The following is a 279,895-nucleotide window of genomic DNA, read 5'->3' as shown; positions in this document are numbered from 1 at the left end:
CCTCTGCCTGCCATTCTGTCTGCCTGTGCTCGCTCTCTCTCCCTCTCTCTGACAAATAAATTTTAAAAATCTTAAAAAAAAAAAAATTAAGACACAGCAATACTCTTTCTTCACCCTTCCTCTTTCTTTTCTTCCATTTTGCTCTACTTGTCCCTTTTTACTGCCAGAAAGAGAATATATTGTATTGAAGAGCGAAACGTATTAGCAATTACATTACTTAGTTTTTTAGTAAAGTAATGTTTATTGGCTGTTCATAGAGATGTGTATCTATATATAGAATTAATATTTTGCTGTTATTAGAAATCTACTAAATTAGATAGATAATGTTTGAGAGAATAAGGTCAGAAAGCCCCTGTAGTCACAGGTGAAATGAGAAAGGGGTTATGGATGGTTGTTCACATTCTTGCTACTGCAAGAGGCAAGAACACAGTTGGATTTCCATCAAGTGGAGCAGAGGATCCAACAGAAGCTCTGTTCCAGAGTCTCTATTTAGTTTAAAAAAAAAAAAAAAAGCATGTGCAAATGAGGGAAACAATAATCAGTCATGGAGTGCTGGCATGGACTAGCTAGCCCTACTCTGGAGAAGAATAGGAGTTTGGTGGTGGAGAATGGGGTGGTGTGAAGAGACACCTTTGGAGAAGAGTTAGGGATGCTGGAGCAGCGTATTTGTGGAGACTCTAGCATGTTGCCTTTGGTGGGACTCTGATCTGCCTCAGTAAACCTAGCACATTGCCTCCTCCATCTCCTCTTGCTGGATAAATGGAAAGCAATCTTAGATGGAGGCTTTTGCTTGTGAATCTTGCCACAGTGTTTTTTTTTTAATATTACTATCAAAGAAAAGTAATAGTCTCACTTTAATCTATTTGAAAAGTATAACAAGTTAATTACTATTATCACTTGGCATATTTGTGTAACTGAGATAACATATTTGTAATTTTGTACTTTTTTTTCCCCCACCTACCTTTCTCAGGCATTTTCCTAAGTCATTTAAACCCTTCATAAATAAAAAATCAAAATTTTCTTTTAGTAATATCCTGTGATATGAATGTACAAGAATATTCCCCAATTTTTAAAATTTTGTATATAATCCGGAATTAATGGAAATGGAAGTTAATATTTGTCCTAAAATGTAGCTAATAACATAAATCCACAGATAAATAGATATCATGATACCATATAGGATTTTTTAAAATTATCAACAATTAGATATTAGATTTGGCAACTGAAATTTAAGTCTACATTTAAGATATCCCTCGTGTGTAGTGGCATTAAACAATATTTTAGGGAGGAGATGAAGACTATCTAACCAGAAAGTTCTGTTGATTCCCCTTTCAAGATATAGCTAGACTTCGGTCCTCACCACCAGCTCCTACCTCACCTTGGATCACTGCAATAATTTCCTCACTGTTCTCTCTGCTTCCACTCTTGTCCTTACATATTCTGCTCTTTATAGGGTAGCAAGAGTGATTTGCTCCAGTATGAGTTAGGGCACTTTGCTCCTCTGTTTGATACCTTCCAACTGACTCCCATCTAATTCAGAGGAAATGCCTAAGTCCTTGGAGAACAGGTTTCCTGCTCTATGCAGCCATATCATGAAGGCAGTAGGCACACTCCTACCTCATGGCCCTTGCGCTGGTGTTCCCTCTTCCAGAATGCTTTTTCCTCATTAGTCACTAGGCTTGTTTCCTCATCTTATGTTTGTTCAAATAGTCATTTTCCTAGTATGGCCTTCTTTAAATAACATTTAAAATCATAATCCCCCTGCCCCTCTAGATCATAATCTTCTTCCTTGTTGCTTTATTGTTTTTTGTAGGATTTATCCTTCTAACAGTCTCTATAATTGAGTTAGGTATGTTTTGTTTTGTTTTGCTTTTTTTCACTACTTATCTCCCTCTCCATTATAATACCAGTTGCCAGAATGCAAAGCCATTTATTAGTTTTGTTCACTACTGTATTCCCAGTGCATAATATAATGCCTGGTCTGTAGCTGACACTTGGTAAATATTGTCTGAATGCATGAATAAAAGTTATCTTCCTGGAAAGAAGGACTTATATTTCTTATAGAGAAACAATATTAGCTATATCAGCAAACTGGCTAGCCCAGTGGACTGATGTAAGCCTTAGAGTGGTAGACAAAATAAAACATCCTTTAAGGAGACCCGACCCCAGATTCAGTCCTGCAAGCCATATTGGGGAACTTCCTGTAACTCTACCTCCACTCCCAGCAGGAAATCATTATGTGACTAACACATTTTCATCAGATTTCTGCTGATTTATCCTAAAGCATATGTGAGAATGATGCGCACTACCCAGAAATGGAATTCCAGCCTCCAGCTACTATCCATGAGAATGAAATGAAGGGGAAAAGTTGCCGACACATCATGCCAATCTGAAAGTTTTCAGATTACAACAGAGTTACTGAACAATTAAAGAATAACTTACGACACAAGAATTACCTGGAACGAGTGTCCCTGAGGTAGCTAGAGAAATTACTCAGTTTTTTACAAGGTTACTTGTGGAGACAAAGTTCAGCAGAAACGATAGAACAAATTCAACAGGGAACAACAACTGATCCTGAGGAAGCCCTGAACAAACTAGATGAAAAGGAACTTGCTAAAGAAAGAGCATCGTGGATGAACATTTTGCGAAAAATCAGAAGAGGGATGATCCAAATTGCATTAATGATATTGAAGTTGAGCTCCTACAGGATGAACAACTGCAGTCTTGTGGCTGGGACACAGTCAGCTGATGAGTTCTGATATCAAAATTTCAAATACTTGATTGGGCTAGCAGAAAAAGGTAAAAAATAGAGCTACCCTATGACCCTACATTTGCATTACTGGACATTTACCCCAAAGATATGGATGTAGTGAAAAGAAGGGCCACATGCACCCCAGTGTTCATCACAGTAATGTCCCCAGTAGCCAAACGATAGAAAGAGCCAAGATGCCCTTCAATAGACAAACAGATAAAGAAGATATGGTACATATACACAATGGAATATTACTCAGCCATCAGAAAGGATGAATACCCAACTTTTGCATCAACATGATTGGGACTGGAAGAGATTATGCTGAGTGAAATAAGTCAAGCAGAGAAAGACAATTACATGGTTTCACTTATTTGTAGAACATAAGGAATAGCATGGAGGATATCAGGAGAAGAAAGGTAAAAATGAGGGGGGATGGAAATCAGAGTGGGAGATGAACCATGAGAGACTATGGACTCTGGGAAACAAACAGGGTTTCAGATGGGTGAGCCTGGTGATGGGTATTAAAGAGGGCACGTCTTGCATGGAGCACTGGGTGTTATACACAAATAATGAATCATGGAACACTACATCAAAAACTAATGATGTACTGTGTGGTGACTAATCATTTAAAAAAATCCATGTTTATACAAAGGATGTATAAACATTGTTCTAGAAAAATCTGTAAAGAACATTAAATATACATGTTGGGTCAAGTGTGGATTAACTATTACTTTTCAAAATGAGGACAGGTGGAGTGTCTACTAGGTGGATGCATGAGGAATACACGAAACCAGAATATAAGAGTGTGCCTTTAAGGAACTTATAATCTAATTGGAAGATAGCTCAAAAACTTGTGAAAAGCTAATTGCCAGAATTAGGCAGCAAAAAGTTTAGAGCCAAATGCTTGATAAAGGTTAAAAAGGGTCAGTGCCTAGATGACCATAGGGTAGAATAGTCAGGAAGGAATTTGTCCTTTAGTAGAGAGATGGGACTTTGCCTGGCCCTTGAAATGTTTGGATAGAAGTGCGTATAGAATTCCAGATGAGGGGCACCTGGGTGGCTCAGTGGGTTAAAGCCTCTCCGTCAGCTCAGGTCATGATCCCCGGGGCCTGGGATCAAGCCCTGCATCGGGTTCTCTGCTCAGTGGGGTGCCTGCTTTCCCCCCTCTCTCTCTGCCTGCCTCTCTGCCTGATCTCTGTCAAATAAATAAATAAAATCTTAAGAATTCCAGATGAGAGAAACTAAGAGAAAAAAAAGGGGGGGGAGGGTAGTGGGAACAGAGATAGGGATTAGAATACTTGAGGAACAATAAGAAATTATAGTTTGGTAAGATTGGAGGGCATATATGGTTCTTAGGGGATTATCCTGTGTGAATTATGTCTTTATATGTATTTAACTATGGAGTGGGAGAGCAGCCCTACAGAATGCCCTGCAGCAGCAAGTAGATGTCATCTGATGGACAGCAAGGGAACTCTGCTGCTCCAGGATCAGGAAATCGCTCTAAAGATATTCTGAAACCCTGAAGTTCTTCCCATAAATAAAGATGTTTGTTTGTAAAATGGGAAATGTAGCTGAAATGAATGAATAATAGGCACTGCCAGTTTAGGCCTATTCGTGAATTTGGATCTACAAAGAGATCTTCGTTGAACCGGTTAGGTTATGTGTGTACAGATAACATCTTTCTTCTTATTAGAATATTGTTTAATTGGCAGATATTCTATGTTTTCAGCCAGGAGATTAATACTCATTAAATAAAACTAAATATTATTCATTCTTTCAAAAAAAGAAGATGTCCTTTATAGCTACTACCCATTCCAAGTTACCTACCTGGCAACACTTGGATTTTAGGAATGAAGGTTGTTCACACCTGCAGATTTTTTCTAGACATGCCCTTGACAGGATTGATTGATTGATTGATTGATTGACTGATTTTAAGATTGTATTTATTTATTTGAGAAAGAATGAGTGCAGGTGAGGGGCAGCAGGAGAGGGAGAAGCAGAATCCCCACTGAGGGATTCTGCAGGGAGCCTGAAGCACAGCTTCCTCCTGGGATCCTGGGATCATGACCTGAGCCAAAAGCAGATGCTTGGGCGCCTGGGTGGCTCAGTGGGTTAAGCCGCTGCCTTCGGCTCAGGTCATGATCTCAGGGTCCTGGGATTGAGTCCCGCATCAGGCTCTCTGCTCGGCAGGGAGTCTGCTTCCTCCTCTCTCTCTCTGCCTGCCTCTCTGCCTACTTGTGATCTCTCTCTGTCAAATAAATAAATAAAAATCTTTAAAAAAAAAAAAAAAAAAAGCAGATGCTTAACGACTGAGCCACCCAGGAGCCCCTGACACAATTTCATGCAGAATTAGGGATTTGCCTTTCCACAGAGGCGTCACATGCTACATGGTCCTAGATGAAGTATGTCTTTGTTCAAATAAATGAAGGAAACTGAAGTTCCTGTTCTCCAGGTGTTTATTTCTATTCTTCCTGTGAAAAAAAAAATTTTTTTTTTGCTGTAGCCCAGATGACCTTGCATTGACTTTCTAGTTCTAACTGATAACATTTTAGAGCAAGTATATGGAAGTATTGACAGAACACAAGGGGCAAGCAGTGTGCCCATGTGTGACCAGGCTCTGGGAAGCTGGTGAGGACAGGATGCAGAGTATTGTCCTCTCTCTACTCTGTTGCTATCTCTGAAGGGATCCCTGGCTTCCTTGTCTAGTGGACTCCCCACAGGCTGACTCTGTCATAACCAGATATTCTCCCCACGCCACGCTGAAGCCTCCTTCCTCCTACTCTGAGGCTGGCCCATATTCTCTGCAGGGCCAGAAAGGGCCTGCTTGTGGAAGAACAAAAGATAAGGATTTGAATTTCCCTGATGGCTAATGATGTTGAACATTTTTTCATGTGTCTCTTAAGACATTTGTATGTCTTCTTTTGAAAAGTGTCTGTTCATGTCTTCTGCACATTTAATGATTATTTGTTTTATGGGTGTTGAGTTTGAGAAGTTCTTTAGGGATCTTGGAAAGCAGCCCTTTATCTGTAGTGTCATTTGCAAATATCTCCTCCCATTCCGTGGGTTGCCTCTTTGTTTTGTTGATTGTTTCCATTGCTTTGCAAAATGTTTTTATCTTGATGAAGTCCCAAAAGTTCATTTTTGCTTTTGTTTTCCTTGCTTTTGGAGAATCTTGAAAGAAGTTGCGGTGGCCAATGTTGAAGAGGTTACTGCCTATGTTTTCCTCTAGGATTTTGATGGATTCCTGTCTTACACTGAGGTCTTTTATCCATTTAGAGTTTATCTTTGTGTATGGTGTAAGAGAATGGCCAAGTTTCATTCTTCTGTATATAGCTGTCCAATTTTTCCAGTAACATTCATTGTCTTTTTCCCATTGGATACTTTTTTCCTGCTTTGTTGAAGATTAGTTGACCACAGAGTTGAGGGTCCACATCTGGGCTCTCTATTCTGTTCCATTTGTCTATGTGTCTGTTTTTGTGCCAGTACCATACTGTTTTGGTGATCACAGCTTTGTAATATAGCTTGAAATCAGGCAATGTGATGCCCCAGCCTTGTTTTTCTTTTTTAACAAATCTTTGGCAATTTGGGATCTTTCCTGGCTCCATACAAATTTTAGGCTTATTTGTTACACCACTTTGAAAAATGCCATTGGTATTTTAATCAGGATGGCTTTGAAAGTATAGATTGATCTGGGCTGCATAGACATTTTAACAATGTTTATTCTTCTGATCCATGAACATGGAATGTTTTTCCATCTTTTTGTGTCTTCAGTTTTTTTCATGAGTGTTCTGTAGTTCCTCAATTATAAATCCTTTACTTCTGGGGTGCCTGGGTGGCTCAGTGGGTTAAAGTCTCTGCCTTTGGCTCAGGTCATGATCTCAGGGTCCTGGGATAGAGGATCTCTGCTCAGCAGGGAGCCTGCTTCCTCCTCTCTCCCTCTCTGCCTCTCTGCCTTCTTGTGATCTCACTTTATGTCAAATAAATAAATAAAATCTTTAAAAATAAATAAGTAAATCCTTTACTTTGGTTAGGTTTATTCCAAGGTATCTTGTGGTTTTTGGTGCTATTGTAAATGGAATCAATTCCCTAATTTCTCTTTCTACAGTTACATTGTTAGTGTATAGGAAAGCAACTGATTTCTGTGCATTGATTTTGTATCCTGCCACATTACTGAATTGCTCTCTGAGTTCTAGTAATTTGGGGGTGGAGTCTTTTGGATTTTCCGCATAAAGTATGTCATCTGTGAAGAGAGAGGCTAAGTGTAATAAGCAGAGAAAGACAATTATCATATGGTTTCACTTACATGTGGAATGTAAAGATTAGTATGGAGGACATTCAAAGGAAGGGAAAAGTGAAGGAGGTGGAATCAGAGGGGGAAATGAACCATGAGAGACTGTGGACTCTGGGAAACAAACTGAAAGCTTCAGAGGGGAGGGGTTGGGGGGGATGGGTGAGCCTGGTGTTGGGTATAAAGGAGGGCACTTATTGTATGGAGCACTGGGTGTTATACACAAACAATGAATCATGGAACACTACATCAAGAACTAATGATGTACTGTATAGTGATTAACATAACATAATTTAAAAAAAAGAAATTTAAGTAACCAAGGTAACTTCATTTGAAAGTAAACCTGTAGGTATTTTAAAACAAACAAACAAATAAACAAAAAAGATAGGGGAAGTGCTGCCCATCCCTGAAGTTGGGAGTGGCCTAGTGAGTCGAGGTTCACAGCCTCCAGGTAGGTGTGGAGTGACAGGACAACAGTTGACCTGGTCTTAAGCAGGCTTTTTCGGTTTGGGTGGATGTTTGCATAAACAACTGATTTGAAACAGTGCTATAGGTCTCAGCCTGGGACCGACTTGCTAACTGGGTCAGGTCAAATTGGAAGACATTGTCAGTCACTGATTACCTAGTTTATCCTGTGAGTGCCCAGAGCACTTTCCTCGTAGTCTCACAAATCTTGTCATTCACTTTTTCCTCCCCAGCTGGTATGATCAGGGGCAACCTGGAACAAAGCAAGAAGGATTCAACTCGAGCAGCAACCCTATTATATAACAGACTGAACTTCTTCCCAAAATCCAACGTTCTTTTCTTGTACTTGCTAGTTTGGGTCCATAATTTTGTCTCCCTTTTTTTCTGTTTTGCCTATGTGTACCTATTCTCACCACACACCAATTTCTTTGATAATATCTTCTTATTCTTTCCTATTTTGAAACCATCACCCTTGTCTTGGCACTCAGCCATCCCTTTACTGGGCTCTCTAATCTGTGTTTGGAACAGTGGTTCTCGTTTTGTGATTCCTGGACTAGCAGCATCAGTATTTCTTGGAAACCTGTTAGAAATACAGACTCTCAAGCTTCATTCCCAGACCTCCTGGATCAGAAACTTTGGAGTTAGGTGGGGCTGGGCCCTCTAGATAAGAACCTCTGAGCTGCTGATGAACATGATAACGAGATTCACCTGCTAAAATACTGTCATCAGTTGCCCCCTAGCTCAGACATCTTGAATGGTTGGTTCCCCATTACCTACAGGATTCAGTTTGAATTTGTCAACTCCTATGCTATGCGTCTCCTTTGCTCCAGTTGGACTCCCATCTCCATGTTTTGACATTTCTGCCATTCCATGCACTCCTCTCTCCATGCTCTCTCTACTGAATCATATCCTTTTTGTCTTCAGCAGCATAACCCCAGTCTGTCTTCTGAGTCCAGCCCAGAGTCCTCTCCTCCATCTGAACCTCTTCTGGTCTTACACACTTTTATGGTCTAATGCATATCCTACCTTGTATTGACAACCATTATCTTATTTATGGATCTAGTTTCCCCAAATAGATTATAAGTTCATAAGGTTTTATATTACTAAATTTTTAGCGTCATACTCACATGCCTGATTCCTTTCTTCTACTTCATATGAGTCTTTCTAAAACTGGCCCGATAATAACGCACAGTGTTTTTTGTGAAAACCAAAGATTCTAAAAGCCCCACCATAGATCTTCTCAACTGGATTCTTCAGGGGGGAGGTCCTAAAGATCAATAATTTGAATAAGTACCCAAATATTTCCCATCATGAAGCATGTTTGGGAAAGATGGCTATAAACAGCAGATGCTCACATTTTGGTGTTTTTTTTTTTTTAAAGGAAGGTGACTTTGATTAAAAGAATAGGGAGGAAAAGAGCCCTTGTTAGATACACCCTGTGAGACTTGGTAAGTATTTGCTGAATGCCTAAATCTTTAAAGGAGGTTGAGGAATAGTCAAGGAAGATGAATCGGGGTCAGACACCAGGAGATAGCAGTGTGGTTGGGAGCAGATCAGGAAGGGCAATGACAGGAAAATAGTGCAAGTGACAGTCTGATTTAAGTGAAACTTGTTTGTCCCGGGAGAGGCATGCTGCCCTCATAGCAGCTGTTGAGTAGGAATCTCAGTAGTAAAGTGAGCATGTAAGTAGGGCTCAGGAGAGATGATGATGAAGTAAACCTCCCTTTTATTGTGTATCACTCTGTGAGCTGAGTGATTTTGACACGCGTGAGCCACCAGGAGCCAGGGAACTGTTTTCTCCCAAAATCATACACTGCAGAAATCCCTAAAAGGACTATCTTGTTTTCCGAACAATGTCATTCAGGCCAACCTGTGCCACTTTTTACATGAAGAACAGTCAAGAAATCAACTTGCCCAAAAAGGCACTGCTGTTTATTTTCAGAGAGGAGACTGGGGATCTTGGTCTTCTGACTCAACCATCATAGGTCTCCCTCTCTTTTTTTAAATCTCTATAGCTTTTTTTTTTTAATTATATTTTTTAAGAGTCTGTATTTTATGAATCCTTAGACAAGAATAATTAATACCTAACTTGATCCCAAATTTTCAGAAATGAGACGTAATCCTAAAACAATGTTCATAACGGAGATGAAGTGAAGTAATGATGAAAAAGTACCTGTCACAGTGACTGGCATATATTTGGCCTTTAATGCCTGTGTATTCCTTTGGTCTTTGAATGCTAAGTCACCTCACCTGCAAGTTCATTTCCATTGCTTACATAAGTAAGGACATTGGCTTTGGAGGTATTCAGATCTGAATCTAAATCCTGGCTCTGTCATGCACTGTGTAATTCTGTATGTAATTGCTTAATCTCTCTAAACCTTGGTTTCTCTGCCTACAAAATGGGAATAATAATACCTTGCATAATTGCTCTGAAAAGCAAATGTTAGATGCTTAGAAGTGCTTGGCACAATGCCAGACATTTAAGAAGTACTTAACAAATATGAGTTGTTTTTATTATTGATTCATAGCAAAACTTTACTTGGATCTGTGCCTTCTCATATAGAGGCAATAAGGGAAAGAGAGTGATGTCTGAGCCACGTACCAGAGTTTGAATCTTGGACTGGACCCACCACTTATTACTTGTGTGGTCTTGGAAATGTCATTTAACTGTTCCATGCCTTAGTTATCCCTATTTTACAGATGAAGACCCTGCCTTCTCTGTGGGGTCATTGTAGGGAGTGAATGTGTTAATATATGAAAAGTGCTTAAAAACGTTGGGTACAACATAAATACTCAATAAATATTTGCCATCATTAATATATGTCTTCCTATATTTACTGACCTTGAGATTTTGTTGAGTTTGAAGAGTTCTCTTCCTCTTGGCAAGACTAAACTTGGAAAACTCTTTCCTTTTTGTCTATTTCTATATTAGTTTATATCTGGTGGCCTATACCTCCAAGTCTGTCATTTCATCCCCTCATTTCTGCCTCTTTTTTTTTTTTATTTTTAAGATTTTATTTATTTATTTGACAGAGAGAAATCACAAGTAGATGGAGAGGCAGGCAGAGAGAGAGAGAGGGAAGCAGGCTCTCTGCTGAGCGGAGAGCCCGATGCGGGACTCGATCCCAGGACTCTGAGATCATGACCTGAGCCAAAGGCAGTGGCCCAACCCACTGAGCCACCCAGGCGCCCCTCATTTCTGCCTCTTAAGGTTGGAGAAGCCCTTTGCTGATGGTCAGAAAATAATCAATTACGCATGAAAGACATGGTCAGCAGTGAAAGAACAGGAGAAGTGCTGGCAATATATTAGATATTTAGAACAATTTTAAAAATGAAAAAACTAGGCACAATTTTAAGGAATATTAAAAAATGAGTTGATGATCCAAACAGATTAGAAACTGTGCTAAAATCCCTTGAAATTAACCCTATTTTCCTGACATGTAGAGATAATTTAGCATCTTTCTGTTTGCCCAGAGTTCTTTTATGTGTTCCTTTCTTCTTTCTGTATTTTCAACAAGTAGTCCTGAAAAATACTCATTCTGATCTATGTACCTATTAATCCAATGCTGTCCTCATTAGGACTCTGTGAAGCCCTTTCTATAGTCAGCTTTCCAGAGCACTGGTACCTCCTTATCTTTGTGTAAGGTAGTCACACTAATTACCTGCTCCTTAAGGCTGGCTTCCGGTTTGCCTTCTGCCTAGGGGTAAGACTGTGAGTTGCTAGAGGTAACCAACCCTCCTCCAAGAGTTCAGAGGAGTGGCTCTGTTCTTAGTTCCAAGGGTTGGTTAATCTTGATAGACTTAAGTCCAACTTGGTGGTCTCATTGTTTTGTCAGTGATTGGTTTAGGCCCTGGTGTGTGGTGTGTATCTTCTGGCAAATGAAACATGAAGGGAAGTCTGTCCTATGAAATATGTCTTTGTATTAAAAATAAATTCATGGGAAGAAATAGTACCTATTTTTCTTCTGGATGTGGTTATGTCTGCACTTAATTTTAAGCAGTAGCTTTATTGCAACCATGAAGAAAACTAAGAGTAAAAGAGCAGAATATGAGAGTGGAAAAATCATGGGTCCTTGATGATTAAGGTTAATTCAGAAGCCATTTTACCTTGGGAATTCTTGCTATATTAGATAAATTTTCCTTAATATTTAAGCCATGCTGAGTTGTATATTATCTGTTTTATGTAGTTGGAAACATCCAAAATAATATACAAGCCCTTGTTCTACTTATTAGCCAAAGACATCTTCTCTAGGCTCTATAACTTTAAGTTCTATTATCTCTGTGAAGCTGCCCAGAAAGTCCCAGCCCAAAATAGCAGTCTTCTCCTCTGAATTTTATTCACTCAGTTTGACATCTCTCTCTTTCCATTTCTTCCTGTAAATGCAAGATCCTATGATAACTTCTTGGAATTCTTAATTTCTGGTACACCACCTGAAAAGCACAAACGTTTTAATGTATCTTTTTTTTTAAAGTAATCTCTGCATCCAATATAGGGCTCCAACACGTGACTCCAAGATCAAGAGCCATGTGTTCCTCCTATTGAGCCACCCAGGGTCCCCTAACATATCTTTGGTGAGAATGAGAATATTTAGAAGAGAATGAGAATAATTTTGGCCTTTATAGTCTACACATTGGTTTGCACTCATTTGCATGATTGGTAGTATGTTTTAATGTAGAGTGTAGGTGAGGGCTGACCCACTTGACTCCAAACTCCATCACTTACTAACTTCTCACGCAACAAGCTTAATCTCTCTAAATTTGTTTCCTCTTATGTAAAATTTGATGAATAATACCTCACAACATTATTTTGAGATTTAAATGGAACAATTAATGTAAAATGCCCAGGACACACTGGACAGTCAATGATGCCACGTATAGCTCCTATCCATGTGTATCCAGATACAAGTGTAATTTGTTTGTGATGGCTGAAAAAGAAAGCTCACCCAAAGAGGGCTGTCAGCATTGGGCAGTGAGAGAAGTGGAGAATAAGATATTAAGACATCATTTCACTAAAATTCTCATTGTTCAAATGAAGAAAAGGAGGTCTGGAAATGTCCTAAGATTCACCCCAAGTCTTACTGCTCTTTGGTGCATTTTAATGACACAAATGAGCTTCTTGCCCCAACACATGTGGTTTTGATGACTAAGATACATCTGCTTTTTCTACTTTTTCCCTTTTGCTTGCATTTAGACTTGGATCAGGGAGCAAAGAGGGAGATGTCAATGTGAAATACTTTGAAGGCCAGGCTTAATGGAATTAGATAAGAGAGCACCTGCCCAAAAAAATTGCCTACATATTATATTACCCTACTGCAGAGACACAAAAGAAAAATTGGGAATGTGAACAATTAAAGCAAAGAATAAGGGAAATGAGGATCATCTCTATTCTAATTTTGATATTAGGATAGATGTTACAATCTCAGCAATCGATTAATCTTATTTTTCTCATCTATAAATGTCTTTGCTCCCTAAAACACATTTTCTTCTTGTTATTTGAAAAATCACAATAAATGGGGGAGGAAGAGTGGAAGCAAGGAAAATAAGAATGTGGAATGTCTTGGCCACAACTAAGTTCACCTTGAATCAAACACCAACGTCTCACAGGACTCTTGACTTGCTCAAACTCATCACATTATTGAAATTTTCTCAGGGGACATTCAGTCCTTTTTTGCAGATATAGAAGGATTTGTGGATGAGACAATAATTAGATTTTGGTTGTATATTTGGTTGTATATTTAGTGGAGCTAGTGTCCCTGGATGAAGACATTGAACATGTTTCCAAACTCAGAAGCCAAAACATGAACTTTAGGTCCTAAGGCCAATCACTGGTAGAGTGGGAAAGGGAAAGGAAGCCCTGGTAGATCTCGGGTTCCCAGAGCAGAGGCAGAGAAGGCTTGACAGTGAATTTACTAGTTGCAAGAGAAAAGGAATGGCTGTTGCTATAGCATAAGTGAGTGTGATACACAGTGATGTGGTGGGCAACATACATGATGTAATGAGACTGTATTTACATTTAAGTTAAGAAATCAATTCCAGAAGTAAACCATGGATCTTGCCAATCTTTCACCTTCCTTACTTTCCACTACGCATACCCTGGAAAGATCAAGAGGGAAACGGGTAATTCCTCTACTCCAGCCAGTTTTCCACATACCCTTTCCTGTCTTGTATTCTCCAGACTCTGTTGGTTTGCAAGCTAGGTTTCATACATACAGGGGAAAACGAGACTGAGGAAAGAAGCAGACACTCCCAGATTTGAGAAGATGTTTAGTAAACCAGGGAACTTACTCTGAGGTTTGTCTTAGGCAGCCACAAGATAAGGAGATCTCTGCAGCCATCCATCAAATCTTTAAAAAATTTATAAAGAGGCCTTAACTGGTTTTAGTCATGTAAACTATCTGGATGGTTTCAACATCACATTGCTCTTTCAGGGCTATATCCTTGAAAACAGCTGCCACTATGAGAAGGGTGGGGAGAGCACACATTTCAGGCACAGGAGAAGGAGTGAGGAGCCTCTGATTGCTGGGGTCCAGTTCCAGGGTCAGCTGGTGGTCATAACTTGTCAATTTTTTCCCCCAACAGACTCACATCTATATTGATGATTCTTCTGTTATTTTCCTTCTATAAAATGAAATTTTTTCATTTTAAACACAGTCATTTAAATTATTTCCTTTTTCTCTACTCCCTTCTGTCTTGGATGGGAGACCCCGTACTTCAACTATTTTTTTTTAAGAGAGAGGGAGCACATGCAAGCAGAGGGGGAGAGAGAGAATCATTTTTTTTTAAGGTTTTATTTATTTATTTGACAGAGATCACAAGTAGGCAGAGAAGCAGGCAGAGAGAGAGAGAGAGAGGAGGAAGCAGGCTCCCTGCAGAGCAGAGAGCCCGACTCGGGGCTCGATCCCAGGACCCCGGGATCATGACCTGAGCCGAAGGCAGAGGCTTTAACCCACTAAGCCACCCAGGCACCCCTATTTCAACTATTTTAATGCAATGAATATTTCCCATATAAGTTGTTCCTCAAAAATTTTCATTAGTGGGGCACCTGGGTGGCTCAGTCACTTAAGTTTCTGCCTTTGGCTCAGGTATGATCCCAGGGTCCTGGGATTGAGCCCCACCTCTGGCTCCCTGTTCAGGGGGATCTTGCTTCTCCCTCTCCTTTTACCCCTCCCCACCATTCATGTTCTCGCTTGCTCTGCTCCCTTTCTCTCAAATAAATAGTATTTTTAAGAGACAATGTGAAAAATTTTAATTAGAATTGTTAAGGCTTACTAAACTAAATATTCACACAGAAACATTCAACAATGTTATGACAACACATGAAGCAAGGAAATGGAAGTAATCTGGGAGTCTGTTATGGGGGATATGGGGAAATTAAGGTGGGCAGTACTGTCAGCAGTAGAGTAGAGGTCCGTGGGCCATGATGCATATATCTTAACAATGGTGCTGAGAAAGTAGGAAAGAATGAATGCTAGAGCACAATAGCATTTAAGTTAATTAAAATAAGGAAAATACATATTTTGAAAGGAAATATGCAAATAAAATCATACATATCAAATATTAAATTGTGTGCCTATGACAGAAGGCAATGGTAGTGGATATGGGAGGGAATGAATAAATTGACATAAAAGTCAAGAGAAATTTGCATGTGTTAGCAGTGGTAATGTGTCATCAATGATACAATAATGTGATGAATATGGATTAACTCAACGCTCTGCTCTCTCAGGGTTCCAAATAAATATATAAATAAAGAGCTAAGGAGGGGATTATGCATAGTGGAGAGTGGAGAGATGTTTTTGACTGTGCTGATAGGAGTCGGAGATGCTGTTTCTTTAAAGAGGCAGACTTGATGTGTCCTAGGAATTGCACTATCTAAAGCCAGGCAAATGACAGTTCTGTGGGCTGCTGGTGTTTGATTTACTGGCTAAATTGATATAAATGTCAATCTGCTTATCATGCTGTCAGGGATGATTACCAAGAGCCATGCAGTTTACGTCATTGCAGATAGATAGCAAATATTCCTAAGGCAACTTTTTCAACATTCTGTGACAAATAATAATACTTTAAATTTGTATGACATTTTATATTATTTGAAATACTTCTGTGTTGTAATTCCGGTCGATTCTCCTGAAAGAGACTAAGTGAAGTATTATTATAAGTTTCATAGATGAGAACTCTGAAACCCAGAGCGACTCAGTTACTGTACCAAGGTCACTCAAATTAGAGAAGACCTGGTATAGGACCCATGTCTCCTGATCAACTGGAAAGCTTCATTCTTTCCCCTGGTGAGAACACGTGGCTGACTGACACATACCCCTTTTTGCTTTCATTTCTAGGAAGCTCAGAGTTAGATTTGAAGCCCTGCTCTTATCTGTATATTTGTGTTCTTTTTCCCTTGGTCTTGAACCCCCCCCCCCATTTTTCCTGGTCGTAATTCGTATTTCTACTTATATCTTATCCTTTATTTATTCTATAGCCACTATGTACTACACTAAATCATTTGTGGAAGTGATAGGAGTATAAATAAATGCATAAATGTAGAAAAGGGACAGAGCCCACAACACTAAAATAAAGCATATTTTCCTGGAAAGAAGATCAAATAATTTCCTCTAATGAGGCTGGCCACATTTAGAAAATCCTTGTGTTTGGATTATATAGGATTTGACTAGCATTTTGAAAACCATGGTTAATAAGAAGACAACACCTACAATAATAAATAAAAAACATGATTCTAGAGTTTGAAACTTAATAAACCAAAATGACCCTAGTGAAGTATTCCCTATTGCTTCATGGATAAAGAACAGCCATCCAACGAAATCACACATTCTGAATTCAGATTAGGATACTGGCTTTGTGACTTCTGTCCTCCATTGCTTATTTAGATTGTCCTTTACACTGGATCACCTGTCCTCTACCTACTTCTCCAGCTTCATTTCCTTTGATTACCACCCCCTAACCCCCAGCTGGCACTTTATATTCCATGGATTCACAAACTTCCTTGCCAATATTCACACTGGGTTCTCTGATGGATAACCCTTCAGTATTTTCCCTTAAAGCCCTGTTCATATTACCTCCCTTAGAAGACTTTCCTTGTTTTGCTCTCCTGCTTGGTCCCATCACTCAAGCTCCTTCTTTATGTTTGATAGCATCTTCAATATACCACCGTATTCAAATAACTAATGAGTTATTTTTCACTCTATGTTGTGAACTCAAGTTAAGATCTATTTTGTGGTCATCTAGACTTTCCTGTCACCCAGTATGATACTTGGCACATAGAAGGGACTCAGTTTAGCTTTGACAAAAGTGCACCTGCTTGAAATGATGTCTAATGAATTGCTACATGCATAGATCAACAAGACATTCTACCAGGTCATAGCTACACCTTATTCAGGTGTGCTTTCCTTTGGCCTGATCTTTATTCCTTGGGCCTCCAATCACAATACCTCCTCGCCTTTGCACTTTGTTTGTTTCTTTGGTCTTACTTTGGTCCTCTTTGTTCTCAATTTTCCTTATTTTTAGTTGTCACTATTTAATCAAAAACATCTCATTTTTATCTGGCAAAAAGATACAAACATTAATATGTTTATTGTGCTAAATGATAGATCTTTAGGAAACAGACACAACCTATAAGATTTGTGGGAAATAAAAATATTTGTGATCTATGAAATATTCCTGTGTGTATAAATATACACACATATCTATATACTCATATTTGTACATGTATATAAATATGGTTTCTATGATCAGTTTCTAAGTGTCTAAACTGAACTTTAGCTGACTTTGAAGTTTCACTTTTAGAATCTAAAACAAAAGAGAACCATTCATAGAAAATTTAGAGCTAAAAACTGTCTTTTTAAAGTTCATGCTTGTTACTCTCCATGCAGGCATTCCTTTATTATGTGAACATTTATCAGATTCTGGAGTGGGATAAGTACTGGGGATGAAAAAATAAATAAGACCCTTTCTGTCCCCATAAAATCAGCTGGGGCATAGCAGTTGCTGAAGCTGGAGTGGGGAGTACGGCCAGATGGAAACAATTGTGTACACCATGCTAAGGAGTTGGTTCTTTTCCTGCCACTAGCTGGGAATCATGAAAGGCTCTCAGACAGGATACAGACACAATTCTGTCTCCATTTGCACTTTAAAATGTCTCTTTAATTCTTTTTGTCTATCTTTTTGTCTATCTCTATATTAGTTTATATCTGGTGCATTTCTTCTCTAAAGTCTATATTTTATCAAGATCATGAACATTGGAGATTATCTTGAAGAACTGAGCTAGCATCACCATGTTGGGTATGCCATTTTCACAAAGGTTTCACAGGCAACAGGTATAAGACTTAAAAATAATTATGCAAAGCAGAATAAGTTTAGACTCTCTTCAAAACCAGGAGCCCAAACCTGAAGGTAATTCACTAAATAGGTTAAAAGACTAGGGGTCATTAGGTAAAATTTGTTGTACTGAGTGGCATGTTCCCTGATCTTGTGTAACTGAATTTCTACCTTTCCAGAGGCCTATATCCATGTGCAACAGGTGGTATTTGCTATTGCACAAATATCTCTTTGTTCAGTAAGTAGGTAATCAAGGGTTATGCGATAATCCAAAACTACTTTAGCTAATGACTCAAGTGATCATTGTTGGTCTGTTACTGCTTTGGCTATGGAATCAGCAAGCTTACCTATTTAGGGGAGAGATTTCTAATCGTGCATTCATTAACACCTACCCCAACTGAAGGGAGAACAGCTCTCCCTGTAAAGGCAAACCTGGAGTTATGAACTCTTCCTGAAAGTTCCTGTGTAAGGCAGCTCTGGAGGATGAGTGTGGGGACCAACAGGAGACTTGTGATATGTGATGAATGTTGACAGGGACAGTAAAGCATCTCAGTCCACCAGCTCTCTAAACATGCATATGCCCTTGGGAAAGGCTATCGTACCACAGATAAAAATGACCAGGCGTGGAACACAGAAGGCTCCAACTAAGTTCTGGCCATTGGTAGATCCATTAGCTGGAATTTCCTGATTAGCTTTTTCAAACCAGGGATCAGAGGAATTGAGATAGCACCTTGTGAGGTACCATCCCATCTTAAGGGGTTCTTTCTAAAACCCTTGCAGTGAGGACTCGTCCCATTGATATTTCTCATGAGTGCAGGGGAACAGATTATAAGAGAAATGGGTTACAGGTAAGACCAAGGGATCTCAGATATCATGAACAGATCAGTTTCTTGTGACTGATCCAACAGTCAGAAAGGTTTCTCCCTTTGGCAGTGGGTTGGGAAATGCTGATATTATCATTGTCTTCAAAAAAGAGAGGGAGAAAACAATTTAAGAAACAAGAGTGAGAAAAAGGTATACAGGTCTGCTCTGGGTATTTGGGGAAAGCTGTCTCTGTAAGATATCATCTGCTTTCATTGCTGGAAATGTGTATTTTCAGGTCACTAGTTAGTGTGCAAGTCTATTCAGGATTTGATACTTTCTTAAACGTGACACGTGATTGCAGGTGTCTATTCCCTAAACTTTGGCAGCACAGGATTGGCTAGCAGTACCTGGAGGGACCCTTCCAGTGAAGTTGAAGAGAGTCTTTGGGAAGCTGTCTTTTCTAATAGGCTAAATCTACAGGTGGCAAAGTAGGATGCTAAAGGTCTTTGTCTCATGGGATTGCACTGTGAAAACATCGTTCTACCAAAGCACGGTTATTCTCAACTAAAGCAATGAGGTCTTTACAATATGTATTCTGATATTTTATCCTTTTATCAGCTGTGAATCAGACAAAGCATCTGACCCTGAAGTTCAACCGGCATCCTGGGACTATCTGAAAGTGTGAGAGTCTAGGAGTTAACAAAGGGAGTGGATGTGAGATTTAGAAGGACCAGTGGCAATGCTTCTAGCTAGGATATTTGAAGGGCCTCTACAGATTTCACCAAGTGAGTTTCAGTGGCAATGTTAGTGCATTTGACTAGCCTTGAGGATTGAGGATGGTAAGCAAAGTAAAGTGTTGTAGGACCAGCCGAAGAGCACAGACCTATCAAAGTGCCTGACTAGTGAAGTGGGTTCTCTAGTGAAGTGTAAGAGGGATCCTCTAGGGATGAATCATCTTTTCTGAGAGACATTTTGCCACAAAAGAAGCAGTGGCCTATATACAAGGGAAAGCGTCCGTCTAGTGAGAAAGCATATAAACCATGACTAAAACATATTCATATCCATGAGATGGGGAAAGCTGTATGAAATCCATTTGTCAAACCTCAAATGGTCCATCAGTCAATTTAAAATGCTACAGGGACAGCCTGTATATATAGCCAGTGTGGATAGACACAGCCAGTGTGAACAGGCTTCCAAGGATTGTATTTAAGGTAGGCAGGACAAGCAAAGTAGGTACTTCTTGCAGCCTTATTAATATTTTCTCACCAATATTCGTTCACGATTACTATCATTTTGTCAGGAGACCAGTGATTTAATTCAAGTACAGTGGTAGGTAGTGGGAATTTTGGAATTTGGAGTAAGGCTGTGTTATTATTTGGTCCAATCAGAGTTATTTTTTTTTATCAATACCAATAATTATTAGATTTTCAATAATGTTTTTTTTTCTTTTCTGGGGCCAGTTATTGGGTGTCTCTGATCAATTTTTCCAAATTATTATTTAGAGGATATCCCTTTGGACTATGACAGAGGTTTGACTATTGGTATCCTCGACAGTGACATTCTTTTTAAGGATTTTTATTTATTTATTTATTTATTTATTTATTTATTTATTTGAGAGAGAGAATGAGAGATAGAGAGAACATGAGAGGGTGGAGGGTCAGAGGGAGAAGCAGGCTCCCTGAAGAGCAGGGAGCCTGATGTGGGACTTGATCCTGGGACTCCAGGATAATGACCTGAGCCGAAGGCAGTCATTTAACCAATTGATCCACCCAGACACCCCACAGCAACATTTTTGGCTGACAATGTCAGCAAGGTGGTTTCCTTTGGGGTCGAGTCTGGAATGCCCAGGACTCGATAATGGCTAGAGCAACTAGCAAAAAGTGTGGCATCTAATAAATTTTGGACATAAGAGCCATTTTTAATTTTATCCTCATTGGAGGTAAGGAAACTTTGCTATTTCCATAACATCTCAAAATCATGATCTCCCCTCCAAACGCACACTGATTTTTAGTATAAATCCTGGTAGTTTTGCCCTTGGCTAAGGCATAAGGCTGAGTAAGGTTGTATAACTGAGCCCGTTGGGCCAGAGTTACCAAAGATGAAAGTGCCACCTTGACAATTTCAAAATTGTCAGAGTTGCAATAGCTTACACAGCATGATATTTATTTACATCTTTAAAAACATTGCAGATTTCATCTTGGTTTTTTTTTTTTTTGGATCACTTATTCTGGGAGAAGCCAACCTTGTGAGGATACTCAAGGCATTGTGGAAAGGAACTGAGGCCAATGGGTGCCTGAGTCAGTAAGGACCTGAGGCCTTTGTCAACAACCATATGAGTGAGCCATCTTCGAAGTGTATCAGCCAGCCCTGGTCAAGCCTTCAGATGGCTGCAGTCCTGGCCACTGTCCCGATTTCAGTCTTACAAGAGTCTGAATAAGAGACTTGAACCAGAACCTTTGGGCTATGGCATTCCCAAATTTCAGGACCAGAGAAACTACTTGATAACAAGTGTTTATTATTCCAAGCTGTTACATTTGGGGTAATCTGTGATACAGCAATGGATACTACCACATCCCAATAGATCTGTTCTGATTTTTTATATTATTATTAATTTTGCCTATTCTAGAACTTTGTATAAATGGAATCATACTGTGTGTCATCAGTAACTGAGTTGATTGATTGATTGGTTTGCTTGCTTTTGTATATATGAATGTATTCACTTTTAAAGTAATCTCTATGCCCAGCGATCAACAGTCATTCTACTGATTGAGCCAGCCACGTGCCCGAGTAATTGATTTTTTTTTTTTAAAGATTTTATTTATTTATTCGACAGAGAGAAATCACAAGTAGGCAGAGAGGCAGGCAGAGAGAGGCAGGCAGAGAGAGAGAGAGGAGGAAGCAGGCTCCCCGCAGAGAGCCCGATGCGGGACTCGATCCCAGGACCCTGAGATCATGACCTGAGCCGAAGGCAGCGGCCTAACCACTGAGCCACCCAGGCGCCCGAGTAATTGATTTTTAAACATAATTTTATTTTTTAATAGTTTGAGCATTACCTGAAAACTTTCTTTTAAAAAATATTATTTATTTATGACAAAGAGAGATTGCAAGAGAGGGAACACAAGCTCAGGGAAAGTAGAGAGGGAGAAACAGGCTCCCTGCTGAGCAGGGGTCCTGATATGGGGCTCCATCCCAGGACAATGGGATCATGACCTGAGCTGAAGGCAGATGCTTAACCACCTGAGCCACCCAGGAGCCCCATTTTCTTCATTTTTTTTTTTTTCAGGTTTTGTTGTTGTTGTTGTACCTGAAAACTTTCTAAAGAAATTAATTTTTTTCATTGAATTACCAAAAGAGCAACATCCAATGGAGAGGCACTTTTTAATTGCCTTAGCCATTTCTTGTTCATGCATGTGTGCATACGTGTGTTTGTGTAATCCATTACTTATTTAGTATTTTCATCACATTTTTTAAAAGGATAATGAACTTATTTAATCCTTAGAAATAATCCTTTTGAGGTATCTCAAACAGTTTGGCATCCCACTAGGACCTAGCTGCGGGCCTTGAACCAAGTTGGTGCTCAGTAATATACAGAAAGTGAATATACAACTAAACCAATCAGTTATTGCCAACAATTCTAAGTGATAAAGGTTAGATTGTGTGGTTCTTCCTACGTGTACTTCATTTTGTCACTCAAGCTTTCTGACCTGTAACCTGTATCACAAACCATAACAGAAGTAGGTGTTTGATGGGGCCAGTCTGAGATTTCTGTAGCAATCACGAACAGCTGGGACAGTGTCTTACTTCACTGTGGACCCAAAACACATACCCCACTTTTCACCTGAAGACTTAGGCTGGTAATTCTTACTTCAGAAATGTCAGGATTAAGTCCCAAAAAGGGAAAAATGCAATTTCTTTTTGAATTCAAACTCTACCAGTGTCTCTGGGTAATGTTATTATCTTTTTTGTAGAACATATACATTGTTTCATTCTAAAGATGTCAAGATAGAAAAAGCTAGGTCCATTGTATTCATGAGTATAGGGTGAAAATTCTATTCTGTAATGGAAATTTTGAAACGAGACTCTAATTTGTTGCTTAAAGAGATAGAAGTGAGGGGTGCCTGGGTGGCTCAGTGGGTTAAGCCTCTGCCTTTGTCTCAGGTCATGATCCCAGGGTCCTAGGATCCAGCCCCACATCAGGCTCTCTGCTCAGTGGGGAGCCTGCTTCCCCCAACTCTGCCTGCCTCTCTGCTGCTTGTGATCTCTGTCTGTCAAACGAATAAAAAAAAATCTTTAAAAAAGAGATAAAAGTGAAATTACTGAATTCTGACATCAGTTATAATGAACTTTTGGAAGCCCCTAGGTCATCTTCTTACACTTAAGGGACCAGCTCAAACATAAATCTTTGCATCCAGTTACAAGTGAATCATGAATTTGAAACACTGTGACGACAGTCTTTCATAGTCATACTTCAAAAGCTAAGTTCACCTTGTGTTGACTTTTCTTCATATTTCCTTGAATGTATTGCTCTCTTATTATTTATGCATAGCTAAAAGTGGTCCACATTCCTTGAACCCCCCAACCACTAGGTAAGTGGAGTGCAGAAAGTAGGTAACCAGGATGTAACTTCTCAAGCCTCAAAATATGATGGGACAAGTCAAAAAAGAAAAAAAGAGTCAATTATAAGGGGTTCCCATTGGTTCAATCAGGTCAACTGAAAGAACACAATTAATGATGATAATAATGAATCATAATACATGAATATAATAGAAATCCATGGGTCCATACTGTTATAAATAAATTGTTGAAAAAATAATTAATGAAAGATAAGGAAATGCTATTTATTAAAGTAGAATTCTAAGTAATTAGTGTAGAATTCTAAGTAATTAGTGCAGAAAGAATATGATTTGCATATGTGGCAAAAAAGACAGGGATAATTGTTTTAGGCAAGAATCATCAATGGATGCTAAAATTAGCACATGAAAGTATTTATATGGAACTGAAGTATCTTCCCACAAGATACTTATTAATTACAAAGAGAAAATAGTAACATTACAGTACAGAAACCAGGCAGACAACCTTTTAACCAAGTGATCAAAGTTACCTTCAACTTTCAAGAGACAAATTGATACCATGTGCTTTCAGATAACGCCCATGAAGAAGACACATCATTTCAGTGGCATTCTTGCCAAAAAATACATAGTCTGAATTTAATCATAAGCAAACATCCACCAAACCTAAACTGAGGGATATCCTACAAAATAATAGACCTATATTGTCCACATGTATCAATGTCTTAAAAGACAAATAATGAAAATGTATTTCGATCAGTATTCTATAATTTTAGGATACACATAAACATCTGGGACAGTAGCTAAAATGCATATTGACATTTCCCATTCTTCCCCTAAGAATTTCTGATTCATAAGTACAGGATAGGGCCTAAAAATTTGCATATCTAACAAGTTTCTGGGTGATAACATAAAATGGTGGTCTAGGGACCACACTTTGAGAACCATGGACAAACTATGATCCATCAAAAAATCTAGTTGGCTGCTTGTTTTTCTAAGCAAAATTGTATTGGGACAATAGCCACACCCATTTTTTAAATATACTGTTGGTGGTTATGTCTGGCCAAGTGATCATCTGGCCCAGAGAACATAAAATATTTACCCTCTGACCTTTTACAGAGCAAGTTTCCCTACATTTGGTGTAGAATATGGATTAATTATGCAGCATGACAACTAAACATATGTCTCTTGAATTGGAACCTGGATAAAATCAATGACATCAGTGAGACAATGAGCAAAACTGAATGAGACGTGTAGGCTAGATAATAGATCTTTTTGATATTTTTCTGGTTTGGGTCATTGTTCTGTGGTTTCAAGATTCTGAGTGGAGGGTATGGGGGAATTCTTTCTATGATTTTTGCAACTTTGTGTAAGTCTGAAATTATTTTGAAATAAAATGTTTAAAATAAACCAGAAGACAACTAAAAAGCTCCACAATTTTTGTCCTTTGTAAGCTTAATGTTGCACAGGTGGTCAGGGGGAAGTTGGGTTAGAAGAGTACCTGGGCTGTGAATGATTAGAGAAGTTATCCCATTTCAACCCATGGACCTGAAATCAATTTCAACTTCTACTTAGATGGACTAAAGCTCAAGAGGCATTCTCTCTGCATTTAGAGGGGGAGTAAGCATTGACACCCAACTGTCCTCTCAACAGCCACTCCTTGTCAGGCCATACTGCCTGTCAGGAACTTTCATGGGCTAAACAGTACTTGACTGGCTCAGAAGAAACCTTCTCTGTTATTATTTGTTCTAACTGTCACTATTATTGTGCCTGATTTTGTTGTAATGAAATCCCCAGACTATAAGCCGATGTCTCTGGAGGGCCCGAAGAGGCAATATGTCAACACCCATCATACTGTGGCTATTTCAGGGAGTTGAGGAGCATGGGGATTCAGGAGGAGGAAAAGCTCTCGCCTTTGAGTGCCCTCCATTCCCTGTGGACCTCCTAGACCTGATTCTCGTGCTGCTTTCCCACCACTCCCTCTACATGGCAGGAAGGGATTCATTCTGATCCCCTTTCTCTCCCACCTCAGGTCTTGCTAAGCCATCACAGACTTTTTCTGGTAACAATACAAGTCATGAATCCATCTCTAAAAAGCAAATAAATAGCTCCAATAATTCTAATCTTCACAAGTTTAAAAATAATATATGTTTTTAAAGAAAAAGGATCAGGGGGCGCCTGGGTGGCTCAGTGGGTTGAGCCGCTGCCTTCAGCTCAGGTCATGATCTCAGCGTCCTGGGATCGAGTCCCACATCAGGGTCTCTGCTCTGCAGGGAGCCTGCTTCCTCCTCTCCCTCTCTCTGCCTGCCTGCCTGCCTACTTGTGATCTCTGTCTGTCAAATAAATAAATAAATCTTAAAAAAAAAAAAAAGGATCAGGTGTACTTCCCTTTTTTCTTCAGGCAACTTTTCACTTTTAGTTTGCGCTTGAAATTTCCCCCATGATGTCTCCGGCTCAGTACTTAACCCTGTCTTAGGCACTGAGCTCAAGCAGAAGCTCTCCTGAGGGAAAACGAAGCTCCTTCCCTACTGCTCCTAGCTGCCTTCTCATGATCATGCTTTATGGGTGACCTGGGACTAAGTTTCTGCTCTCCTGACATTTCATGACTAAGGATAGAAAAAAAAAAAGAGAAGCAGGAAGAAGGGACACCAATGTCAAAATTAGATCAGAGGCATAAGTTGGGGAGCCCTGGTGAATCTCTTGAAGTATATTCCAGCCACTACAACCTTGTTCCTATAAGACAGTTTCTACCAAATCCCACTTGGTAGAAAACACATGTTGTCTCTAGTCCTCACTGCCCAACACTAATGAGAGGTAAGCTTCGGTATTCCCATTTCCAAGGTGAGGAAAGCAACGGTTAGGAATAAATGTAGCAAGCCAGCTACATGGCTTGCTAGTCCCAGCTTGTTCATATTTAGCTCATTTTTTTAAAAAAAGATTTTATTTATTTGTTTGGCAGAGAGAGAGAGAGAAATCACAAGTAGGCAGAGAGGCAGGCAGAGAGAGAGAGGAGGAAGCAGGCTCCCCACTGAGTGGAGAGCCTGATGCAGGACTTGATCCCAGGACCTTGAGATCATGACCTAAACCGAAGGCAGAGGCTGAACCCACTGAGCCACCCAGGCGCCCTGTAGTTAGCTCATTTTTGTTGTTGTTTTATTTAGCTTTTAAATCAAAGATTATAGGTAGTATGCTAGGAGCTCTGTCATGAAGACCAAACAAGATTCTGATCTCCACAGCTTCAGTCTAGTGACTGAAGTCTTTTCAAGTACCTCCTGCTGTTTTATAATTGCCTTTCCCTCACAAGTCAAGACTTACAACAACCTCCCCCCCCCCAACATATAAAACAGCCCTTATAACACTTAACACTTAACAACAGTAAGTGACATCGACACCAGATCCTCCAAAATTCAAAGATTTGGGGTGTGTCTAGTGTCCTTGAGACTCTTCTTACGCATGTGACACCTTCTCCCATTCCAGTCTCACTCATCTAAGAGTATCTTTGGGAGAGAAAGCATCCTGACATATACCTAAGGGAAGAGACAGAGATCACCTTTCCTCCTGGGAGTGAGCATTTTTGTTTGGAGGAGAACGGGCTGGCTGACTGGCTCACATCTCCTGTCACCAGCAGGTGACATTCACAAGGCCTGGAAGCTGTTGGAGACGCTGAGCAGTTGGTGTCTCCACTTTGCTGGATTCACGGGCATCCCCAGGTTTTGTAGGGAGCTATTGTGTTGCATTTCAAAATAATTTTCTCAGCAAAATTAATTTTCCCCGTTAATTTTAATTTTAAAAAATTTTTAAAGATTAAGAATTTTGTGATAATGGTGACATGGTTGTGTAAGAAAATATGAATATTTTAAAAATTTCTCAAAAGGTGTTTATTTATTTGAGAGACCACACACATACGCAAGCTGGGGTCAGGAGAGGGACAGACAGATTCTGCTTGGAGCACAGAGCCGGTTGCTGAGCTCAATCCGAAGACCGAGATCACAACCTGAGTGGAAACCAAGAGTCAGATGCTGGACCGACTGAGACACCCAGGTGTCCCTGAATATTTAAAAAAAAAATTTTTTTTTTAAATAGATAAAGCAAGGGGGCAAAGCCTTAATTGTTGAATCTGTGCCATGGTGTTCATTGGACCGTTAGCTTTACTTGTAGCAGTGTAGTCTTGGAATTTTTCATAATAACAATTTAGAAGACAAAAAGTGGTGACTCTTAGAGTCGAGAAAGCAAAACCTTCATTTCTGAGGTCCTCTAGGTCCCCTTCCTAAGTTTGCTTTATACTGAAGGCAGTGTAGCATCCTGCTGTGCCCCTTTGAACTCTTTGAGCCTCAGTTTAAATTATTTATCACTTATTTTGAAGTCACTTGTAGTTTTAGGAAGTGGTTAAAATGTCATGAAATCCAACACGCATAAGGAGTTCCATTTCTAAAAGGTTGGAACTTTCTATTTGGGTTTCTGTTCTATTGCTTAGAGCAGAATTTGAATTATATTTTTTAAGCCCTAAATAAAAAGTTGCTTCAAAGCTAAAAACAATTAAAAAAAAAAAAGAAATGCTTTGGTATTTCTTATAAGCAATACGTATAATAATAAATAGTGACATAATATATCATACAATGTAATAAAAATAAGATTACATGTAATATACTATAGTATTAATATAAGTAATAGTGATTAATCTCACAGATTATTATAATTATTAATTATAAGTAAATAGGTATAATAAATACTAGTACTCCACTATCATGGCACTATTGCTTCTCTGGATACAACTGAGGAAACAGCGGTTGGTCATGCATCCCTCAGCCTTCTTTCTAGGTGGTATAGTAGAACAGGCTGGGTTATTTAAGTTTTAACAAGTCTCATTTGCTTCATCAAACTGTCTTCCAGGTCTTTCATGTCACAAAGTCTTGTGAAATAAACATCTAAGCACATAGTTGTCAGATTGCCACAGGGAGAGAGAAAACTGGAGGATCATTTGGCTCAGAAATAGGATGTGTCCTTAAATCACATTAGTGCATTGTCTAGAACTGGTTCCAAGCCTTCACCCAGCTGCAGGGAGAGTGGGAGTAAGGCATGACCCATCATCATAAGCTTCTCTGACACAGATGGATGCATGACAAATATAGCGCCAACCCAGATGTGAATGTGTGGTCACTTCTGGCTGGGAAGATCCAAAAGCCTTGGGAAAGAAGCATAGTTTTTATAGGATCTTCTAGAAGGAACAGTCTCCAGAGAAGCCGTGTTGGGAGTTTTGGGGTTTGGGTACCTGCTAAGTAAGGAACAGCATAGAAAAAATAAAGTATTTAATGTTTTAGAAATCTGCTTTGTTAAAAAGGACAGACCCTGTAGGAAGTTCTGGGGATGAAGTCTAGAAATCATTAGTCGATTATACAGAGCCATATTTACCATGTTAAGGGGTTTATACTGTAGACAAATTTACTGGAATTTTTTTAAGTTTGTTTGTTTGTTTATGTATTTATTTAAATAATCTTTATACCCAAATGTGGGTTCTTTTGACTGAGCCAGCCAGGTACGTCAAAATTTATTGCAAGTTTTTGACACTTGTGTTGATATTATGGAACAGATAGGGACAGTCTAACTATGCCATGCCGTGGGTGAGAATTCCCCGAATTTAGGAAAGTGCAGCGAAGTGTGGAGGGCCGTATAGGTAATTAATAAAAGAACCTGGATTGAAATTTATGTTTCCTGATTTCTACTTCAGATTTTATGTAGCTATTTCTTGATTATGACACGATTTTAAAAGATTAATCTAGAAGTGGTGCACAGAATGGGTAAGACGGTAGAAAGAGCAGAGATGGAAGACCAATTTAGATAATATAATTTTTCTCTGAGTGAGGAAGAAAGGACCCGGAACAGGCTGGTTTTCAAGAGGTATGGAGAAATATACAACTGGAGTTTAAATGAAAGAAGTGCCTTCCCAGTGGAGTTGGAGACAACACTTTCCCATGCCTTGATGACTTCACGGACGGACTTCAGCTATGTTTGTGCTGCTACCTCTGATGAGGTTGTAAGAAGGAAATGAGGGTCTGTGGCTCAATTCCACATTTCCTTCCTTTATTTTCCTTCTCTGCCATGAAGGGGGGGTGGTGGGGGACGTTGTGGCGGTCAAGCTCAGGACTGGCGGTTGTGGGGTAGTGTTAGCCTGCTCCTGTAGCCATCGATTCAAGCCACCTTTTCAGACTTATTATCAATAAGAAAGCGATTCCTCTGGGCACCATTTGGGTCTCTAGTGTATTTTATTTCTTCATGGGTTCTAAACTCAAGAAAAGAAAGGGTGGTTATTTATCATCCTCCTCAAACTGCAACAGAAGGGAATAGAGGCTGTAAAAAGAGAATCAAATTTTGGAATGCAAAAGACCTCAGAAATTTTTCAGGTCAATACTTTATAAAAAAAAAAGGAACTGAGTTCTAGAAAATTTGACATACTTGAGGTCACAGTTGCAGCTGAATTAAGTGTTGAATACTAGTTTGGAGAGCCTTCTTTTTCTAGATAAAGATAAGATGGGAATGGGAAAATAGCAAGCTATAGACAGACGTAAAAAGCCAGCAGCATGGACAGCAGGGAGGTGGATGTATGGGCACAGAACTGTAAGAGACTCCCCCCCCCTTTGGAAGTTTATGTATTTGGGAATTGAATTTCTCACTCATTCTTTTGTGCTTTCCACCTCTGGTGTCATACGTTGAAAGTCCTTCTCTTCCTCCACATTATATAAATATGTATCTAGAAAATACAATTAAATACAGAAAACACAGGTAAGTATATGTGATATATATAGAAAATATAGATAAATATTTACAGTTTTTTTTACATCAAAAATCTTAATCCAATTGGAATTTTGATGTGGTATGAAGTAGGTGTTTATTTAAAATTATGTGTTAAAATATAGTTTGTTGGAAAACCCTTTTTTTTTTCTCATTCATTTGAAATACCACCTGTATCATATACCATCTCTTATATATATGCCTAGGACTTTTCAGAAATTTCCTATCTGTGCCTTGATCAGTCTGGATGTATCATTTTGTCGTAGGCAGTGTTGGGCTTTACCTCTTAATCATCATGTACAGCACGGGAAAAGGTCAGACATTTAGCTAAAGCTTACCTGGGCTTGAATCCCAGCTATCTCACTTGTAGATGTATGTCCACATGGAAGTGAGTTAACCTGCTGAGCCTCTGAATTTATTCACTGGACAGTGATAAGAGTTGTCATTAACAGAATTTCAGTGAAGGTCAGGGAAAACGCATGTAAAGCACTTACCACCCTTTGGTATACAGTAGACCCTCAAGGAAGAAAGCTTCCATGACCACTGAGTGATAGTGGGAAGAAGTGAGATCTTTGAGAGACAGAGGTAGAAGTCCAAGGACAGCACTTTGAATTCAAGATGCTTACATTTAGAAGGGTGGAAGGAGGAAGAGGAACCTCTGAAGGAAATAACAGAGTGGTAGAGGAAAAAGAAGTGGCAGACTGAAGGAAGAGAAAAATGGTTAATCAGTAGTGTCAGATGTTTCTTATCAGTTCACAAAGATGAAAACTGGGAAAAGCTAGTGGTTAGAATGTCACTTCTTACTTCCTTTAAGATGACAGTTTCAGTGGTACATGTGGTCAGAAACCAACGACATACGAGGAAGAGTGTCATCATGGTTAGCCCCATTTGCTTACTCTTATTGGCTGGCTTCTTTGACCAGTGTGACATCCTGATCTGCAGACTGCCTGGGAGAAGCCAATGAGAATTCAAGGTCAGCAGTCATCAATCTGAGAGACTTCCTATCTTGTTTTGTTAGAGTAATTTGCTACCTTTTGGTTAGAATAAACTGCTTCATATATACATTTTAAAAAGCTATGTAACTGCAAATATAACTATATAATATTTCCATGGAAATACTCAAGATTATTTCAAATGTTAATTCCACTGATCTAGGTCAACCAGTTTTCGCAGAGCTAGATTTTCTGCTACCTCCCCACTTTTGTCAGAATAAGTTTCTTTGTTTACTTATCTCTATTGAACACTATCACTCTAAAGGAGATCTTGTCTAGAACATTCTATCAGCCAGCCTTGTAGAGCCCAGCTGTAAGAGGCCAGGGTCATTGGATGAGCAGCCCACCTTCACTCCCCATCGAATGCGCTTATTCATCCTTGAGTTACCTGAACCCATGGGGAAAACAAGGTTGGAGAATCCTCTGCCATGGCTGAGAGTAGAAGGGGATTTTAGATAAAGTTAAAAACCTATTGAGATTGCTTGTAGCGTGAGACACAATCTTCAAGAGGGTCCTTGGAATCATATGTATGAGAATTTTTCCATGACAAGAGACTTACCGGGTCCCTGACTAAACAAAGTTCCCGTCATTTCCAGTCAGTGGCCATGTTCCCTTCTCCTTTAGGGTCTAGCATATTCAGAGCAGTTAATTCAAACTACTGGTTGAATTCCAGTTAGATAAGATGGGGAGACCCAGAGCCCCACTTGACTGGGCTCTTGCATGCCACCATGCAAGAGCTTACTTTGAAAACCACCATATTTGTGAGTTAAAGCCTCTGCCTTCAGCTCAGGTCATGATCTCAGGGTCCTGGGATCAAGCCCCGTATCAGGCTCTCTGCGCAGCAGGGAGCCTGCTTCCTCTCCTCTCTCTCTCTCTGCCTGCCTCTCCACCTACTTGTGATCTCTGTCTGTCAAGTAAATAAATAAAATCTTAAAAAAAAGAAAACCATCAAATATGATAATGTCTTTTTTTCGTCTAATATTTTATGATTCTTTCAAACAAAAGAAACTCCTGTTTGAGTTTATTAAGCTTAAGAAAATTGTGAAGATGGAAAATAATCCAGTGGTTTGGGGTAGTGTGAGACCTCATTACCCCTGACTCCTGCATTATTGTTCTCATCAGGATGGTTACTGTAACTCATCTGACAATGGGAAGCAAAGTCCAGACTCCCTAACATGACATTTACAGCTCTGACCTGTCCCTATGGACCATCCTGACTTTATTTCTTATTACAAATTGTCATGGATCCTTTGTCCCATCTCAAAGGAACCTGTTCTTATACGCTGCTTTGCCTTTGCTCATGCTATTGCGTTCCCATCTGGAATGTCTGCTCCCTGTATCCCAGGTCCTGCTACCATGCCACTCTTTCCATACAGCCTTCTTGATTCTTTTGGCTAAAAGAAATCTCCAATATTTAATTCTCAACTTTACACCACAGTCACCTAATCAGCCTGTTAAAAAAATGCATTGTGAATCCCCAGGCCCTATTTCAGGATGTGCTACTAATTTGGTAGGCGTGGAGGAGAGTTTCAATCTCCCTCTCTTACATTCTAGCTGATAATGATGCAGTAGTAAGAAACCACACTGAAGAACAAAGCAGTAATTCTTTCAGGGTGTTCTTTCTTTCTAGTTTGTGTTACATTCTGCATTGGCTGCAGAATGGTTTCTGTAAGGCTCGTCTGTATCAGCCCTAGCTTTTCATCCTTCCAATGAAGTAGAGTAGACATTTCTGTGCACCAAGGTTTTAAAAATTGGAAAGGCAGTCTATATTGGTTGGCAAACCTCACCCGGAGAAGGAAGTAGCAGTAACTATCCATCTTCCTATCCTCCCATCCCATGGCCCCAGGGTAGGACCTTACCAAGGACTAAGAATGGCACTCCCTTAGGATGACAGACATCAGTGACAAGTCACACGACATCATTGGAACAGGAAGAACCCACCGTTGTACCTGGGAAATGGTAGGTGGTCTTCGGTTTGGGCAAGCCAGTCCAGAAACTATTTTACAAACATTCTTTTACCTCAGAGATGAAGACTTGATGAAATGTTTTGTGTCTGGTTTATATTAGTCTCCACGCAGTACTCAATAAATATTTGTTGAATGAAAAAGGAAATAAATAAATGTTAGTTTGGTCTTGGAAACCAAGCATTTGTGTACTCTGAAGTCAATTCCAAGATGGATTTGGAGAGAGTAACTTTGTATAAATGACTTATCCCCATATGTGCTATATTCTTTCATTTATAAATGGAAAGTTGTGAGGCCTATCTACTATGCATTAATTTTTTTAAACCACAAAGTATTTTAAGACTCTTAGGAGTATAATATAAATATTTTGCATTATTAATAAGCTTCCTCTTAAAAATTCTTCAGAGTATGTTTGTTAAGTTCAGTATTGGAAATCCACATGCCAGCTTATAAAGAATAATAAACATGGAGATTGCTTCTTTTATTTTGCTTGAAAAGAGTTACTTTGGCTATTTCTTAATTCATTCTTCCTTAGAGGAATTAAGGACAATGGGAGACCACGTAAACTAATTTTCAAAGACATTTCTGTCAAACTTTGGTTTGAATACCATTTTTGCCCTAAGCTTCAGTTTCCTTATCTATAAACTAGAGTTAGCACATACCACCTAGGAGAGTTGAGAATAAAATAAAACAGTGTCTGTAATATTTGGGGCTTGACCTGTCATTCCAAACAGAAGCAAAGGCAGATACACTGAAATGCTGAAATGAAATTGCTTACAGATGATAAATTAAAGGGGTATTTTCAAATTTATATGTGACTTAGGAAATTTGAATTTCAAGCTTTTATGAACATATGTAGTAAGCAAGTCATTATACAACTGTATTCTGAAGAGTACTCTAAGGTAACAGTAATTTTTATTATCTCATGCCACCTGGTGCCTTGACCAAGTTACTACAATCCGTAATTATGAATTAATAAAAATAATCATAGCTAATATTTACTAGATATTTTTCTGGGCGAGGCCCGTATTAATTTGCACATTCTATATGTGCAAATTAGCTAATTAATTGAATACTTACTGAGGGATGCTATGTATGTATTTTTAATGCATTCTGTGATTTTTATCAACATGGCATCCCTCTAGGTCAGTTTTAATGTTCTCCCCGTGTGACTCAGAGAGAGTAATACACCTAAGGTCATATAGCCAGAGACAGAAGACCTGGCATTTAAAACAATTTCTTCTTTCACTGCCTCTGTAGCGCATAATAGTTAATTTATATTATACTCTGTATTGTATATTATATGGAGTATTCTATGCTCAAATTACGGAGGCATTTTTCTTTTACAAGATGATAATGGTGTTTTCAATATGACAACTATATCAAAAATCTTTTAATAAGTTTTCTTTCTTTGGAGTTAATAAACATTTATGTCATTTTAATTCCTTTGTTAGCTTCTTAGCTATCCCTCTTTGAAAGATTTTTAACATGCTTGCTCTAGGGGACGGCAGCATTCACTTTTTATGAATTACTGTTAATCAAAACAGTATAGTATTAGCATAAAGACGTATACATAGATCAATGAAACAGAGCAGAGGGCTCAGAAAAGACCATGCATATACGGCCAATTAATTTATATCAAAGGAGCCAAGAATACACACTAGAAGAAGGGTAGTGTCTTTAGGAAATGACATTGAGAAAACTGGACAGCCACATGCAAAAGAATGCAGTTGAACCATGATCTTATAGCATACACAAAAATCAACTCAAAATTGGTTAAAGACTTTACATATCAGTGTCTACTTGAACTGAATATCCCATCTTTTCATGCAAAATGTGAGAAGCTTGGATAGTGTGATTCATTTATACTCCATCCTTTATGCTATTGTCATATATTTTATACCTAAATACATCATAAACCCTACAATAAAATGTTACAATTTTTACTTTAAACAATCAATTGCTTTTTGATAGAATTAAGAAATGGACAGAATAACTTTTATATTTATACACCATTAACCATTTTTTAATCTTTTGCATTCCTTCTATTTGGTATCATTTCCTTATTTCACTTCTGATTCTAGTAATTTGATTCTTTTCTCTCTCTCTCTTGTTATAAGTAATCTCTACGTCCAACATGGGGCTCAAACTCATGACCCTGAGATCAAGACTCACATGCTCTACCAACTGAACCAGCCAGGGCCCAGCTTCTCTCTTTTTCTTGGTCAGTGTGGCTAAAGATTCAGCAATTTCTTCTTCTTCTTTTTTTTTAATCTTTTCAAAGAACTACCTTTTAGTTTCATTGACTTTCTCTATTTGTTTTTCTACTTTTGATTTCATGAATTTCCTCTCTAGTCTTTATCATTTCCTTCTTTCTGCTTGTTTTAGGTTTAGTTTACTCTTCTTTTTCCAGTGTCGTAAGATGGGAATTTAGTTGATTTGAGATGGTTCTTATTTATTTTAGAGAGAGGGAAGGAGGGGAGGGGGAGGGGCAGAAGGAGACTCTTGAGCAGGTTCTATGACTGACACAGAGCCCAGGGGCTGGGTAGATCTCACGACCCTAAGATCATGACCTGAGCCGAAGAAATCAGGAGTCAGATGCTTAACCCACTGAACCACCCAGGTGCCCCTCTTGATGTTCATCTCATTCATTCTTTCCTTTTGATTTCTTTTTCGATCTATTGATTATTTGGGGGTGTGTTGTTTAATTTAACATACTTCTAAGGGCCCCAAATCTCCTTCTGTTATTGATTTCTAATTTAATTCCATACGAACAGAGGATATACTTTGTATTATTTCTGTTATTTTAAATGTATTGGGGTTTATTTTACAGCCTAACACATGTTATTTCTTGAAGCATTTTCTGTGTGTACTTGAGAAGAATGTGTTGGATAGTGCCTTACAGATGTCTGTTAGGTCTAGTTAGTTTAGAGTGTGTTCAAGTCATCTGTTTATTTCCTTGATAACTTTCCGCCCACTTGTTCTTTCCATTATTGCAAGTAGAGTATTGAAGTCTTTGTTATGGTCAAATTGTCTGTTTCCCCCCTTCATTTCCAATAGCTTTTGCTTTGTGTGTTTTGGTGCTCTGCGCTTACACTGCACATGTGCTTATAATTATTACATCTTCCTGATGGATCAACCCTTTTATTGTTATAAAATGTCCCTATTTATCTCTAGTAACTTTGTGTTTCTTTGTTTTAAAGCCTATTTAATCTGATATTAGTACAGCCACTCTACCCTTCTTGTGACTGCTGTTTGCATTATGTATCTTTTCTATCCATTTACTTTCGTATCTTTGAATGTAAAGTGTGTCATCTGAGGGCAGCATTTAGTTGGATCTTTTTTTTAAAGATTTTGTTTATTTGCTTGAGACACAGTAAGTGAGAGAGAGCATGAGCGGGGGAGGAGAAGTGGGAGAGGGAGAAGCAGACTCCCCACTGAGACCCTGGGATCATGACCTGAGGTGATTGCTTAACCCGCTGAGCCACCTAGGCCCCCCTATTTTTGTTTTTTTTTTTTAATCTAGTCTGACAAGCTCTGCCTTTTGATTGTCTATGCCCTTTCTGTCTCTATTAAAGTGAACATTGCTTTTTTAGTCTGTTGATATGACGAATTGTATTGACTGATTTTTAAATGTTAAACCAACCTCACATTCCATGTTTAATTCCATTTGGTCATGATGTGTTCTTTTGGTCTATACTGCTTTATTATATTTGCTAGAATTCTGTTGAGGATTTTTTTTTTAAAGATTTTTACTTATTATTTGACAGAGAGAGACAGTGAGAGAGGGAACACAAGCAGGAGGAGTGGGAGAGAGAAGCAGGCTCCCCACTGAGCCGGGAGCCCAATGTGGGGCTTGATCCCAGGACTCTGGGACCATGACCCGAGCCGAAGGCAGCTGCTTAATGACTGAGCCACCCAGGTGCCCCCTGTTGAGGATTTTTGTGTCTATGTCCATGAAGAATATTTTTAGTTTTCCTTTCTTATGATGTCTTTCTCTGATTTTAATATCAGGGTAATGCCTGACCATAGAATAAGTTGCAAAGTATTACCCTATCTTCTATATCTTGGCCTTTTTAAATAAAACTCATAATATTTCTTCTTTAAGCAGTTGGTAGAGTTCATCAACAAAGCCATTTGAGCCTGGTTTTCTCTGTTGAATGTTTTAAAGTATGAAATTAATTTATTCAATATACCTAGGATTACTGACATTATCTTCTTGCTCTAAACAAAGTTTTTCCTAAACTACTTCCACTCTGTCAGCCAATGCCAAGTTTTTAAATTCCTCATTTAAAGATAAATTTGGAGTTTATAGACTTCTGTGTGTTCTTGTGTTCTAACTATTCTATTCTGTAGATATAAATTTTGTGTGTTTAATTTGCTTCCCCTTTTACTCTGTTTCTTTTTAAAGAAAAGATGTAGGGGGATTCAGATTTATGAAGCTACCATTATTCTGCAGAAATTCTGAAACATTTTAAAATGATCTTTTAGTGATCGTGTTCCAGTAATGAACTATGTACCACAGTGAGGAATCCAGAGGGAGGACTTTTTTGATGAAATTTTCTTGACTGGAAGGATCAAACAGGCCCTTCCCAGGCAGGATGACTGTGTTGTCATTTAGTTTTCTTTTGTCTTTCAAGCACCAATTCCCTGTTTGGTTGATAGCAGTCCTTTGGTCATGTCTGGGCAATCTTCTCTTTTACTTTCTATTTAGTACTGGTCAATAAGATGCCCTTTCTTTCTTAGTCAAGGGATAGCAGTGAACTAATCTGGGCCATCCAGATTCTCTCCCTGAGGAACTAAATCTTGAACAGAATCACTCAAACACAGAAAGTCAATTCAAGCTAGAGGTATTTTATTATATTTTATTTTATTTTATTTATTTGACAGACAGAGATCACAAGTAGGCAGAGAGACAGGCAGAGAGAGAGGAGGAAGCAGGCCCCCCGCTGAGCAGAGAGCCCTATGTGGGGCTGGATCCCAGGACTCTGGGATCATGACTTGAGCTGAAGGCAGAGGCTTTAACCCACTGAGCTACCCAGATGCCACAAGCTAAGGTTTTTAATATCATTATAAGACTCTAAAATACCTCCTCTTACCTGGCTCTCTGGGTCTGCCCTGGTGTCAGGTCTTTCTGAGCTGTTTTCTTGGGTCATCCCAATATCTTCTAAAATGATCATAGTTCTGCTTAAATTAGCCAGAGGTGATTTCAGTAGCTTGTAACTAAATAACCCTAACTGATAAAAGAGTGAGTAGAGGGTCAGGTGGTGGCTGTTCTTCTCTAGATGGGCAACAGAGTGTATAGAAAGGTTGTATGGGATTTATAGGGTTTGTCTGTATGATATGTGGATCAATCATATCCAAATCACTGGCTAGGGAAGGCTTATTAAAAATGCAGATACTTTATTCCAGGCCTATTGAGTAAGAATTTCTCGGTGTGGGATTCAGGGAATCTGAAACTGGAACAAATTTTTCAGGGATTATTCTTCAAAATACATTTGAGAAGCACAAGCGTACAGGTTTTGAAATTTGAAAAACATAGCTGAGAATGATTTATGCTGCTTAAATTGTGGTCAGTCAATGAGTCCCTCTGCTCCTGTTATCTCATCTGTAAATTAAGGATTGTAAGAGCTTGTGTATCAAGTTGTTTTAAAAGATTGAAATGTTTACGTAAAGGATTTTCAAATAGCCTCAGTAGAGGAGAGCTGTATCATTTGCATGTATTTATACTCCAAAATCTAATACATCTAAGGCAAAAATTATGATTTGCCAAAATTATGGTTGAAAATCATGTAAATCTACAATGGTAACATATAGCCACACTTACGCATCATGTTTTGGACACAGGTACTGTCTTTCACTAAGCATATAGCTAAGAATGTTCCTGAAGAGTCAGAATGGGTTAGAGTAGCTGAATACCATGTGAAGTAGTTGGCTTGTGCTTACAAGTCATGTTCTACTAACACACACACACACACACACACACACACACACACCCCTTTACAGTTTCAAATAATTTCTTGCTCATGCTCTATGTCAAACAATGGTGGATGAGGGCAGTAAGTAGTGTCCTCCAGGAGCCCTCCAGATCTACTGTCTGGAATGTTGCTAGTTGATGAGGCAGAGGACAACAGAGTCAGCCACCAGCTCTGAAATTCTTCCACCCAGAGTAATTCTCTAAGTGGGCTCAAATTCACTGGCAAAGTAAGTCACATTGCAATGCTTAATTTCAGATGGTTGGGGAAGGACAATCTGCCTGAGTTCTTAGAGGAAATGGAAATATCTGTGAGTATTGCTAATATTTGCCACCTGGGGTCTGAATATCAGTATGTTTTGACAGCTCCCTGGGTGATTCTGATGTGAAGTCATGGTTGAATATCCAGTCTAGGGCTTATAGTCTTTGACAGAAAGGGAGGGAAGAATCACCTGCTCTAATTAAAGTGTCATATTAGTTTGTGAAGGTTAAATGTATGCATGGTGGGACACAAGTGGACTTCTGTTTGCCTGTGTCTGTGGGTGGCTTTGGACGATGGGGAGGATGAACAGTTGAGTCACTGGTGGTGGCCAGTGCTCACCTGTCCATGTCCTCCTCCCTTCTCTTCCACCCTGGTCACCATCAGACATTCCCAATGTACTCATAAAGTCTCCAGTGCTTCCAGAAGTGCCAGTTGTTCAAGGTTTCTAAATGATATACATGGATAAAAGTTACAATAACAATGAAAATGAAGTTAAGGTAAAATATGGGTCTTAAACATTTCTCTTGGCACCAGTACTCATGATGATATACACTATCACCCTAATTAGGCTTTTAGAAACCTGGAAATAGTCACAAATTGTGCTGGGAATTAAAAAAAAAATCAAGCTGGCATGTATTTTTGCTTCTGGATGAGTGACTTTACCTGTTACACAGCAGATATCTACATTTGGAGCAGTCTTCTGAGCCATCATTTGTATCTAAATACTTCCATCAGGCTGAGCACAAAGGCCAGATGATGTCACTTTGAAAGTTGTCCTTTCTGTGGTGTCTACTCACAAGACTTCTATCCAGTAGATGGTCAGGTTCCTGACAGATGGATCCCAAGTGGCTCTTAAGCCCCTGCAGGAGATGAAAGCCAGAGAGAAGTTGCCTGGATGCTGGGAAGAGCAGAATGAGGGATAATTCAGGTGCTGGATGGTTTAGGTAGCTTAGGTCCATGGGTTGGCTTAAAATAATGTTCATTAGAACTGAATGCCTGACACATGAAAGGCTCTCAATGCGCACTAGTGATTAGCAGAATCAGATTCTTAAAATTAGGAGGCCCCTAAATAACTTCTAAATGAAGTCTAAGTCCTCCCAAGAGTCTCCTCCAATAATGTTCTTCCATCCTGTACTTGTCTATTTCTAATGAGAAAGAATTCATCACATCCCAAGGCAATCTCCTTTATATATTTCATGTACATTATATTGAGCTGGAGTTTGCTTCTTCAGTTTCTTGTTTTTCTTGTCAGAACCAAAAAGAACATTTAATCCTTTTTCTACAAGGGTGCCTTCAAACATTTAAGGAGAATTCATATATCACTTTAAAAGTCTTATGTAGACCAAATATCTCCAGTTTCTTTAACTCTACTCCAAATCACAGAATTTCATTATCAGTTGTTTCATAGATTTCATAGAAGAAATTTCATAGAAGAAATCTATGAAACAACTGATAAAAACTCTTTAACAAGGCAGGCATCTTCAGAAAGTTGATCAGAAGCATCCATTCAGTGCTGTTCTGCCATTGAATCTCTGGTTGTCGAGGATTGAATTGTGCCCATCCCCCAAGAGATATGTTGACTCTACCCTCCAGTATTTCACACCTAATATTTCAGAACATGGCTTAATGTGGAAAAAGAGTTGTTGTAGACATAATTAGTTAAGATGAGATCATACTAGAGTAGGGTGAGCTCATAATCCAATAAGACTAGATGTGTCCTTCTAAGATGGTTGTGTGAAGATACCGGAGACAAGAAAAGAAGAACAGCAAGAACATCTTGTGAAGACAAAGGTAGATATTGGATTTATGCAGCTGCAAGCCACAGAACATCAAAGATGGCTGGTAAAACACCAGAAACTAGGAAGAGACAAGGAAGGATTCCCCTACAGCTTTCAGAGTATGACTCTGCCAACACTTTCATCTTGGATTTCTAGCCCCAGACCTGGGCGACAATAAATTTCTGTCCCCAGTTTGTGATACTTGGTTACAGCAGCCCTAGGGAACGAATACATTGGCTTTGATTATATTCTGGATTTTGTTTCCAGAATGATCCCAACAGGATTCTTCTATGTGGTAAGCAGCAAAGCAAGGAAAATCCTAGAGCTCTTCCATCTAAGTATCTCCAGTTCTGAATCTGGACCAATCAGAGTCTATGAACTAACATACACGTTGTCAAACACATGCCATAGGGGAATGAATCTCCTGAACCACATATTTAGGTGGACAAATGTAACTTTTATTGTTCTTCTATAACTTGATTTTTGAACAACAGCCTTGCTGAAATATAATTTAGATGATATAAAATTGACTTTCAGTGTAAATTCAGTGGTTTTCAGTACATTTACAAAATTGTGTGACCATCACCGTGATTCAATTTTAGAATGTTTTCATACCTCAAAAGAAACTGCATATCTAATAGCAACCATTCCCCATTACTACTTTTCCCTAGCCCCTGGAAACCATTAATCTACTTTCTGTTTCCCCCGATTTGCCTATTCTGGAAATTTCATATAAATGAAATTGTATACTACGTGGTCTTTTGTGACTGGCTTCTTTCACTTAGTAATATGCATCTAAGTTTCCTTCATGTTTTTTCATGACTTGTTAGCTCATTTCTTTTTAGTGCCAAATACTAGTGCATTATCTGGATGTACCACAGTTTACTTTTCCAGTCCAATTACATTTCCATGTACTGCAGGACATTTTGGTTCCTTTCAAATTTGGGCAATTATGAATGAAGCTTCAATAAACCCTTGTAGGCAATTTTTTGTGGGTATAAATTTTCAGTTCCTATGGGTAAACAGCAAGGGAAATGACTGCTGAATCATATGGCTAGAGTATTTTTAGTCTTGCAAGTTTCAAAGTTTTGCAAGTCTTCCAAAGCGGCTGCACCATTTTGCATTCCCACCACCAATGGTTGCATTCTTTGCTTATTTTTTTAAATTTGGTAATTTATCCTCTTATTATCAAGTTTAGGAATTTTTAAAAAGTATATTATAGATACAAATCCCTTATCATTCTGACTACTGGGCCTTCTTAAGTTCTATGGAACTTGATGCCATACCTGCATCTCTCTTGGCTGTATGAGGGAAGCATTCCTTTGTTCCAAATGCCATGCCATGGTGGGGGAACGTGAGGACTCTGTGATATTCCTAGACCTATCTGTAAAGAAGGACACCTACAGTTCTTTTGTGTGCTATGGCTCTGCCTCCATGGAAGGTGGGAAAACCTGGCTCTTGGTGACTTTATGTCTCTGATGTCTCTGGTTGAGTTTGAATGGGAGCAGGGGTCAGGACCATAAGATATAAGACTACAAAATATTATGTTGCTATAGATGAATGGTGTCCAAAACCAAACTGAGTTCGAATGGGCATAGGTTGTACAAATACTGAAGCTCAGTGACAGAGAATAAGCCCAGAGTCATTCTGAAGAACAATGAGCAACTTCGCTTTGTATGCTCTCCACTGTTATGGGTTCTTAAGGTGTTCAGTGAGGTTAAGGTTGCAGAAATGCAGTTAGATGTAACTTAAGCTAAGAGGAGAATGTATTTTAAGGTTATTATGGAGTCTCGTAGTTGTACAAATAGAATCAGGAACTCAAACGTAGTCATATTTTTCTTGTCCACCAGACTTCTGAAAACTCTTTTTTTTTTTTTTTAATCTCTCAGTGGCACTTAAAGATACCCTATCTTTCTAAATAATGCTTCCAATATTCACAGAAAATGATAGTTTCCCAAGCTACTATCAATGAATTGTAGCCAGGGTTGATCCCAGTTTAACAACAGACATTTCCTTGGTTACCAGGCAGATGGTATGGGGGGGAGTATTTCAACCTCCCGCCAATAATAATTTGCTTGGCAGACAAATCTATTAGGTGTTCTCTTTGTTGTTCCTGACTCCATGTAGTTGTAAGTCTACTCTTCTTAGACCAACATATGAAGACCTTGAAAATCTCCCTCTGATTTATCTTTCTGACTCCTGTCAATCCCTATCCTCCAAGTCTAGCAGCTGCCAGCCTGTTTTTTCTCTTCTTGGAATGTATCATACTGTTCCTTCTGGCTCTGTTAACCTTTGTGGTTTTTTTTTTTTTTTTTTTTAATTTGTTTAGGATACTTTCCCCTCCCTCTGCCTGATAATTTCTACTCATCTTTTAGGTCCAGCTCAGCATTACTTCTAGAAGCATTCTTTTTTTTTTAAAAAAAAGATTTTATTTATTTATTTATTTGACAGATCACAAGTAGGCAGAGAAACAGTCAGAGAGAGAAGGAGAGGGAGGAGAGAGGAGAAGAGAGGGAAGCAGGCTCCCTGCTGAGCAGAGAGCTCAATGTGGGGCTCAGTCCCAGGACCCTGGGATCATGACCTGAGCTGAAGGCAGAGGCTTTAACCCACTGAGCCAGCCAGGTGCCCTCAGGCGCCCCACTTCTAGACGCATTCTTGACAGAGCTTATTGCTTTGCATGGTTCACTTTGTTCACACTGTTTTAGAGCCCCTAGGACATTGGAGTGTACTTATGTAATTTGTTTCCTTTCTCTAACAACTATGACATTCTTTTATTATTATTATTATTATTATTATTTAGAGAGGGAGGGAGGGGGAGGAGGAGTAGAGGGAAAGGGAGAGAGAGAATCTTAACCAGGCTCCACACCCAGCAACAAGTCCCTTGTGGGTCTAAGAGTAGGAAGAGAAATAATGGATATATTGGTGTAGGAGTAGGGATAATGGATATAATTCTGTTTCTCTCTTTAGCAGTTTTAAATTTCTGTCTCTCAGTCCCAATCAGAAAACAGGAGGTTGGTGCATCGCCTGGCCTTTGTCCTCATCCCATTTCTTCCGTCTCCTCCCTTGCCTCCCTTGTAAAAGCAAACATAGGTTGTGAGGCTAAGAATAACAGAACATATTTTCCCCCTCTTCCTTCTCTTCATTTTCTCCCACTCCTCTCCCAATTCCGTTTAGGGCCTGACCTTCCCCCCTCTCCTCTTCATCTCATGGAAGCATGCTTTCCACTTTTGTCTGTCATATTTTACTGTGATTTTTTAAATTCATGAGCAGGGAAGTTATCCTTTTAAGCATTTGGATTTTTAAAACTAAAATTTTTGAAATTGATTATTATAAACGTAAGTTAACGATTGGAATCTCAGGGTTTCTAAGCGACAATAAGCAGGTCAGGTCCTTTTTCCCGGCACCTGGGCAAAAATGCATCTGAATTCCTTTTAAATGAATTTGCAGGATGAAATCTGAGTTTACCTTTCTAACTCACCTCTAAATCCTGAAAAACAAAAGCAGTAAAAATGTTTACCTGCTTAGTAAGCATTCAAAGAGGCTCTGAATAAAGAGCGCAAACTGTGAGCAGTGATTCCCAGGTTTTTGAAAACCCAAACCAACGACCAATGCCAATCAGCAACCCTTTCCATCTTTTACTTATAAATTAATACACAAGAATAGGAGCGGATTAAAAAGGGTTACATTTTAAAAGAAAGTATAAATCTCAAAATGAAAAAGGAGGTAACAATGCAAATGACATCAGTAAAGAGCAACTCCAGGATTAAGAGTGTAACATTACGGAGCCGCGTCCGCGCGCCGTGGAACCCCGCAGTGACTCGGTGAGGCTCCACCTCCAGGAAGAATTTCATTGGAGCTCACCTGCTCGCTCGCCCCCGCCCCAACCCTCTTCCGCATGCGCACTACGGGCAAAGGCCTCTGGCCTCCTCTCGTCGCCTTCCCCACCCCCGAATTCCTAGCTCCGATTGGTCCGCTTCACGAGCCCTCCCCTTCGGTCCTACCAATATGGAAGTCGTCTCGGTGCTCCGCCCCTTCTGCCGGCAGTGTGGGGCGGCGTCGCTTGCAAGCCCGTTTTTGCAAGTGGGGATGGCGGCGTTGGCGGCGGCTGTCGGCGGGTTGTGGAGGCTGCGAGCGGCGGGGGCAGAAGGACAGTGGCGTCGGCTTCGAGGCGCGGGGCTGCTGCGGGGCTTGGTGCAGCCCGACTCGGCCACTGGGTTTGCGGCGCAGAGGAGGCATGTGGCTCACTTCACTTTCCAGCCGGACCCGGAGCCCCAGGAGTATGGTGAGCTGGGGGCTGCCCCGTCTGCTCCGGGTGCAACCCAGACTCCCAGGCCTGTGGCGGCCACGCAAGGAGTGCCGTCCCGCTCGTGTGGACAGCGGGCGGCAGGCGGATCTCCTTGCATCTTGTTGTAATCCCTGCCCTGCTTTCTGGAGCCTACCTACTCTAGGGACTGACTGTGGTTTCCTCGCTCTATTTTTGTGACTGTACAACCCTTGAGAGGCATCCCCTCAGAACCCTCGAGATGGGTGAGAGGGCATGCCGCAGTCTGGAAGGGCAGAGGGTGGGAGGGTGGTGCCCAGGGAACGCCTACTTTTCTCAGTTCTCCATCCTTACTTGCCAGCCTTGGCCCTAGGTGTTGTCCTAGTTTGTCCTGAGCTGGGCCATTAACCACAGGCACCGGTATTTAAAAGATTTTTACTACTTATACTACTACTACTACTGCTACTATTACTATTTTTGCTTTGTCAGGGAAGAGGAAGTGGAAGGACTAAGTAACTGAATTAATTTCCCCCAAGGTCATAGAACAGGTTGTTCCTGGAGATGGGAAAGAATCCAGGTTTCCAGGCTCCCAGGTTGAGCCCAAGACTGGGGTAGGCTGCCGCTTAGCTAAGGAGGGGTAATTGATGAAGGTGGGGGGGAAGAGGAGTCCCATCTAGTACTCTTCATTGGTAGGAGGGACATGTAGTAAACTCCTCACAGTATGACAATTGCATGACTTTTACCATTTCTTCTGCAAGTTATATGTAATCTCTGGAAATCTAGTGTCTATTATCAGAACAATGGGAACAGTAAGAGAACATTTACCTTTTTCTTGTCTGATGACTTCCTATGTACTAGATCTGGTTTTTTTTTTTTAAAGATTTTATTTATTTATTTATTTGTCAGAGAATGAGAGAGAGTGAGCGCGCACGCACAAGCAGGCAGAGGTGGAGAGAGCAGCAGGGTCCCAGCCGAGCAAGGAGCCCGATGTGGGACTCGATCCCAGAACCCTGGGGCTGAAGACCGTGGCCCAACCGACTGAGTCACCCAGGTGTCCCTAGATCTGATATTTTTGGAAGGGTGTATCTACTTGTGAATAATAGGTATGAATATATATTGAGTGCTTACCATAGGCAGGGACTGTGCTGAAAAATTTACATTCATTATTTCATTTGATGCTCAGGACAACCTTTGAGGTAGGTGATATTAACTGAAGTCTTGCGAGTTTGTCCAAGGTTACACAGAGAAGTTTGTGATAGCTTCTGCTTTGGATTTTAATTATTTAGATTCTAGAGCTTCCATTCTAAATAATGTGTTATAATGTGTGTAGATATGGTTTACTAAGAGGTGTGCCACTTTTGTAAAACAGTATATATCATAAAGGTGAATAGCAGTTTTTTCTCACCAACAGGATGAACCTTGAATTCTGTCTTCAAAACGAAGAAACTTTAGCCCAATACTTGAGAAATAGAATATAGGTCTTCTTAATCTCCTCAGCCCCCTTTCATAATTGTGAAACTACTAAAACCCAGGTAGAATGATAATCACATTTATATGTTTGTCTTTATGAAAATAAAAATAAGTGCATGTTACAGATAATTTGGATAACAGAAAAAAGTAAGAAAAAGTAATCTCACCATCCACTACTGTTTGTGAATACTGCTAACATTTTGGTGTGTATCCTTCCAGGTCTTCCCTTTCAGTTTAGTGGAATTAAATTACTCCATTGATCAAATCAGTGGAATTAAATTTTTCCTGCAACCGGAGAGCTTTAACACAGATATAATCTGCATTATTTAATCAGAAGCGTTTTCCTATATGATTACATAGTTTTCATAACCTTCTTTAGAAAGTGGTATGTTTGGTGGTATGCTCACTTGGTTAAGCGTCTGCTGTCAGCTCAGGTCATGATCCTAGGGTCCTGGGATTGAGTCCTGCATTGGGCTCTTGCTCAGCAGAGAGCCTGTTTCTTATTCTCCCTCTTCTGCTTCCCATGCTTGGGTGCGCTCTTTCTTTCTCTCTCTCAAATAAATAAATAAATAAATAAAACTTAAAAAAAGGGGTGGGGCAACCTGTTCCATGGAGCATAAACCCTCTAGTTCAGTGGTTAAGATCCTGGCACTGGAATCCGATTGTCCCAGGTTTGGTTTTGACCCTGTGACTACCTGTGACTCTGGATTACTCACTTACTGTCTCTAAGCCTCAGTTTCTTTGTAAACAAGGATTTTATAGTAATACCAACTTCAAAGATTGTTATGAAGACTAAATGCAGACAGTTGTGTGCAATGTACTTAACCCAATTTGATTACTAAGAAGCACTCAGTAACTGGAAACTTTTAATAATTACCATTATGCTTTTGCTTTATATTTTTGCACTGTTATAAATAATGCAGAGAGAAACATTTCATGTATCCTTTATGTATCTGAGATTATTTAGGATAAAGTCCTAGGGATGAGATTTCTGATTCAAAGGAATAGTTTAATGGATTTTTAATACAAAGTTCAAATTACAGTTTATACTTCCATCTGCATGTATAAGAGTATGAGTATTGGGTGTCATGATAAAATCACAATTGTGCTGTGATACTGTGATTTATAATAAGAAGTACTTATTGGTCTTTGTCCCCTTTTCCGGGCACAGAGCTCCTAAATCTTTGAAATTTCCTTTGATGAGAGCAATAAAGGTGTCTTGTTACGCCGATGGTAACTGTTTAAAATCTCCCAGTTCATCCAAGAAGGGAAGCTGGTGACTAGAGGAATCAATTGTGTGATAAGAGGGCTGGACTTTCAGTCCCACCCCGACCTCTGTGGAGGGGAAAGGTTCTGGAGGTTGAATGAATTTAATCAGTTATGCCTATGTAATGAGACCTCCTTTGAAAACCCAAAAGGATGGGGTTCAGAGAGCATTTGGGTTGGTGAATAGGTAGACATTCAGGGATAGTGGCATGCTCAGAGACCATGGGAGCTCTATGCCCTTTACCCATACCTTGCCCTGTGGATCTCTTCCCTCTGGCTGTTTCTGAGTTACATCCTTTTATAATAAACCCTTTGCAGTTGCACTGGGGGAGGCAGACAGCCCTAGAAATCAAGGGTAGACCCAAGAGTCCTTTTCCTGTGGGGATGAAGGTCTTCTTTCCAGTATTAGAATTTGTAGAGAAGGGAACAACATGAGTAAAGCATAGGGTTTTATGAGGGATGAGGAGGAGTGAGTTTGTTTGGAGGAAAAAAGAGGAGGGATAGGAAATAAGTGTGGAAAGCCAGAAGAAAGGTTGAGGGAGAGAAAAGATTGACTCTATCCAATGTAGCTTTCACTGTGCTGGGTGCATTACATTAGGTATGTAATTACATTCGGGTTCAGGTTAAATTCTGTGGGCTGTGGAGGGCCATCGCTTGTGTAGTTAAGAGAGTGATTTGCAAAGTGCTCGTGTAATATTATGAGGAGAGTTTGTAGAATTAATGAAAGGAAAGTAAGGATGCAGAGAGATTAGTCAGAGGGATATCGTACTGTCCATGTGGAGATATAATTGGGGAATGTCAGTGGGGATGGTTGTGTGTTTTGAAGGAATTGACTAGAGCTGGTGCTGTTTTGCCTGTGGGGGCCAGGGGAGGGGTATTAAAGATTACTTGACATTTTTAGCCTGAGAGTCTGAAAGGATGGTAGAATGGTGGTATCACTGATATGAATGAGGAATGCTGGAAGAGAGAAGCATGTTGTTGGAGAGAAGATGATGGAGGTTTGGATGTGTTGATTGGATGTCTTAGTATGTTTGGGCTGCTATAACAAAAATACCATAGACTGGTGACTTATAAACAACTATGAATAATTTATTTCTCACAGTTCTAGAGGGTGGGAAGTCCAAGATCAAGGAATTGACAGATACAGTGTCTGATGAGGCCCTGCTTCCTGGTTCTTAGCTGGTTGTCTTCTCACTGTAGCCTCACATGGTGGAAGGGAGCTCTGTGGGGTCTCTTTCTGTAACAGCATGAGGAGGGCTCCACCTTCATGACCTGTTCCTCTCCAGAAGCCCCATCTCTAAATACCATCATATTGGGGATGAAGGATGTTTCAACTTACGAATGTGGGGGGTACACAAACATTTATTCCATAGCATTTGAAGTGTTGGCAGAATATAGTATTATGAGGTAGGCTCCTCTGAGTACTAGTCTGGCACCAACACAACCATGTCAAAAGTTGGGAACATTTGAGACCAGATAATTCTCTCCATGTGTCTTTTCTCTGGCTTATTTAGAATCACCCCAAATCATGTCCTTGCTGTTTTTTCTTCCTACTCTGTGTTTCCTTGTTCTGACTTTATCATTGCCCATCCATGGTACTCCAGAGAATGGTAATAATGATGACGGCAGACACTTTTATCAGAACTTACCAGGTACCAGACACTATTCTGAGTGCCTTTCATGCAGCAATTCATTTAATCCTCTTGTAACAGTGCTGGGGTTGAGATCCTGCTATCATCCACATTTTATTGTAAAGAAATTTAGATGCAAAGAGGTTAAACTTCTACTTTTTTTTTTTTTTTTTAAAGATTTTATTTATTCATTTGAGAGAGAGTGGTGAGTGAGTGGGTTGGGGGTGGGGAGGAGCAGAGGAAGATGGAGAAGCAGACTCTGCGCTGAGCACGGAGCCTGACATGGAGCTCAATCTCACGGCCCTGAGATCATGACCTGAGCCAAATCAGGAGTCCAGTGCTTAACCACCTTAACCCAGGCACCCCTCTACTTTTTGACATTTGCACTGTATTGCTCCCCAAGAACACATTTGGGCCTCTCCCTGTCCCTGATTTTAGGCATTATGTGTATGTGTGGGTTTCTTTATTCATTCGGTGCATTTTAATTTTCTCCTGGTTGCTAAACTTTGTGCTACATGCTTAGCACAAAACACAAATGTGGGTATGGACCTGTCCTCATGGAATTAGAAGTCTAGTGGGGAAGATGGACAAAAAATAGCAAGCAAATGCATACTTAAGTCAATCCCAGTTGCAATAAATGACATGTAAGAAATGTTCAGCTGCTAGGAAAGAGAATAATAGTGATCTAGTGAGACCCCTAAGAAGAGGTAGCATTTAACTAAGCTCTAAGGGATGAGGAAGGAGTATCCAAGGAGTGTGAAGGGGGTGCCAGGCAGAGACCCAGCATGCATGAAAGAGCTTGGTTTGGTGGAATTGAGAGAGGAGTCAGGTGCTGAGCCTTGCAGGAAGAGTGATACACAATAGGACTTTTGAGGTGGGCAGATATGAGATCAAGTAGACCTTTGTGGACCTGATGGAGTGGGGCTTTATTCTGGGTGCAGTCAGAGAACCTAAAAGGTTTTGAGCAGAGGAGTCACATGACATGCATTGCTTTATAGGACTTTAGTGTAGTAGTGGTCTGATGAATGAGGGAAGAAGGAGTAGAAGTGAGGTGGTGGTCCTATGGACTATTCAAATGTTTGTGTCTCCCCCATCCTCCGAGTCCTGTTTTGAAGCCTTAATCCCCAGTCTGTACTTAGAGATGGAGGACACTGGAGGTAATTAGGTTGTGAGGGTGGAGCCTTCATGAATGGGATTAAAACCCTTATAAAAAGAGACACAAGAGAGATTCTCTCTCTTTCTGCCATGTGAGGATGCAGCAAGAAGATGGCCTTCTGCAAACTAGGAAGAGGATCTTTATCAGAAACTCACCTTGGTCTTGGACTTCCTTCCCAACCTCCAGAAGAGTGAGAAGTAAGTTTATGTTGTTTAAGCCACTCTGTGGTGTTTTGTTAAAGCAGCCAGAGCTAGCTAAGGCAGGACATTAGGAGGTGGTTTTCAGGAACAAGAAAGAAATGGTGAGTTCTGGAATTCAGACATTGTAGTACTAGATTTTAAGCTCTAGTTTGGAAGTAATATATATCCAAAGATCTATCTGAAGTATAAATCTTTGGAAGAAGCTTTATTTTGGAAGTAGGATTGGAAGTGTTGGATTCAAGAAATGAGAAAAAGGAAGACATTCAAGGGTGCTTCCTCAGTTTATGGCTTGGACAGTTGAATGGAGGACAGGGCTGTTAGCTAAGATGGAAAAGACTGGTTTTGAGAGCAGACATTGAGGTCAGTTACGTGCTTACCGAGTTAGAAAGGCCTGACACCCACCTGGGGAAGGTGACTGTGCCTGTGAAGTCAGAAGGTCAGAGGAAAGGTCTGGATTGGAGAAACACATTTGGGAGTCACCAGTGTATAGAAAACTTTAAAACCATTTAGAGACCGAGTAGGGAAGGCCAAAGGAAGGGAAGCAGTTCTAGCTCCTCATACCATGACATAAATTACCAGGTGCTCTGAGGGTTCCTAGCCATAATCTCTTCAACTTTAAGGCTTTCTTAGGTCCTCCCAATTTTAGCCTCAAGTAACAGTCTCCTCGCTGCCCCCCCCCCCTTTACTGGCACCTTAAAAAGGGCAATTTGTGATTATGGATCCTTTATTTATATTTTATTTATTTATTTATTTTTAAAAGATTTTATTTATTTATTTGACACACAGAGATCACAAGGAGGCAGAGAGGCAGGCAGAGAGAGAGAGAGGAGGAAGCAGGCTCCCTGCTGAGCAGAGAGTCTGATGCGGGACTCGATCCCAGGACTCTGGGATCATGACCTGAGCCAAAGTCAGAGGCTTTAACTCACTGAGCCACCCAGGCGCCCCAATTTTGTTTTACTTATTTTTTTTAAGATTGTATTTATTTAAGAGAGAGAGAGAGAGAGAGAGACAGCACAGAAGGAGAGTGAGAGGGAGAAGCAGACACCCTGCTGAGCAGGGAGCTTGACGCAAGGCTCCATCCCAGGACCCGGAGATCATGACCTGAACTGAAGGCAGACACTTAACTGACTGAGCCACTCAGGTGCCCTTCATCCTTCATTTACATTTTAATATAAAATGTTCTGTCTCTCATATTTGAATTCTCTATGAAACTTACTTTATGGGGTAGAGGTTGTGAAACCCAGTAACAGGGTTTGGAATGGGATAGAGATACACATCTGGCATATACAAAGGGATTCCTGGAGAACGGGGCATCTGGAGGGGTAGAAGAGGTTTTGTTGGGAGAAAATAGGTAGTTTCTTAGGCATCCTTCCATTTCACAGTATGGTTAGTGCCAGATTATGCCACTAAAATCATGTATTCATCATGCTTCAACAGGCATATACTGATAGTCATGTTTGGGTGAGGCCCTCAGTGCTGAGCTTTCTAAGGGATAGGACATGAAAATGCTGTGCTGTACAGGTGTATCCCAAGTATGAGGCAGCTCAGAGGAAGGCCAGTGCTGAATATGCTGGAAGATCCTTTGGTTTCTGAAAGGAGACCCTCACTTTCCATGTCACAGCTGTGTCTTTTTATTCATGGTCTAACCATAGACCCACTTACTGTCTACGTGCCCTGCTGTTGACCTTGTTTATTGCTAAGCACTGCTCCTTGGGCACCCATTTGCTCCTTTTGTCTCCATATTCTAGTCCTGGGAAGACTTCTCCCTTCCTCCCTTAGTGCTACTGGATACTGAATAGTTACTCAGTAACTGCATACTCCGCCTCAGTGTCACTTCTGCCTCCTTCCCCTTCCCCTGCAGTCTGACTGAATTGTAACATCGGTAGAGATTTTTTTCCTACTGTATTTCTTTATCTTTAAGTGGTTGATGAACAATTTACTTTGTATATTTTATCTTTATTGAACTAGCCTCCTGTGATTCCTTGTTCAGTCATTCATTCTGCAAATAGCTATAGAGCACCTACTACATGTCAGGCATTGTTATAAGCACTAAGCATATACTTCTGATCAAAAGCAGGTAAGAATCCCTGCCCTCTTGGGGCTTCTGCTCTATCGTGTTCCTTATATTCCACCGACACTGCCTTACATGCCGCTTTATCTTTGCAGCAGTGATAATGACCTGGTTTTTCACAATGCTCTACTTAGGACAATTTCAAGTGATCGGCTCACTGCAGTGGGTACCAATGGGTATCCATTAGCTGGTATCCCTGACTAGGGAAATTGCACTGCTGTGTCCGTTTCAGTTTTGTTTTAACTTTTTATCTTGGAAATAAGAGTTATCAGCCTAGTTTTGAAATTTAACAGCCATTTATTAATACTGGTAATTGTATAATTTGGCAGCAGTGTTTAATAATTTCTTACTGTTCTTTTTAAAAAATATTTTATTTATTTATTTGACAGAGATCACAAGTAGGCAGAGAGGCAGGCAGAGAGAGAGAGGAGGAAGCAGGCTCCCCACGGAGCAGAGAGCCCAATGTGGGGCTCAATCCCAGGACCCTGGGATCATGACCTGAGCTGAAGGCAGAGGCTTTAACCCACTGAGCCACACAGGCGCCCCTCTTACTGTTCTTAGTTACACATACTACAGATTGATACATACTTTATCATGAGAGAATGTAGGCATATCTTATCAATGGTCTTTAATATAACCTGTAGGAGAATAAGTAATTCTAATGTGAATAAATATTTAAAGTGATCTCACCTGTGAATAATTTGTGATTTTTTTTTTCCCCTGACCTATTTATAGACCACACTGCAACTTTAATAATAATTGAAAGATAGCTATTGCTGAGGGGTGCTTAGGTGGCTCAGTTTGTTAAGGGACTGCCTTCAGCTCAGGTCATGATCTGGAGTCCAGGGATCAAGTCCTGCATCTGTTCTGCTTTGGGCTCCCTGCGCAGCGGGGAGCCTGCTTCTCCCTCTGACCCTCCCCAATGCTGCTTGTGCTCTCTCTCTTTCTCATTCTCTCTCTCTTTTTCAAATGAATTTAAAAAAAAGAAAGAAAGATAGCTGTTGCTCTACTAAAAATTATTTAAAATTTTTTATTTATTTGACAGAGAGAGAGAGATCACAAGTAGGCAGAGAGGCAGGCAGAGAGAGAGAGGGGGAAGTAGGCTCCCTGCTGAGCAGAGAGCCCAATGCAGGGCTCTATCCCAGGACCCTGAGATCATGACCTGAGCCCAAGGCAGAGGCTTAACCCACTGAGCCACCCAGGCACCCCAATTATTTAAATCTTTTAAAAGCATCTAGTAGCATAGAAGTTAATCCAAACCCCTAAAATTTTGAATCTGTTGAAAAAAAAAGTACTCAGGAGTGGAAATTTTTGTGCTTACATGGAAATAAAACCTTTAAATAACCTTACTTATAAATTATTTTCCTACAAGATGAATAGATTCCTGTGGGTAATTAAGCAGTACTTTCCAGATTTACTTGATATGATTTTTATTATTAAAGTCTTTGCTTTTTTTGTACTTCAAACTCATTGAACAGCAATGGAATAAGATGTCTTGGAGGCATTCCAGATTAATTCAGATGGTCAGCACACTTGGAATAAATTCCACTTTAGATGTTTAGGCATTTTTCTCCTTCTTAGGTTCTTAGCTATGAACATCATAATAGACAAAAATCTTGCTTTAGGAAATGTATGAAATAGGAGAAAATATGGGAATGTCATGGTGGTGGGAAAAAATAATTTACCCCAACCATTGTCATCTGATGCTGAGCACCAATAAGTACTTTTAAAGAGGCTTTATACAATAAAGAATGATTTAAGGCAAGTATCTATTAAATAATACAGCCTTAGCTTGAAGAAAAATTATGAAGTTATCATGGACGTGTGGTGTGATTATATCCCCTTTGGCGTTCATGGCATAACAATACTTGAATGAATTCCTATTATCCTCACCAAAAAATAAGAGTAGAAAAGGCCTTTATTTTCAGCAGAGAGGGCAGCAGGACAGATCTGAGTGAGTACTGCTAAGACCTGAACCCCAGGCATTCAGCAGTGTGGAAGGGGTCAAAAGGTTGAGTGACAGTGGGTGATGGATGATGATGGTGTCATAGGTCAGAGCCTGCTGTGGATCCAGGCTGGGCTTGGGATGAGGATGGGTCTCCAGGAAAAAGGTGAGTGGCCAGTGTGTGTCACAGCCAGAGTGTTGATGGCAGCAGCCACTGCTGTGACCCATACTGTGAATCAGGCTGTGGCTTTTGGGATGACCCCAGGCTGCCGAGGAACACAAAGGTTAGATCGGACAGTAGTCAAGGGTAATTAGGTGTTCAAGGGATTTGCTCCCAGCATGGCTGTGGGTTAAAGTGAACACTAGTGCACAGATCAGGCACTAAAGTGAAGATGGCCTTTGGGGCAGAGAAGATTGAGGCAGAAGCTTTCCTCTGCCCTCAAGACTGTTTTTGGAGAGGAGCTGATCTCAAGTTCTGGGATATGTGTGGGCTCTGGATAGCACCAAAACTGAAAACTCTAAAGTAATGTTTCTGAATTCTAACACTTGGAAGTTTATTAAATAAATTTTTATATAATTCAGGATAATACCAAGGTTGAGATGAAGGACATGGGTGAAGTCCAGAGTCTAATAGTAAATAGCTCCTACTTATTTAGCATGCACTGTGTCAGGTCCTATTCTGAGTGTTTTCCGTGTATTATTTCATTTCACCGTCCTATCAGTTGAGTAAGGGAGCCAGAAGTTGGCTTTCAGAGATTCTAGCAAGACAGTGGAAGGACCGAGACTGGTGTGTTGATGCCTGGGATTGTAGTATTCTCCAAACACCAGCAAGTTCTGAGTGCTAACATTTATCATTAGCCTTCCTCCCTCATCGTTCTATGGTCCATGACCATTTGCTGTTACCGGCATATTTGACGTGTGCCTCTGGTCATTGTGCACTTTCTATGAGGATAGCCTTCACCCCTGCCCAGTGTCTTTCCAGACCACTTCACTCTGGCTGGTTCTTTTTTCCAACTTCCCATCACTTTAATTTATTATCTATACACATTTGGTGACTTGATTAAATTCCTTTTTCCTTTTTTATACTTGTTTTTTCATTGGTTAGTAAGTGTAAATTTTGCTTCATCATCAAGTGCAGAACTCTATATTGCTTTTGTATTTTCTGCATAACCAGCCTCTTTGTGACTCATCCAGTAAATTCACATAGGATATTCTATACTTTCTGTTCTTTGATTTTAATCATGTTGTAACCAACTGTTAAGAAACTGGCTATTTTTTATACATCTTACGATATAGGAAATGTTACTTAAAATTTTTTCTTTTTTTAAATTTTCACAGGGCAAACTCAGAAAATGAATCTTTTCCAGGCGATAACAAGTGCCTTGGATAACTCATTGGCTAAAGATCCTACTGCAGGTAAACTTCCTTTGTGTGTGAGTGTGGTAGCTGTGTTAATTCAGATTGAAAATTTGCTGGAAATACTGCATCTGAAGCTCAATGGTTAACATAGGTCTGCCTGAAATTTTTTAAATGATCTGGTCAAATGATTAAAGTAAAATAATCAGATTATGGTATTAACACATTTTTAAAAATCAGTTCATTATGAATTAGTTCTCATGTATATCTGACATAATCAAGTCAACTTTTGCCCATAGTATTTGTGGTCCTGATATTATATTAATATTGAATTGATACCTAATACGTACTTCTGTTTCTCCAGCATATAGGAAAAAAACAGGAAGTACCCCTTGATTCAGATTTATGAATTTGTTTATGAAATGAAGATTTGGTTCCACGCTTTCCTTTGAGATAGTCATCCCACTTACAAGATTTTTTTGAAATAATTTTAGTATTTGTAAATAACTTTATCTTATTAAATTTAATTATTGGTATAAAAACAGTTGTTTTGCTATATGTTTCCTCAATTTGGTTGGCTTTTCTTCACATATACGTGTGTGTGTGTGTGTGTGTGCGTGCGCACGTGCGCTAGTATGTATGAATATATATACTTTTATATATTAGTATACAATATATACTATAGCCTATATATAAATATATATATCTAGTATGCCTTGGGCTTCCACTTGAGAATCCTTAGTTTTGTTTTGTTTTTTTTTTTAAAGATTATTTATTTATTTGACAGACAGAGATCACAAGTAGGCAGAGAAGCAGGCAGAGAGAGAGGAGGAAGCAGGATCCGTGCTGAGCAGAGAGCCTGATGCGGGGCTCGACCCCAGGACCCTGAGACCATGACCTGAGCCAAAGGCAGAGGCTTAACCCACTGAGCCACCCAGGCGCCCGAGAATCCCTAGTTTTAAGGTCAAGTGAACAAGGGGTTAATTTGTTAGGAGGAAGTGAGCGCTATACTATTGGATGATGAGATCTTGCTTTGTTTGAATGTCATCTGAGAATGATTGATCTTGAAGAGTAAAGAAGGGTGAATTTCCTAAGGTCCATGAAGCTGGTTAGGTGTTAATAAATTCAGCTATGTGAACACCCATTTTTATTGTCCTTGGCCTTGCTCACTACCTGCCGCCATACTTGCCTCCTTTCATACCATTTACGTCCTTTTCCTACTTGTGACTGTTCTCTCAGCTTGGAATGCTTTCCCTTCAGCCCTTCAGATTGTTGCCTTGCATTGTAGACCATGTTTGAACGAGAGCCACTGGCAGGGGACTTGAGCTTGGAGTGTGAGTCAGTTCAGCCGCTTGCTGTCCTACTGGTTAAGTTACTTTACTACTGCTCTGGGTGAAACAAGATGACATTCTAGATAAGTGCTTCTTCATCAGTTGGGGCGATTTTAATCTCCCTTCTTCCTCTTACGTTTAACAAAGTCTGGAGACACTTTTGGCTGTCACGACTCTGTGTGTGTGTGTGGGTGTGTGCAGCGGGTGACAACTGTCATCCACTGGGTAGAGGCCAGGGATGCTGCTCTATGCCTACAATGCACAGAACAGGCTGCTACAGTGAAATAATTACTCGGTCCAAACTGTCAGTAATGTTGAAGTTGAGAAACCTTGATTTAAACTTCTAATCCATTTCTGTTTTCTGACTTAAGGTGTAAACATTTTTCATTGTCAGTATCACTTAAGGGTTATTAAATAAAACATGTTTTGTAAACATTGTTTTTCAGTAATATTTGGTGAAGATGTTGCTTTTGGTGGAGTCTTTAGATGTACTGTCGGCTTGCGAGACAAATATGGTAAGTCACTGTCTTTTTATATGAATAGTATTCTTGTATAATTTTTCCTTAAATATGTTGAAGATACAAAAGATGCCTGTTCCATTGTTTGCTGGATCCTTATTGTACACATAGTTGTTGTTTTTGTTTTTATTTTTGTTGGTTTGTTTTCCATTTCCGTAGCCATCTACAGAATCTGTTGGCTTGGGTTTCTCTGAATGTGTTCTAATTGCAGTATCTCTCTGATCTGGTTCAGATCACACATATTAGAGATGCCAAAATCATCTTCATTAAATGTATTAGTTTATTATGTCATTCAAATCTAGGAGGCTTTGATCTCTTACTACTGCCAGCAATTTTGTTTCCTGTGTCTCTAGTTCAAGATTCTGCCCTACTGGTCTTTGCTAATAGAGTTCATCTTTTATTTCCTATATTAGGGTTCTCCAGAGATTAGAAGCACTAGGATATATTGTATCTATGTATGTGTGTGTATATGTATGTGTATTATATATGCATCTATTTCTGTTTGTCTTTATATGCATCTCCCTATTTCTATACCTGTATCTAATGCCTAAACGTATATATATATTGAGAAAGAGAGAGAGAGATTTACTTTTTTTTTTTTTTTTTAAAGATTTTATTTATTTGATAGAGAGAAATCACAAGTAGACAGAGAGGCAGACAGAGAGAGAGAGGGGAAGCAGGCTCCCTGCTGAGCAGAGAGCCCGATGTGGGACTCGACCCCAGGACCCTGAGATCATGACCTGAGCCGAAGGCAGTGGCTTAACCCACTGAGCCACCCAGGTGCCCCGAGAGAGATTTACTTTTTAAGGAATTGGCTCACATAATAAGGGGGCTGGCAAGTCTGAAATCTGTAGGGCAAGCCAGCAAGCTGGAAGCCCAGGCAGGGTTTCTCTGTTGCAGTTTTCAGGCCGAATTTCTTTTTGTTGGGGAAGCCTGTCTTTTTTCCTAAGGCCTTCAAATGATTGGGTGAAGGTCATCCATATTGTGAAGGGCTATCCGCTTTACTGACAGTCTAGTGATTTAAATGTTAATCACATCTAAAGAACACATTCGCAGCAATATCCGCACCGGTATTTGATCAAGTAACTGGGTACCATCATCTAGCCAAGCTGACACATGTGATTTACCATCCCCCACTCAAAAAAAAATTTTACCATCCCATTATCCTTCCACATGTTTTACCTCAGCTGATCTGTCTTTTGCTTGGCATGGGATTGATTTTTGCCAGTTGCTTTTCCTCATTTCATTTGACTCAGACTTCAAGCAGAGTGCACTTTGGCGGATCCCAGCATCCTCCCTCCTGACTTGCTGTGTGAGGAATATATTTCAACTCCTTACTGTTAGGGATGACCTTGAGGTGATTTGACTTTTTGTTTCTTCCCTCAGTCTTACCTCAAATGGGAGTCAGCCAAGTGGTTAAGGTCAGGGGGAGGAGTTGACGTCTCCCTTTCTTTTTACCTTTGTCACTGTTCTCTAAAGCTCATGGGTGCAGTCGGCAGGGAGAGTCTTTCTGATTTTTTCCCCTAACTGTTGTTCCTTCTTTTCCTACTGTTCTCTGAGCTTCTGTTATACTTGAATCTAAGACATCATGGCATGTTCCACCTTACTTACCGAGAGGGTCTCTTCTCTTTATAGCAGATGGATTTTCTGAGAGCTGTCCCTCTGCTTTCTCCTATTTCTAACAGCTTTTCAGAGATTGAGGTACCTCAATCTCAACTATCTCACACTGTCTCAGTTCCAGCTAATTTGGATGCCTACAAACTTTAGCTCTTTAAAAAAAAAATTAAAAGCCTTTGCACCTTTTATTTCAAAAGCAATGCATATGCATTAAAGAAAATTTAGAAAATATAGAAAAGGAGAAACATAAAATTGTCCATACTTCTGGAGATAACCAGAGAAAACCAAGGTACCACTCTTGGTTTACATACTTCTAGACCATATTTGAATATATCTGAGTATGTTCGCATATATTAAATAATGTTTAAAACATAGAATTAGGGGTGCCTGGGTAGTTGTTAAGCATCTGCCTTCGGCTCAGGTCATGGGCTCAGGGTCCTGGGATCAAGCCCTGCATTGGGCCACCTGCTCAGTGGGAAGCCTGCTTCTCCCTCTTCCACTCCCCCTGCTCGTGTTCCCTCTCTCAATGCCTCTCTCTCTGTCAAATAAATAAATAAAATATTAAAAAACAAGCAAATATAGAATTATACTTTTGTTTTCTTCTTAGGGTTTTCAGCTCTGCTTATGTTGCCCTCCTGTTCTTGCCTGTTGTCTCCTTTATTGCCATTGGCACCCTCTGCATATTCATCATAGTTGTTTTAAATCCCTGGTCTGGTAATTGCAGTCTCTGCCCTGTCTGGTTCTGATGCTTGCTCTGGCTCTTCAAATTGTGATATTGCCTTTTAGTATGCCCTGTAATTTTCTCTCACTAGCTGGACATGATGCACTGGGTGAAAGGAACTGCTGTAAATAGGTCTTCAGGGATGTGTGGTGAGGTGTATGGGAAAGGGATATATTCTGTAACCCTGTTTAGGTCTCGGTCCTTTATTGAGCCTCTGCCTCTGGACTGTGAACTTCACAGGTGTGTTTTCCTCTCTCTCAGGTGGGACAGGAGGCCTGGAGCTGACTGGAGTTGGACATATTCCTTCCCCCAGGTCAATTACAGTCTGACAATAAATACCCAGCAGATTAGGCTCTGGTTATCTGGTTTCCCTTGAAGTCAGGCCTTTTTAAGAAGGGAGTGCTCTGGTGTATTTCAAAATGGTTCCTTGTGCACTTCCCCAGCTGGAAGCAAGAGGGCATTTTTCTCACGTGTTTATCATAGGAACCTGGTGGAGCTCCTAGAGGTAAGCCTCACAAAACTGGGGAGGCCTTCTTAGGTTGGACTGGATTCCCTGGAGTTTTTAACTCTCAGGCTTGTCCACACTGAGCCTCCAGCCATTCCTCATTCACCGTTCAAGTTTTCCTACTCTGGCCCTGGCTCTGGCAGTCATTTTTACTCTTCAGCCTCTGCTCTGCTAAGTCAAGATTGCCTGTCTTCCTCCGTCTCTCTGTCTCCTCAGCCTCCAGGAAGACAGCGGTTTGCTGTGTGTCCTCTCCTCTCTCTTGGGTCCAGGAAGAGTTGTTGATTTTTCAGTCTGTTCAGCTTTTGACTTGGACAGAGTGGCTACTTCCAAGCGCCTCACACGTGGAAGTGGAAAGCAGAGGTTGAACTTAGTCTTGTCTGCATCTGGTGTAGCTGCGCGGCTGAGCAGTTTCTAGCCTTCACTCTTCTGTCCTGCTGGCCCAGTGTGGTAGTGAGCTGAGTGCTTGTTGAGGCCGGGGAGGCTTCTGTTGCCTGCCCAGGGTCTCTTCCTCCCCTCTTGCTGCCCAGCTTCTCCCCTGTGGTGCTCTTGTGATCGCACCCTCTCTGCCTGGGGCATTTCATCCCCATCCCCTGCTGCTTACACTCCAGTGACTTGTGAATTGCTAAATCCAGTGTAGACCACCGGCTTGAGCTTCACATCTGTGTCTTTGTGTTTCCATGGCTCATCGTCACCTCCTGTCACTTCACACACACTGTTTCCAACACACTCACCGTTTCCAAACTCCAATTTTCAAATTCCGTGGAGTGCATTATCTCAGCCCAGAAAACCCACAGAGCCTACTGTGAATATGCCACTAGTGGTAGTGAATTTGCCACTACCCGTTTGGTTACCTGAGCCAGAAACTGGGGGGATCTGAGTCTCTTCCTCTTTTCTTGTTCTTCAGCCCCGGTCAAGTCCTACAAGTTCATCTTCTCAGTTTCTTCCTAAAGTGGCCTCTTTGCCTACAGACCCTTATCTTCTTTGCTTGGACAGTTTCATGGCTCTTCTTAGCAATCTCCCTGCCTCCTGTCCCCACCTGGCCGCCAATGGGATCGTTCTAAAAGGCACATTGCTTGGCAGGATATAGAAAAGACTCTGAGAGCTGCCCTCTCCCTACCTACCTGACCTCATTCAATGTATTCTTTACCAATGTTGAACTGGTAGATGTTTTCCCTAAGCCTCCGCTTTTTTCCCTCAATCTCTCGTCCTTTGCACACACCATTTAACTCTCTCTCTCATCTGATTTCCCCGTAAGCTCCACTTTTGCCTTCAGAAGCTTCCTCTATAAAGCTCTTCCTGACCCCCCCAAGCAGACCCAGGCCGTAGTTTTCCCTGCTCAGATTTTATACCTTTGACATAGTGCAGGTTGCCTTGTAATTGTCTCCCCACCAGATCTCTGCACCGGACAGCTTCTGGAAGGCAATAGATGTTTAAGTTATCTGTGCACCCTGGGCTCCTAATAGAGTGTCTGGCAGTACTTATGAAGTGGATGTTGTTGAGTGAACTTACCCTTCACTCTCTCACCAAGACAATGGCCTACTGCCTCAAAAAGGGGATTTCCTTATTTCCCTTTCATGATGTTTCGTTGGTCTGATTTTTTTTAAAAGACTTTATTTATTTATTTGATGGTGGAGAGAGAGAGAGGAGAGTACAGGCAGAGGGAGTGGCAGGCAGAAGGAGAAGCAGACTCCCCACTGAGCAGGGAGCCCAATGTGGGGCTCCATTCCAGGACCCTGGGATCATGACCTGAGCCAAAGGAGGACAGTAACTGAGATGCCCCTGATTTTTTTTTTTTTAAAACAGCAAGAAACTCTCACTTGAAAAAAGTCCTCTGTTAGAAAAAGGAGGCACCTGCAGTTAAGGTCTCTATGACAGGGGGCTGAGCTAATTAAAGGCTAATTTTAGCTTTATTATCAGCTGCTGTGATTTTTTTTTTTTTTTTTTTTTTTACAAGTGCTTTAGGACTACAAAGTTTTGAATAATTCCAGGTTGGTCAGTATGAACAGTTAAATCAATTCTAATGAGACGGAGTGAGCTTCAGTCTTTAGGACTGAGGAATAAAGGAAGTGGTGAAGAGACATCTATTCAAATAGAACTTTTTCCATATTTAAAAAAATAGCTTGTGGCTTAAAAATAGTTCTCTGCCCTTTTGAGTGCAGGCCAGGGATGTTTAGCTGTACAGAAACCTGTCCTGTATTTTTTTTTTTGAAGTTAAAAGCACTTGTATTTGAAAGATTATATTGATCTAGTTGAACACATGGCATGAAATGACACAGCAGAGAGCATCCTGCAAGGAATTGATACGCTTTCTGTGGAAGAGCCTCGTGTTGAGAGAGACTGGGGCACAGTCAGTAGGTGGCAGCCTACGCTTCGAAATGAGGCTCTCCTTGCCGGCGGTACCAACACTCTGCAAAGGCCGAGAAGCCATTTGAATCCCATCAGAAGGGAGAATTTGAAGAATTGCTGGTTACTGACCTAATGTTGTGATGCTGAATACTACTTGATATTTAAAAGAAGGAACTGTGTAATTAGGGACCACGCTATTAAAGAAAGAAGATAGAGGGGCGCCTGGGTGGCTCAGTGGGTTAAGCCTCTGCCTTCGGCTCAGGTCATGGTATCAGGGTCCTGGGATCAATCTCCACATTGGGATCTCTGCTCTGCAGGGAGCCTGCCCACCGCGCCTCCCCCCACCCTGCCCCGCCTGCCTCTCTTCCTACTTGTGATCTCTCTCTGTGTCAAATAAATAAAATCTTAAAAAAAAAAAAAAAAAAGATAGAGCTCTTTTGTATTCTGGATAAGCCAGATGAGTGAGAGTGAGTGTAGCTCCATAAACCACTGTTCTCCTTCCTTGTCTTTTGATGGCACAAAATAGTAAGGGTGGTTTGAAAACTGAAAATAGATGGTCTAACCTCACTGATACATGCACTCCAAATACCAGCTTTAGCCTTTTTTTTTTTTTTTTTTTTTAAAGAATTTATTTATTTATTTGACAGAGAGAGATCACAAGTAGGCAGAGAGGCAGGCAGAGAGAGAGAGGAGGAAGCAGGCTCCCCGCTGAGCAGAGAGCCCGATGCGGGACTCGATCCCAGGACCCTGGGATCATGACCTGAGCCGAAGGCAGCGGCTTAACCCACTGAGCCACCCAGGCGCCCCAGCTTTAGCCTTTTTAAGCAAGGGCTCCCTTGCCCTGGAGCAACAGGTGAAACTAGGTATGTCCTAGGGAACCTGTGGGTAGGAGCGGGCAATTCAGATAGTAGTTGATTTTTTTTTAGGGTATGTGATTTAATGTTGAATACCACACATTCTTTCATTTATATAATGAGACCGATTCCACCATTCCTTTGGAAACTGTCCTCATTATTGTCCTTCTCAATGTGTTGTCTGGGTGTGTTTCAGTCACGTAAGATTTTATATCAGGTTAAGTGTATTTTTTTTTTTTAAGATTTATCCATTCATTTGAGAGAGAGACAGAGAGAGGGAGAGAGAGAGAGAAAGACATAGTGAGTGAGTAAGTGAGTGAGTGTGGGGAGGGGCAGAGAGAGAGAGAGAGAATCCCCAGCAGACTCTTTGCTAAGCTTGGAACCTGACACGGGCTTGATCCCACGATCCTGAGATCATGACTTGAGGCAAAACCAAGAGTCGGTTCCCTAACCCACTGAGCCACCCAGGCGCCCCTCAACATATGTTTTTGTTTCATGCTCTTCTGTACTGATGTGGACACTGCTGGGCTGTGGTTCATAAGACTCTATTTTGGTCCACTTATTGGAAGAAACTTAGGTGAGAAGGAATAGCAGAGGACTTGCTGAATTAGTCTATGGGCCCAAGCATCTGCCTTTTCATGGGATTTGATATTTTTCCATTACTGTGTTCATTCCTCTATACCACAACTGCAGCCTGTCCTAGCAGCTTGGGAAAACAAATATAACCGCTTATTTGTTTTCTTATGTAAACATCATCAAAATTGTTTAACCAGGCACTTTAACACACTGGCTTCAGGAAGGAAAACTAGGGCGGGCGTGTGGAGAAGACATGTTCTCCTCTGTCATATGCTGCTATTTGGGACTTGGTTTTTGGCTTCCGTGGCCTCATCAGTTAAGGAAAGGACTAGATGTTCCTCACGGGCATGTACTTTGGTATTCTTTGTGCTTGTGTCTCTTTTCAAAAAGAGGAGCACATTTGTTTCACATTTCAGTTTCTTTTGCAAGTAGAGGTTTTATGAATATAACAATTGTTCTGTCATTTTAGAATCAGTGGCATGTGGGGCCCTTAACTTTCTCTTAAGACCTTCCTTCTCCAGAGGCTTCTGGGTGGCTCAGTCAGTTAAGCGTCTGCCTTAGGCTCAGGTCCTGGGATTGAGCCCTGCATTGGGCTCCTTGCTTGGTGGAGAGCCTGCTTCTCCCCTGTCTGCTGTTCCCCCTGCTTGTGCTCTCTCACTCTCTCTTACAAATATATAAATAAAATATTGAAAAAAAAGGGCATTCTTTCTGCAGTATAAGTTTTAAATTTGGGGGATGCAGGCAAAATCTTTTGACAAGTCTACTCTACTTTAATGTGAATTTTGAAATTAAGCTCTTCAACAGAAAAAAATGGCCTGCCTCTAGGAAGGGGTTACTTGGGTGGTCATCATCCTCTTGGTTGTAGGGTCAGGAATGTCAGTCTGTGAATGGGGGTCTGGCTTCTAGGCAGTTAATTTCACTGAAGGAAAAGCTTGGTAAATGGCAGTTCTTGAGGGAAATGGAGTACGTGATTTATTTTCCCCACAAAGTATACACATGTATGACTTCTCAGCACCTTTAATAGCAGGTCTAGGTTGTAAGATGTTTAACTGTTCTGTGAATTTGGAGTAAAAACAGGTGTTAAAATAGTGTAAACTTTTTTTCTAATGTGCTTATTAAAAAATATTTTTAAAGGATTGTTAGTAGCTTTAAGTGTTTCTTTAAATTGTGCCAGTATTACAAGGCCCTTTGTTTTCTAAGACTACGCATGTGGTAGAACTAGATGAGAAGAAGGGTATATTAAATGTGTTCTTTATCTCTTTTATCCAGTTGAAGTACCCTAGAAAATGGGACTCAAATATTGTTGAGATATACTTCATTTACATTTGTTTCCCTCCTACATGCTTCGATGTTCTTTTATGACTTTTAATTCCTGAAAGAGTTGGAGTCTTCTAAAATTAGAATTGGTATAGATGGTCCCTGTATTTTAATTTCTCTAAAAATTAAAATGTATAATCTTCACAGTTGGCATGTTGACCAGTGTCTCAAAAAATAACATTTAAGAAAATAAGATTTAATGTATTTTGTAGGAGATGAGAGCTAGAGCGAGATTGAGGCTATATCTAGTCCAGTGATTTATCGACCGGGGGTGATTTCTCACTCCTGGAGGCAGGAGTCCAGAGGCGTTTCTGATGATCACAGCTGGGGGTTGCCACTGGCATGTAATGGGTAGAGGTCAGGGCAATGGATAACTGTCTTACTGTGCACAGGGACAGCCCTCTTTCACTAGAGAATTCTCTGGCCCAAAATGTCAGTAGTGCTAAGGTTGAGAACCCCTGATCCAGTCTTCCATATAATCTAGAAACTGAAGTTCTGAGAGGTTCTAGATGTTACCAAGTTATCCAGCGGTAAGCAGGTAAGCCAGACCCCGAGCTCAACCTTCCTAAAGACCAGTGCTGAGCTTTCTGCACTATGTTGTTTTCCCTTCTTCCTTATAAATGAACAACTACTACGAAGCATGAAAAATAGAATATAGGGGCGCTTGGGTAGCTCAGTGGCTTAAGCATCTGCCTTCGGCTCAGGTTATGATTTCAGGGTCCTGGGATCAAACCCCAAATTGGGCTCTTTGCTCAGTGGGGAGCCTGCTCCCCCCCCCCCGCCTCTCTGCCTACCTGTGATCTCTGTCAAAAAAATAAATAAAATCTTTAAAAAAAAATAGAATATGCAAGGAATTTTAGTAAACAGAGCTTAAGGGCTTTGATTATTCATGGAGTAGGAATAACCCATCAGTAACCTATATCAAAAGTTCTTAAAAATTCTTTTTGTGATTCTTTTGTGAGCATGTTTTTCTGATTAGTGTATTAAGTTATTCTGGGTGGCAGCTGCTGCCTTGACTGTTTTTTATTTTTCTTTAGTTGGTTAAACAATAAATGTTAAAGCTGCCAACAGGTGTTCTCTGACATTTTGAGGATCATGGTGTAAAGCCCTTAAGCCAGTGTTTCCCAATCTTATTTGACAATGGCAGGCTTTTAAAATGATCAAATATGAGCACCAACGGGGCTTAGGAGATAGGGTTGGACTAAAATACTAGACCAGGAAAAATGGGGTTAAAGGGTCATTATTGTCAGACTTCTAAAATTCAGTCCTACAGTTTTTTAAAACATCACAGTTAAGAATTAGAAAAATGAAACTATATTGAGAGCACTTTAAAGGGAGTAAAAGATCTTTCATTTTATGCTTTCGCTATCCAGTAAAACCAAAGTCCTGTATCCTTATTGTTAGGAATGATGTTGCTAAGTTAGTTTCCTAAACCAGGTGCCAAGTCTTACATATATCCTCCCCCAGACTGGTACTTCTAACAGCGGGAAGAACACACACTTCAGTATTTAATATTTATTGGATTTGGATGCACTCGATATTTTTAATTGTTATATTTTGGACAGCTCGCTTTCTAATTTTTATGTATTGAAGCCAGTGACTTTTTTCCCTAACTTTTCATACATGCAGAATTGCTGCTTATTTGACTCAAATGTAATTTTTGAATTATGAGGCTTTTCTTTTCAGATCCCAGAAATTCTCAGGGACGGAAGGGGATCAGCAGTCCCCAAATTTTCATACATAGTTCCGATTGCCTTGTATCTGGGAATCCCTGGCTTCTCCCATCCTATTTCGTTCATCTTGAGGAAACCGATCCCAGAGCCTATTACATGACATGCTTTTCCGTCTCTGAAGTAGCGCGTCTGATGGTCCTGGCAGTGACGTGGCAGCTGCACGTTGACTCATGGCGCTCAGATGTTGAACTGTTACTGTCACTTAACTGAGGTCCCTTACCTGTCTCAAAAGGTTTGAATCTAAGCATGTGGGTTATTTACATAGATATACAATCTTTACTTCAGTTCTAACTTGGAATTCCGCTGTTTAGCGACTCCAGTGTGGTTAGAAATTCACATAACCATGAAATTCACCAGGAAAAATGATTTTCCAGTCAAATCGGGAGTAGCCAGTCCAAATAGCCCCGCACGGAGGACAGTGTTCATGTCATCCGGCAGGTATTCGTTGACCGGAGCCTTCTATGTAAAGTCACAGAATATTGGAGCAAGTGCTTTGTTTTCTGTTCCCGTTTGGCGTAGATGAAATTTTGTGGTTGCTTTGATTGGCAGAGGGGATAAGGGATCAGTTAGGTAAAGGTTGGCAAATGTCATGTGCTAAGGAATCACTTGGGAAGCTTGTTGGACAAAAAGTTTTCAGTTTCCCATTGAGCAGCTACACCCAAAGGCAGCTTTAGCGATGAAGTGCTTGACCTTCTCCTGTGGCGCCCTGCCATCCCTCTCCCCTCGAGGCCCTCTGGCCGCCAGCCAGAAATGGTGGCATCTAGCCAACCTTAAATTAGCCAAAAGATTCTTTTTCTGTCGTTTTGGCTCCTGGACACTCAAGCATCTTTGGTAATAAGGGATTTCTCCCACTCTCGATTTCTGGGCAGGCTGCTCATTTAACCCTCATGTTTTCCTCTTCTGGTCTCTGCCAGCCAGGAGTCCAGCAGAAACAAAGACCCTAGTTTCTAAGCCAGAAACACAAACACAGCATTACAGTCTTAATCAATCAAGATCCTGTAGATGCTCAGTTTGAGTATTTTGTTCTGGAAGAAGTGGAGGCTCCTTAGGACTCAAAAGGAAACTTTTATTTTTTATTTTTTTAAAGATTTTATTTATTTATTTGACAGAGAGAGATCACAGTAGACAGAGAGGCAGGCAGGGGGGGGGGGAAGCAGGCTCCCTGCTGAGCAGAGAGCCCGATGCGGGACTCTATCCCAGGACCCTGAGATCATGACCTGTGCCGAAGGCAGTGGCTTAACCCACTGAGCCACCCAGGCGCCCCTCAAAAGGAAACTTTTAAGTCACTGTAGGAACATGTCAATTCTTAAAGGAAGCAAGGAACATTTAGATGGCGTAAAAACCCTTTTATATCTTTTCAAATCTAAATTGAACACTGATAGGAGAGACATTAAAGAGAGAAGTTCCATCGCATTCTCAGCAGTTCCCTGGGTCAGTCATTTGTCCGAAGAAAGCACCTTTTTCTTTTGTCAGAGATTGTGGAGTTTCTGTCTAAGGACCAGCTAGATACTTAGTTTTTGATTATTCTGTTTTAATTCTGTGATATTAATATTTTAATTCTCTAAAATGGTTCTTTAATTATTTAATTATTCTACGTTTAATAATTAAGGTTACAACTCTGCTCACGGTGCTTACCTCTTTCTATCAAAAAGAGAAAAGTCAGGGGCGCCTGGCTGGCTCAGTCAGAGGAGCATATGACTCTTGATCTTGGGGTTAAGGGTTCGAGACCCATGTTGGGTGTAAGGTTACTAGAAATAAAAAATAAAGAAAAAACGGCGGGGGGGGTGTTGGGGGGGAGAGGGAGGGAGGGAGAGAGAAGCAAGCAGGAAGAGAGGGAGGATGAGGGATGGGGGGAGATGAAGAGAGGGAGAGAGAAGTTAGCGATTGTGGCCACAACAGTTGCACTCCTCTAACCTACCCAGTCTCTCCTGATTTCTCTCAGATACTTGTGAGCAGAATTTGAGCCAAAGAGTCTCAATAAAGCATTCTCCTTTTTCAGTTCTTGCCAAATTCTCTTCTTCTGCTCACCTGTCTAGTTCACGCTGGAGCTGCTTCAGGGGTGGGGCCGAAGGCCACTCCCTGCTCAGCTTTAGCTCCCATTACAGTTCAGGATTTCAGCAAAGTAGAATTTAGGTAAAATTCGCTCCCAGTTTTTTTAGGCTGAGTAATCCTTAGCTCTCAGCATCCATTTTCCTAAGGGAGCGGCCGCCCAGTTGCTGCACAGGGTTTCACGGTAGCTGTAGAGTGCTCTGCCGGCCCTCCCATCCTATGTCCCGTTTTCTTGCCTAGTCCTCCCCGTGCACCAAGCAATTACAGGATCCGAGAACAGACGTGGCTGTCTTTGAGAGTGGTGAGTAGACTCCTTTCCCGGCCAGTCCTGGACCTAACACGGCAGGAGTTCCTGGTGCAGTTGCATATTTTCAGGTCCCTTCTACTACTAGTTGTGTCTGTTTGTGGTCTCTAGCCGATCCTTCATTCAAAAGCAACACCTTTCCCTCTCTCTGTCAGCCAAGGGACTGGGCCACTTGTTAGCATCTGATGTACTTTCTCCCTTCCGGATCCCATGGCATCTGTTTCTTTTTTCTTGTGGGTCTCCTTTTGGGGGCATTAGTGGTTTGTCCCAGTTTGGCCTTGCCTGTCCTCTTCTTGCCATCACTATGTATGTGGCCATAAGTGACCTGATGTGCATCTTCCTGAGAACCACCAAAAAAAGGCAATGAAGAGACTCCAAGAGGTGGGCGCTGTGACCTGGGGATCTGTGGCTCCTACCTTTGCTAATGTTGTGGTTTCAGGGGGACTTCAGGTGACTTTGATCTTCACAATTCCCCCAAACTATTTCCTGCACAAATAAAATCGAAGTACAAATAGCAGGCTAGCTATGCAAATGTAAGATTGACACAAGCCCTCTGGCTCTATTCTCCAGCCAGAATGCTTCCCCTCGCTTCTCCGATACATTCTAGAGCCTCTGCTGCCTGGCAACTCCACTGGTTTTCTTTGTTTGGGTCAGTTTATAGTTTCAGCAGAACTGGAAGCTTGGCTCTCCAAATAGCCCTCGGTCTGTTCAAGCCTGTGATCCGGGATTGCCAGGCCAACTGCTCACAAGTCATTAAGGATGAGGAAGGCAGTGATGGGCTGAAGGGCACACAGCAGAGAAAGGCTAGTGTTGACTCTTAACCGTTGCCACGTTGACCAAGTAACTCTGTCTTGGGCTAAGGCACTTCCTTACTATGTCCTAGCGTTACTCGGGGTGTTTGCCTGAGACCCGTTCACTATGCCTTTCAAGAGCTTATTGGAGATGCCATTCCAGGAAGGTAGATGCCTTTCGGTTGTGTGTGTACATGGGTGGGATGTCTGACTTAGGTCTCCAGACAGCAACAGCACCCTCACTTTGTGGCAGTGCTTCTCATCCTTGCTTCTGTGTTGCTGGACTGGTCGTTAAGGTCTTACCCCAGAGGTTGCAAGGTACTGCTCTGGGTGTGGCCGGGTTGGGGTTTTAAAAGGTCCTCAGGTGATTCAAATGTGCAGCCAAGCTTGAGAACTACTATTCTAGAAGGTACTAAAATTTTTAAGATGTGGGCTCTGCCTTTATAGTATGCTTGCTGAGCCAAAGCCTAATTACCCGGTGAGTAAAATAACAGTGTAAGAATGAAATAGCAAGAGAAAACAATGTAAGGACTTCGTTTCTTTGCTTTAGGCCAGAATTTAAATGATAGAGGATAAACTAAGTGGTGCACTGAGAGTTTTTATAGAAAATGGCACTGGAGACTTCTGGAAAAAGAGAAAATTGAATATAAGCTCTCTTTTGTTCCTTCCCCAAGCCCCAGTAAAATGTTAAGGGATCTTCTTTTGCAGCAGTCAAAATCCCCAAGGATGGGGTTAGTGGGACTGGAGACCACATGAACAAAATGCTAGGAAGGTACAGGGTTTGAGAGGCTAGCCAAAACCGAATCTGGAGTGGGCAGTGTAGTGGCCAAGAACCAGTCCAGTTTCTACCAAAGAATTACCCAAGGGGCTATGGTGAGTGCTGTGAAGTGTGTAAACCTGGTGATTAACAGACCTGTACCCCTTGGGCTAATAATACATTATATGTTAATAAAAAAATAAAAAATTATATTAAAATAAGAAGAATTACCCAAGGGCTCAGGAATTGATAACACCAAGTACCTCTGGGAAGAGGGATGAAGAGAATGGTGCTCTAGAATGAGGCAAATTGGCTGAAAGTCTTTTTAAGAAGCCCTTAGTTCTCTGCCAGCAGGATCTCTATCCTGGAGGTTTACTCTCCATGGAGAGGGTAGATAGAAACCTCCTGAGAGGGAAGGGAGGCTGGGAAATGGAGTCTTTATCCTCTGTAAATCTGTGCTCAGTAAAACTCTGGGGTGCTGTTACTGTAGAAGAAAGGGAGAATGAAGAATGGGGGATAACTACCAATCAGTACCATGCTTCCATATATAGGCATTTGCTATATTAACATAATAATATTAATAATAATGATGAAGCTGATGACAGCAGCCAACTCTTAGAGTGCTTTTCACATGCCCAGCTCTGTCCTGGAAACTTTATATTAACTCATGCAATCCCACATTCCTATGGAGTTCTATTATCCCATTTGGTAGATGTAGAAACTGAGGCACAGAGAGGCAAAATAACTTCCTCAAGATTTCACAACCAGAACCAGGCCTAACCCTTCATCTTTCTGGGATGAAATCTGACACTGTGATTAAGTTTCAGAAAAGCCTGATTTCTGGTTAACATAGTTAAATGTATTGGTTTTGTGTTCTCTTTGGGAAAAAATGAGTATACTAACCTATGCTTGATAAATAGAAGGAAGTAGTGCTAGTTTTGTAAAACTGTATTATGTTTGTACAGATTCAAGTAACATTAAGATACAAATAATTGAACATTTATTGAGGTCTGTTAGCTTTTTTTTAATTTCAAATTTGGTTCACATATTTTGAATACTGTCGTAGAGGTGGCGAATGGCGTAATATAACAGGTCATTTAGAAGGTAACTCTGGCCACCTGGCGCTAGCTGTAAGGCTAAAGGCAGGGATATCGGGGCTGAGGACTGGGGAGTCCAGAGGTTCTTAAGCTTGAGCTTGCATCAGAATCACTTGGAAGGCTTGCCCAAGCGCAGATTACTAGGCCCTACCCCAGAGTTTCTGGCTCAGGAGGTCTGAGGGGGGTGTCCAAGAATTTTTACTTCTAAAGCTTTCCAGATGTTGCTGCTGCCACTGGTCCGAGCGAGGATCACAGTTTGAGAACGACTGCATCTGTGCGAGAGCTAATGAGACTCTAACATATGTCAGCGGGAGGGAAGATGAAATCAGGAGGGGGACAATGAAGCGTCGGGGAGAACTGCTGGGACTCGCCATTCTTTGGGAGCTGGGGCAAATGGAGAAGAAAGGATCTCGGGCAGTTGGCTGGGGTTTCACATTGAATGAAAGACAGACTGAAGAATGTTGGTTGGGTGTGCAGCGAAGGGGCCACCGGTGACATGCTGACCTAAAGAAAGGGAACTTTCATGGCAAAGTGAGGTCAGAAATAGATGACCCAGGCTTCGAGGAGATGCGACTGTCCTGTGCTAGCATCTAGAATATAGATTTCTTTAATTCTGGAATACTAGGTTGTACTCTGTATTATGGCTTATTTTAGCTGGCCATCTGGTTTGGACCAAACTAAGACTTCTCTCGTATTGTGCATCGTGGTAGTTTCTGGCTTTCTCCCTGACCTTTTGTTTAGAAATAGATCTGACACTAAAAAAGTGTCCAGTTTATTTCAAGCGAAACTCCCCCTTTTACTTATGTGTGTATTTTTTTTTGATCACTGTAGAAACCGTTTTCCTTGCATTTTACTATGTATGGTGATTTTCAAGTTCTCTCTGCCTCTTGGATCCTGCTTATGGGTCCTCAAGACAACTCAGATTTAAATCTAATTTCAGACTCGTCAAGTTCTGTTGGCTTTACCTTGAGGTTTCCCTCACTACTGTCCCGAGCATAGTTTATGCGCTCGTTCCCTTTGATCTGAATGATAATATTTGTCACAAGAGACTTCGTTCTCACCCTTCTTCCTACTCTAGTTCCTTATGTGTACATCTGTGAGTTTTCCCAGAATGCAGTTCTGATCACAATATTCTTGTTTAAAATCTTCTCTGTGTTTAATAGTCAAGTCTAGTTTTCTTAGCTTAGCACTGACGATCTTAAATCATCTGGCTCTGGGGCGCCTGGGTGGCTCAGTGTGTTAAAGCCTCTGCCTTCAGCTCGGGTCATGATCCCAGGGTCTTGGGATCGAGCCCTGCATCGGGCTCTCTGCTCACCGGGAAGCCTGCTTCCTCCTCTCTCTCTGCCTGCCTCTCTGCCTACTTGTGCTCTCTGCCTGTCAAATAAATAAATAAAGTCTTAAAAAAAGAAAAAAAAGACCCACTCTTCATTTAAAAAAAAAAAAACCCATCTGGCCCTGACTTTTCTTTCCAATTTTAGTTTCTCTCCCTCACATTCTTGGCTGGATCTACACTACTCACCAGTCGTACCTATGCTTCTCTGCCCTCTGCTCTAAATCTGACTTATACTTCCCGACTAGCCCGTCTTCTTCATAGCCTTCACTACCCAGAAGTAATTTCTCTCAGTTAGTCTCATCAGTTTCCATCTAGCACTGCCTCTGTAACTCATTCTGCTTATTTTGCCCCCTATTTTATGCCTGTGATACCCATAGTAATGACGTAGGAATCGGTTGAATGAATGAAAGAATGGGAAGACAGGTGTCATGACTTAGTGCAAATAAAGTGGCGAATCATTTAACTGACACATAAGAGTATTCTTTACCAGTGAATGACTTTCACCAGTGAATGACTTTGACTGAAATTTTCTGTTGCTGCTGTGAGTGGGGATTTAAGGGGAGACTTCTTCAAAGTATGGTCTATCAACTTTGTCATCTTTTTGGATCAGAAGTCTTTTTTTAACTTACTAGCTTTTGGTTGTCTTCAATATTTCAGTGAGCTGAATACTATCCTTATTTATTTATTTACATTAAAAAAAAGATTTATTTATTTGACAGTGAGAGAGAGAGAGAGAGAGAGAGAGAGCACAAGCAGGGGGAGCAGCAGGCAGATGAAAGAGGGTGAAGCAGGCTCCCCACTGAGCAGGGAGCCCGATGTGGGGCTCCATCCCAGGACCCTGGGATCATGACCTGAGCCGAAGGCAGATGCTTAACCCACTGAGCCACCCAGGTGCCCCCAATACTATCCTTATTGCAAGATGCCACTTGTCTGTTATGTTGTTATGGCAAGCTTGTGAATCATTACCTGGGTGACACGTGTGTGTATAAGTACACACGTACACACATGAATTCACACATTTTACCTGAGATTAATTATGATGACCAATTGTGTTTTTTTCTTTACCCCACACAGGATAAATTGGTGAGATGAACTAATTTCGGAGTCACTAGCCTGATTAATAATCTGGGCCAATTATTTTCTGCCTCTCAGTAAAGTCCATTGATATTTTCTGATTCTGCTTTCATTTGCTCATTGGAGTGTGCAGAAGAAGAGTGCAGTATATAAGTAATTATAGAAGTGATATAGGGTTTGTGGGTTACAATCAATTTTAGAGGAAGAAACATCTAGAACTAGCATAAGAATTTATGCTATAAATTATAAAAATACTAAAATGTTTCAAATTTAGAATAGAGTGATATAATTGAATTAAAAATTTTGTTTGTTTGTTTTTTGACTGAGGATCAAGCATTTGGGACTTTTAAACAGTGTTAGTTTGGGGACCGTATTAAGGACCATCATTATGATACTTGTGTTTAGTTCTGCCTGTATATGTACATTGAATTAGTTCCTATAGCAGTGAGGCTCACAGATATTTTTAAGAGAGCTGATAGCCAATGTTTATTTTCTGGTTAAAACTGGTTCTTGATTCTCTTGAGCTTTATTTTATTAATAGTTCTTGAATTTGGACTTAGAATTGGTTTAATGTCAACTTTCTCCTGTTTACAAAGGGGAAAGCTCATTTATTTTTCATGCTTCTTTGTCATGTTGTTCCCTTTGCTTCTGAGAAAAGGGCACCAACCTATTTCGATAGGGAAGTTTAGGCTATTTATAAAGCTAGGCAGGTTAATTGAAATTGACAGCTTGGTAATGTCCTCCTTGGTGAATGACGCACATGGGCTTTAGATGATGTTGGCATGCTGTTTTCACTTATAGTCAGGAATCAGCTGGAGGAATTTGTGTGCTTTGAGCTTCAGTGTTGACGTAGGTATTGAGTACAGATATGTTTTAGGAAACATCTCATTTCCATATAAATGAAGGAAGACTAAAAAAAGAATTAGATGGCTTGCCCTTAAATTCCAGCTGTTATCACAAGGATGACGAAAATATTTCTTTTGACTTTCTGGAAAAACAGCTTTGGTTGTATTCAAGTGAAGTGAAGTTATTGCAGGTTTATTCAGAAATACTGCTTGTATTCATTTTTGGGAATCTTTCTTCAGCCATGTGTACATAGATTTGAAAAACTATATTTTTTTGTGTGCATTTCTGTAAACTCCAGGTTTAATCTCTTCAATTTTAGAGAGCTTCACTTAAGAAATTTGTAGTCACATTAATAACCTTGTTAATGTGATTTTAATAAAAGGTAGAGGAGCTACAGTGTTCATCTCTCTTTTATGACAAAAACTGTGGGTTTTGGGGTTTGTTGTTGTTTTGAGAGCATAAATGATTCACTAAAGATCTTATCTAAGTGGTGGCATTGACACTTTGTTCATCTTAAATAATTTCGCGCCAATGTTCCATATTTTTAGTAGTCTCTCATCTGATAATTGCTAATAGTAATTGAATTTCTTGGCAAACAAAAGAAGATCCAATTTTCAAGCACCAAAATCATTTTTATTATACCCTTGAAGAGTTCTTTGTTAGTCATTAAAATGTAAAAATCTCTTTAAAGTTGATGCATGATTTCAGGAGCATAATAAGCAGGAAATGTTGAATGCAGCTGAGTTTTTTTTTTTTTTTAAACAACTCTTATCATAATTAAATCACTTGAACTATGAAATTGATATAGTCAGTTGGATATGCAGTTGAATCTGGACTGGTGTGAGGATTTTCTCTAAATTTCCTTGGTATGTACTTACCTATTTTTTTTTTAAGATTTTATTTATGTATTTATTTGACAGAGAGAGAGATCACAAGTAGGCAGAGAGGCAGGCAGAGAGAGAGAGGGAAGCGGGCTCCCTGCTGAGCAGAGAGCCCAATGTGGGACCCAATCCTAGGACCCTGGGATCATGACCTGAGCCGAAGGCAGAGGCTTTAATCCACTGAGCCACCCAGGTGCCCCAACTATTGAGTGTTTAAAGATAAATCAAACTGTCTGTGTTCTCAGGAAAGGAGTTTCACTAATTTTAATCTAGTCATTGAATCCTTGGAATTGATTGCTGGATCTGTGGATATTTTTGAATCTGCACCCAAAATTTTAGACTTTTTGATAACAGGGATTTTTGTATTTCATCCCTCCATTTGTTCATTTGGTAAAGATTTACTAAGCACATGGATTTGCTCCTGGTCAACTTCTGTCTTTAACTTTCTTCTCATCCATATTAATGACCCAGATTTCTATGCCAAGGGTTTTCTGAGAAAGACAGGTGGGATCTATTCCAAGCCTCACAAGCAACTCTTTCTATCCATTGTTGCCCAGAGACATGTGGAGAATATTGTAAGGTAATTGTAGATATAGGTAAACTTCCTAAATCTGGAAAGCTTAGAACCTGGAGTCTTCTGGACCCATAAATAGAATGCTATTTTCAAGTAAAAGCAGGATTGGACAGAAGGAGATGTCCAGAAGTGATATAGATCCTAGGACCACTGTGGCCAACCCTGGAGGTGTTGGGATCTCTGGAGTCATATTGACCCATTGTGTTGTCCCTAATTGTACTGAAATGACCAGACCTTTATACCCACACACTGATCAATCATTGGAATAGTGGCCACCACACATGACCTTAAGCTACAAGTTCATTACAGTTGAAAGTTCATTATAGTCCCTAGAAAGGGCTGACTGCTGGTGTCTGTTTGCCCAGAGCATTCTCAGCAAGCAGGGCATCAGGTTCTCCACACATAGGGGTCTGGGCTGAGGCCATCACGGTGCCCTTTGTAGGGAGTAAACTGTGAGCATTATCTTGATGGTAGAATGGCTTCTTCAGTTCACTTAGTTTTCCAGCTCTGAAACATGAATATCCCGATTTAGGATGCTAATATAGGGTAAATTAGTTACGGCTAAGCTGAACATATTTCCCTTATTACTTTTTATCTAGGTGTTAATATTATTTAACTCTAATAATAGTGACTATATGTCTTTGTTTATTCAGAACAGCTGTTTTCCTGGGACTATACAGTTTAGGCCTGTTGAGATCAATCACATCTGTTAATTATTCTTAGTATCCTTAACATTCCCAGACATTTCTATTTGGAATGTGAATTGTACAGTCATTCTACCTAGCATTTTTATTTTTAAGATTTGTTTTCATGTTTATTCTCTAAATATCTTCCTAATAAGTAGAATACTCTATTCACTTTTCTACTTATTTTAAGAGGTAGAAGTGTTCTGGATTAACTTTTGACTTTTGCTTTACTTGATCCTAAAACAAATGCCTTTCATCTTTATCAAATTCTTTTTTTAAAAAATTTTTTATTTTTTATAAACATATAATATATTTTTATCCCCAGGGGTACAGGTCTGTGAATCTCCAGGTTTACACACTTCATAGCACTCACCATAGCACATACCCTCCCCAATGTCCATAACCCCCCCAACCCCCCTCCCCCCAGCAACCCTCAGTTTGTTTTGTGAGATTAAGAGTCACTTATGGTTTGTCTCCCTCCCAATCCCATCTTGTTTCATTGATTCTTCTCCTACCCCCTTAACCCCCCATGTTGCATCTCTACTTCCTCATATAAGGGGATCATATGATAGTTGTCTATCAAATTCTTTATTGGCAAACTTTAAAATGTAAAATCACAACATATTCCAGAAAGTCTTTGACTACAAATATCGTAATGTATTATCTGTCCCCTTCCCCATCAAAGTTATATCTACAATGGCCGTACCTGTGGTTTATCATTTAGCTCAATGAGTATTAATCATGAATGTGTCATGTCCTTATTTACCCTTTGGTCAGGGAATCTGGGACTTGAAGGGCTTCCCTGTTGGAGCTGATCTCTTTTCTGGAAGGATATGCTGACCTGTTCAGATTTGTGTCCTAAGGAGATACGTGTTGCTTAGAGATGGGCAGTTTTAAAGCTGCCTTTCCAGAAATTTTGTGGTAATAATAAATTTAATTTTACCCAAGGTAGATTTAATAACCTGCAGGACCACTGTTTTCACAAGGAAAGCTAGTTTAAAACTTGTCATGGCTTCCAAAATATGTCTGGGCACTGAACAGAAGCAGGTCTTCACTGACTTTCATGACCTACCAGGAAGTAATGTTGTCACTTTAACCTATGACTGCTTGCTGCTTTTTTCCCAAGTTTTGTTTCTTTGCACTCTTCTCACTGTTTCTGAGCTAGTTGTGGCTTAAATGTTGTATAGGGAACTGGGTTCACTGGTGGACTTGGTTATATCCATCTGTGACTCTGGCTAGAAAAGCCAGCTTGCTGCTGGTTTTCTTTTGATATTTGGCATTCCATGGTGGACAGTATCTTTCACGTCTCAGTGTGCTGCCAATGATGTAATCATGTTCCCTTTACAAAAGAAGAGAACTATTAAGGATGTCATGGTATGACTTGATGACTGATTTTTGTCGACAAATGAGATTCTAACACATTAGTTATTTAAATAACCAAACATCTGGCATTCTACACGTTTGCGTGGACTCAAGAGGTCATGGAGTTATACAAAGAGAGATAGCTTAAAATTGAAGCACAGGGAGCAAAACTTGAGAAGTTGGTATGTTGTATGGATGCCTTTTCTCCTAGGTACCTATAGCATCAATAGCAGTAAGTTTATCTGAAATGTTAACTTAATTTTACTCCATTGTCTGAGCTTTAGAAAGAAGTGATTTGGATAGTATTTCCTTTTTTCTGACTTAGTCAGAAAATCTTGTTGGGCATTGAAGAGCTATTTCAGGGTAAACCTAGTTTTTTTTTTTTTCCTTTTTTTCTTTCTTTCTTATGAAATCGAAGCCCCTGACCACTTACCTAAACATTCATTGAGTTTGATTTCTAGCGCTTTGATGAAGCTGCTGCCTCCTTCCAGTTTTCCTTGAGCTTCAGAAACTAGGGTGTCATTAGAGTCAAGCTGCCTTTGAAAGTTAGGAATTACGACTGATCTTTGATTTTATTTATCATTTGGATGAATGTTTTAAATGGTCATGTGTTTCAGGGCTACAATTCTATGTAACCACCTGACCTAAAGGATGTGGTCTGTGTGAGATTATTATATAATCACATAATGCTACTTAATAGGAGTGAATTTGAGAAATTTGGTTCTAAATACCCAAAAGCTGAGTTTAGTCAGCTCAGAAAGTAAAGAAAGACTGGATTTCTGAATCAAAAGAAACCTAGCTTCCATCATTTAATTTTTCCTTTAAAAATAAACATTTATTAAGCACTATCAATAAATCAGTAAATTGATGAGTCCCGAACACTAATATAGTCCTTCCTTGCCATCCATTCATACCAGGCCACTGTTCTTCATTCCACCTTGGTTCACTGTCTGCCTCTCCAGGACTCCTGTCAGTATCCCCATGGATGGTGTTCTCAGTGATCTCTCTAGTGATCTTGTCCTTCATCCTACCTCAGCCCCTCACTCTAACGTCCTATCCCAGATGTTATCATTATCAATAGTAACTGTGGTCCTTCCAGGATCTTAATCTAAGGCATCCCCAGCTCTGACGTCCACCTTGAACCTCCCTAGCTCACTGCTTCTAGTACCTCCAATCCAGCAACCTTTTGGCCATATTGATTTTTTTTCTTTTTTTGCCATATTGATTCTTTTTTTTTTTTTTTAAATTTTATTTATTTGTCAGAGAGAGAGAGGGAGAGCGAGTGAGCACAGGCATACAGAAGGGCAGGCAGAGGCAGAGGGAGAAGCAGGCTTCCTCCGAGCAAGGAGCCTGATGTGGGACTCGATCCCAGGACGCTGGGATCATGACTTGAGTGGAAGGCAGCTGCTTAACCAACTGAGCCACCCAGGCGTCCCTGGCCATATTGATTCTTAAAAGCCATGAATCCCACCACCCTGTCACTGTATCTCACTGTCCTGATGACCTTTCTTCCATTTATACCCAGTTTAAATTCCATGTCATTATTTGCTTGGCAAAATCCAATCTCAGCTAAACCCATCTTTAAAACCTCAATCTTTTATTTTTATTTTCAAATTTAAATCCAGTTAGTTAACATATAATGTATTATTAGTTTCAGAGGTAGAGGTCAGTGATTCATCAGTCTTGTGTAACACCCAGTGCTCATTATACCACAGTGCTCATTATGTCCATCACTCAGTCACCCCATTGTCTACCCCCTTCCCCTCCCTCAACCCTCAGTTTGTTTCCTATGCTTAAGAGTCTCTTATGGTTTGTCTCTCTGATTTCGTCTTGTTTTATTTTTCCCTCCATTTCCCTATGATCTTCTGATTTGTTTCTTAAATTGTGCGTATGAGTGAGATCATATGATAATTGTCTTTCTCTGATTGACTTATTTTGCTTAACTTACTAGCCTCTAGTTCCATCCATGTTGTTGTAAATGGCAAGATTTCATTTTTTTAAATGGCTGAGTAGTATTCCAGTGTGTGTGTGAATGTGTGTGTGTGTGTGTGTGTGTGTGACATCCTTTGTATCCATTTATGTGTCAATGGACATCTAGGCACTTTCTCTAGTTTGGCTATTGTGGACTTGCTGCTATAAACATTGCGGTGCAGGTGTCCCTTCGGATCACTACATTTGTATCTTTGGGATAAATACCTCGTAGTGTGATTGCTGGGTTGCTGGGTAGCTCTATTTTCAGCTTTTTGAGGAACCTCCATGCTGTTTTCCAGAGTGGCTGCACCAGCTTGCGTTCCCACCAACAGGGTAGGAGGGTTCCCCTTTCTCTGTATCCTCGCCAATATTTGTTGTTTCCTGACTTGTTAATTTTAGCCATTCTGACTGGTGTGAGGTGGTATCTCACTGTGGTTTTCATTTGTATTTCCCTGATGCCAAGGGATGTGAGGCATTTTTCTTGTGTCTTTTGGCCATTTGCATGTCTTCTTTGAAGAAATGTCTTTTGTGTCTTCTGTGCATTTTTTGATTGGATTATTTGTTCTTTGGGTTTTGAGTTTGATAACTTCTTTATAGATTTTGGAGACTAGCCCTTTATCTGATAGGACATTTGCAAATACCTTCTCCCATTCTGTCCATTGTCTTTTGGTTTTGTTGACTGTTACCTTTGCTTTGCAGAAGTCTTTTATCTTGATGAAGTCCCAATAGTTCATTTTTGCATTTGTTTCCCTTGCCTGTAGAGACATGTCTAGCAAGAAGTTGCTGTGGCCAAGGTCACAGAGGTTGCTGCCTATGTTCTCCTCAACGGTTTTGATGGATTCCTGTCTCACATTTAGATGTTTCATCTATTTTGAGTCTGTTTTGGTGTATGGTATAAAAAAGTGGTCCGGCTTCATTCTTCTACATGTGGCTGTCTAATTTAACAAATACCCTTTCCTAAACCCTCAATCTTAAGTAGAATGTTACCAGAGAAAAACGTCATCTTGCAATTGATGTCACTTTTAGTCTGAGACTAGTAATCTCCAGGGGCCACTCTTGCTGCCTACCATCCTGCTGCCAGATCCTGGTCCTTTCACTTCTCCATTTTCCTGGATGACATTCCCCTCCCCCCCCCTTCCTCCCCCCCCCCCTTTAAGATTTTATTGATTTGACAGAGAGAGAGAGAGAGAGAGAGAGAGAATGAGCACAGGTAGGCAAAGCAGCAGGCAGAGGAAAAGGGAGAAGCAGGCTCCCCACTGAGCAAAGAGCCCGACACCAGCCTTAATCGCAGGGCCCTGAGATGGTGACCTGAGCCCAAGGCAGACGCTTAGCTGACTGAGCCACCCAGGCGCCCCCCAGAAGACTATTTCATACTTTTCTCTCCTCAACACTGCCGCACACCCATCCTTACTTTTTACCAGTAATCTAGTTTCATGTTTTGCCAGGAAGATAGATGCAGTGAAAAGAGAACTTTGACAAGCTCTCGCCATTGCACACACTTCTGTATCCGCATCGGTGCTCACACATGCCTTCCTCCCGCACTCTGACTGAATGCAAGGGTTCCTGTCGACCTCTCCACACTAGACCCCTTCCTCCTCATCAAAGCCGTAGTCTTGGTTGTTCTTCTGTCTCTTCATTTCATTAATTTTCTCAATCATTTCTTCCTTTATCGATCATTTTTATAAGCCTGCAAGTATGCTTTTTTATTGGTCTTACAGAAAAATTCCCTTTATTGACCCATATTTTTGTCCAGTCAGTTGTTCCTCCTTTTTTTCCCCTTTACAACAAAACTTCTCCCAATAATTATCATTACTCATTGTCTCCTGTCTTCCCTCTCCCTCTTGATCTAGGCTTCTAGGCCAGCACATTCTCCTACTTTTCCTCCAAACTCTTGGCTTTTTTTTTTTTCTTTTCAACTTTGCTGATTATATTAGTTCTCACGGCTTGTCTTTTTAACATTGGATTTTTCCTCTATGTACTCACATACACTTACTTGTCAATCACACCCAGGCCCATGTTTTTTAGTGCTGTCTTGATGATGAAGACTTTCAACTTCTATATCTAACAGTCTGTTTACAAGCTTTACATTAACATCTGAAGGCATCTTAGATGTAACCTCTCCATCAGTGGTATTTCATCCCAGCATGCTTCATGGTTTGCCTTTCCTTAGTTAAGGGCAACTCTGTCCTTCAGCTTGCGTGGGTGAGAAGCCTTTGAGTCATCCTTGGTGTTTTTCTCTGACTCATGCTCTGTAACCATTTTATCAACAAATCCCTTCAACTCTGTATTTAGACTATATCCACAGAGTCTCACACCTTTTCTGCAATTAGGTGTCATCATCTCTTACTGGTATGGTAGTATCCTGTAATCAGACTTGCCATGTCTCCTTGCGTGGTTAGAGGCTATTCACCAAGTACCAGCTAGAGAGATGGAATGTAGGTGAGAGAATGGCAGGATTTTACTCAATGGCTTCCTGTCTCCCTCACCTAATTGTTGACTCACTCATTGTCATAGTTAATAGAGAGCTGACAGGGACCTGCATGGCCCTGTCTGATCTGTGTCACCTCCCCATCCCATACTCTTCAACTCTTCAGCTTTATCTCCTATCAGTATTGCTCTTACTCCAGACCAGTCACTGGGTACTTCCTGCCTTTTCTCTGATGTCATAAGAAATGCCAGGTACCCCAGGACCTTTGCACTTGTTGATCTCTATGCCCAGAACATTTATTCCCTCAGATCTATGCATAGTGTACTTTCTCACTTCCTTCAACTCTCTCTGTATATGTTACCTCTCAGTGGGACCTTCCTGATCCTCCTATTTAAAATCACAGTAGCCCTATCTCCTGTTTCTAATTATTTTACTCTTTTTAGTATCATGATTCTTTTGTTATAGATAGTAAATTGAGCCTTAGGGAGTTTAGTAATTAGTGGAGATAGCACTGAAAACCAGATCTGTCTTGACTCATGGTGCAATCACTGCATGTGTTAATTTACCCATTGGGATACTCTGTGTACGAAGTTTGTATCAGGTTAATTTCACTATAATATGTAGGAAGTCATCATTTTTGTATAAGTTACGTGTGTTCTTCTCTCATTACCCTTTTGGGAGAAGATAGAAATAGTTTTTGTTTTTTTTTTTAATTTCTTTTCAGCATAACAGTATTCATTGTTTTTGCACCACACCCAGTGCTCCATGCAATCCACGCCCTCTCTAATACCCAACACCTGGTTCCCCCAACCTTCCACCTCCCGCCCCTTCAAAACTCTCAGATTGTTTTTCAGAGTCCATAGTCTCTCATGGTTCACCTCCCCAATTTCCCTCAACTCCCTTCTCCTCTCCATCTCCCCTTGTCCTCCATGCTATTTGTTATGCTCCACAAATAAGTGAAACCATATGATAATTGACTCTCTCTGCTTGACTTATTTCACTCAGCATAATCTCTTCCAGTCCCATCCACGTTGCTACAAAAGTTGGGTATTCATCCTTTCTGATGGAGGCACAATACTCCATAGTGTATATGGACCACATCTTCCTTATCCATTCGTCCGTTTTTAACAGTTCATGTCATTGCAGCTTGTTGGAGAGAGTTGTTAAATTAAGCTGTTTCCTCAGAGCAAGCAGGCATTTGAGTAACAGTTCTGAGAAACTCAACTTTGCCACCTTCTAGCAGCAAAAAAGGCTGTACTTAGTGGCCCCTGGGTGGTTTAGTCAGTTGACCATCTGCCTTTGGATCTGGTTGTGATCTCAGGGTCCTGGGATCAAGCCCCACATGGGGGCCTCTTTTTGGTGGGGAGTCTGCTTCTTTCTCTCCCTCTGTGTTTTCTCTCTCACTCTCTCTCAAATGAATAAGTAAAATCTTTAGGGGAAAAAATAGCTGTATCTACGTCCTGAGATGATAAATACCCAAGTCCAGGGAACTCGAAGTGGCAGGGAATAAATAAGAACACTGCTCACCTAGTTAGGGAGGCTCAGGCATTCCAGAGGTATGTATTCTACAGGAGGAGGCTTGAACCTTACGACTAAGGAATTGTTTGTAGTTCAATGGAGTCCTGGATTTTCAGAGCTTATCAAGCTGTTCTCCGTCAAATAGGGAACTGATGAGTGATAGAGGTCACAGTTTCACAAGACAGTCACAGATGGTGATGAGTATGAATCATGCTTTTAAGTTTTTGCAGCTGCTTAGAGAGTGCAGACTACAGGATGTGTCTGGCTGGCATTTCCCAGCACCTGCCCTATTTGTGATGCGTATTCAAAAGGAGTGATTGAGCTGAGAGTGAATTCTGTGCAACAAGAAGAACTGGTGTCCCTCAATTTTGGGCCTGAAATATGAATCCCTGATCTGTCCACAGACTTCTAGTCACCTGGCCAGACCGTGGTCATTATTTGTGTCTGCCCAGCTCCCTGAATTTAGGATTTTTCTGGTTATTGGTGGACAGGTGGTGAAATTTCAAATGAGAATTGAACACTAGTAACATGTACCTTGTGTTTTCAATGCGAAGCCTGAAGTGTTTATCAAGCTCTTTTAATTTAAAGAGTCTCAAACTCCAAATTCTGTATTTTTCTTAGTAGGTAGAGCTGAAATCTCTGCTCAGCTCTTTGGGCTTCTAGCTGTTATCTGTTGGGTTCTTCACGTCTCCTTCAGCCATAGAGGTCAGCCAAAGATTTGGATGGAGTATACACATGGACTTTGGGGTGCCCCTATGTGGTGTTCTTTTAGGGGCTTGGTTCCTCAATATCTAGCCACTGGCACCCCTGAACCCCTTTCATTCTCTCATAGCTCCGAGCTAATAAAGATAGAGTCTGTCTTGTCTGAATCCTAGCAGTCTCTTGTCACAGAGAATGCAGAGTCTCCTCAGGGGCCAGGACTTATAAATGTTATGCTTATCCACTGCCCTTCCTTTCTTTCAAGGGTCAAGGCCTCTTTGGTTTAGGCTGCTTTTTGGCTCTCCAATGCCTTTAAGTCACTTATTTGTTACATTGTGTCCAGAGTTGATAATACGCATGGGCAGGTTAGTCTGTAAAAGAGCTACTGGACTCCTTACTAAATTTGTAACCTTCACAAACTGATACATAATTTTCATTGTCATTCAGTTCAACATACTTTATAATTTCCTTATAATTTTTTTGAGCCGTGGATCCTTAGACATATTTAAAATTTTTTTCTAACTTAGGATTTTCTAACTCTCTTTCTGTTATTGACTTCTAGCTTAGTTCAGCTGAAGTGAGGGAATATACCCTGTAATGATTTTAATCGTTCAAAATTTGTTGAGATTGGATGTTTAGCCCAGTCTGTGGTCAGTGAATTAACTGCTTCCTTGTAAAGGGTTTGTATTCTTGGCTGTTGTCCTGCTCATGTCAGTTAGGTTGTATTTGCTAATCATATTCCGATCTTCTCTAGTCCTGACTTTTTATTTTGGTATGCTTTTTCTGTCACTTACTGAGATTGGTGTATTAATATCTCCCTCCATATTGGGAATCTATCCACTTTTTCCTTTTAATTCTGTTAATTTTTCTTATTTGGAGCCTGTGTTGTTCCATGAGTGTAAATTTAGAACTATGTCCTCCTCCTGACTTGAACCTTTCAAAATGATGAATTTTCCCGCTTTATCTCTGGTAATGCCTTTCCCCCTAAAGTTTACTTTGTCCACTGATCCTGTGGTGACAACACCTTGTTTTGCTTAAGGCTTTCATTGTTTGTTTTCTTTCTTTTTACTTAGGATTCTTCAGTTATCTTTATTGTCTCAGTGTTTTAAGTAGTTGCGGTTTGCTTTCTTTTATCCCAGAGTGACAACCTTTCTTTCAGTTGAAACGCTAAGATTACTTACAGTTAATATAATAATTATGTTTGCATTTAAACCAGACCTCATGCTAATTATCTTCTATTTCCTTCACCTTTTTTATGCTCCGTCACCATTAACTCTCTGAATTAGACTCTCTCTCATGCTGTGCATTGTATCACTCCCATTTGTCATATTAAGACTAATTTTTCTTTTTTTAGGAAAAGATAGAGTTTTCAACACACCGTTGTGTGAACAAGGAATTGTTGGGTTTGGAATTGGGATCGCAGTCACTGGGGCTACTGCCATTGCAGAAATTCAGTTTGCAGATTATATTTTCCCTGCTTTTGATCAGGTAAGAAGGTTTCATTTTACTATAATTGAACTTTTTTTTTTTTTTAAGATTTTTGTTTATTTATTTGAGAAAGAGTGAGAGAGAGTGAGAACACAAGCAAGGGAAGGGGCAGAGGGAGAGGGAGAAGCAGACTCCCTGCTGAGCAGAGGGAGCCCCCCATGGGGCTCAATCCCAGGACCCTGAGATCATGGCCTGCGCCAAAGGATTGTTTAACTGACTAAGCCACCCAGGTGCCCCTATGATTAAACATGTCTTAGATTACATCCGTGAAGTGTTGGAGTTTTGCTTCCACTCTCCCAACCTCTGATCTTGGGGATTTTTTGGTCATCTTTGAGCTAATGCATTATGAGTTATTTTATTATGGGCATATATTTAAAGATCTAATAAAATGGTTAAGGAAAGGGATGACAATAAAAGATTCCTTGTGACCTGTCCTTTTTCTCTCCCCCTAACCCCCCCACCCCTAGATTGTTAATGAAGCTGCCAAGTATCGCTATCGTTCTGGGGATCTTTTTAATTGTGGAAGCCTCACGATCCGGGCCCCTTGGGGCTGTGTTGGCCATGGGGCTCTTTATCATTCTCAGAGTCCTGAAGCTTTTTTTGCTCACTGCCCAGGAATCAAGGTATCCTCATTTATACACTTTGTTTGATCTCTGTTGGATATTTCCATTCTGGTTTGTTCTGTTAACTAATATGCTTATCCAGAGGAAAGCAAACAGGATTTGTGGAATTTATGTGAACTTAATTGCTTTTTTTAGAAAGGGAATATTTATTTTAGATCAGCTCTCCAGTTCCCAGGTTTATAGAATATTCTTGTTGAAGTAGCACTGGCTTAACCCTGACATTAATTTCACCAACTATAAATGATGAGACAGAGAACATAGTTGGTTTAACTTCCCTTTCTTTCAAAGCTCTGTTTCTTTCTAATGGGGCTTTCTCACTTAACTGATTCTGGGTAAATTTTAATAGATATACAGTTTAGTACATATTTACCTCAAATTCAGAGGGATAGGACTTTTGCTTCAGTTTAAGAGAAGCCTCTGTTATCCAGATGTGTTTTCCAGGTAAGGTAATACGCCATCAAATAATTTTGAAGCATCTCTCTTTTAAAGCTGTCTGTAATAATCTTAAGTATTCCACAATAGTTTAGGTATTTTGATTAAAAAAAATGACATTTGGGCATATTTTATGTTTTAATTTTTTACATTATCTTTTCCATTTCTATTTGCTAAAGAGCCTTCCAGGGCATCATGATAGAAACTCCTAGGTCCACCCAGGGCTGTATGTGTGTTTGAGAACATGAATTGGCTGTAAACATGTGTCTGTTTTATTTTTATAAAGTCACACTTTTTTTTTTAATTGAGTGGAGGTTGCATAATTTTTCAGCATAAGATGGAAGCGGTAGGTTGGGACAGAAGCCACATTTGAAGCACCACTTACTTTATTTATTATTATTTTTTAAAGATTTTAAAAATTTATTTCACTGAGCAAGTGAGCATAAGCAGGGAAAGCAGCAGAGGGAGAGGGAGAAGCAGGCTCTTTTCCGAGTAGGGAGCCCAATGCAGGACTCCATCCCAGGAACCTGGGATCGTGACCTGAGCAGAAGGCAGATGCTTAATCATCTAAGCCACGCAGGCATCCCTAAACACACTTCTTTTTGTGCCTGAGCTGAAAACTGATTGACATTTAAAGTTTATGATCTTACCCAGCACTTTTAAGAAGAGATTTTTGTCCCCTCACAATCTCCTTTCTTCACATGTCCCTTTCCCTCTTTTTAATCCCAAATGGAAATAGTACAAAATGCTAGAAATACATGAGGAAAGCAGATGAAGAGAAACTAAAGTAAGAACCTAAAGACATTGTGTATTATGGTAAGCAACGTGTTCAGAAGTCTTTTTTACAGAAAAGAGTGAGATTTGTGCTACTTTTTAAAAATAATCCTTCAGTTTAAAATGGTGTAAAATTGATTTGTAAAGCCAAATGTAGTTTGTTTCAGGGAATCTCATTTGAGTCTTTAAGGTAAATTTGGATTTATTTGAATAACGCTTCCCATGTAACACTGGTATTCACTGGTATTTACGTAATTATTTACCAGTTAAAAACTAGACATAAGTTGTAATTTGAGGCAAAATGATATAGTAAGAGCTTAGGGTCTGGTGTTAGAACTGTGAGAGAAACCGTGGTCAAACAATCAGTCTAACTTTGGGCAAATTATTTGATCTCTTTTTTAATCCCTTGGTTCTCTTTCTAAATTGGGGAAAATAATAATAGTATGGGTTGCTAAGAAGAGTAGTATCCACATAGAGTGCTTGGCCCAGTTAACACATGTGCCATCTTCTGTGATCATCCTCCTCCTTGTCAAAGGCCTTCTCGAGAAGGTTCTGGAGCCCTTTCATCTCAGCTGGAAGTGGGCAATATCCACACTTTCCTTTCACTGTTGCAATAATCGGACATTACAGTGCCCAGATCATAAAGTTCAGTGAATTATTTTCTACTTAGGAAATGAAGACCCTGTGTTTCATGGGAAAGGAGGGAATTTTGGTATCAAAATTGGAGAAGAGTTACATGCCCTTTGAAAGTAGCAGTAGGGTATAAGTGGAAAGTATTTTTTTTATAGGTGAATATAGGAAGATACTGACAACTTTGCTTCTTGCAGTTTCCTTTTAATATATGTATGGAAGCTTAGCTTTTTAAGAGAACAGTATCATAGCTACTAGACTGTGATTGGCATCTGATAAATACTTGTTCAACAATGGAATTTTGGGGGGATGGGACAATATATTACATTTATAATGGTAATTAGGCTAAAAATGCAAGAGCTCTGCAATTAGTAATAATTAGTTACTGAAATATCTCCCCTTCTTATAAGTGAGTTTACTGGACTGCATTTTGTATCAAAATGGTCTTTAAAAAAAAAAAAATTGTTTTTACAGGTGGTTGTACCCAGAAGCCCTTTCCAGGCCAAAGGACTTCTTTTGTCATGCATAGAGGATAAAAATCCTTGTATATTTTTTGAACCTAAAATACTTTACAGGGCAGCAGGTAAAGGTTTCCTTTATTTTATATTTGTGAATATCTTTATGCATTTTGTTTTGCACAGCTCAAAAAAATTTTAACCTTTTTGTTTTGTAAGTTTGATTTATATTTTCCTTGCTTATAGAAAATTCTCATTGCTTTCTTCTGTATTTAGTTTGTCTTTCACTGTTTACTTTATGCTAACTTTAGGCAAAAATCCATCCTTCTGTTTTAGGTTCTAATTGTGGAAACAAAGGAGCAATGTGAAATGGTAGCAAGAACAAAGAAGCTATGTTTAGCTACATAGTAGATGCTTAGTGAGTGTAGGTCGAATGGAAAAGTGAATGAGTGCATTGTACCAAATAATATCATATTTCCTTCTAGCTATAGGTCTTTCTCTAAATCAATATACCTTTGATAGCAAAGGGGGCACTGACAATGCTGTGGTTTCAGGTCAACACTGGAATGACTGTCTAAGGCAAATCGAGATGTTCAGTCACCCTACCTTAAGCATGAAATCATAATTCTGTAACCATTCATCTGTGACTGCTTCTTTATCACCTATAATGAAAATTTTTTTTAAAGATTTTATTTATTTATGTGACAGAGATCACAATTAGGCAGAGAGGCAGGCAGAGAGAGAGGAAGGGAAGCAGGCTCTCTGCTGAGCAGAGAGACCGATGCGGGGCTTGATCCCAGGACCCTGGGATCACAACCTGAGCTGAAGGCAGAGGCTTTAACCCACTGAACCACCCAGGTGCCCGGAATAATGGAGATTTTAAATATCAAGCTATTCTATCTAAACTATATTTTATTTTGGATATAAAGAATATTGCTTTTGTAAATCATTCTTTTTCTCAAGTTGTTAGCTTTATCATTTTCTGTTGTGATGGGACTTACTTACAATAAAGGGCATAGATATTCAGTGTTCAGTTTGATAGCTTTTTTTTTTTTTTTTTGACAGTCTTACACATCAAGGTAAAGACTGTGAAAAACAAAATCTAGAACAATCTCCTCACTCCAGGAAGCTCCTCCAGTCTCTTCTCTGCCAGCCCATTTTCTCTAACCCAAACTTAGCCACTTTCTGATCCTGTCCCCGTAGAGTAGTTGCACATGTGTTAGGGCTTTGTAGAAATGAATCACACCATGTGTATCCTCTTGTGTTTGCCTCCTTTCTCAGCCTCATGTTTTGAGATTCATTCACCTTGTTGCTTGTTAGCAGCAATTTATGCCTTTTTCATTTGCTGAGTAGTATTTCCACTGTATAAATTTAATCATGATTTATCCATTCTCCTATTAATGAACAAATGTCCATCACAGTTTTCAGTTTTTGCCTATTTTGTAGAAGGTTGCTAGGGACATTCTTGATCAGGTGCTTTGTAAACATACTCTTTCTTTTCTTTTGAATATTAAACATCCAGGAATTGGAATTGGCATTTCACAGGGTAGATGTTGATTTAACTTGAAGAGTTTTTCAAAGGAGTTATGCCATTTTATACTTTCATTGGAAATTTTTCAGAGTCCCAGTGCTCTTAAGTTAAACATATTTTAAATGGAATCTTTACATTTTTTGGGAACTCTGTTGTGATGTGTATGTCATTATGGAATTAAAAGTAACATAAGAATTTAAAGTCTTGAAGTGAATAGGAATACACAGATAGTGTACACTGAGTAGCTATTTGATTGTTAATTACTTTAGATCCCCTATGGATATTATATTTTAAGTCCTACCAACTGTGCTAGCTTATCAACTAATGCAGATTTTTGTTTAGTACATATTTAATAAATGGAGAGTGAAAAAGAAACTTAGGAAAGTAATATTCATTTGGCTGCAAATTTTGAAAGCAGGATTGGAAAGGAAAATGTATAATATTACAGAATTCAGCTAAGAGCTTGAGAAATTTGTTGTAGCCTTGGCACTGGGAGAGAGATTATGAAAAACACTGATGAGGAATGGGGTTCAAAAGTTTTCAGAAGTTTCCCAGTGATTATGTGCCATTTCAAGGATTTTAAGTCTGAATCTCTCCTTAGATCCAGGGGATCAGTGAAGAGTAGAACAGGTTCTTTCACAGCTAGAGAGTTTCTCTGCAGAAGAAAGTAGTCTAGGAGAAAAGAGCTAGCCACCAAAACCTTCATATCCATCCATGTTTTCTGGAGCTGATCCCTGGACCAGCAGCCTAAGTCTCCTGGGAGCTTATTAGAAATGCACATTGTCAGGCCTTGATTCATGTCCTGCTGTTTTAGAACCTCCCGAGTGAGGCTCAGCTGTCTCTTAGGGCCCTCCCAGTGACTCTGACTCCAACTAAATTTTGAGAACCAATGTTTCGTATCAATTCTGAAGCAGTAACTGATGCTGTCCATCTCCATTTATCTTATTTTATTCTTGGCTCTTATATAGAATTCAGGATGCTCTTATCCCATGGTTTTCTTAGACTTGGCTTCTGGTTCAAATTGGTGTCTTACAGTTGACCGTATTTTGGCTGCTGCTTTTATTGGAGGGGAAGGAGGGAGCAGGGGAGCTCTGCCTGTTCTGCCACTGATTCTTCATTGGCCTCCATGCAGTGGCTCTCTCCATCTTTGTTCATCTCTCAGATCTACCTCACGCTGCTGGAGGAAACGTCAAACTTCCGGTTGTTCAGAATGATATAAAAAGGAATGGAGCATTTTTGATTCAGTAACTTGAGATGCTTTGTAGAAGACATTAATGTATTAACAGAATCAGATAACACAATGAAAGAAGATACTTTAGATTTATCACAGAGGCCACTTAGAAGTGGTGGCAATGGGAAGACTTTTAGTGTCCATAAATAAAAATTTAAGAGGTTGAATATTATTCCTACATTCTTTTTGAATTTTCAGCATACATTTGGGAATAGTTAAAATAGCATAGACCAAAGGTATGAATCTTTACATTTAGAGTTGTTTAAAGGAATTCATAGTGGGAAGGTTCATGCATTATTTTAAATACTAGCCTGGCAATCTTTTGCAAAAATAATTGGAAGTTGTATTCATTATGTTATAGCCCATTTATGTTAATTACTAAGTAATCTTACTTAAACGGAACATAGTCTTATATAAGGTAACTTATGAGTATAATGCAATGTTTATAAAATCTATGTATGTGAGCCCTTATATTTTATTTATGGAATGACCTCTTAAACATAGATATATTCTTGAAGTAGATGATTCTACAAAAGTTAGATATATTATTTAGGCTAACAATAAGGCCTTAAGTAAGTAAGGTAAGGCCTTAAGTAAGATAGAACTTTGTTTCTCTCTCACATAAATGTCAGGATACCAGAATCCTTCTGTCTGGTTTCTCTGTTTGTGACTTTTTGGCTTCTGGTCCCAAATGGCTGCTCTGCTCCCAACATCAAAGAAACATTTCAGCCACAAGGAAGGGGGGAAGTAAGGAGAGGGGAAGAGAATTCTCTTCCTCTTAAAGAATGATTTGGAAATTATACTTATTAAATCTGTGCATAGTCTGTTGGTCAGGACTTCATCATGGTGCCACAGCAGTCACAAGGGAGGCTGAGAAAAGTTGCCTTTAGCTTAGTACCCAACTGAAAATTTTATTATATGATGATGGGAGATGGATATTAACAACTACCAGTATCTGCCATGGTTGCTTGAATGGTTCCCAGAAGAAGTTGTAGATTTTAAGGAAGGAAGAGAACTGATAGCAGTAATGATTATTACCTTGGACCCATAGTCTATCTCTGAGAATCTATTTCAGAGATAACTTATAAAAGTCTGAAAAAATATCAATGTTCACTGCAGCACTATAAGAGCAAGGACTAGAAATAACCCATTTGTCCATTACTAGGGGACTTGGGGTTGCTTGACTAAGCTAAGTGGTACCCATCTAGTGGATTATACTGCAGCTCTTGGAAGGAATGAGCAGATCTCTAGATACTGCCCTATTGGTCAAGGTTTGAACAGAGATGCAAAACACAAGATCTAGTGAAGAATATATAGCTGTAATATATATAATTATAGAAGCTGAACAGTCTATGAAAATTGTTGCTTCTGTGTTTGGTGCTGTCTGCTGAAATCTGTTGGGTTGACTGTCAGGCAGAGAAGATGGACATGAAGTAGGGGAGAACAGGGGCAAGTTAGAACCTTCTGGGATGGATTGGAATCCAACGGATGTCTAGAACTGATGTGTGGCTCTTACTACCTCTAAACCTTAGTGTGAGGAAAGGACTGGTCGTTAGATGGAGCTGGGAGGTCTTAACAGCTTGTCTCAGAAATGATGAGGGCCTGAATTAGCAGAGGAGAATGGGCTAGACATTTCTTAGATTATATGAAATGCTTGGTGTCTAAATAAATTTCAGGAGGGAAAAGCAGAGGGAGGTTCTGAATAAGGATAGAATAAAAGTTCCTTGTCTGACAATACTAGAATGGTAGATTAGATGCCCTAAAATGAATGTTTGGTATCTGTGTGTGTATTTATTTTAGATGCATACTGAACTGGCACAGAAAAAGAAAAAAGAAAAATAAAAAAACCCTGGTTTAACCAGAAATTATAAACCAAGGGAGAATTAGCTGAACGATAAGGCCAAAGAAGTCAGCGGCATGTAATCTAGAGAAATAAGGAGAAGCAAAGTATGAGAGAGATGTTGAATAGGAAGGGAGGACAAGAAGGCCTGAATATGCCAGGGATTCGAATAGAAGAGGGCATTTTCTAATAATGTTCATTAATAGAATTTTGTTGAGGAGTAATTTCCTGGCATATTTTGCCACTGCACCAATGCAACTAGGTGGATAGGAAATTTTAGGAAAGCATCATCTGTTATTCGCTTTTTCCTCATCATTGAGGTAAGCTGTTATTTCTTCAAGTTTTGAGTCATGTTCTATACATAATTCCTGAAATAAAGTATTTATAGGATACCAGATAAAGAATTCCTTAGGAAGCCAAAATATTTGACATCTATAAAAGTAAACTTCCTAACTCAAAGAATTTCCTGTAATGTGGAATTTTATCTACATTTTTTATGTTGCTAAATGCTTTTGAGACTGATTTAATTGTAGAGGCTTTAGCTCACACCTCTCTCATTTAGCTTTTTTTTTTTTTTTTTTTTTTTTTTAAACCGTCTATTCATCCCTTGTTTTCCTGCTAGGGCCTATTCTTCCCATGGCCACTGCTCTTACCCCACTTTTTATGGTTCTAAAGGGACTGCCATGGTCTCCAGTGATGGATATGAGGCTCAAGTCCAGCTATTCTGACTTTTCTGGGATTTTATATGTGGGGACAGAGCTGCACTTTCTCTGGTTGTCTTGCCCAGAAGGTCGTGGGACTGGGGCCAAGTTCCCTGACTGCTTAAGTGAATGATGTTCTTTAGCAAAAGATTGTGGGAAAGAAGGGGAGAAAAAGAAATCAAAAGTGAAAATCCTCACCATTTTGTTCCTTTGCTCTTTCTCTTTCTAAATGGAAGGATCTGAGGGAAACCTATTAATCTATTTAATATTTTTTGAGTTCTAGTCCTCCGTAGACTTTAACAATAGAATAGGTAATCTTGACTGGCATAATACATCATCTTGGTAGAGAAAACATTCTTCTCTTTTAATATGAAGATATTCCTAGTTTGATTAATATCTTCAACAGCCTTTATAACTTAATATAACTTAATATAAATGCTACTTTCATCCTAATGGCTGAAATAGGAGCCCTATCTGTTTATGTGTAATAGAATTTATTTCATAAGCTTGTTGAGAGGATTAAGTTGGATAATCCATGTGTGTTTCTGCCTCATCTTTCAGCACTTTTTGAACACTGAGGTGCTAACATAGTCTTTCTGTCTATACAATATAGAACTCTTTCAATTAATCCTCATAACAACCTTATCAGAAAAATACTGTTGCCACAAGGGACTTCTGGACATTCAGGGAAGTTAAGCAACTTGTTCAAAGCCACCCAGCTAGATCTCAAACCCAATTTGTCTGTCTCCAGAGTGAGGTGTTGGGCATTTTTGGCACCACTGGTTCCATTTGATCATCACAGGAGCCCTGTAGGGTGGTGGTATCCTGAAACTGAAGTTGAGAGTTTAAGAAAGTTGCTCGCAGAGGAATATGTGGTGATTAGGTTTAAACCAAGACGTTCTGACCCCAGAGGCTGCCTTCTTTCTAACATTGCCCAATTTTACATCCAATGTAAACTTTATTGAATGGAGGGCATAAATGAAACAACTTTCTCCAGCATCCTAGTTTCATGCCCAGAAATCTGCTGTCTTAAAGATTTACCCACAGAATTAAAAAGATCTACTTTTTAAAAAATATTTTATTTTATTTTATTTTTCAGTGTTCTAAAATTCATTGTTTATGCACCACACACAGTGCTCCTTGCACTTCATGCCCTCCATAGTACCCACCACCAGGCACACCTTACTCCCTACCCTCTCCCCTCTAAAACCCTCAGTTTCTCAGAGTCCACAGTCTCTTATGATTTGTCTCCACCTCTGATTTCCCCGCACTCATTTCTCCTCTCCATCTCCCAGTGTCTTTCATGTTACTCCTTATGCTCCACAAGTAAGTGAAACCATATCATAATTGACTCTCTCTGCTTGGCTTACTTCACTCAGCATAATCTCTTCCAGTCCCATCCATGTTGATAAAAAAGTTGGGTAGTCATCCTTTCTGATGGAGGTGTAATACTCCATTGTATATATGGACCATATCTTCTTTATCCATTCATCTGTTGAAGGGCATCTTGGTTCTTTCCAAAGTTTGGCAATTGTGGCCATCGCTGCTGTGAACGTTGGGGTTTAGATGGTCCTTCTGTCACTCCATCTGTATCTTTGGGGTAAATACCCAGAAGTGCAATTGCAGGGTCTTAGGGGAGCTCTGTTTTTAATTTCTTAAGGAATTTCCACACAGTTTTCCAAAGTGGCTGCACCAACTTGCATTCCCACCAATACTTGTTATTTACTGTCTTGTTAATTTTGGCCATTTAAACTGGTGTTAAGGTGGTATCTCAATATGTTTTTGATTTGAATCTCCCTGATTGCTAATGATGATGAACATTTTTTCATGTGTCTGTTAGTCAGTTGTATATCTTCTTTGGAGAAGTGTCTGTTCAGGTCTTCTGCCCATTTTTTGACATGATTATCTGTTTTGTGTGCGTTGAGTTTGAAGAGTGCTTTATAGATCTTGGATATCAGCCCTTTGTCTATAGTGTCATTTGCGAATATCTTCTCCCATTCCGTGGGTTGCCTCTTTGTTTTGTTGATTGTTCCCTTTGCTGTGCAGAAGGCTTTTATCTTGATGAAGTCCCAGAAGTTCATTTTCACTTTTGTTTCCTTTGCCTTTGGAGACATATCTTGAAAGAAGTTGCTGTGGCTGATGTCGAAGAGGCTATTACCTATGTTCTCCTCTAGGATTTTATAGATTCCTTCCTCATGTTGAGGTCTTTTATCCATTTTGAGTTTATCTTTGTGTATGGTGTAAGAGAATAGTTGAGTTTCATTCTTCTACACATAGCTGTCCAATTTTCCAGGCACCATTTATTGAAGAGACTTTTTTTTCACTGTATATTTTTTCTTGCTTTGTCGAAGATTATTTGACCATAGAGTTGAGTATGCACATCTGGGCTCTCTACTCTGTTGCACTGGCCTATGTGTCTGTTTTTGTGCCAGTACCATGCTGTCTTGGTGATCACAGCTTTGTAGTAAAGCTTGAAATCAGGCAGCGTGATGTCCCCAGTTTTATTTTTCTTTTTCAACATTTCCTTAACAATGCAAGGTCTCTTCTGGTTCCATACAAATTTTAGGATTGTTTGTTCCATCTCTTTGACTGATGCCAGTGGAATTTTGATCGGGATGGCATTGGAAGTATAGATGGCACTAGGCAGTATAAACATTTTAACAATGTTTATTCTTTCGATCCATGAGCATGGAATGCTCTTTCATTTTTTGGTGTCTTCTTTAATTTCTTTCATGAGTGTTCTGTAGTTTTTCCAAGGACAGATCCTTTACCTCTTTGGTTAGGTTTATTTTCAGGTATCTTATGGTTCTTGGTACTATAGTAAATGGAATCGATTCTATTTTTTCATTGTTAGTGTATAAGAAAGCAATTGATTTCTGTACATTGATTTTGTATCCTGCCACATTACTGAATTGCTGTATGAGTTCCAGTAGTTTGGGGGTGGAGCCTTTTGGGTTTTCCATATAAAGTATCATGTCATCTGCAAAGAGAGAGAGTTTGACTACTTCTTTGCCAATTTGAATACCTTTTATTTCTTTTTGTTGTCTGATTGCTATTGCTAGGACTTGTAGTACTTTGTTGAACAACAGTGGCGAGAGTGGATATCCTTGTCATGTTCCTGATCTCCAAGGGCAGGCTGTCAGCTTTTCCCCATTGAGGATGATATTCACTGTGGGTTTTTCATAGATAGATTTTATGAAGTTGAGAATGTTCCCTCTATTCCTATACTTTGAATAGTTTTAATTAGGAATGGATGCTGTATCTTGTCAGATGCCTTTTTCTGCATCAATTGAGAGGACCATGTGGTTCTTCTCTATTCTCTTACTCGTTTGTTCTATCACATTGATTGATTTGTGAATGTTGAACCACCCTTGCATCCCAGGGATAAATCTCACCTGATCATGGTGGATAATCTTTTTAATGTACTGTTGGATCCTATTAGCTAGTATCTTGTTGAGAATCTTGGCATTCATATTCATCAGGGATTTGGTCTGAAATTCCCCTTTTTGTTGAGGTCTTTGCCTGGTTTGGGGATCAGGGTAATGCTGGCTTCATATAAAGAGTCTGAAAGTTTTCCTTCTGTTTCTATTTTTTGAAACAGCTTCAGGAGAGTAGGTATTATTTCTTCTTTGAATGTTTGGTAGAATTCTCCAGGGAATCCGTCAGGTCCTGGGCTCTTGTTTTTTGGGGGGTTTTGATCACTGCTTCAATCATGTTACTAGAAATTGGTCTATTCAGGTTGTCAGTTTCTTCCTGATTCAGTAGTGGAAGGTTTCTAGGAATGTATCCATTTCATGTAGGTTGTTGAACTTACTGACATATAACTGTTGATAATAATTTCTGATGATTGTTTCTATTTCCTTGGTGTTAGTCATGATCTCTCCCTTTTCATTCTTAATTTTATTAATATGGGTCCTTTCTCTTTTCTTTCGGATTAATTTGGCCAAAGGAACTACTTTTTAATTGAATGGAAATCTGTGCTATCGGTAGCCATGCTTTGAGGCTGTAAAGATCTTACAGTGTGTGTAGTTCAAGGTTTGAATATACACTGCATTAATTTCTCCATTGACACGGGATTAATTTGCTTCTCTGAAGGTTATGAAAACTATATATGTCACAAATCCAGTGTGGTTATGGATGGGGCTTGTGCTTCATGCATTCATTAAGGGACCTAGTTCTGTGTTCCCAGCTAGAGCAATGTCTCTTCCTGCAGTTTGAGGAGAGGGAGTGAAACCATTTGGTGAAGGCACAGCAGTTGTCCTTGTCACTACTCTTCTTGACCTCCCTGATTCCCTCTTTTTGGGGCCTGGTCCCTAGTCTGTTCTGTATGTTCAAACATCCGTGCTGTGGGGACTCCCCGTGTGTCTGGTCTACAACAGAGAGAAGTGATTTCTTTTCGTTCAGCCAGTAACTTTAATGAACTGTAAAGATGAAAGTAAAAATAGGTAATACATTCTTTATGCAGCAATTTTCTTGAATTTTGTTTCTACTTATTTTGAATATACAATAAATAAATGTAGAACTTGTATCTTCTAAATTTGGAAGGAAAATATTTCTGTATTATTCTAATTTTTGATAGGTATATGCGATCAGACTTTCAAAAAGTGGCTGCTGTATATTTAGAAAAGACCGATCTAGAAGAGCAATGTAAACAGTGTCAGAAATGTGCAAAACAGTTATGATTCAAAAAGAAAATGAGTCAGTATGACATTATCAGATATAGGCATCTTATGGAGAAGTTTTGCTTTTATCTCTTTTGAGCTTTTTGGCTTTATTTAATTGAAATTGATTTATGACATCAGTGATAACGAAGGAAATACGGCTTTCATCTATGGTTGTTCTAGTGGGGAGAAAAAAAGACTAAAAGCCTTCTGCTGCTTCATTTCCAGGATTCAGATGACCCTTTCAAGCAAAAATAGGTCATAATGGTATCGAAGGGCTTTTCTTTTCTTCTTTTTTTTTTTCTTTCTTTAGCAAATACATTGATTATATACGAAGTCATATATTTTGAAGAGAAGAAAATTCTTTTAAGTAGCTTCTGAGTGGTAGAAGACTTTAAAAATGTTTTTTTTTCCAGTAACACTGTATTCAAAAGAGTATTTTTGCCTTTTAAATTTGTTTTGGTTGGCATCATGAAGAGGATTATCTTTTTTTTTTTTAAAGATTTTATTTATTTATTTGACAGAGATCACAAGCAGGCAGAGAGAGAGAGGAGGAAGCAGGCTCCCTGCTGAGCAGAGAGCCCGATGCGGGGCTCGATCCCAGGACCCTGGGATCATGACCCGAGCCGAAGGCAGCGGCTTAACCCACTGAGCCACCCAGGCACCCCGAGGATTATCTTGATGTAGGCAACTACATTTAATACTAGTTACACTCAATGACAAGAATTGAATCATGCGAGAGAATTCAGTTCTTTGTGATATTTTTGAATTAGTTTTTAAATTGAAATTAACACTTATACAGAAGTTAAAAAGTCAAGTAATATATCTTAGGACAAAAAATAGAAGTTTCTTACCTCAGCCTTCACAAAATCTGTGCTTATTTCCCATAGGTGATTCTTTTCAACTCTTTCAGTACTTTTTTCTCGTAATTTATCTTATTTGTAAAGAATGTGCTTATACTGCTTTTTAACATTTTAGGGATTATGATTTTTAATTTCCTACTAGAATTTAGCTATTTTATGTGCCCTTCTTTATGTGTTCCTTCCTCTCAACATATTCACACTTCTCTCAGTATCTTCTTGGATTTAGTGTAATTTTTGGTCAGATCATTAATGTTCACATTACTATGATCATCATATTGATATAATTTACAGCAGAACAAAAAAAGAAAAATAAGGGCATTTTATTGCCTCCTTGATATATAACTCTTGTCTTCTCTGGACCAGATAATGTTTTCTCTCTTTTTTTCATTTGCTTAATTTAAGCTCATGTTCCTATTACCAGTAAAGTTCCTAATTTCCTCAATATAACCCATTTTCATTAAGTTTGGACACATTAGGTGCCTAATCAGGTTCTTTGTTTTTCCTGTAGGCATCTTTTCTGCCCTGGGGTAATCCAATAAACTCTGGGTTCAGAATGTGGATTCTTGAACCAGATTACCTGAATTTGAAGTGTTGGCTCTACTCCCAGCCTAGCTGACTGACTTGGCACACCACTTGGTTTTCAGTCTTTCTTATCTGCTAACTGAAACTCCTAAAAAGTGCTAAAGAGAAGAAAAAAGGAGCTCACAAATCCATTCCCCAACTACTGTTGGCCTTTTATTATACATACTGCCAGACTTTTATCTGTACTTTTTGTTTTTTAAAAAGATTTTATTTATTTATTTATTTGTCAGAGAGAGAGAGAGAGAGAGAGCGAGCGCGCGCACAGGCAGACAGAGTGGCAGGCAGAGACAGAGAGGGAAGCAGGCTCCCTGCCGAGCAAGGAGCCCGATGAGGGACTCGATCCCAGGACCTGATCTGAGCCGAAGGCAGCCGCTTAACCAACTGAGCCACACAGGTGTCCCTTTTATCTGTACTTCTGAACAGATATTATTACTGTCAATTTATTTCAGTATTTGCTTATTTGATTACAAGTGAATTTTTATATTTCATGTTTTTTATTTCATATTTTTTCTTTATGACTTAGTCATGTGGACTTCTATCTTAATCATGTGGAGTAGCATTGATTTTATTTTATTTTTTAAGATCATTTATTTATTAGAGAAAGAGAGCATAAGTGGGGGGAAGAAGTACAGAGGGAGGGGGAGAAGCAGAAGCAGACTCCTCACTGAGTGGGGAGCCCAGCACGGGGCTTAATCCCAGGACCCTGAGATCATGACCTGAAGATAAATGCTTAACCAACTGAGCCACCCGGACACCTAGACACCATCCAGACACCTCTGGAATAGCATTTTTTTTTTTTAACATTTTAAAATTTATTTATTTGACAGAGAGAGAGAGAGAGATAGCACAGCAAGCAGAGTAGCAGGCAGAAGGAGAGGGAGAAACAGGCTGTCGGCTGAGTAGGCAGCCCAATACTGAGCTTGATCCCAGGACCCTGGGATCATGACCTGAGCCGAAAGTAGTCACTTAACCAACTGAGCCACCCAGAGGCCCCTGGAATAGCATTTATTATAAACCCAAAACAAACAGGGCATGCAGCTAATAGATTATTATCCTATTTCCGTGATAAAAAGGCCTGATCTAGTAAGTAGAAAAAAGAATCAAAAGCTTTTTAATAGACTTGAAGTACAAAATTAACCTTTAAATTTGTTTGTATATCTTCTGTGATTGCCTTGATAAACTGAAATTTTCATGAGATAGGGCCCAGTGAAACTTTATTATACTCTTGGCATATTCTTTATATTATTGACATTCACTTTCAGACTAATTTTGGATATTGGACAGACGTCTGTTTTTGATCATTGGCCAAATCCAACTGGATGCATTGTCATTGACTAAGCTTAAGCTACATGATAGACTGATTTACTTAGTGTTTTTAAGAAAATTCATTGTCATTAATCATATGTACTTTTGTATAAGTTCAAGTATCATAGAGCTACATAGAACAGAAAGTGAAAGTTCCTTTTCCTTACTCCCAACTCTTTTTCTCAGATCTTTTTGTATGCATGTATATTTGCATGCATGCGTGAGCGTATGGAACACATTTACATATAAACAGTTATATAAGATCATACTATAGACATGGTTCTTTTTTTTAAGGCTTTATTTATTTATTTGAGAGAGAGAGACAGAGAGAACACAAATGGGGGAGGGAGCTGGGAGCTGACGTGGGCCTCAGTCCTGGTCCTGGAGATCATGACCCAAGCCGAAGGCAGATGCTCAACCACCTGAGCTACCCAAGCGCCCCTCATTCTATAGACATCATTCTATAACTTACTTTGCAAATCTTTTCCCATGCATTTGCATCTATTCAAATCTGTGAATCTATAGAACATATATAAACATACAATAATAAGAACATATTATAACTATTCTGTAATTTTCTTTACTTACAATTTATTTTGGATGTGTTGCAGTGTATTCATTTTCAGTGATTTAGCAGATTTTTAGTTCATAAATTATGGCACATGCAGAAGAATTTCATGCTTTCTCCTATTATGGAACTTTCAGTTGTTCGTAAATTCTTATTCCAAACAATGTTGAGGTAAACATATATATGTTGTATACACACACACACATATGTGGAAGGAGAAAATTACAAGCCTATGTTCTTTATTGTTTAAACTATAATACCTATGTTTAATTCCATCCTTGTTTTTCATAAGCCTCAGATATTCATTGATTAAGCTCTGAAAATAAATGATTGAAGCCAGAATCTGCATGTGTCTAAATAGCAGTGGAAAAACTAGAAGGATAAGGTATATTGACACAGGTACTGTGGGGAGACAAGACTTACAATTTAGCTGTTTATAGCCTGAAAGATTAGAATGGAAGTTGGAAATGTTTGTAAGAGATTTAACTTGAGAATACTAAAGATAAAAGTATTGCATTTCTCTTGTCTCATGTGTCAGACTTTTGCTCATTCTTGTGTTTTTTTTCCCTGTATTTTGTCATCATGAAAAGTGTTGGTTTGTTACAAGTCCATGTTGCAACAACTGGATCTCAATAGTTTTACCTTCTTGGAAATGTCACCATAGTATCTGTGCCCATACATTAGACGTCATTGAAAGCAGCATATAATCTATTATTTCTAAATTATATATAGTTTTAAGGTCTTTAAGTAGACAGAAAATATTAGAGCATTTTATTTCTGTTTTTTGTGTCTTCACTCTAATGATTCTTTTTTCCTGGAAAATGGTTATCTCCATCCACTCAAACTTTTATGTCTACAAGTAAATTGTGTAGATGTTACCATTAGGTTTGACACATTTGTTTTTAGGGTTATTATTAGATATTTAGGGTTTTTTTTTGCCATTATGATTGGGGATATTTCTATTACATGTTTCTAATAGGTTTTTATTATTGGTATATAAAAAAAACTATTGATTTTTGTATGTTGATACTGCCTTGAGAATACCCAATTCTCAAATAATATTTTAGTTACTTTAGTGTTTTAAACTTTCTGGGTGAAAAATCTTATCTTCTGTAGCTAATGATAGGTATAGCTCTTTTTTCCCCAATAATTGATAAGACATATATTGTTGTTTTTGTTATTATTATAAGGGCGTCTCCTCCTTTCTTAACCAGGACTTTGGTCAGTACTCTTCATCATACTAAAGAAATCTCTCTCTTTTTTTAACTTAAAGGCCCCTTCCTCCTGTTTCTCCCAAGGTGTTGCATTTTATCAAGTTCTTTCTAGGTATCTTATGAGATGTTTACATGGTTTTTCTTCTTTCATCTTTTTTTTTTTTTTTAAAGATTTTATTTATTTATTTGTCAGAGAGAGAGCGAGCGAGAGCGAGCACAGGCAGACAGAGTGGAAGGCAGAGTCAGAGGGAGAAGCAGGCTCCCTGCGGAGCAAGGAGCCTGATGTGGGACTCGATCCCAGGACGCTGGGATCATGACCTGAGCCGAAGGCAGCTGCTTAACCAACTGAGCCACCCAGGCGTCCCTCTTCTTTCATCTTTTGATGAGGTGTATTTCATTAATCTATTTTCTGATGTCTCAATCCTTGTATTCCTGGGATAAATTCTACTGTATCATGATGTATCCTACATCATGATAAATTCTACATGTATCATGTATCATGCATTATTCTTTTAGCATATTGCTGGATTCAATCAAATATTTTTTCAAAAGACCTTTGTATTCATATGTAAAATTGGACCATGGTTTTTTTCTACATGTATGAACACAAGCATGTAGTCATATCAAATTTGACTATAGTTCCCCTGCCTTCAGAATCAGAAACTGTGTCTGGTTTCAGGATCAGGGTTGTTCTAGTCCTGTAGAATTAACTGGCGTGCTTTCTTTTTCTGTGCTCCAGACTGGACTGAATAACTAAAACTTATCTGTTCTATAAGGTTTAATATAATTTGCTCATAAAGCTTTCTGGTTCTTGTGACTTTGAGGACACATCTTTGATTTTCTTTTTAGTATCTTTTATCATTGTTAGACTACTACTTTTTTTTTTTTTTTTAGGATTTTTTATTTATTTACTTGAGAAAAAGAGAGAGAGCATGAGATGGGTGAGGGGCAGAGGGAGTAGCAGACTCCCCAATGAGCAGGGAGCCCAATGTGGGGCTCGATCCCAAGACTCTGAGATCATGGCCTGAGCAGAAGGCAGACGCTTAACTAACTGAGCCACCCAGGCACCCCTAGACTACTACTTATTCTTGAATAAATGTTGGTCATTTATATCTTTGTATAATACATTTTTTTCTCTGGATTTTCAAATTTAGTAGTATTAAACTTTTCTTTCCTTGTATCATTTGATTAAATATATTAATACATGTAAACCATTTATAATACTGCTTGAATGATAACTAATGCTTAATAAATGTTAGTAGTGGATTAAAGGATGTTTCTGCATTATTTTAAAAATCTCCAATGGATTTATTTTAATATTAACACCCTTAAGCATAAATCTAAATTACATGAGCCATGAGCACAACTCAAGTAGTTCAAATTCAGGAGTGAGAGAAAGGTAAATATTTCATAGAGCTTTAGTAAGAGAGATCAGCCAGCATTCAGCCAGTTTCAGGAACAGTTGGTCCAAAATGATTTTGTGAAGAGGGAATCATTGATCTTGTGGTTTAGAATCTTTTGGTTGGGCAATTCACATTTAGCAAGAAGGTGAGAAGAAACAGTTGCTGGGTCTATGGTCATGTGAAGGCCACCACTCTAGGACATGCTTAATCTTCAGGGGCTCTTACAGATTATTTAGGATTATTTACAACCTACCCTAGTATATTTGGGTGTCCACTGTATCATGTTAGGTCAAGCCAGAGTCTCCTACTTTTGATTACAGGCAGTTCCTAATGTGTTTCCCAAAATGTGTGAAAGTGTACAAAGGCTAATGCTTAAAAGTCAGAGATTGACTTACGTATGATAAACAGTGTCCTTTATGAATAAAGTTAAAACAAAATTTCCAATTAAACCTCCCCTTGTAGACCCAGTTGTCAGTGACCTAGTATATAGATAGTCATATTAACACCGCCAAATTTGATCTGTTGATTAACAGATGGGGTGTTTTTAGCTGATAGTTTCATAGTTGATCTAAAGAATTTCAAATTTGAAATAAAAGGCACACAAAAGGCTCTTTCAGAGTTTTCATCTTCAATGTATGCAAGTGTGTGTTGAGCAAAAATTAAAGATCTATAAATTCTCTACTTACAGGTTAGATAGGTAGTAAATACAAAATTTTTAAGACCATTAGGGTTATATTTAGTAATTTTCACATAGTTTTACTCTTCACAAATAGAAATAAAGTGGTCAGGTTTATAAAAATTACAGCTGGGAAAATTTTCTCAGTAACTTGAAATTATTTATTCATCTTATCAATACTCTTAGCATTCCTCAGTATTATTGTTGAATTTGTGGATTCTACTAATTTATCCTTTTTTATCTCAAGCTCTAGGTATAGCTTGGGGTTATGAAATGATTATTTATTTAATATTTTATTAAATAAATGGTATTTTATTTAAACCACTAGACTACAAGTCATAATTTCTGGCTATATAAATATGCCTGGAGTCCTTCATAATTTTTAAATCCCTTCATATCAAATTATGGATATGTATGTGGAGATTTTAAAGAATATTTGCTTTATGAAATATAAAGCCCATTTACTGTCTAAAAAATTAATTTGAGAAAATGGGAGTGAGTTGCTGGAGGTCAATGAGGAATCTAGATTTAATACTTTGGTTGGTCTGTAGGAAAATAGCAATTATTTATTCTAAAGATTATGTGTGCCACATGTTTAAATATTAAAAACAGAGTGTTGCCTTTTTAAAAATATACAATTGGTTGCTCTTGATTTTTAAGGCATATGGTGAGGATCAACCTTGAGGGATGTTCATACTTGATATTGCTACTGAAATCCACTTTGGGCAGATTTCTATACAGTATAACATGGTGGTTGTGAGTTACCACTCCCTGTCTTATAACTTCACTGAGGTATTTCATGTCTCTCTGCCTCAGTTTCTTTATCTGTAGAACTGGAATCTAATATCATTTGTACTGAGCTGTGGGGATGAAATGAGGTGATACATAAAAGGCTCCAAACAGCATCAGGTACAGGATGGGCTCCAAACATTAGCTTTTTTGATTATTAACATATTGGGATTCCCTTTATTTCTCGTCAAAGGTGACCTTTTCTTCTCTTAAATGCTCCTTGTAATGTAAATCTGTGCTCTGTTTGTCCATTGCCTCTCATCCTCACACTTGCCCTTCTGTGTTTTCCTTTGTAATGCTGGGATTGAAAATAAGACAAGTGCATTTTCTTGATCTTCTGCCTTATTTCCAACTAGTTTCTGTCAACAGAGAGCACTTTGGAATGGTTTAGAAGGTGGGATGAAGGGGGAAGAAAGGAGCCGTTGTGGGACTGTGGCGGTAGTGGAGCAGCCGGTGCTCCCGCTGCCATTGTTCTGAGGCATTGGTGATACGGGGCCTTTGGTGGATTCTGGCCTGCTCTGTGGCAGCTCATGGTGATTCCAGCACCATAAGTGGCTCCTGTGGATGACTGAGAGTAGCCCGGGGCTATTAGCTGCTCCCTGGCCTCCAGGTTACATTATGTTTCCATGCAACTTGGCCCTTCCAGCATCTTTGTAACAGATCTCCTGAATTCAATTCTTCTAGAGAAGTTTCTGTTTTCCTGATTGGATTCTGATTCTGATTCCTGAATCAGCTGTTGTTCAGTGTTAGATAATGCAGTGATGAATTTTACAGTATGACACACATCACCTCGTTTCCCTGTGCCATTCTTAGTTTCTTTTGCCGATGTGCCCCGTGCCAAATTTGCCATTTTCTGTTTACTCTCTGCATGTAGGAATTTGGTGCAGAGCAGCTAATGCTTGGTGTCTAGTAGGAATTGTAGCTCCTCATGGGTCATATTGTATTTATGGAAATGGAGGGACTTAAGGTATCAAAAATAAAATGCAGAAAATAATCTGTAATAATACTTTAATGTTTATAAGTCATCTACCCAGTTTAAGGTACCATATTTTATTGGTTCTGAGATTTCCATCACCTCTCAAATTTTAACATCTCTGAAATTAGAATATGGCTTAAAAACAATGTCATCTTGCAACCATCGTATCCAGTGGCCAGTAATTGCTGTTACCTACTCAGGTACAAATATCAAAGTCATCCATCAGCAGCCATGCCTACATGAAATAGATTAAAAAAAAAAAAAGAATAGCTTTAGATCCGTAGCTTAGATTAAATTCCACAGATGTTAGAGAACTATTCTTTAACAAAGAGGTTCCAAAATGGTTGTGATGGGTAGAAGGTCAGGCAAAGTGAAGAATCATAATTTAACAGTCTTTGGAAGCATGAATCAGAAATAGGCTGTTTCTAAATACTGAGCTAGCTTGAGAGCCCAGCACCAATCTTATAATTCTCCTATGGATTCATTGATAAAGTGCTGCTTCACTGATGTGCTTGCTGACACAGAAATGCTCTTCTGTGGAGAAACATGGATACTGATGATTATAAGTCAAAAGCCGAATGAGAAGAATTAGTTTCTAAAGGTCAAAGAGTTTTAGGAATAGCTTAACCAATTCATTTTGCTTGTATTTTGTTACATCTTTAGAATAGAAGGATGATATATAATAAAACCCATGCCTGATTAAGCCTGAACTTCTTTCTTTTGATAAAAAAATAATTGTAAACAGTGTAAAATTCTCAACACTTCCAGTTTAATGAGCAGTTTTCTCATTCCTGGTGGTTCATAAAATGATGGTATATCTTACAGTTCACAGTGAATTAATGTTTTCATTTTCTGTCTTGACATAATTCTTTTTGTAGGTTGGTTTTTTTTTCCCCTTTCAACTCTCCCTGTGCTGTTAGAGAATTACTTTAAAATAGTGCCATTAAATTCAGCATTCAATTATTTTCTTTGTCATTTTGCTGCTTACCATGTTAGAGTCTATTTATATGAATGAAGTTCACTCATATATAGCTCCTTGCTATTGAAAATGCATTGGAAAACATTTACTAAAGAAATTATAATATATTAAACATGAATGAGGGACAGCTGCTAGTAAAATTGCATATGGGAGAACTTTTATTAAATATTAAATGCTGCATACTGAAAGAGTACAGGGAAAAATACTAAGTCATTGCAAAAATTGAACAAGTTACATTACAAAGTGGTTAAATTTTAGTGTATAAATTAAGGATACTGATGCATATTATGCAATATTGTCAGCCTCAAAGCTTTTTTGTTACCTTAAATGAGATAGGGAAATGTAATGAGGTTAATTTTGAAGTTGTGTAAGGAATGTGTTGGTTGCTTGATCATACCGTTGCTTTTGTGTTATGTTTGCAAATTAGTCTGAAAAGGAGCCTGATTTGTTTCATTACACACACAAAAAATTAGGAATGTGGGATTTTCAAATGAATTAATTACCAAGAAAAGAATTAGAGTGCATTTTTTTAATTTTATTTTTTTAAAGATTTTATTTATTTATTTGACAGAGATCACAAGGAGGCAGAGAGAGAGAGGAGGAAGCAGGCTCCCTGCTCAGCAGAGAGCCCGACGCAGGGCTCGATCCCATGTCCCTGGGATCATGACCTGAGCTGAAGGCAGAGGCTTTAACCCACTGAGCCACCCAGGCGCCCCAGAATTAGAGTGCATTTGAGTTGAAATGGGTCCAGGCCTTCCCATCTAATATTGTTTGTCACTATGTTCTCAATGTCACCATTCAGTTTAAAATAATATAGATGTTACTTTTCAGTGGCATTTTAGCAATAAGAAAACATGACCTTCTAAAACAATAACACCAATGATTGTAAGGTTTCAAATGTTTTTGTATCTCCGTGTGACGAGTCTCCTGGTTACATGCAAGATACTTGCTGATTCTGACTTGAATGTTGTGTTTATATTTAGACAGTGTGATGGTTACTGGTTTTTATTTAGTGGTGAAGAGATTCCAGCAAAAAACTGACAGGCATGCACAGATAATGAATTTATGTCTTCCCATCTTTATGTCTCTGTATCGTCAGAACTTTGGTTAAGTTCACCCAGGTACATGAAGTTAATGTACACAATACTAAATGTGGTTGTACTTCTTTTGCAACTGGATAGCTTATTAGTAAACTCATTTTCTATTTGTACTGATATTTCAAAAGACAGAGATTGTTTCACGAGGCAGTATGAACCTACAGTGCCTCTATCATGCCTCATAGTTAGCTCAGTTTCCCATACTTGGTGTTTAGTGACATTCATAATTTTGCATACTTGCCCATCAGATTACACTGTATTTTCTCAGAATCCATGGAGACTTACTAAGATGGGTCAGCCTCCTTTTAAAAAATTTAATGTTAATATTTTGCTAAACTTTGCATTTTGAAATAAGTTTAAATGGAAATGTTGCAAAAAGAGTACAAAGAATTTTTATGTATTCCCCATTTATCTTCTGTAGGTGTTAATCTCATGAATAACTCTACTAATAATGATCAAACCCAGGAAATTACCAGTGAGCCAATACTGTTAACTCCTCCAGACACCTAATCCAAATTTCATCAGTAGTCCTACTAAGGTCGTCTTTCTGGATCAGGATCCAATCCAGAGTCTCCATTTACTGTTGTCTTAGTCTCCTTGATTTTGGGACAGACTGTTCCTTTGTCTTTTTCATCTGTCACGATCTGTAACTATTCGTTGATGCTGTCCATACATGCTCCCTGTAATCACCATGGCTTAGATAATATGAAAAGCTTAGCACTTAATTATTCTTTATTGAAAGGTAATTTTATCTTTTCATTAGATAATAATATTATAACAACTATTATAATGACAGCTTATATAGACAAATAATATGGTTAACAGTATATTGATTTGGTCTTGCTAATATAAGTGGTTAATCTTTAAATTTTCAGTAATTTGAAGTGAAGAGGTGAGGGGGAAATTGGATACAACTGTGTTTGGGGAATAATTTAAAAGTAATAACTAGAAGAAATTGTACTTATTTTTCTTGTTCATATAGTTTCTCATCTCTAACATCAGTACCAAAACAAATTATTGGTGTAGAAGTGAAAATTATCAAAGTATGACCATAACTGGTAGCCTCATCTGAAAGATTATTTGGAAAATAACAATTGTAATATAGAGAGATTGGTTGGTGGCTAAAAAACAGGAGTTTTATACAGGAGTAAGAATAAATGTCCCTAGAATGAAAACTTTCTTTGTAGTTTTAATGACTTTATCCTTGAATTAATTCAAATATAGAATTGTCCTCTTCCTAAGAACTGAAAGGATATCCACAGTGTGATTAACTTAATATGTCCTTGTTCTGTCCCTAGATGTGGCAGACAGACAGACAGATGCTGCTTTCCATAGTTCACAGATGGGTTACTAGGGAAGAAAAGTAATACATTGCTTTGTCAGAGATCACCAAATTAGTCAGATGCAGAGACAGGGCTGGGAATTGGGTTTTTGGGTGAGTGGATTTGCCCACTCTCCTTCATTAGACTGTAAATTCTGACAAATGAGATATACTTGCTCAAGTATGAAGATTTCCAATATTGTTAGTAACCAGGCAGCATGAAGTAACATTTTAGAAATATACTCTATTTTTTTTAAGAAGAACATTTATGTTTTATCACTGCATCGTGTATAATGCAATATGAATAAAGCCCACCAACTTTCGCAATTGTGAGGAAACTCGCATTACTGTAGATTAGTGCCAGGGCAGAGAAATGACCCTATTATCTCGGTAATGGTAATATTGTGCCTCACAGGGAAACTTGCATCATTAAGGGTGAGTTATTATTTTCTTGCAGACTCTTTCTACATGTGTTATTAATATATGAAGCCAGAAAGAATTGAAAAGGTTTTTCTAGGGACTTGGGTATGTAACTTAAAGCTTTCACCCTTCCCTGAAACAGCACATCGATGTGTGTTGACTCGTTTGCAGATGCGCACACACACGTCACACCTCCATTTCTTTGTATATATTTTTCTTTCTACGCGGCATACCCTCTTCATTTCCTTGTTAGCTCTAAGACCCTTCTCAGTTGTGGCCTCCCTGGTGGTGATCTTCCTCGATCCTTACAACTATGTTGGCGCTTCCCTCTGTTTTCCTAGAGTGGTTTATTCCCACTATTGTATCACGTTTTTGTTTGCCGATCATGTCTGTCTATCCTTCTAACTCCCAGTTGAGTGTGTGCTTGTCAAAGACAGGGGCTGCCCCTTTCAGTTTCATATTCGTGTCTTGTATGATGTCTGCGTATATTGGGTAGGCAGTAACTATTAAATGAATAAAGGTGTATTGTCCATAGCATATACATTTGGCCACTGTTTTATTTTAAAAATGTGTTCAATCAAACAAATGACAAAATGAGAAGGAAAAAGGAAGGAGGAAGGATGGAAAATAAAAACGGGGCCAGGAATGAACTCCTTAATGCCATGAGCCTGTAAGTGCACATGTAATATGAATATAAGTGCATCTACAGTAACATGAATATAAGTGCATCTACAAGGGACACATATATGTGGAACTTAAAAAATATGTTTAAAAAATCCGATCTGATATTTGAGCCCAAAATTGCATCTTTTAAATTTTGGTCTTAGGAAGATTTCTTAATTTTTCCGGATGACACATTTTTGTCAATATATGTCCAATGCTCAAGGGCTTGTCTGGAATGCTCATTAGTGCTGAGACTGAGATGTAATCAGCATTTGGTGAAATGGAGCGGTCTCAGTTGGTCCCACTGCTACGAAAACAGGAATCTGTAATAGGACTGTATAGGGGCTCTTCGGTTCCTGAAATTTTCTGTTATTACTTCTCTTACCTGTGCTCTTTCAAAAAGCACATAGTCATGGGGTAGGAATGCAGGAGTTCTCATTCGAAATAATAACCGTCTCTTGGAGTAAGTATCTTTTAAATTAGTGTAACTAAAGTACCTGTGAATTATGGCTTGCCCTCTGGGTGACATGTTTGCCAAGTTCAAATAAACAAACATATTCTCATTCGTCTGCTCTCAGGGATTAAATTTATGCAAATCTAGTAGATTTTTTTTTTTTGGGAGGGGGGTGTTTTTAATAAGAGACTCTTCTTGAATCTAATTCTCTACACGATCTTGTTGATGGAGAACAACACTTTGTTTGCCATGTTGTTCCTTAATTAAGTGTTAAAGTAATGAGGTCTTATTATTCTGGGTAATTTATTTAATACAATGAAGCAGTTAGTCACTCACTGGCAGCTTTTCAAAGGAAGTGGGCCAGGATGCTAACCCATTTCTTTTGGTGTGCCAGCCATTAGAACTGTGTGTTCCAGGGATTTGCTAATCACTTGGCAGCTGATTTAAAAGGCGGGAAAGACAGGATTCTTGAACGACAACGATTGACTCACTGACAAGACAGGGTGTGCTGGCTTCAAGGCTTGTCTGTTGGCATGCAGATCTTGCTGCCAGAGGAAAGAAGACTTGATGATGGCAAAGAGCTTATGTGCTGCCTTTCCCATGTTTGTTGGATATCATGAGCATCGTTGTTGACCATGGCTTTGGTTTAGCAACTGAGAACTGCTATGTAGAATGTACTACTCCAGTTGAATGTTTGTCTCCCTGTTTGTGTGTCCCTTTGTCTGCCTGTGTATCTGTTGGTTCATCTGTCCATCAAATACTAGATTTAAGCTGTCCATGAATGGGCTGGAATTAACCTCTGAAAACACTGTTTAGAACTGAGGGTGGCAGACTTTTTCTGTAAAGGAACAGGTAGTAGAATTTTAGCCTGTAGACCATGCTGTCTTTTGTCAACTCCTCAGCTCTGCTGTTGTAGGGCAAAAACAGCCTTAGATGATATGTAAATGAATGGCTGTGTTCCAGTAAGATACTGTTTACAAAAATTGACCTACCCACTGGTTTAGATAGAAGTATCGGGCTCAACGTAGTTTACTTGTTATACAAAAACTTTAAAAAATGCTTTTAATGCTTATGAGTTTTCTAAAGCAGCTTATGCCTCAGGTTTGTTAATTAGCTTGTCATCTGCTTTGAGTGGTTGGGTAGATTTTAGTGTATTATTTAAACATATCTGTGATCTAAAAAATATTCATTTCTGTCTCTGGGGTGGTTATAGAAATGCTGTTGGATTGGAAATAAAAAACGAGAAATAGAATTTTCCTCATCACTGATAACAGTGCTATTAAATTTGATAGATTATACTTACAAATGATTTTAAAAACTATGTTTTTTGACATGAAAACATGACCAAAATATATTGCCAAGTGAAAAAAGGAGAGATGATAAGAAGACCTTTAGATCAGGGTGATTATATATGTGGAAAAAAAGATTCACCTATGTTTATGAATGTGCATACTTCAATATTATGAGCATCTGAAAAGACACTGAATTAGTTGGGGGTCTTAATTTTCAAGCAGAACTCCAACTCTGGCCCATATAAGCAGAAAGATGTATTGAAGGAGTGAACAGCTCAGAAATCTTCGGTGTGCCTAAGAACTGAGCTTAGAAGCCGTATGTCTAGAAGCAGTACCCAGAATTCTACTGTGTAACTGGTTTTGCAAAGATGCCCCAGCAGCTAACAGTGCCATGGAACTAGAGTTTGAATGGTTGCCACCACTGAGCGTGAAAGCCGAATCAGCCTCCATTCTTACCAGTACTCTAGGATGGATCCTGGATCGCTGCTGCTCTTGGCCTGGGTGTGTCAGATCAGCAGAGCCCACATTTTGTGCCATCACTGCAATGAAGCCTGGAAAAGTGCAGATGGGGTCCTTACTTTTGTGGACCAAGGGCCCTGCCTCATCATATGGGGCATTTCCCTAATTTAGGAAGAGGATTAAGAAGCCCGGATAACACAAAGCATGAAAGCTGTCCCCTGCAGACGCGCAGGAAGTTGTTGGTATTGAGGACTCTGGGCAGTGGAGTTCAGACAACTCACTAGGGCACAGATGGGACCTTTTAGTTTGTCCTTCTTTGCTCATCGAATTAAAAAAAAAAAAAATTCAAAAATTTAAAAAAAAACCCCATGCAACAATGATAAAAGATTATAGAGAAAGTTAACAAAAGGGATTGTTTTCTTCCCCCCAACCACTTCTATTACTTCTCCCCACCGCTATTAATTACTGTATGACTAGTCTCAGGTGGGAATTTAAGAAGGCTTCCCAGCATAATGCAGCGATTCCATCAACTTCTTACTCAATTTCATTTAAAAATTCACCTTATGATTTCCCCTGGAATTCAGTCTTTCTATTGCATGTACTTGATTGGGCAAAAATAATCATGAAGTAGTCTTACCAGTGGCTTATTCTTCCTTGGTCTAATGGAACTGATCTAGTGAATCTTCTTGAGGTCAAAAGGATTCAGCTTTGAAATTTACGGTGGTGTCAGCTGCGGTAGTTGATGAGGTATTTGTAGATGCATGGTGTAAAAATGAAATATACTTAAAAATTTGGCCCTCCTCTGTGTGTCTTGTGTTTCAAGCCCCCCTACATCAACTTCTTCTTCTTCTTCTTTTTTTTTTTTTAAAGATTTTATTTATTTATTTGACAGACAGGGATCACAAGTAGGCAGAGAGAGAGGAGGAAGCAGGCTCCCTGCTGAGCAGAGAGCCCGATGCGGGGCTCGATCCCAGGACCCTGGGATCATGACCTGAGCCGAAAGCAGAGGCTTTAACCCACTGAGCCACCCAGGCGCCCTCCTACATCAACTTCTAGATAGAAAACTTGTCTGAGAACTTAATTCAGTCGGATCAAGTTTTAGTGGAAACATGGTAAAAATTTTTAACTTTATTGTTTTAGAACAGTTTTAGATTCACAGAAAAAGTGCGAGGATAGGCTAGTACAGGAGAGTTTCTATATACCCTGCACTCAGTTTTCTGTATCATTAACCTCTTATAGTAGTATGGCATATTCGTTACAGTTAATGAACCAATATTGGTGTGTTGTCAACCAAAGCCCTTACTGTAAGATTTTCTTAGTTTTTTACCCAAAGTCCTTCTTCTGTGCCAGGGTAGCTGATATATTTTCTACATTTACATGCAACTTTTTCATATGTGTAGTATTGTCATAGAGCCGTATAATAAATGCTATTTTTGTTTTAAGTAACTTACGGAATTTGGGAGAAAAATAAAAGAAAGCTTGCCACAGTGAAATTCTTATATTCTCTTAATGCACAAGCGCCACATGAGAAAAAATAAATTTTTATTTTTTTCCCTGTCCTATATTTAGTTGAACAGGTTCCTGTAGAACCATACAACATTCCCCTGTCCCAGGCCGAAGTCATTCAGGAAGGGAGTGACGTGACTCTAGTTGCCTGGGGCACTCAGGTCGGTAACATTTCTAAGAACTGATGATGTCCGTGTTGTGCTTGGAAGCTCTCATTTTTAATCCTGATAATATAAAAATCCAAAGTGTTGTTTTTCTTATAGGTCAAATTTAAGTCTTGTTAGTGCTACATCTGTATCTGGTACTGACTTCTGGTTGAGGGTGAGGTGCCTGTTCAGTCATATTAAAATATATATGCATGTGGTGAAGCTTACAAATCTGTTGAGTTGATAGAAATGTACTCATGGGAAATTGTTTCTTCTGAAGCATGCATTATATGTCCTCATACTTGTTTCTGTGCTTGACTTCTGTCTTTTTCATCACATCTGCTGCCATCTCTTGTGATGCTTGCTCAGCTATGTACACCAGCCAGGAGTCCAGCTTCAAAATTCTGTACCTTCCTGTGTTCCGGTGAACCTCGGTACTCATCTGCCTTAGTTTCCCCAGTGCTTGTTATCACGTCATTCTGCCTCCAGACTCCTCTCTGGATGGAGATATCTACCTCTTCTCTATCTCCTTCTTCTAAACAAATGGTCCATTTTTCTTTTTTTCTGTGTGAAAGAAGTACTTATTTTAGAAAACGTGTACAGCATTAAGTGAAGAAAAAGAAATCATGTGTAATACTATACCCTCTGACTCTCTTTTCCACTTGATTTTTGGCATGGAGAGGTAGCTTTCCTGGTTTCTTACCGCCAGTGGGAAAAACTCTTACCTTTATCTCTGTCACTCAGTGTGCATCTTCGCCTCTCTTTGTAATAGGGAAGTTAGTATATTGGATGCTATGTCCTATAACTTACCTTTTCCTCACACCTTCCGTGTCTGCTGCCAGTCCTTTACTCCTCTTTCTCTTTTGTCCCGTGGTTTTCAGAGCTCCCTCTACAGATCTTTCACATTCCATTTTGCCTTTTCTAGGCCTGTAACTTACGAGTGGCCCCTTCCCTCTACTGCATTTCTCCTTTCAATGTCCCTTTTATTAAAAGGCTGTATATTTCTTCCCTCTCTAAAACATACCTATTCTTTACCCTACTTTCCCCTTAAATACCAGTGTATTTCCTCCTTTCTTTTATCACTAAACTTGAATGACTATTTTCTATTACCTGTATTTAATTCCTTAACTAATTCCTTATGTTCTTATACCTATGAGTTCTGTTCCCACTGATTTACTAAAACTATTAATGCTAACATTACTAATTTTCTAATTTTTATTTTTTTTTTTAAGATTTTATTTATTTACTTGGCAGACAGAGATCACAAGTAGGCAGAGAGGCAGGCAGAGAGAGAGGTAGAAGCAGGCTCCCCGCTGAGCAGAGAGCCTGATGCAGGGCTCGATCCCAGCACCCTGAGACCATGACCCAAGCTGAAGGCAGAGGCTCAACCCACTGAGCCACTCAGGTGCCCCACTAATTTTCTAATTTTTAAATTAACCCTTATCCCATATTGCTACACTGTATGACACAGACAACTGTTTCCATGAAAACCTTCTTCTTTGGTTTCTGGGATACATTGTCTCCTGGTTTTTCTTTTTCCTCCCTCCCTTCCTTCCTTTTCTTTCCTCTCTTACCCTGCGCAAGTGGTTCCACACTAGGTGTGGAGCCTGACTCAGGGCTCGATCTCATGACCCTGAGGCCATGACCTGAGCTCAAATTAAGAGTTAGTGACTTAATTGACTGAGCCACCCAGGCACCTCCTCCTCTTCTTCCTCCTCCTCTGCTGCTGGGGCTTCTTCTTCTTCTTCTTCTTCTTCCTCCTCTTCCTCCTCTTCTCCTCCTTCCCCTTCTCCTCCTTTTTTCCCCTTTTCTTCTTCAAGTGAGTTCCTCCTTCTCCATTTTCCCCATAAATGTTGGTCCTCTTCAGGGTCCCATGAGTTCCGCCCTTTACTTCTCCTTCCACAGCTTTCACTAGAAACTCAACCTGCTCCTCTAACTTCACTTTCTGTGTGCTGGTATCTTTACAATCAGCGTCTCTATTAATGACCGCTTTCCTTTCCTGAAATTAAGGATATCTTTCCAACTGTTTTCTGGACATCTATGTTTGATTACTTTGGGGAAATATGGGGTTCAACATATCTAAAACAAATTTAATTCTCCATTGCTAGTAAGTTCCTCTGACTTTAGAGACTCTTTCTGTTAATGATGTCAGAATTCATCTGACTTTTTGGGTCTAAATCTCTGTAGTTATTTTCCGTTATTTTTATTTCAGGTTCACGTGATCCGAGAGGTAGCTTCCATGGCTCAAGAGAAGCTGGGGGTGTCTTGTGAAGTCATTGATCTGAGGACTATACTACCTTGGGATGTAGATACAGTCTGCAAGGTATGAATATAGTGTTGATAGAGTGTCATTTCCTTAAACCTGTGGACCAGATTCATTGGCAGTTTGCAAGGAATTGTTTTGAAATTTCAAGCTTTGTGAGCATTTTCAACAGATTGAAAACTTCGAAACTTATGCTGTGACAGAACCATATGTTATATACACAGCTTAATGCTCAAGGAAACCAATCACTTGCGGGTTTTTCCCTCCCATAGTTCTTTGTTTAAAATATTATGGAACTGTGTCCTTCATGCATCCTGCTTGGGTTGAGCTGTGAAAGTAATGGAGTAGTGCAAATGAGAGCATATCAGGTTGTTGAGGTCACCTGTGTTTTTAACTACTTATGGGTTATGGTTCGATAAGCAAGGTTTAATAGAATCAACTAAGTGGGTTGGCTGCATTTTCATTTGTCTCCTTTCCAAAAGAGGTGGAGATGGATTATTTAAAAAACAAAACAAAGCCAAAAACAAAAACAGAAACATAACAAAACCCCAAAACAACCCTCTCTACATAATCTTTGTACTGTGAATCACAGTTTGAGTGTTATGTTGTGAGATTCCGTCTGCTTTTAGTTTTCAATCTAAGCAAACTCTTGATAGTCCCTTCTCAGGAATATAGTTCAGTTCTCATTTACTTGGTTATAACTGATGGCTTTCATATTAATAAACCCAAGTGCATCTGTTTCCATTGTGGTCTATAAGGAAGATTTAGCTGTTTTTGTGTGATGGTCTTATGTACTAAAGTTGAGATAATGTGGCATGTCTTACTTTTTCTTGATTTACTGTTATAGCAAGTGAATTCTAAGACCTAGTGTATTTTATATCATTTTTTAAGAATAGCTTTGCTGTTTCTTAGGTTAGTCGTGTGAAAAAGATCTGCAGCTACTGCTGCTCTTAGAGTATAGCGTAGGGTATGTTTAGGTAAAGATTATTTTATAATTTATTGGAAGACTTAAGATAGTAAATGTTCTGTAGACTCACTTGACATCATCTAGACACTTGAAATGGTTATGGATGGCTTCTACAATATTCTTAGTCTTTCTAGTTTCCATCATTAAGAGCAGTATTTTAGGTTGAACTACTTATAACTGCAGGAGAGTCGTGCCTCTTGTAGGCTTTCTCAAATCAGGTTAAACACTGGGTTTTCTTTCAAGTAGCCAAATATTCCAAATTATGGTTAAACTGGAGCTGATAGCCTTTGCCCCAGAGTGGGCTTCTTTTTTGCAGCCATATCCCCCATTTATTCTTGGGGTTTGTAGTTATAGGGTGAATGGTGCTTTTCTATGGGGATATAATGTTTTGTTATGCTGTAGTGGGGAGTACTGTTAAGTGGTTGGGGTGAGTAGTTTTAAACTATATTAACATTTTTATATACTTTATACATCCAAACAGAATTTGGAGCAGCTTATGGTAAAACACAAATATAACAACACTCCTCGCTTAATTGTGAAGGTAAAATGAAGAGAGAAGAAGAAAGAAGGGGGAAATTATTTATTTATATTTACCTCTACATAACTTTGCTTGTGGGCTATGCCCCCTCCCTCCTTTATTAAATCTACTGATAGCATCTTTGTGTGATCCGGAATGTAGATCCTAGTTCCTTGGGGCCCTTTACTGCTGGAAAAGATGAAAGAGGACACAGAGACTCCTGAATGGAAAGGTGATTCATCAAACCACTGAGTTGCTGGCCTCATCCTTTTAGTCTTGTGTTGGGGTGCTTTCATCATGTTATATTTCTAGGGTTTGGAGATGACTTTAAAGAAGAGGACCCTAGAGCTAAACCTCATTAAAAGTGAGACTGCTGCTTCTTCTTCCTTTTTTTTTTTGGTTAAACTATACTTAAGTTTTCTTCATGAATTCTGTAGTGATCAAAATTTATGTTTATTATCTTTTTCAGTTAGTGCTGTGTTTTGTTGGTTCTTTTGTTTTATGATAAAATTAGATTTGTTAGCTTTGTTCATGACATAAAATAAAATTATATTTGTTAGCTTTGTTCATGACATGTTAAGCTCAACACCCAAAAGCATGTTTTGGAATACCTACTCAAGAAAAGGCCATTAATGGTTAAAAAAACAAAAACAAAAACAACTTATTGAACATACATAAACATTAGCATATTATGCATAGTAAAATGATTCTGGGGCAGTTGAGGAATTGGTTAATGCAGCCTGAATTTAACTGTGTTTTAAAAAACATAGTCATTCTTTTTGCTTGAGCCTTGAAACATTGTTTAGAAGTTATAATCCTGAAAAATGGCTTGGGGGACAGAGAGCTGCAGAGTGTTTGAATGTTGCTCAGGGAAGCTACAAAATTGGAGACCTGAGTGGGTCCAGGAACCAAGAACCAGTGGTTCATCTACTCTGTTCTGGACCTGATATTAGAGAGCTAAGCTGGAAGCCTCTGAAAAGCAGAATAAAAATTCCTGAGTTTTGAAGTGCCTGGGAGACAGTCCTACCTTGGAAGTTGGAAGTGCGAGGGGAGGGGATGGCTTAAGAACATCACTGAGAGTGTTGAAAGCCCTGAAGGGCACGGTAAATTGACTCTTTTTGCTTGGGGGCACCTGCCAAGTAAGTCTCAGCTAGACACTGAGAACCCAGGTTGTAAAGGATCCATGTTTCATGGGTCGTAGTGACAAAATAGGAAACTTGGGAGGGAGGGGGGCTGAAACACACAGTTGGGCTCCTTCAAGATAAACGTCAAATTTTACAGCTGTGTATGGTGGAAACTAAGCAGGAAATGCCTGGAAGGCCAAGCCATCTTTTGAGACTGGAGTGTCAAAGATCAGCCATACTCTCAATTCTCAGTTGAGAATTGTAGAATCAGGTCTTAGGATCTACAAGAAGTAGATTGAAGCTTCGCAAATCCACAGCACAGCCTCTCTCCCTTTTAGTTCCTTATTGGATTAATATAACTTACCTTCTGTTCTGTCTGCCCAGCACAAGGAGTCAGTCCTCCCATCATCTGGAACCTCTGTGAATCAGCATTCAATAAAAAATTACTAAGTATATGAAGAGACAGGACAATTTGATTCCAAACCAAGAGAAAACAGAAACAATAGAAAGCAGAAACAGAGGCGATCCAGTCATTGGAGTTAGCAGACAAAGATTTTATTATGTTTAGGAATATAGAAGGAAGAAAAAGAACAAAAGAGGTAAGAAGGTAAAGAATTACCCTGGAGGAGTGTGTGTATATGTGTGTGTGTTAGAGAGAGAGAGAGAGAGAATTGTAGAACTAAAGAAATATTTGTCAGTAAGAACTCAGCGGATGTGTTTACAAACTTACTGGGTTTAGTAGATGATAGTATTATGAACTAGAAGGCAAGTATATAGAAAATGTCCAACCTGAAACACAGAGAGAGGGGAAAAATAGAATAGATTAGAGCAGAAGAGAGCATAAAACACACTGGGGATCTGGTTAAAAGATCTGTCCCATATATGATTAGAATTCCAGAAGAGGAGAGAATGAATTGGTCAGAAGCCATATGAAAAATATTTCTCCTTAAGCTTTAAGGACATCACCATCTAAAGATGCCAGCCTAACATTCTGTACCCATTGAAAACATACTCCTAAAGTTAAGATGTAATAAAAAAAATACCTTAGGCGCATAGAAATTGAGAGAGTTTCTCACCAGCACATTTTTACTAAAAACAATACAACAAGGCATTTCTTTAGGCAGAAGGAAAATGATCCTATAAGTTAGTCAGAATGGGCATACATGGGATTATAATATTCTATTGTTCTAGAATTATTAAATGTAATATTTTTATTAGATCATAGTAAGTTAGGGATGCATGTTGTAACCTCAGGACTAACAACTGAAATCATAGTGAAAGTATATTTCCAGCAAGTTAAAAAGGGACCTATAGATAAATGGAAGTATTTGGTTAAACTAAAAGAAAGGAAAATATGTAAACAAAAAAAGCCCAAAACAAGCAAACAAAAAAACCCCAAAACAAAACAGTGTGTCACTAGAAAACAGATAGATGATAGCTATAAACCCAAGTATATAAGTAATTAAAAACAGAAGGATTAAATCTAGTATACATTATGAAATGCCACAGTATGCCTAGCTCAGTTGAATATGGAACATTTATCAAAATTGACCAAATGCTAGGACATAAATATAATCTTAAACTTCAGACGTTTAAAGTCATTTAAAGTTTGGACTATAGTGGAATTCAGTTAGAAATTGGATTCTAATTTATGGAAATTAGAATTTCCAGAATTCCAGAAAAGCCTCAACTTCTTACAAATTAAATAATTTACACTTAAATCAAAGGTTGTAAAAGAAACTGAAACAGAAATTAGAAAAATACTGAACTGAAGGGTTATGAAGTTGCTGAATATCAAAAATTTCAAGATTCAGCTAAAGCCATGCTCAGAGAGAGCTGTATGACCGGAAATACATATATTTAGAAAAGAGGAGTAAGAATAAAAAAAATTAGTGATCTGAATTTCTATCTCCAGAAAGAAAAATCAAATCTAGAGAAAATAGGATAAATGTAGTGATAAAGAGCAAAAATCAGTGAAACAGAATGTACAGTAGAGAAGTTTAATAAAGTAAAAATTAGATTTTTGGAGAGACTAATGTACTTGATAAAACTTTAGCAAGATTAATGGAAAAAAACAGGGCAAACACGAATGACAAATACCAGGTATGAAGAAGGGGGAAGTCACAGAGCCTACAGACAATAGAAATATACTAAGAGTATAGCCTGAACAATTTTATAAATAACTTTTGGGTGAAATGGACAGATACCTAGGAAAATACAATGTTTTCAAAAATAAAAATTAGAAAACCTCAATAGTCATATATCAACGAAACTGAATCCATTTTAATTAATGCTTATACAAGGAAAACCCTAGACCCACAGGGCTTTGCTGGTGAATTCTTTAAAACACAGTTCTTATGCAAATTCTTAGAGAAAATAGAACAAGAGGGTATATTTCCAAATTCTTTACATAAGGCTGGTACAATCTTTATATCAAATCTGTTTCAGACAGTATATAAAGAAAGATTATAGACACATTTTTTTAATGAATGGAGATGTAAAAATCAAAATATTGGAAAATCAAATCCAACAATATACAAAAAGATAAAAGTAAGGGTTTATTTCAAGTATGCAAGGGGTGTTTGATATTCACAAACATTCACACTGTGGTTGATGGAGTTTCCCACGTGAAAAGAAAATGGGAAAAACAATTCTGATGATCTTTGTAATACAGAAAAACATTTGTTAAAAGTCAGCATCTGTTCATAATGAAAATTTCTTAGTAACCTAGAAATAGAAGGGGAATCTATAAAGAGCAGCTTTATCTTGTAGCTATGAATAGCTATAAAAAGCCTACAGCAAAAATTATATTTCCTACTGAAATTTTGACTTCTTTTCCATTGAGATCAAGAATGCAACAAGGATGTCCACACATAAGGGCAAGAGATACAAAAATCATATGGATTAGAAAGAAGTAAAACTTACTACTCATAGATAACGTGATTTGTATGTAAAAAGATCTAGTGGAATCTATGGGCAGATCATTAGAATTCAGTTTACCAACACCCCTGGAAACAAGGTCAATATACAATAATTGTATCTTTATATACCAGCAACAAAATAGAAAAGGAATGTGTAATACCAGCAACAAATAGAAAATAAATTGATAACATTTGAAAAAGCATAAAAAAATCAAACATCTAGGGTGAAATTGAGTGATGCGTATGTAAAAACTATGCAGAAAATCACAAAACATTATTCTGAGAAATTAGAGAAGATGCAAGCAAACTGAAGCACACACTCTATTAATGTATTGTAAGGCCAAGACTAGTCAAGGCAATCTTGAATAGTAAAGCTGGAGGACTAAGTTATCAAATGTGTCATAATCAAGATGTGTTGTAAGGTTATAGTCATTACAGCATTGTACTGGGGTAGAGTTAGATCACAGTGCTGCCACTGATTAATTTTCTTGAATTTATAATGTAGTGAGCCTTTTTGTAGACTTAGGGAGAGCCTTGGTGTCCTCTGATCTGGTGCAGTTTTTTTGGTCATTCAGCCAGAAACCCATACCCCTAAGTGGAGCTGTTCTTCTCACGCTCCCCAGAGATAAGAACCTTGGCTAAGTGTTGAGGGCTTGAATAGATTTCTTGCTGAGATACAGACCACATTCGGAGTGAGTTAAAAAGCGAGCTACAAAAGTTAAAAAAAATCAGAGGCCAGGCACAGAGTTAGGCTTGAAGTACTGTCCAACTTGAAATGATTTTTTTTTTTTTTTAATGTATAGAAATTCAGAGAAGCTGCTTATGGAAAAGAAGAACTTGACTTTGGCAGGAGAATGACAATCTTTGAAAGAAACTCAGGATTCAAGAATAATACTGTCCTTCAACTTAAAATCAAATGCCTACAACAGTGCAAAAAAGAAAAGAAAAATGACAGTTTACAAAGTGTAGGTGATTTCCACATGTTTATAGAGAAGAAAGTATTGACATAGAGCTTTGACATGCTTATACTTTATTTGAAGATTAAATATGTTAATTATTGAAATAGATAAGGGTTTGCCTTTATATTTTGGAACCTTTTTTGATTTTTCTCTTTCTTCTTCTGCCTGCCCACGTTCATTTCTAAAGCAGATCTTGCTGGCTTTGCCTACACAGTATGTCCAACATCTGCCCACCAGCTCTCATGCTCACCTGGGTTTTGGCCATAGCCTCGAAATACTGTCTTACTTCTGCTCGTCCCTTGTCATAGGCAGAACTGATCCTTTCGAATGTGAGTCACATCAGGTCCCTTCTAGTCTCAAAAGGCCTCAATAGTTTCCCATTAAAATTAGTGAAAAGTCAAATTTCTTACCATGGTCTGCAGGGGTTTACCTTGTCTCAACCACCTTCCACAGCCTACCACTTGTCCACCCTTCAGGAAATGCTCTTCTTTGATTCTCAACCAAGTGACTGTTAGGTCACCACTCAAATACCATTTTCTCCTTCAAGGTCTCTTACCTACTTACTTAATATTGAATACCATCCGTCTCACCAAGACTCCCTTTTACCCCTCCTTGCTTTTTTTCTAGAGAGATGAAATGATCTAGTATATTGTGTAACTTTATTATTTATATTGTCAATTTTTCTTCCCCCGGTAGGAGGTTAAGTTCTGTGAGGTTAGGGGTTTTTGTCTGTTGGCTGACTGCTGATTTCTTGGTACCTGAAAAAAAAAAAATGCGTGAATTAGGTTGGCATTCAGTAGATTTTTGCTGTGCTGTATCAGCAAAAGAAAGTTTGATGATGAAACTGTTTAATAGTGAAATGTTTTGAGTTTGGTACTTTTTCTTATTTTTGGTGCTTATACAAAAGTCTGAAAAGTAACTCTTGAATAGTGCTTTATGAATATATCTGTTTTAAGCTGAAGCATTTATTTTAAAGTCTTGAGTTTTAGTTTGACCTTGTGTTTTATTTTTCTTGACAGTTGTCCATTTTTCATCATGGTATATAGAAATTATTGCTTAAATTCTCATTAGAACAGGACCAATTTATTCCAAAAAGCAAAGTGAAAGTGACTACAGTAAACCTCAGCTATCTTACAATTTCTGAGAATTGAGTTCTTATGGTAATTTTCTACATAGACGAGAGTTACTGTTTCTGGGTAGTAGTTTTTAAAACTTCTTAACCTTTTGAATGGCAATATTTCCAGAACCTTTTCAACTTTTCTCAAGGAAAATGTAAAGTATAAAATTTCATCTTTCAGAAAAATTTCATCCAAATGAACATGAGTTGTTACACTGTGTTGACATTTATGTTTATTGAGGTATATGGTTGTTTACTTCATTGATACATTTCTGTGCTTAATTTCATGGTTTTAAGTTTCTTTAAATTTAAACTTTCTTTTATCTTTTGCCGTCACATCATTGCCAGGTGCCGTGGGATCTGGATGACCAAACTTTACAACTGAGACATGTACATTGTCCAGGGAAGGCCTGTAGTGATTTCTCATGAATCAAGAACACATGCTTTACTCTTCAAGCCTTATGATACTAATTTGGGTTTTTCCAAACCTTTCTCCTCTTATTTCCTTGCCTGTTTTGTAAGGTGGGTCATTGTGAAGGACTTTGGAGCTAGAAGAGGTCAGCCTGGACCTGCTCCCTTTGGTCTTCTTACTGGTCCCAGGAGTGACATGTGACTTTTAACATCCATCATAGCTATTAGGCACTGCTTCTGATTAGGGGTTTTCTCTGTTCAAGCATACTGGTACGAGATACTGTTGCAAAGTCTCTCCCTCCTCCCCCAAAGTAATCTACCTTTTTTTTTTTGAGATACACAGGAGATGGGTTGTTACCTTTTAAATTCTTTTTTTTTTTTTTTAAGATTTTATTTATTTATTTGACAGAGATCACAAGCAGACAGAAAGGCAGGCAGAGAGACAGAGAGGAGGAAATAGGCTCCCCGCCAAGCAGAGAGCCCGATGTGGTACTCAATCCTAGGACCCTCAGATCATGACCTGAGCTGAAGGCAGAGGCTTAATCCACTGAGCCACCCAGGCGTCCCACCTTTTAAATTCTTAACAAACTTTGGAAGTAATATAGAAAGGAACTTCCTCTCTCTCTCTCTTGCTTTCCCTCTCTTTTCTCTTTTCAACCTGACTTGTGTAGCAAAAGTTGATGATATGTCATCGATGCCAACGGTTGTTGCATGGCTGCACGTTGAGGCATCTGTGGTCTCAGTATCTTGGGGGTATCCTGGGAGCAGGGAAAGGCCTTTGTGGCACTACAATGTGGGACAGAAGCTGGAAGTAAGGGGAAGTAGGTTTGCTGTGGAATGAGGAAGTGACCGCAGTTGGGAGGGAGCATTCAACATCCTCTCCTCCTGTCCTTTCACTCCAGCTATTTTCATGCTTCAAAGACTTCACTGGGACCCTGGATAAAGTTAAGGCAGGTTCTGAGGCTGGCGGGGGAAAGGGGTGGAGGTGGGGAGGTTCTGGGAGCAGAGTCCTTCAATAAAAAGGGAAAAGGGTATTGTAGGAGTGGAACTGGGAAGAAGTGGGAAGAAGTTAAACCTTGGTCATCTGGGTGTGGCTAATCATTTATATATAAAGAACCAAGTTTGCTTACTCTCTCTGTTTGCACCTGGTGTTAGTGTATTTGTGAATAGTGCAAAGCAGATGGAGAAGACCCAAAGTACCATTGAAGATAAACGTAAAAACATATGGGTTACATTTTATGACTTTAATTATAATTTTGTAGCCTTTAGGTTTTTTATTTTCATAAGATCAATTTGGATTACCTTAGGTTTCATTTTTAGTAAGATTACTAACACTTGCAAGGTAATATTTAGGGTCTGTATTGGTGTGAATGGCTCTAAATTGGTTCTGTGGGGAAGTTGGAGAATTTGCCTTTAGAGAACCTATAATGGCTTAGTACTCCCAGTTACATACATTTTTTTAGTCCAATTTCTTGGACCTGATTGATAATTCACTGGTTGAATACTAGCTCTTGGAAGTTTTTAATTGGCGAGGTAGAGGGGAGGGAATAGGAGAATGAATGAGAGAATAAGAACATTACCACAGTGCGGGGGTGGGCAGGAGAGCTAGTAATTACCTGTAACCACTAGAGGCCTCTCTTAAGCCAAGTTTCATGGTTAGTATCACTAGGTTTCCATAATGGGGCCTGACTCTGTCATTGTAAATTAAGCATATCTTATGTTGAGGTTCAGAATAAAGAGTATCAGGGCGCTTTTTTCCTAGAGCATATATTATAATGTATCCCAAATGTTATCTTTAATGTGTTTAGCAGAACAAACGATCGTTTATTTGACTGAAAACAAATTAGAAATCTCCCTCTGTGCTTTTCTTTCACTCTCTAAATAAGTTTTTGATAAAAACATGTAATCAAAGAATATGCCCAGATGAAAATTATATGCCTCTTTGATGGTGCAATGATATTTAGGTTTAAAATTATTATGGATTTAGCATGGTGTATTTAATTGTTGAGAGAAGTAGGTGTTTTTCTGATGTAGACTCTAAGTAAAGTTATTTTAGGCTGTATATTTAAAATTTCACGTGTTTCTTTCATGATTATTATAAGCTTCTGATATAAAATAATCTAAGAAATGATTCAAAAACTTTTTTAGACTCAATACTATCTGGGGTAAAAATAAGTGCTTTCCTTTAGGAATAATGAAAATATCATTTTTAGTTTGGAATTATTTTGGATGTGGGTTGACCTTGCAGAGAATGCAGGCAGGGAAGGCAGGTCATTCTTTCTGATAAGAATTGCTGCTCTGTTCTAAAATAGGAAGGCTGACAATTTGGAACTTGGTTCCGCTTTTGACAACTCATGGTTCATATAGGATTTTCTTTGTCATGACCACAACTGGTTAATTGTACGAATTGGAGCACGTTCTAGGTGCTATACTTGGGATGTGATGACTACATTTATTGCCCTACATGGTGGCCCTTGGATGATTCCTTGGAGTTCCATGAGGGTGGGGGAGTCTTGTGAATTTTGTTCATTACCGTGTCCCTCAGAATTTAGAAGAGTGTGCAGTATAGAGAAGAAACTCAGTAAATATTTGTTGAATGATCTTATTATTGCATGTCAAAAATAGCATGAAATATATAGTAAGCAGTCAGTCTTTCAGTGGAAGAAATTAACAGAGAAACTGGTAATTTCTGGGCACCTGGGTGGCTCAGTCGGTTAAGCGGTTGCCTTTGGCTCAGGTCATGATCTCAGGGTCCTGGGATCGAGCCCCACGTGGGGCTCTCTGCTCAGCAGGGAGCCTGCTTCTCCCTCTCCCTGCCTCTCTGCCTACTTGTGATCTGTCAAATCAATAAAATCTTAAAAAAAAAAAAAAAGAAACTGCTAATTTCTGTAGAAAAAAACACCCTGAGAGTATCACTCCGTCTACCAGATCCATTTTTAGTATGACTTATGTTTTAGGTATGTCTTGAAGAAGATTAGGATAGTGCTTGGGTTCTGATGTAACTTTGTGAAATATACGAAATATAACAAGGCTTGACATACCACTGGTGAGTGGTAGGTCAGAGTTTAAGACAGCATGTTTTATGCATAGCTTCCTTAGTATTCACAACAGTTCTAGTTAGATGTCACCGTCATAATTTTATAGGTGAGGAAACTGAGTAACTTGTTCCTGGTCACACAGCTGAGAAGGTTGCTGGCCTCTGCTTTTATTAAAGCATGCAGCTTCTCAACCAGTTTGAGCAGACTTTGTAAATATTTTTCAGATGTGATGAAATAACTGTGATTTGGGATATAATTTGAATGTAACTTGTACGTGTAGAAGATATTGGCGGTTGCTATGTGTTTACCAGCAGGAGTCATTTCTGTTTCTTTCCTGCGGGGCTTTTTGTCAGGACCGTAAAATGTTCCGACAGAGGCATTTCCATTCTCTATGCTAAGAATTTCTGTTCCCATTTTAGAGATAAGGAAACTGTCTTTCAGAAAGGTTAGAAACCTTCCAAAGTGACTCAGCTAATGAGTGGCAGAACTGCAGTTCGGTCTTATATCTTAAATTCTGGAATGCTGACATTTTCATAGTATCCCCGTGCCTCATGGTAGAATAGTTATTTGATGGTTATCTAACTTCATGCTTTAAAAATCATCGTTTGAATTTTATTGATGAAATGCTTCTAAATTTGAGCTTGCAAATATTTTATAACATTTCAAGAGTTTTCTTTCACATTTGCCCACCTGTGTAACACTTTTTAAAAGAATAGAACATTCCTAAACACTGTATGTATACACCTTGTAAATCACACTACCATATTTCATTTCATTTGGCATTATTTTTTTTACTTCTACATGGAACTGGAGAAAGCAGGATTAAATTTTATAATTATATTTTTCCATTTCTAATCCTACTTAATATGTCCCCTTATACACTTAAATTGTTTGAGTTTCACTCAAGATTTTCATTTTGTTGAAACTATTTGGTTTTGCTAGTAGGGAAAGCAGTGAAAAGAAAGAAATCCATTACCTCATTTCATAGTGAAAAAAGCTCATAGGTACTTTGTGTTCTTAGTTTAACATTTTAGGTTCAATGTAAGAAATCTACATTTGTTCTTTCTTTTTCTTTTTTTTGATGGCCATCAAACTGGTACTTACATTTAGGAAATTGTAGCATTTATGCTATAATTGGCAAGTTTTTCTTGCCTTTTCTATTATAATACTCCAGTTTTACAATGTCTAGCAGTTACAATTTAACTTAAAACTTTATTAAAACTATCGTCTTCAAAAGATTTAAAAAGTAAAATTAAGGAGTAATACCATTTACTTCTGTAATTTTTCTATTCCAAAATTGAAACCACCCTTATCAGTCCTGGATAGTCAAGCCTTCCAAACACACACACTCCCTGTCACATGTTTTTGTTGCTTTTTCTTCCAAGAACTTGGTTTTTTCTCTGTTTCTCTTTTAACATGATTTCTTCTGTAGCTGTTACACATCTTAAGTTTATTTTTTCGTACTGTATGCATTTTTGTTGTTATTGTGAATGACATAATTATTATTACAGTTTATTCTTTTGTTGCCTTTTCTGTGTGTAATGGGAGAGGTTAAAAAAATTAAAGTAATACATTACATGTCAGTAACAGTTTAGCAGAGCATATAATGCAAAACAATATTTTCCATCCCTGTTTTTAGGCCCACCCCTAAACACCGCCACTTCTAACCACTTCTCTGTTTTGTTCTGATGGCCACTTCCATATCTTTAAGACATTATATGGATATTTTTGTCATAATACTTGATTTATTTCTGCAAAGACCTGGATTCTAAACATATACCAAAAATAACAGGGTTCAGCAAATAGCTCAAAACATATACAGCTTTGTTTCTAGAGCACGGAAGTAGGTTCAGCAAATAGCTCAAAACATATACAGCTTTGTTTCTAGAGCACGGAAGGTTTGAAGCTAGAGTCAGGAAGGAGTGAACCTGCTGGGTTATGAAGTTAAGGGCAAAATGCATAAAAGTTGGGGAGAACCATGCAATAAACCCTTCTAAAACAGAACAGATGGGCTAGGCTGAGTCAAGAGGCTTAGTGTATGGAACTGTTTTTCTCTGAGGCTCTCAGCTCTGTGGTTATGCATTGCCTCTTACTGTGTTTCTTAGCATCATAAAACATTAATGTGCTGGGGCGAATATGCCAACATCTAGGCCAGTTGCTGCTGACTCTGACCTAAAAACATATTTCATACCTTGTGCCAGAAAAATGGACTCCCCTAGCCCAGTCCCTCATGTAGTTCACTGATGAATTGGGTTTGATTGACTGTGCCTAGGTTACATCTTGATCTTAGCTATGATGGAGACTCAAAAATAATTTCCTTAATTATCAATTCCACTTCTTCAAGGAAGAATGTAAAAAACTATAAAAATGTGGAGAATGGGTCACCTGGGTGACTCAGTTGGTTAAGCATCTGCCTTTGGCTCAGGTCGTGATCCCAGGGTCCTGGGATGGAGTCCCACATCAGTCCCTCCCTGCTGAGCAGGGAGCCTGCTTCTCTCTCTACCCTCCCCCCTGCTCGTGATCTCACTGTCTCTCTCTGTCTCTCAAATAAATAAATAAAATCTTTAAAAAAAGGAGAATGCATTAAAAGTTTTGGGTTATCCCATAATAAGAGAGGTCCAATACACACATATTCACAAATGTATATATATGTCTACATGTGTATATATCATTGTATGTACATCTTCACTTATCATTTAAAAAAATTATTTCACACTCAGTTGTTACCTGTTAGCTTCACCTTATCATTTCCCCATTTTTGAGTTATTTTATTTATTCTACTGATTGTCTTTTGATTTTTCTTTAAATAATATATAATGTATTATTTGTTTCAGAGGTACAGGTCTGTGAGTCATCAGGCTTACACATTTCACACTCACCATAGCACATACCCTCCCCAATGTCCATCACCCAGCCCCCTATCCCTCCCTCCCACCTCCCAGCAACCCTCAATTCGTTTCCTGAGATTAAGAGTCTCTTATGGTTCGTCTTCCTCCCGATCCCATCTTGTTTCATTTTTTTCCCTCTCTTCCTCCCACGACTGCCCTGCTTCTCAAATTCCTCATATCAGAGAGATCATATGATAATTGTCTTTCTCTAATCCACTTATTTCACTTAGCAAATACTCATTAGTTCCATCCATGTCATTGCAAATGGCAAGATTTTGTGTTTGTTTTTTTGATGGCCACATAGTATTCCATAGTATACATATACCACATTTTCTTTATCCATTCATCTGTTGACGTACATCTAGGTTCTTTACATACTTTGGCTGTTGTGGACATTGCTGCTATAAACAATTTGGATGCATGTGCCCCTTTGGATCACTACATTTGTATCTTTAGGGTAAATATTCAGTAACACGATTGCTGGTTCATAGGGTAGCTCTATTTTCAACTTTCTGAGGACCCTCCATACTGTTTTCCAGAGTGGCTGTACCAGCTTGCATTCCCACCAGCAATGGAGGAGTGTTCCCTTTCTCTGCATCCTCGTCAACACCTCTTGTTTCCTAACTTGTTAATTTTAGCCTTTCTGACTGGTATGAGGTGGTATCTCACTGAGGTTTTGATTTGCATGTCCCTGATGCTGAGTGATGTTGAGGACTTTTTCATGTGTCTGTTGGCCATCTTGGTGTCTTCTTGATTTTAATAAATTTTTAGATCTTATCTTATTCTATTAACTTTTCTTAGTATCCCTCCATATTTCACTGTGTAAGAAAATGACATTAATGCCTTCTACTCTTGTCTTCATCTCTTTCTTTTCTTCCAATTCCTATTTTGTATCAACTATTTATTTTTACATAGCTGAGACTGATAACATTCTATTCTGTACTATAACCATAATTAAACCTTCCAAACTTTGATTTGAAAAGTTAAAAACCAATAAATACTCTTGATATTATTTTGACAACATAAATGTTTTTTTTAACCACAGAGCTGACCAAGATTTTATTCCTTTTTTTTTTTTTTCTTTTTAACTTTAGTCCAGTTGTCTTTGCCCCTAGGCACCTAAAAGGAGATATTCTTGGCCTCTAGAACAAAGGTTTGTCTTTTCTTATGGTGCATTAGTTCCATAAAATCTTGTCACATTTTAGATGCTTCGTATTTGGGCCATAATGTTCTCTTGGATTGTTCTGGAGTTTTAAAAAAATTTCAAATTGTCTCTTCTTTTCTCCTTGAAAAAGCATAGTCAGCCTTTAATATATCTTGAAGATCAATACTATCACTTGGAATCCACTTTTCTTAACCCCTAGGAGCCTTCTATTCCAGTCTTAACTGTCATTCCTTAACTATGCTACAAATTCATCCTCAAGAATATTTCTCCATTGCACTCTTAAAGACACTGTTTTCTTGGTTTCCTCCCTCATTTTGCTAACGAACATACAAATTAACTTCATCAAGCGGAAGTTGTGTGAGTGTGGGAGGCTCTCAGGACACCTACATTTGGGTGAAAAACATGTTTGTGTTTTGCAGTCACACTGGGTTGATATTTGGCTGGATAAGAATTCTATGTTTGCAGTAACTTTCCCTTAGGAGTTTAAAGATAATGCTTCTCTATCTACTCGTATTATATTGGGGTAAGAAAATGTGTTGCCAGTGTGATTTTCATCCTTCTGTAAGTGATTGTTCTATATGTTTGTTTTTCTGAAAACTTTTATTTATTTGTCCTTTTATACAGAAATGCCATATGTGTGCGTCTCAGAGTGAGTCTTTTTCAGTCATCTTATTTTGCTTCTCATGCGTTTACTCTGGGACCTTATTACTTATTTAAGAATAATTATATCCTTTTTCTTTTGTATATTACCTTTTCAAAAAACTTATTGTTTAGATAATAGCCCTTCTAGATTGATCCTCTGTGTCTCTCACCTTTTCCAATCTACTTTTTGTCCTGTTGTGTTCTTGTAGTGTTTTGACCATTTCTTCTCTTTTTAATTTTAATTCTTATTTTGAATAATTTAATTTCAGCAGTTTTTTTTTTTTTTTCTTATGCTCTGTTCTTTTTGGACTTTGCTGTCGTTTTGTGCCATATCCTCTTCAGTTGTCCTGGGTATACCAATATAATATGAAAGTTATTTATATTATAAAATAATAGGCTTTTGAAAAGTTTGATTTGGTAAATCATCTCTGTTTCTTCAATAGTTTGTTTCTTTTGTAGTATCTATTTTTTGTTCTTTTTGATTATTTTGGAGCCCTGAGTGGGTGTTTTCCTATAGATCTCTTTCCTCAGCAGTTATCTCTGTGGGAAGAGTTGAGCAGGTCTGTCTGTGCATGTGGGTAGGTAAATGGGAAGTGTCTGTAGGCATGAGGAAGGGGGTACCTCTCAATACACAAATGAAGTAGGCTTGCCTTTTGGACATCGACCCTCACAGAACAGGCCTATCTTTGTAGGCAATTTGAATGGTTTTATCATAGACTTTCTTCTTTGCCTGGATTGTCTCTGAGGTCAGGGTTGGAAAGATGTGTTTGTATTTGGGGGAAGGGGGGCAGTTGGTACAGCTGCTTTATTTAATTCCCCTGTTATCATTCCCGGTTCTTACACCCACCTTCCACACCTGCTGGTGAGCCCATCTGGGGTCTCAGGGGAGCTTAGTTTCCTCTTCCCTTGTACACCCTCCCTCGCCCATGTGTCTGGGATTTAGCTCCTTCTGCTCTTGGTCTGCTTCTTCATCACACATCCATAAGACTCTTGTTTTAGTCTCTTTTGTCTAGTAATCACTACCCCCTCCCCCAACTTGGTTGTTTCGGCTGTTAGGTTTTTTTTCCTTTTGTATTCATTTCCTGTCTTAGGAAAGGGAAGGTAAAAAAGCATATATTCAGTCTATCAGCTTGAGCTGGAAAGCTGCTCTATTTTTTCTTTATCTTTTTTTTTTTTTTTAAGCAAGAAGCAGGGTGATTTTTGTATTTCAGTGTATTGTCCTTTCACCAAAATCTCAACTCCTTTCAGTAGTTTCTTAGTTGATATTCTAGGTTGATTATCTTATTCTGCAGGTAAGACCGATTGTGTCTCTTGTAATCTATATACTTACTTTTTTTTTCTTGTTTGGCTAAACCACTGAACAATATTGAATGATTGATAGTAATGATAGCAGATATTGAATGTGATATTTCTAAAGCCCAGTATCGAACTGATTGAATTATAAAGTAGAAAATAGAAACTATTGACTTCATTATATGGAGTCCTGGCTCACTGAGAAGGACAACAGAAATGTCTCACACAGGTAGTGTTTTTGAGAGAATGGATTTGGCACTTACAGCCCGAGTACTTCTTGTACTTCTTTGACCAAGAACCACAATTCAGCATTGGAGATGAGGAAGAAAGGAAAGTAAGCTTTTTAAAATAATAAATTCTTCCATTGGAGTTGACCAAATTTCAGATGTCTGTCATTATTGGGGAACAAAATTACTTTTATGTCTTGCCAGTAAATCAAGGAAAACAAATCACGTGACTGGCAGCCACACTAGATCTTCTGCCCTAAAGCCAGTAAAGACAGTGAACCAACCAGACAGATACGTGCATGTGATAAATACAGCCTACGTGATTGACAGCTGAATGACATCATTGCAAGGACCAAAAGACTTGGCTGTTGATTATCATGTAGAAGAAATCAACTGCTTGATTTAGTTTTATTTTCTGAAAGGGCTTTAAGGATTGCCTTGTGTGTGGTGCATAAACAATGGATCTTGGAATACTGAAAAAAAAAAATAAAATTACAATAAAGTTACATGAAAAGTTAAAAAAAAAAAGAATTGCCTTGTAGATGTTAAAACTGATTCATGATGTGAAACTCTAGGGTATAATATTGGAAATGCTTGGTGGAAGTTGCAGGAGAGTGATTTTCTGTCAAAATGAAAAAGGCTATTTATTAGTTTTGTCCTTAAAGGGACTATAAGTTAGTTGGAACTATCAAAAAATGAAATGAATTGCCTCTTGTGGTTGTGTGTTCCTCATTAATGGGAGATCATCTGGCAGAGATGTTAAGAGAAGGAATGGGGAGGATGGCTGAACCAGTCTCTTCTGTGTCAGAGATTGTGTGGAATTAAAGAAAACTGTCCTTTAGCATTCTGGAATATAGTACTATATTTCAATATGAAATGATGTAATGAAATAATACAGATATAAAAAAGAAGTTATTCATTTTTTTATGTTTTGCATGGGAAATTCCTCTCATAAGTCTACAAAATACCTTTGTCCTTAGACTTTTCTTTAGACAGCTTTATGTTCTTTGTACCATAATCAAATAGTAAATTATTTCTCCAGTTCTGGAAGTTGAACAGACATCTAATAACTGAGTTTTATAATGACATTTTTTGGTAGCCTCTCTGGCATTTACTTTTTATTTATTTTTATTTTTATTTTATTTTTTAAAAAGATTTTATTTATTTATTTGATAGAGACAGAGATCACAAGTAGGCAGAGAGGCAGGCAGAGAGAGGAGGAAGCAGGCTCCCTGCTGAGCAGAGAGCCCGATGAGGAGCTCCATCCCAGGACCTTGGGATCATGACCTGAGCTGAAGGCAGAGGCTTTAACCCACTGAGCCACCCAGGTGCCCCGTGGCATTTACTTTTAAAATTTTCCATGGCTGCTACTATCTTTTCTCTCCCTCTGTCCCCACCCCCTTTTCCCTGCCCCTCAGTTTAAACCCACTTTGGTATAGATGGGGCCACCTGTAGTACCTCTCCAACCATTAGTTCTTATCCATTCTCATTGCCTTACTCAAACCATCATCATTTCTCCCTCGGACATAGTGTCCTTTTGCTCCTTCCTTCTTGCCAGGGTAATTTATTAAACTGAAAAACTTCTTGGTATTACGACTCATAGTTCAATTCTGGTGGTGCTTTCAGATTGTTATCAACACAAAAAATGTAAAATCATACTATGACATCTTTGGTCCTCTGGGATCTGACCCTGGCCTGTTGTCTTTTAAGTCTGTATCGTTTCCTTCTCAGTGTTGTTCACAGGGCACCACAGCCTGCTCTCAGAGCTGCTTTCCTTCCCCTTGTGTTGTAGTTTTTAATGTCCTCATCTAGCTTTCTCATGGTGCTGCCTTCCAGCTCTGTATGTTCACAACCACAGCAGCATGGAGAAGATGTGAAATAAAAATGTATTTCTTGTCCCATAATATATGAACTTTCCATGTAGTCAGAGATCAGGTTTTGTCGAATCTCCATTTTCAGGGACATGACCGAGAATCTCAAAGTAGGTAGAAAAAGACTTAGAAATAGCTTGGGGTAGCGACCATAAAACCCACACCTAAAAGCAGATACATGTTAATTCTGTAGGAGAGACTAGGAGGCCCTTCATCATAAGCCTTCACTTTCTAGTTAGAATTCTTACAAATATGTCTGCTTGCTCTCCCAAGGTTCCCAATAGATTAGAAACAACACATTGGAAGATGGGGCAAAGTTAGGATGTCCCAGGTAAGGACTTGGCAAGACTAGAGCTGATACAATGATAACCTGAGAACGAGGCACTCTGTGGGAAAAGAAAAAACAGTAAAAAATACGTAAGAATATTTTAAAATCACAGGAGTTTGTAGTCAGTTTAGAAACAAGATAGACCTGGGCCTTGGTTACATGGTATTATAATTGATGTTCCAAATTCTATCCATCATCATGAGATTAATTTCTGTTCTATGCAGTGTTTAAAATGCAATATTATTGCTTAAAGGTATGAGCAGGGTGAACTCTCAAACATGTGGAATAACCCAGCCTCCTATAGTGCTAGATAAATGAGCTCTTTCTGAGTTTTTTTCTGAAAGCTGCAGGGTATGGTGCTCTGCTTCTGATCATTAATTTCCCTTTGGTTATATTCATATTGCTAACAATGTTATTTAGTGATATTCTGTTAGGGTATTTTTCTATTAATTTCAGATTTCTCCTGTCACATTTGGAAACTAGTAAAATGAGCCCTTTCTTTTTGTTCTTACTGTTCTTCAGTTCTTTTAGTCATGGAGCTGCTTATGAATTTTCAGTAGTGGCAACCTCAGTGTATCATTAATTCTGATACTATTTTGCATTAAATCCCTCTGACACTTTCCAAACTTTAACTGAATTGGTAGGAAGGAGAAAAGAGGGGGATAAAACCTCCATCTTTGAAGACGGCTGACAGACAATAACGTCAAGGTGTGAGACAACACTTGAGGTGTGGCAGATCCCAGGTGTAGTCATAGTACTAGAAGTCCCTGCGCCATGGCTTGGAACCACTTGTCTTCTTGGTGTGAATCACTCAAGACACGTTTCTTTCATCTCTCAGTGTGGTTAAACTCCAGGGGAAGTTGGGCTGTGGTACCAGAGGGTGGGGGGCGTGTTGACTAATCTATTAAGTAGCCTTTTATCCAAGAGACTAGTTTCTCATTAGTATTTTGACCAAAAGTGTAGATGGTTGGAAATATGGGTTTTTGTTTTTAATTAGTCTCTCTAGGGACAAGAGGCTTATTTTTGAAGAATGGAATTTTAAGGAAGCCTGACAATCTCAGTTTTCATGTGACTGAAAAATTTTGGCAGCTGAAAAAGCTTTCACAACCAGGAGTTCGAGCCAGACTTTCCAGTGGCTAAGCCATTCACTGGGGGTTAGACTCATGGGTAGCCTCTACCTCAGTTCTTCCACCACAGTGGTTACCTTTAGGGTGCTTGGGACATTTTCATGTATCTTGCTTCCTAATGGCTATGAAGGCTCTCATGGGGTTTATCCTTCCATTGTGTATCTTCTAAAGATCTCCTTTTTTCCATCCCATATTTATACATTTTAATCAGGTTAGTTGATACCTACCACAGGCATAGGACAGCATAACGTAGAAAGATCTTTGCCTCCTCTCTTATATGACCACAAAATTATAATGCTACTGTATTTACCAGTTTTGTAACTTGAGAGGCAGAAATTGATTGTTTTGCCCAAAATCCTGTAGGAAGATACAAGTAGGCAAAAGCAAGCAGACTTGGAAAGCCACCCAGTTCCATCCCCCACTGCCCTGCACTGTAGCAACCTGACAGTCAGCAGTTCCTTCCTGCTCGGCTCTTCCTGTCCAATGAGGCAACCAATTCTCTTGTGTGGTTCTGGCTGTTAGAAAGGTGATACTTACTTTTCTCGTAATTCCATCTACTGATTCCTAGTCTCCCTTGTTAAGATCTTATTTATGCCCACTTCTATTTGACTTGTCTTCAAATATTTGGACACCTTCCAAGCCTACTGGCAGTCCTCTCATCTCCAGTTTGAATATTCTATTCATCCCTTTCAGCTATGACTTAAATCCTCTGGTTTCCAGATTCCTCCCTATACTGATGGCTGTTCTTTGGACATATTCTCAATGTCTAATGACCCTTTTAACTTCAGATGACTTAAAAATGACTCTTGAGGTTATTTGTCTGTCAGCCAAATGCCTCCTAGGACTTGTTTTCTCCTAAGGTCTGACCTCTGTCATGACCTAGCAGGAGAACAATGCTTTTTTTATGTTTCTGTTTTGAAATACTTGGAAAGGTAGTGTGTTGCATGTCACTGGATACGTGAAGGAGATGCGCGTAATGTCAAGGATGTTAATAGATAAATAGCAAATTGGGGGTGTGGTTTCCTTACAAAAGTAAATTAAAATGGCTACTTAGAAAGTACCTGTATATGGGGGCACCTGGGTGGCTCAGTCCGTTGAGCCTAGGGCTCAGGTCATGATCCCAGGACCCTGGGATCGAGCCCCCATAGCTGGCTCCCTGCTCAGCGGGGAGCCTGCTCCCTCTCCTTGCCCCTCCCACCTTGTGCTCTCCCTCGCTATCTTTCTCACTCTCAAATAAATACATAAATATTTTAAAAAACAAATTTTAAAAAACAAATAAATACAACTACTTGTATGGAATACTATAAAATATAGGACATATTAGGATGTATAACACTGGGAGTAATCTTAGTGAATATTCCTTTCAGAGGGGCCCTTACATGCTTTTGTTCTTTGACCAATCCCTCAGTAAACTTGCAAGATTATTTTGCATCTGTGAAACACTGCGTCTTTTGTCCAAAACTTTTAGTTCACAAAAGCTTCGTTAACATTTTTCCTTCATGTCAACAAAGAATGCTTTAATTTTTCCACATTTGCCCATATTTAAAAGAGTCAGCATTTGGGCAATACAACTAGGTTGTTACAAACTTTCAGAAAACCCTTAATCAGTGTTGCTAACATTGTTTCATCTGGTACCAACTACTCTCCCATTTCCTTGAGGATGATGTTAGCTATGCTTTCTTAGATAATCTCAGCCATTTATCAGTGACATTTTTATAAATGGCATATTCTTTCTCTTAATCCTAAAATGAAGTTATTGAAAAATATATTGACCTTACTATAAATTTGGCACTTTGTAGCTGATAGATTTTGCCAATTATGGCAATGAGAGCTTTAATAGTGCCTATTTTAGGAGAAGTGATTCTTTAGGGAAAATGTTAACATCATTCTACTATAGAGAGTCTTTTTGGTTTTTTGTTTTGTTTTGTCCTAAGGTAATTTTTTAAAATGTGTGGCTGTTGTGAGAGATTTAGTTCAGTAATGTTGAATGTAAGGACATTCAATGAAAGGGTTCTGGTGTTATAAGGAAAGGATGTTAAAAAACCAAAATCTCTCATGTAAATTGTGGTTTGTAACGGTTTTACCCTCAGGGAAGGGAGGCTCATTGAAACTTCTATGACTATTAATTTTGAGAAAAAGCATGCATGGTCTTGTTGGACTGAAGCCTCCAACCATCTTATCAAGCCAAGGATACAAAAGTAGGCTCATTTTGCATCCCTTCTTGGCTCATTAATCAAAGTGAAGATGGTAAGAATATATGGATGGTATGTTGTGTCCTTTGTCAAGTTAGCATAGGGTATGAGTCATGAATATTTCCCATTTCTTGATTTTATCAATTGTCTCCCCAAAGTCACTCACCAGAAGTACACAGTAAGAAGTTGAATTCCTTTGGCTTACTTAACTTGTTTTGGAGAATGGGTGAGAAGGGTTTCCAACTGGAGCTGTCAGTTCTTTTCCGCAGCAGGCGCCTGCCTTTAGCCTTTTGTGAGAATAGTCTGATATGCTTCTTCCTTCTTTTGCTACCATGAAGCATACTATCCCAGCTTTTGCAGGCTTTCAGACTGTAAAAGTGATTGCATAGCCTGGTCAGCACACAGAGTTCTGGGGCATGGAACTGGTTCTCGGGCCCCAGTTTTCTGCTGGTTGCTGGATGACCTTGGGCAAATGAGTCAACTTCTTCTCTACTTTCCTTTCTACTTTATGAAATTGAGACTTTCTTTTCCTTCTTAGTCTTAAAAAAGTTTTCAGCAATTAAATAAAAGGTAATAAGGGTTTATTGAAGGACTTAATACCTATCTGGGTACTTTAGTTTATATAGGTAGGTTGAGCTCTCACATTACTAGAATAAATTAAACAAAATGCCCCAAATGGGTTCAATGTGTATTCCAGATTGTCTGTTACCTAGAAGATGTAAGTCTGGTCTAATTTGTATAAATCATTTCAGTCTCTTTTGAGGAAAAGCAATGTGGTGGTTTATGTTTTTCATGTAAATGTATTACAGCATTAAAGGAGTTCAAGGGACACTGAAGGTTGTTTAGTCACTGAAACCTTTAAAGTCCCTTCAGTTAGTGTACTTGATTCTCGTGAACCCTTTAAAATCATCTCGTTAATCAAAATTTTAAATTGCATCGGGATTATTTCATCTCTTCAGGGCTCTCACTTTTAAATTTTGCTTTACTTATTAATTTAAAAAAAGTAGGTGAATTATGCTCATTTTGGGAAAATATTTGGGCTCCAGCTGACATAAATTTGAGGCCAGTCTCTGTATCCCAGAGGTCTAATATGCTTTTGAAACCTTATTATCTCATTTATACTCCATTTCTCATATTTGAGTGCCCTATAAACCTGTAGACTTTAAAGACCTGAGCTGCGGCCCTAACCTAATAGTGCAATTGGCTTTTAGACGTATAACCATAAAACAACTTAAAGGGAGTCCTCTGTTTATGGATCTAAAAGTGTTGTACTTGAGCTAACAGTGAGGCTAAGGGCTGATGTGAGCTTTTGAAAAGTATAAAGCCCACTGCTAAATGGTGGAACTGTTATCTAGTAAGAGTACGTCTGTGACTCATTGTAGTTCCCTTGCCTTTTATTCCTATGAGCTGTAGAAAGAACCCACTGTAGGGGGTTGGAAATATTCTTTCTTAGGATTGTGGGATGACAGAGTGGTTGCTTTTTCCAACCACCATATGTGGTGATTAGACTCTCCGGAATGACATTGGGGTACTTTTGGAACAAACAGCAACAGCCTTCCAAATAACTTATAATAAATAAAGTATGTAAAACATTTTCTACAGCCAGATGTAATGTTCAATAGTAGAGGAGTAAATTTAAAGTGATCTCTTACAGGAAAATTTGGGAAATGCCTGGATAGATTAAGAAAACAGTCATGCTGTTAGTAATAAACTCCTTTCCAGTTCTTAGGTGAGAATATACAATAGTTTACTTGGATTTCATTTTCATGATTTCTTGGAAGATACATTGATGGGAAAAACCTAAAAACTCAGGGAGATAATACTCTATTTGAGCTTTTAGAGTCATTGTTTCTAGTAATCAAAAACATTTAAGCAGATAGTACACTTCTATATGGTTCATTTTCTTGAATGCTTAATAACTGATCTGATTTTGTAAATTAAATTATATAGTATATGTAGTAGAGTGAAACCCAGTTCCAGGGGAACTCTGGATAAGCTGGCATCTAAACCTGTTCTCTGAGCCCCCATTCAACCACCTAAAACAGCAGTTTCAGAATTTCTAGGAGAAGGAAGTTAGGGGCTTGAGTGGAGATCAGTTAGAGAACTTGTCTTGAAATGGTATTTTCTTTCCACACAGTGCTTTTACCTGGTTTTTGTTTATTTTAATGGGATTAGTTTGGAGAGCTTTGTATCTGTCATTGCCAAGCTTTGGTGTCTCCAATGCCCTTCAAATCAGACCCAAGCCGGGGCAAGTATGTGTGCAGAGATTCAAAGTGTACTCCTGACTCTGACTGTGACCAGCCTTGGCTCTCAGAAAGCTTCAGAACATTGTTTATTCTGCAGGATGGGAGGGGAAATGGTAGTAGTGGAGAGATTTGTGTGAGGACCTAGACCTTAAAGCTGCCTGGGAACTCCTCAGGGAAGCCTAGTACCTGCCCAGTAGTCCAATGGCAAGGAGTGTACACTAGAATGCTATAGAAGACATCTTGTCAAACTAGGATATGCTAAAGGCATTCTCATTAAACTATTCTTTCAATTTGTTCCTTGGGTAAATAGTCATTGAGCAACTGCTAGCATTTTCTAGGTGTTTTGGAAATGGAGGACATAGCAAACAGAACAGATGATGTCTCCCCCTCCCCCCCCGCCAAGCTGCAGGGATCTGATGGAAGCTGGGGACACAAGAAGGGAGATTGTTCACTTTTCTGTGAGGGCTTCCTGAAGAGTGGCAGGTATGAACTTTCCACTACAGGGATGAGAAAACAGGACAACACCATTTCCCCCTTTCCCATGAGCGCTCAAGTAATTCAGTGAGCAACACAGCACCCTCAGTGGAGGCTGGAGCCATTTACACAAAGCCCTGCACCCTGCAGGTGCATCTTTCATAGGCAAGTCCACCTGAGAACCAGTGTTCTTCTCCCAGAAGACCAGCACAAACCCCTCACATACACCAAGTCTACTGATCATAGAGCGCTGCAAAACTTCATCTCTAAGGGAAATAGGATCTAGCCTCTTTTAACAAGCAGACCAAACACACACAGTTAAAACTTGCCACACAGTGGGTAAGATCCAAACACTCTCCACTGTAGGTAAGGAGAAACTCTGCAGAGGACTGACCTGAGGGAAAGAGCAGCCTAAACACAATAGCAGAGGGGTATCCGGGTGTCACAGTGGGTTAATTATCAAACTCTTGGTTTCAGCTTAGGTCTTGATCTCAGGATCGTGAGTTCAAGCCCCACGTTGGGTTCCATGCCCAGCATGGAGCATACTCAAAACAAAACACCGCACAGCAGCAGAATGCACACTCTGAAACACCTCCTGAAGCACCAAGCCCAGGACAATATAGGACCTCTTTTTAATAGAGCCGTTAATCAGGAGCAGGAATATAACAGGCTTTCCTAATACAAAAACAGTGACCTAGACAAAATGAAAAGACAGGAATTCACCACAAAAAAAAGGACAGGAAGAGGTAATGGCCAGAGAGTTAATCAAAATAGATATAAGTAAGATGCCTGAACCTGAGTTTAAGACAACAATCATAAGGATGCAAGCTGGGCTTGAGAAAAGTATAGAGGACACTAGAGAATCCCTTATTGCAGCGATAAAAGAAATAAAACCTAGTCAGGTTGAAATAAAACATGCTGTAACTGATATGCAAAACTGATCACATGCAATGACGATGTGGATAGACAAAGCAGAGGAAGAAATCAGTGATATAGAAGATAAAATTATGGAAAATAATGAAACAGAAGAAGAGGGAGAGAAAAGTAATGGATCACAAATGTAGACATAGGTCACTCAGTGACTATATAAAGCATAGTAACATTCATATCATAGGAATTCCAGAAGAAGAGACGGAAATTGGAGCAGAAGGTAGATTTGAGCAAATTATAGTTGAAAACTTCCCTAATCTGTGGAAGGAAACAGTCATTCAAATCCAGGAAGCACGGAGAACTCCCATCAAATTAAAAAAAAGCCAGCCAACATGAAGATATATTGTAGTACAATTTGCAAAATATAGAGATAAGGAAGGAACCCTGAAAGCAGCAAGGTAAAAGGAATCCCTAACCTACAAGGGAAGACGTATCAGAAACCTGGCAGGCCAGAAGAAAGTGGCGTGATATATTCAACTTGCTGAAGGGGAAAAATATGCAGCAAAGATTACTTTATGCAGCAAGGCTGTAATTCAGAATAGGAGAGAAAGAGTTTCCCAGACAAACTAAAGGAGTTTATGACCACTAAACCAGTCCTGTAGGGAATATTAAAGGGGACCCTTTGAATGGGAAAGAAAAGCCAATAGCAACAAAGACTAGAAAGGAATAGGGAAAATCTCCAGAAACAGTGACTTAACAAGTAATACAGTGGCACTAAATTTATGCCTATCAATAATTACTTTGAATGTAAATGGACTAAGTCCTCCAATCAAAAGATATAGGGTATCAGAATGCATTAAAAAAAACCTGAATAAGACCCATTTATATGCTGCTTGCAAGAGACTCATTTTAGACTTTAAAGACATCTCTAGATTGAAAGTGAGGGGATAGAGAACCATCTATCATGCTAATAGAAATCAAAAGAAAGCCAGAGTAGCCACACTTATATCAGACAAACTAGATCAAAGACTAATAAGAGATGAAGAAGAAGGGCACAATATCATAATTAAGGGGTCCATCCAACAAGAAGATCTAACAATTGTAAATATGCCCCCAACTTGGGAGCACCCAAATATATGAATCTATAATAAACAAAGACACTCATTGATAATAATACAGTAATACTAGAGGACTTTAACACCCCCCACTTAACAGCAATGAACAAGATCATCTAAGCAGAAAATTAACAAGAAAACAACGGCTTTGATACATTGGACTGGATAGACTTAAAAGATACATTCAGAACATTTCATTCTGAAGCAGCAGAATACAGTCTCTTTGAGTGCACATGGAACATTCTCCAGAATAGATCATATACTGGGCCACAAATCAGGCCTCAACATGTACAAAACAATTGAGCTCATACCGTGCATATTTTCAGACCACAACACTGTGGAATGAAGTTAACCACAAGAAGAAATTTGGAAAGACCACAAAATATATGGAGGTTAAAGAACTTCCTACTAAAGAATGAATGGGTTAACCAGGAAATTTCAGAAAAAATTAAAAAGATGTATGGAAGCAAATGAAAATGAAAACACGACAATCCAAAATCTTTGGGCTGTAACAAAGACAGTCTTAAGAGGGAAATATATAGCAATACAGGCTTACTTCGAAAAGCAAGAAAAGTCTCAGCTGCACGACCTAACCTTACACCTAAAGAAGCTAGAAAAGAAACACCAAATAAAGCCTAAAGCGAACAGAAGAAGGGAAATAATGAAGATTAGAGCAGAAATAAATGATATAAAAACAAAACCAGTAGAACAGATCAACAAAACTAAGAGCTGGTTCTTTGAAAGAATTAATAAAATTGGTAAATCCCTAGCCAAACCTAAGAGAGAAGACCCTAATAGATAAAAAAATCATGAATGAAAGAGGAGAGATCAAAACCAACACCACAGAAATACAAACAATCGTAAGAGAATAGTAAGAAAAATTATATGCCAAAAAACTGGGCAATTTGGAAGAAATGGATAAATTCCTAGAAACATACAAACTACCTAAACCCAAACAGGAAGAAATAGAAAATTTGAACAGACCCATAACCAGCCAAGCAATTGAATCAGTAATCAAAAATCTCTCAACAAACCAAAGTCCAGCCCAGATGGCTTCTTAGGGGAATTCTACCAGACATTTAAAGAAGGGCTAATATCTATTCTCAAACTTTTCTAAAAAATAGAAATGGAAGGAAAACTTCCAAACTCCTTCTACAAGGCCAGCATTACCTTGATTCCAAAACCAAAAAAAGACCCTACTAAAAAGGAGAATTACAGGCCAATATCCCCAATGAATATGGATGCTGAAATTCTTAACAAAATGCTAGCAAATTGAATCCAACATACATTAAAAGAATTATTCACCACCACAGACAAGTGGGATTTATTCCTAAGCTTCAGGAGTAGTTCAGTATTTGCAAAGCAATCAACCTGATACACCACATTAGTAAAAGAAAGGATGAGAACCATATGATCCTCTCAGTAGATGCAAACAAAAGCATTTGACAAACTATAGCATTCTTGATAAAAACCCTCAACAAAGTAGAGATAGATGGAACATAGTTCAAAATCATAAAGGCCATATACAAAAGACCCACAGCTAATATCATCGTCAGTGGGGAAAAACTGAGAGCTTTTCCTTTCTGGTCTAGAGCAAGACAGGGATGGCCCCTCTCACCACTGTTGTTAAATATAGTACTGGAAGTTCTAGCCTAACCAATCAGACAACAAAAGAAATAAAAGGCATCCAGATTGGCAAGGAAGAAGTCAAACTTTTTCACTATTTGCAGATGACATGATGCTCTATGTTGAATATCCAAAAGATGCCACCAAAAAATTGCTAGAAGTATTACAGGACTTCAGCAGAGTCACAGGATATAAAATCAACCTACAGAAATCAGTTGCACCTCTATACACCAATAATGAAGCAGCAGAAAAAGAAGTCGGGGATTGATCCAATTTAAAATTGCACCAAAAGGGTGCCTGGGTGGCTCAGTGGGTTAAGCCGCTGCCTTCGGCTCAGGTCACGATCTCAGGGTCCTGGGATCGAGTCCCATGTCGGGCTCTCTGCTCAGCAGGGAGCCTGCTTCCCTCTCTCTCTCTCTCTGCCTGCCTTTCTCCATCTACTTGTGATCTCTCACTGTCAAATAAATAAATAAAATCTTTAAAAAAAATAAATAAAATTGCACCCAAAGCCCTAAGATATCTAGGAATAAACCTAACCAAAAAGGTAAAAGATCTGTATTCTAAAATACAGAATGCTTATGAAAGAAATTGAAGATGCGTAAAGAAATGGAAAAACATTACCTGCTCATGGATTGGAAGAGCAAACATCATTAAAATATCTATAGTATCCAAAGCAATACACATTTAATGCAATCCCTATCAAAATACCACCAGCATTTTTCATAGAGCTAGAACAAGTAATCCAAAAATTTGTATAGAACCACTAAAGACCCTAAATAGCCAAAGCAATCCTGAAAAAGAAAAGCGAAGGTGGCGGCATCACGATTTTGGACTTCAAGCTCTATTACAAAGCTGTAGTCATCAAAACAGTGTGGTACTAGTACAAAGATACATAGATCAATGGAACAGAATAGAAAACCCTGAAATGGACCCACAACTATATGATCAACTAATGTACTTAATGTTTGACAAAGCAGGAAGGACTATCTAATGGAAAAAAGATGGTCTCTTTGGCAAATGGTGTTGGGAAAACCAGATGGCTTTATTATACCATTCACAAAAAAATTCAAATGGATGAAAGACCTAAATGTGCTACAAGGAGACTATCAGTCTCATAGAGGGGAACATAGGCAGCAAATTCTTTGACTTCAGCTGTAACAGCTTATTACTAGGCCCATCTACAGAGGCAAGGGAAACAAAAACAAAAATGAACTATTGGGACTTCATTTAGATTAAAAACTTCTACACAGTGAAGGAAACAACAAACCAAAGGACAGCCTATGGAATAGGAGAAGATACTTGCAAATGACGTATCTGATAAAGGGTTAGTATATAAAGAACTTACATAACTCAACACCCCAAAACCAAATACTCCAATTAAGAAATAGGCAGAAGACACGAGCAAACATTTTCCTCAAGAAGACATCCAGATGGCCAACAGACACAACAAAAGATGCTCAACATCACTCAGCATCAGGGAAATACAAATCAAAACCATGATGAGGTAACCACCTCATGCCTGTCAGAACGGCTAAAATTAACAACACCGGAAACAACGGATGCTGGTGAGGATGTGAAGAAAGGGGAACGCTCTTACACTGTTGGTGGGAATGCCAACTGGTGCAGCCACTCTGGAAAACAGGATGATAGCTCCTCAAAAAGTTAAAAATGGAACTATCCTATGCCCCAGCAAGTGTCCGACTAGATATTTACCCAAAGTACACAAAAATACAGATTTGAAGGGTTACATGCTCCCTGATGTTTGTAACAGCATTATCAATAGTAGCCAAACTGTGGAAAGAGCCCAAATGTTCATCAAGTAATGAATGGATAAAGATTTTATGTGTGTGTGTATAGTATGTATATATTATATATATTTGTATACATATATAATACATATATATGTATAAATATTATTACACACATATATAATATATGTACATATTAGATATATAATGGAACATTACGCAGTCATCAAGCAGATGAAATCTTGCCATTTGCAACAACATGGTTGGAGCTAGGGAGTATTATGCTGAACAAAATAAGTCAGAGAGAAATATTATATGATTTCATTCATGGGTGGAATTTAAGAAACAGCATCAACATATGGGAAGAAAAAAAAGGGAAGCAAGCCATAAGGGACTGTTAAATATAGAGAGCAAACAGGGTTGCTGGAGGGAGGTGGGTGGGGGATGGGCTAAATGGGTGGTGGGTCCTCAGGAGGGTACTTATTGTGATAGGCACTGGGTGTTATATGTAGGTGATGAATCACTGAATTCTACACCTGAAACCAATTTTACTATATATGTTAACTAACTAGAATTTTAATGAAAATTTTAAAAAAAGAGAAGGAAGCTATATAAATATTTGTCGAGGAAAAGTAGGCTTAATAGCATGTGTGAAGGGTCTAAGGTAGGAAGGTGCTTTGACTGTTGGAGTAACAGCAACGAGGCTGGTGTGATTGTAGGAGATTAGGTGGTGGAAGTAACTGGTAGCCAGATCAGAAACAAAATAGGGATGCCTACTCTCTCCAGGATTAATCAGTGCAACTTCAGAGGATCTAAATGATGATATAAGACTAGAACATTAAATTATTATAGACAAAAGAGAATAAAATTATTTGAACTTTTACAGGGTATATTCATACACTTGTGAAGTTTGGGAGACTGTAAACAATTGACAGTATAAGCCTTGAGAAAGGAAGCTTCATAGATAATAAATATTTAACATGCAATAGTTTTCCCCTATTCTGTTGACATATAGCCAGAAATTGAAAATGGCCCAAAGATCCTATTTAAATAAAAATAAAGAACCATGAGAGACTGTGGACTCTGAAAAACAATCTCAGGGTTTTGGAGGGGTGGGGGGGTGGGAGGTTGGGTGAGTCTGGTGGTGGGTATTAAGGAGGGCATGTATTGCATGGAGCACTGGGTGTGGTGCATAAACAATGAATTCTAGAACACTGAAAAGAAATTTAAAAAATAAATAAAAATTAAAAAAAAAATACCCTAAGGATACATTGTAAAAGAAAGATAGTAGATTTATACAGAAAATGATAAAATCTTACGGAAGACCTTAAAACCAGACTCAAAGAGACTGTTCTTGGATGGCACAGCAATATAACACAAACCATCTAATACAACCCCAATTTCAGTGCTTAAGGAGTTTTTTAGTATTTTAAAATTTTTATTATTTATTTATTTATTTTTAAAAGATTTTATTTATTTATTTGACAGACAGAGATCACAAGTAGGCAGAGAGGCAGGCAGAGAGAGGAGGAAGCAGGCTTCCTGCTGAGCAGAGAGCCCGATGCGGGGGCTCGATCCCAGGACCCTGGGATCATGACCCGAGCTGAAGGCAGAGGCTTTAACCCACTGAGCCATCCAGGCGCCCCTTTTAGTCTTTTTTTAAACTATCTAAAAATATTTGCAACTTTACTTAGGAGAATAAATGCCCCAGAATAGGCAAAAAACAGTGAGCAGGATTTTTTATTAGCTGAAATTAAAACTAACTGTAATGCCATGCTAACAATTGATGGATAGCAGATAACATACAGGTTAGGGATTAGCTAACTTTTTCTGTAAAAGGCCAGATAGTAAATATTTTCAACTTTGTGGGCCAAATTGCCTCTTCCTTGACTCCTCAACTGTTTCTTTTAGGGTTAAAGCAGCTCTATGGATGTGATTTGATTTATTTTTTGAACTGCAGTTTGCTAATTCATTATATTTATCTTACAACAAAATAGTGCTCAGAAACTGATAGCATGATATGCAACAAAAGTGATGTTTTAAGTTTCTTGAAGAAGAGGGTTTATTTAATAAATGGTGCTGACAACATTTATATTAATCTATAAAAATAATATCAAATTCCTACTTAACACATAAAATTAAATTCGGTGCATATTTAAATATGGAAACTAAAGAAAATAATAGAAGAAAATTTAAAAGATATTGTGTAATCTAGGATTAAAGGATGTATTTTTAAATAAGATAGCAGGGGACAGAAAGTATAGAAACTAAAGAAAAGGAGAAAGATGTTTGATTGCATATATGAGTGAAATTTTGTTTATGGCAAAGTTACAAAATTTGATAATTTATAATCTATAAACAAATGAAAATGATAGTCTATAAAAAATAGTGGTAATATATATGAAGAAAAAGGGCTAATATCCATATCACGCAAAATGCCTCTTCAATTGACCCAGTTATAAAAGAGGACAAAGAGGTCTGTTCTTATGAAATCAAATGTCCAGTGGCTGTAGGAAAAGATGGTCAGTATCACTAGAAGCTGTATTCTTCTGTTAAACAGGATACTTAGAGTACCCATTTCATAGTATTGTACCTACCTCATAGTTCATACCAGCCTCACAATATATGAAAAGATTAAATCAGATAATACAAATAAAACATTAAAATGCTCAGCACATAGTATGTGCTCAACACATGGTAGTTAATTGCTCTGTAGAAATAAAAGCATGAGTAGGCAAAGATTGCTGTGAGGAGGCTATTTATTTCAGTTTTTAGTTGGGAATACCTGGAAACAAATGGAATAGTCTGTTAATAAGGAAATAATGGAATAAATTATTTATTATTACTGTGGAGTTTCCTGCCTGCACTCAGGTACAGCTTCTCCTATTATCAACATTCCTCATTAGAATGGTTCCTTTTGTTGTTGCTGTTGTTGTTGTTGTTGTTATTTTTGAAGTTTGTACCTCTTATTTTTTAAATCCAGGGTGAACCTACTTTGGCTTATCACAGTCATCCAAAGTTCATAATTTATCTTTGGATTCACTCTTGGTGTTGTACATTCAATACGTTTGGACAGATATATGATAACATATATCTATTATTGAAGTATTGAGTATCCGTTATTCAACTGTAGAGTAGTTTCACTGCCCTAAAAATCCTCTGCTCAGTTTATTCATCCCTCCTTTGCACTTCCACAATTCCTGGCAACCACTGAACATTTTATTGTCGCCATGATTTTTCTTTTCCCGGAACATCCTATAGTTGAAATCATACGTAGCCATTTCAGATTGGCTTCTTTAATTTAGTAATGTGCATTTACCGTTCTTAAATGACTTTTCATGGCTTGATAGCTTTTTTCATTTTAGTGTCAAATAATATTCCATTTTCTGGATGTACCACAGTCTATTTATCCGTTGACGTACTCAGGGACATATTGGTTGCTTCCAGGTTTTGGCAGTTAAAAACATTTGCACGCACAGGTTTTTGTGTGGATGTAAGTTTTCAGGTCCTGTAGTAAACTCTTTTTTTTTTTTATTTTTAAAGATTTATTTATTTATCTGAGGGAGAGCGAGAGAGAGCCCATGAGTGAGAGGGGGAGAGGAAAAGGGAGAGAGAATCCCAAGCAGACTCCACACTGAGCACGGAGCCCAACTGACGGCTTGATTCCACAACCCTGAGACCATGACTCGAGCCTAAGCCAAGAGTTGGACACTTAATCGACTACTCCACCCAAGTGCTCCTAGTAAATTCTAACGAACAAAAATGCTGGATCATATGCTAAGAATGGGTTTAGTTTTAGAAGAAACTACCCAACTGTCTTCCAGAGTGGAATGAATGAGAGTTAGGGTTAGGGTTAAAACAGTGTTTTATCAGACAGCTCTTTTGGAATTACTTTCTACAAGTCTATGGCTTGTTTTCTCATTCTCTTGATATGCTGCCTTTTGTAGAGCAGAAGTTTTAAATTTTAATGAAGTCCAGCTTATCAACTAATGAATATCAGATAGATGGATAGTATCTTTGGTGTTCTATCAAAAATGCCACCAATGTCCCCCATCTGCCCCAACCCCAAGATGCCTACTAGCCAGTCCACTGGTGCAGACCAGGGGAATTCCACAATTTAATTAAAACAAAGCATCCTGAATATCTGCAGGGAGTGTTAACACCATGTGATTTCTGCCCAAGGCTCTGCACACCAAAGCACAAAATTCAATGAAATGTGGGTAAAGCACATTTTATACTGGTCTGTTTCTTCTTCTTTGCTGTCAGGCTGTCACCCGTCACCCCTCTGCTGTCAATTGTGTCTTACTATATTTTTCTTCCCCACTTTAATTCTTCTTCTAAGTAGGAAAGAAAGAGCTGGAGTTGTTATTGTGTATAAATAAATCAAGATCCCATAGGCCTGAAAGGAGAGGACTTTTGTAAGAACCATGTTAGTGAGTTTTAGAATATGGACATATTAAAATATCTTTTGCTAGGAAATAGGCTTTTTTTTTTTTTTTTCTTTCTAGAATTGTATTCCCTATAACACAATTCTGGAAAAGTAGGAGATGATACTGTATATGAACATCCCTCACTCTTTATTGACTTTGTAATCTTCTGAGGTATTACAGTTTGAATATATAGTGAATTCACTCATTTGTCTACTCAACAAATAAATATTGTGTGGATCTACTGTATTCTAGGCACCTGTTGTGGCTAAAAACGATAAACAATAAATATGGTTCCTGCCTTCACAGAGATCACAGGATGACTAATGGGAGAAAGAGTCATTATTCAAAACAAGCAAAATATCATGGAAATGTAAATTTGTTATGAGAAAAAAACTGTAGAGCTATTTTCAAGGTCAGTTAAAGGAATCTTAAAACTTTCAGAGTAATATGAAGTAAACATTAATTTAGTTCCACTAAAATTTTGATATAATTGCAAATCAATGGTACTTTTTAATGGAATCCGTATCTCAAACAGAAAAATAAAATATTTTCTAGTATCCAGCACAGTGCTTACCCCCAATATGTACCAGAGTATCAGGACAGTTAACTATAAATAAATATAATTAGAATTATAATTATTACTGCATTTCAGAAGTATATGTTTCTGTTGATAGTTACCATGCAGTTAACACTATCAATGCACAAAGGTGATTTATACCCTTACATCAGCCCCAGAGATTTCACACCATAATGGTGACTAACTAGTTTTGTTGCTCTATCAACAGAAAAGTAGACATTCCTTACAACCAATAAACTAATTGTGATTCTTGGTAGATCTGTTTTATTGACCTAGATGTTTATTTACTAGGATTTTCCCAAGCTGGTCTTTCATCAAAGAGCTTACTGTGGGGCTCCTATAAACAATAGAATCCTTTTTTTTTTCTGTGATATACATACATATTTATACATACATATTTATATTTTTATATTTATATATAAAGTATTTTCTCTCTTGCTTTATGGAAAGCACATTAAAAAACATAACACAAAGTCAAGACAAAAATTTCCAGAAGTCCATTTCTTAAGCAAGTCATATCAGTTGTTCATATCGTCCTGTGAATATGTAATTTGCATGGTAATATATAGTAATATCATAAGTATAATTTAATATTTTATATTTTCATTTAATTCTTCGCTACTGTCCTTTTCAAAATTCATCCCCTAGCCTCATCACCCATCTCCTACCTAGTATATCTGATGATAAAAGCTTACTGTGTGTATTATATGAAGTACCAAGTACTTTCTTGGATTTAATCCTTGTTTCTATTTTGGCATTACCTTTGCTATTACCCTCATTGGCATAGGAGGCTTAAGAGGTTTTAATTCCAATAACAAATCAAAATTTGATTCCATTTTCCTTTCAGAGGTTCTGATTACTACTTTAATCTGTTTCCTAAGATGGTTCATAATGTCCTCAGCTTAGCTGTATCCAGGGTAGTGGCTTTTCTCAAATCACCTTAGTGTGACTTCTGCAAAATGGGATTTTGTAATTATACAGTTAAACCTACTTGGTGTCATTCCCAACAGGGAATCAAAATTAGTGACCTTTATCTAGATATTTACATTCTTTTCTGCCTTGGAGGAGACCATTATTCTTACTTGACTCTGGATTATTTCTCTGGATTGGTAGTTACCAGTTACTTTCGGAACAAATTCCACATTAATTCTGCCTATTACCGTGAACCCTATTTATCTTAATTAGGCTTTCTTAGTTTGGAGGGATAGTTTAGAATTTCTTTAGATAAATGTTATATCTGTCTGTAGTTCTTAATTTCTTCATTTTATCTACTGTGCTTGTCAGATATCCCATGAAATGGAGGGCTACTTCTGGATTTCATTTTGTCCGACCACCTCCTCTTTTATGATACCCTAAATGTACCTCAGGTTGTCTTCAGAGGTCTCTAAAGGACTTATAGCTTTCATTTCCTGAAATTACAAACTTTAGGAGGTCAAACAGAGCAGAAATAAGAACAGTTGTGTAGAGGACAGACTGTCTAGTCATAATAATCTTGTGTCTTTTTATTATTCCATGAAGAAAGCAAGAAAATAGTTTTAAACACACGTTGTGGCTATTTAGGTGGGTACTGGTAGTTGGGAATTTAACTTTTTGTTGTCTGTGATCAGAGCTAGAATCCTGGGCCTCAGCTGGGAGGGTAGGAGCTTATATCTGTGTGCAAATTCAGATCTGAGGTAAAGGTTTTGAGTAGGTTAGTAACTTGATGGTAAATAATACCTTTAATTTATATATATATATATATATATATATATATATTTGTTTTGTTTTTTGTTTTTTTTTGTTTTTGTTTTAACAATAGTTCATACTTCTGGTGTCAGACATCAGATATTACAGCCAATGTAATATGGCTATGCATATTACATTTGTTCCTTTTTAATACTTACAACTTTAAGGGTTAGCTGCTGTTACCATTTCCATTTTACTTTTGAGGAAACAGATACTTGGACAAGTTGTGTAACCTATGGTTAATCACTAAAAATAAAAAACCAATTCCTAGAATATTTCTTCTATAAAGTTGAAGAGATTATTTTTGAGTTAGCATCTGAGCTGGGATTTAAACCTAGGATAATCTGATACCAAAGCCTGTGTTCTTTCTTTCTTTATTTATTTATTTATTTTATTTTTTTTTGTGTGTGTTCTTTATTTTTTAAGGTAAATGTTTTTTCATTTGATTGCCACGTTAATTCTGTCCAAAGGCCAAAGCAGTTGGTAGATTCTTTTTTCTTTTTTTTTTTTAAGATTTTTTTTTTTCTTTTACTTAATTAGTTAGAGAGAGAAAACACACAAGCAGGGGAGCAGCAGACAGAAGAAGAAGCAGGCACCCACTGAGCAAGGAGCCCGATGTGGGACTCGATCCCAGGACTCTGGGATCATGACCTGAGCTGAAGGCAGATGCTTAACCAACTGAGCTACCTAAGCATCCCACAGTTGGTGGGGTCTATGGAAAGAATTAGGTGGAATAAAATTAGGTCCCATCAGTTATCTTTGCAGTGGCTGGTGGAGGAGTGGATAGGGTAACTTAGAGTCACATCCTGCTTGTTGGACAGATTCACTGTGTCATCTTTGAGCTTTTTTACAGCATAAGGTGACAACAAGATAATAGTCTAAAACCATTGAGAATATATGCTTCTGTGGCACTGGTCATTCACGCCATGCAGATGGGAATGGCTTTGTTTAGCCATGGAACCTGGGTATCAGTGGCCAGTTGCTAGTTAAGATGAGGCTGTGCTGTTCAGCCTGGCAGTTAAGCTGAGCTGTATGGGAAAGGGATGGTTTTGTAGCCTTTCAAGTTTGGAGGGATTTTTTAAGACTGGTTTATTCAAAATATTATTCAAAACAATTGTTCTCTAGCTATTTAGATGTTCTGTTGTTTTTTAATAAAACAGTAGGCTATGAGTTATTGCTTCGTATCTTTAATGTGGTGGCGCTCTGTTCCCAGAGCACTTTATCCATACAATGAGTGAATTACCCACATTGTGGTAATTAGTTTCCATGCCTATTCCCAGTCTCACCACAGCTGTTTGAAAGAAGGGCTGTCTTAAACAGTTTTGTGCTCTAACAGGTGACAGAATTTTAGGTGATCAGCTAGTATTGAACTGATTTGAACTTTAAAATCAAAGCCCAACATTTCTCTGTTCTGAACATCTATATGTATTCACTTAAATTTAACTCAAACTACAGGTCTCAGTTTAGCTGGGAAAATGGAAATGTGGTCTGTGAATATAGATTTAATTTTGGTCTCATGGTCTTACATATTTTCATACATCACCCAAGGCTTTCTTATTATTTATATGGAAAAAAAGCAAAAGGCCTTCCTGTATGGCTGTTTCAAGCATTTTACATGTATTAACTAATTTATTCCTTACCACATCAGCATTACGTAGCATAGTGAAAATTCTGAGGTATGGAGTTGTTAAATGATTGGCCCCCTTGCAGTCCTGCCCCAGAGTTTTCCTCTTAATCAATCTATGCTGCCTCATTTATGTGTAGATAATGCATGTGTGTGAGTCTGTATCAAGGAAGAGATTGAAAGAGATGCTCTCTCTCTGATATTTTATCATGAGCCTCATTATCACTTCTTGAAAAATATATAATTTTTTTTAAGGAAAATCTTTTTTTAAGGTCAGCTTTTAACATGAAGTAAAAATTTTTTTTCATATCGAGTCAGTTTATGAGGAATATTGACTGAATTTGAATATTGACTGAATGAGTTTGGAAGAGAATCAGCAGAAAACTAAGGAAATTTAAGTCACGTTATTGAAGAGAATGTAGATATTTCATTTTGACAATATTTTATAATGGAATTGAAAGTGTATTTCATATATTTGAACGTATTGATTGACAGGGAGTTTGGCTTTGTTCTTTATAGTTGGGCAGATAAGTTTAGGACCACTTGGTTGGAGATGCTTAGGACAACGGGTTTTCCCTTCACATAGGGAGGAACTGTCTGCATGGATGGGCTGCCCATCCATGAGGTTTTTCTTTTACTAAAAATAATTGTTTTATATACACTTTATCTTTTTTTTAATATAATTTTTTATTTTTTATAAACATATATTTTTATCCCCAGGGGTCCAGGTCTGTGAATCACCAGGTTTACACACTTCACAGCACTCACCAAAACACATACCCTCCCCAATGTCCATAATACCACCCCCTTCTCCCAAACCCCCTCCCAACAACTCTCAGTTTGTTTTGTGAGATTAAGAGTCACTTATGGTTTGTCTCCCTCCCAATCCCATCTTCTTTCATTTATTCTTCTCGTACCCACTTAAGCCCCCATGTTGCATCACCACTTCCTCATATCAGGGAGATCATATGATAGTTGTCTTTCTCCGCTTGACTTATTTCGCTAAGCATGATACGCTCTAGTTCCATCCATGTTGTCGCAAATGGCAAGATTTCATTTCTTTTGATGGCTGCATAGTATTCCATTGTGTATATATACCACATCTTCTTGATCCATTCATCTGTTGATGGACATCTAGGTTCTTTCCATAGTTTGGCTATTGTGGACATTGCTGCTATAAACATTCGAGTACACGTGCCCCTTTGGATCACTACGTTTGTATCTTTAGGGTAAATGCCCAATAGTGCAATTGCTGGGTCATAGGGCAGTTCTATTTTCAACATTTTGAGGAACCTCCATGCTGTTTTCCAGAGAGGTTGTACCAGCTTGCATTCCCACCAACAGTGTAGGAGGGTTCCCCTTTCTCCGCATCCTCGCCAGCATCTGTCACTTCCTGACTTGTTGATTTTAGCCATTCTGACTGGTGTGAGGTGATATCTCATTGTGGTTTTGATTTGTATTTCCCTGATGCCGAGTGATATGGAGCACTTTTTCATGTGTCTGTTGGCCATCTGGATGTCTTCTTTGCAGAAATGTCTGCTCATGTCCTCTGCCCATTTCTTGATTGGATTATTTGTTCTTTGGGTGTTGAGTTTGATAAGTTCTTTATAGATTCTGGACACTAGTCCTTTATCTGATATGTCGTTTGCAAATATCTTCTCCCATTCTGTCAGTTGTCTTTTGATTTTGTGAACTGTTTCCTTTGCTGTGCAAAAGCTTTTGATCTTGATGAAATCCCAATAGTTCATTTTTGCCCTTGCTTCCCTTGCCTTTGGCGTTGTTCCTAGGAAGATGTTGCTGCGGCTGAGGTCAAAGAGGTTGCTGCCTGTGTTCTCCTCAAGGATTTTGATGGATTCCTTTCGCACATTGAGGTCCTTCATCCATTTTGAGTCTATTTTTGTGTGTGGTGTAAGGAAATGGTCCAATTTCATTTTTCTGCATGTGGCTGTCCAATTTTCCCAGCACCATTTATTGAAGAGGCTGTCTTTTTTCCATTGGACATTCTTTCCTGCTTTTTTGAAGATTAGTTGACCATAGAGTTGAGAGTCTATTTCTGGGCTCTCTATTCTGTTCCATTGATCTATGGGTCTGTTTTTGTGCCAGTACCATGCTGTCTTGATGATGACAGCTTTGTAATAGAGCTTGAAGTCCGGGATTGTGATGCCACCAACGTTGGCTTTCTTTTTCAATATCCCTTTAGCTATTCGAGGTCTTTTCTGGTTCCATATAAATTTTAGCATTATTTGTTCCATTTCTTTGAAAAAGATGGGGGGTACTTCCTCAATTTCTTTCATGAGTACTTTATAGTTTTCTGAGTATAGATTCTGTGTCTCTTTGGTTAGGTTTATTCCTAGGTATCTTGTGGTTTTGGGTGCAATTGTAAATGGGATTGACTCCTTAATTTCCCTTTCTTCTGTCTTGCTGTTGGTGTAGAGAAATGCAACTGATTTCTGTGCATTGATTTTATATCCTGACACTTTACTGAATTCCTGTATAAGTTCTAGCAGTTTTGGAGTGGAGTCTTTTGGGTTTTCCACATATAGTATCATATCATCTGTGAAGAGTGATAATTTGACTTCTTCTTTGCCGATTTGGATGCCTTTAATTTCCTTTTGTTGTCTGATTCCTGAGGCTAGGACCTCTAGTACTATGTTGAATAGCAGTGGTGATAATGGACATCCCTGCCGTGTTCCTGACCTTAGTGGAAAAGCTTTCAGTTTTTCTCCATTGAGAATGATATTTGCGGTGGGTTTTTCATAGATGGCTTTGATGATATTGAGGTATGTGCCCTCTATCCCTACACTTTGAAGAGTTTTGATCAGGAAGGGATGCTGTACTTTGTCAAATGCTTTTTCAGCATCTATTGAGATTATCATATGGTTCTTGTTCTTAATTTTATTGATGTGTTGTATCACATTGACTGATTTGCGGATGTTGAACCAACCTTGCAGCCCTGGAATAAATCCCACTTGGTCGTGGTGAATAATCTTTTTAATGTACTGTTGAATCCTATTGGCTAGTATTTTGTTGAGTATTTTCGCATCTGTGTTCGTCAAGGATATTGGTCTATAGCTCTCTTTTTTGGTGGTATCCTTGTCTGGTTTGGGGATCAAGGTGATGCTGGCCTCATAAAATGAGTTTGGAAGTTTTCCTTCCATTTCTATTTTTTGGAACAGTTTTAGGAGAATAGGAATTAGTTCTTCTTTAAATGTTTGGTAGAATTCCCCCGGGAAGCCGTCTGGCCCTGGGCTTTTGTTTGTTTGGAGATTTTTAATGACTGTTTCAATCTCCTTACTGGTTATGGGTCTGTTCAGGCTTTCTATTTCTTCCTGGTTCAGTTGTGGTAGTTTATATGTTTCTAGGAATGCATCCATTTCTTCCAGATGGTCAAATTTATTGCCGTAGAGTTGCTCATAGTATGTTCTTATAATAGTTTGTATTTCTTTGGTGTTAGTTGTGATCTCTCCTCTTTCATTCATGATTTTATTTATTTGGGTCCTTTCTCTTTTCTTTTTGATAAGTCGGGCCAGGGGTTTATCAATTTTATTAATTCTTTCAAAGAACCAGCTCCTAGTTTCGTTGATTTGTTCTATTGTTTTTTTGGTTTCTATTTCATTGATTTCTGCTCTGATCTTTATGATTTCTCTTCTCCTGCTAGGCTTAGGGTTTCTTTCTTGTTCTTTCTCCAGCTCCTTTAGGTGTAGGGTTAGATTGTGTACCTGAGACCTTTCTTGTTTCTTGAGAAAGGCTTGTACCGCTATATATTTTCCTCTCAGGACTGCCTTTGTTGTGTCCCACAGATTTTGAACCGTTGTATTTTCATTATCATTTGTTTCCATGATTTTTTTCAATTCTTCTTTAATTTCCCGGTTGACCCATTCATTCTTTAGAAGGATACTGTTTAGTCTCCATGTATTTGGGTTCTTTTCAAACTTCCTTTTGTGGTTGAGTTCTAGCTTTAGAGCACTGTGGTCTGAAAATATGCAGGGAATGATCCCAATCTTTTGATACCGGTTGAGTCCTGATTTAGGACCGAGGATGTGATCTATTCTGGAGAATGTTCCATGTGCACTAGAGAAGAATGTGTATTCTGTTGCTTTGGGATGAAATGTTCTGAATATATCTGTAATGTCCATCTGGTCCAGTGTGTCGTTTAAGGCCTTTATTTCCTTGCTGATCTTTTGCTTGGATGATCTGTCCATTTCAGTGAGGGGAGTGTTAAAGTCCCCGACTATTATTGTATTATTGTTGATGTGTTTCTTTGATTTTGTTATTAATTGGTTTATATAGTTGGCTGCTCCACGTTGGGGGCATAGATATTTAAAATTGTTAAATCTTCTTGTTGGACAGACCCTTTGAGTATGATATAGTGTCCTTCCTCATCTCTTATTATAGTCTTTGGCTTAAAATCTAATTGATCTGATATAAGCATTGCCACTCCTGCTTTCTTCTGATGTCCATTAGCATGGTAAATTCTTTTCCACCCCCTCACTTTAAATCTGGAGGTGTCTTCGGGTTTAAAATGAGTTTCTTGGAGGCAACATATAGATGGGTTTTGTTTTTTTATGCATTCTGATACCCTGTGTCTTTTGACAGGGGCATTTAGCCCATTAACATTCAGGGTAACTATTGAGAGATATGAATTTAGTGCCATTGTTTTGCCTGTAAGGTGACTGTTACTGTATATGGTCTCTGTTCCTTTCTGATCTACCACTTGTAGGCTCTCTCTTTGCTTAGAGGACCGCTTTCAAGATTTCCTGTAGAGCTGGTTTGGTGTTTGCAAATTCTTTCAGTTGTTGTTTTTCCTGAAAGCTTTTAATCTCTCCTTCTATTTTCAATGATAGCCTAGCTGGATATAGTATTCTTGGCTGCATGTTTTTCTCATTTAGTGCTCTGAAAATATCATGCCAGCTCTTTCTGGCCTGCTAGGTCTCTGTGGATAAGTCAGCTGCCAATCTAATATTTTTACCATTGTATGTTACAGACTTCTTTTCCCGGGCTGCTTTCAGGATTTTCTCTTTGTCACTGAGACTTGTAAATTTTACTATTAGGTGACGGGGTGTGGGCCTATTCTTATTGATTTTGAGGGGTGTTCTCTGAACCTCCTGAATTTTGATGCTCGTTCCCTTTGCCATATTGGGGAAATTCTCCCCAATAATTCTCTCTAGTATACCTTCTGCTCCCCTCTCTCTTTCTTCTTCTTCTGGAATCCCAATTATTCTAATGTTGTTTCGTCTTATGGTGTCACTTATCTCTCGAATTCTCCCCTCGTGGTCCAGTATCTGTTTGTCACTCTTTTGCTCAGCTTCTTTATTCTCTGTCATTTGGTCTTCTATATCACTAATTCTTTCTTCTGCCTCATTTATCCTAGCAGTGAGAGCCTCCATTTTTTATTGTACCTCATTAATAGCTTTTTTGATTTCAACTTGGTTAGATTTTAGTTCTTTTATTTCTCCAGAAAGGGCTTTTATATCTCTCGAGAGGGTTTCTCTAATATCTTCCATGCCTTTTTCGAGCCCGGCTAGAACCTTGAGAATTGTCATTCTGAAGTCTAGATCTGACATATTACCAATGTCTGTATTGATTAGGTCCCTAGCCTTTGGTACTGCCTCTTGTTCTTTTTTTTGTGTTGAATTTTTCCGTCTTGTCATTTTGTCCAGAGAAGAGTATATGAGGGGGCAAGTAAAATACTGAAAGGGTGGCAACAACCCCAGGAAAATATGCTTTAACCAAATTAGAAGAGATCCCAAATCGTGAGGGGGGAGAAAGGGGATAAAAAGAGGTTCAAAAAGGAAGAAAGAAAAAAAAGAAAAAAAAAAAGAAAAAAGAAAGAAAAAAAAAAAGAAAAGAATTAAAAAAAAAGAAAACACCTAAGAAAAATATAAAAAAGAAAAAATATATGTATTAGATAAACTAGTAAAAAATCGTTAAAAAAGAAAAAGGTAACAGTTAAAAAAAAATTTTACCCGAAGGCGAGAAAAAAAAACAAAAAATGAAAAAGAAAAAAATTAAATTAACCGCAAGACTAAAAAAAATCACAGGGCAAAAGCCATGAGTTCCGTGCTTTGCTTTCTTCTCCTCTAGAATTCTGCTGCTCTCCTTGGTATTGAAACCGCACTCTTTGGTAGGTGAACTTGGTCTCCGCTGAATTTCTTGGTTGATCTTCTGGGGGAGGGGCCTGTTGTAGTGATTCTCAAGTGTCTTTGCCCCAGGCGGAATTGCTCCGCCCTTACCCGGGGCCTGGGTGAGTAATCCGCTTGGTTTTGCTTTCAGGAGCTTTTGTTCCCTGAGCGCTTTCTGTAGAGTTCCGGAGGACAGGAATACAAATGGCGGCCTCCTGGTCTCCGGCCCGGAGGAGCTGAGAGCCCAGGGCCGCACTCCTCAGTGCACGCTCAGAGAACCGCGCCCAGTTACTCCCATCTGCCTGACCTCTGGCCGCGCTCCGAGCTCACCGAGCCTGCGACCGGTTCAAGGTCACCCCGAGCTGCGAGCTTACTGTCGGCTCTGTCTCTGTAGCCGGCTTTCCCGTTCCAATACCCGCAAGCTCTGCGACACTTAGACACCCCCGATCCTTCTGTGACCCTGCGGGACCTGAGGCCACGCTGACCCCGTGTGGGCTTTGCCCCGGGTAGCCTCTGGAGCGATGTCCCTCAGCGGAACAGACTTTTGTGCGCGGTTGCTCCGCCACTTGCCGGGAGCCGGCCCCTCCCCCCGGGGTCTATCTTCCCGTCGCTTTGGATTCACTTCTCCGCCGGTCCTACCTTTCAGAAAGTGGTTGTTTTCTGTTTCCAGAATTGCTGTTCTTCCTCTCTTCGATCTGCCGATGGATTTTCAGGTGTTTGCAATCTTTAGATAAGCTATCTAGCTGATCTCAGGCTAGCTGAAGTAGTCTCGGCCTGCTCTTTCTCCGCCATCTTCACTCCTCCCCCATGAGGTTTTTCTTACCAGAATACTCAGAAAACACTGGAAGCAAAGGATGTTACTGAGGATAATCAAGTATTTGTTTGATCGAATAACTGAACTAGGTGACGACGTATGAAGTTCCTTGCAATCCAGGGATTCTAACGGGTTAGCTCAGAAGCAACTCTGCTTTATTACGTTATTCTTATTGTATACCTTACCACCTAGAAAAGTTCTGTGTCAGTGACTTCTTTTTTTTTTTTTTTAGATTTTACTTATTTATTTGAGGGAGAGAGACACTAAGAGAGAGAATGATAGAGGAGAAGGTCAGAGGGAGAAGCAGACTTCCTGTGGAGCGGGGAGCCCAATGTCGGACTTGGTCCTGGTGCTCTGGGATCATGACCTGAGCCAAAGGCAGTTGCTCAACCAACTGAGCCACCCAGGCACCCTGCGTCAGTGACTTTTAGTGAAACATAGGCTTAGGAATCTCATAAGCTATAGAAAATAACATCACAGACTTATTCATAATGTCAAACTCATGGAAAATTGTTCATCAAACTCGGTAATAATTGTTGCGCATGCTTCCTTATTGTTTATTATATAGCAAGCATTTTGTTAAGCGCTTTATATTCATTACCATATTTCTTCTTCACAGTAATTGTCGGGGGTAGGTAATATTATTGTCTTTTTCTATTTTATGGGTGAGGAGTTAAGGTTATCTTGCCCATGTCTACATTAACTAATAAGATGGCAGGGCTAGATTGCCCTTCAAGACTTTCAGAATGCAAAGCCTGTACACTTAACTACTGCACAAACTTTCAGCTTTGTGGCCCAGATCAGAAGTTGAAAGTCAAGATAACTGTTAAGTCATGGTTCCCAGGAACTCACACAATTCAGTAGAAAAAAACCAACCCAATTAAGAAATGGTCAGAGGAACTGAATAAATATTTGTCCAAGATGACATACAAATGGCCAACAGGTACATGAAAAGATGGTCAACATCACTAATCATTAGGAAATGCAAATCAAAACCTCAATGAGAGTCCACCTCACACTTGTTAGAATGGCTGTTATCAAAAGGATAAGAGATAATTACTGCTAGCAAGGATGTGGAGAAAAGGGAGCCCTTGAGCACTGTTGGTGGGAATGCAAAACAGTGCAGCTGCTATAGAAAACAAGGTAGAGATTCCTCAAAATAGGAGCGCCTGGGTAGCTCAGTGGGTTAAAGCCTCTGCCTTCAGCTCAGGTCATGATCCCAGCGTCCTGGGATCAAGCCCCGCATCAGGCTTTCTGCTCCGCGGGGAGCCTGCTTCCTCCTCTCTCTGCCTGCCTCCCTGCTTACTTGTGATTTCTCTCTGTCAAATAAATAAATAAAATCTTAAAAAAAAAATATTAAAGACAGAGCTACTATTTAATCCAGCAATCATATAACCAAAGGAAATAAAATCACTATCTTGAAGTGATAACTGCAGTCCCATGTTCACTGTAGCATTATTTACAACAATCAGGACAAGAACAACCTAAGTGTCCACCAACAGATAAATAAAAAAACATGCACACACACATAGGAATATTATTCAGCCATGAGAAAGAAAGAAATCCTGCCATTTGCAGCAACATGGATGGGCCTTGAGGGAATTATGCAACATGAAATGGGTCAGAAGAGAAAAACAAATTCTGATCTTGTTTATATGTGGAATCTTAAAAAGCCAAACTCATGGAAACAGAATAGAATAGTTGTTGCCAGGGGCTGGGAATTTGGGGAAACGGGGAGATATTGGTCAAAGGGTACAAACTTCCAGTTACAAGATGAGTAAATTGGGGGGAATCTTTTCTAGAGCATAGTAGCTCTAGTTAATACTGTACTATATCTTCAAAATTGTTAAAGAATAAATTAAAGTATTCTCACCACAGAAGAAGAAAAGTAATTATGTGAGGTGATGAGATATTAAGCAATCTTATTATGGTAATCATTTCACAGTATGTACATGTGTCAAATGATCATGTACACCTTAAGCTTTTACAGTTTTATATGTCAGTTATCACTAAAGCTGAGAAAAATTTAGAGAGAAAAAGAAAATACTAAGGGAAACAGTTGATTTGAAAATATAACCTCTTATTGCTGAGTATTCAGTCACTCTAGCCACCTGAATATCCAGACCCATCCTGTCCAATAAATGCCACTAACACATGTGATATTTAATTTTAAGTTAAAATTAAAATTCAGTACCTCAGTCATGCTTGTCACATTTCAAGTACTTGGTAGTCACAAGTGTGTGTGTGGCTGTCATACTGGACAGTGCCAATACAGAATATGGCCATCACTGCAGAAAGCTCTTCTGACCAGCACTGGTCTAGACTTCATTACTAAAGTAAAAGACAATAGCTTTTTCATTAACACAGCCTCCAGAGTGGTACTTTGAGGTACACACTGACATGAACATTCAAGAGTGTATACTCTTAACAGAGGGGTGAATTTTTCATTCTCAAAGGTGGTCAAAAATTAACTGTTTACTGCATAATTTAAAATATTCTCAAAGCCCATTGCTAGAAAGACAGACAGAAAGAAAAGAAGTTTGGTTTTATGAAATCATGCCAGCCAAAATACTACTTTAAAAAATACTCTAAAGTTTTGTAACTTATTTCAATTAGATATGAAATGGTTTACCTACAACAGGTTCCTTGCTCCCTTTCCCTTCCTCCATTCTTCCTGCTGTTTTACTCCTTGCTTTTTGATAGCTATTTGTTCCAATTGATGGAGGGGACTCAAAACTTTTCTCCTGATGTAAACAACGAAAGGTTGTCTACAGGTTGTTTGAAGTAGGTGAGGGAATTACCCCTGTAGTCTTGTGTGGGAGAAGAATGTTCTAGGCAGAGAGGAAAGTCAGTGTAAGAACCATAGGCAGGGGCACCTGGGTGATCAGTGGGTTAAACCTCTGCCTTCAGCTCAGGTTATGATCTCAGAGTCCTGGGATCAAGCCCTGCATCTGGCTCTCTGCTGAGCAGAGAGCCTGCTTCCCCCTCTCTCTCTGCCTGCCTCTCTGCCTACTTGTGATCTCTCTCTTTCAAATAAATAAATAAAATCTTAAAAAAAAAAAAGAACCATAAATACATAAAAAGAACATAAAAAAAGAACCATATATACTTAGGGAGCACAAAGGAATTATCGATGGCTGAAGCTCTGATAGTGACAACTGTAGTTATAGGGGAGGTGGGAGAGTGTGGAGAATGGAGTATTAGTACTTTGGCTTCTACCCTGAGTGAAATGCATGCTATTGAAGAGTGAAATAATGTATTATACTGCAAAAAAACTTGATCAGGTTGCTGTGTGGGATTACAATGATTACAGTCAGGGAGACCAATTAGGAGACTATTGTAGAAATCTGGAAGAGAAATGATGGTGGCTTGGACCAAAGTGGGTAATAGTAGAGGTGGTGGGAGAAATGGTCACATTCTGGGTTTTGTTTTGTTTTGTGTTTAGGCAGAGACAATGGGATTTACTGAGTAATTGGGTGTGGAGGGAGGGGGAAAGAGAAGGAAGGAAGTTAAGGATGACTCAAATTTTTTGACCAGTGCTCTTAGAACATTGGAGTTGGCGCTGACCGAAATGATATGACTACAAGGATACACTTTATGGAGGGAAGATTAGGAACAGAGTTTTGGCTTTCTTGTGTTTCATGTATCTCATATGAATCTGAAATTTGGGAAAGAGGTTTGAGCTGGGAATATACATTTGAAAGTCATCAGTATGTAGAAGACATAATCCACCAGACTAGATAAGAAATGGAATGTGTAGAGATAGAGAATAGATCTAACAAGGGAACCTTGCAACCCTCCAACCTTTAGAGATCAGTGAGAAAGGAAGGCACCAACAGAGGGGACTGGAGAATGATCAGTGAGGTGGGATACATAAGGTAGTATGGAATCCTAGGGTTGAGGAGGAGGGGTGGTCAGCAGTACATAAGATGAGGACTGAGAACTGAGCAGTTGGTTCATCAACACAGAGGTCAATGGTGAGCTTACTAAAACATATTTATGGAAATGTTAGAGGAAAAGCCTGACTGAGGTATGCTAAGGAGAAATAAAAGGAGAGGAATTGAAAATTGCTAATGTAGAAAGTTGTCAAGGATGTTTTGGCCAAGTGGAAGCAAATGAGGTGGTACAGGACGGTGCAAATAGGCACAAGAGAATGTTGTTTTCTGTATTTTAAAGAGATGGAATAAATAAGAGCATGATGAGAATGGCCCTGTAAGAGTACAGTTTTGAGTAATTTGTATACATAAATGCATATGTCTTTTCTAATTTATTATGCTAATGTTCCATTTACGAGTATCTCAGAATTGCTTAATCTGTGTGCTCATGAATGGATATGTAAGTTGTTTTCCAGTCATCTGTATAATGTATATTTTTGTTCATGTTTCCTTGTGCATGTGTGCACTATTTCTCTCATAAATATCTGGAAATGAAATGCCTTGGTCTTTTTCAACTTTGATATTTTCAAATTGTCCTACAATGTGGTATAGTTCTCTACCATTTACACACTCACCAACAATATGTGAGATGTCTTGTGATGAATCCCATTGTGTGAAATGTTATCCTGTTGGGTTCATTAGCATTTCTGTAATTACTAATAAAATTAAACATCTTTTCTTAAAGTATTGGGCATTCTGGTTCCTCATCTTAACTCTATCATTTTTTATTGGGGAAAAAATAACAATTTCTTACTGATTTGTGGAGTTCTTTATATTTTTCTGAATTAAAAAACTTTATGCACTATGTATGTTTAGCTATCTTTTCTGTCTTTGGCTTGCCTTTTCAGTTTTTTAATTGTAACTTTTGATGCACTAAAATTTTAAATTCTGCTGTGGTCAGATTTATTTATCTTTTTGTTTATAGATTGTGATTCTTCTGTCTCACTGAAATCCTTCCTTATCACAAGATTATACAGATACTCTTCTATATTTCTTTGAGCAGTTTTAAAGTTTTATCTTTCAAACTTAGGTCTTTTATCACTTCTAATCATATCTGATATTTTTAGTGGGGCTTAAAGTAGGAAGCATGTTTTATTTTTGGCTCTGCACTATTTTTTAAGTAGTCTGTCCTTTTCCATGGTTTGTGATACATCTTCTGTCACGAACTGATTTTTTAGATTCAAGGGCTTGTTTAGGGGCTCTTTATTGTTTCTTTGTATCACTGAAGAGTCTTCCACTAAAACTTTATTATCTTAGCAATATAGTTGTATGATCAATCTAGATATCTAGTAGGACAGGTTTTCCCAACTTGCTCTTATTCACACTTCTCCTTGGCTATATTTGGTCCTTGTATTTTCTATAGGAATTTGAAAATTAAGTTGCCAAATTAAGTTACACACACACACACACACACACACACACACACACACACAGCCCTATTCAAATTTTGTAGGGAATTGCATTTGATTTTTAGGTTATTTGAGGAATATGACATCTTGGCTATGTTGATTCTTCCTTTCTATGAATGTGTTCTATCCATCAATTTATTCAAGCCTTCCTGTGTTCTTTAATAATCTTTTGTATATTTCTCCCATAAACTTCTTGCTTATGTTTGGGTAGATTTATTCCTAGACTCCTTATATATTTCATTGCTGTGATGAATAGGATCTCTTTTCTCCTATCCTGTTACATTTTATTTTCCTATTATTGGTCGAGAAGAACATTATTTCTCATTGAATACTGAGCTATATGGAGGTTGAGTTGATTAGTAATGAAAAGAACAATTTGGGAGGTAGAGTTTCCCAAAATGTAGAGACTGTACTGAGGGACTGGACCAAAATCGCATCAGTGAGAATGGAGAAGAAAGCCTGGTTTCATAGTGGTCTGAGGCAGGCCCCCAAACTTGATGACTTAGGAGAGTGAAGGGTTAGCGAAGAAAAGAGACTTGGGAACATGATAATAATTAAATGATGGTCCTGTTAAATGAGGTTGGGTACATAAGAGGAAGTGTTGAAGAGGGATAGTTGAAAATTCATTTGAGGACTGCATTTTAGTCAGCCAACTCTGACTGTAAGAACTAGTATTTATGCCCTCTAGCTCAGTAGAAATCTGGATCGCCTTGTGTGGATCACATGGGAGTCTGGGTAAGTCCACTTACAGGAACTGGAAGTCCAGTTAGGTCTGAGGACTCTGTCAGGTGCGTGCGATTCTCGCTAATGTTCACTGGATTCTCCATTTTCCAATATAACCAGCTTCTTGATCACCCTGGCTTCTTCAGCTCTGATCCAACTTTTTGACTATAGCACCTACAACCAACTGGCAGTTTTCCTGTCCACCTTATTTTAAATTGCAAACTGTGAAGTTGGCCCAGTCATTTTTTTAAAAATTTATTTGCACCACACTCAGTGCTCCATGCAATCCATGCCCTTTCTAATACCCAACACCTGGTTCCCCCACCTCCCCCCACCCCACCACTTCAAACCCCTCAGATTGTTTTTCAGAGTCCATAGTCTCTCATGGTTCATCTCCCCTTCCAATTTCCCCCAACTCCCTTCTCCTTTCTAATCCCCCTTGTCCTCCATGCTATTTGTTATGCTCCACAAATAAGTGAAACCATATAATTGACTCTCTCTGCTTGACTTATTTCACTCAGCATAATCTCTTCCAGTCCCGTCCATGTTGCTACAAAAGTTGGGTATTCGTCCTTTCTGATGGAGGCATCATCTTTTTAATCAACCTCCCAGGTCACAGGTTGCTGGCCAAGCCACAGACTGGCTGGTTTTGTGTTTTGCTTGTTTGGATAAGTATTCACCATTGGTTTAGTACTTTGTAGGATGACTACACTTCCCAGTTTGCCCAGCATAATTGTTGTCCGAGAACAATTAATAACACCCCCCTTTTGACTTTGGACAGTACATTATTTGGTTAGCTAATCATCACCAGGGACTACAAAACATGGCTATTTATTCCAAAAGAGGGATTATAGAAGAGGAGTGTGACTGGTAGCTAAGCTTGGGGTTACTGAGTAACAGCTCCTATACTTCTAGGGTATAGTAATGGTAGACTTGAAGAATCTGAGAGTTCACTAATAATGGAATCTCACAATAAATGGAAGGGTACAGATAGAGTGTGCCAATTGGGGAGGTTTCTATATACCCAAGTCAAACAGAGGTAAAGGTAGAGTATTCAGATGGGAGTCAGAGTAGAGAATGTTTTGGCAGGTGGTAGAGGTTAGAGTTCCATCCTTTGATCAGGGCTAAGGAGAAAGGGCTCAAGCATGGAACATGAGAGCTCTAGTGCCACATCTCAGTCATAGACTAACCGGACAGGATCTAGTTACTAAAATACTGGATAATGGGACAAAACTTAGCTACAAAGCGACAGAGTAAAAGAGAGCATGACCTTGCACTGAGACCCAACTAGAAGTATGGGGATATTCAGAGGATGATACTAAGCCAGCCCATTCCCTGGTGTACTATTGTGTTTTATTCTTCAGCACCAACATAAAAGCTGAAATGTCAGTAGGTAGAATTCCAAGGTAAGAATATCCCAAAAGGGAGAAGGGAAAGGATTGGGGAGCCCTGTGGACGGTGACAAACTGTGCTCCTTGATGAGATGATAAGGAACTATTGAATGGGTACATATCTGATATAGGGAGATTGAGGGCAGATAGAGCATTTTGACCTCAGGTCTGGATAAAAGCAGGTTAAATTAATCATTGTTTGAAAACAACTAAAAATAAGTGAAAAGTCCTCTATTATCTATATTTTTAAAAGTCTTACTTTAAATGGGTCTCAATGCAAGTATAGGGACTTAGAATTTTGAAGGATATATTTATATTTGCCTATTTTATTTATTTTTATTTTTTTTAAGATTTTATTTATTTATTTGACAGATAGAGATCACAAGTAGGTAGAGAGGCAAGCAGAGAGAGAGAGAGGAGGAAGCAGGCTCCCTGCCGAGCAGAGAGCCCGATGCGGGACTCGATCCCAGGACCCTGAGATCATGACCTGAGCCGAAGGCAGTGGCTTAACCCACTGAGCCACCCAGGCGCCCTATATTTGCCTATTTTAATAAATTTATATAAGAATGAATGAAGAACTTACTTTTTCTATGTAAGTAACTGTGAGAGTGAGAAGTTACATGTTCTAAATATATTCAAAATGTGTATGAAAAAATAAACTATTTCCTGATGACCGGTTCTATAAATCTAAGTCTGTAAAATAACAAAAGCTACTGGGGTTTTATATTGAGGAAACTGTAACTGGGAAACACATGTTAAGTATTGGTATTTGGGGAGGGCTGAGGTGTTTGATGACAGATGGAAACAAAGGCTGGAGAGGCGTGGACAGGGAAGGGCAGAGTTTTGAGATTATTGTGTGTGTAGTAGGTATGTGTCTTGAATCAGAAGATAGTGTAACTAAAGGGATGTGTTACAGTAGAAGTCATAGCTAGGCAATGAGTAGTTTCAAAAACATTTTAGAAAATGAAGTTTCCTTTGAGGTATTATCCCATAGAGATTCTAAAAGGGGTTGCTCATTAATCAAATCCTGAAGGATTCCAACATAATTATAAAAAAAAGTTAAAATTACCACTAAAAGAATTAGTCATAAATCGTTTCCTTTTGTTGTTATATAAATGGAGAACACAGTTGTCCTTGTTCTGAGGGAAAAATGCGTAACAGGCGTTTTGTTTGTGTGGTTTGTATTTTGTGTATGTGTGTGTGTACTATAATAGTAACAGATAATGTCTTTTAACAGCTCATGGAAAGAATTAGTTTCTTCTCTACCAAAAAGCTAGTCTTGTGGAAGCTGACAAAAGTCATTATATTATTATGATTTTTGGCTCAAGAAAATAATGATATCTTGGAAAAAGTGAAGGAGTATGGCAGTGGAAGAAAGACATCTGTAATGTAGCAGACAAATTATTTCAACAAAAGATGCAGTGTTTCTTTAATTGCATTCTCATGGACTATTGCTTTAAAATGTGCTGACCAAAGGCAGTATCTGGAAGAAAGGAACTTCGGATTTCCAGCTTGAGTTCAATTTAACCAACTTTTATTGAGCATCTACTCTGGAGTCAGGCCCCGTGAGTTTGATCCTCAGTTCTATCCCTCTCCCTCTCTGTGCCTCTGTGTCCTCATCTCTGAAGTGGACATGATAATGGTAGTCCTTACCGTCTCTTATTATTTGGAGGGTGAACTGAATTTTAATGTGTGAACGGTGTTTGCCACTTTGACACTGAGAGTCAACTGAATTAGACACTGGGGATTTAAAGATGTTCATTCACATTGTCTTCTTGGGAGAGACAGATCAGCCACATAACAGTACTAGTATTTTCTGATAATGCCAAGAATATATTTATGAAATGGTTGCTGCTGGGACAAATCATAATCTTAGGGGGGATAGTTTTCTGAAGTAGAATTCAAGAAAGGTTTTCTGTAGGAGAGGGGAAAAATTTTTCCCCTAAAAAGCCAGGAAACACAAAATAGATGAAGTCAGAGGCTGGGACACATTCATTTGTAGCTTTTTGAGTTTCTTTCCTTTCTGGATCCCCTTTGGCATCTGGTCACTGTGTATGTACATGGTAAAGGCATGATGGAGATCATTTTAAGTTTTGATATTCCTTTCATTTGTACTATCAGTTACAAAGTTGAACTGAGTCGAATAGCGTTAGAATAATTGGGATTGCAAATGATTATTTCCAAGTGGAGTTCTCTGTACTATTAGACAAAGTATTGACTCCGGCGCTAGGTTAAAGAATGTCCCAGAGAACGAGCAGCACCTGTATGGCATTGCTCTTTCCTTCCACTCTCAGTTCTGATGAGTTTAGAAGAGAGATGAGTACAATCTTGTTGAAATAAAAGAAAGGAAGACATTTTAAGACCAGCATGTGGTAATCATACTTAAAGATAACCTTGATTAATAACTTGTGATTCTGTGACCTGTGAACACTCTGAACTGTTCGACAATATAAAATGTATACATTTGTAGGGGTGCAGAAATGTGACTTTATTTCTCTGAAATTGAACTCAGTTAGCTCTGGAATCTCCTTTTCTGCTGGTAATGAGCCAACATGGAATATTGCTACTTTACATTAGCTTCTCTTTAGCACGTGGGAATAAAAACAGTCAAGTGCAAGATTTAATGCAAACTAATAGTGCTTCTTGGAGCTGTTCCCATCCCGTGGTTCTTCCTCCACTCCCACCCTTGCCCACTCCCCAACATACTCCAGATAGTCTCAGTGTAGGGAAGAAGGAAGGTATCCTTCTGTCTAGTTGCCCCCTGGGGTTCCCCAGCCTTTCCCATGTCTCTCATCCTGATTGAGCTTTCCCTTTGTCCTCATGTTATTCTTGTTGCTGTGTCAGTAGCTGGGGCATCTTATGGTTGATGATTTTTTTTTTTTTTTTTTTTTTTTTTTTTAGGTAAGCTAAAATCATGACGACTGCTTGCTGATTCATTGGCCAGCCCCGTCGTTCTCCATGTTGATTATACCCAGCCCCTCCCCGGTAGCTGCAACAAGAACCCTGTGGGACCTCCCTTGAAGGGGCCCTGGGAATGTTGTTGGATTTCTTTCACATCCCACTAGAGCCAGGATGAAAGGGAATCTCAGAGCTCTCAATCCCATTCTGCCCCAGCACAATTACTGCTCTGTGGTATCTACCCAAAAGTGACTTGGAGGGCCCATCCAAATGGTTCTCCCAGAGGTATTAAGATAGATTTAGATAGGAAGCTGAGCATAAGCCCCGATGTTTGTGGATATCCTCCTCAGTCTACCTGATTTTTTTTTTTTTTTTTAACTGTCTTACCACCCCATCTCCTGTTTATCTCCCTCTGGACATTCACTTGCATATATATATATATACCTTCAAAGCACCCAGGTATTGTCTAAACTCCAGTTAGATACCTTGGTCCTTACCTCTTCCTACCAGCCAATCACACTTTGTTTTCCTACAACCAGGAAAACTGCTCTAATGTCATGTTGCGCTATTATCCAATCAAACCCTACGAGTAACTTTCATTAGGAACTCTCAATCCTAGGTGTTCCAAGTCAAATGCTTTTGGGACATCAAAATGGATCATCTCTCTCTCAGGCTCTTGCAGCACTATTGCTTCTGCTGATCTCATAGGGGCACCTGGGTGGCTCAGTGGGTTAAGCCTCTGCCTTCGGCTCAGGTCATGATCCCAGGGTCCTGGGATCGAGCCCCACATCGGGCTCTCTGCTCTGCAGGGAGCCTGCTTCCTCCTCACTCTCTGCTTGCCTCTCTGCCTACTTGTGATCTCTGTCAGATAAAAAAAAAAAAAAAAAAGCTTAAAAAAAAAATTCTATTTGCAAAGTTAGAGCTGAACAACAAAGTGTTTGTTCTTGGCTGTGCCTGCCTGTCCCCCAAAGCTGAAGGTGACTCAGCATGGGTGGGTACAGCATCACAATCCCTAAGAGTGAAAAATAGATCAGGTAATATTTCAAAAATACTATTCTGTTAACTCTTTTTGCTTAGACCTGAGCTGTTACAGCCCAGGAGAGGAATCCTCAATCATTTACGACCCTAACTTTGTGATGATTCAGGCTGATATCCATGCATATTTATAAACAGAATTGTTAGTTTGTCTAAATGTGTTACAGGTGAGCTAATGTTAGGTGTTGAGGGGAAACTGTCGGCCAAAATTTAAATTCTGACTCTTCTCTGATTCACCTGGATGTCTTTACCATTTATTGAAACCTTCTGGCATCTTCTCTCTTAAACAGACCGAATGACTCACATATGACAGTAAAGCATATTGTCTGTACTTCTGGAGACTCAGAAGTAAAGGATGTCAGCAGCCAACCAAATTTTATTACTGGAGACATAAAATGAACAGAAATGGGTCTTGAAGTGACCCCTGTTCCATTCCTATAATAGCAGCTGCTTGGACGCTCCTGACTGAGCGGCTGGTCATGGCCGTGTTAGCGGATGTGTGTGATGATGGTCATGGTCCAAGCATGGTCCTGGCCGTGTTAGCGGATGTATGTGATGATGGGGACCGCTTGACCTGGCTACGTCTCTGCTACTTAGCATGCAGAATGCTTTAAAACCTAGTTGCCTCACAGTGTTTCAGAGAATAAAGTGAGATAATCTCTGAATGTTGTCAACTTCAACTCTATGCAAGTGTTAGGTTGTTATCTTTAAATTTTTACTAACTCTCCTGCTGTACTCTTATTTCTCCTTCATGTAGTTTTCTTTTGTTTCATTGCTTTGAGATATTCATGCCTGGAAAGCTTTTTTTTTTTTTCTTTTTAAAGAAAATAAGCTTAGACTCAGCACCCTACATAGTCGGTCTCATCTATTATCTTGACATCTTTTCCACTCTTTAAACCATGTCCTGGGGCTTCTTTGATTCTTTTTGGGTCTGCGACTCTTCCTATTGTGGGAACACAGGAAATGTTTCCAAATGTGCTATTTCTTTTTAAAAACTGAACTACGTTCTCTGCTGCATAGTTTTATTATTATTATTATTATTATTTTTTTTTTTTTTTTGGAGACTTCGTTGGGCTTACCACTTATAAATTGGTCTGGAAAATGATTGATTCGAATTCAGCATTTGGATCAAGTGACACTTACATGCAAAGTATAGTGATGGTCCTGGGAGAGGGATGAGCCCAGGCTGTCCAGGCTTCCCACTTCAGTGGGAGTCAACAGTGTTGCCATTCACCAAGGCTGAGAACACAGGCGTGGAGTAGAGGAGGGAAGGGTTGGACAGAGTCGGGGAGTAGGGAGAGATTGATGTTAGTTTGGGACATGGGGAAGGCTTGCCTAGGAGAGGCTCTGACTCGCGTGACGGATTGAAGCCATGGGAGTGAATGGAAGAAAAGAGAGATGAATTTCCTGTTGAATAACTACCAGACGTGCTATGGTTATCTTCTTAAACAGATATCCCCTCAAGATAGCTACTGTGATGTTGAAATATCTATGTGTTCAGTGTGATTGATAGGCTTCTCTGGAAATGCACAGTTTGAAAGTCAGCAACCAACTTGGTCTAGAACATCTCAACCTTGGCACTGTTTGGATTTTGTTTCAGATAATTCTTGTTGTAAGTGACTGTCCTGTGCATTACGGGGTGGTTAGTGGGATCCCTGGTCTCCCCTCACTGGACAGTAATAGTGTTTCACTCCCTACCCCTCCTGCTGTCGGCTGTGACAACCAGAACTGTCTTGCAGACATTGCTAAATGTCCCATGGGCTACATAAATCCACCTTGGCAAGTTCTTCTCTTGAGTTTATGTAAAGCGTTGTTGGAGGAGCTCTATTGGCCTTTCTGTTTTTAAACAGCTGAAAAATACACTTGCTTCTGCAATTATCCTGACCCCCATTTTAGGAAATAGGCTACTTATCTTGAAAGAATTACTAAATAATTTTACAGTTTTTTAAAAAAAATCATGTACTGCACATAAAAGTACAGATAACTATCAGTTTTAAATTGAATTATGTTCTTCTCTGTGAATGTATCATATATAAAAGAAGGGGACACTGCATTCCAGAGAGTGACAGAACTAGTGGTTATGACACAGGAATTGCTGGTAGTTCCTCATGTGTCAACATGTGAAGGCAGGCCATCCAAAAGAGTTACCTGAGAGTACTCTTGGGGTTGGAGGTAAGAGGGCGGGGTTCAAGTGAAGCAAATATGAACTTCGTTATAGGAATTGGAATGTAAAAAATTTAAAACATGTGAGCTAGTCCTTAATATTTTCAAACGCACATAGTTTATAGTTCTTAAAGAGAAAGAATATAAGAAAGTAACTTAAGTTACCTGCCATAGTGGCTGAATTAATACTGCTCTTAGAGTTAGTACCCAAGTTTATTAACACATTTCTAAGTACGTCAGTGGCAAGCAGTGGCCTGTATATGTGTTGCTCTGAAATGATGCTATTGGTTATTCTGCTAGAGTGCAAATTTTGTAAGGACAGGGATTTTGTTCTTTTTGTTCGCTTGCCTTTCTTCACGTCCCTCATGTCCTGTTACAGTCCCCAGTGGGGCACAGTGGCCCCGGGAGCAGCCTCCCAGAATATTTAGCCTCCTCTTCAGCTGCGTTTCTTCCCTGACCTCTGGCCCCCTTCCTCGCAGCCTAGTGTTCTTGACCCGCAGCTGGGGAGAGCCCAGGCTAGGAGCTGAGACCGTGGTGCATCACCCCTTCTCACGAATCTTCCAGCATTTCTTCCTAAGCTGTCACAAAATCGTGGCTACCGCACCTTTTCTGTGCCTCATAGAATTGTGGCTACCAGACTTCCAAGCTCAATCTTAATCTTCTTCTACCAAACAGAGGAAGAGAGAAGAGGAATTCGAGCTTTTGTAACGTGCATTCAGCCCATACTCAGAGGCATCCATACCTACTTTCTCAAAATCCAGTCATGACCTTGAATAGAAATGGGAGGAGAAGAGAAAGAATACAGAGTTGGAAGGTCTTTATCCTGCTTTTCCTCCCATGGGCAGGAAGAGTGGTCTCTGGACAGCTGAGGAAGGTGAGGGCCTTGTCTGTGTGCTTCTGTCATTCGATTGGAGAGGCTAGGCCACTTTGGAACCAGCAACTGTATTTTATCATTTAAGGCAGAATTCGTTTGGGGCATGCCTTGTCTTATATACAGTACAGGAAAGATGGAGTAAACATAGTCTAGTTAACTCTCAGTCCCCTCTCATGAGAGTCTCCATGGTCCAGTGGCCAGAGCACGTTTATCCAAGCTTAATTACTGGCTCCCTGTGTGTACTTGGTCAAGTTACTTAACTCTCTAGTTCTGACTCCTCATCTGGGAAAGCCCACTGAGGGTTGTCAGGATTTAATGTGATCATTGTATAAACGTGTGTAGTAGTTTTTATGACTTATGTGCTATAGATCGTTTATTTACTCAGGAATTGTGTGATTCTGCTCTGGGATTATTCTCTGGTTGTCCAGGGAGATTAAGATTCTTTGGCTCCACAAGGTAACATCCTTGATTAAGTCATTTACCTTGGCATACCCTGGATTCCTTCTATTCAGAACAATACAAGGAAATGAAAAATCTTTCACTTTCTAAGCTCTAATACTCAATTTATTTTGCTATCTGAAACTCTCAATATTTTCATTAAAAATCCATCTGTTAACTCATTTGAACTTGACTCATCTAGGTTTGAATAGCCACGGCAACTGTGAAGTCTTTCACAAATAATTCTATCATTTTTAGACAAGTATGTACCAATAGAGCAAATAGGTTCATTGATATTTGACAGCTTAGTATGTATTAAGGAATCCTATGCAAGGTGAGAAGACAGTGTAAAATGATTTAGAATGCCTCTCGAGCGCTCAGCGTGTTACGGGGACACGAGACAAAGGCAACATTCTATCTCGTATTTGAGTATTTGTAGCCAAGTGCTCTTAGTTTCCGAGCACTGTGTTGCTGTAGGGGGGCGAGTTGTGCATCCTTTCTGTGTTTAGATTTTTCTCCTTCTACCATACGTTTATCGTATAAACCAAGGAGATTACATACAAGTTAGAGACAGCAGCTTTCAGTTCAGGCTTCTGTTTTCAAGTATCACCCATACCATGGAAAGCTACTCTTCATGTCTTGAAGACCATCTCCTTCTTTACTATTTCTATAGTGTTTGTAGCAACACCAACATCAACAGATGGTTGATTCCCACTTATATAATTTTTTTTAAAGATTTTATTTATTTATTTGAGAGAGAGACAGTGAAAGAGAACATGAGAGGCGAGAAGGTCAGAGGGAGAAGCAGACTCCCCGTGGAGCTGGGAGCCCGATGCGGGACTCGATCCTGGGACTCCAGGACCGTGACCTGAGCCGAAGGCAGTTGCTCAACCAACTGAACCACCCAGGCGCCCCCCTGCTTATATAATTTTTATTTTAATGACAGGGGGTTAAATTATTAAGACTCAAATCAAACTCACAAAAATACTTTCCTCGTAAGCTGTGTAGATTTTTTATTGAATTATTAACTTAGGGGGCTCTGCTGCTGCTACATAAAAGTCAGTGGGGACTTTAATCATACAGATATTTAAAAACCACTGTGAGCAGAGTAAGAGTTGACACAGAACAGAAACTCGATTTTATGCCGTAACACAAACTAACAGAATTCTTACTGTGGTAAGCATGTGGTAAGCATGTGCCTACTGTGTAGGCATCATGTTAAGAGCTTTATGTGCATTATTTCACTGGAATATCCCAACAGTATTCCCAGGTAGGCACTAGGTAGGTGCTGTTACTCCACCCATTTTACAGATGAAGAAACTGAGGCATATGTCGAGAGACTTGCCTGTGTTCACCCAGCCAGTGAGCTGCAGGGCTGGGGGGTTGACACATGCTTGCCCATATCCAAAGCCAGTGCTGAAGTTGCATTTTACCGTAAAATTTCCAAAATTTCCTTCATATGACACTGGGGCTTATTTTTGTTTATATTAAATCTAGTGGCAAATTGAATGGTTTCTGGAGAAATTCAAATCCAAACAATGTTACTGCTGAGATCATTGAGATTATTTTGTCATTAGCAGTTGATGAATAAGACTGTGTTATAAACTGAACATGGTCATATAATTAGGAAAGTACCTTCATTCTCCACTCCCTGGCATTTCAGCTGTAAAACCACATTTTGACAAGGTAATTAGTTACAAAGTATTTTAACAAATTTTCTGAACTTAAATTTTCTCAGTAGAAACTTTTTAATTTTTTTAAAAATTTTAAAGTGTTTTTAAAAGCATTGAGTGGACTGCAACCGAAATAAAGCTATGTGTTTTGCACAAAACTGGGTAATATATGGCTACCATCATAGAGAGTTACTTATCTGTGATAATGTAATGTTTAATATTTACAGCCCTTTAAATCTGAATTATTCTCAACACGGCAATTTTGCAAATAGTAATTTATATCTAAGAGATCCTAAGACAGAAAAATAGGATAAATATTAAGCATTAAAAATATAATTGAACAATTAAGATCTGTCACATAGTTAAAGCAAGGCCATTTAGATATGCCCCTTTGTAAAGTCCTTACAGTGTAGACTTTCCTTCTGCTCCTTCTTCCTTCTCTTTCCTCATCTCTTCCTCCTACGAGCATCCTGTTTGTGATTGTGATCAGCCTTATCATCCTATCCATCAGTTTCTTCCAAACATCAACGTCAGTGCATTAGTTGCAAGCAACAGAAACTTACTCAGGCCGTTACTTCCAGCTGGTGAGCAGTTTAGCCTTCCAAGCACAGTGTGTCATGCAGGTGTTAGATTTTTACGTATGCTGAGACTTAAAAACGGCTGGGAAGTACCTTAGAAGAACGGGGTACCCAACCGATCCAGAGATGAAAGAAAGTTGCAGGAAGTAGTGGATGGTCTTTTCAGGTGTCACTTTGTGGGGAGTGGGGGGGTGGGGGTGGTCAATGAGATTTTGATCTTTGTGCAGTCATGCTATTTATTCACATGTCAGCTTTCAGGAGTGTTTTCTTAGCATTACCTTTGGGGTCTGCGTCCATTCCTTGCTCAAGAGAACATCAGGTGCTTTGGTTGATGGCACCTTCATGTCATCTTACAGAGAGGGGACAAACCTCCAAAGGAAAAATAACCTGCAGGAGAAGGGACATGGATGGTTGAGAAAATTGCAACATGTCCTGTCATCTCATGTCACTTTACCATGCATATAAACAATGTATCTTTTGATATGCTAATCACATGTGATCTTTGGCCCAAAACTAGGCTGCATATATAATGTTTTTCTGGGTATTATGTCATTTTCACAATGAACCTTGGTGAAAGAAGATTTTAAACCATAACTTGTTCTTAACCCTAAAAGAGGAGATTGTAAGTTTTAGCTTTTATAGATCATTAATTCCTACCAAGGTTTCTAAAATTTAAATATTGGTAAAATAGAAATATGTTTTTAAAGTATCTTCAGCACTGGAATTAGGTTGTCTTCCGGCAACATTTTATAAGTAGTCATTTCTCTGCTGAAATAATCACGGTCCTTCCTTTATTACAATGTAATTGCCTAAAAGGTATCAAGGTTTGCATTTGTTTGATTTCGGCTTATGCTGGACCATCAGGGATGGGCCATAGCACAACTAACGTTTCCTTGTTTATAGTCAAATCTAAGAAAGTAAAAATTTCTCCTCTGATTTCTTAGTATCCTAATATATTAGTAGTACTTTATATCGTTTACTATTTTATCCTAATCCATCCCTGTTTCTTTCAGGGAAACTTTGTTTGTTTGTTTGTTTTGTTACATGTCATTGTTTTTAAATTAGATTCTTTCTGAAAATTTATGTTTCTCTCTGAACTTAGTATTATGGAGTGTAATTGTAAAGTAATGTGAGTGATCTTTTTAGTTGTCCTTAAACAAATTTTAAAGATAATTATAAAACAGAATTCCGAAAAACCTTATGGCTAGCATAATGTGTCTTTGGTATTTTGAAGCACAACATTCATTATTTGCTTAAAAATTAATCTGAATATGTTAACACTACGGGTTATATTTGTCTTTTTTTTTGTTTCTAAATAATTTTTTAGTTTTAGTATTGAGGTATAGTTGACATACGATGTCATATTAGTTTCAGGTGATAACACTGTTTTTTTTTTTTTTTAAAGACTTTACTTATTTATTTGACAGACAGAGATCACAAGTAGGCAGAGAGGCAGGTAGAGAGAGGAGGAAGAAGGCCCCCTGCTGAGCAGAGAGCCCGATGTGGGGCTCGATCCCAGGACCCTGGGATCATGACATGAGCTGAAGGCAGAGGCTTTAACCCACTGAGCCACCCAGGTGCCCCAACACTGTGGTTTGATAAGTCTATACAGTGCTCATTGCTCACCATGATCAGTATGATTGTTTTTTCTATATACTTTAATATGTATACTCAACAATCTTCTAGATTTTAAAGTCCTTAAAGACAGAGGCCAAGTGTTACTTTTATTGGTTTTGTACCTTATTAGCTTTGCTGACTGTACATTGTACCTGCATAAACGGCTGTATGGAAAAGAGATGTGTCCTATAAAATTCCTCGTGAGAATTATAACATAGTAATTACTGTTTTGCCCAAGATCTGTTAAAAATAGCCATTCTTCCACAGTTTGCCAAAAATGAATCTTCCATGAAAGGTTTTTCACATTTTCTTTCTCCCTTTCCACTGATAGCGGCCTCTTTCTGTAATTAAAAACTTTGGGTATTAATTCCTCAATACTTTAATTTACAGAAAATGAAAGAACAACATTCAGATCATTGCAGATTGTTCATCACGTGGGAGCCCAAGATCTCTGTGTAGTATGTAGTGGGGGGAAACTAAATATGGAGAGAGCCATCAGCTTTCCATGTTACAGGATAATAAAATGAGAAGGATTTTATCCCTGCCTTAAAGCAGAGACGGATGAGTATCATGGGTTGGTCCCATGTGATTAGAGAACAACGGAAACGTAGTTGTCCATATTGGAAATATGTTGTGTAATGTCCTATGGAATATATCCTAGCTTCTTAAGCATAGTGAATATTCCTCATATACTGCACATACTGTTTCTTATTCTTATTAGGGAACATTTAAAGATACAGAAATCTTAAATGTATTATCCTAGTCATGAAAATGATTTAGGGGCAAGTGATGAGACAGTAAGCCAGCTGCCAAAATTTGACTAGTGGGTTCTGGTAGGATGACTCTGCCCGCGGGAAGTGATTTGTGCATTAATGCCGTTTGCCTTTGTTTATTTCTTCCTGTATTGGAAGAAACTCTGTCTTTCCTTCCCCTTCATGTCTTCCTTACATTCACACTACTATCACACACAACACTTCGGACACTTCCGGTCACTGAAGGTGTGCCCCCCGGCCCCCCAGCGATTCTCCAACACTAGTCAGTGTCCTACAATTTGACTCTATTCTGACTCGATTAACTGTCTCCCTGGAGATAGCCAGGGTCAGACCTCAGTTGCACAAGACGGCTCCCACCCCACTTCAGATGCCAATTGCAAGTAGTGGGTCCCCAGTTTCTCTACAACTTCTGTCCAATTTGACTATAAATTGGAGGTTCCTGTGACCCTTTTCTAGGCTCAATTAATTTGCTAGAGTGGCCTACAGAACTCACAGAAACACTTAGGCACTGATGTTTGCCAGCTTATTGAAGAGTATAATAAAGGATACAGATGAACAGACAGCTGAAATTTTAGATAGGCCAAGTGTGGGAGGGCGCTGTGCTCTGGCGCTCGTATCCCTATGGAGTTGGGCTATGTCACCCTCCTGGTACCTGGATGATGTTCACCCCCCTGGAAGCTCTCTGAACCCCATACTACTAGAATTTTTATGGAGGCTTCATTATGTAGGCATGATCAGTTTTTAACTCCATTTTCAGCCCGTCTCCCTTCTCAAGAGATTGGGGGAGGGGTGAAAAGTCCAAGCTTTTTATCATAGCTTGGTCTGTCAGGTGACCAGCTCCCATCCAGGAGTCATCCGAGAGCCTACACAGAGTTGCCTCATTAGGACAACAGACAATCCTGTCTCAGGAAATTACAAGAACTTCAGCCCTGTATTAGGAACTAGGGCAAAAACCAAATAATCAAATAAAAGATGTTCTTGGTGTACTTATCACTTAGGAAATTACAAAAGTTTTAGGATCTCTGTGCAAGAAACTAGGGAAAGAAACTAGTATATATTTTCTATTATCTCACACCCCTAAAGGTTGGAAGTTATCTTTAAGAAACCATTAATTTCCCTTTGGGTCATCAGGTTGGCAGCAAATAGTAAGCTTAAGTCAATAAAATTCAGAGTTGGCAAAAATGATTTCATGTTATTTAACTTTTTAAATGTTACATTTATATGTATTTATACAATCTGCGTGTGTGTATGTATATGTAAGTATGTCTATATGCCTATATGTGTATGTATGTATGTATACATGTATAATTATTTAAGGAAACCTCTATCTAAATTCACAAAATTGCCAATTTTTTTTTTTTAAGAGAGAAAAGCAGGGGCGGTGCCAGTGGGGGGTTGGATGGACAGAGAGGGAGAGAGAGAATCTTAAGCAGGCTCCCAACCCAGATGTGGGGGCTCAATCTCACTACCCTGAGATCATGACCTGGTTGAAATCAAGAGTTGGATGATTAACCAACTGAGCCACCCAGGTGCTCCAAGATTGCCAATTTTTTAATACTTTTTATAGTTCAGCTGTTTTATTTAGAAAGTAAACAGTCTCATGGTAATTCCTCCTAGTTTTAACTGAAAAGCACTTTTCCCTGTGTTGGTAAAACCAGTAGCTTTCTTTAAGGCTTCAGTCAAACTTTTAAAATTAAAAAACTGACACCTGTTAGCTTAGCTTTTCAGGCAGGAACTAGAATTGTTAATAATATTTAGCCATGATAAATGTAGTGTCTCATAGTACCCCCCCCCCCTTTTTTGGACAACAATATTGTTCAAAACAGAGATTTCTAAGAGACAATTTCTGGCTAACAGGAGAGGATGTTTTCAAATTTGCATAATCATGATAGGTGATTTTACTTTAAAAAAATCTAGTAGTTTTTTGTGTGATTTTATGATGCTTTAGTTGCTTACAAATGTGAATACCTACATTATTAAAAATAAATTTCACACAGAGAAAGACAAATGATCTCCCTTGTATGTGGGGTCTAAAAAAAACCCTAAACCCATAGAAATAGAGAACAGATTGGTGGTTGCCAGGAACAGAGGTGGGTATAGGAGGTGGGGGGAATGGGTAGAGGTAGTCCAAGGTACAGACTTGAAGTTGTAAGATAAGTAAGTTCTGGGCGTCTAATGCACAGCACAGTGAATATAGTTAACAATATCGTGTTGTGTACTTGAAAGTTTCTAGGAGAGTAGATCTTAAAAGTTTTTACCAATTACAAACACACACACACATACACACGTACAATTGCAACCATGTTTGGTGATGAATGTTAACAAACCTTAATGTGGTGATCATTTTGCAATGTATACGTGTATCAAATCATTGCACACTATAAATTTCCACATTATTGGGGCGCCTGCGTGGCTCAGTGGGTTAAAGCCTCTGCCTTTAGCTCAGGTCATGATCCCAGGGTCCTGGGATTGAGCCCCACATCAGGCTCTCGGTTCAGCAGGGAGCCTGCTTCCCCCCTTCTCTCTGCCTGCCTCTCTGCCTACTTGTGATCTCTTTCTGTCAAATAAATAAACAAAATCTTAAAAACAAAACAAAACAAAAAAAACTTCCACAATATTATGTCAGGTCTGTCTCGGTAAAGCTGGGGAATAAATAAGAATAAATTTGGAAGGATAAATTTTCCTGTTAGAGCTGTAGTTTCTTTGTTATGAGTCCACTTTTTAAAAGAAAAAAAATTATGTTTAGCCCTTTGACAAATTAGTTTACTGGGCAGCTACTTCGTACCGAGGTACCATGGCTCAGTCTTAAAAAAAAAAGTCCTTCCTGTATGAGGCATATATTCTTACATTCAGCTGACTGACTAAAGAAAAAAAAAAAATTCCTAGTTCCTCTTTAATATCTCTTTGTCTGCACACCCCCACATACCTTGACCCCAAATATATACATATATATGCACACGCATATATCTGATACTGTGTACTTACATGTACGTATATGTGTATGATATATAATGTAAATGTAAATATCTTGTGTTGGGTAACTGATACATATTTTTTTCTGTTTTTATGATAAAACCTATAAATCAGGGAATGATGTATTGTAATAATGCACATTTTCAGGATTTAAATTCCATGGTTAAGTTTTCCCTATTATAAGTGGGTCAGTCGGTTAAGTGGCTGCCTTCAGCTCAGGTCATGATCTGGGGTCGAGCCCCACATCGGGCTCACTGGAGCCTGCTTCTCTCTCTCCTCCCAGCTTGTGCATCTCTGCCTCTCTCACTCCAATAAATAAATGAAATCTTTAAAAAAAAAAAGTATTCCCTATTATGTATCCTTAATTTTCCACTTACTGTTCTGGCTCTGTAGTATATCTTCTACATTAATTTCTTCATCGACTTCCTTTTCCTTGTTTGACTGAAACAGTATTAAATGGAGAGTTGGAGGAGGCACTGTTTCTTCCTGAAAGTCTGAAAGCATTCAGATATCAGTGGCAGGTTATTTTCGCCAGCTCATGGACAGCTTTTCCAAGAGAAAAGGTCACTAAACTGAGCTAAGGATTCATATTTTCAGGGACTTTTGGAGCCTTAAGGGGCATTGACAATTGTTTGTCTGACTCTCAGAGAACCCGTAGAACGCTGATTACACAGAGGCAATAGTAATGGATTCTGATACTTCCTTTCGAAGGATACCAGAGAAACTCCTCAACAAAACGTTAACTTCCTTAAAAAGAGTCAGGCTTGCAAACATTTTTTTCATCTCTAGCCTGTAGTTCTCTGGAATAAAAAGTTCTGAAGCAACAGACAGTGATTACTGACCCTCTCTTTCCCATCTTTCCTGTGTGTTGGCATTTTGTCCTACCTTGTCCCTTTGGTGGGTTTGATGCTTGGGGGTTAAGGATGGCTCTGGGCTATACCCGAGCAGTGGGAGGGTGAGGATCTGCCTTCTCTCAGCCCAGGGTTCCTGGTTTGGAGTTTATCTCCTAAACAGTGATCCTGTGAGAGTAAATGTCAACATTTATTCCACCATGACGGGTGTTAGGAGACAGAGCAAGAGTGGAACAGCACAAGCACATTCTATCCCTGGAACTCAGGTTAACATAAACCATATTCTTCACCTTCATGTATCACTCTTTGATTGTAATTCTCTCTCAAACTCCTCCTCAGAACTTTCTCCCAAGCCAGAGTCAGAATGGATGTCACTCTGCTTCTAATTATGGTATACTTTGTTTGCATGTAATTTTGCTCCATATAAAAGGCCGTTGCTAGAATATGCCTTAAGAGGTGGTATCCTATGGTCAGAATGCTAGGAATGGAGAATGCCCTGCATTAACAGACCAGCCTTTAACTTCTATTAGGTCAGATCCTGTCCATGTTCTTGGCAACCTTTCTCTTGCTCTCTTGAGCATAGAGACTATGCTTGATATATGTGTACATGAAAACACAGTGGTTAAAGCAAGATAAATTGTTCTGTCTTTATCTCCTTGTTTTGACTCTCCTTCGGGGATGGAGATTCAGGAGGTGACATTAAATTCATATTATCAGTATAAATTTCATTGCTTTTGTTTTTTGATATGTCCTTTGAAATTTCTTTGGTTTATGACTGTATAAAAGCTATATGCCTAAGGAGTTTCTCATTTTGTGCACATTTAAGTATCAGAATACATTCATAAATTAGTTTTGGAAAATTTTCTTCTGCAGGGAGTTGGTCTGAACATTATTTTAGCTGAGAAACATCAGACAAGGGCCTCTCTGTGAGTGCAGTTTACAGCATACTGGCTGGGATCATGGGCCCTGGGAAAGCACACACTCTCATCTGATGACTTCTATCTCTTGAGGTCCCCCACCGCTGTTTTTCCCTGCTGCAAGTGGATGGTGACTTGGAGCCCATAGTTACAGACTCTGCACTCAGCGAGGGCTTGCAGTCTGTTAGAGCCCAGATGTTACCTTGGAAACCACTTAATTCAAATGAGTTTCAATTTTGTTTAGGCATAACAATTTATTTGACCCTCAGAATTTGTATTGCTCACATTTGCTAGGGTCATCCTTCCTTTGAGGACCAGTTTCCCAATCTATAAGTTCATGATAATTTGGCCATGATGATGATCATGATGGTAATAATGGCAAGCAGCTACCATTTCATGAGCACTGTCTGCACGCCTGGCCTGTCATGGATACCATTAGTGGTTCTCGCAGCAACCTTGGAAGGAGGCAATACAACCCCCATTTTACAGATGAAAACCTGGGCTCAGAGAAGCTAATTTACTTGAGCCACACAACTGGTATCTAGAGAAGCTAGGTTTTGGTTTTAATCTTACTCTTTCTCCACCCCATCAGCCCACTGAGGTGCATTTCACTGTTTATATGGTCTCTCTTTCAAAACTAACTCTGTTTCTTAGAGGATGGGAATATATGCTAGGGGCCACTATTTGTGAATGAGACTTCTCTTTCAAGTTCTTTACAGAAAAACGGTGACTTCAAGATACATGCCAGCTCCGTGATCTTGTTTTCTGGTTAACTTCTTATCTTGTGGTTTTACAAAATAGTGCCCTAACAATTCAATATTATTGAAGGTCGTGCAGATACATTTGTTAGTTTTTCCTGAGCTCACCCTTTCATTTTATTCAAAGAACTGGTCTTTGACATTTTTCAGGTTGGATACTGGCTCTTAAGGGCTGCAGCTTATTGAGAATTTGCAGATTTATGTCTCAAATATGTGTCCCCAGCCACCCTTCCCTCCCACTGCCTGGCTCAGTGAGCAGGGTACCTTGTTGCCCCAGGCCAGCTAGGAGAGTGTGGGTCCAGTGTTAGTCATGCAGAGCCAGCCCTGCTCTGATTTCAGAATTATGGTTGGCTGTCCCGGTGCAAAGTGATCCCCTCCTTTGCAGGAGGGTGGGACTGGGGAGCAATAACATTAAAGGTTATGTTAATATTCCACCCTCGTGGAGGTCTCCTGGTTTCATGTGAAGCTGTAGTTTAAAATATATGAATTTCAAATAGTATAGATAAAAAAATGGGAAAAGGTGTGCCTATAAACACAAACACACATATTTTAGAGGTCATGCATTTTTTTATAACAGATGTGAAAAAATGATTATTTTTCTTTAAGAGAGATTTATGAGCGAGTTCCTACAAGTTTTTTAGGACTCAAAAGAATAACAAAACCCTAGTATGTTTCCCTTAATTTATTGGAAATAATTATGACATTAATCACCACTAGAACGAAGGGGGTAGTGTATGATAGATTCAAGAACATCCATTTCTGTACCTAACAGAAATGAATTTATGATGAGCGAAGTACAAAACCCTTTGGAGCCTAAAATGTAGCAGGTAGGGGGTTGGTAACCTCTGGGAGGTTGGTAGCAGTGATGCTAAGGTGGTAAATACCTATTATCTTGAGCCCCATCATGACTGCGGAAAAACCTCATGGTCCTATCTTCATTATTTTGATTTTGGATTCTCCAGCCCCTTTTCTGCGTGGGTCCTGAAGTAAACCTGATTATTTTCATACCCCGTTCATTCCCTTCCCCTGCTTTAAAATGCTGGCCGTGGCATGTGGGCTTCCTCTTTCTACCTGTTCCTTATGGCTAAGGCTGACACACCAACTTTGGACGTTATGGTCACTGCCTTTGGCCAGGCCCCGTTCCAATACTGATTGCCAAAATTAGCAATTTCCACTTTCAAAAACTGGTGGTTGCTCTGGTGGGTAAGGGAAGGTGGAGGTGATAAAGAATGTGATGGATTCCTTTTTATCCAAAGAAAGTTTTCTAGAAAATTATATTTTTGGGAGGAGAAAAAAGTTTTAATCTATGAAGGACTAATAAGAATTGGCAAGCTGACTTTCAGTCTTTCACTGGCACGGAGGCACACTGGCGTTGTCGCGGTTAGGCGATGGAGGACACTGTTACCGAGCACGTCGTAGGGAGGCATTTCAGAGCTGTGGACTACTTTTTTTCCCCTACACATTTAAAATTTCAAACGCTGTCATTGTCCACTTATGATGGCATTTTGGAGAGCATAGCAGGACTACTGAGAACATAGTTACACGTTACCTTGGATAGCTTATTGTTTTTCTGGGTTTTAGAAGCACATGGTGAAGAAATGGCCCAAGTGTCTTTCTTTTGAAACACTTGTCTGCTCTGCTAAATGTTACGTTCAACGAAATGGATGTTTATCCTGGTAAACATCCGCAGAATGTTTGGTAAGGCCAGAATGGAAGGCTGCCTAATTCAGTGTATAATTTTGTGGGTAAAGATAACATGGCAGAAAGTGCATCTTGACATGTGAAAAAAAAAAAAAGTGTTATTCTGCCAGAAAGATGTTTCTGTAAAGTATAGGCTGTAGCTCTTAGGCGGAATCCGGCTGGAGGCATATTTTGCTTGGCTTTCACAGTATTTAAAAAAGAAAAAAAAAAAAAAAGATCTGACCACCTAAGTTGGAGACTGTTCTCTGCTTGTCCACACTCCCCACCACTTATTATTGCCTCAGTTATGCACATTACTCTCCAGGGTCCTTGAGACATTTGTTTTGTGTGTCTTGCCAAAAGAAAGCCAGTGGTTGGCCGTCTCCGATTAATACTGTGCCTTGAAGTTGCCATCAGACTGGGCGGAAGGGCCTCCTTTCCTTCCCCTGGCTCCTTGTTCCTCCTGGCCTCAGTCCAGTTCGGGTAATAGCTGGTCCCAGGTGGACTTTGGGAAAGGGAAAATGGAAGGAGAAGAGGAGGAAGCCCTGTCTGTGCTTCTCTAGCAAAGGTGCTCAGATATCCAAGAAAGTGGAGGGAAGCTAGGGAGAGATTCCTCACCTCTATGCGTGGCCAGGGAAAGAAAAGACCCCTCTTGTTACTCACCTTGCTCCTTTGCGCTTACTTCTTGCCCCTATTTTGGACACTTGCATGGGGTCCAAGGAATCTGTTTTCATTCATGCAGCATATAATTTTGAAGTCTGCAAACAGTGGAGTGCTGTACCAGATTGATGGAGGGCAGGCAGTAGGAGGGAGATACCCAGATCTGTTACCACTGGGAATTTAAAAATTATTCTTGTGGTGTTAGTTCCCATGTGAGAATTTCAGATGTCATCTGTATCCTTCACCCAGCCATCCAATCTCCTTAGAATTTTGATTTCTGTCTCTTAGAGACTAGACCTTGTATTCTCTTGACAATGCACAGTAGTTGCTTAACACTTTCTTCTGGCTCTGGAGTAGATCGTTTTCAGAGGCATGCTTTTCTTTGAATGATCATGATACCGTCTAGAATATTTTTTCTCAATTAGGATGAATGGTTCACTCTGTGTTTTGCTTCCTTTACTCATTTTTGAACAGGGTGGTATCATTTTGTCCAGACTCATTTGCCAGTAGCCAGAGTGTGGGGATCACTTTTTTTTTTTTTTTTGAGATGTTTTGCATGCTTTCTTTCTTTCTTTTTTTAATTTAAATTCAATTAGCCAGAATAAAGTACATCGTTAGTATTTGATGTCATGTTCAGTGATTCATCAGTTGCGTCTAACACCCAGTGTCCTTCAGATCATGTGCCCTTTGATTCTGCTCTGTTTTCTCTAATTTCTAAGTCAGAGGGTAGGCCATCAGCTCCCAGCCTGAACCCCCAGGACAGGAGCTGTGCTTCCAGGTCAAAGCTTATCCTATACTTTAGTTTTTCTCTACCTGCTTTTCTGCCCCTCTGAATGTTGGGTCATAAACTCGGGGGCTGGAAGAAGTTAGGCAGATGAAGCAAAATCATTATATCCTTGGTTTTAGACAGTATGCAGTGTATGGTAACCGGAAGGCATTGAAATGCAGTATTTCTCAAGTGCTTAGCCCTTTTATTTTATTTATTTATTTATTTATTTTTTTAAAAAGATTTTATTTATTTATCAGAGAGAGAGAAGGGGAGAGAGTGAGCACAGGCAGACAGAATGGCAGGCAGAGGCAGAGGGAGAAGCAGGCTCCCTGCCGAGCAAGGAGCCCGATGTGGGACTCGATCCCAGGATGCTGGGATCATGACCTGAGCCGAAGGCAGCTACTTAACCAACTGAGCCACCTAGGCGTCCCTGCTTAGCCCTTTTAAACAGAGTTTACCCTTGAGCCAAATACGGTTTTAGTCTTTTTTTTTTTTAAAGAGTTTATTTATTTATTTATTTGACAGAGAGAGAGAGAGAGAGACAGTGAGAGAGGGAACACAAGCAGGGGCAATGGGAGAGGGAGAAGCAGGCTTCCCTCTGAGCAGGGAGCCCGACACTGCTTTATCCCAGGACTCCAGGATCATGTCCTGAGCGGCAGGCAATCACCTAACCACTGAGCCCCCCAGGTGCCCTGGTATTGGGTATTGGAGTCTTTAGTGTGAAACCATGTTTCTAAAAGAATGTTTCTTAAACTTTCGAGGTTTTTTAAAACCCAGTACATGCACACGATTGTTTTAAAACAGTCCAGTATTTTACAACTTTGGATTCTTTTCGGAGAATACTTTTTTTAAAACTAAGATTGGTTATTGTAGGAATCTGAACATTAGAATCTTTTGATAGATTCCCAGAGTGTTTCTCAGAAGATTTATGGTGCTTTACACTGCACTTGTAACCTTGCAAGTATTCAAATTTAAGTTATTTTGTGACTTTAATGGATGAGGTGCTATTTCATTCTTATTTTTAACTTATTTTTTAAAATTATTAGAGCAGTGGAACATTTTCATTGGTTAGAATGATATTTTCTCTTATAATAACGGTATTCATAAAGGATAGAGTAAAATGACCCACTTAGAATAAAGTCAGTCAACAAGCAAAAAATCTTCTTGGACCACTCCTCCACAAAATGACTTTGTCATTCATAAGCTATTATAGGCATATGTCACTTTTCGTGGTCTAATGGCCACGGTTTTCTTATTCTATTTTATTAGTCCTTGTCAATAAAAAAGTTGCAGAGCAGAGAATTGTAAATCAAAGAGGAATGGACTGTTGATATTTTTGTGGTTTATAAGGAAAGAAAATTTTCACAGTGCTATCCCTGAAAAAAAAAGAAAAGAGGTTTAAATCTAGATATAAATTGATTTTTCAATATTGAGTGATACTTCTGGACAACTATTATACTGCATATAACTTCTCACTAATTCTGTTAGCAAAGGATTTTGATACTATAATTCTTACCTTGAGATATGTGTACCTCACTCACCTTCTCTGTCAAATCTGTGAGTGTTTTCTAGACAAATACTGCTATTTCTGCCAAAAGTATTGTTTTTCCCACTCCACCTGTCATATAAATAGCTCGTCCTCATCTTGGTTTTAATGAAAGTACGAAATTTATGTATTTTATTACTCTCTATGCCAACTTAGTTATATGTACTAAAAAAATATATGTATAACTTTTCCTGAAATATCCCTGGAGTTTTACTATACCACTCTTTTGAGTCATAAAAAAGACCCGAAAGATTTTAAGCCTTGCCCATGGGTTATGAACTACACATGATTTTTGTTTCGTAATGGACTAAAAACCCATTTGCTTCAACAGAATTGGACCAGGTTTTAGAAAATAAAAGCATTTATCCATGGTGATGCAGAATTCTAGCAGTGTTTATACTTTTGATCATTCCTTAGAGAAGTATTACCTTGGTAGACAACCAGCTGGCTTCAGGGAAAATTGTACCCTTGATACATGCTTAAAACAGCAGTATAAAACATAACTGGCTGACAGTGCTGGTTTTGGTTAGGGTCACTTTCTTATTATTCATGGTATGCTCGGAGCACGGGGGATGATATCAGTTTCTACCCTGTAGAACTCTTATGATGGCCAGACATAGTATTTCCCTCTGTTGTCAACACTTAAGAAAAATTTGCCAAGTAGAGGCTTATGAATAGAAAAGAAGTGAATATTAGTAATTGTGGTTTAAGAAGAGAGAAATTCACTTTTTCAGTGTTATTTTAGAAAAGATCTTAAGAGTCGAAATTTAAAATTCTAAATATAATTTGTTTTTAACAAATGGAACATGACTTTTAATTCCAGGATTTTTAAATTTCTTTCTTTCTTAAGCATGCTTTGTCCTAGGATATTGTGGCAACCCATATTACAGTCCTTTGGGACCTGGGTTAACTCATCTTTGTTTCCCTAGAACTGGCATATGTGAGTGGCTCAATAAGTTGTTTTGATATGAACCAGTGACCTTTGGACTTTATACACCGTTAAAAATTAATTGGGAAGTTGCATATAACAAATAAGATGATGGTGATTTTTCTGGTTGGTACCAATGTTCCAAACTTTCTTAGCTGGCATTATTTTATTTCCTAATTACTGGCAGAGTAGGGAACAAAGACAGGAGGCTCAGAAATTTCTCTATTATGTAACTAGACCCCATTATTTTCTTGGGCAGTGGACTTCAGTGCTTTTACTGTGTATAAGTTATCTTAGTGATTCTGATTAGCTGATTTACCATTGAAATTTTTTCAGGAGAGGAATGCTGTTTTAGATAATCAGTCTGGGCAAGGAACTGTGTGACATTAGTGATCTTAGGAAACATGTCTTTGTGTTTATTTCAGAACAGGGGAGAGTCAGTAAACCAGATATATGCTTTTCTAAGTAAGAGGGCATGGTGAACAGCTGAGTATGATTATATATTTTCCTACTTGGAATATTACATTATGGAGAGATTTTATTTCCAATCCTCAAAGAGGCTGATTTAGAAATTTGATGTGTAAGCATTTTTTATTATGTTCAATTAGCCAACATATAATACATCAGTAGATGCATAAGCCAACTATTTTATTAACAACAAAAATTAAACAGCCTTATTTTTTTTTAAAGATTTTATTTATTTATTTGACAGACAGAGATCACAAGTAGGCAGAGAGAGAGAGAGAGGGAAGCAGGCTCCCTGCTGAGCAGAGAGCCCGATGCGGGAATCAATCCCAGGACCCTGAGATCATGACCTGAGCCGAAGGCAGCTGCCCAACCCACTGAGCCACCCAGGCGCCCCAATTAAACAGCCTTATTAAAAAATTGTTAGTAATGAGACATCACTAATCATTAGGGAAATACAAATTAAAACCACAGTGAGATATCACCCTATACCCATTAGGATGACTACTGTAAAAAACAAGACCAAAAGCCAAAATAACAAATGTTGTGAGGATGTAGAGAAATTGGAACCCCTGTGCCTTGGTGGTGGGAATGTAACATGGTGCAGATGCCTTGGAACCTGGTATGACAGTTCCTCAAAAAACGTAGTATAGTTTTACCACGTGTTCAGCAATTCCGCTTCTGGGTATATACCCTAAAAGAAGTGAAGGCAGCAACTTGAATTGATATTTCTACACCCATGTTCCTAGCAGCATTTTCTCAATGGCCAAAATGTGGAAGTAATTTACATGTCTGAGAGATGAATAGATATACAAAATGTGGTGTATACAGACAGTGAACTATTATTCAACCGGGAAGGGGGAGATCTTGACAAATGCTATAATGTGGATGAGGAGATGTTATGATAAGTAAGGCAGTCATGAAAGGACAAATATTATATGATTCCCCTCCTATGAGGTTCCTCATATGAGAGACAGAAAGTAAATGCTAGTCACCGGGGCCCAGGGGAAGGGAAGAATGGGGAATTCTTGTTTAATGGGCACAAAATTTCAGTTGGGGAAGGTGAAAAGCTCCTGCAGTGGATGGTGCTGATGATCGTGGACAATACGAATGTGCCTAATGCCATAGAGCTTTTCAGTTAAAAATGACTAAAATGGCAAAACAAACAAAACCCTCTGTATGGAGTTTGCTGTCAGCACATAATCACAACCTAGACACTAAAGACGAGTTTTATGTGAATTATCAACACCTTCCCCCACTACACAATATGTCTGTAACACTGTAGTAACAAAACAGTATTACTTGAGTGAAGGTAAACATTAGAATTAATAATAAATGTAGTGGAATGGTACTGCCAGTGGTCTTCACCCTTGGGTCAGGTTCTAGATTTGCCAAGAAGTACATAGGAGCTAATGTACTCCCACTTTTTCTTTACTTTTTTGGGGGGCAATCTTTTTTTTTTTAATCATGTTCAGTTAGCCAACATGTAGTGCATAATTAGTTTTTGGTGTACGGTTCAGCGATTCATTATGTGCATGTAACTAACAACCACTGCTCATCACCACACGTGCCCTCCTTAATACCCATCACCTGGTTAACCCATCACTTCGATTCCCTCCCTCTGTAATCCTCAGTTTGTTTCCCTGAGTCTAGAGTCTCTCATGGTTTGTCTCCCTTTCTGAGTTCTTCTTATTCAGTTTTCCCTCCCTTCTCCTGTGGTCCTCTGCGCTATTCCAATGTTCCACATATGCGTGAAACCATATGATAATTGTCTTTCTCTGGTTGGCTTATTTTACGTAGCATAATCCCCTCCAGTTCTATCCATGTCAGTGCAAATGGTGGGTATTCATCCTTTCTAATGGCTGAGTATATGTGAGCCACATCTTTTTTTTTTTTTTAAAGATTTTATTTATTTATTTGACAGAGTTAACAAATAGGCAGAGAGACAGGCAAAGAGAGAGAGGAGGAAGCAGGCTCCCTGCTGAGCAGAGAGCCTGATGTGGGGCTCCATCCCAGGACCCTGGGATCATGACCTGAGCCAAAGGCAGAAGCTTTAACCCACTGAGCCACCTAGGTGCCCCAGAACCACATCTTCTTTTTTTTTTTTTTTTTTAAAGATTTTATTTATTTATTTGACAGAGAGAAATCACAAGTAGACAGAGAGGCAGGCAGAGAGAGAGAGGGAAGCAGGCTCCCTGCTGAACAGAGAGCCCGATGCGGAACTCGATCCCAGGACCCTGAGATTATGACCTGAGCTGAAGGCAGCGGCTTAACCCACTGAGCCACCCAGGCGCCCCAGAACCACATCTTCTTTATCCATCTGTCTGTTGAAGGACATCTTGGCTTCTTCCACAGTTTGGCTCTTTTGGACATTGCTGCTATGAATATAACCATGTTTATAGTAAAATTTTAGTTGTGGTGCTTCTGAATGCTTCTGCTTGCAGATTCCAAAGAAAAAGACTACTAGAACTCAGGATGGTTTTAAGGATGGAAAATGTAGAATGTACAACATCCTGACTGTATTTCCAAAGGTACAACAATACAGCTTGACTTTGTGATAGTTCTTGTTAACAGTTTTCTAAAACTCTACAACATGAAAATCAATAATATTCATATCTGAATGACATGTTAACTTCTTTTCATGAACAGAAATGGCTAAGAGTTGCAGGGGAAGTGGGGTATGAGTTTATGGAAATATTCTAAATCCTGCTGAGAAATGATAGGGCTGTGATAGAAAGAACATAGGAAAACAGCTGGAAAATGGCTGCTTCAATCATTGAAAAATTGTTTTGGCACAAAAACATGATACCTATGGCCTGATGTTTGACCTAATGGAGGAAATGAAAAAAACTTTTAAGACACATTTATTTACGTATTTACTCATGGCTTAACTGTATAATAAACGACCACACATCCAGTACAATATCTTTATCGTCATGGTGACATGACCTTTTCTCACTAGAAAAAGAAAATTTATATTCAGTACCAGGAAAAGGAAATGTTCTGTTTGTGTTTTTGGTATAATCATGTATTTAAAAGAGATGTACATAAAAACAGAAACATGTTTTGTATTTCTCACTCCTTATTCTAAAACCAGTCGGGACTAGGAAAAATAAGTAGAAAGAGTCGGCTCAAGGGAGTCCTTTAGTAGAATCAGACCAGGGTTTAAATCTTAGTTTTTTAGGACTTCCCTTTCAATGCATTTTATAGCTCTATTCAGTCTCTTCTAAGGGCTTTAAGGCATCAGAAAATTGGAGGCTTGTTAATGATTCATTTAAATCACTGTGTCTGTATACTTCCTTTTTTTTTTTTTTTTTAAATCAACATTAAGAACATTTACTGAGCCCACATCCACAAGCATATATTAGGTATTGTGGTTAGGTAGAGAATACTTGACATTTTCTAAATTTTGTGCTTTTGAATGAGTTAGAGCCTGCTGGGAGAGAGAGTACAGATACCCCTGCCTGGGTCTCCAAGAAAAAAAAAAGAATACCCCCCAGAACAAAAAACGAAAAGATGCTCAAGTATTTTTTTCAAAATGTTCTGTTTTACTAATATATACGCTGGTCCCAAGATAATAAAACAAGCATAATTGGCTCAATTTATTTAATTTATTTTTTTATTTTTCAAAGATTTTTAAAAAATTTATTTGACAGACAGAGATCACAAGTAGGCAGAGAGGAAGGCAGAGAGAGAGAGGAGGAAGCAGGCTCCCCGCCGAGCAGAGAGCCCAATGCGGGGCTCGATCCCAGGACCCTGGGATCATGACCTGAGCTGAAGGCAGAGGCTTTAACCCACTGAGCCACCCAGGCGCCCCATAATTGGCTCAGTTTAATGCTTACTTGTTATATGCTGTGTTTGGCAATAGACATAAATAAATATAGTCCTCGTGTTCAAATTTGTGATTTGGAGTGCGATTGGAAAGGCTAATGACAGATGTACACAGAGCTGTCCTACAAGGCAAATTTCTAGTGTTCCTAAGAGAGGTAGCAGTTGACTGTTGCCTTGACCCTAGTACTTGACCCTTGTCCTTGTACCCTGGTTTTATGTTTCATAGAAGACCCTTGCATTATTGGCTTCTTCAGATTCTGTTAGGAAGTGGTTCCTAGAATGTATATGATGTGACATGAAGGAGGGGACCAGGGAGAAGGCATTGTATGAGATGGGTCTTGAGGGAGGAATAGAATGCCTGCCGACCTGGGCAAGGAAGTCAGAGGCGGGAAAGCATGGATCATATTCACAGAGTAGCGATTGGCCTGACATGACCCGAGCCTGGAGGGACACTAAGGAAACAAGCCAGAAAGGTAAGATTGATTGACAGAAACATGTTTACCTGACACAGTTTAACGTAATTTCAGAGAGATGTCTACTTCTAATTTTTGCAAAAGTAGTTTGTCGTAGACTCTTCAGTGTTTGAGATGTGATTTATACAAAGAGTTCAGGCAGGAATGAACTAGTGAGGATGTCTGAAATTTTCCCGGACATTTCAGGTCTTTGTTAGTATGATTTGCTCATTCTTTTCCTGTTGATTTTACTCTGTTCTCTATGCTCTACTTGCTCCTTTACCTACTTTTTTCCACATGGGTGATAAAGCTCCTAGGATTTAGTTTTTCTCCATTCATTCCACTTTCCTACAATAGCAAAATATTTGTAACCCCATCACTCATATTCTTGCCAAAGTGGACTTTTCCAAACTTTCTTGGAGTTCACGACTGTTCTTTCTCTTTCAGCGTTGGTATTTCTCCAGTGGTGTACCGGTCCATGGTCTGTGCATGAAGATCAGGCTGATTAATAATAGTTGCTGGGCATATTAGAATACATTCGCTAGCCTGTGATTAATTGTGAAGTTTTTCTGGCTAACTTTTCAAAAGCATTTGGCTACTAAACAAGAAAACATTTCAAAAACTGTAATGCATTTGCAGTGATATTTGAAGCCTAATTTAAATCATGTTCTGAATGATTTTAGAGTCTAAATATTGATTGATATGTTCTTGATTAATGAAACACAGGTGTATGATTTTACTATGACTTTTGCTAACATGTATTTCTAAATATTTTGTTTCAAAGGGAGGTGGTAAAGGCTGGCTTGGGTCTTTCTTTTGCTTTTCATTAGGTATATATTCAGATAGAAAATGTTGAAAAGGGCTGTAAATTGCCTATCCCAGGTGTTACTTTCCTGCTGTATCTTATCAGCAGTCAGAATCGGCTGCTGAACATCGTGTTGGTCAGGTTGAAGTGCTCTGTGGGAGAAAGTCTCGCCATGGAGTTTGAGGAAGAAATAAAAAATATATATATTTTTTGCTTTTTGAATGTCAGCATTACATATTCAGGCATATGCAAGCCTGATGGTCTGCTTGTCTGTATCATTTTCTCCTGGAATGACAGCTTAACAGTTTTCCTGGTTGGATCGTGTTAAAATCTTTAAAGGCTACATTCACTAAAACATATGTCCAATGTTTGGGCAGCCAAAATCTGTGTAGTCATTTTAACGGCGTGTAACTTTGCAATTTGCTCTTACCACGGGTATCTTATTGTCAAATCTACATTAAAATATCCTTGGTTTGGAGTCTATTATTTCATGTTTAAATTGTTGCAGGATGTGCTGAAGTATACTTTTGCCCTATCTCAAAATGGAGCTTGCTCAGAAAGCAATAAATAGCTTCAGTGGGACATAGTTAATATAATGAAATTATTTTATAATAGGCTTTTATCTAATTAAGTTTTCTTGAGTGTCTACCATTTTCTGAGCATTGTACTAGATACTCTGCATAGCTAATGCAAAGTGATAGCCACTTGTGATGATGTCTGGATAGAAGACGGACAATGGGAAAAAGTCTCGGAGTGGCCAGACGGGGCACAAGGTGTTGTCAGTGTCCCATTGGAACAAGGGCGTCTTGATGAGTGCTGTTGGCCAAGTTGCCGGTGTGTTCCTTACTGAAACTTTGATAGGGGAGGGGATGGCTAACTGAAATAGGGCGAAAGTGAGAAAGTGAGACTCCACGAGAGAAATCCAGGGCCGACCAGTGCTAACTGACTTAGCAGCCACAGTCTGTTTCATTCCTAGCCTTCCAGAATTGCTTTTAAAGTTTTCTTGACAAATCTTCTGGAGCCCTGGTAGGAAACAAAGCCCTTTTGTTTCGCGGTAGGGGATACAGAGAACAGTTATTCACGGTCCTTGTCTTTAATTGGCTTAGCTTTCCCTGGTGCCATTTGTTTGCCTCTCACTCGCTGGTGCTCCATCTGCCCGAGGCCAGGATCCTGGAGCAGGTCTTAGTGGCAAAAAGTTGAAGAAGCAGATACTGGAAAATCCAGCCTTATGTGATCTTTCCTGGCTCTGATAGGTTCAGCTTTTTATATTGAAAAGTTGTTTAAACCCTTAAAAATTTTTTTTTTCCTCAAGTGGTAAAATAGGTTTATCTCGGAAGAAAACTTGAAACAAAGATTTCTTCTAAAGAAAATGAATTTCAAAGTATTATTAGTATTTATATCTTTAGTTATTTTAAAAAGGTTAACGGCCATCCCTGCTAAAAGGCACCGTGTGAACTTTTACTAAATACCTCAAAATTCTAAATTTGGTTAGCAACATAACCAGGCAGTTGTGTATCATTTTGCCTAAATGTGTGAAAATTAAATGCCTGTTGAAGTTGACGAGAAACATGTAATTTAATCAGAGTTTCTAATTGAATCACCAAGAATAGAGTAAAACTGTCTCTAATTTTCTAGATTTGTGATGATCTCATTGTCATAATATTAACAAAGTGTTAATAATTTCTGAAGGAGTATAGAAAAGAACCAATCTTCAGAAATTCTACTAAGTTAAAATTGTGAATGATAAAAAAGCACATACCAAGTTAAATTTAATTATATCTTACAGAATTATTGAACTGTATTTATAGACTCAATCATTAATGATATGTGCTAATTCTTTGATGATATGAATTAGAAAATATCACTGTCACTTCTTAATTTTAGCATTCTTCAGAATTTTGTTGTAATTTTATTTTACACATTTTAATGCTTTTCAGATATCAGAGTTGACTTTAAGAAACAAAAATGAACTTAGATGCTTTCCAAATTAAATCCAGTAATTAGTTTGAAATGCTTAGCTCCCAGCCTAGCTCATAGCAACTTATGGGACGATCAGTTGATGATGATCATTATTTCTGACTCCTCTCTTCTTGCCACACTGTCTCTGGTTCTTATGTCATAATAATTTCCAGAAACTCACAGTGTTATTACTTTTTCATCGTATCTACCCTTTAGTTCTTGGTGTTTTAAAAATTTCTGGAATTTCTTCTGTAACTGTCAGCCGAACTCCTGATCCAAGAACACACAGGTATACAATACACGTACAGAGGTGTTGAAGAGCATCGTGTTCTCTGATGCTAAGAGCTTATTGACCATGTTGTCTAGGATCCAGCCGTTTAAGGGCCAGGAGATGAGCTGGCTGTTATCCTGCCGTGGAGCGCAGTCTACAGAGACTGGCAGAGAAGGCTGACTCCCTGTGTTCTTTGCCTATTCGCTGCAGGAGCTTGGGACCTTAGGCTTCTCTTGTTCCGGAAGCTATTCCTAAATTACCATTAAAACAAACAAACAAAAACCTTTTTTGGTTTTTTAAGGAGGTTATGACTACAACACAGTGTGTACTTGTTATTTTCAGCCATAATTCGAGGGCTCTGCTTTTACTTAATAATGACTTACTGGGAATACTTGCAATAATATAAAAGTACTTTACATAGTCTTTTTCCCAACAGCTCCTTCACTGTCTGTCTTTAGGAGAAACAAGTTTTGGTAGTTTGGAATGAATTCCTCCAGACTATTCACACATGTTGGCTCTGGACGTACATCTATGTATATTGGTGTCCCCATGGCTGTGGTGGGTTGGGTTTTTTGTTTTGTTTTGTTTGTTTTTGTTTTTGTAAAAACGAGATTATGTTGTTCTGCAGTTTGCTCATTTTATCAGTTCATTTACCATAGGCATCTTTACTTGTCCTCAGTCTTTTTGTGGCTGCATAATAATGCAACTGTATTGCTGTTCTTGGTTTATCTAGCTTTTTTCCTGCTGAAGGACACTCAGGAGGTCTCTGAATTTCATCATGTTGCATGAACTCCAAGGGCTGGAAGCTTTTGTCCTGGCTACGTCTGTGCTTCTTTTGCCTGCTATATTCTGCAGGCTATAGGAAGCCAGGCTCTCCCTCTTTGTTGCTTATTGGCCTTCAGGGATCATTCTGAAAGTTGTCATTCGATCTCGGAAAGGACTCAGCTCAAATAAAAAATACCAGTTCTGTTGTGTGGAGGTTTAAGGTAACAGTAGCATTTTTATAGAAGTTTCTCATTTCTACCTCCCCGGGATTTAAGATGCATCCTCTAATTGGCATGGATTTTTAGCTACGTCATCCTTAGACACTTAAACATTGGTAGACTTTTGGGTTTCAGGGTGATAAGAAAGGTTTAGTTGTCAAATCTGTTTTTTTTTTAAACTGGTAGTTCTTTAGGTCAGGACTTCTTTTAGAGAGTCCTTTGAGAATGCGTTTGGTTTTTTTTTTTCCGTGATTGTGGACTATTCTTGTCTCTGTATATTTCTAACCAGGTGCCTTAAAACTTAACTTGTGATTTTCGTAAGTGGCATAATTCATCACAGTCCTAAAATCCAAGTAGCAGTATAGCAAGGTTCGCATTTCACTGGGGGTGGGGATGGTATTCATTAAGGTGTTCATAAAATTTTATGTTCTTAAGTCACTGTATACTCAGTAGATATAATAACTTATTTTTATCATGGCTACTGGCCATATCTTGGAGTTTAACATCTGCTCCTTTTAAGAATTTAAACTCTAGTTGCTTAGAATGAAGGCAGTCTTTTAATTTATATGCGTATATTTGCTTGGAAGATCTTCTATTCACAAAATATTAATGTATAATTTAAGAAAGGTGATATCAAGTTATTAGACATGTAGCAGAGACATTACCCCAGCTCTTTGGTAACATGTTAATTATTCAACATACCTGAAGCAGTAATTTGCTGTTGATTTTAATATTTTTTGCCTTCCAACACAGCTGGCATCCTGCTATGATACCATAAGCTATTCTTTTTGATTTATTATTGTACAGAGTATATCACGCTGGGTGAACAAGCACACTGAGCCAGTATGAAGGGTACATCTTTCTGTTTGTGACATTTTCTATGTGAAATAGAGTTGTGGTAGTTAACCAGTTTTTAATGCACACGAACAAAGACGGCTGTAACCCTTGTACTTTTGCAGTGCTTTCCTCCTGTGAGGTTTCCTTGAAGATCTAGAAGCTTGAACTTTTCCTGTGTTACAGCTCTAACATGCTATTCTCATGTGCTCCTTCTCCACAAAACAATATTTCCCAAGGCTGTTTGTTTATATACAAATACACCCAAAAGTGAACCCCAAAACCACTTTCATTCTTAAGGTAATATGAAGAAAAAATGATTTTGAGATTAAAAATGTGAAATACAGTAATTTAGTTTGTAACACAGAAGTATTTTATAATAGAAGTATTTTATAATGAAGTATTTTGTAATGGAATGTCTTTTAATGACAGAATGATAAATCCCATTTTTCTTTTGTAGTAGGGTTATAAACTATATTGAAAAATTTTGTAACAGTGCAAATATCAAATAACTATGCAGTGAGAGTTACAACTTATTTGACATAAAACTGTATTACTAACTTTTAATTATTTATTAGATTGAAATACTTTGTTTTTATTCCTTAATCAAAATTGCCATCATATACTTGAAAATATGTATTCTCTTCAACATCAGATTTTCCTTTTCTCTTTCAGTCTGTGATCAAAACAGGGCGACTGCTAATCAGTCACGAGGCTCCCTTGACAGGCGGCTTTGCATCAGAGATCAGCTCTACGGTTCAGGTAGAGTAACTTTTTGGCACTGGTTTTCACATTTGTGCAGTTGCACTTGTCTATTCCAAGGAAAAAGGTTACTTATCACAATATATAGAAGTGTGCACTTTCTGGAAATGCACGTTTTCCATTCGACTCCACTGTCCTTCGGTTAATGGTCTAATTACATCTTCTAGAAAAGAAATCTTGAAGTAATAAAAGCTGAAAATTCCTTTATAGGAAGAAGAAAGTCTGAAATGAGTTTACAAAACTAATGTTAGTTATATTTGCTAGAAGAACAGGAAATGAAAACTTTTAAATCTGAATGTGCTATTTCTCTTTTGATAAAAGTTAAACTTATTATGCAATATGTTGATCTTAGATTTTTACAGACTTCCCCTTAAAAAAGAAATGCATCTGTCAAAAGTTAACAATATAAATTCAATAAATAATATCAAAATCAGTAAGTGATTTTGTTAGTTTAATTAATAATCAAATTATGTTATGCTTTAGAAATGGTTCACAACTTTCTTTTAAAAAGTATTCAGTAGAAACTGCTGCAAGTTAGGGAAAAAAAAATCCCACATAATGCTTTATGAAGAAATTTTTTTTAAACTTTTGTTTGCATTTATATCACAGATAGGGATAAGATGATTTAAGTGAGTTTCATTTTCCTAATTTTTTAAATTAAAAATTCAATAGCTATTTTAAATGTAAAGTATGTACATTTTAAATTCAGAATATCTTTGCAGTTTGCAAACATTTTACTTCTCTTTACTGGTGTTAAGATCATTCTTTTGTTAAGAAACATGTTAAGTTGAGAACTCCTTCAAGAGTGAATAGTTTAAAAATTTGATGTAAGATTGTGATATATGAATAATGATAAGTTTTTATAAGTTAAGCTTTTAACCATTAAACAGTGATTTCTACCAATAAATTATCTCTTTAAGTGCAGATTGACAACATTGTAAATATTTTTAAATTAGATGAAGCAGATTTAAACATAAAACTAGATCGATATAATCCAAAAATTATACTGTTATTTTATACATTATTTATATTGTCACTAACAAAATTAAGAAAAGCAAATATTTGAGTTTTACAGATTTTTTAAAAATTTATTATATGATTTAGAATCTGGAGCATACTACTTATTATGTAATATGAGTGTCTGGTATTTATTGTGCATTTTATTCATTGAGTAGCATAATGGATTAACTTTGTTTAAAAAAAACGGGAGCATCACAAACAAATCACTCTAACACTAAGATGCTATTTCAAGTCAGAGGCAAAACTGGAGAAAGAAACTGGAATTGTCTGACTCCTAGTTAGTATATAATGTACTAAATCATTTAAAATGATAGTGACTTGGTAAGAGAACTTTGATCTGATACTCTTATTCATTCTGCTCACTGAATGCTGTTTTGTTATCTCAAAAATTTAATTTGCATTTTAATGTAAAAAGAAAAGAAGTAAACACAGGATTAGAAATAACTCCTCTTGTGAAGTATTCTTTCTCTCAGTGTGCTTATGCTGGATCTCCATAAATTATTAGTAAGTTGCGGTAGAGTGTAACGTATTTTTCAGACTGGAAGAGAATTAGAAAGATCATCTAATTTAGTGTCTGTTGGTCTTGAATAGTACTTGGACTTGGGTTAACAGAAAAATATCAGGCTTCAAGAAGACATTTGTGAATTTCAGTTTGAGGAACAGCCTATTAGAGTTAAACACAGTCATTACAAAAGACTCACACGAACAAGATCATAACCACTGTGTTAAAATCAGATCCTGAAATTATGTGATAATGATCGGGAGTAAAAGTTGTGAATGAGATTATCCAAAATATAATTATATTTATAGCATAACATGAAGACACCTTGTAACCCTCTCCGACTCCCAAGAATCTGCCCATAGGTGTCTGCAGATGTCAGCCTGGGAAATTGTGACCTAATCTGACCCGATTCCTTTGACACATTAGTGGTGGTTGTCGAGGGTGTGTTTTTGACTCACCCAGCTTAAGAGGACAGTGGAAGATCTGGAACTAGGACAGGAGTCTTGAGGAAATGTTGAGTTTATGCATATGCATTCTTTATTCAAAGTTCCTCTGAGCCCCAAGAGGAAGATAGAAGTTTTAAATTTATTATAAAATGTTCTGTGTTCCATGTTAAAAATCATTTAACCAGCTAACTTTAAAATGAATTAAGGCAATGATGTAGAGGGATCTGCATTTGATGTTTTGGGGGATTAGTATTTGGATTTATTAGTATGAGGATGAATTTAAAAATACTCACAGGTGTTTCTGCTTAAGTAGAGAAAATGGATTTTAATAAAATCAACACAGTATCCCCAGATGTTTGATACTTGTGGCTTTCATGTATTGATAAGGGGCGGGGGGAGATACCTTGAGAGAATTTTTTTTTTCTTTTTCAGTAATAACATTTGCACATACTCAGAGTAATCTGAAGAATAAGTTCTGCCTTTCATTAATTATTTCATGCACATGTTCAACTAAATGCAGTGTCCTCTATGGAGCATCTTTTTTATGGAAGGCCTCATTCCCTGTTGTTAGTGAAACCTCTGTTGCATTACCAGCACCTTGGATTGTTTAAACTGAAATTACTTAAGTGTGAGGTGCAGTTGCTTTCACCACTTGGAATGATTCATATTCCTATATTTCTTCTTGTTGTATAAACTATGGTGTAAGGTCTAAAAAAAAGATAAAATGGGATTAAGATATTGAAAGCCAGTTTTCTGGGACACCAGGGAAAAGGTACACAGAGAACTTACCATTGTTTGGAAAGCAAGTTTGAAATTATGGATGAGAATGATCTATAAATTGATTAAAATACTGAATTATTCTCAGTGTTGTATCAGTGAATGTAAATTTATGTAAAAATCAACACATACCCAGAAATCTGCTCCAGAAGCACTATTTTGTGGAAGATCTCATGGGCTCATGTTTAATCTTACAAAAAAATAGCTCTTACTATCACAGTATTTTAAGAGAATGGTGATTCACAATAAAACTACTGTTTTTAAATACATTAGAATCTGAGAGCATCATTTTCAGTGTCCCTGAAATTTTAAATTATTACCCATATTAAACATAAAAAATACTGAAGATAACAAAGCACTATACAGAGTATTCTTTTAAGTTTATAGTTAGTATTTTTAGATAAAAAAGTGATATCATAAAAAAAAGAAAAGTGATGTCATGCTAAAAAAGATTGAATATCATCAAAACATTTTTCTCCTAGGTGTAGGAATTATTGCTGGCATTACTATTAAGTTGGTTTTTTTTTTTTAGTTGTACAGATAAAATATGAAAAGAATGAATATGAAATGTATTCATACTTTATTTACATAACTTCTCAATTTATGGCAGATGGCTCTTCCATCATAGAGGGAATTTATTGTCCACATCTTGTTTGTTCATGCCCATTGTCTCTTTTCCTAAAACCATTTATTTTATTAAAAAAATACTCACGGTTAACAATCTTAGTTTAAAGTCATGTTAAACTCACAGGAATGATTAAACATAACATTTAAAAAAATGGATTGTCAGTAACTTCTTCATGAAATTTATATGAATGCTTACAGAAACCAAAACCAATGCATTGAATTTAAGAACTGCTTTGCATTCCTATTGTACTGAATTTGGAAGTTAACTGAGAGGCAGAACAAACTGAGGTCTAGTATATTTGGCCCCCCACCCCTGGGGAAGATTTCTTGGTCGGTCATCCAAAGCTTCACTGTCTCTTCTCATCTAATTTTACATTCCCATCTGTTCTCACTTTGGGGGTGAGGGAACTTTTTCCTTCTTTCATTTGACACACACTGAAAGTTGGAGATATGTTGCTTTTAGGGAGTTGTGCATTCCATCGTGCACCCTGATTTGTAGAAAAGTGCAAAGACATAGGGCTAGGGTAATTCATTGACCGCGTTGTGTAGTTTGAGCAAAGATTTCATTGCTTCAGATAATTTTATAATTTACTTATAGATGATGTTTATATTCCTCAGCTTTATGGAACACTGGTTAAAAACAATCATTACTGTGCAAAAAGAAATGTGTGAACCTCATCCATTTTAATAGTCCTCTCATTAATTTATATTATATGTGCTAGAATGCAATGTTCAAAATAGGCATTATTTATTTGAATATTCAGGCCAAATAATGTATGGTATTTAGCAGCTTTAAATAGTATAATTTCTTTAAGCCTTGGAGAAACCAACCTTTATTATTAATTTCGAACACATTCCCATAATGATGACATAAATCTTGATAGGCTTGTGATTAAAAAAAAAAAAAAAGTTTTGAGGTTTTTTTTTTTAATCTTCCCTTCTGGATTCAATGCTTAATAAGAACGCCAAAAATTTTGGGGATTGGGGTTGGCTTAAAGGTTTTATTTATTTATTTTTTTAACACATGGAAGCAATAAGTCTGTAATAAAGAGTCCAGTTGGAGAGGATGGTAAGTTTCCATACCATTGTTCCATCCTTTCTGTGCGGTCTCTTTTCCTAGAAAAAGAACTCAGAAATTGTGTGTACTGACATATATTTGTAAGGTAATCATATTCTAATACTTTGAGAGGATTTTTATAGGATTTACACAAATCATTGTGTAAACGGAAACTTTCATGATTTTCAAGTGAAGGAATTTTGCTTTTCTTACCATTTCATTTAGAAAGGATTCTACGGGAGGATTTTTTTTAAAAAAATAAACTTCTTATTCCTACCAAATTACCAACACTCTGCTTGAAAACATCAATCTGAAGGAGAGGGAGTGTAGTAGGTGAGACTGTAGCACCAGGTAAAGATCAATAAGCTGGTAAGGTTTAGACCATAAAGAATCTTCTGTATAATACTAAGGAATTTGTTTTGGGTGAGGAAGAAGCTATGACAGAGCAAAGCCATCTCAAATGGCTAATAAACTTCAGTTCTCCCATATGATGTATTTAAAATACCTCTCATAAATTTCCCAGCAAATTGGAAGTACAGCTCTTCCTCAACTGTCAGTGTTTGGTCCCAATAAAACCATCATAAGGTGAAAATATTGTAACTCAAAATGCATTTAATACACCTAACCTAGCAAACATCATAACATAGCCTCAGCTACCTTAAAAGTGCTCAGAACACTTATATTAGCCTGCAGTTGGGCAAAATCATCTAACACAAAGTCTATTTTGTAATAAGATGCTGAATATCTCATGTAATTTATTGAATACTGGGCTGAAAGCACAAAACAGAATGGTCGTATGTGTAAGGGTTGTTCACCCTCGTGATCTCTGGCTGACCGTGAGCTGTGGCTCGCAGGCCTGCTCAGCATCTTGAGAGAGAATATTGTACCTCCAGCCTGAAAAATATTGTAATTCAGAATTCGAAGTTAAGTTTCCATTGAATACATATTTCTTTCACACCATGGATAAAGTAAAAAAAAATTCAAATTGAACCTTAGTAAATCAAGGACCGTCTGTAGTCAGAATACAATAGTCACAATTATTTTCATTATTTAAAGCAAAAGGGTATAATTAAAAGGATTTTAAGCAGGAAATTAACTTAGAAGTATTTGCAGTTTAGGAAAAATCTCTTTGGCACTTGTGTTGAGGATGCACCATGAGGGGGGAGGCAGGAAGTTATAGAAATTAAGAAAGAAGTTATCTGAGTAATTTAAATGAGAGATTTGGGGGTCTTCTAAGTCAAGGGTGTGAGAATGGTGGTGTAGAGAAAAGTGAATTTTAAAGGAGGGAAAATTTGAAAGACGGGCTTGCTGACTGATGATACAAGGATTGTGCAGGAACTGGGGTGGATGACAGGCAGGCTGGAGTTAAGAATAAGGCTTAGCTTAGTTTCTGGGTTGGGTGATTTAAGAATGGAGGTGCTGGGGAATATTATTGGAAAATGATAATTTAAGCACATCTTTTGTGGAAGATGATGAATTCATTTTGGGCTTATAGAATTTGAGATGAAGATGAAAATGTGTGTCTGCAGCTCAGAAGAGAACCTAAGGTCTAGGAAAAGGTTAAGGATTCATCATCTTACGGGGATGGCTGAGGTCAAGGTTATGGGTATGATCACATAAGAAAAGGCTAGTCTTAAGAGGAAAGTTTCTAAAGAAGAATCCTCCAGGGACATCAACACTTAAGAGAAAGAGAGGAAGAAGAGTTGTAAGGAGTGTGAGTTGGAGTGACCAGAGAGAAAGAGTGAGTAGGAGAAAGCCATTACTGAAGATTAAAGGCTTACAGAGTTTAAGTCAGCTAGAGACTGATGGTTTTAACTGGAAGACATTGGTAACTTCGATGAATGTAGGGTTATACCCAGGATGGAGGCCATATTATATTTGGGGTGGTGAGTGAATGTGTGAAGATTTAAAACAAGAAAACATGACTTCAAGAAACAGCTTTTAAGAAAGGGAGAAGCATTAAGTAGAAATCAGTCTCTAAATGCTGTTCACTCAACATGGAATGCTGTTTTCACCTTTCAATTCTCTTTCCCTCACTGCCTCTTCATCCTTGTCCTCTCGCTTACCCCTCCAACCCACCTAGGGTTTAAAAATCTCTCAAACGTGCCCTTCGGTTTCCATTTTTCAAATAAACTCAAATGGACTTTACTAGAAAGAAAACCACACAATCTAAAAGAAAAATGTAGAAAATAACTGATACTAAGATAGGTAAGAAATTAAAAAAAAAATTTATTTATTTGAGGGGGTGAGGGGCAGAGAGAGAAGGCGGAATTTCAGGCAGACGCTGCACTGAGTGTGGAGCCTGAGTGGGGGCTTGGTCTCACGACCCTGGGATCATGATCTGACCCCAAATCACGAGTTGGTTCTGAGCTATGCAGGTGCTCCAAGAAGGGTAAGAAATTTTTGAGCAGAAATGTAAAAAGCAACAGGATCCCTATTGTCATAGATTAATATATTTGCATAAAGTAAAAAATAACTTGTGTGACAAAAACAAGCACAATTAAAAAGAGAGTGACAACTTGGTCAGTGTTGAGGCACAGGACAAAAGATAATATTGTATTAAACATTCTTAAATATTAATAAGGACACTAATAGTACCTTTATTTAAAAGGTCAGAGACAGATTATTTTTTCAGAACTATTAGTGGCCAGTAAACATGAAAATAATATGATACTTATGGCTAAAAATGTGAATTTCAAAAATGAGATACCTATCATTTGTTACTCATAGGAGTGGTAGTGCTTAAAAATAAATCATATTTAGAGTTGAAATAGTGCAGGGTCATCAATCTTTCTAGGAAATCAGTTTGGGGATGATTGAGACTCATCAAAGAGTGCATTTCCTCTGACTCAGAAATTCTAGAAACCTTCACTTTGGAGTTCCACACAAAAATATGAAAGGTCATTTGTCTCAGATCCAGTCATTTCATAGAAAAATACTGGAAATACCATTAATGACAACAGGAATATGGTTGAATAAGTTATGGTTTATCCATAGGATGACTGTTACAGATTTATGAAAATTATTAAAAGAATAGTTGACAGCATGGTAATATTTGTACAGGTATAATATTATATGAAACACTCACAATGCAAGCCCACGGGTGTTTTACTTGCCCAATTTTGTGGAAGGAAAAAAAAAGACACATATGTATATCTAGATATAGAGGAAAAACTTATAAGATATAACTTTTTTGGATCTATATTTTCCTCCTAATAATTTCTTCATTTTTTTATGTATAGAAGCATTTATAATAATTAAATCTTTTTTGTAGTTTGTGTCTCATACATGTCTCGGTAAGTCTTCCAGTTCTGGCTAAAATGTTTTAAATAAGAAAACCCATTTTGCTCATGAATTGGATTTTTAAAATATCATAGTACTTTACTTTGACAGGGTTCTTTAATCAAGTACATTTGAGTTTGGGGAATTGCTGTTCTTAGTGGTAGTGGCTACCTACTCAGTTTTGTGATATGAGATGGATTTAAAACCATCTCATATTACACAGATTCTGTTATTCTGTGGATTCGTTCTGTCCCTTGCATGCATGGTCTGTTTGACTTGTTGTTCTCATTATAAAAGTGAAAGGAGCATTATATTGGGTTACTCAGATTATTTAGTCTTCCCATGTTAATTGGTCAGTGATACTGAGATTCGCATTGAATCCCCTGCTTGTTTTCTCTCCCTCCTTTTGGTATTGGCTTTTCGAAAGATTGCTGTCATTCTCTTTGAAATCCTTTTGGATGTAAGCTAGTCAGAAGAAAGATCATCCACATTCCACCTTTCTGGGTAATGATAAAGTGCTCCAGTTTCTCTCACACAATTATTAATATTTTCCTTGTCAGAAGTGGTCCCCTTTGAATTCAAAGGCACATTCATTATGACCCTCACTCCTCTCTCCCTTTCTTCGTAACCTCTGGTCAGCATTTTGTTGTGTCCTTTTTGGTGATGTCCCAAAACCACTCCTGTCTATCCCACTTAAGACTGACTGATCTGCCAGTTGGCTGGGAAAAATTCACTGCTGAAATGTTTGAAAGGATGTGTTCTCAAGTGAAAGGTTATGTTATAAACATGTAGTCTTTAGTCATTAGTTGTTATCTAAGGAGTATGTGAATTCTCCAATAACCTCGGTTTTAAACTAGCATCTTCTCAGAAAGGCTGTCTCAGATGTCCCATCTACAGTAGCTGTCCACCCAGAGTTTGCCCCATGACAATGCTCCGCCCTACTGTCCTCATAGCCTCTGAACTGTCTGTAGGTGTCTTGTTTATTTGTTCTATGTCCTTCTTGCCCTAGTAAAAGACAAGCTTTGTGAGCTTAAGGACCATGTATGGCTTGTTCATGTCTGTAAGCCGGGTGACTAGAACCCTGGCTGGAACTATTAGGCAGGCACTCAAATAATGAAATGAATTGTTTGCCCCTAAGTATTGCTGCTGTTAATAATTTCTTTGAAGAAGAATGGTATCTTGCTGGTTTGTGTTGTATACAGAAACTGCTAGTCACAAAAACTGCTGGATTGGACCTTGGCCCTTTGTATACACCACACCAATTTGTTGACTGCCCGCCCCCCCCCCTCCGCTCAAAAGTTTTGTTTTGTGTTATGAGTTAACTTCCAAAATGAGTACTGATATTCAGTGCTTTTGTCCTTCACATTGCTACTTGGTGTCGTTTTGACAAAGTTACTTCTTGTAACTAACCTGGTGATGTTTTTTTTTTCTCCTCTTAATTCTCTAGTGAGGCTAAATAAAACATTATTTTTTTTTCCAAAGGTTTATGTATTTATTTGAGTGAGAGCGAGATTGAGCAAGATGGAGAAAAGGGGCAGAAGGAGAGGAAGAGGGTCTCAGGGGACTCCGATGTGGGACTCGATCCCAGGACCCTGAGGTGGAACCAAGAGTCGGACACTTATCCAATTGCATCACCCAGATACTTACTTTTACATAGTTACCAGTGAAGTTTCCATGAATGAGTAGACTATTTAATGAGTAAAATAGATTCTCTAAAGAAAACCATTACTTTCTTCTAAAGATGATAAGTGATTTCTATGATTTGGTACCTTTATACTTTAGTGCCTGATGAGTTTTAGTTTACTTTCAGAGTGATTTTTGAAGGTCTGGTTGTAGCCTCCAAATTATAATTGATTGAAAATATTTCATTTCCTTATTGGGCATGACATAGTTTCCCTTCTTTTAAAATATATATATTTTTAATGTATAATCTTAAGATTTTTCAAACTACAATAAAATTATTTAAAAATTTCTTAGTGAGAGAATGTCTATCCATGACCTGGCTGACCCTCTAGGCTCCCTAGTAACTTCGTAGGCAAATACGGAGAAGCGTGTACAGTTTGTTAGAAATTTTAGGTGTATTTTGTCAACATTGTATTCACCATCAGTAAGGGGATGAGTTGGCCTCCAGGAGACAGAACTGAAATTCTCTGCTAGTTTGTCATGCTATTGGGTAGGCAGTCAAGTTGCTGTTGTTGAAAGCTCATTTTATTTTGGTAATTTAATGTAATTAAATTTACAGCTCAAATTAGTTTATGCTTTGTTACAAGGGCCATCACCTCTTTTCATGAATGAGTTCACAGCTCACCAAAACATGCTTGTGTTTAAAATAGATGTGAAAATAGAGATGAACTACTACTAATGAATTTTCTGCTCAGTTTGAATCTAAGCACTTGTGAAAATTAAGACAAGTTAAAATCAGCACTTACTCAAAAACAAACAGTTGAAAATGAAAGTAATAAATCATCTAGTTTATAACTGTTCTGATGTTATAAATCTATCAATATTAATAATAGTGTTAAAGATGTTTTAATGTGCAGGTCTGAAAATTTGCATTTGATTGGGAAAATGTTGAATGTTGGATTATTTTCTTTCAAGTTATGTCAAAGAAGGTAGTTTATTGCTTGATCCACTTGAAGAAACATGTTTTTCTGTTTTAATCCTTTAAAGGACCCTATAGTGATATTTGCTATTTAGGGTAGTTTTATATTGTAGATGGCGCCAAGAATTTGTCTTTATCAGTATTATTAGGGGAGAGGTATAATTCATGGCTATTCTCTTAAGAGGGTCTAAATATTTATGCTTTAAAAAGTGCCTTGAGATGACTAGTATTTCAAAATCCATTATTTGTATCATCTACGATTATAGTTGTATAATTGTTTACAAGTACTGATTATTTCCTTTCTTTTGGTAGGATTTGTTTATCCTCTTAATAAGTACATTTCTGCATTTTTTTCCTGCATCAATTTTATATTCCCAACTTAGACTATAAAGAGGGTATAATATATTCCCCATGTGTCTATTTTTTTTTTAAGACTTTATTTTTAAGTAATGTTTATACCCAACATGAGACTAAAACTCATGACCCTCAGGTTAACAGTCACACGCTCTACTGACTTAGCCAGCCAGGTGCTCCATCCCCCCCATGCCTGTATTTTGAGTACTTTCTGCACCAGTCAGACTCTTGGTTTTCCCTGAGATGGCTTGCATTTTCAAATTTTCTGTCACCATTTTTCTTCTTTAATCTATTCCTTTTAAAATACCAATGTTTAACTCTATATGTGCAGTTAAAGAAATTGAAACTTAGTCTTAACCTTTTCCACTCATTACTGAAGAATCCTGAGCCCCTACATCCTGAAATAAAGTTATGCCCTATTTTCCTAACCATGGACTTTTCTGGGCATCAGTTTCTACCTAAGAGTGCATAGCAGACCACATTGAATGTATTTTGTGAATAATACTCCAACATCACACAATCCTATATTTTATTAAAACCAGCTTTTCTATGGCAGTTCCAAAAACATAGTTCAGGTACATTAAAATAATGAAGTATTATACAAATATTGATAAAATACCCTTTTCATTTGATGGAATGTTTTATTATGTATGCAGCTATCACTTTACCTAATGAATACAGTATCCATTTTAATAAAACCCACGTATTTTATAAAACTAGGACCTTGCCTAACCTATATTTAGAATTAAGGAGCCACAGTCGTGTAGGTGAAGCGAAATGTTCTTATTAGAGAGCATGCCACTGGGATTCCTTTTGTTAGCCCGCCAGAGATCTTTTTTTTTTTTCTTCCTCTTTTGCCATCTCGCCTCCCTCCCTGTTTTTTCTCTGCCTTTCCTGCTCGCCTCAGCAAACATATGGATCTTTGCGGCAAAACTATAATTCTTCTCTCATCATGGACAAGCTAGCATTATTCAGGGTGGTTTGTGCCTCTGAAAACCTTCTCCATCCTAGTAGGCAAAAAGTAGAAGTGCCCTGTAATATTGGATGAAGGTAGGGGAAAGAGGTTAGATGGAGGCAGATATTTTCTTTTTCACACGGTTGATCAAAGATGATATTTTAAAAAGTTATGGAGTTAATACCATCTGTTACACATTTTTAAAGGGAATTGCCTATCAGTATGAAGTCTGTGAATGTGTATTTTTTTCTGTTTTTTTTTTTTTTAAATGGTGTAATAGAGTGGGGTGTTACAGATGAGACTTCTATCTATATTGTAATTTCCTCCAAGAATATCATGGCTATCAGTAGTTTCTATGATGCTGTTAAGGTTAATTTGCTAAAATTGAAACTAGGGGGCTTACTCGGACACATAATTAAGAAAGAAAGATAGCTGTTTCCGAACCTGAAATGAATAACAGAACAAGCGGAAGTCCATTAAGACATTTTTTATTTCCTCAAAGAATAGGCCAATTTTCATTTACCTTCACAACCAACATCCTCAAAAAAAAAAAAAAAAATCCCATCTTGAAATGGTGGTTATCCTATTTGAAAAAATTTGCTAAGCGAATTTCATTTTGAATGACCTTTCTTACTACTTGCCTTGTTACTCGTAATTGGGACAGACTATTTTTTCATTCATGAAGAAGCATTTAGTTAATAATCTGAAGCAGAGTTCTTGCTAACATCATTTATGTGTTACCTCTATTAAAGCAATTCCTTTAGAACAAAGGCTTAGTGCACTTGCTTCCAGCTAATGAATTTGTTTCGGGGACAAATAGCCTTAAAATAATGTTTTAGGAGAGGATAGAATTCCATGTTATACAAATAGAGGTCTGTATAGTTACGGGGAAGGATAGCCCAGCTTATCAGGTGGATACTAGTTTGTCTGTTGAAAGTCTTCCGCCTTAAAACTGTGAGACCAGCAGTCTCTCTACTGTCTAGAACATTTAAAAAATGATAGCTATTTCACAGATAAAATCTGAAGTCCTTTGTTTTTAGTGACGTGGGTTTTTTTTGTTTGTTTGGTTTTTTGGGGGGTGGGGTGGGGGAAGATTTCACTTATTTGAGAGAGAGAGAGCATGAGTGGAGGGAAGGGGCAGAGGGAGAGGGACAAGCAGACTGCCTGCTGAACAGGGAGCCTGACCTGGGCTGGATCTCAGGACCTTGGGGTTATGACCTGAGCTGAAGGCAAAGGCTTAATCCACTGAGCCACCCAGGTGCCCCTGTAGTGAAGGTTTTTATTAGTGAAGTTTATTTTATTTTTTAGTGTCGTAGAGTATGATCACCTGTAATATTTCTCTTGTCATGCTCTCTGCAAGTCAGGCATTTTAAACATGATTTCATCTTTGCATTGGTTTTCATGAAGACTTTGGTCATCTGTCAAATAGAGCTGACATCTTCATCAGGAAACATTGATCTAAAGAAGAAATGGTCACAAATGTTTTAGCTTCCATGTCAGGCTAAAGAGAGGTGAACTGGTGAAAAGTAGAGAAATTAGACCCACCTTTCTTGGTCTAGCAATTTAAAAAGTTATTCCCATTTACACCAATTCTCATGTCCTGTTGCCTGAATAGGAAGCCTTTCCTAGGGATAGTGAGACTTGGTGCTCGTAGTGGACTAAAGGTGGTCGTATAATTTATCTTCCAAATTTGGACAGTGGGCATAAAATTTGGGATCATTCCATGAAAACTGGGATGTATAATTACTGACTTAGGCTACTTTATGGGAATATGTCAATTACCATGTTATGCAATTAAATCTTAAGGATAGGTAACAGTGGCCTAGATATGCAGGATTCTTGGTAAATCAAATTTAGAGTTCTTAAATGTCCAAGAACTAAAAAAAAAAAAAAAAAAAAAAAAAAAGAAAAGAAAAAGAAGAAAAAACTCAAGAACACAAGTACCGTCTCTTTGTTCAGTCATTATATCTTCTTAATGTAAAAGAAGAATTTAAGATGGGTTGTCTTTGCTAGTGGCTACCACTGCTTGTTCTCATGTGTGATTTATTTTTAGTTATTGGCAAACCAACTGGGAATCATTCAATGACTTATTTGTTGTGTTGGACATTAATCCTTAATAGTTTAAAAATGTCAACAAGTTCCAAATGTATTTAAAATAACTTTAAAATTTTCCTTAAAGTGAATTTTTTAGTTGTTTGTATTGTGTACAAAATGAAGATGAAAATATAATTATGTGACTTACTATGTCTTTTACTTTTTAGCTCTTTTTACCAATCAGGGAATGATAAAATAACCCTTTCTATTAATGACAGCTTTTAATTTTTTTAAGTTTGACTTTTTGAAGTAACTACTGAAAGGGGGAAATTTTACTGTTCCCCAAATTGTAAATTAAGAATCTGGAGAAATTCATTAACCATTTCAGTGACTTTAGTCTTTCAGTAAACTTTATTTTCATTACATTGAATTAAATTATTAAAGGCTTGAAATGATTTTATAAAAATTGATTTAATTACATGCTGACTTTAGGGTATATGTTTTTGAAAAAATTCCTAGATGAGAAAGACCCACTTGGCAAGATCAAGATTTCACAGATAATAGGGATTTAGGAGCAAATATGACATTAAAAATGCTTTAAAGGTATTTGATTTATTTATTTGAGAGAAAGAGAGAGAATAGAGGGAGAAGCAGACTGAGCAGAGAGCCTGATGCGGGGTTCAATCCCAGGGCCCTGGGATCATGACCTGGCCAGGTGCCCCGCAAAATGCTTTAATTATGCATTTTAAATAAGGTAAATTGGGGCACCTGGGTGGCTCAGTCGGCTAAGCATCTGCCATTGGCTCAGGTCATGATCCCAGGGTCCAGGGTTGAACCTCGCATCGGGCTCCCTCCTTCTCTCTCTCCCTCTGCTTGCCAATCCCCCCGCTTGTATGCACTCCCTCTGTCAAATAAGTAAATAAAATATTTAAAAAATCATAAATAAATAAAAGGTAAACAAGGACACTACTTCCAAAAGGAAGTGGAATGGTGGCTGTTTGCCCCCTGCCGAGGCACCCCTTCTCCTGAGTGATCTTCATGTCATATAGTGGTGTAGAACTGCGGGCACCGTCAACTACATTCTCCCAAAGTTTCATGTTACATAGGCTATACTTCCTCTTTTAAAAAAGGTTTTACACTTTTAAACCTCATCTGTTTTTTTAAAGATTTTAAGACCTTTTTTGCATGACCAGTTATGTTTCAATGTGTGTGTGTGTGTGTGTGTGTGTGTGTGTACACACACAAATTGTCCGGGGCCTTATGGCTGGCCTTTGTTCCTGTATGCAGTGGCTAAAGTAACACCCAGTGTTGAGTAGCCTAGAAATTTAGAAAGCAGGAGTGGGCTATGCGTCCTTTTGTTTAAGAAGACAGAATGTAACTGCACATACATAAATAGGTCTCATATTTTAAAACTCTGGGGAACAAATATGAAGCTGTTTCCAGCAAACTGAGATTTGTAAAACACTCATTGCTGAGGGATTACTGAATAGCCAATCTGTATATTTATAGAACTTCTAAATCTTTTTTTGGTGGTGGGGGGGAAGGCGCTTCTTTGATTCTTCTTTTTTTTTTTTTTATGATTCTAGTAAAGCATTTTAGATAGTATGGTTGCATTTAAAATTTTGCTGCATAGTCCAAAATTTAAGCTAAAAATAGCCACCTTTTCATTGATTCCATAGCCCTGTAAGGGTATTCACAGTACACAGTTCAATGTTTCCCTTCTTTGAAAAAGTAGGACTGTCAGTTGTATCAGACAGTGAAATAATTATCATATTACACTGGTTAACTGTAAAAGGATCAAGGAATGAACCAAATGTAGTGTTAATAGTTAATGTTATAAAATATTGATCATTTGTAATCTCAGGTGGTAAAGAGCTAACAAATAATTTCTCACTTGGTATAGTTGGTCCATTCACATAGTATCTTGGTTTGCTATAGTAGAAAATTGACTTAAATATATTTAGTCACAGTATCTGTCTTAGTATGACAGATACTATTCCACATGATAGCGCTTTTATTTGATGAATAGTTCTTTTCAGATTTTTCAGAGAAAATCTTAGGATGCTAAAAAAGTATGATCAAAGGGGACTTCTGCTTTAAATTATAGTTATATTTCCTTTTTAAGACATTTATATATAGTCGCTCTTGGGTTAAAGCATTTAGAGAAGGTTATTTTTCAAGTGCATTTAGTTAGATTCAAGAGAATTATTCTGAAATATTAGTAGATATTTGTTATTTCTACATAGAGGAATTGCATGTATGAGTGATTTTTTTAAAATTTATTTTTTATTTATTTTCAGCATAACAGTATTCATTATTTTTGTATGAGTGATTTTTAACTCTCTTCTTTATCGAAGGCATTATTTATCCCAAAATTTCCAGTGCTTGTTTCATGTCTCCATTTGGATGTCTAAAAGATCTTTTAAAAAAAAATGTCCAAACCCACTGTTAATTTCTTTGTTCCCTACCTCAGGCCAAAAGTCTGGGGAACCTCATGAATGCCTGTTTTCCCTACACCCTGTGTTCAGTCCACCAGGAGGTGCACTGGTTTAGAAATACATCTCTAATCTGACTACTTAGCACCTCTAACTACCTAAATCAAAGCCAGCATCTTTCTTCCCCGAACTATCAGTTTCTCGTAAGTTTTTCCTTCAGAGTAGCTGGAATAGACTTTTTGGAAGTGCAGTTTTTTTTTTTTTTAAAGATTTTATTTATTTATTTGAAGTGCAGTTTTGATCCTGGATTTCCTTGTTCCTGTAGAGTTCCCTCCACCACCCCATCCCTCTTCACCATGAAATCCTGACTCATTACTACTATACCCTGAGCAGCTCTACTGCTTAGTTATATTTTCTAATTCTTTCTGCTCTCTTCACTTTTGTGTAGCCTCAGGGATCATCTTGCTCCTTGAATGAATACAATTGTAGTTAAAAAAAAAATTAAACATAAGGCTGGAAACACATATTTCTGCTGATAGCTTCAGAATATCTTACAGATCAGATAAAAATAGAAAATTTGATCCAGATAGTGCAAAATGCCCTGGACACGTACCTTAAAGTTTCTTAGGGTGTGGTCTTATTTTTCATCATTTTCATAATGCTATAATTTGAATAACACAACTTATTATATAGTTAATGCCAATTTAAGTAATTATGAAAGTAACTGTGAAAAATTCTTTTAGTTTCATAGATAAATGTTACATTTGGTAGCATGGGTTTCAAATTTTCCTGTAATTTTAATCACTTACTCAGTATTTATTTAACAAAAATTCAGTTTAAGCTTTTTTAAAAAATTGATGCACATTGGCTTTTATTTATCTCTTTCTAATTTAACTAAATGATGATGAGAATGGTTCTCAGTTGCACTCTTAATATTGTTGCAAAGGTAATGTTATAATCAAAGTCTCAGAAGGGGAGGAAAAACAGGAAATTCAAAGACGTAGAATCTATAGACAAAAGTCTTTGCAGGGGTGGGGGGCTGGGGGGGGAAATGAAACATTTTGTATAGAGAACAGCACTCCAAAGTCGTCTCACTTCTCATTAGGAACAACAGAAGTCAGAAGAAAGTGAAGTGACATCTTTATGGAAGTAAAAAAAAACAAAAAACAAAACAAAACAAAACCCAGAAATCTACATTCAGGCAGACTAGCTTTCAAAAATGGAGGGAAAAATAAATAATTTTTCAGATGAGCAAAAATGAGACAATTCACTGCCATTAGACCTGTGCTACAGGAAATACAAAAGGACATTCTTCATGCTGAGAGGAAACAACACCAGATGGTAACTCAGATCTATAACTAAAAACTGCAGAACATGCATTCTTTTCAAGTGCTCAGAGAATGTGGGCCAAAATAGACCATATGTTATTATACCATAAACAAGTTTTAATAAGATTCAAACGTTTGAAATCTTCCATAGTTGTTATCTAACCAAAATGGAATTAAATGAGATATTAATAAGATACCTAGAAAATACTCAAATGTTTGGAAATTAAAAGTTAAATTCTAATAATAGTAGGTCAGAGAGGAAATAACAAAGGAATTTTAAAATCTGATGAATAATAATGACCATGCAAAATAAAATACTTGTAGAGAAGCTAAAACAATACTTAGAGGAATAGGCAAACTATAAATTCTCCTCTTTGGAAGGAAAAAAAAAAAAACTTAAAGCAAGATTTAAAGCTTCTACCTTACAATAGGGAAAGAAAAGCAAAATATCCCTACAGTGAGTCGAAGAAAGGAATAATAAAGATAATAACAGAAACAATAAAAAAGAAAATAGACTATAGAGAACTTGACAAAACTGAAAACATTAGTTCTTAGGAAAAATGAATTGATAACCCACCGGCAAAACTGCTTAATGAGAGAGAAAACATACATGACCAATAAGGAGTGAAAGTGGGAATATCATTACAGACCCAACACACATCAAAATGATAGGAGGGTATACAAGGAATACTCTCAAGCCTCTACCTGTGCTGAGTGCTCCACAGGCAACTGGATGCTTCTGTTATCCCCCCCATCTTAATGAAGTGTCTGTTACCCTTATTTTTACGGATTAGGAAACTGACGCTCAGGGAGGGTAATTAATTTGTCTGTGGCTGGGTAGCAGGCGAGTAAAGGAACTAGAAACTCTACCACATCTGTCTCCAGGTTCCATCTCCTCGCTTGAACTCTTTATGTATTGTGGAAGTGGAAGTAGTTAATCCTAACAACCCAAGTAGAAAACTAAGAGCCTGGGGAACGGCGTCCCCTGTGTGTGGTCTCACTCGGAGGTGTAGGATGACTGTGTTGTTTCCTCGTATTTGATCCAAACTGTAATTATGTTTTTGTTTTGTATTCTCAAAACCCATTTTTTTCTATATGTAAATGAAATCCATTTAAATTAAGCAGAAGGTTGTTGCAAAAGAAGTTGAATATTAAGAAAGCTTTTGTCTTGCCATGAAGATGAAAGTGCTGCACCCCACCCACTCCGCCTGCATGGACATGAACAATATTTCAGTGATTAAATATTAATTCTTATAAAGGAGGAGTAATAACACTTGGAAAAATAGATTTTGTTTTCTTCTAGGAACCATCCTAAAAGATGGCAGTTAAGCTTTTATATCCCTCTCTTCCTCTGTCCCCCCCCCTTTTTTTTTTAAAGATTTATTTATTTATTTGACAGAGAGAGATCACAAGTAGGCAGAGAGGCAGGCAGAGAGAGAGAGAGGAGGAAGCAGGCTCCCCGCTGAGCAGAGAGCCTGATGCGGGACTCAATCCCAGGACCCCAAGATCATGACCCGAGCCGAAGGCAGCGGCTTAACCCACTGAGCCACCCAGGCGCCCCTGTCCCCCCCCCCTTTTTTTTTTTAAAGATTTTATTTATTTATTTGACAGAGATCACAAGTACGCAGAGAGGCAGGCAGAGAGAGAGAGAGAGGAGGAAGCAGGCTCCCCACTGAACAGAGAGCCCAAGGCAGGACTTGATCCCAGGACCCTGGGATCATGACCTGAGCCAATGACAGAGGCTTTAACCCACTGAGCCACCCAGGAGTCCCTTCCTCTCTCCCTTTCTCTTTCTCTCTCTTCCTTTATATATGCATATACACACACACAAATATATGTATATACACATATATATATGAAAAGGAGGCTTCTTAATTTAATGGCTATTTCCTTATTGTATCTGGCAACTAGAATGTATCAAGGAGAGATTGTTTCTGTTTATAGAATGCAAAATATTTTCAAGCATATTTACAAACAATGAAAGATAAAATAGAATACATTTTTATAGGTATCCCTTTACAGTCCGATTCAGCTTGTAATATTTAAATATTTACATTAGGAGATGAGCTAATAGTGGATCAGTGATTCATCTCAAAAAAATATATATGAAGTTTATGTTAAAACTCTAGGAGAGGGTGCCTGGGTGGCTCAGTTTGTTAAGCGAGTGCCTTCTGCGCAGGTCATGATCCTGGAGTCCTGGGATCGAGTCCCACATTAGGCTCCCCACTCAGCAGGGAGTCTGCTTCTCCCTCTGACCCTCCCCCCTTTCATGTTCTCACTCTCTCAAATAAATACATAAAATCTTTAAAAAAAAAATAAAAATCTCTAGGAGAAGAATATCTTTGTATGTACTGTAATATATTTCATATTAAATATATAATTAAAACTGTTATACTAAAGTACTTTTGAGAACAGAACTTAGATTTTTTTTTGATCCTAGATTTTTCCTCTGAGTTTTGTGAATGATCTCTTGTGAATGCCAAAAACTTAAATATACCTTTTTATTTTGCAAAATGTTGAGGTCTATAATCGTGCTATAATCAGTGTGAGCCATGTTGGAGGACTGGTTGCTTGAAATGCTGACTTTTCTGGCAAAGCCATATATTATCAAGTAGTTGATAGAAGCATTTTCTAACACAGCCAGCACAGTGTTTGTTATCAGTCATTGTATACCAAGGGAATTTGAATCTTCTGACTAGTCAAACCTTGAAAACAACCAGTTCTATCATTAATTGAGCTTTTATTTTTGTTTAGCTGTAAACTCTATTTTGGATTTGTTATTTTCTTCAGTGAGATTGTTAAAGGGAAAATACTATATGAAGTTGTGCTGAAACAAAACTCTGGGGGGAAAAAATGAAATATGAGCTATGCTGTGAAACATTGCAATGCTAACAGACTGCACAAAGCAGCATTGATTACAAAACTTAGATCTGTGGCATACCAGCTCTACTTCGGTTTGAGATTCACAAATATCAGTGCTAGCTTAAATGGGATAATGATGCTCTTAAAAAAAAAATTACAATTTCCAGTGTGCATGGCAAGAAACGTAGGTAGGACCTTATTTTATTAATACTAGGAAATTTAAAAAAAAATTAGGGAAAAGTCTTCCCATGATATTACCTGAACTCAAAGAATAAGTCTCTTGTACCTTCTGGCTTCAGTGAGTGAGATTTACATCATCTGGTGCCAAGATTCTGTAATGTTGACATTGTATAGGGTCGTACACGTAGCCGACTAGAGGGTGCGTAGAAGGTGTCTTCAAAACTAGCTGCCTCCGACCTGGAGTTGTAACTGAATAAATAATCTGGCAAAAAAAAAAAAAATAGATGATAGACCAAGGAAACTAAAAATCGGGGCACAACTCATGAAATCATGAAGAAAAGAGAATCTTCAAGAATGTCCAACCCAACTTCCCACTTGTGCTCTGATTTCTCTCTATCCTCTGAGAACTTGTTTGCTTGCTCCTGAGTGTGCCTACACACACCGACCTCTGGGATGGACACAGGCATCGAGTGAGAACCAGCAGGGGTTTGTAGGCCTAAAGCAAGTTAAGAAAAGACTACCAAGTCTGTTCTCCCCCTGCCAAGATCTCTTTTTCAAAAAGCAAGTCCACGTTAAAATGAGAATAAGAGCGCTGTTTCCCCAAGAGCGCTGTTTCCCCTCCCCCCTCTCCTCCCATGTTTAATGGAAATAGAAACTCTTGGAACTTCCACATCCCTCCTTGGGAAGGACAGTTTCTTCTGTGATTTTGTTTGCTGCGTACATTTTTCTCTTAGCAATTGATTATGGTAATTGGCTTTTGTGTTACCGTCTTTGTCAACAAGACAGCCTGGTGTTCATCACCCATTTTGTTCGTTTCTTGGTTTTAGGAAATTGTACCAGTTCCTAAGACCGGTGCTCAGGACCATTTTTTTTCCCCCCTCATTATCGTGCAGACATTTTAGCTCCTTAGAGCTGTGTCTCTATTTTGTCTTTGCTTTATATTACTCGCCTATATTACTTGTTCCACTTAGGTGGCTCTCCAAGAAAATATGAGTAGGAGCAGCCTGCCCTAAAGGGAGTGTTCCAAAACTGTTCCAGTCTTTTAGTAATTTTTTATAACTTTTTAAAAAATTTCAGGGTTTTAAAAATGTTGGAGCTAAAAAAATTAAAAAATAAAAATGCTGGAGCTATGTTATTAAGGAAAAGTGAAAATAAAGGATATGCAGCCAGGATTTATTATGCTAGATACCATTCTAAGCTTTTAGCCTGGATTATTTCCTTTATAATATTGTTAATACAAAGCTGTAACCAAAAAACCGATCCTATCAAATAGGACCCATCGTCAGCCCACTTTGATTTTACAGATGAATAAACTGAGACAGAGAAAGTTAGCAACTTGATCGAGATCACACAGTTAGTAGGTAGCACATTTAAACCTTGGTCCTCTGATTCTAGACTGCTGAATCTCCCTAAATTCTGTGACAGAAAAGCAAATACTGTATCTCTGGGAAAAGCCAAAAAATACTTCTATTAAATATTTGTAAGCATGCTTTTGAAGAATTTGGACCACTGGAATTAGCTTTAGGATGACTTTTCAGTCTGTTGTAATATACTTTCACTGATATAAAAACAAATACTACATATAAACCCTAGTTGAATAATCCTTTGTATTTTAAACAGCAAGATAACTTTGTAAACATTATAAAATGATGAAATTGTGCAACAGTTGATACTATCATAAATTTTGGCCAGTTTCTTTTTTTTTTTTAATACAAGTAGTCATTATTTGGAACATCATGTTTGTGATGGTATTTTTTTTTTCAGTAACTGTAAGATTCCATTCTATATGATTTTAAAAGGTTGTAGATAATCTAAGTTTTCAAATACAAATACACTTCCACATTAATGATGTGAAAAATCTGGCAAGCAAACTTTCTGACTAACCTTACAATTCTTCAGAGATAATCAGATAGCTAATTAGATGGTAAATCTGTATGCTGTGCCTTCTGAGTGTGAAGGGCTTGATCTTTAATTTGATGTTCATCTTGTAATGTTGTTTCCCAGCATTGGTTGGTAAGTGTATTTTGTAAGACAGCCGAGTCCTTGCCTAAGAAATAGAAATGTAATTCAAGGATTCTTTTCTATAATTGAAAAATCCTTTTAAAACTTTTTTCTCTTACTGGGCTCTAGAAGAATGATGACCCTACTAGTTTAAGAATCAGCATTAAAGGGGTGACTGCTCAGTTCAGTGGGTTAAGCCGCTGCCTTCAGCTCAGGTCATGATCTCAGGGTGCTGGGATCGAGCCCTGCATCAGGCTCTCTGCTCAGTGGGGAGCCTGCTGCATCTCCCCCTCTCTGCCTCTGCCTCCCTCTCTGCCTGCTTGTGATCTCTATCTCTCTCTGTCTCTCTGTCAAATAAATAAATAAAATCTTAAAAAAAAAAGAATCAGCATTAAATATAAAAGAAGTGATGGGGCACCTGGGTGGCTCAGTCGGTTTAACTTCTGACTCTTGGTTTTGGCTCAAGTCATGATCTCAGGGTCATGGGATAAAGCCTTGCATGGGGCTCCACGTTAAGTGTGGAGCCTATGTGGTATTCTTTCTCCCTCTCCCTCTGCTTCCCCACCTGACTTGTCCTCACTCACTCTCTTTCTATAAATACATAAGTAAGTAAATAAATAAATAAGAAATTAAATATATAATGAGTTAAGTGTACACATCTTTTTAGACAATTTTACATTATCAATAAACATGAACAAAAAACCAGAAACAGATAATATTCATTGTGATGATATAGATACTTGGGGAAAGAATATAGGTTTAAAATTTTTATTACCCAGTTGACTCAGAAGTACTCAGTTTAAAAAACAGCATCAATCAAGGAAACACAACTATTATTCTGTGCCAGGTTGTTTTCAGTCACTACCTGACTTCTATGGATTCATTATGTGTCTAGTTTTTAGTTTTTTTAGTGATAATTTTATTTGAATGAATTGTGAATAGATTTAAAGTATTCATAACACCCTTAGGGAAATTGTATCTCACTTTATTGGGGGCACTGTGGTATTTTGGGGTTGATAATTTGCAAGCCTAGAGACTGGATAATGTTGGCTGGTTGGGCAGAGCTTACAGCTCAGAGTCCTCAAGAGAAGAGAGCTATTTCATCCTTAACTGCAAGATTGTCTCTAGGCTTGGGAGAAGACCGTAAACTTACTGCACATCTTTTTTTCCCTCTCCACTTTATTTATTTATCTCTCTTTATATCTGTTTATTTATAAAGATCTTATTTGAGAGAGAGAGAGAGTGCACAGTATGGGGGAGAGGCAAAGAGAGAGGGAGAAGCAGACTCCTCACTGAGCAGAGAGCCCAATGCAGTACTCAATCTCAGGACCCTGGGATCAGGACCTGAGCTGAAGGCAGATGCTCAGTCAACTGAGCCACCCAGATGCCCCACTCTCAGCTTTATTTTTTAACATCCTATTTTCCTAACCCTGTTATTGTACCATCTTTTATTATATAAATATAATATATTGTACCATATATATTCTATGTAATAATATCATATATAATATATGATATAATAATATATATAAAATATAATATATTGTACTGTATATTTTCTTTTTTTTTTTTTAAGATTTTATTTATTTATTTGACAGACGGAGTTCACAAGTAGGCAGAGAGGCAGGTAGAGAGAGAGGAGGAAGCAGGCTCATTGCTGAGCAGAGAGCCCGATGTGGAGCTCGATCCCAGGACCCCAGGATCACGACCCAAGCTGAACGCAGAGGCTTTAACCCACTGAGCCACCCAGGCGCCCCAATCCATATATTTTCTTTTATTTGTGTTTATTTCAGTGGGGGAAAAGAAAGCATAGAAATAATGGTTCTTAGTTAGCTCTTTGCTTATGCTGATATTCTAGGGAAATCAGCTAACCCTGTTTTCAACCTGCACCGTGATGATGGATGTTGCAGGACCCTCTAAAAAGTCAGGGTGAGAAAATTGTTCATGACCTCTTAACAGCTCATGAAAAATTGGATGCAGTTTAACACCATCTGTGAATTCTTTTGAGACTCTGTCACATTTTCTTTACTATTTTTTCTTGTTCCTACCAATTAAAGACCTCCCCCCTTAAAAAAAAAAAAAAAAAACCACGAAAGTGCTTTGCTCTTTTTTTTCCCCCCCTTTGTAAGGAATTCTTTCCTTACTTACGGCTTTCTAAACATTTCCTGTTTCTTCCTTATGTCTTTAAAAAATAATTATTTTGTAAGCCACTTAAATATCATTCTGGAGGCTTCTTAGTTGACTTTCCAATTCCCTTCAGTTGTGGAATTAATTGGGTTTCTTGGTAGAAGGTTGGGAGCACAGTGGGACTACTGATTAAATTTTTCTTGGTTTTTAAGATGAACAGATGTCCCTTCTTTCAAAGACAGTGATTGTTGTCTGAAAATGTTAACTTGAGTACTTTTTAGAAGGCTTTTAGAGAATAGAAGTTTTATATTTCACATCCCTTATGGTATTTTAGAAATTACAGCAAGCAGTAATTTTTTTCTTCTAAGATTCTCAACAACTCTTTTAAGGTAACAGACCAGTGCTCTGCTTGTGAAGCTTTGAAAGCAGAGGGAGTTAATTCAACCATGTAAATTTTTAACTCCTAAATTCCTTAGGTCTGTTCACTCTATCCCAACTCTGTTTTCAGAAATTTGAAGGAAGAAATGACATATTTGCTGAAGCAGGTCAGACGACAGTTATAGGAATTTGCCATCGTATTTCTGATTGACAGCTGACAACCTAATGCTCGTACCAGTTAAAAGTAAGGTGTGTCATAGCATCATAGTTCCATGCAATTTGATCATTAACTTCCTGAAGCTGGGATACTAATTTAATGGGGAAAAAGTAAAAAAAGGAACCGAACTAAAGCTTGTTTTGTATGAACATAGAGGAATGTTGGAAGGAAATAAAGTTTAGAAAAGAGTCTATAATTTGCTAAAGATAAGACTATGGTAATGATAACTGATTAATTAAAAGTAGTTACCACCCTGATGAGATTAAATACTCTGAAATACACTTGTAAAAATGTCAAAAGAATATAAGAAAGTGGACATGTTAGCAGTGCTCTGGTATTTTCATTGGTTTTTATAAGGGGCTTTTGGCAGACCTGGTTTGTCCTCGTTATCTTTGGTGGGGTGGAGATCAGTTGATATCTTTTATCATTACTACATTTTGGATCTTGGATTTCTGGATCTGATTTAGTGGGCTTGCTGGAGAATGAGTAAAAAATGTTTATTTATTTATTTTTCTTTAATGACCCCTCCAAACTTCTGAATTTAATTTTGTAAATTTAAGTTAATTGTGTAGTTCTGACTTTCCTAGAAAAATAAAAATGAACCAAAATTGACCCAAGCAGAAAAAGAATTTAAATCTTCCTGTAGTATGAAAGAAATTGAGCCAATAGCTTATTTCCCCTTAAAGACAGCAGACCCAATTGATTGTATAGGTAAGCTCTACCAGAGGTCAATGTTTTATATACTTCTAGACTAGAAACTTTTCTAGAGAATAGAAGGAAGAACCTTGCCCATGTAATCTGATGAGGTTAGTATAATTTCAAAACTGATGAAGTTAGTATTTCTTGGCTGGTTTTGAAAGGACAATACAAGAGGAGAAAACTGTAGACCAATCTCATTCATACCCTTAGATGCAAAGTTCTTACAGCAAACTCAGCCCAGAAATATTGAAGACGAAGTTGAAGTTATTCCAGAATAACAGATTGATTTGACTTTGGGTAGTCTATTAATATAATTCATTATATGGGGCACCTGGGTGGCTCAGTGGGTTAAGCCTCTGCCTTCGGCACAGGTCATGATCTCAGGGTCCTGGGATCGAGCCCTGCCTTGGGCTCTTTGCTCAGTGGGGAGCCCGCTTCCCCCTCTCTCTGCCTGCCTCTCTGCCTACTTGTGATCTCTCTCTCTCTGTTAAATAAATAAATAAAATCTTAAAAAACATATATATAGATAATTCATTATATTCACTGATTTAAAGAAGAAAAACTACAAACTCCTCTCAATGCAGAAAGAATATTCAGTAATTTTCAGCACCTGCTTATAATTAAAAGAAGGAAAAAATTCTTAGTAAATTAGTAACTTTGTTTACTTTGTAAAGGTTATCCACCAAAAACCTACAACAAACATTATATTTAATGGCAAATGTTGTGGAAGTGTTTCTTTTAAAATCAGAAACCAAAATACCCACTGTAACTAATTATATTTATTGTTGTAATAGATATCCTAGCTAGCACAGTAAGACCAGAATATTTGTAAGAACAGGGGAAAAGAAGAAAGAAGTATCATTATTGATAGAGAATATGATTTTCTATGTAGAAAATCCAACTTAACTCCTATGGCTTATTAGAATTAATTGGAGAGTTTAACAGTGTTGCTATAGATGAACCTCATATACAAACTGAAAATACAATTTAAAAATAAATCGGTATCTCTGGTAGCAATGATAGATATGTGATAGTCTTTAAAAAACTATTTGAGATCTTTATGGGAAAATTATAAAACTGAAAAAATCAATTAAAAGGCAACTTTTAAATGATTTTTTAAAAAGACTATGTTCATAGATAGGGAGATTGATGATAATAGTATTGTGGTTTAATCTATATAGATTCAATCCAACTTCAAACAAAATCCAAACAGACTTTTTCCTTCAAAGTATCACTAGTCGATGCTAAAGTGTTATAGAGAGTAAGAGTCCTAAGTACTCCACGCAGGAAGAGCGAGATGAGGGATAATTTCTGGTTCAAGCTGATGCAGAGGGAGAGGTGCACATGACAATGTTGGCATCGTGATGTTCTTCGCAAGGCAGGAGTGACAGGGCAACACCTGCCTGCCACTCACCAGCGGAGCCGTGGGACCAGATCAAGTCAATGCAACTTGACTTATGCTCCTAATATGTTCCTTGTATCTTACACAACTGCTTTCAAGGATTACCTGAAAAGGAATATAGAAATCACTAGCACAGGGAAGGTTTTGGCTGACAGTTGTTGAGAGCACGGAGTGCAAGGCTGTACTGCCTGAGATTCACAGAGCAGCCCCACCCCTTTATTTGCTGTAAGAGTCTATGGTCTGGAAAGTTCCCGTCTGGAAAGTGAGGGAAAAGTCTTTTTGCAAAGTGTTATTGTGAAGATTAAGTTAATGCCCACATGTCAAACTAGTAGTACGCTATCAGGTACACAGCACTGAGGAAGTAGTAGCCGTTACTATTTTTATTTCTTTTCCTTTTTTTGTGGGGGGGGGGGTTAAGGTTTTATTTATTTATTTATTTGACCGACAGAGATCACAAGTAGGCAGAGAGGCAGGCAGAGAGAGAGGGGAAGCAGGCTCCCTGCTGAGCAGAAAGCCTGATGCAGGCAGATCCCAGGATCCTGGGGTCATGACCTGGGCGGAGGCAGAGGCTTTAAACCCACTGAGCCACCTAGGCGCCCCTGTTTTTATTTCTTTACATTGTTATTCTTTTTCTCAAAATGCTTTAATCAGTGTATCTCTTGACAACACCTTCCATTGGGTTAAGTTCTGGCCTTAATGTGCTGGCATTCAAAGGGAATGTATCCAAGTGTTAAAGACAACAAAAAGAAAACCAGGTTTATTTAACAAATGAATACTGATTACCTTGTGTAGCCTAAGGTTTGGAGATGGACTGGCAGGCCAGAGATATGGGTTTGGTAGAGAGACACATGGGAGTGAACGTCATGATTACCGAGACGTCGGTATAAGAGCAGGACTTACACAGTGCTATCTAAACGGAGAAAAGGTGCCTGAATGAACCCAAGGAAATCAGTGCACTAGACTCCTGAAGAATGTAGCATTTTCTCTGACACGTGAAGAATGGGTAAAGGTGTCCTGGGCACACAAGCAGATAAGCCAGGGCGGATATGACTGGAATTCCATTCACAGGAAAGAGGTATTTAATAACCTGTGGCAGCAGGATGTGTGTTGATGGAAAGACACCCTCAGACACAGATGAAGAATTTAGTTTCCTTCAGGGAAAATGATACAGAAACTTATGGAAACCAATCCAGTGATGACACCACATGCTCTCACATGGAGGTGTAGCTTTGCACTTTCCGGTGGAGTCAGACAGCTGTGGATTGATACCGGGCGTGAGCACTCCCTTTGCCTTTATCCTGACCCCAGCTTCCTCCTGGAGATTCTCCTGGAGACTGGCTCCAAGCCCACCTGCTGATCAGGAGCAAGTGGCGGGTCAGAGTAAACCACAGCCCATTTCTGGATGGTGTTTGCTGTGAGACTGAGGAGGTGAAGGTCGGTTCAGAAGCATTGCTCAGGAGGTCAAGCGCCAACCCACCTGAAACCTGTCAGCGAAATATCTTCTCCACCCTTCGAGCAGAACTTGGGTTTGCAAGCCTCTCCTGTCATTAAGTTACGTAACTAGCAGCTTATTCTGAGATCTGCTCCTCAGTCCTTGGGCTGGTCTTCACCACCAGTGTTTCTTTACCAAGAGGAGGAAAGGCTTTCATTAAATAGACTGGGCTTAGAACCTATCACACAAAAGTTGTGTCTTCTTGGGAATGTTATCTTCCTTTATAGATCTTAATTTCCTTGTCTGAAACGTGGGGCTGATCAGTCTGGCATGCATTGATTATAAGCCATAATGGGTGCAAAGTGCCTAGTACGTTGCCAAACACACAATGGGAAAGCAGTAAGTTATTTGTATTATTTTTTCCCTGTAATCTGAAATTGAACCATGTGCAATATTAAATGTCTCTGTTCCCTCTCTGTCAGTGTTCTGTGCTTCATGTGCTAATGGCTTTCTGTTACCTTTTTTCCCAGACCCATCCCCTATGAAAGATCATGGGTATCTTTTACAATTTCTGTAGAGTAAGTCAAAACTTAAAAAGTCTCCAGATGTGTCCATTAATGTCTACAAAAATACCTTGTAGTGAAATATCAGCGTCACACAGAAAAGGGAACGAAACTATGAAGTATACAGACATTTTAGAAAATTTATAAATTATTTGTGTTCACTTTTAGGCATATTCTGTTCTAATACGGAGCATGATCTAAGTGTCCAAATTGACTTTTGTTAGCTCTCTAATATTTTAATAATATTTTTGGTTAAAATATTTCCTTATTATAAACCAACTGGTTATTTTCTGGTTTACTCTTAAAAATATAGATTATGGGCAGTAAATTTGAATACCGAGAATGCATCTACCTACTTACTACCTCCAAGTGGCTTGGAATGCTTTCCAAAGCCACTCCAGTTTTATTTAGATATTTTTCCTTGAAATATTTGCCTGTTGTATAGCATTGAATTTTAGTTATTTTAGAGAGGAGGTAGCAGTATTCTGTTTTTTAACCTATTGTTTATTTCATCTGTAAAATGTAGCTCATACTATTTCACTGGGATGACATGAAGAGTAAATTCTTCAAAAATTTGCAAAGCAGCTACTCCAATACCTGACCCATAGTAGGCACAGAATAAATGACCACTTCATTCTCTTTCTTTTTTGTTTGTAACGTGAGTTGGGGCATAAACTGGTCGGTAGAAGGTTCTATAAGGCAAAATGCTTTATCAGTTGGAGCCTTTTAAAGAGTAAAAATATCTGTTAAGGATATCATTTCCATCAGGCAGGTTCTTGGACTGGAGTGACTTCTAAGGTTTCATTCATATTCTGTAAGTCCAAGATTCTGAAGCAGTAAAAACTGGTAGACTTCGTTAGGTAGTACAGTCTCAAATTTAGGATAATTTAGTTTGACAGTTAAATCCAAAAGCAGATGTTAAAACATTTACAAACCTCAGTGAACTATTTTTTAATTGAGTGTCCAATCATCTTAAGAACTTAAGTTATACTTGATTACCTTAGATTTTCCTTGAATCATGATTTAATTTGTATATGAAAAGTAATTCTAGTTCCGTATCATTCATTATGCAGCATAATATTCAGTGCAACTCAAACACAAACTGCCTGTTTTTTTTTTTCCATTTTGTATCTGATTTTTCCGTATTACATGTTCATTATTCTAATTCTTTACAAAGATCAAAATATGCTTCTTTCCACTGGAACTTCCCAGCAACTGCTAGGTTCATATTATATGATTATATAATGGGTAACAACATAAGCAAATGTATTTGCAATGCCCATTCTTCATTCGGGGTAACTCCACTCTTAATTAATGGAGAAAATTGTGAAATCAAGATACTTCCCACAAAGCGTTCTTAAAATAAAATACTTCATACTACTAACATTTTTCTTGTGATTTTTGCTTTCTTTGCCTAGAAGTACTGGCAAAGATGAGAGGAAATCGAGCTTACTTGTTTTGATCTCTCAGTGGCTAGCTCTTGTTTCGTGCAGCCCGGGCCTGGGTTTTGTTTCAGAATGCTTTGTGGACTGCCTCCTCGTCTTCACAGACTGTTCTGACCTTGGATGGCCATGGAGGGCAGAAACCATTTTGGAGCACTGAACAGTGTGGCTCTTATTCTCTTTGTTTTGAGACATTCTGAGTTGGCTCAAATCAGCCTTCCCAGAAGAGAATCTCGGGGTGGGGTTTAGAATTAGAGCAGTGTTTCTCCAAGGATGAAAAAGATTAATGCTATCAGCCTTTTACATGGGGTACTCTCTCTGGGATTGTTCTAATTCTTTAAGAAGTTTTTCTTCCAGTTCCTCATTGAGCCGTCGGGGTCAGATGTGGCCTTCCTCTCTGCCTGGGCTTCTGACACAAACGTGGAGCCTCTGCAGTTATTCCCTCATGGGGCAGACTTGACTTAGAATTTGAAGACCCCTGTATTGGTTTTCTCTTGCTGCCACAACAAATTACTACGAACTAGTGGCTTAAAACAACATAAATCTATTATTTCATAGCTCTGTAGATCCGGATTTGACACATGTCTTGGCTGAAGTCAAGATGTTGGCAGAGCCATGTTCCTTTCTGGAGGAGTCTCTGGGGGATCATCCTGGCGGTTTCCAGCCTCCAGAATCTGGTTCTGTTCCTTGGCTCACGGCCCTTCCTCCATCTTCAAAGCTAGCAGTAGTGCATCTTTCTGTCTCCACCTATGGTCTTAGTGCTCTCTGACCACACCTGGGTCTCCAAATGTCAGGATTCAGGTAATTAAATGGACCCTCCCTGAACAATGCAGGGGACTGTTCTCATCTCAGCGTCCTTGACTGTAATCACGCCTGTAAAGTGCTTTTTGCTGCGTCAGGTGACGTGTTCCTAGTGTCTGGGGATGAGGACAGGGGCCTTTTTCAGGGCATTTACTCTTCCTACCACAATCCACTTCCCTTTTGGTCAGTGGGTTACACTAGGCTGGGGACCTGAGGGAGACCACCATCCCTCCTCCTCTTCACAGCGGGCCCAGGATCTAGTCATTTTAAAAGCACAGAACCCAGTCCATAGACCAGGGCTTCTCAGCCTGTTCCCCTTCCGTAGAACAGACCGAGATTCTGGCTGCTTCTCCCTCGAATTCCCTCCAGCAGCTCTAGGTCTTGCTTCAAGATGCTTTCTCCCCTGAGTCCTCAATATGCCTGTGTTCTGTTCTTCCTGTGACTTCTCAGCTCCTTGCACCTGGACATGCTCTGTGCTCCCCAGAAATGGCAGGAAAATCCCAATGGTGCTAGGCATTTAGGCAACAATCCAGAACCCTATTACCCCCTACTTCTTCCCATTGAAGTTTTTCTCTCTCAAGAACAGGTTAGGGCTTCTGAAACCAGAAAAGAAATTTAATCACGTAATTACTCTAACCTGTAAGGCATCAGGGTGATCAGATAAAAAAGCTTAAGTCCAGGGCGCCTGGGTGGCTCAGTGGGTTAAAGCCTCTGCCTTGGGCTCAGGTCATGATCTTAGGGTCCTGGGATGGAGCCCTGCATCAGGCTCTCTGCTCAGCAGGGAGCCTGCTTCCTCCTCTCTCTCGCTCTGCCTGCCTCTCTGCCTACTTGTGATCTCTGTCTGTTAAATAAATAAATAAATAAAATCTTAAAAAAAAAAAAAAAAAGCTTAAGCCCTTGCCCTCGGAAAGCTAACAGTCTGATACACAGACGTGCCGCGTGATCATTGCCATCACAGAACGGATAGATGGCTCTGTGGGTGCATTTACAGTATGTACCCGTGTGTGTGTGTGTGTGTGTGTGTTATAATGGTCTCCCTGGGGTGTTCAGGAGGCAGTTGTCCAAAGGCAAAGGAGAGTAGGACCATGCGAACCAGAGAAGTCTGCTTTCACCTGTCGTTATGGAAAGAGCTAGGCTTGTGGAATTTTGGATGTGGGAGAGAATCCCATGTCACAGCTTGTGTTTTTCTCTTCTTTTTCACTCCTTGCTTTTAAAGAAAACCAGTCAGAATCAGCATACCAGCTGACACCTTACCAAGAGTGTGATCTTACACAAATTTCTTAGCTGTTTTCAGTTTTTCCATCAGTGGCACCCATCTTGCTGCATTGCTGTGAAGTTTGCATGAATTAATAATGTTAAGCTTTTCGAACAGCCTACAACATACAGAAAACATTTGATAGTATCGTCATGTATCACCGTCACCATGGATCCTGGTGATCTCTCTTGAATTACTCATCACTTCTCTGCCATTGTAATATGGAACAAATGTCTTGATTCAAGCCAGCTTTTCTCTCTTTATGGTTTAGGGGTTGCCTCTAGATGTGTAAGGAATCTCAAAGACCTCTGATTGCATTGCGTAAGTGAAGCCATGTGAATACAATCTAAAGACACAGAAAGAAATGTATTTATTTAGGTATAGGAATTGTTGGTTTCTCACACAAGATAATTTATAATGCTTGATTTAAATTAGGAAGATCGCTCGCATTTTTCTTTAAGTTTGTAAACCTGGTGAGATAATACAGAGAAGGATCATTTAAAGGAAACGAATTTTTGCTGTGGTTAAGTTATATAATTCTAGTCTATCAATGTGACCTTCAATGTGGCTTCTTTAAAATATTAATAGAGTTGTAGGATCAGTTCTTTTTTGGAGTTGGGTTATCAGCCACATGTTATATTTGCTTATAAATCTTTAATGAAATAGGAAACATTGTGTAAATGTTGCTAAATGCATATATGGCTATATTTAAAATGTACTAAATATGAGCACTTTCTAAATATGAGCAAAATGAAATCTGACTCCTACCAAAGGGAACATGTGTTTTTTTTAATAGAGAAAGCACGAATTCAACTTTCATAAAAGCATTATTAATAAGTCCTTTTTTTCCTACCATATGTGGAGTATGTTTATGTTTTTAAATTTGCTTTATTAATTGCAGTATCATATTATGAATTGTAACAAATACATCCTTACATTATTTTCTTCCTGCTTCTTGTTTTATAATATATGCAAACAAATATTTTCTTGTGACATTTATACATGTGCAACAGTGACCATATTTTTGAAATGAAAAGTCTCAGAGACAGTTTTGGCCACTGAATAAATTGAACCTTTGATAATTACACAAAAATGAGATGTTTCCATATTATCCCTGTGATATGCCCCCACACAGCATAAAATTAATAAAAATGCAGTCACTATACCCAGTGACAGTGTACCCCAGTATGGATTGTGTTACAATCTAAGCAAGCTCACATTATGAAAGTAGTGACCTTTTAAGAGAAAAAGAATTAGATAACACAGTTCATCTAAAGCTGATGACCTTCACTTCACATGCAACTCCTGTCACTCTGGGTAGGAGCTGCCTAGAGTGTGTGTGGAGAAGTCTGCTGGGTTCAGAGACACAGAGTGTCACCTTCAGTTTTGCAGTGGGTTGGGGAGGTCAGCAGTGGATGTTTTCCAGCCCGCAGTTCTGTTGAATAACCTTTCCTGGAACCCTGTTTCTGTAGTCCCATCTTTTGTCAGGGAGGATTACCTGAGCAGGACACCCATGGAATGGTCACTGTAATTTTTTTTCCTTTTCGTCATGATAAGTATGGTCACTGTCTGTCCCCATACAATATGATTAAAATATTATTGACTATTTCCCTGTGTTGGACTTTACATCTCTGTGACTTATTTATTTTATAATTGCAACTTTATACCTCTAAATACCCATCAGCTATTTCACCTATACCCCCAACCCACTTCCCTTCTGGCAAACACCAGTTTATTCTCTGTATTTAAGAGCCTGTTTTTGTTGTTGTTGTTTATTCATTTGTTTTGAGTTTTAGATTTCACATATAAGTAAAATCATATGGTATTTGTCTTTCTCTGTATCTGACTCATCTCATTTAGCATAGTACCCTCTAGGTCCCTCCATGTTGTCACAAATGGCATGATCTTATTCATTTTTATGGCTAATATTCCATTGTATATATATATCCCATGGCTTCTTCACCCATTCATCTCTCTACAGACACGTGGGTTGCTTCCATATCTTGGCTTTTGTAAATAATGCTGCAGTAAACATAGGGGTGCATATAATCTTTTTGAATTAGTGTTTTTATTTTTTGATAAATACCCACTGGTGGAATTACTAGATCATATGGTATTTCTATTTTTAATTTTTTTTAAAGATTTTATTTATTTGACAGAGACAGATCACAAGTAGGCAGAGAGGCAGGCAGAGAAAGAGAGGAGGAAGCAGGCTCTCTGCAGAGCAGAGAGCCCAATGCGGGGCTCCATCCCAAGACCCTGGGATCATGACCTGAGCCCAAGGCAGAGGCTTTAACCCACTGAACCACCCAGGCACCCCTATTTTTAATTTTTTGAGGAACTTCCATACTGTTTTCCACAGTGGCTGTACCAATATACCTTCCCACCAACAGTGCCCGAGGGTTCCTTTTTCTCCACATCCTTGCCAATACATGTTGTTTCTTGTGTCTTTTTAGTTTAGCCGTTCTGACAAGTGAGAGGGGATATCTTACTGTGATTTTGATTTGTGTTTCCCTGATGATTGGTGGTGTTGAGCACTTTTTCCTGTGTCCGTTGGCCATCTGTATGTCTTCTTTGGAAAAATGTCTGTTCAGATCCTCCATCCCTCATTTAATGAGATTGTTTGCTTATTGGTGGGTGGAGAGTTGTATGAGCTGTTTATATATTTTGCATATTAGCCCATATCCAATACCTCATCCTATTCAGTATGTTGCCTTTTTGTTTTGTCAGTGGTTTCCTTCACTGTGTAAAAGCTATGTATTTTTCCTTCTGCCTCCCTTGCCTAAGGAGACATATCTATATGTTGCTAAGGCTGATATCTAGGATTATGACCTGTGTTTCCTTGTGGGAGTTTTATGGTTTTAGGTTTCACATTTAGGTCTTTAAGCCATTTTGAGATTATTTTATGTATGGTGTAAGAATGTATTCCAGTTTCGTTCTTTTGCATGTAGCTGTCCAGTTTTCCCTACATCATTTATTGAAAAGACCGTCTTTTCCCCATTGTATATTCCTGCCTCCTTTGTCATAGATTAATTCACCATGTAAGTGTAGGTTTATTTCTGGGCTCTCTATCTGGTTCCATTGATCTCTGTGTCTAGTTTTTTGTTTTGTTTTGCCAGTACCATACTGCTTTGATTACTGTAGCTTTGTAGATTGCTTTGGCTCTTTGAGGTCTTTGTGGTGTCATACAAATACTAGGATTATTTGTTCTTGTTCTGTGAAAAATGCTGTTGGTATTTTAACAAAGATTGCATTGAATCTATAGATTGGTTTGAGTAGTATGGACCTTTTAACAATGTTAATTTTCCCAATCCATGAGCATGGTATGTCTTTCCATATGTTTGTGTTATCTTCATTTTCTCTTATCAGTGTCTTATACTTTTCAGAGTATAGGTATTTCACCTCCTTGGTTAAGTTTATTCCAAGGTGGTACTTTATTCTTTTTGGTACAATCATAAAGGAAATTATTTTCTTAATTTCTCTTTCTGCTATTTCATTATTACTTTCTAGAAAATTGCAACAGATAACTATGTATTAATTTTATATCTTGCAACTTTACTGAATTCATTTGTTCTAATAATTTTTTTGGTGGAGTCTATAGAGTTTTCTATCATGTTATCTGTAAATACTGACAGTTTTACTTCTTCCTTACCAATTTGGATGCCTTTTTTTTTTTTTAAGATTTATGTATTTATTTATTTGACAGAGAGAGAGAGAGGGAGCGAGAGCACAAGTAGGCAGAGTGGCAGGCAGAGGCAGAGGGAGAAACAGGCTCCCCGCCGAGCAGAGAGCCCAATGTGGGGCTCAATCCAGGACCCTGGGATCATGACCTGAGCCGAAGGCAGACGCTTAACCCACTGAGCCCCCCAGACCCCCCAGATGCCTTTTATTTCTTGTGTGATTGCTGCAGTTAAAACTTCTAGTCCTAATGTTGAAGCTTGATAAGGGCTGTATCCAATATTTAGCTCCTTTGAAACCTAAAAATGTTTATATTTTCAGTTAACATGACTGTGACTTACTGAATCCTCAGAAATGTTCAGAAAACCCAAATTTGCCTAAATTTTAAAAAAGGGACACTTAAATGAAGAGTAATTCTTTACCCTGACATATCATTATCTTTTAATGTATTTCAACTAATATGAAACAGGGAAATAATGTCTCATACTCTTGAGAGCTATAATATTCAGTGGTAATCAAAACACAAGATGTACCCTTCCTGATTTTCCATTTTTCTGTACTCCCAGTTACATTTTTAAAATATAAACAATTATATGTGAGATTTCCAGTAGGAGAAATATAATGTGAAATCAAATATATTCTTTCACTGAACAGGTATATTGCAGTATTTTGGTGACTATCAAATGTTAAATGAGCTCAGCAAATTTTTACACAGAGTCTACCATATGTGTTAGGCAGTAGAGAGGCAATGATAAGTAGATATGGTACCTGCTTCCAGGGAACATTCACTTATGGAGAGAGATGCTCTAATTTGTGTCATCATCATATATAGACTATATAGAGCATATAACATACATTTTTTTAGCCCCATTAAGAGGTAAGTACTTATTCAGAATAGTGCCATCATTTCTCCTTTATTTACTATAAAGCTGTCATTTTCAAGTCCATGGAAAACAGTTGGTGGTGTGTGTGTTCTAAACAAAAATGAATTCATTAGGAACTGGGATCTGTTTAGCCACCTTGAGTTAGAGGAGCCTTTGGCATAGTGACTTGTGGTTGTGTAGAAATGGAAAATGGAGCCACTGGGAAATATATTCACAATGGGAAGACTTTAAAGTTAAAGAAATAGCATGAATGAAGGAGAGTATAAAATTGTAATTTGTCCATCATCACCAGTAAACATATATGGAAAATCCCCAGAGTGACTGGCTCTGGATTTTACATTTTAGGTTAAACTTGCCTTTGCCTTCTGTTCTTGCTATTCTATAATTGCCCAAAACGTTCTCTGTCAATTTGTGTAATGATTTTTTTAAAAATGTAGTCTGTTTGGGGCGGGGGGGTGCGGTTAAACATTTTTTTTCAAACTAATTTCGGTGGATTCCTAACAATGTAGAAAAGAGTATAACAATTAAGAACTCAAGCTCTTGAATTGGACAGAGCTGCTTTCAAATACTGTTTCTGGTACATGCCAACTGGAGTAGTGACCTACCTCTAAACCTCAGTTTCCTCATCTCTAGAATGGGGATTATGAAGCTTTCCTCTCATAGGGTTCATGAGGAATAATAATATAATGCAAGTCATGCTTAATACTGGCACCCGCGTGTATGCTCAGTGGGGATTGGCTATCTATTTGTCATATTATTAGTGTTATTTCAGTTACAGAAAGACACCTTCTTAATTTGTTTTCTGCTTTTGAAATGTGATCTTTTGAAGTATTTTGTTACTTGTGAATGCAAATACAAATTGACCCTTTTTAAAATGATCATCAGTCTCTAAAAATGCATAGAAGAAAATAAATTCTGGTATCTCAGATTCTCTCTTTAAAAAAAAAAAAAAGATTTTATTTATTTATTTGACAGAGATCACAAGTAGGCAGGGAGGCAGGCAGAGAGAGAGGAAGGGAAGCAGGCTCCCTGCTGAGCAGAGAGCCCGATGCCAGGACTCTGGGATCATGACCTGAGCCGAAGGCAGAGGCTTTAACCCACTGAGCTAGCCAGGCGCCCCTCTCAGATTCTCTTTGAATACACACATCACCTCCCCACACAAACTTTAAGGCACTAAAACATCTTAAGAAAGTTTTTCTGAAACCATTTAATAAGTGGGTTTACACAGTATCTAGACCCATTTCAAACTGTTCTGTGGGGAGAGAGGGATTTATGGACAATTTTGAATACGGCGATTTCTCTTTCAAACAGTACTGTTCCCATAAAATTCTCATACTTCAGCTATCCTAACTCACATATTCCTACAGCTCTTCTCTGCACATGGATTTTCTTCTTCTCTTTTTCCAATTTTGTGGGATTTTTAGTGAGAAAAATATTACTTCTCCTCTTTGGTGACTATTTTCTACCAGTTCCTCTTAAGGTAGAAACAACTGAGAAAGATTCATTGACTCTAGTGATTCAGGGGTCATTCGTAGCAACGGCTCAGTAGAGCAGTAGTTCTCAACCCTGGTTGGTTGGTTGTTCGATAGAATATTCTATGGTTTTTAAAACTCCTGGTGACCTTACTGTCCCTCAGATCATTAAATCAGAGCTTTTGGGTGTTGGGACTGAGGCATCAAATCTAAAGCTCTTCAAATAATTTTAGTGTGCAGTCAGTCAGGTGTGAGCCCTGCTCTGAGAGAGCATTGTGTAAGACACGATTAGATGAGCATCTATGCAGGAATGAGTTGACAGGGCAAGAAACCAAGACAGGAAATGTGGACTGCCATTTTGTTAAGTTTTCATGGTTTAAAGGAAGAAGAGAGGTGGACTATACCTTGAGGAATTCTAATTTACAAATGTAGGTAGCAATATACTAGTAATATATGTTAGCATACATGCCCAGAGGCTCAGCCAGTCCCTTAGGGCAGTGACTCAGCAATGTAGGGGTCAGGGATGGACCTGCAGTTCGCAGAACTCCTGGGTAATTGTGATTCATCTGTCCGTTCCCCACTACCCACTCTGCTCTCCCCATCCTTCTTTCTCCATCCCCCAACCCCTGCCTCTGGTCACCTTATTCTTTTCCTTCTTAAATCAAGTGGGAGGGGCCTGGGTATAAAATGTTTGATCTCAGAACTGATGTCTTTCCTAGTGGCTGTCTGGCTCTAGCAGCTCCAAGCAAGTGTTCTAGAGTTACCCTCATTAGACCAGAAAGGTCCTGTTTCCTGAACCAGAGACTCTGAACTTAGGAGAATGGAATATGCCAGTTTGCTAGGTCAGTGGAGCCCCGTCCCCCCTCCCGGAACTGGGAAAAGTGTCACCTTCCCACAATATACGGGGGAGAGAGACAGAAGAAAAAGAAGATGAATGGATATCTGAAGGAAAATCTGAGTGTTCTTAAAAGGGGGGAAGATGGGAATGGGTGCTGGGCAGTCAGTACTGGCCACTATGTATAAAGTCATAGTGATGCAATATAATGAATTATTTTACATTTATAAATTCTTGATACTTTCAATGGGGACATTTTGAATGGCATATAGAAAATGCTATAGCGCTGGTATTTCTCTGAGCATCAGGTATTTCAGGGAAAAAATCTTTCTGTGATATTTTAGAATACAATATGATAAAAATAAAATAATAATTTCCTGTATCAAAATGGTTTAATTTACTTAAACACAATAGCATATGCCAATCTGTAACATGTATTCCTGATTCTTGTGAAAACTCTCATTGCTTCACAACATTATTATTGTGGCAGAATCTAGCCTTCCATCATTGTATTTCTGGAGATTATCAGGCAAATACATTGCTGCCCCTTTTCTGATTTCTATTTAATAGAAAAATGTGGTTCCTGGAAGTATCTTTTAAGATTTTATAAATCTTAAGGATTTATAAGATTCTATACAGATTTTTAAAGATTCTATAAACTCTGTCTAGAAAATGGAACAAATGCTAATAAGAGCTTGATAAAGGGCTGGCAAAACCTTCTACAAAATGAAATTACCAGGTGAAATAAAGGAACGTTGTTAGAGGTCTCAAGACTGTTTTATCATAGCCATTGGTCTTAGAACTCTTTGTGTTTGGTTGTGATTGACACAGGTTAGGCTGATCTATTTAATGGTGTCAATAATGTTCTTAGGAAATGTTTGGGATCCCCAAGCATTTTTTAACAGGAGAATGACCCGAAAACTACTTGCTGGTTTCTGGAAGTTTAAATTGTCCAATTTCAGTCACCTCTCTTCAATTTGGGATTAAATTCTGGGACTAGAAATACTTGAGGGAAAAAACCCTTTAACTTCATCCCAATTATGAGAGAATCGTCAAACAAATCCTGATTGAGGGACATTCTACACAGTACCCAACCAGTGCTCCTTAAACCCGTCCAGGTCACCAAACACAAGGAAAGCCTGAGAAACAGTCACAGTCAAGAAGATCCTAACGAAACAAGAAGACAAAATAGAATATAGGACCCTGGAATGGAAAAAGGACTTTAGCGGAAAATTGAGGAAGTATGAATAACAAGTAGACTTTAGTTAATCATAATGTATCAACATTGGTTCGTTAATTATGGCAAATGTACGAGTACTAATGTGAGGTGTTCATAATAGTGGAAACTGATCATGGGTATATGAGAACTCTGTACTGTCTTCACCATTTTTCCATAAACGTAAAACTATCTTTAAAGTTACTTACTAAATTTTGGGAACACATTTTGTGGAAAAGACTTTCTACCATGAGGGAACAGCAGCAGAGCCTCAAGCTACAGCTTGAGTGAGGCCAGAAGTCCTGTGTTCTTGGGGTCCTCTGTGTAGTCACTAAGGCTGGAGTATCCCTTAGATTTGGCATTTGGACTTCTGCTGGGTCTATGACCTTCTTTCTTTCTGTCTGTCTGTCTATTTCACTGTCATGTAGTATAGGTTAAGAAACAAGGAAACCAGTATCCTCTGTATGCCAGGCACATACTGGACTTCACTAAAATTAAACACATCCAGTTTTTAGAAGCCTGTGGACTAGACCTACCATTTCCACAATTGAGAAAAACTGAGATTTAGAAGACGAATTTGTCCAGTCAGATGCTTCCTGACAGACCACACGAGAGCCTGGTTATTACTTTGTTTCTAGGCCTTTCTACCTCCTTACATATATGCCTTCTTTTTTATGGAGAGAGCACATTGGCAAGGTATTATTTTTTAGCCAATACCTTTAAAAAAACCTCTTAAATAAGTTTTTGAAAGATTTTAGGCACTCAGGAAATTGCAGAAACAGTACTCACAGCCCCGTGTACCTTTTACTGAGCTTCCCTCCATGGTGACCTCTATGACTCTAGTATGATATGGAAACCAGGAGATGGACATTGGTACGATGCTGTTCACTAGACTACAGAACTTCTCACCACTTTTTCAGCCCATTTTCACGTGTGCACATGCGCAATCATATGCAGTTTCATCCCACATATACACTTCAATGTATACATATATCTTATATGTCATGTACACACATATCTCGACATACAATCAAGATACAGAATTGTTCATCGCAATTCCTTTTTCTGTTTGCACCCTCCACCATCTCCATTTAGCTGGCAACCACTAATCTTTTCTCTGTTTCTATAGTTTTGTCATTTCAACATCTGTATGTATGGGATTTTTTGAAATCTGACATTTTTCACTTAGCATAATGCCTTTGAATTCCATCCAGGTGGTTGTGTCTATGAATAGCTTCTTGTTCTTTATGACTGGGAAGTTTTTCATGGTATGTGTGAATATACATACCACAGTTTTTCAACCATTCCCCCATTGGGTTGTTTTCAGTTTTGGCTATTAGGAAAAAGTTGTTGTGGATTTGTGTGTGTGCGTTTTTGTGTGGTTCTGTTTTCATTTCTGTGGGATAAATGCTGAAGAGTATCATTGCTGGGTCGGATGGTATCAGTGCATGGTTAGTTTTATAAGAAATTGCCAAGCCATTTTCCAGAGTGGCTGGTCCATTTTACATTCCCACCTCTGGTGTGTGGGTGATCACATTCTCACCAGCGTTTGGCGTTGTCATTGTCTTTATTTTTGTTGCATTAAGTGTGTAGTGAGAGCTCACTGTGGTTTTAATTTTCATTTCCCCAATAGCTAATGTGTTGACAATTTTTCCAAGTACTTAATTTGGTATCTATCTCCTCTTTAATAAAAGGTCTGTTCCTGTGTTTTGCCCACTTTCTGATTGGATCATTTCTTTGTTTACTGATGAGTTTTGAGAGTTGTGTACAGATCCTCTGGTAGAAGACCTCTGCTAGATAAGTGGTTTGCAGATACTTGCTTTCACTCTGTCCTGTGCCTGCTTTTATTAAATCTAACATTTTACCCTGTCCTAGAGGTTCTGAGCTTCCCTTGAGGAGATGCTCCTGTGTTTTAACCCCAGGAAATTATTCTTATGCGTTTCATCATCAAAGAAGATTTTGCCCAACTTCTGGGTTTTTGTTACAAATGAAGGAGTGTTTCCCCCATCCTCCCTGTACTTCTTATTCCAGTGATTCTAACCCTCCTCTTTGATGATGTCTTTCCCACTCATTTTGTTAATGGTGCTAAGATTGTTTTCACCAAAATGGCCGCCACTCCTGTACTTTTGATCCCCTCACTATGGAGTTAGCCCCCTTAGTGTTGATTCTTAAACCATAGCATTTTGTGACTTCTTAAGGCCCTTGGGGTTTCTTTCGTTTTCTTCCTTTTGTTTTGTTTGTTTAGTTTGCTTTGGCACTGTGGCTGTCTATATTTTATTATCTTTTTTGCCATTCAATTGTCAAAATCGTCACCTGCCAACCTGGAGTCTAAGCTTTGTGAAGAATTCAGGGCTGAAGTTCGTTTTGCTCAAAATCTTTTGGCTTCCGTTTTCAGTATTCAAGGGCAAATGACTCCCAGGCCCTTGCTTTTCTCCCTGTCGGAAAGATGTAAAGATAAGTGAAAACTGGAATTTTCCAAGTAAACCTCGACTGAGTGAGTAGCTGCTGTGTGCCAGGCATTGTATGCTAGGATGCCTTCTATTCAAGGAATTCAGGAAGGGCATTTACTCTTTCAGTGACTGGAGTTTGATTTCCCTTGTTATCATGTTGATCAATGTTCCCTGGCAGGCAGTGAGAATGGTTAAGAAAAGCTAGAGCCACACGGTCTTGTTACTTACTAGTTGATAACAGAATCGGGACAAGGACCCAAGTCTTCTACTTCACAGTACAGTATTAGTCTGAAAACCAAAGAAGTTGAGATGTTTTGTCATTCTTTTTCACAAAGAGAACATTTTTTCACAAAACAAAAAGCAAATGGGAATTAAACTTTCTAAGAGATTCCAAATAATTCCAAATTATAGGATTTTCAGTTCATCAGAATTTTTATAGATCAGAATTAAGATACATGCTAAGCAAAAACAAATATTCCCTTCTCAGTTTTGTATAATTGGGCACATGGAATGCATTCTAATTATATTTTGCTTTCTTTTTTATATTACCTCACAACCACCCCAGGTTGCTGGGTAGCAGCATTAACACGGGACTAGCTCAGAACTTGCTATATTGTGATCTGCTTTGGTGACAGAAAATCCAGAAAGGACACGAATGAGGGAGAAGGTTTTTCTTTACTACCCCTACCTACGTAGAGCACTTGAAAATCTGTTTCTCTTTGCAGTGGATTTCAAATCCTTTCCAAAGGAACAATAAATAATATTTATAAAAATATGATCTTCATGCATGTTGCTAGGCCATTTTTTGAGCTTTTCTGTATAATACATAACCGTAAGAAACCACTGAGAGAGATGCAGAGATAAGAAATAGGGAGAGGAAGTCAGTAGTGTGAATAAGTGAGAAATTGATATTATCGCTAAGGAGCTAATATGGTAGTAAATCTATTGAATTACTAGAAGAGAAAAGGTATTTGAATATTAACCAAAAGGGATTCCGGTTAGCCACAAAGTCTAATAAAATACTTCCAGTTCTAAAATGCCCTGTTTTTATTTTCCTCAGAAGTGGGCATTTTAGTATTGATCCCTTGAAAGTATTCTACTGAATGAAGTGATAATTTCCCCCAAGTTACTCCCCCAGAATGATCTGTTTACATTGTGTACTTGGACTTACTACCCTCATCCCTGTATTGTTCTGGGTCTCATTATCAGCAACCCCATCCTTCATCTCTGATGATATTTCTGATTTCTTTTTTTTTTTTTTAAAGATTTTATTTATTTGTCACAGAGAGAGAGAGGGGGAGAGAGGAAGCACAGGCAGACAGTATGGCAGGCAGAGGGAGAAGCAGGCTCCCTGCTGAGCAAGGAGCCCGATGTGGGACTCGATCCCAGGACGCTGGGATCATGACCTGAGCCGAAGGCAGCTGCTTAACCAACTGAGCCACCCAGGCGTCCCGATATTTCTGATTTCTTACAAGTGAACGTTGAGTTTACCTGGAGAATCTTACAAATCTCTGTAGCTACTCTTGTATGTACTTGGTAAAATATAGATAGGTGAAATATCAAAACCATATGTTACCATCTTCCTGCCAGGGCTGGTCTGTTGACCACCTGGCCATCTGGTTGCCTACCCACCTCCCTCACCCTGTTGTTCCTCCTTCCGTGTGCACCCTACCCCTCCTCCAGTGCTTCAGTCCCACCAGCGTTTTCTCTCCCTACCTGGATCCCACCGGGCTCTTCTCTGCCTCTGGGGGCCTTGGTACTTCTTATGTGACCTGGAAGGCATGCTTCTACCTGATTCTTGGCAGAGCTGGTTACTGATGGTTTTCAAATGCCACCTCCTCAAAGAAACCCCTTCCTGAGCCCCCTGGTACCTTGGAGCTCTAGCCCCCTGTTATCACCGGGTGCAGACCCCTGCATACTTCCTTTCTAGCACGCCCTCATACCTATTCCCCCACTAGAATTTCAAACTCGGAAGGTAGGGACATAATACACTCTGAAATATTTGCCGAATGATCGAACATATGGATTTTAAAATCAACACAAGATTCTGAAGGCCTCCTGGAAAAGGGCCTTGGAGCTGACTTTGGAAAGTGGACTATGTGAAGATAGCAAGGGATAGAAAAATCCGACAGCAGAGGTTCATGTAAAGGCCGTCTTGTAAAATGGTAAGCTTCGGAGTGGAGGTCGGCCTGTGCATGTCTGTACTGGGCTGGGAGGGAAGTGGGGATAAATAGAGAATAAGCTTTGGGAAGCCAGGAAAAGCTTTTAACTAGGGGAGGGCATGATCACAATAAATAGTGTGGCGTCTGGTAGATGAGTAGGACAGTGTTCAGTAATTGCTAAGGAGTGAAAATGTCCACACCCCAGCTCCTGTCTTGTTGATTTTTTTTTGCCTCATCAGTGACTAAGCTCATTAATGCCCCAGAGTGAACAGCGTAAGTAGAAACTAGAACCGTTTGGTTAGCAGAGATCTACTGAGGCCCTCCCCTGCATCAGGCACCGTACCTCTCTCTCCAAGCATCAGAGCTGTGTGAAGCAGTGTGCGTGATGGCTTGCGGTGCTGGTTTTTGCACACCTGGAGGGAGGCACGCTGGCAACCACGTATTTCCTTAAATAGGGGGGAGGTGTTATTTCATTGAATCAGTGTAATCAAGTTATTTATGACCCTGCACGGTAATAATTACATATTGGGGAACAACCACAGATAAGAACTACAACCATTCCAGCGTGTGCTGCTTTTAAGGGCTGGGTGGAAGCATATGTTCTTCTCATGTCAGTTTTGCTTCCGATCTGTCATTTGCTCCCTGGAGACCGATTTTCTTCTTCTGCCTGGACCTCTGCACATAACCCGTTCCAGCTGTAACAGCCTTCGATTGTTTTTGTCACCAGTTTTACCTTGTTTTGAAACTAAACTGGGGCGCCATGGCTGATTTCCCTGTTTTTGTATTTTTGACAAAATTGAATCCCAGTGAAACCGTTTGGGCAGCAAACATAGTTTGTTTTGCACAAAAAGTAGTATATTTCAGTCTTGAAGCTAGTTCCCTGTCGTTGCAGCCACAGAAAGGAAACCGTTTTTTTTTTTTTTTTTTTTTTTGAGAGAATATCAGTGTTCAGTGCTGTTGCTTATTGATAGGGAGAGGGTAGTTGCCATAGTGATCTAACAGCCTCTGGAGGGAATGCGGTCATGGCCTTAAGCATCCGGCAACCCACCCAGTTTGGAGAGCCCCTCTGAAAAGAATTTCCTTCCTTGGAAATTATTTGAGTTACTGAAATAAAAATCGTTCAATTTCTGCAACTCCAATATGCCTACAGGTTTGTGTTACGCACTCACCGACTGTCATGAAAAGAAAAGCATTTCTAATACATACCGTATCTGTGATTTTCTTGGGGAATGAGGCTAACTCTATTGCATGGCAATTGCTCCACAAACACATTCTCAAACGCACAAGACCGCTTTGACTTTTTTTCACGTGAGGAGTAGAGCTCGAAAACCAATTCAACAAGATGCTGATTGAACGTTATTTATCACGGTTTGGGGTTTTCAGAGTTTCAGTGAGTATTCGTCAGTGGAAGGATCTCTTATGACATACAGGAATCTGTTCAAGCTGTGCTGGGCAAAAACACTCATATATAAGACTCGTCTAATGGTCACATAAACCCGCAATCGGTAGTTCTGAACCCGACATTGCTCGCGGGGCAGATTGATGTGTGAACGCTGTATTTGCGGGACCGAGACCGCACATTTGCTCTGCAGCTGTGTTTAATGGTTATCAGTTTGGCACGCAGCGTGCTTGTTTTGGAGGGAGAAGAGACACTGCAGATCCCTTTTGGCAATTCTGAAGTAACCGAAGTACCTACTGCTGGAGTGAATCACACAAACTTAATTAGATTTGCTCCATAATTAGCACTGGAGGAAACCTGAGGAAAATCCTTGTGGGTCGGCGATTTGTTATATCAGACATACAAGCGTGCTCATTCGGGGGACTGGGAATTGAGAACGATGAAATGTTAATGCATCATACCCCAGATATATTGTGAACATGTATAATGTTTTAATTGAGCTTTTCAATGTGATCTTTTCTCGGGGACGTTTGAGGTTCTTGTCCCAGACCACCGGGACCTCTCTGTTTCTGTGCCTGGGGACGGACCGGTCTGCACACAGCCAGGCCCACTTGGTGGCATTTACGTGTGTGCAGCCAGCTTTACACCTATAATAAGAGCCCACAACTATTTAATAAACACCCCAGTGCCAGCCGTGGAGTCTGTGCCAATAACCACTAATTGAAGCCAGTGACTACAGTCTGAGGCAGGGAGACCCCATACCGCCCTTACATTTACATTTTGATTTCAGATTAATTTAATTGTGGTGTCTTATCTGTCGTTTTAATTAAAAAAAAAAATCTTAATTTTAGTTTCAAAAGACATTTCTTTAAATAACCCAGGAATTTTCTTCTGTAGCTTTAGAGCTCTACAAAGTGAGTTAACTGTGGAGAATAGCTATAAAATATTTACTGTAAGGAGAGGATTAAATTTCATATTCCAATTTAAGTTAAGGCTAGGATAAAACTTGTAACCCGTGTTTATTTGACCTGTTTTCCTACTCTGTCAAAAAGCTGTCACATTCTTATCTAATTACTTAGCTACTTAAGTTAAATCTAGATTTTCCTATAGATAAGGAAATGAAAAGAAGCAAGTTTCATTTCCTCGTGAAGCACTGAACTGCTTTTCTTGAATCTTAGGGTAGAAGCAACTTGAAGGTTACAGCCCACTATTGGTTGAATATCCAGTTTTTTCTCAGAATTCAAAATCAGCTTCAGAACTCAAAGGGGCTATTTATGCCCCGCACTCAAGCAAGCCCATCGTAGAAAAAAGTTCCACTCTTTTTCCCTCTCATTTTTTCATCTTCTCCCCAACAAATATTTAAAAGAAGCCAAACCTCTCAATCTGTGCTGAACCTACTATAACTCTAGAGACCCATCTCTTCCCTAGTGACCCCTGACCCCCAAGACACCAAACTGCTAAGCCTTTTATTAAAATGTCTGTATGGATTGGACTTGCATTAACAAGTAGACAATTCCACCAGTTTCTATTTCACAGGTGTAATGGTAGCACTAAATAAAAATTTTGCCTTTTCTCCAGCCCATACTCTCCTGCGCACTTTTAAATCGAAAGCCCTGTAGCGTGCACTCAAGAGTAATAAGCAGGGGAGCTGGTTCATGTCCCGGTAGAACCATGTGCACCTGTGCGATCTTGGCCACCTCCCCTAACCTCTGCCAGCCTCTGTTCACTTGTCACCACCTCACAGAGTTGCTGAAAGGATTGAGACTATATAAACAATTGTACTTATTTAAGGAAGTAAGAACATCTCTTTGGGTACTATGTAGTTAATGTCTGGCTGTTGGTTCTCTGGGTGTACCTGTCCCTCTTCCTGAAGTGAGAGGCATAAGGACAAATACATTGCTTTTCCGGTAGGCCTCCGTGTTGTGTCTCAGATTATTCATGAGGATTCGTTGATTAAACACAGAATTATTTGTTTCTGTCCTTGTATGCTTACGTACATGGTTGTCTGTGGTATGTGACCAGTGGGGAAGCTCCTGTGATCTCTGGGTAGGGGGTGGGCGGGGTGGAGAATCCCTGCTGTGTGTTTTAGCCTGATTCCTAATTGAGGGACCTGATTGAATTTTTGTAGAGCTCATCCAAACAGGTAGATAAAAAATAGTAAGTGAATGCTTTGGTCTATCTCAATAAACTGTGTGAACATCCCCCTTTTAAAGAAACTACATAAATTTAGTTCATCTACAAACAGTATCTTCAGCATTTTTAATATTTTTTTCACTTAACTACAAAAGTATCCAGAACCAGGTCCTAGTTATTGTTAAACCACATTTCACTAGTGTATCTATAGTATCTATAGTTTTATCAGGCTTATTAGAAGTTTGTCCATAGTGAGCAAGCAATAACAGACTTTGTGAGAAATAGATTCATCTTAATTCATCTTCAGCACATATTTACCCAATTATGGGCATTAAAAAGGCACGTGTATTTTTCCTATAATTCTGAACTATCTCTTGATTCTGGAAATTCTGAAAATGTGTCTATGCAGATACATAGACATTTAATCTGAAAAGCTTCTTTGTAGGAAATGTTAACCAACTTTAAAGGCAGAAACATAGATATGTAAGTGCAGCAAAGAGGAAAATAGATTTTGGGTTCCGCATTGTATTTTAATTGGATGCAGACAATAATTACAAGTGCTAGATTTGTTGAATGAAAAGGTTGAACTTGTATTAGTAAAAGCCGTCTGCATTAAATAATGCAAGCACTAACAAGCCTTTTCTTACTTAGGTCAGAGATCCTGCCAAAAACTTGTTTGCTTTGTAAATTAGTTCAATTATTAAATTTTGGGAGTGCTGCTACTGCTGGGATCCAATCAACAAATTTTTGACTACATCTCCCTGATAATTGTTGATAGCCTTAGGACATTTATTTCTGTTGTGCTTTTCTTAGTAAAACTGTAGTGATCTAGTGACCAGAATTAAATTGCTGAAAAACAACGTGGTCTGATTTATTCATTCAGCAAAACCAAGCTTAAAGGCTGTGTTGCTATGACACCCAAGATTAACTTAAAAAAAAAAAGTGCGTCTAATTTCAGTAAAAACATTGACACGTCTCTTCTGGCATTACGTAGATAAAATAAAGTTGATCTTTTCCCTTTCCCTTGCCTTTTTTACATTTAACAATTTAGCATTTAGTTTTTACATTTAGCATTTAAACATAAACATAAACTAGAAATTTGACATATTTAAAAAGACGGAAAAAGCAGTAACAAAAAACAAACTTTGTATCGTAATAAGAGATCATTTGTACAATAGCAGATATTTTCATCAGTTCTTTATCTGGCTTCTCAACTTTTTAGAAAGATGGTGCCAGATAGGGGGAAATCACTTTATTCTAGTAGTTTCGTTTTGTGACCAGTCTTGAAACTTAAAATCAGGTTGCAGAATTGGGACAGTGACAAATCCTAATAGAGATTTTCCTAGCGCAGGTTCAGTTTCCCAAATTCTGAAAGAATATATTTTCTGTGTCACGAGACAAAAGAATCATCAGATTGCTTCAGCCAGGATTGATTTCTGCCTTCTGAGCACCATTTGGTGGTATGAGAATGCTGTAGGAATAATTTTATGGGGGGGAAAAAAAAACAACAGAAAAACCGAATGCTTTGTGAGATCATCGAAAGTTGCTTAAGAGGAGTATTTGAAGTTTCCTGCTGCCAAACAAAAGCAAGAATCCTACCTGACAGAGAGCAGTTTGTTCCTGAGATGACCCCGGTGCAGCAAGTCGCTTATGTTTATCATTAAGCACCCACATTCTCAGGAAATTCCACTTTCCAACTTTGCTGCTGCCGATGCTTGCTTCTATAGGGAAGAATTCTGAACTATAAAATTTGAGAAGCTCCAGCGTCTGTGGAAATTTGAGAGCATTGCCTCTTTCTCCCCCCACCCCCAATTGAATATAAATTGTTTTAACAAAAGCATGGTAGCCACGGTTTGTGGTACATGTCAGAATTTGCCCATAGTTATGTCTGAAAAGAACTTTAACTTTAGCGTTTGAACTTTGAAAGCCTCGGGACATCTTTGGAGACCAAGGGCTGCAAATAAAAGCGATGTTTATGGGCAGGAGGATGGAAGGGAGAAATAACTTTTTTTTAGCTGCTGCTTCTCGCCTGTGCTCTTCAGGTGAAAGGCGCGGCAGCTGTGGGTCACAGCTCCAGACTGTATCTGGGGGAAGGCTGGAAAGCCGAACCAGACCTTGACAGGTTTTACCGGGGAAACCAAAGGGGTTTGGATGGGGTGCGACTTTTGCCTTTGCGGCTGCTAATTTAGATTTTATGAAAAGCAAAATGAGTTAATACCTATAAAGTAGTTAATACGGTCCCTAGGCCATAATGTACACATGCACTTTCTTAAACAGTGATCTTAGATAACATTATAAGTGGTAGAAATGAGTTATCACTTTCACTTGTTTCTGATTTTAAAACAGTGAAAGTTACAAAACCATCATTCTGAGAGGAAAAATCCCTATGAAGTAATAAATTGTTAATTTTAATGTTACATTTGATTTTAAAGTTTGTTCTACTTCAGTTTCTACAGTTAATCTATGGAGATTCACAGATAATTTTATATTAACCTGTTTATATTCTAATACAACTATAGAATTTGAGCCATGAATCATTTCTGCGCACATTTTAATATCATACTCCAGTTTGTTTTAGGTAGCTAGATTGTATGCGGGGAAACCCATTTAGTTCACATATAGTATTTCTAACTTCAGAATATAAGCGTCCATTTTAAAAATGGAATTTGAATTTAAATGAAAATCCTCATTTAGAATTCAGTCCCATTCTTTAGCTAGAGAAATCACAGAAAACAAAAATTGTACCAGATTGCTAGTAATTTGCATTAAAGAGGAAGAAATGGAATTTTTTTTAAAGTGCTCAGATACTGTAGACATTTCAGTGAAGTTAAGTCAGAGAGATCTCAGCTTTTAATTTAGTCAGGATTATGATTTTATCTAGAAGCTTTGCTGAAATAGGTGGGCTTCACTATAATGTTTTAGGTGTTAGAGAAAGCTGGATAAAATGCTATTTTTCATATACTGTTTCACTTAGTTCCACTGGTTCCACTGTATTTTCAAAATGAGAGACCTCGTATCAACAAGTGTTTATTGAATGTATCTTCTGTGCATAGGTATCGGAAAAATAAAATAAGCATAGTTTTGATGTTCGAGGGCAGATTAGGGACGGTGCTGTCTGAAGAATTAATTTCATAGGTCTGTGCTGCATAGAAAATCAGTACAGCCTACTGTGCCTTCTAAGCTAAGTTTTAAAAACATGATAAGATAGTATTTAAACCATTAGCTTAAATGAAAAATTATATTTTAGATTAGCAAATGTTGTATTTATTTAATTCAGTAATGAAATTAATTTGGAGTTGCTGGCTTAGGGCCTTCACAGGTTTCTGTGACTCATTTGCTAAGGAAGTGTGATTCAAGACACCAGAATAATTTTTTTCTCATCTGCTGAAGCTCATGTTTTGGCTATGGGCAAGTTTTCAGGGCAGATTTAAAACAAATTTAAAACAAATATTCTCTGATAGTATTGGGAAGCTGGGGGGATGTCTAGCCTTACATAGATAAGACTATTCAATTTATAATCAAAATACAAGTCTCTAAGTTCATTGACTATATTGCTATCAAGTTTGCATCATTTGGTATATTGTGATTTTTTTTCCCCATCTGTTTAGAATTTAACTCTTGCCCTGCTCATTATGACCTCTAGATGACTATTTGCACTTAGAAGTGAAATCTCTGTTGTTTTTATTGTTAATTTAATAATTTAACTAAATTGGGACTAAATGGTATTGGAATTTAGGTTTAAAAATGAACACATCCACAAATCATATAAAGTTGCTTCTTAAATTTTTTTCTTCTAGAGAAGAAAGGATGACTCTATGACCTCTACATCTTGTTCGGTGCTCACTACATTTAGAGCTTAATTTACCTGCATCCTTTCTCCTCTTGGAAACAAAATATATTCTTATAGTTTAAATGGGTTGTTGGTGGCATAATACTTATAGTTTAAATGGGTTGTTGGTGGCATAATAATGACTACATGACGTGAAACTTTTTGTTTGCAAAATAATTTAAAAATTAATTTTCCAAGTTATTACTTTGGAATTAAGTGAGCCAATGTTTCTCCTTATTCCAAGGAAGAATGTAACATTTTTGATTTACGAGGTAATCCCATTGACAATGTATGCCTGATTCGACTTGTTTCTCATTACAGCATCCTCCTTTTCTGACTCTCCATTAAATGTTTAGAAAGATTAGTTTTGCAGGGAAACTTAAGTAATTTAATCAGCCTATGTCAGCTATGAAAACTAGGAACATATATAAAAGACCCGAAGTGTTCTTATCTCACTTTAAACTTTTCTTCACAGTCTTCCAACTCAGGGTAATATGTGGTCTAACACAATAGGCTGTCTCCAACTTTCTGTCATTAGAAGAACCGAATAAAAATTTTTCCAGAATTGTCTCTAGAAAGAAATCCAAACTTGGGATTGCCTTGAATTAAAAAGTAAAGACCAAATGATTGCTTTAAAAATAAATTAAATACCGAGTGGTCTTTTATTCTTGGCTATTTTTCAAAGTGTCTATACCTTGGTTACATTAAATTATATTGGACTCTTCTGGTTGAAACCATCCAGTAGGTAACTGACAGCCTAATTTGCTATAGGAGCATTGCTTGGAAATTATGTGCTTCTGGGGGAGGGGAGGTAGATTTTTTTTTTTTTTTTTTAAACTATTTCCAGAGCTCTTGACTTCCTCATCTAGCCACACAAGTTGTTTATTGTCCCAGGCCCAGGAACTGGCAATTTGTGTCCAGGCTCCCTGAACCCCACCAGGGGGCAGCACCGGACCCTCCCTTTCCCTGAGGAGGCCTTAGCGCAGCCTGGCTCCTTATAACCTCAGTGATTCCCACCCTCTCCTCACATGACACGTACTTATTTGTGGTATTTCCTTACATTTTTTAAGGCTTAGTAAGTCTCCAACAAGGGTAGCCATTCCGTGTTGACCGTTCTGTACACCAGAATCTTTTCTTCATTGATGGTTTGATCTGTGCTTTCAGACACCTTGTGTTTATTATAACTTGGGAAATCTCAAGAGGGAAACAAAAACCTAGCAATTATTGAACACTACGATATGTCAAGCTTGAAACCGGGTCCTCTTCAGACACTCTGTACAATCTGGAGGAGCAAGTAGGCCTCTAGTAACAATAGTGTTATAAGACAATAGGATAATATAACAGCAGAATTTTTAATGTCCCTAATTTGCTGTTAAGTGACAGAGGCTCAGAGAAGTTAAATCATAGGAAAACAAAGATTCCCTTTAAATAGAATTCCAGGGGCGCCTGGGTGGCTCATTGGGTTAAAGCCTCTGCCTTGGGCTCAGGTCATGATCCCAGGGTCCTGGGATCGAGCCCTGCATCCGGCTTTCTGCTCCACGGAGGGCCTGCTTCCTCCTCTCTCTCTGCCTGCCTTCCTACTTGTGATCTCTCTGTCAAATGAATAAATAAAATCTTAAAAAAAAAAAAAAGAATTCTAGATTCCATGCTGTATCAATTATATCCTACAGCTTTGCCATAAAAACAATGAAAAGATTTGTGGAGAGTGACTGAAGGCACAGTGAGGAATGCCTGAAACTGATTTCAGTGCTGTAATTCCTGTGATGGGAGAATTTATGCTTGATGTACTTAAAACTCTAATGGGGAGATGCAGTTAAGTGCTGGGAGGTCTTGAATGAAAGCCCTAATCTGTACACATTTACATACACACAGTATATACTTGGTATTATGTTCACCAAAACACGGGATTAAATGCAATACACTTAATTTTTAGAAACCTACTGATAATTTTAGTTTTCTTAAAACAACAACGGGTCCTTTTGTAATTAATTTTGATTTACTCTCTTACCTGCTAAAAAATATACAGGCTCTCTCCTCTGCAATCTCAACAAGACACTTAAAACTTTGTTTTGTTGCAGAATATAGGCAAATAAAGAATTTTTGTTGCTTGCATTTAGGTTTTTATGATTTGGAATTATCATTTCAGACTCTCAGCTTCCTTTTCTGGTTGCAATGCACATAGCAACCCAGATGGCTAATATACAAACAATTTGAGTGATGCTTATTTAAATCATTTAGGACAGCTCAGGAGGTTGCTGAGACCCGAGACCATCTGTTTATTGCTCTATGCGTTTCTTTGAGGCTTAGTGTGTGCTCACACCTTCACACGTCTTAGCCTCTACCTTCCTGATATATACCCAGAAGAGGCGTCTTAGACTCCATTTAACTCCTTATTTCTATCGAGGTTCTGTTTTAAAAGCTTAATCCCCACCTGCCTTCTGTTTTACCATTTTACCCTTTTTACTTTAGTTTTTTTCCTGTTATTACTATCCTCAGCAGTCACTTTGCAGATGAATGACTGGGAACGTGGATTGGTAGTCAGGTTGGAATCTTAATTGGCTGTTTACGTAGCTATTTGACCTGGGCCAGGCTCTTTCACCTTGACTTCCTCATCTGTGAAATGGAATGTAATACCCACCTCATATATTTGTGAGAATGATTAAATGAGATAAAACATAATTCATTACATATAATTCTGTCTGGTTGCTATTATTAACATGCTTTAGAAAGATGAGTCTTACAATGACAAAAAGACATTCAGAAGTAAATTTCGGATACTATATACTTGAATTTCAGACAATAATCTTTTGGAAGGAATATCTGTTTTTCCTTAAGCTGACTGTTTATGTGAAAGCACACACTACAACAAAATGTATGAAAACCCTCATGGGGTCTAGTGTGAGGGTTCCAGTCCTCTTTTATGGGACCCATGGAGAAACTTTGGACTATGAGTAGCTGGAGAAGAGTTTTCTCTCGGCACCTGTCTGGGTTCTCTTCCGAAGTCCCTGGTTACATATTAGACTGTACGGCTTTGGAACCTCACTTTCACATCTGTACTGGTTCCCTGTGGACTGAGCTGGTCCATATATACGCTCTCTGAGGAGAGAGACCAGAAAATGGTCTCTTCCACGTTAGCCCCTGTGCCGGCCATGACCTGTAACCCTTACAACTCTGTGGGGGAGGTCATTATTTCTTCCTAATTTTATGTGGATTACTATTTCTGAATTAAAGATCATCAGAGTTTTTAAAAGTATGAGTGTGCTTATGCAGTCAGTGGAAAAGAAGAATACAATTAATCTGGATGGTCTTGGAAATTCAGGGCACACGTTTACTGTAGTTCTAGTATTATAACATGGTATAAAATAGAGATACATACTTTCCAGAGGGTTAATCTGGTACATTGATCTAAAAGTCTGCCATTGAGATTCAAATATTTTTTGTAAGTGTGTGTGTGTGTACAGCTTCTGCATGAAAAAAACAGGTTGAACAAGGATGCCCTGTTTTGATGGTTGCCCAGAGAAACATATAGCCACACATAAATCATTTGTGTATGAAACAGTCCATTAGGAACTCACTTTGTGCAGCTGCTTGACCCAAGCATTTTTTTTCCGGTCTTTTTAAAACATGTTTTAACACAAGTCTGTGGAGGGAATAATGCCAGTCTCTCTAATAATACTTCAGTTAGCAAAGCATTAAAATGTCAAACTGTTTCAATTGGTCAGGGTATATCCTTATAAAATTGAATCATAGTCCTCTGTTATGTATCTGTTATCTTCCATGATTTTTTTAATTTAAATAGCCAATTTAGCCAATTAGCCAACATTTAGTACATCCTTAGTTTCTTCCATGACTTTTAAAAATATACTTTATATATTTATATATAATGATTTAAAATCCTTTCACTCCACTTAATGTAGAATAATTGTTTCCAAATTAAGGAAACACTCCATATAAAGTTATAAAACTAATGTAAAATAGTAACCATTATTCACACAAGAAGGTATTTTTTACTCTTTTATGTCAGTGTCATTTAATTACAAATGTAAATTACATTTAATTACAAATAGTTTCATAAAAACTATTACAATACATATTAAGTATGAACTAGAGCCCTTTCTCACCTTTTGCCACTCCTGGCCTCAGAAGGTGACCTCTAGTAATAGTTCAAGTGTGACCCTTCAGACCTTTTTCTATGCTCATGCAAACACACAGGTGTATCTTGCAAAGAGTGATTACACACACACACACACACACACACACACACACACACTCACTGGAATACTACTCAGCCATAAAAGGAATGTTGCCATTTGCAACAATGTGAATGGAGCTAGCGAGTTTTATGCTAGGTGAAATAGAGAAAGGAAGATACCATATGATTTCACACCTATGTAGAAATTAAGAAACCAAACAACTGAACAAAGAGACAAAAAAAAAAAAAAACAAAAAAGAGAGAGAGAGAGGCAAACTGAGGAACAGATTCTTAATTATAGAGAACACACTGACGGTTACCAGGGCAGGTGGGAAGGGGGTGGGTGAAATAGGTGAAGTTGATTAAGGAGGCACTTGCTGTGATGAGCTTGGGGTGATGTACGGGTGTTGAGTCACTGTATTGTACACCTGAAATGCATATTACACCATAACTGCAATTGAAATAAAAACTTAAACAATATAAAGCATGGTATTAAGAAGCCAATTAGAATAAAATAAAATACAATTAAGTAAAATATATAGGGAAAGGTGGACCTCACATCCTTTGTAAAGCAGGGTAATGCAGGAAGTAGATGCCTATAAAACCTTAAGTTGCATGAGGTTTTTTGTTTTTTGGTTTTTGTCTTTAGTATAGCTGACACATAATATTACTGGTATACGACTTGGGATTTGACAAGTTTATACATTGTGCTCTTTCTTTGTAGACGTACCAACTGTCTTTCCCTTTACATCGCTGTTACAATATCATTAACTGGATTCCCTGTGCTTTGCTTTTTCTTCCCATGACTTAACTCATTCTATAACTGGAGTCCTGTATCTCCCTCTCCCTGGCACCAGTTTTGCCCAACCCCATACCCTCCTCCCCTCTGGCAACTATTAGCAAAACCCTAAGATTTTATTTGCAGTAATAACTGTGAGGGGTAACGTCAATATCATTTTCATAGGAACAGTTTAATCACATAGCTCTCTTTAGATTTTTTGGAACTCTCTAAAAATTATTTTCAAGTTTGAATTTGTCACCTAATTTTTTTTTTCCCCTCTGAAGATAATTTCCTGTAGGATTCCTCAAGTGTGGTTGGGATTGTATATTTTTGAACCAGACCTCTAGCCTCATGGAGTTCATTGTCTCTCAGGAGAGACAGATAATTGAGCAACTACAGTGGATCTTGCTCAGTTCAGTACTGTGAAAGCTAGGGGCAGAAACCCCCTCTGTCAGTGGTGCGGGGTTGGGCAAGTGCCACCAGGGAAGGCTTCCTGGCAGAGGTGAATCCTAACACAGTATCTGAGAGATGTGCACACAGCAGTCAGGCAAAGAGCTATGGGCTTGGGCTGGGAATTGGCCTGGGAACCATCAGCATCTACAAAAGCCTGGCCATGAGAGAATCCAGAACATGGTTAAGTAACTGCTAGAAGTTCAGTCTGACTGTAGGGTAATTAGAAACATTTATTATGATAATAATACATGTCCATTATATATAAAATTTGAAAAACACAGGAAACAAGAGAAAACATATGCCACCACTAATTTTAAGCTGCAGAGTTTCCTGTGAGCATTTTCTTACAATTTTGTCATGCCTTATATTTGAATTTATAGGACAACACATTTGGTATATTCCCAGTGAGGCTTAAACCAGAGCTATGCATGGAGACATAAATGCATGCATGTATTTTAAGACATTTTAAGTAAAACTGGGATCATGCCAGACTTGCATATGTCACTTAATTTTTTTAACCTTTTTTTTAACATTACGATATACTGATTTATTTTAATGCCCCTGGATAGAATTACATTTCTTTTTTCTCTTTTTAGAATTACATTTCAAGTGGAAATGTTTCATCTCTCTTAATAAAAAGAAATATTTGTGAAGTGAACTATCTGTATTCTTCTCTGTAGGAAGAATGTTTCCTGAACCTAGAAGCTCCTATATCAAGAGTATGTGGGTATGACACACCGTTTCCTCACATTTTCGAGCCATTCTACATCCCAGACAAATGGAAGTGCTATGATGCCCTTCGAAAAATGATCAACTATTGACTGTATTGGTAAGTCAGCCTTGCATTTTGACAAAGCTAGTGTATGTCACTCATATGACTGTGCCATTAACCAAGAGCTATAGTCATCAGTGTGTTGGCAATTTCCAGAACAAAAGTGGATGGAAGAAAAAAAAAAGGAAATTTATAGTGGTATATTGGTATATTTACACTTGATAGAAACACATCAGATATATGTTTATCTGATACCCATAAAACAGATGTGTGCATATATTAATGTGGAGTAATCAATGAAGACGAAGATACTCTGTGCTGTGGTTTGCTTACAAATATACCTTACTCTACTCTTCCAACTTTAGCCTCATTTCTGTATATTGTTATTGACCATTTAAATTGTTCATGAATAGGGTTAATTTCTGTTATTGAAAAATGTTCCTTTGAGCAACATTCTTTGGGACTCCAGTGAATTTAAACTACAGTGAATTTAAACTATATGATGATCCATAACATGAAATTTGCCTTTATATTATCTGAAAATAGGTTTGTTGAGCAGAAAACCTATTTATCATGTATAGGGAAGTTTTTACATAAAAGAAAATCCAGCACCACCACCATTTCCAGAATCCTTTTAGACAAATGAATATTTTTAAATTGTGGATAATGACATTTAGTTGTTATGATTTTCTATCTTATCTGCCTCTTCAGCAGTGATTTTCTAGCAAAAAATGAATATCATTAAAAACTGTTTAGTTTTCAGGTTTTAATATAGAAAGGAGTTGCTATCACTGACATACTGCCTTATTTTATCTTGGCATTTTGAAACGTATAGCTGGAATTAAATTTTACATTAACATGTGATATTTACATTTTAATATCTAGATTGTCTAAAAAATAGTAATAATAATACATTTTTAAGAGCTGTCATCTTTTTAAAAAAAGGGGAGACCAGGCTCTGTGTAATAACATAAGCCCACACTTCTTAAAGATAGAAATACTGTAATTCTTGAATTCTGTGTCTGAGGAGTAAACCTGGGCCATTGAAAACCAGAGAGGTACCTTTTAAATTTGTACAGATAGAGAAAATAATGCCCTCCCATCTGCCACTGTGACACCCCCCCTTTCCATTTTTTGCAGTTCTATTTTGAGAATGTACCAGATGTAAGTTCACGCCATTAGTCAACACATCCTTGGTATTCTTTCAGATACACGGAGAGAGATGCTGTGTATCTGGTGTCCTCTTAATGTCTGTGAAAGTAACTGGTTTCTACAGTAAGTCACACTTAGGACTAGTTAGAGGGAAACCATCTCTTTTGTCCATCTTCTTCCTTCCATGGACTCTCCCTAATGGAGAGTCAAGGTAATCACGATGTGTGGCCACAGAGTTTAGGTGCTGGTTTAAATTTGGATATATAATTCTTTTTAAACCTAAAAAATATGTAAACCTATTGAAAACATAAAAGAAGAATAGGTTTTCTATGTTTCAAGCTAAATATGGCATTAAGGAAAAGAGTCATGCAGTTGAGAAATCTATATTTAATTCATGGTGGCCGGAATGTCTATAATTGTTATTGATTTCTTTTACAGAACAACTGGAAGATTGTGACTAGATATGGAAATATTTTTCTGAAAATTCTTCTTATTTCCTCAGACTTCTCTCTTGTTGAAAGTAGAGTTTTTATGAACTGAACCACCTTGGATAATGGCTGAAAATTTTTAATTATTGTATTAATACATATGAATTGATGAGTTCCATTAAGAGTATCTGAGATTAACTTTTTAAAATGCTTCACTTGGTAGTCTTATAAATTCCATCAAATTACATCTGTAAATATTGGGCATGGGGTAGTATTCAATAAAGCTAAATCAGATTCTGTCTTTTTGTATGTGTGTCTTTTTTTCATTAGCTAAAAGAATCTTATCAGAGTAATAGATTAACTTGTTAAATCTGAAAGTGAAATGCTTAGAAATGCTGATTTTCAGTTACATTATATTTAGTATAATTCTTTTTGGCTAAGATGGTTGTATGTTGATGAAACTTCTGGAATATTTTACCTGATTCTTCCCTCTTACCTCAAAAAGATGCACTGATGGGGGCACCTGGGTGACAGGTGGTTAAGCCTCTGCTTTCAGCTCAGGTCAGGATCCCAGGGTCCTGGGATTGAGCCCCACATCAGGCTCTCTGCTCAGTGGGAGCCTGCTTCTCCCTCTCCTTCCAGCTCTCCTTTGTGATCACGGTCTCTCTCTCTCAAATAAATAAATAAAATATTAAAAAAAAAAAAAAAGATGCACTGATGGACATACTCACTCTTTTCCAAAGCATGGTGGGGCAGGATCTTCCTTGCTGCCTCTCTTCCTAATTTTGGGAGATGGACAGCATGAACCTATCTTTTGTTATAAAATTGCCAAGTTTTTCTACAGCTGTATTTTTTTTTTTTTGCCATGGTGTTGCAAAGCAAGTATCTTTTACCATGTCCTTTCTATTACTTGTAGATGAAAAGAGAAACAAGATTAGAAGCATCAAAAGGCCCTGAGAAGACGGCTGGGTGGCTCAGTCGGTTAGGCTTCTGCCTTCTGTCATGATCCTAGGGTCCTGGGATTGAATCTCGTGTCAGGCTCCCTGCTCAGTGGGGAGTCTGCTTCTCCTACTGCCCCTCCTTACACACTTTTTTTTTCTCTCAAACATAATTTATTTCTCTCTTTCTCTCAAATAAATATGTAAAATCTTAAAAAAGAAAAAAAGCCCTGGCCAGAGGAAGCCTCTGTGGTTGGAGATATTGCCAGGGCCTCCATTTCTTAATCTGCCTCTTCTGCCCTTCATTTTGAGTTTGAGACTGGCCTGAACAGCCTCAGAAATCTCTTTGTAGGACACTTCATCTCTGGGGGCCTGTCCCTTGCAAGTGGTACTTGCCAGTCTGCCCACCCCTTCTGTAGATTACTTCAGAAGAGTTTGTTCTCACCAGTTCCCGCATAAAGATCCACCTCCCTAAAAAATCAGAGAAACAGAGTCATAGAGTGTTTTCCTTTCTCTATAAAGACCAAAGGGATATTTTCTTCTGATTACAAATGTTGATTTTACTTTAAAACTACAACTTTAAAAAAGCTGTGTTCTGTTTATTTTGATCAGCTATTTGGAGGATACAGAAATCTACAGTAATATTAGTAGATTGCCAGAAGCTTGGAGGTAAAGTAAATGCACTTTATCACAGATTTTTTTTAGGAATGGGCTGGAAAAAAAGAACCAGTGCACTTGTTTGGGTAAAAATAAAGCCTTATCCTTGATTTAAAAATAGAAACACCTGTATGTTCTAGAATTGGGAAAAGATGTAGTTGTCAGAAGCAAGTCTGGGTAACATTTAGGGAATCTGTTGACTTATGATACAGGACATTTGGAGTTTAAAATGCCAAAACACAGTACGACTCTTGGCTTTTTTCACTATCCACGGAAGTCATGCGGCATCCTTGCAGGAAGCTCTTCACTTACGTGGTCAGTCTAGCAGAGTAGGAAATAGGCAGTATTCAACCACCTCAGAGCCTTAATGGGTCCTTTGAACATAATTGTTTTAGCTGAAGTTATTTTTTTAGTTGATGTTATTTATACTTTTAGTTACTTATTTTAAGTTAATTGCCAGAGATGTTTTTAATATTTTTAATACTATTTTTTTCTACTCATCTGTTCTTGTAAGAATTTTCCCTTAGCTCTTTTTTTTTCTGTTCCTCAGTTTTGAAATATCAAGCGTGAGGACAACTGTGGGGATTGTCTGTGCTCTCAGGGCCTGAGCTGAAAGGTGTTTCCCCCTTCCAGTTGGCCCCGCAGGCCCTACCAGTAAGCACCCTTTTCCCTTTGAAAATAAATGACTTACAATTAATATCAAACTCAGTCTGTGGCACAGGATGTACATGCACATCTAAATAATTGTCTTAAATACATTTTCATTACATGAAGCAAATGTTCCATGTTGTGTAAATAAGAGCATTGAAATGAGGACACATTCAGGGGGTGTTAAGTGAAGTTGGAGAAGTTCCGAGTCCCCAGGACTCCCAGCCTAGCACAGGAAGTCTGCTTCCTGGGACAACATAGATATATAAGTGAAGGTAATCTTATACACTTCAAATTTCCAATTCCTTTCAGAAAGAAGCAAACCGTGATCTAACATCCTTATATTATATAACTGATAGATATCATCCGCGTTATGTGAACAGACCTAGATACATGAGAAAAAAGGTGACACAAGATCGAGAAAATGACCTCAATTTAGTCCCTTAGGTTTAAGTCACATAATCTAGAAACTCTGAGTAAGAATCCTGAGATGTCCTCCAGAGGGTCTACATTTGGTTTAGTGAAATCCTTTTTCCCATCAGCTTGCCTGAGGTGGACAAGTGTGGTTTCCAGGGGCCTGGCATTCCCACCTTCTATAAGAGCACTGATGTTTGAGAATATTTGTTGAGAGCTCCCTCCTCACTGCCTTGGCTCTGGAGAGGCTGCCATCCCCCAGGCTGTTGGGCACCGGCCACAGAGATGGCCCCAGCCCAGCCTAGTCAGATGCCCCAGAACGGAACATTAGGTTACTCATGCAGAAACAAAACTTGGCCTCCACCTTGTCAGTGACACTCAGCAATCAAAGACTGGTTCTCAAACTTTTACCTCTTTGAGGTATACCTGATAGGTATTAACCAGCTAGCACAGTGCTGAATTTAGCAGACACTCTTGGGTGAGGGGTGAGAAGCATGACCCTAAAGCCATCCTGTCAGAATTTCCAGAGAGATGTGAGGTTTGGAGACTCTGATACACCCCTGTAGGCCATCTACTTTGGAAAGAAGTAGAAAATATTCATACATGGGCAAAGATTTAGAAACCCTGATACCCGATACTTCCCCGAACATCATAATTAAAGATACTTGCCAGGAAAATGAGAAATAAAATAAGTCAAGAATGAGGAAATCATAGCTGGAATGGACGAAGTGCAAATGGAAACAAGTTAAATAAAAAGATATATATCTAAAATAATTGTCTTAACTACACTTTTTATGTGAAACAAATGTTCCGTATTGTAAAAATAAGAAAGTGGTGGTGATAATAAATATGACTTACATTGACAAAGATTAGAGTAGTAGATTTGCCAAGAGGAATTCAAAAGTGCCAAAATCTTCATTTTCAGTAAAGAGGAGCATAGCTTTATTATCCCACTGTTAATATTGAAAGTTTATATTGGTTTTTAAATGCTTCAAAAATAAAATTAATCACTATTTATGTATCTTTCATATCATTATATAAACCAGCTATACTATACTTATTAATTCATTCCACAAACATTTAGTGGATACTTGTTATAGGCCAGGCACTGGATTAGATCCTAATATGCAAAGTTAACTAAGAAACATTCCCTCCCTGCAAAGAAAATGGGAAAAAAAAATGTTTAAAGAGCAATAGAAAAGAAAAGTAGGGAAAAGCAAGACCAAACAAAACAATTATGACAATAAATATAATGGGGTAAATTCCCTGGTCTAAAAGAAAGAACCTAGAGTGGGTTGAGAAACAGAATCCTAGTTCTTTACTAGGAAGGGTCCTGTTATAAATTATCCCAGAAAGGTTAAAATTTGAAAATGAACAAACAAAAGGCAAAAATAAATATGAAAACAACACAAATGGCAGAATTTGTTTCAGATGAAAGACGAGAGAAAATGTATGCAGTCAGTAGTAACAAAAGGAATATATTACACGGAAGATATAACAGTTAAATTATTTGTTCTAAGTGCATGACATTAAAATGTAATTAAAATGTAAGCAAAATTCTGTAAATACAGAGGATGTAGATAGATGTAGATAGGATGTAGATAGAAGATGCCAACTTTGTCATCTCACTGTCAGTTCATAATTGAAGTAAGAATAATAGGGTTGAGTCAACAGAAACATACTTTAAACTGTCCCATAAACAGAGACTATATCACCTTTTAAAGCATATACAGCAGTTAAGAGAGTTGAGCATAGATAAGGTACAAAGAAAAACAGTAAATTCCTCGAAGAAAAGAGTATTAAAAGGCACCATGTTTTTTGACCACATCCCAAATTAAGAACAAATATTTCCAACTACTTAGAATGAGAACATAAATGTATCCAGCTGTGGAACCCAGGAGGAAATGTAAAACAATTCCAAAATATTTAGAACTTAAGATCACTGATGTGCTTCAGCCAAGATCTTACTCAGAGGTAAATTCATAGATTTTAACTCTTTCATGAAAAAAGGGAAATACAAGATTACAAGAATAAAGGGAGAAGAAGCACAAGAATCATGAAAAAAATTAAAATAGAATGCAATAAAATGAAAAGTGAAGAAAGGCAGAAAGTTCCAAATGATAAAAAAAAAAACAAAAAAAAAAAACCCAAAACTGTAAGATCGAAATACTCTCGTATAAGAATGGAAGTTTTTCTTTCATTTTACAATGCCTGTATCCTGTGAGGGTGGATTACATTACCTATGTTTTTATGGAATTACGATATTGGCAAAGAAAGGTCATGTTAATAATGGAAGTGCCTGCATTGGTGAATGACTGTCATGGTCCTTTGTATGGTCATGGGAAATTATTTAGCAAAACCTAATCATTTACCCACAGTACTGCTGAGCAAACATCTTTGTTTTTAGGAGATTTTATTCCAACACTTTAAGAAAACAATTATTAAGGTCTTGTTTTGCTAAAAGTCCTTCAGTTTCATGCTGAGGCCTCATTGCTACCATAAATATTTTATTTACTCCAAGGTTTCAGAAGATAACAATGACTAATTAATAATAATAATAGTTATTTTTTTAGCTTTTAAAACTTCAGTGTAGATAGGCTTTTTACAAATAACTGACAGTAGCTTCTTTTAAGGATCGTTGGAGATTCATAAGAACTACAGATTTTTGACGATTGTAGTTACCATCCAAGGAGGGCAAAAATTCAGTGACTTCCCCAAAATAATTTGCATGAAATTACAAGTCCTGATGAGTCTTATTTTCTCTCTCGCAAAATGCTCTATAGAGTTTTAGAAAGACCCAAAAAGCATTTTTGTGTTTAGATAAACCTTTTATAATATAAAATAGGACCACAAATCAGTGTGATGGGTTTTCTTCCATCATTTGTAAAATAGAGCTACCCTATGACCCGGCAATTCCACTACTGGGTATTGAAAAGAAGGGCCACATGCACCCAAAGTTCATAGCAGCAATGTCCACAATAGCCAAACTGTGGAAGGAGCTGAGATGCCCTTCAATAGACGAATGTATAAAGAAGATGTGGTTCATATATACAATAGAATATTACTCAGCCATCAGAAAGGATGAATACCCACCATTTGTATTGACATGAACTGGAGGGAATTATGCTTAGTGAAATAGGTCACACAGAGAAAGACAATTATGATATGGTTTCACTTATATGTGGAACATAAGGAACAGCATGGAGGTCATTAGAAGTGGGGGAGTCAGAGTGAGTGACAAACCATGAGACACTATGGACTACAGGAAACAAAAAAAGGGTTTCAGAGGGTAGGGGGATGGGGGATGGGTTATCCTGGTGATATGCAAACAATGAATCCTGAAACATTACATCAAAAACTAATGATGTACTGTATGGTGACATAACATAATAATAATAAAAAAAAATCCAGATATGCTGTAGAAATCTCTTGATTTACAATCAGAAAGAACTGCCTCCAACTGGGAGTCAAGGGACCTGGGATCCAGCTCCCATCCTGCACAGTGTGATCCCAAACCAGTCCCTCAACTTCTGGATAGCAGAAGCTGGGTCACAGAATGAAAGGGGCTGACTGAGGTCATTTTGATGATCTCTTCCAGCTCTGTTATTTTGTAATGCGGTGAAATCTGGCTAACATGTTCCAAGCTGTTTGGGGTCAGGGACTTTAGAACCTATATAGAAGGTACAGTACTTTAAAAATTCCTACTTTTTTTTTTAAGTATAATTTTTTATTTTTTATAAACATATATTTTTTTTGAGTCCTGTTCTTCAATTTATTTTTTTTCCATGTTCTTCTGTGCACTGAAATACATTTTCCTATTTAATGGCCTCTTCATGAATACGAATTAAAAAGCTTCTCAAGGATGTATTTCTCATAACATGCCGCTTTAATTTTTCCGAGATCTTCTCCAGCAGTTGTGGATGCTAATATATTCACCACTTTTTCAGGAGATTTGCCACCCTTATCCCAAACCTTGCCACTCTTCCAGAGAGCCCCAACCTTGGAAATGTACGGACAGAGCTGGCATTAACCTCTGCTTCTGGTCAGTGGTGAGGGGGTATGGGGGTATAGGTGAGGGGGTATGGGGGTATAGGTGAGGGGGTAAGGTAGGGGTGGGGTGGGGAGTGGAGTGGGGGTGGGGGTGGGGCTGTGATGACCATGCTCACAGGTCCACTGTCACATTTGTCACAGTGTTTTGTTTGGACCCAGGTTTGGCATGGGTGGTTATGGTGACAAAACCTTTGAGATCAACCCCCATAGGACCTAAGGAAGGAAGTGCTCTCTCTGGTTCCTTGCTCTGGCTTCTTACCTTGTGCATGGTACCAGCTTTCTGGGGCATCTCAGTGCCTAAGGGGAGCCCATGGAGGCGACCAGAGTGATTATTTTTGGAAATTTTTTTTTTTTTGATCATTTAAACATCTACCCACTTATTAGGCTGGGATTCCCTTCCCGCCACCCATAATATTTTACTGGTTCCACAGGGCCAGGAGGTTTGGGTCTGTTGGTTTACCACTTGGGTCGAGAGGCCTCTGGGTAGTGTAGACATTTAAAGCGATATTTTTAATAGCATTCAATATTTTATACCAGTTGATACTCTATACCACCAGAGGCCTGGGTTGTATTTAATTTCTTAAGCAATCCCAGGAACAGAAATAGTCCTTCATGTAGGACTAGACCTCAAGGGTCCCCAGAAGTTGAAGATTGTTTCTATATTTTTTAGGGATGATGAGATTGTTGGTAGTTTTCCTTTATTTTCTTAATTTCCATTCCTGTAGTCACAGATGAAAAGTCATCCTGGCTCAGAGTTATCCTCCCAGGGGCCATATCTATGCTATAAGCCCCCTTCTTATGGATGGTAGAATCTGCAGACTTGAGGTTGGGTCTGTGGTAGGACATTTTGTTGGCCACAACATCTGGTTGAGGAATGGAAGGACCAAAATTGGGCCAATCAGAGCCCTTCTTTGGGATTTTCCAAACAAACAGTTCTGGACAGATGTTATTCTGGAGGGACCCAATGCTACCTTTTCTATGGAAGAAGCCCATCTTTGTCTGCAGAAGCAGAACCCATGCCCTGAGGCAAGCTGCAGCACAAGACGGAGTCCACCCTGACCAGATTTCAGTCTTTGGAATCCATCATCCCCAAGGCCAGCTCCACTTCTGCCACATACAGCATTATGGTTCAGTCTTCTTTTCATTCTGTGAAGAATTACCCCAGGATCTTTCGAATAGACTATCTTTTTCTTTGTTCTAAGTTGAATATTGGTTGCTTACAACCAAAAGCTTTCTAATCCAATCAATCTAAGTGCTTTGAAATATATTCAGTTTGACAGAAGAAAGTCCACATGTTTTTAATAAAATATACTTGGAGAAAACCCTCTACCTTTGGGACTAGTTTATGGATTGAGTATGCTTGATTTTTTTCTTATCTACCACAAGCAAATTAGCTGAAGCTATTGTATTAATGTCAGACTTTCAGCTTAAGACGTCGAATGCCTGCCACCTTCCCTTAGGCTGGGCGAATGAGTAGTTCCGCAGCATATGACTTTTAGAAGACGTGCTCTTTGGGGTTTATTCATATAAAGTTCTTTACTGAAGTCATGCGACCTTAGAACCGTTGTTAAACTTACCCATATGGCTGAAAAAGAGCCCTGGGGAATTTTCTTTTTCAAAGAAATTTAATATGCCTATTGTCAGTCCAATAACAATTTCTTTTTTGAGAACACTTTGTGCAAATTCCTTATATTTACTTTCCTTCTGTTGAAGGAAAAGTTTACTTTTACCCTTCATCTTTTATGTGAAATATTTCAAAGAGATTAGAGAACAATGTAGTGAGTGTCTGTGTACCTTCCACCCAACATAAAAACTGTAAAGTACAAATCATCTCTCAGAGGCTCCCCTAACCCAGAGGGAAACGTAAAGCCTTATTCATAGTAACGAGAAGTGTTGTTTCAAAGGCGTCTGTCCCAACAGCTAGATACTAGCTTCACAAAGGTTTCCCTATTTGGGGGAATTGCTGGAGGGCTGCTTTGCAATAGTCATTTGAACAACCACGAGGAGCCCATGCTTCTCTGGCTCTGGCTTCAGCTCCCTGCAGAAATTTCTGCTGCCAGCTACTAGGGAAGGCTCCTTAGGGCTGCTCCTGCAACGGGGGCCTCCTGCATTTGGAGCTTACTGCCCCAAATCTCCCCTCAAATCCCCTCATTGGGACTCCGTTTGGGGTGGATTCTATTGATGCTGTTCTTTATGGGGTCCTTGGAGCGATGACAGGGCCTGGTCACCCTGCTCCCCACCCCCAAGAAGCAAGAAAAATCTCTCCTCTCCTGCTGAGATGCAGGGATCCCAAGATACTGCAGCTGTGTGCCCCCAAGTGTCTCATGGATATTTGGTGAAATAGAGCAAATGTACTTAGAACCTCTGACCCTCTCTGGGGCTTAAGCCCTGTTACTCATCTAAGTCTGGTTCCCCAGCTCCCTCGGCTCTGAGAATAAGCTTCTGAAGCCCAGGCCTCCTCCATTTCTCAGGACGCACAGACCATCAGCCAATTTGCCCATCAGTCCTGCAGACCAATCTGGATCTCAGAGCAAGCATAATTCAGTCCTAACTGGGTATACTCATCCAAGGAAAGACCTCATGTCTATCAGATTTATTTGATGTTACGTGCACAGTAACAATTTTCATGTAGATTATGGGAAAATTGCCCAGGAGAAAAAGGAGCAACAGTGGTTTGTGATTTATGGTGCATCTGTATGATTAGCTACAATGTAGAATTTGCAAGTAATGATTATGAAAATTATGTAGCAACATGGAAATGTACTCATCATAAACTTTCAAGTGGAAAAATCAGGATGCAAAATTATATGTATATTATAATTATTATTATTATTACTTATGATTTTTTTACACAGGAATAGAGAACATAACAGCAGTATTAAAGTGAGTATCATGAGTTATAATAAAAGAGAATTTCTTTTTTAGCATGTTTACTGAAAAGTAATAAAATACTGAATATATACTTTAGTAAACTTAGTATATTAAGCCTTGCATTACTATGCTATTCTTTAAAAACTAGTCGCTAGGCACCAGTACTAAAGAATATTTTTGTCCATCTGATTACTGCCAGACCCTGAAATAAATAAAAAGCATTGTTTTTTTTCTCCCTACTCCCTCTCTCCCTCTCTCTCTCTCTCTATCACACACACACACACACACACACACACACACACACACTCCAAAAATAGTTTGTTAGGTAAACTTTGAAGGGAAAACTAAAAAAGAAATCATCTTCTACAGTACTATACTCATGGCTTTGTAAAGTCTTGACCTTTCTACTAAGACATGTAAGTTTGTTAGGGTCACAGCAGAAAAATGATGTTGCATTCAAAGGTTTTTTACTGAATAGAGTTTTATAATAAAGGGACTATTTACAAAGGTATGAGCAGATGTCAGGAACTGGGAAGGAAGTGTTCAGCTCCTCTAGGGAGTAGCCACTCTGGGAAGTCATTACCACCCTGGCCTGAAGGACCAAGGGGGAAGGAATAGTCTGGGAGTCTGGTGAGAGCTAAAGCCATGGAGGCAGGGCTGCCTGATGAGAGGCAAGAGATGTGGCCACAGAAAGACGAAAGGCTGCTCCAACAGCGTGAGGCGAGAGGAGAGTTGATATCCTGGTCTCTCCTACCTCCTGATGGCCTCCCAGTGCTTTCCATGAGCTGAACCCAATTGCGACCCAAGAGGGCACCGTAGCCTGGATACATTCACTTGAAGTCAGCCTCTCTGAAAACAGAGCAGGACAGAAAAGGGCAGAGAATGGATTTGGGAGGTGAAGGGAGAATAATTGGCACAAGGAGCCCACAGCTATGCTCTGTCAGAGACAGCCAGGTAGATAGATACCTGTTTCACTACAAGCTTATTGTTTTTGAAGCTGGTGAACATGTAGATTCTTCCTAGTCATGCCACCATTTCCTGGGGTGGGGGGTAGGTTGTGATGGGTGTGTGTTCTGAAGGTGGAAATGCATGGCATTTATATCTACATCCTGGATTTGCAGTGATATTCCCTGAGACCTCAGTCTTTCTGCAAAAATCTGGACTGGACACAAGGCTGCCACATGGAACTATTCTGTGCTTACCTCCTTTTCTTGGGTCCATGTTTTTTTCCTTCTTTTATCATTTTGTTGAAGCATAGCATAGATTCCTTATAAAATCTCAATTTTCTGAGAACTTTCATGTCAGGAAATAGCTTTGCTCTAACCTTTGACTAATAGCTTGGCTGAGTGTAAAATTTTAGTCTAGGAAACATTTTTGTCTCAGAATAATTAAGGCATTGAATAATTTTCTTCTCACACTTTTCTAAGTCTCTTATTATTTCTCCCAAAAATTGTCTCCTTGACAAACTTCTAAGGATAATTCCTTAACGTCTTCTAACCTTCTTTATGTTATTTGTATTCTGGCCAAACTTATTTGTTATTTGGCCAACTTTTTTTTTAACCTTCATTCATCTCTCACAGCACCCTTATTTTAAGCATGCTGTATAGTATATATGTGCATATGTGTATGTATACACATAAACGTACATACATACACACATATGTGTGTGTTGTCTTCACCTCTGAGGATATATGTTAGAGCTGTGGCTTTTTGGGAAGTTTTATTGTGTTTTCTGAATGATAATGTTTTCTCCACTTCTACTTTTCTGTTTCTTCTTTTGTCATATGTACAGTGATTTCTAGTTGTTTCTGTTCAAGATCAAGGCATTAAAAGCCGTTTTGGATTGTGGTATATCCATACAATGGAATATTATTCAACTGTGAAAATGAATGAAGGTCTGATATATGCTGCAACATGGATGAATCTCTAGAACGTTATGCTAAAGAAGAGAAGTCAGATACAGAAGGTCACATGTTGTACGATTCCATTTATATGGAATATCCAGAACAGATAAATCCATGGAGACTGAATGCACATTGGTGGTTGCCAGGGGCTAGAGGAAGGGGAGAATAGGGAGAAAGTGTTTTATGGGTAAAGGGGTTTTATTTTGGAGCGACAGAAATGCTTTGGAACTAGATTGAGGTGCTGTTTGCATAATATGATGTTGCTAATGTACTAAATGCCACTGAATGATTCACTCTAAAATAGTTAATTTTGTGTTATGTGAATATCACCTCAATAAGTTGTTTTTTCTTTTTTTTAAATTATTTTTATTAACATATAATGTACTATTTGCCCCAGGTGTACAGGTATGTGAATCATCAGGCTTACACATTTCACACCACTCACCATAGCACGTACCCTCCCCAATGTCCATCACCCAGCCACCCGGTCCCTACCATCCCCCCCTAGCAACCCTCAGTTCATTTTGTGACATTGAGAGTCTCCTATGGTTTTCTCCCTCTTGATCCCATCTTGTTTCATTTTCTCCTTCCCTACCCTATACGAACCCCTGCCCTGCCTCTCAAATTCCTCATATCAAGGAGATCATATGATAATTGACTTTCTCTGATTGACTTATTTCACTCAGCATAATACCCTCTAGTTCCACCCACATCATTGCTAATGGCAAGATTTCATTTCTTTTGATGGCTGGAATATATATATAGATATAGATATCTATATGTATATTTCACGTCTTCTTTATCCACTCATCTCTTGATGGACATCTAGGTTCGTTCCATAGTTCGGCTATTGGGGACATTGCTGCTATAAACATTCAGGTGCATATGCCCCTTCAGATTACTGCAATTGTATCTTTAAGGTAAATATCCAGTAGTGCAATTTCTGGGTCATAGGGTAGTTCTATTTTCAACTTTTTGAGGAACCTCCATACTGTTTTCGAGAGTGACTCCACCAGCTTGCATTCCCAACAACAGTGTAGGAGGGTTCCTCTTTCTCCACATCCTCGTCAATATCTGTCATTTCCTGACTTGTTAATTTTAGCCATACTGACTGGTGTGAAGTGGTATCTCACTGTGTTGTTTTT

The 279,895-nt window shown here is 38.5% G+C and overlaps 1 protein-coding gene, 1 long non-coding RNA gene and 1 pseudogene across 4 annotated transcripts; 2 read left to right on the top strand and 1 right to left on the bottom strand.

Annotated features, from left to right (window-relative positions):
• Nucleotides 1–2,315: 2,315 nt before the first annotated feature.
• On the top strand, nt 2,316–2,759 carry LOC123387822 (annotated as a pseudogene).
• Nucleotides 2,760–44,994: 42,235 nt separating this feature from the next.
• On the top strand, nt 44,995–267,567 carry BCKDHB (branched chain keto acid dehydrogenase E1 subunit beta). Of its 3 annotated transcripts, XR_006602304.1 has the most exons (12): nt 44,995–45,241; nt 56,298–56,375; nt 58,093–58,161; nt 87,558–87,691; nt 88,159–88,314; nt 90,625–90,733; nt 117,200–117,297; nt 119,495–119,605; nt 120,994–121,393; nt 122,538–122,752; nt 125,878–126,039; nt 206,568–206,655. XR_006602304.1 is itself a non-coding variant. In XM_004752815.3 (11 exons), exons 1-10 carry the CDS (start codon nt 45,046–45,048, stop codon nt 265,735–265,737), a joined length of 1,179 nt encoding a protein of 392 aa, XP_004752872.1. In that variant the 5' UTR covers nt 44,998–45,045; the 3' UTR covers nt 265,738–265,745; nt 267,279–267,567. The 3 variants fall into 3 exon arrangements, 1 of the variants encoding a protein (XP_004752872.1); XR_006602305.1 differs by lacking the exon at nt 120,994–121,393 and having other exon boundaries at nt 206,568–206,647; XM_004752815.3 differs by lacking the exons at nt 120,994–121,393; nt 122,538–122,752; nt 125,878–126,039 and adding exons at nt 265,597–265,745; nt 267,279–267,567 and having other exon boundaries at nt 44,998–45,241; nt 206,568–206,654.
• LOC123387832 lies at nt 219,540–227,636 on the bottom strand. Its single transcript, XR_006602306.1, has 2 exons — nt 227,194–227,636; nt 219,540–219,734 (listed from the first exon to the last, which is right to left on the bottom strand). It is a non-coding gene; the product is annotated as an uncharacterized LOC123387832 (long non-coding RNA).
• Nucleotides 267,568–279,895: the final 12,328 nt, after the last annotated feature.

This window comes from Mustela putorius, unplaced genomic scaffold (genome assembly GCF_011764305.1).
Source record: "Mustela putorius furo isolate JIRA1106 unplaced genomic scaffold, ASM1176430v1.1 tig00003863_pilon_pilon_pilon, whole genome shotgun sequence".
NCBI lineage: Eukaryota > Metazoa > Chordata > Mammalia > Carnivora > Mustelidae > Mustela > Mustela putorius.
This window is presented reverse-complemented; position numbering and strand designations above follow the sequence as displayed.

Coding starts and splice junctions, on each gene's coding strand:
- BCKDHB (XM_004752815.3), top strand. CDS start 45,046: ATGGCGGCGTTGGCGGCGGCTGTCGGCGGGTTGTGGAGGCTGCGAGCG. Junction 58,162..87,557: donor CGGCTTGCGAGACAAATATG/GTAAGTCACTGT, acceptor TTCTTTTTTTAG/GAAAAGATAGAGTTTTCAAC. Junction 119,606..206,567: donor ATGTAGATACAGTCTGCAAG/GTATGAATATAG, acceptor TTTCTCTTTCAG/TCTGTGATCAAAACAGGGCG.